Here is a 288,358-nt window from a genome sequence, read left to right as displayed (position 1 = left end):
CCCCAGCTAAAATAAGATGCCCCTCCCTAAACTCCTCTATTTCTTTAAATAATTCCATAAAAAACTCTCTATGTCTCTCATTGGGAGCATAAACATTAACTAATGTATATTGTTCACTTTCAAATTGAAAGAGCCAGGCTACCTAAAAGATTGCCTTCTCTTGTATATAAACCTTAAGATTTTTACTAGAGGCCTTTGCCAAGTGAGGTGGAATTCTTTTAGTAGAATTTAGAAACAATCCTAGCTGAATGTAGGTGTACTAACCTGATCTTTATGGTCAAGGCTCAGCAATCAGTTCCTCCCTAACATACTAAAGATACTGTGCAAATTAGTCCTTGAAATCTGGAAATGGGATAGACCGCAGCTGTGTATTTCTGGGAAATATACAGGCATATTCTAAGAGTTTCTGTAAACCGCCCAGAGAGCTTTGGCTATGGGGCAGTATATAAATGAAATAAATAAATAAATAAATAAATAAATAAATAAATAAAAATAAAAATAAAAATAAAAATAAATAAATAAAGAGTTCTTAGTATCAGCACTATGCAATTATTTCTGTGGAGGCAAGGTTCTGTCTGAATCCTCCACGAGTTGCACTTTAAGAGTATCTTAGATATGACAGTACCAAGTGGAAGGACTTCCACATCACATCCAAGTAACGGGCAAGTCAACACTCAAAGACCTCAAAGAAGTGTGCCACTGAATTTATGATCCTCTGTACATATAAACAAGCTCACACTTTAGGCTCAGCAATTAGCAAGAGTATTAACAACCGTCATAACAACTGTAAGCATGATAAGTTGAAACATAATAAGACTTGTATGCTTAATTAAGAAATACATGTGTTTAGATTTCACTGCTTCGTGTAGCCAAAAGAAATTTCTAAATATCAGCATAAAAAAAGATTTACTAATCAACTGTAATTAACCAGCCCAAACGGTCTTTATTAAAGATAGATTGTCATTTAAGAATGTCAGGAGAGTATTTGACCTTACGTCATGAACTTAAAGGAATAATAAAAGTAATTATCTTGCCATTATCCATTATTATTAGTACTATTTGGCTAAAAGATTTTCAGATTCAATAGATGTTTCTAAAAGTATCAATCTATTCTGTTTATAGTTGTTTCATTAAAAATATTAAAGTACATACAATGTCTTCTCAAATTACCATCACCTCTGGCTATTAAGAACTGAAAAAGATCTCAATATTTGAGTCTCTATGCAGACATAACAAAATTTCCAAATTATAGTGTTTATTTCCTGAACCTCTTATGGCACTTGCTCAATTTTATGATTAAACTCAAGAAATACACCTATGCCAATCACTTTCTAAAACAGGAGGATATGAAGATAAAACTTATTTTCACATTTTAAAGCTGCTTTATAATTCATACTCTAAAATATGCCTTTGTAATAGACAGAAAACAAAAAAAAAATCCTCCTAAAACAGAACTGAAGTAGTATTCTAATGGCAATGCCTCTCTCCTACCATCTCTTCTTTCTCTCCTTAATTTTTCTTTATAAAAGTGAATGATAATTTGGACATCTGGTTCTGTTTTGCAGAACATAGTTAGCTACAGTAATTAGTTCACAAGTTTGTTCTGTCTCCCCAAAAGCTATAATAATTTAACACTACCTTTTAGATACATAAGAGCCTCGTATAGCACAGAGTGGTAAGCGGCAGTTACTGCAGCCGAAACTCTCCCCACGGCCTGAGTTCGATCCCAGCGGAAACTGGTTCTCAGGCAGCCAGCTCAGGTCGACTCAGCCTTCCATCCTTCCGAGGTCGGTAAAATGAGTACCCAGCTAGCTGGGGGAAAGGGAACTGCGACTGGGGAAGGCAATGGCAAACCACCCCGCTACAAAGTCTGCCAAGAAAATGTCAGCGAAAGCACTAGGAGTCAGCAGTGACTCAAGTGCTTGCACGAGAGGTTCCTTTCCTTTCGATACATACTCTTCTTCAAAGCTATCTGCTTAGCCTTTTAGGAATTTTGAACTTGTAAGCCCAGAAGTATATTTTCAGGCTCTTCTTCTGTCACTTCATCTCTGTGCACCCTCCCTTGTCCTTGGTTACCTTGTCTTCTAGACAGGTGGAAATTTGGTTGCTGTGCTTGGATATTTGCTTCCACAAGGAAAAGGGTAAGATGACTTGTAGCCATCTGGATCCTCCACGACTTCAATGACATTTCCTCTCCATACCATACCTTCGCATACCCATGACGCCTGTTATAGGGGCACCCTCTGCCTCCATCCTGGTTTGTATCCACCCCTTCCCCAAAAATTAAGAAAGAAAAAGAGAAGAGAAGAAAAAGATTGAGGGGGAAGGAAGGGGGGAAGGTTAAGGAGCAGCACAATGGGGCAGTAGATAAATGTAATAAAATAAATAAGTAAATAAATAAATGGGCTAGAACAAGTAGGTAAGACCCATGCAAGATTGCATTCTACCCCCAGTTGGTTGGAGCTTTTGACATGTTTCTATCTTTCTCCTCCCCTGTCTCTCATTCAGGGGGGACCTCACATACTCCAGCTTCTCCCACCTAGGCTCTCACCCTAGGTCAATCTTGTAGCTTGCAACAACAGATATAGGCTGGGGTATGCTGAGATTTGTAGGACTTTTCCTAAACATGGATAGGATTGCACCCTAAAAGACACCCCAAAGGCTTGATCAAGATAGAGATTAACATTTTATCATCCCATTGATGTTAAAGTTAGGCACATACAGTACTCTCTCACTGAAATCAACAGGACATAAAATGATTTTAACTGTGGCTGGGACGATGTTCTAAGCATTCAAGTTTGCCTAGACATTCTGACAAACTATTATCAGTGAAAAATCTTAAATGCATTGAAGAGGCAGAGTCTTTGCAGAAGGTTGTCAAACATAGAAGAATGAACAAAGAGGCGTATGCAAAGACAGAAATGTAGGTGAACAGAAAATTTTAGAATAATGAGCACATTCTTTCTGCTTTCACTTTTGTCTGCATGGGGTTCTTATATTAGCTCTCTGTAGCCAACAGCCAGCTTCACTAAGAAAATGTCAGCAAACTAATTCCTACTACCAAATTTGTAATTAAAAACAACATTAAAATGAGATTTTAATTAAGAGGGGATTCTCTGGGTAGCATAAAATCCCTATGGCCTGTAGAGGATGGAGCTTTTCCTATTTGAAAGTATCACAATTGACAGCTCTGCATAATCAGCTCTTAACTGTAAAATCACAGGATTCTTTTAGTATGGATACTAAACAAAATTTGTAAACCAGGATCAATGAAAATACCGTATTATATATTGTCATGTCTGACATAGTCCTGACCCTGGAGACTTCCAATGATGACATGGATGCCAGAGCTCAAAAGCTCTCTGGGTGACCCTCCCTCAACTAACTGGCCAACCCCAACATTTCTGAAAAGGCCACCCTGGGCCCAGAGAAGAGGACCTGGTTAGTCATGTAAAAGGCCCCCCAACCATCCTCCAGATGTGATCTCCCTGGCGGAGTCAGAGAGGGAGGCTGAGTCACTGCCCAGGCCCAGAAAGAGTTACGAAGAATGAGATCATGGCCATCTCATAACGCCATGCAAATTCAGATGCAAAAATTACAATTCACATAAAATGGAAGCAGAAGCTTGTGACTTCCTCCTCATGGCTGTGCCAGAGATGGGGTGGGATGGGGGGAGTAAGGCGCAAACGTGTAAGCCCAAGGCTCACTGTGGCTTGTTCTCATAATGCTAAACCGGGGGTGAAGAACTTCTTTCAGCCCATGGGCTGAATCTAATTTTGGAGGAGCTCTCAGAAGGGGTCAAAGGCAGGAGAGACCAAAATAAATAAATACCAGTGCATTGTCACTTAAAGCTTTAACTGCCAGTAACTCAGCCTCAGGAGAGGCAAGTCAATGGGGGCGGGGACTGCACAAAAGCCAAGATTGGTGGTTGGGGTAAACGGTGTGGGGCCAGGGGAAGGGGGCATGGCCATCTGGAGAACCCCGGAGGGCAAGACTGGGATCCCAAGAGGGCCAAATTTGGCTCCCGGGTCTGGGGATCCCCACCCGTGTTGGACCATGGTTCAGAAGTACGCAAGAATCCAGCCATAGATCTGAATTGACCTTTGCAATGGAGAATAAGGCATCCATTCATGGAAGGATTATTTTATACTTTGCATTAGAGTGGTGCATAAAACATTTGAAACTAAATCCAAATAGGTTCGTCTATTTGCCCAACATCTTGCAGAAGCATAAGAATTGCTATCCAACTTACCTATCATAGCACTGAAAAAAAATATTCTGTTGTGCTTATTTTTCATGCTTTAATGGTTCTTTGGACCCAGTCGCCCAACACAAAGAATCCTATATTATCCGAAAGCTCATTTCCTTGCTTTTAACTTGCTTCAATGTAAAGCAGGTAAATGTTGCTTCAAAATTATCTCTTGGCAATATGAAAAATATGTCATGATAACCAATGCAATGGAAGCCTATATAGACATCATTGAATATAAGAAATGTCTGATTTAAACGTCCCACTTCTTAACCAAAACTGTAATGCAACATGATTTAATCAGGACTACAAACGTTTTATAAACATCTGAAATGTTGGGAAAAGTTGAAAGCCATTGCAGAAAAGAAGAGCACAGTAAAACCTTTATTATATACTACATCTTGCTTAGCTTGCTAATAAAACTCATAAAAATCACCCACAAAGGTTGTGGCTACATAAATCTCCCTTATTCAGCTTTATAACCCTGACAGATTTTTCTTTTCTTTTCTTTAATAAACATAAAGATAATATGCAATACATAGTAAAAGTTAGATTAATTAAAAAAGCCATTGTAAAACTGCTGTAACTTCATAGACAGGACGACTGTGTTCATCCAACTGTTCATACAAAGCTTGAGTAATAATGCCAATAGTAAATTGAAATCTGAAACTGCTCCTGACACAGTCTCAATTTTAAGGGTCTGTTAAAGCAAGTGAAACTTTCGTCAGCTGATGCTCATGCTGCAGAGAAGAAAAGCAAGGCATTTCTTCTTAGCTTGACAGTAATCTCCTAATCTGAAGCCATCTGAACATTGAGAGATAACATCTCTCAACGTGCTGTAAAACGTATGTTAATAATGACAGATACTATATTATTTTGTAAGAAATACATTTCTGACCAAATAAGTACATAATAAAATATACATCATGCTGTTTTATAGTATTCTTCAGACTGCTAGCATTGGTCTGCCATTTCACGCCTAGCTACTCATGCATAAGAAGCATTCAGGTCAATGGGATCGGGCTGAATAATGGCAGGATTGCATCCCTTACAACTCAATCCACAGGCTCCTTTCAGATGTAGGAGTGCTAATGTGCAGATGGACTTTCACCTTCACTGCTGTCTCTGAAACACTTCTGCATGCCAATCTTCATGAAATTGTAGTGAATGAGATAACCCATTCTTCAGAGGTTTGCGCTGGAACCTTAAAGTTTAGTGTAGCTAAGAAAAAGCATGAAAAAAGTTGCACAGCAAAAAAGTCAATAACTATACTGCTTTCATAGAATCATACAATAGCAGAGTTGAAAGGGGCCTACAAGGCCATCGAGTCCAACCCCCTGCTCAATGCAGGAATCCATCCTGAAGCATCCCTGACAGATGGTTGTCCAGCTGCCTCTTGAAGGCCTCTAGTGTGGGAGAGCCCACAACCTCCCTAGGTAACTGATTCCATTGTCGTACTGCTCTAACAGTCAGGAAGTTTTTCCTGATGTCCAGCTGGAATCTGGCTTCCTTTAACTTGAGCCCGTTATTCCGTGTCCTGCACTCTGGAAGGATCAAGAAGAGATCCTGGCCCTCCTCTGTGTGACAACCTTTTAAGTATTTGAAGAGTGCTATCATGTCTCCCTTCAATCTTCTCTTCTCCAGGCTAAACATGCCCAGTTCTTTCAGTCTCCCTTCATAGGGCTTTGTTTCCAGACCTGATCATCCTTGTTGCCCTCCTCTGAACACGCTCCAGCTTGTCTGCATCCTTCTTGAATTGTGGAGCCCAGAACTGGATGCAATACTCTAGATGAGGCCTAACCAGGGCCAAATAGAGAGGAACCAGTACCTCACGCAATTTGGAAGCTATACTTCTATTAATGCAGCCCAAAATAGCATTGGCCTTTCTTGCAGCCATATCGCACTGTTGGCTCGTATTCAGCTTGCAATCTACAACAATTCCAAGATCCTTCTCGTTTGTAGTATTGCTGAGCCAAGTATCCCCCATCTTGTAACTGTGCTTTTGGTTTCTATTTCCTAAATGTAGAACTTGGCATTTATCCCTATTAAATTTCATTCTGTTGTTTTCAGCCCAGCACTCCAGCCTATCAAGATCACTTTGAAGTTTGTTTCTGTCTTCCAGGGTATTAGCTATCCCACCCAATTTGGTGTCATCTGCAAATTTGATAAGTGTTCCCTGCACCTCCTCGTCCAAATCATTAATAAAAATGTTGACGAGCACTGGGCCCAGGACTGAGCCCTGCAGTACCCCACTCGTTGCCTCTCCCCAGTTTGCCTCTCCCCAGTTGATCTCATCATATGTTGGTATTGTTTAATTTTAATTCTTTTGTTGTTGTTTTTGAATGAAAAGATAGGGTTCAATCGACTTGACCATGGACACAGCATTCACACTTGGAGCAATTCTTGTAGAGTATGACAGAGCCTTTCCCCTCACCCATTCCCTATGTGCACAGTCATCACACAAGATTGCTGCAGACTGTCTAATATTCCCATTAGACAGCTCTCTCCATTCCAGCAGGGAACACTAGCTTGGACGTATAATGCATGCTGAGTAGTTGCATGCTTCAAAAAATGGACATCTTGCTCAAGTGAGGAAAAGAAAAGGGAGAACAAACTTGCACAAAGGCAATGCAAGCTGACCATAAGAGATGCAAAAAAGCATGTTGAAGATCATATGGCTAACAATTTCAAGGGCAAAAGTAAAAGAAAAATCAGAATCAGGAAACCAGCTAGGAAGGCAGTTGGACTGTTGGAAGGCAATGGAGTTAAAGCTGTACTGAAGGAAGATAAGGAGAGTGTAGGAATTCCACGTCTGTCTCCTGCACCCTATACATGCCATCAAGGCACTTTGACACAGGTGGCGCGGTAGAAGGAGCTTTGCATTACTGCTTTATAGTCTCAACAGGGCAGGAAGAAGAGGGATCAAAACAGGTTTAACTGGCTCCATGTCAACAGTATAAAAAACAGGGTCCTGGACTGTTGGCACTACCTGTTGTATTGCCAACCTCAGCAGATGTGCCAACCTGAGCAACTGCACCATCCTGAGTAACTGATCAGCAAACTGCCCCAGGTCCTCTGAAAGAGAAACGGCATCTTGCAAACCCACAACCACATCAGGAAAAGTGATTGAAGGTTGGCAGAAAGATGGAGAAGTAGAATCAGAATGGCATCCTTTGGGACGAGAGAGTGGTGACACCTCTGGCAGAGGTTGGACGGCAGCCAGGCTCTCATCTGAAACTTCAACTGGTGTGGAGCATGCAGCAGAAGGTGGCACACGAACCAGTACAGGTGCACCTGCAGAGAGAGGAGCCAACCATGGAGCTGACTGTGAAGGGACATACAGAGGTGGTAAGGGAACCATTAAAGGAACTTGGGGATCCAAATGTACTGGTGGAGGAACCTGAAATATAGCACCAATATCAGGTGGTCTTGGCAGCCAAGAAGGTCCCTTAAGAGACTGCTACAATGGCAGACCAAAGAGAACTTAGGGGATAGGCAGGAACCTACTAAGGACATGGGATGGTGCACTGGAATGGTGGGGGAAAGGTTCCTGCTAAAATGCCTCAGCTATAGAAGTTTTCCTAATCAAGGCTCTGCACAGGTGCAGAGCCCATATGCCTATTTTACAGAGACCACAAAGAATACAGGGTTGAGAGTGAGGGTGAAGATTCCAAGCCCTGAGCCTTCTAGTTCTTCTACTATGCTACAGTATTAATGAACTGTGCTTTTTTTTTTTAGTTGGGATTCATTTTGAATTTAATACTGGACTATCTTGAGCGGGCCAGCCCAGCCTTCAGAAAACTCCCATGATCCCTGTCGAAATGTGCCTCCAGGAACTTCATTTGTACTTCTTTTTCTTCTGGAGTTTCTGGATTCTTTCCCCAAAATTTTAGTTATAATTTCAGAGAGAGTTGGTGCACTCGATTGTGTTCTACAGTGGATGCGGCTCCATTTTTTGGTGCAGAAAAAGCTGAAGAATAAAACCAGTTTATTACCACCTGGCCTCTGCACAACAAAATGGAACACCATATGCTATTGTGGCTATCCTAAGTGCAAATTGTTATTCAAGAGCTGTGACTCACTCTAAAATCTCTACAGACAGGAGGATAAATTATTTATGGGGGCTACAGCAGATGGCATGGTGAGTTAAAAATGAATTGTACTTTAAAAAGTGCCACAAACTTACTCAAAGGATTTGTTCTTTTGGTGCACTCACAATAATTTCTTCCAAAGTTGCAATCTTCACAGAAGAAAGGTTCTTTCTGTTCCTGCAGTCCTTTAAAATCAACATGTCTGAAAGGTACCTGTATCCTGTTCCTGCTTCCTTAATGTCAGTTCCCCTGCACCCTGGCGGGGAATCTCCTGGTATACAGGGCACCCGCTGATCAATTTTATTTATTTATTTATTTATTTATTTATTACATTTCTATACTGCCCAATAGCCGAAGCTCTCTGGGGCAGTTCACAAAAATTAAAACCATAACTCCAATTGGAATTTGGGGACCAGCCTCCCCCAACCTTGTGCTTCCTAGATGTCAAGGACTACAACTCCCAGCATTCCTGACCACTAGCCATGCTAGCTGAGTCTGATGGGCTGAACATCAAGAGCCTGGAGGGTAATACTGGCCTAAGCAATCTGGCTGACTGAACAACCAATGAGGACTGCAGTGATTTACCTTATTGTATTGCGAGACTTCAACGTTCTTCCAGAAAATTATGGATCCACCTAAATCCCAATTGGAGCTATGATCCCCAGTGCATGCAGTTGGGCCACTTGCCCACTGATATCAAGAGCTAGTCAGTTGAAGACTTGATCACCCTTTGGAACTAAAAGCCATGCATGACCATTTATGCAATTGCTCCTAAGTGTCCTCCACTTCAAAGAATAACGGCAATTCCCAGCATGAATACACAAGGAAAAATGCCAATTCAATTAAAGAGCAATGACAGTGCATGGGAAAAGGCAACAAAGCAATTACTAATGAAATCACCATGACAGTAGAACTAAATGCAATTACTAAGGGAAAAAATGTTAATGCCCTCTTAATTTCACTTAACAGGTTTTAGGAATAGTAAGTGGGTCTCAATTCAACTAGGATTCCTTCCCAAAAGATATCACAAATTAGGATGAGTCCAAAGAAGAAGATAAACCACAAATCATAGATGCACAGGTGGTTGACAAAGTTTTCTCCGGCGAAAAAAAAGGTTATGCCACAATAAATCTGTTAGACTTTTAAGATGCCACAAAATTCTCTGATTTTTTTTTTCTACCACAGATTAGCACAGGTACCATTCTGGATTTTGCCAAAATAGAATCAGGGCTATAGTCAGCTTTCTGAAAAAAATCTTGACACTAAATAGGAACGCAGGAGGCAGTTTTAGGAGAAGAGCTCATTGTAAAAAGAGCTCTCACTCTGCCACTTACTCAGATATCACCAAATATATAGTCAACACTACGAAAAGCATTGAATTTAGACTACCATCTATTAATAATGTTCAACATGGAGATAGTTTTAAGATTCTACAGGGACCTCTTTGCGAATCATTTTTATTTACGTTCTGTTTCCAAATACCTCAACATGGTACCAGTGCCACATAGAAACACTTTAAAAATGAAATGTGAGGGTGTGAAGCTGGAAAATCTTGATGCATCCCATTACCTATTCTGCTAGTGAGAGAAGAACAAAGAAATGCTAAGCCATTCCCTTAGGCTGAAGGCATGCAAGAAGAGAGCTTAAAATAGCTGAAATACCCAGATGTGTGGCTGCTGTTTGGGTAATTGCTAAACTGATAAAATAATAAAGGACTGTACATTCATCCAATATTTAAGAATTGAAGACCTCCACTGAGAAAGTGTGAAAGGTTTAGTCCCGTTTGAAGGACGACACGTACACATGAAAAATTCTTATGTGAACAAGTAAGGACTGGTAGGACGTGACTGAGTTTTTAAAAATCTCAGGACACAGGGATTCCCCCCCCCCCATTTGTTTATTTGTTCTCTTTACCTGTTAACCTGGGGAAACCTGAGGAAATTGCTTGCAACAGATTTAAATCACAAGAGACAGTCTCAATTTGTCCTCTATTACTTCATGGCTACAATTTGTTTATAGGCGCTGCAGAAACGCTTTACAGATCTGTAAAGATGTTTCCTTTTGCAGACTTTGGAAAAAGCATTCCTACAAAAACAGAAGATCTCATATACAACAAATCAAATTTTGACAGGACGGTCTTCTTTACAAAGTGCAGGTGTCACCAAATTGTAGCTCTTAGGAAGTTTTAGACAATGAACCATAATAGATTTTTTAAAAAGAAAAGAAGGGAAAGGAAAAACCTTCAGCATACAAGTGTGCTTGGAGCACAATTTTATTTATTTATTACATTTTTATACTGCCCAACAGCCCAAATTCCCTGGGGGTTCACAAAACAACTAAGGTTTTACAGGTATAAAATGTTACAAGAACACAGAAAACCTCTGAACAGAAACATTGGTGGGATAGTGTGCGCACTGGAGGCATAACGCCTCTATAATGTCATCATCAAAGCTTAAATAAATAAATAAATAATAAATTTATTTCTTACCCGCCTCTCCACTTTGATCGAGGCGGGGAACAACAGTAAATATAAAATACATAAAACTGAAAAAACATAATATACATTGTTAAAATATCCTAAAAACAGTCTAAAAACATCCTAAAAAAATAAAAATATAATGTGGTATCATGAGACAGCCACCATATTAACGAAGAGGAACGCACCTCTTCTGCACAGAATACACAGCATGTTCATCCTCAAGCAAGCCAAAGTGAAAGGACAGATAATAAATAATTGATTGACTTGACGGCTGCCTCTTGAAGACCTCTAGTGTGGGAGAGCACACAACCTCCCTAGGGAACTGGTTCCATTGTCGTACTGCTCTAACAGTCAGGAAGTTTTTCCTGATGTCCAACTGGAATCTGGCTTCCTGCAACTTGAGCCCATGATTCCGTGTCCTGCACTCGGATGACTGAGAAGAGATCCTGGCCCTCCTCTGTGCGACAACCTTTCAAGTATTTGAAGAGTGTTGCCATGTCTCTCCTCAGCCCACCATTGTTCAGAGCCACCGTTGTGCACAACAGTGATGGCTCCAGAAATTGCATATTCTAGCATGAGACTTTTAGATATAGTGTGTGTGGGGGAACTGTTACATTCCTTATTTTTTAATGTAAAAACACTGTAAAGAAAGGAATGGTTGCAGAAGCACCAGTCAAAAAATTCCTGTGAATGAAACATGGAAAAATTTACTAGTCATTTGCCTACAGCAAGGGTGGAAAACTTCAGGGGGTGCCGGACACATAACCCAGGATGCCCCCTCTGAGGCCACACTCAGTGGGGAATTATTTATTTATTTTTAAATGCAGCAAATCACTGCAGAAGACTAAAATGGCCAAATCTCACTTGAAAGCAAGTGAAGTTTGGCCTCTTTGGGCCTCCTTAGTGTTTTGCTGCCAATGTTTTTGCTACCATGAATTTCAGTGGGCCACATGGTACCCACTCTGGTCTATTTATTTATTTATTTTATTTAGAATATTTATATACCGCTCCCCATTGAAAAATTTTGGAGTGGTGTACAAGGTAAAAATGAAAATAAAAACAGAATAAAACAGTTAAAACAAAATTTAAAAAGAAGCAAAACAACAACAACACAGAATTCCAGGGCTGCATGTTAAAGAAAGGCTTCTTGGAATAAAGATGTTTTCAGGAGGCGCCGAAAGGAGTACAAGGTTGGCGCCTGCCTGACCTCCAGAGGCAGGGAATTCCACAGGAGGGGGGCCACCACGCTGAAGGCTCTTTGCCTGGTGGACTCCAGTCGGAGGATGGATCTAGGTGGAACCACCAGGAGCAGGCCCTCGGATGACCTCAGTGACTGGGCAGGTTGGTAAGGGAGAAGGCGCTCTCTCAGGTATCCTGGTCCCAAGTTGTTTAGGGCTTTGTACACAAGTACAAGAACCTTAAACCTGGCCCGGTAGCGAATAGGCAGCCAGTGCAGTTCCCTCAGCCGAGGAGTTACATGCAGGAAAGGGGCAGCTCCAGACAACAGCCGAGCTGCAGCATTCTGCACTAGCTCCAGCTTCCGGAGCAGCTTCAAGGGCAGCCCCACATAGAGCGCGTTGCAGTAATCAAGTCTACAGTCCTTAAAACCATTTACTAATGAGCTCATTTAAATAATGCAGTTTAAATTGTACGTTGCCAATCCAAGTAGCAATTCAAGTTGAATACAGAATTATTTTTCAAAATCCTATCCCTAATAAAAGTAAAGGACCATTTGGCAAATGTATACAAGAAGCAGTGACATTTCAGAACAGACTGACGTTGCTAGAAAAAGATATCATTTTAAGGTGGGTTTTTTTTAAGCCCGAATGTTCTGCTTGAATAAAATTAAGCAGTTGAGTTGTTATGAATACCCTTACATTCATAGCCTTATTAATTTTTGTGGTAGGATGGTAAGGACTCAGTGCTCAAAGTTGCTAGTTAACAAACAAAATACACCCACAGCGAACTCTCTGAAATCCTTGGGATCATCTCTTACCGTTAAGTACAGTGACAAGTATTTGACTTATTTGTTTGTTTTAATAATTTATGAACAATACCTTCACCCAAAAATAGATCTCATAAAAAAAATAAAAAGTAGATTTTAATATTAAACATCAAACATTAAGCAATAATACAATAAAATTGGGAAAAAAACTCAGATGAAAATACAATAATTTAAAATGCTTGGGCAAATAAAAAGTTTTTAACCTGGCGCCAAAAGGAATATAGCACCGTACTCAGGAGTGCATTCCAAAGTCAGAGTGCTACCACAGGGAAGCCCCAGATCACTGGGTGAATCTCTCCAAGCACATTTATTTATTTATTTATTTATTTATTTATAGTATTTTTATCCCGAACCTCAGCCAAAATGGCTCCTGGAGCAGCTTACGATAAATCAGTAAAGAAGACTTAGCCTCAGACATCCTCAATTTGCAACAACTGAAACTGATCCACTTCATCTGGAACTGTATCCGTGATGGCGTCTAGATCAGAGCGAATATGAGAAACATTTAAATTAGCAAGCATGTTGCTAAACTGCAACTAGAACAGAGACCACTGGATAACTGGAATCTCTTGTAAATCAACAGAAAAGGAATGGAAATAAGTACATAACTGTCATGGGCTGAGTCCATGGTTCCTTTAAGAGAACATCTTTTGCTTCATCCTAGGGAGAGGGGTTTCTTTGTGTCTGAAAAGGGAGTAGCAAGTGAAATGCCAAGGCCGCGCTGGGCGAGAAGCGCCTGGCATCTGATAACGCCTCCCCAGGCTGGTACTGGGGGGAAAGTAACAAGTTGCAGCTGTGCAATGTCTGGGAGCAAACCACTCCCTTCGGGAGAGGTGTGGGTTGCGCTATGGGGTTTCTATTGGTCAGGGCGGGTCTGGTGACAACGGGGTCCCAGAAAAGAGATAAAAAGCTTGAGCACCTAAGGGTCCGGTCTCTTTCCTGTGGGTGTCAGGAGTCCAGTGTGTGTGTGGTGAGTCAGAGCATCCAGGCCGGGCCAGCTGGAGGAGGCTCCACGCAGCCGCTGAGGGAAGGAGTCTTAATTCGAGTGGCGTGAAGCCAAGTTGGAGTGAGCAACAAGAGGTTGAGTCGCAGAGTTATATGTTTGTTTTGTTTTAGTTCAGGTTTGGGTACAATTGGGCAAGGCACCTTGCCGGGGTTATGGCTGGTGGGTGGTAAAAGTGGGGAGTGAGTGCGAATTCTGTTAGGCTTGAGCGTGTAAAGGGGAGGATAAGGTATTCGTCCCTGCTGTCTTAAGTGTGTCATTCCTTTGTCCGTGTTTTCCCCCCAAACCTCTTAAGCGTTTACCTTAAGGTGTGGACCCTTATGAAAGTGTGTAGTTTGGAGAATAAATGTGTTTGGTCCCTATTTCTGGAGTGTGGCATTGTTTCCTTGAGAACCTAGACTACAAAGGGTTAACAAGCGGCAGCGAAGGGGCGTGTGCCTGGGCTGGCTGAGTCAGGGCTCCCTTCTCCGGCAGGGGAATCGCTGAGTCAAACACAGCAATTCTATCACAATAACATCATACCAAAAGTAGCAGATAAATATAAAGACCTTTATAAAAATATGAAGGTACATATATATTTTTAAAAGACACAGAGCAAGCATTGCAACTATTGACTGTGAAAGGACTAATCTAGTCAATTACTAATTCATAAACCAGTTGGTATGTAGGTTTGGTGTTTTCTTGCTTTTATAGCTTCAGTATGCTCCTAAACCAATTAAGATTTAATTTTATACTCCCAGAAGCCAAACAATGTTTAAAAATATAAAGTCAATAAGAGAAAATTCAGAATGTAAGTCCAATTTACTTGTGGTAGATTAGAATGATTCAACACCATGAAAAACTAAATGCTAATGCTGATTTTATTTCTTTGGGATATATTTACATATGCAGAGCTTTGTTTAAATATTGTGAAAAAGATTTAGGAGGCAAAATCCATAATTCAGGATAGAACCATTAATTTCTAAAATAAATATTGCTATAAATTAGCACCTGCGCATTTTTAATCTAGACTTATTTAGCATTTCAATCAGATTTCTATGGTGGGAAAACCATTCACAAATAACGTATAGCAAAAGGCAATCACTGGAAAATAGTGAATTATTATTATTAATGACACTCTCATATACAGGGTCCACAAATTGTATCCAAAGTTAGTAACCAAACATTATTGACTGGTAGCCAGCCATGAAGTCCAATTCTACAAAAATAAATAAATAGACCTTATCTCTAAATAAGGATCCTTAGGATGATCTATTCATTTAATTCATTTATAAAACTCAATTTACAAACATGGCACTTCAAAAACAGGTTTGGCAGGTCTCTATCCCAAGGGGCACAAAGAGAAAGGAAAAGAAATTATGGTAGGGGGATTAGGGGGAAGAATGAAACCAGAATATTGGGGCCACAGGGTTGTTCCAAAGACTTCACAGCAAGGGAGAAATGGAAGACTTCTTTCAAGAAGGCAAGAAAGTGACAATGGAGAGCCTGGATGAATAAAGGTGGTGGTGGTGGTGATTATGATGATGATGATGATCATGATGATGATAGGCTACCTTTCAGAGTAGGAGCCTTCTCAAACTCAAAATCGTTTAAGGTAAAAACCAAAAGAGCAATAAAATAGCAAAACTTAATTTAAAAAAACCATTAGCCATAAAACATCTGGGCTAGACAGTAGTAAAAACCTTAAATCAGGGGAAGGTCAGAGTGCTGTATGAAGTAGTGCTTACTGTTTAGAGGAAGCCCCAAAATGAGTGGACATACTCGTTCCTGGAGAGAGGTAGATCTTCCAGAAATGAACATTTCTGCTCATTTCAGGTTGCCCTGGAAGCGCTAAATCAACATTGTGCAAGCAGTGGGTGCTGCTTGCACAACAGAATTGGCGAGGCATAAGAGAATCAGTGGGGGACTAAGCACTCGGCTGGATTTTGCCCATTGTTTTTAAGGGCTCATGTGAACTGAACGCTGTATGAAGAAGTTGCTCTAAAAAGGATAGAGCCTCCAGGACTAACCCCAGATGGACTCTGACTGACTCAGTATAAAGCCGCTGCAAATTACGGCTCCTATGATAGCTAGTCATGAAAAATTTGAGGCTGTGCCCATAGGGGCTAATTACACTTGCTGATATAAAGGATGTATCATGATTTTGCATGGGCTCAGAAAACCAGAAGCCAGAAAAGTCTTGCAGTACCTTTCCTCTACTCCTATAGATAACATTGTGCTGTGCAAACAGTAAAGGGCTTGGCTGTTTCTGCTCCTCCCTCTTTGAGGGCGCTACTCAAGGGAAAGGAAGGGGAAGTCTTATGCATATGGAGAGATCTGTCTGCCTAACCACACTTAACCATTTCATGTAAAACTAGGATGGGGATGAATACCAAACTCTGAGTCTTCACATTCATTGCTAAGACTCTAGCTAGCTCTACAGAAGAAGAAAAGGCCACACGGCATTCTCACTCTAAGGGGCTCTCATGCTCACCTACAAATCTTCACCAATCTGAGACCTTAGCTAGACCGAAGGTTTATCCCAGGGTCATCCTTGCTTGCTACCGGGATCCCCTGTGTGTCATTTAGATGCACAGGGATGACCCCAGGACGATCCCAGGATAAACCTTAGGTCTAGCTAAGGCCTCCATCTATGCATCTAGAAACATTTAGGATGTGAATGTGCAAAATCTGTCACTGGCAATTAGTACAGAATCATAGAATAGTAGAGTTAGAAGAGGCCTATAAGGCCATCGAGTCCAACCCCCTGCTCAATGCAGGAATAACCCATACCTTCCACCCACCAGACCATGGCAAAAAGCTATTCCTACTGTTTGGATGCCAGAACACTGTCTCAATATGGATTGGCTGGTCAAACATCGCTCCCCCACAAACCCCATTTGCTGCACACAAAAGGTTTAAAAGAGTCCATTCTCTCTGGGAAATTATATGCAGTTTTACTTGGAACAGAAACACGATCCCTCATGTATGAGAGTATGGTTAGGACCCACCAAGGTTATTACATATGTAGGTGAGCTGGAGAAACATCTTTTGTTTTATTTGCATGTTGATACCAACCACTTCCTTTATTCTCTGTCATTCCTCTTTGTATTTTGCTTAGTAGAATAAATTAAATAATTTGGAAATTGGGCCGCGGTCTGTAATTATCAGCTATTTCAAATCTACAGAAAGAAGTCCATATAGTAATGCCCAGATAGTTGAAATGAAACACTTTCTGGATCTAGTTTTTTTTATTATTATTTTACATTATACATTGGCCAATACAAAGCTGACACTACTCTGCTAATAAAAAAATGTTTTAAATCCACAAAAGGCAATGGGTATAGTAATTATGATAATAGCAGAGAAATAAGACGTTTATGATATAAGTATGTTTAGTACATTAACAAATTCTATCTAAAATGCTGAAGTCCTGAAAGTGAATTTTAATGTCCTGAAAGTGAATTTTAATGTAAGTAAACATCTGATAAGGCATTACACAACTTCTCAACCAATGAGTCATTCTAGGTCATAAGCACACTTACACTGCAATCCTATACATTCCTATTCAAAAGTAAGTCCCATTGAACTCAAGGGTTCTTATTTCTGAGTAGTCATGTATACGATTGCACTGTAAGCCTAGCTCCTTCTATGAATTCTATGTAGCTTAGACAAGTGCAATAAATTTCCTCTAAAAGAATCCTTATTATCTTACTTTTCCTTATGATACACTTCAGATCAACAGATACCTTGAGTTCCCAGTTTAATGCCATCTATCATATGACTACAATAATAATTCCTCTTGGACATCAATTGTATGCATCTGACAGTGAGTACAACACTTTGTCAGATTACTGTTTAGCAGATGGCTATACAACAAAGACGTCATATTATTTAAAAACACTTTCATCATTGACACTCTTTCATCCTTACTGCACATTTTAAGAGTAACATTTTGAAGTTATAAATCCATTTTTAAACAAAACTCAATGCCCCAGGTTGAAAAGTAACTACAATTGCATATACTGGCACAACAGTTTTCTAATAGTGTATTTTGGCGCCATGGGTGTCCGCAGAAAACATGTTGCACCAGCGTACACTATTGGCATTGCACTAGGGGTCACCTATGCTACTGTAACACCAACTGCAAAAGTGAATTGCCACCAGTGGATATTCCCCCACCCCAAAACTACATAAAGCAGCCTAAATGAGAGTTTTCATACCTTTGGATATCTCTTGCCCATCTGCTTTGTTGGATCTTTGCCGGGATCATACGGATTGACCCCAGAATATACTTTTTGTTCCTTGGCTTCTCTCAGAGCTCTCTGAGAAGGTCCCTCTAATCCATCCTCTCTTTCACACTTATGGCCTGCTATAAAATAAAAACAGTTCATTATCTTCCATTATTTTCATAGAATTTCATCATCATTGATTCAGCTAATTTGTTTTATGATTAAAGTCCAATCAACTTCTTATTTAAAAGGTATGAGCTGCTCTGGGATCCCAACTGAAACCTATTAAGCATTCATGGCAGCTGATCTTCATGCCAATACCCAAGTTGGCAGTGTTGGTACAGATCTGGCCAGGACAAATTTGGATTCTTACTGCACAAAGAACTATATTAACCCCTGCCCGTCAACCAGCAGAATACACCTGTGGAACCATTTTCTCCCCCTCGCAACCCTCCCCTGATTCCCCCAAATCTGCTCCAGAGCATTGAGGGACCCTCTACGACAGATTTAGGGGCACACAGGGACCTAGAGGGGAAGGAGAACCAGAGGAAGCCTGCATGCACAACATCAGATTTAAGCTATAATCTGAAAAACCAAAGACAAGAAGAATCCATTTTGTATTTGTTTGCTTAGAAAACATTTAAGATCAATTAAATGATCTTAAAGGTGGCTTCAAAAAGACTGTAATAATACACACACACACACTCATTATCATATCATATCTACATACATACATACATACACATGCACACACACACACACACCCCAACAGGCTTTATTCCTTGGTCAGTGGATGGGATGAGTGTACTTCCTTTCAGGTCTGCAATGCCAGGGGACAACTGGCAGTTGGAGTTGAATGTACGTTCAATGAAGGAGCGTGGAAAATCAAACTCCCTACATTAAATCCACATCATATTTTAGGTATCAAAGATATTTGCAATGTAACTAAACCCATGCCCTCCCCCAAGCCCACCCCCCCCAATAGGCACTTTAAAAAAACAACCCGCCCTCCCCCCAGCCCCCCCAATGGGCAATTTAAATTAAAAGCCCGCACCCTCCCCCCAGCACACTCCCGATGGGCATGGAGCCTGACGTATAGAGCAGCCACAGCAATTTCGGCCACTCTATACTTTGGTCTCTTTTATTTGAGCCCGTTAACCACAGACACGTGTCAGATGACACTTTTAGCCATGGCTAGTGCCGCTAACCACGTTGCAGAACGTGGTTAGTGAGCCTAACCACAATGTGGTTAATGGACCAAAATTTTAGCCAAAACATGTGTCAGACAACACACTAAACCATGGCTAAGGATTCCCTTAACCACTTTGTGGTTGAGCAGCACGGTTTGGCGTGCCATCTGAACCGGGCCACTCTTGTTATAAAGCCTCCAGTTAAAAGGAAAGCAAGCCGAACTGAAATGAGCGGCTGTACATTCTGGCAAGCTCCCATTCATGGGGCTTGCCCCAAAAGAATTTCCTGCTGGGAACACATTTAAATGAAGTGCAAGTAATTGAAGCTTCCTGTATGACCAACATGACTAATTTATTTGAAGGGATACATGTGAAAAGAATGGTTTCTTCTACAAGATACTAGTCTTATAAATACATTAAAGCAAAGTGTTTGAACAACTATAACAAAATAACATGCCCCAGAATATTTCCCTAAACATTACATATTGCAAAATCTTTTATTTGTTTCGAAGCTCTTCTCTCACTGAGAAGCTGTTACAATTAGCAGCTACATTGCTCATGAGACATTGGTTGGTTTAGGCTTGCGAAGTTTAAGATACTTGCAAAACTGCTACAGTACTGTAACAGCCTAGAGGTTTAAAAGGGGAACTGCTGTTTGAATACATGGCTAAGTTCTACAGAATTATTGGTTACGTGGGGCAGTATCCAATGCTGCCCGTGTGCTAGTGGGACCCACTATCAGTGCAACAAGAAGCTAGAGCTTCCTAAGAAATCAGAAACAACCTGAAGCCCTTGTTTCCAAAGAGGAACATGCCACTGGAGATAGGAGACAGGAGCAACATCGACCTCTCCTATTCCGTCTTGTTTCCAGGTTGTTCTAGAAAGCACTAGCTTCCTGTTGTGCCAGTGGTGATGCAGCAAAGGTGCAGTGGCAGCAGTAGATACTGTCTACAGTATGAGAATGCAACAACATGTGTCCTGATTGCCCTTTATGGAGGAAAGGTCTACAAGATTTAAAACTGCTGCCTTTCTGAGTGCCCTTTTACATAAGAAGAGCCCTGATGCTGGATCAGACCAAGGGTCCATCTAGACCAGCACACTGTTCACACAGTGGACAGCCAGCTGTCGACCAGGAACCCAGGAACAGGACATGACTGCAACAGCACCCTCCCACCCATGTTCCCCAACAACTGGTATATATAGGCTTATTGCCTCTGATACTGGAGGTGGCACATAGCAGTCATGACTAATAACCATTGACAGCCTTCTCCCCCACGGATTTATCCAACCCCCTTTTAAAGCCATCCAAATGGGTGGCCATCACTACATCTTGTGGTAGTGAATTCCATAGTTTAATGAGACTTCCATAGTTCAATAAGTGTATGCCAACCAAGACATTTTATAACATAATAATAATAATAATAATAATAATAATAATAATAATAATAATTTATTTCTTACCCGCCTCTCCGATTGGATCGAGGCGCAGAACAACAAGCATAAAATACATAAAATACTGATTAAAAACATAGTATACACTGTTAAAAAATCATCCTAAAAGCATACTAAAAGTATCCTAAAATTCTACTGGGCAGGCCTGCCGAAAGAGATCAGTCTTCATAGCTTTCTTGAATGCTAAAAGACTGTCAAGCTGCCAAGTCTCCTCCAGCAGGCCATTCCACAGTCTGGGAGCAGCAGAAGAGAAGGTCCTCTGGGAAATGGTTGTCAGCCTAGTCTTTGCTGACTGAAGTAGATTCTTTCCAGAGGACCTGAGTGTGCGGGGAGGATTGTAGGCTTTTTGCCTTATTCACCATGGTTAAAGCCATGGTTTAAGGTGCCTTCTGAACACGGCCAATCTGTCAGAGTCTGGGAGCAGGAGATAGAAGCAATTTTGCAATTTGAATGGAGAGAAGAGGCCTGGTTCTCACTGATAACCCTGGGTATGAGCTGTACAACCTCAAACTGGATGTGGGGATTTACATGAGTGAATGCTCCTTTATACAAAAACTTCCCTCCACACAGTGAGCTGGACTACTAGATAGAATATTTGAGGGAAACATTTTAAATTAATTTAAATTGAATGTAGTATATTTAGAAGTGATTTATTGAAGAGGAATATAATTGGCTTGCCTCTTCAAGTAATTATTTTAAAATTTGCATATATATATAAATCAACATATGCACATCTTGTGACAGGCTCTTCTGCCAAGCTATTTTGTGTCTGGCTCCATCATCAGCAACCATTTTGTGACTGGCAGGTGGACTTCAAAGCTCCAACAAAAAAAAGTAGATCCCACAAGCCAAAAGTCTGCACACCCTTGCCCTAAACACTTGTGTCTTAGAACACTTGGTCATTGAACTGACCAGAGGGGAGGTGACCATGGACCTAATCCTAAGTGGTGTCATCCACGATCTAGTGAGAGGTGAGTGCTGTTGAACCAGTTGGGAAAAACAACATCCATAGTACTGTCAATTTAATTTATATTTAAGTGGAAAATCTCCAAGGAAATCAAACACCTTCACATTTGAGTTCAAAAGAGGAAACTTCTCTAACATGAGGGGTCTAGTAAAAAGTAAATTGAAATGGGGAATCAAGAGGGTCAAATCTCTCCAGAATGCTTTGGAAGTTACCCCAAAACCATAATAAAAGAAGCTCAACTAGAATGTATATGACAGGTCAGGAAAGGCAGCGCCAAGTTCAAGAGGTCACCAGCATGGTTCATGAGCCATGTCAAGGATGCTATTAGAGAAAAGAGGGCTTCCTTCAGAAAATGGAAGTCTTGCCCAAAGGTCAACAAGAAGAAACGTAACCTTGTACAAGGAAGGTTCAAGCACATGATGATATTCTAGAACCTACTGGCAAACTGAAAGCTAACAAGTCACCAGGTTCAGATGGCATTCATCCTAGAGTTCTTAAAATGTGAATTTCCTGATTCTCGAAGACCTTCACTAAAATTAGCCTTTGTATCAGTGCACTGGAGAGTGGCCAATATAACCCCAATTTTTAAGAATGAATCCAGGGGGAATACAAGTTGCTTAGCTTATTTATTTTATTTATTTATTTATTTCATTTCATTTCTATACCGCCCAATAGCCGAAGCTCTCTGAGCGGTTCAGAAAAATTAAAACCATGAAGAGCATAATAAAACAACCAACAATTTAAAAACACAAATACAAAATACAATATAAAAAGCACGACCAGGATAAAACCACACAGCAAAAATGGATATAGGTTAAAATATGAAATTAAAACAGCAGAGTTTAAATTTAAGTTAAATTAGGTGTTAAAATACTGAGAAAATAAAAAGGTCTTCAGCTGGCGATGAAAGGAAAACTATGTAGGCGCCAGGCGAACCTCTCTGGGGAGCTCGTTCCACAGCCAGGGTACCACAGCGGAGAAAGCCCTCCTCCTAGTAGCCACCTGCCTCACTTCCTTCGGCAGGGGCTCACGGAGAAGGACCCCTGTGGATGATCTTAAGGTCCGGGCAGGCACAAATGGGAGGAGGCGTTCCTTCAAATAACCTGGCCCCAAGCTGTTTAGGGCTTTGAATGTTAATACCAGCACTTTGAATCGGGCCCGGACCTGGACTGGCAGTCAATGAAGTTGTAGAAGGACTGGCGTGGTATGATCTCGTCGGCCAGTCCCTGTTAGCTTAATGTTCCGGGTAAATTGGTGGAAAGCATTATAAAAGATAAATGATCAAACATATCACTGCTGAAAATGTGACTTTCGCAAAGGTAAGTCCTGCTTTACAAACCTTTAAGAGTTTGTTGAGTGGGTCAATAAACACCTGGACACTGTTTACTTGGACTTCCAAAAGGCTTTTGACAAAGTCCCTCACCAGACACCACTTATCAAGTTTAGAAATCACGGAATAAAAGGAGAGGTCCTCTTATGGATTAGTAACTGGTTAAAGAACAGAAAGCAAAGAGTAGCAACAGATGGTCAATTCTTGTGTTGGTGGGATGTAAACAGCAGCACACACACACAACCCCGCAAGGATCTGCATTGATACCAGGAGCGAATGGCAAGCTCCCCGGGAGCTCATCCCCTGCCCTAACTGAGCTCTGCCCACTCAGCTCTCTTTCAGCTGAGCTGGCCTGGCAAGCAATCCGCATTGTGCACATCCGAGGCTTCCAGAAAGTGCATAACTCCCACAGCACATCATTAGCCTGCCAGGGGAGCTGCACAATTTCCCGAGGCCTCGCACATGCATTTTCCTCCCCCCCACCCCATCATCGGGGCCTGAAAGAGCCTCTTAAAGCAAGCGTTAAGAGACCTGTTTGGCCCCCATACGTGAGGGAGAGGCGCAGGAAAGTGCATTTTCCAGGCTCCCAGAACGAGCGCAGATTCCCCCAGCCATGCTAATGTGTGGTTTCCCATGCCTCTCCCTCCTCCCTCGTCCTTTCAGGCCCCAGTAGCTGTATGCAGGGGGCAGGAAAGCACACCAGAGCCTAAGACCCCCATCACCACGGCAGGAAGGCCATCACTGGGGAAGACTAGTGCAATCTCCCCAAGACTGGGGAAATTGCACATTATTCCCCACGTCTGACCAGAGAAGCGGACCCATTTCCCCTAAAGGACCATGGGGCAAAAATCCATCAGGTGAGCTTGTCGGAGCTCAAGGGGTTTAGCCCTGAGAAACTGTTGAGCTGGCACGCCCCACCGAATTTTCACCCCAACCCTAGATACCAGTGCTTTTTAACTTGCACATAAATGATCTGGATTTAGGAGTGAGCAGTAAGACGGCCACGTTTGCTGATGACACCAAATTATTTAGGGTGGTTAATACAAAAAGGGATGTGAAGAGCTCCAGAAGGAACTCTCTAAACTGGGAGAATGGGCTTAAAATGGCAAATGCAGTTCAGTGGAAGCAAGTGTAAAGCGAGGCATGTTGGGAGCTCATAATGACTGATCCAGAAAGAAATCGTGAGGTTGTGGTGGATAGCTTGATGAAAATGTCGACCTAGTGTGAGGCTGTTGTGAAAAAGGCAAATTCCTTGTTGGGAATAATTATAAATCTACCAATGCCATACTGCCTTTTTACAAATCTATGGTGCAACCACACTTGAAACACTGTGTACAGCTCTGGTCACCACACCTAAAAATGAATGTTGCTGAATTGTAAAAGGTGGGGCGACGCCTCTACGAGGAAAGGTTACAATATCTGGACTGTTTAGCTTAGAAAAAATGTAAGTATGGTGAAACATACGGGAGGTTTACAAGATTTTGGATGGTGTGGATAATGTGTACAGGAAGGAGTTTTTCTCCCTCTCTCATAATACCAGAACTTAACATCATCCCATGAAGTTGAATGATGAGTGATTCAGGACAGAAGGACTTCTTTGCACAGCACATAAACTACAGAACTCGCTGCCACAAGATGTACCGATGGCCTCCAACCTGACAGCTTTAAAAGAGGTTTAAGCAAATTCATGGACAAGGCTATCAGTGCCAATCAGGATGGCTATCTATTACCTCCCGTATCAGAGGCAGAATGCCTCTGTTTTATCAGCTGCAGGGGAAGGAGAATGTCCAGCTTGTGGGTTTCCCACAGGCAGTGGGTCAGCCACTGTGTAAACAGAACGTAAAACTAGATAAATCTTTAGACTGATTCAGCATGAACGTCTTTACGTGAACTCCTACCTGCACTCTGAAATGGCACAACCCAGACCTTGTTGAGGACATTGTTTCAAAACTACGCTGTGTACAAACTGATTTAAATATCTAGAAATTAAATCAATTTTGCTGTCTATTCATTAGGTATATATTTTTATTATACAAACCTATACTCAAAAGGATCCAGCTATACAACTATTAGCAAGTATTATGGCCTGATCCTAAACAGGTTTACTTGGAAGGAAGTCACAAGAGTTCAATGAGACTTCCCTGTAAATATGATTAGAACTGCAGCCTAATCACATTTCACTGCAGTTACTATTTATTTTTATAGCAAGCCATTTCTATTAGACTACTGAAGGTGAGGAAAATGAGAGTAATTCAGCAGTTAGGCTGGAGGACTCATAAAATAAAAATATCAATGTCCATTGCCAAACCTGTAAATATATTTCATAAAACTACTCAGGAAAAGAAATGTGCACGGTCTAAATCTGTAAAACTTGACAAATGATATTACTTGTCACCAACCTACTTTTTTTTTCAGTCAAACAATAGCAATAAACTTAGCCTAGTAATACAAGCAGCATTTGAATTTCCTGTTTTGATTTTCCATTCTCCATCCAGACACACACATGCACATAACCTTTTACTGAATGTTTCCCAGCTGCTGAATTCAATTTAAACATTTAATTTGCTAATATAAAAATGCCAGTCCCTCAAAAATATGTGTATTTCTGTTTCAACAGATACACATTTTGCTTAATATTAACCTCCTGTACCCTTTAAATTCCATAACAAAATGTGAAAAGCTTTAAAGCAGAGATGGCCACCCCTCAGAGAAAGGCAAAGGATGACAACAGGGCATGTGCAGAGCAGGGAGGCCATCCAGTCCTTCGAACCAATCCCATTCCCGACTTCTGCTTTGTGTGCACAGAGGGCAGGGTGGAGAACATGGGTCCTCCAGATGTTACTGCATTCCTCACCATTGGCCATGCTGATTAGGGCTGATGGGTGTTGCAGTCCAACAACTGGAAGGCCACAAATTACCAACCCCTTCCATAGGGCATAACAGAACCCTACTCCCATCCCTAAGCACATACACTTGGTATACTAGGCTATTAAAAGGAATGTGGGGCCTGTGAATGACTCCTATATCTACATCCAGCCTTTCCTTCTCTATTCTGTAAAGGACCATGAACTTTGGGGACCATTGAGTCCAACCTTCTGCACTGAGCAGGGGGTTGGACTCGACGGCCTTATAGGCCCTTTCCAACTCTACTGTTCTATGATTCTATGAATAGGAATATGGACAATGCCCTGTGTCATACCCTACTTGGAGGATTCCTCTGATGAAGAGGAGGAGGGGGAGAGCCAGCATAACAACCACCAGCCAGGTTTCGGTGACAGCTGACCCCTGGAACCATCAGAAGAGCAACCTGGCTCCTCCAGTAAGTTCCTGAACTCCCCCAAAGGCAAGAATTAGAGCCTGATATTATTCACCCCTCTGAATGGTGTGGGGTCAGACAGGAGCAGCAAAAGAACAAAAGAAAACCACCTTCTAGGGTCTCCCTTAAAAGCAACACTGACCTAATTAGCCAGCTGTGGTGATTAACAATCATTTATAAATCAGCACAGCTGAAGGGAGGTCTCTGCTGCAAACAATGGTGCTTTAACCCTCGTGTTTTGCCTTGATCTTCTGGACCTTCTCAGATTCCTAGATCCTCAACTACCCATATGGGTCCTTCTCTTGCCCAGCTCCGACTGACCTTGACAATAGGAATGACTCGTATGGACTAAACTCGAGACAGCTTTGACCTTGCTTCTGTCTTCTCCTGCTATGTGGAGTCTTGTGTATGACCCTGGACTGGTCTTGTTTCTCGCTATCTCTGTGACCCCTGGGACTATCTGGGGCAGACATGATGGGAAGAAAAGGGAATACACAGCTCTGCGAAATCCTATGGCAATCTCTCCATGTGTGGCCACTGTTAATATGGTGGACTGAATAGAGTCCATGGTGTTTGTCTAATAGTATGATGGAACCATTAACATCCCCAGAACAACCCCTACCCACTAGCAATTGCAGAAGAGAGTTGATGCAATGTTAACAGACCAGCCAATGCAGCTGGGCAAGCACTGTACAGATTAGATTACGTCTTCCCACCATGGCCCATCATGGTGACTGCTGCATATCTCAGTATGACCACGTGAACTTCTTTACACTGAAGTGTAACATTCATTAAACAGTCTCTAGACTGAACATGCGGAAGAATTTTAAATTTCTAACAAACTCCACAAATTCTGAGGTGAAAATGTTTAGTAAATGGTTTACCTCTAGTCACAGGAATGTGAATGTTGCTTCCAGACTCTAAACTTTGTAAGGTGGCTTGCAAGCCTGTAATCTAAAGGGGAGAGGGGGGAAGAGGGGGGACACAGATAATTTCATTTCATTTCTCCTACCAAGAAAATAAAAAATCATACATATATAAAATAATTTTAAGTCTAAAATAACTCTGCGTGGTAAGAATCTGAGAGTTTGTACTAAGCAACACAGATTAGTTACCCTTCAACATGCATTAACAACTCCTTCCATACACTAAATAAGGGTGATTAAAGAGGAGTAAACATTCTTTCCTCTCTCTCAGGAACACTTTGCATTGCAAGGCAGGAAACATTAAGTTTTTCTCTCTCTCCACCCCTTCTTTTCAGGTATTGTACTGTCAGCACTTTAAATCCACAGTGGACCTTGAACAGGTGACCAGAGGATGTCAGGCAGAGATTCAGCCTGTGCACTGCTACCCCACTGTGGCCAAACACGGGAAATGCACAGAGGCCAGCTGAATGCACCAATTAGCCCGTGAATGGTTCCAGGTCAAGCTTGCTCACTAGAAAACCTGCTGTTGATGAAACAAGTTACCTTGGCCCCACCCTGCCCTGCATCGGAACTGTGATAGAGAGAAAAATGCACATATCAGATCAGATTTTGTCCCACTTTGGGAGAATGCTCTTCACACTATGCAATAGTCTTTGCAAGATGCTTTGCAGATTTTTATGTATAATGATGACATTTGAGGCTGTTAATTCTTGCAAAATCTGCCAAATGCCACTGCTCTGCAACTTCCGTTCATTTCACTGAGGCTTGCACCTCAAGCAAGTCCTGAAACGGTGAAGTCTGCTCCTATATTTAAAACAATGCTCTGCATCTTTTTAATTTTGTCAAGATTAGAATTGGAAAAATTATAAAGTCTAGATATAATTATTATTATTATTATTATTATTATTATTATTATTTATATAGCACCATCAATGTACATGGTGCTGTACAGAGTAAAACAGTAAATAGCAAGACCCTGCCGCATAGGCTTACAATCTAATAAAATCATAGTAAAACAATAAGGAGGGGAAGAGAATGCAAACAGGTACAGGGTAGGGTAAGCAGGCACAGGGTAGAGAAAAACTAACAGTAGAAAGTAACAGTAGAAGTCTGCACAACATCAAGTTTTAAAAGCTTTAGGAAAAAGAAAAGTTTTTAGTTGAGCTTTAAAAGCTGTGGTTGAACTTGTAGTTCTCAAATGTTCTGGAAGAGCGTTCCAGGCGTAAGGGGCAGCAGACGAAAATGGACGAAGCCGAGCAAGGGAAGTAGAGAAGCAAATTCATTTTAGACAACCAGCCATAATGTGATGTTTCACTTTTTACTGCCGTTGGTGTGTTAAAAGCAAGCATCTATGCCAGATCAATCTTATATAGGGTGACAAAGAAAATGTGAGTGGATGCTAACCTCAGAAACGATCCTGAAATAAAGTCACGCATCAAAGACACCCAAAAACGTGGCTTCAGATTGCCATATCATTTGAACCAATTAAAGTAACATCACACCCCTTGGCAACTGGCACATTGAGAATGCTGGCTTGGATGGCCTGTGGACAGATTCGGGTGTGTAAGAGGGTTCAGGAACAAATGACACTAGCAGCAGCTGCTGTGGCTATTGCCAACTCCCAGCCCTGAGTTGAAGCATCTCACAGTGATGAATAGTTCCAGCTTCCCCCACAGTTGTTCCTCAGGTGGGCAGGTGAGGAAAACTACTGGGCAGCTGACAGTACTTGGAGTGAGGACTGGAAAAGGGAGAGGGGACAGACAGATGGATTGCCCAAAACTGGTGCATAAAAGCCTCTTCTTCCTCACCTTGTAGGTTCTGAAGCCATCTAGGGAATCCAGGCAGAGACAGGAGCAGCCAAGGATGCCTGGCTTAGATTTGGCATAGAGACTCACCAGACCAGGCAGCGCACTCCCTCATGAAAACCCTATTTTGCTGCCAGCATGGGATTCTTCTTCGACTGGCAGGACTGTTGTGTAATTCCTTAGGGCAGGAATGCACAGACAGAATGCTGAAGGCAAGCTGTTTTCTCTTTAAATGTTTTCTTTAAATGTTTCTTTAAATGTTTATTTAATTGAGAAACCGAGTAAGGGGGCAATCCTATTTATAGAGTCAGCAGCCTCTGAAGTCGAAAGCTGTCAAGAATCTATTGCAGGGTGGCCAGAGCACAGAGGCGATCCTCACCTCTGTGCTTGGCCGTCCTACATTTTCACTAGGCCATCTAGCATAGGCTTCAGGGAGGGGGAAGGAAGGAGGTCAGATGGAAGGACAGCAAAGAGAGAGCAAACCTAGCCTTCCTCAGCAAGGAATTACACAGCCTGGGAGTGGCCACTAGGAAGTCCATCTCTCGCATGTCATAAGCCTAGCTTCCTCACCTTAAGACAGACTGACAGAGACATAGATTCAGTGACTTTAATGGAGTGGATCATGTGACTGAAATCACACTTCGGTGATCATGGCACTTAACCTTGAAAGTTATAAATCACTTAATTCAAGAGCTAACGGCCCATGGCTTAGATTAAGAAACAGTACAGAAGCAGGTACATAATCATAGTCAGAGATTTACTCTTAGAATAACAATAGGGGTTCAAAGCTCTTAGAGGTCCAGAACTGGCTATTCTTCACAATTCAAGAAGAGTCACAGCTATAGCCCCAAACAGTATAAAGTTGTTTCCAAATACAGGATCATAAGAACATAAGAAGTACCATGCTGGATCAGACTGAGAATCCATCTAGTCCAGCACTCTGTTCACACAGTGGCCAACCAGCCATCAGCCAGGGACCAACAAGGCAGGACATGGTGCAACAACACCCTCCCACCCATGTTCCCAGCAACCAGTGCACACAGGCTTACTGCCTCGGATACTGGAGGTAACATAAAACCATCAGGGCTAGTAGCCATTGACCAGAGATATATCGGTATACCATCGGAAGATGGGACCCCCAGGTCGGAAGATGGTCAAAATGCTACTGGGGAGGAACAGAGGATAAGTTCAACTAGCCCCAGATGTGATGACGCGGCTAGCTCAAAGCCGAAAGGACGGCTAGCGGCCGACGGTGCTGGTGGTGAACGACGAATCCGATGTTCTAAAGATCAACACACCATAGGAACCTGGAATGTAAGATCTATGAGCCAGGGCAAATTGGATGTGGTTATTGGTGAGATGTCAAGATTAAATATAGATATATTGGGTGTCAGTGAACTGAAATGGACTGGAATGGGCCACTTCACATTAGATCACCACCAGATTTACTACTGTGGACAAGAGGATCACAGAAGAAATGGAGTAGCCTTCATAATTAATAATAAAGTGGCTAAAGCAATGCTTGGATACAATCCAAAAAATGATAGAATGATCTCAATTTGAATTCAGGGTAAGCCATTTAACATCACAGTGATCCAAATATATGCCCCAACCACAGATGCTGAAGAAGCAGAAGTAGATCAGTTCTATGAGGATCTGCAGCACCTACTGGATAATACACCAAAAAGAGATGTTATTTTCGTTACAGGAGACTGGAATGCCAAGGTGGGTAGTCAAATGACATCTGGAATTACAGGTAAGCAAGGTCTAGGAGAACAAAACGAAGCGGGACATAGGCTGATAGAATTCTGCCAGGACAACTCACTGTGCATAACAAACACTCTCTTCCAACAACCAAAAAGACAGCTTTATACATGGACTTCACCAGATGGCTGACACCGAAATCAGATTGACTACATCCTTTGCAGCCAAAGGTGGCGGACATCTATACAGACGGTAAAAACAAGACCTGGAGCTGACTGTAGTTCAGATCACGAACTTCTTATTGCACAATTTAGAATCAAACTAAAGAGAATAGGGAAGACCCACAGATCAGTTAGATATGAGCTCACTAATATTCCTAATGAATATGCAGTGGAAGTGAAGAATAGATTTAAGGGACTAGATTTAGTAGATAGGGTCCCGGAAGAACTATGGCCAGAAGTTTGCAACATTGTCCAAGAGGTGGCAACAAAAAACGTCCCAAAGAAAAAGAAAACCAAGAAGGCAAGATGGCTGTCTGATGAGACACTGGAAGTAGCCCAAGAAAGAAGGAAAGCAAAAGGCAACAGTGATAGGGGGAGATATGCCCAATTAAATGCAAAATTCCAGAGGTTAGCCAGAAGAGATAAGGAATTATTTTTAAACAAGCAATGCACGGAAGTGGAAGAAGACAATAGAATAGGAAGGACAAGAGACCTCTTCCAGAAAATTAGAAACATCGGAGGTAAATTCCAGGCAAAAATGGGTATGATCAAAAACAAAGATGGCAAGGACCTAACAGAAACAGAAGAGATCAAGAAAAGGTGGCAAGAATATACGGAAGATCTGTATAGGAAGGATAATAATATCGGGGATAGCTCAGACGGTGTGGTCAGTGAGTTAGAGCCAGACATCCCGAAGAGTGAGGTTGAATGGGCCTTAAGAAGCATTGCTAATAACAAGGCAGCAGGAGACGATGGTATCCCAGCTGAACTGTTTAAAATATTGCAAGATGTTGCTGTCAAGGTGATGCATGCCATATGCCAGCAAATTTGGAAAACACAAGAATGGCCATCAGACTGGAAAAAATCAATTTATATCCCCATACCAAAAAGGGAAACACTAAAGAATGTTCCAACTATCGTACAGTGGCACTTATTTCACATGCCAGCAAGGTAATGCTCAAGATCCTGCAAGGTAGACTCCAGCAATTCATGGAGCGAGAATTGCCAGATGTACAAGCTGGGTTTAGAAAAGGCAGAGGAACTAGAGTCCAAATTGCCAATATCTGCTGGATAATGGAGAAAGCCAGGGAGTTCCAGAAAAACATCTATTTCTGTTTTATTGACTATTCTAAAGCCTTTGACTGTGTGGATCATAACAAACTGTGGCAAGTTCTTGGTGGTATGGGGATACCAAGTCATCTTGTCTGCCTCCTGAGGATTCTGTATAACGAACAAGTAGCAACGGTAAGAACAGACCACGGAACAACGGACTGGTTTAAGATTGGGAAAGGAGTACGGCAGGGTTGTATACTCTCACCTTACCTATTCAACTTGTATGCAGAACACATCATGCGACGTGCTGGGCTTGAGTTAAAATCGCAGGAAGAAACATTAACAATCTCAAATATGCAGATGACACCACTTTGATGGCTGAAAGCGAGGTGGAGCTGAGGAGCCTTATGATGAAGGTGAAAGAAGAAAGTGCAAAAGCCGAGTTGCAGTTAAACCTCAAAAAAACCAAGATTATGGCAACCAGCTTGATTGATAACTGGCAAATAGAGGGAGAAAACGTGGAGGCAGTGACAGACTTTGTATTTCTGGGCACAAAGATTACTGCAGACGCTGACTGCAGCCAGGAAATCAGAAGACGTTTACTTCTCAGGAGGAGAGCAATGACAAATCTTGACAAAATAGTTAAGAGCAGAGACACCACACTGACAACAAAGGTCCACATAGTTAAAGCAATGGTATTCCCCGTAGTAACCTATGGCTGCGAGAGCTGGACCATAAGGAAGGCTGAGCGAAGGAAGATAGATGCTTTTGAACTGTGGTGTTGGAGGAAAATTCTGAGAGTGCCTTGGACTGCAAGAAGATCAAACCAGTCCATACTCCAGGAAATAAAGCCAGACTGCTCACTTGAGGGAATGGTATTAAAGGCAAAACTGAAGTACTTTGGCCACATAATGAGAAGACAGGATACCCTGGAGAAGAGGCTGATGCTAGGGAAAGTGGAAGGCAAAAGGAAGAGGGGCCGACCAAGGGCAAGATGGATGGATGATATTCTGGAGGTGACAGAATTGACCTTGGGGGAGCTAGGGGTGGCGACAGCTGACAGAAAGCTCTGGCATGGGCTGGTCCATGAAGTCACGAAGAGTCGGAAGCGACTGAACGAATAAACAACAAAAAGTAGCCATTGATAGCCTTCTCCTCTAGGAATTTATCCAACCCTTATCCAACCCCCTTTTAAAGCCATCCAAATGGGTGGCCATCACTACATCTTGTGGTATGAGTTCCATAGTTTACACAAGAGCCCTACACTCAAGAGCTGACATGAATTTAGGGTACAAGAATACTTGCAACCAGGCAGGGTTTTGCTCATTGGGCTAGTTATTTTTACAGGATTGCTACATAGCAAGATGAACGAAGTCCTGGTTTAATCATGAACAAACCAGGCCAGTGAACCCCCAGTCAAATAGGGACATTCCAGATGCAGGGTCCCTGCACACAGGGGATGCAAACTGACTTGGCTTTGTGATACAAACTAGGATTAGTCAGGTTAACGCTCCAAGTGTCACAGATGGCAAGACCTGAGGAAAGAGAGTCCTGAGCAGCAGAGAGATTTCATAGAATCATAGAATAGTAGAGTTGGAAGGGGCCTAAAAGGCCATCAAGTCCAACCCCCTGCTCAATGCAGGAATCCACCCTAAAGCATACCTGACAGATGGTTGTCCAGCTGCCTCTTGAAGGCCTCTAGTGTGGGAGAGCCCACAACCTCCCTAGGTAACTGGTTCCATTGTCGTACTGCTCTAACAGTCAGGAAGTTTTTCCTGATGTCCAGCTGGAATCTGGCTTCCTGTAACTTGAGCCCGTTATTCCGTGTCCTGCACTCTGGGATGATCGAGAAGAGATCCTGGCCCTCCTCTGTGTGACAACCTTTTAAGTATTTGAAGAGTGCTTAGAAGTTTCCCCTCAGGGTTTCTACTCAAAAGGGCCCCTGGCAGAACCTTGTCCAGGAGACAGGCTTAAATTCAGCCAGGGCTAGAAATACATGCATACAGGTAGAGATCAGGTCCAACAACAGTCTACACTGGAAATCTTTACTGTACATGTTTCAACATAAACAACAGTCCTAAAGTCACAAAGATATTCTTGGCAATGGAAGACTAAAATACTTTATTCATGGAAAACAAGGGTCTCTGAGAAGACCAGCATTATATTCCGTGGGAGGTTTTAATGATACAAGGTTCTAACACACATTCATCATAATTTAAATTATATAATGCAACAGTTTAAAAGTAAATAGAATGGGGTGTACTTGGTACTCAGAAAACCTCTAAATATGTAAGGTTTTGTTAGACACTGCATATCTTTGAATTTCATTCTTGGCAAACTCGGACTTTTGGGGAATAAGACAGGAAAGAAACTTAACTGAATAATTAGAATCAATCAAATACCTAAAAAAGATCAGTGATCTCCATGAATCTTTAGGTTGAAAGTGATAGACGTTTTACCTGCCCAACAGCTCTGTCCCTTTCCAAACTTGTAAGCATTTTCTCTCTTAGCAGAACCTCGTATTTTTCATGTAGCTGCCTTAACATTGGCTCATATGAAGCATAATGTGTCTTCAGTCTACAAACAATGAAGAAATAGGAAAAAATGCACTACACAAAAAATAGTCACAACACAAGAGAAAATAAATATTCATTAGCATGCAATTCTTCACTATAGGAGACTTTTCTCAATTGCAGAATGGGTACTCTTAATCACCAAGCCCTTTCAAAAATTTTCTGTAATTTCCCTAGTCAAAGTACACTTACGTTTAAAACCTCTGGCATGTACCATTAAACAGAATAGAAGTATTCACCGTTTTGTGTATAATTGTTTGGCATGTAAGAATATTCTTCATGCTGATGATCTTTTATTGTTTCTCAAAACTCTAGTCAGTTCCAGCTTTGATGCAGTTGATTAACACTTTTTGTAATTTGTCTGGTTATTCAATGAAATGGTCAAAATCCAAACTGATGCCAATTGGAGATACTGTATCTCGTAGTCTATTAGCTAACTGACAATTTCAATAGGACCCAGATGTTATTGATTATTTGCAAATTCTTATTCTCAGACACTATCTCAAATGATTAAGCTTAATTTGAAAAAGTTGATTAATGAGATCTCATGTGACTAGGGCCATAGCTAGACCTAAGGTTTATCTATGAATATTTATCTTTGAACAGGGGTCAAACCTGTTCATCTAGGTGACACACAGGGATCCAGTGCTCAGGCAGGGGCGAACCCTGGATGATCCCAGGATAAACCTTAGGTCTAGCTGTGGCCTTAGACAGATGCACATCTTTAAAACTGAGTTTGTGGAGTAAGCTAAATACACTCAAGATGAATAATTCACCTTGGATTGTTTATGTCACACGTGGGATTTATCTATACCTGGCAAATATTTTCAAAAATCCAGTGCTTTGTTTTGTAAATTTGGGGGAGGGATTCGTCTCCACCATGAATTTCCTTGAAAAAGATGCAATTTCCAATTAAAGAAGATGGGCTTTGATTTCCAGATCTTGCTTTATATCATCAGGTCGACTTGTTGACTGGTAACAAATTTGTGTCTTTTCACTTAGATCAGATTTAACACCTTGGACAGCCCACAGTTACAGCTGTTAGAAATGTGTGGCATATAACATCAGGTCAGTCACATTTTGATCTATTTTCTCAAGTTAAGTTGACTATATAGAGAAACCCAGATTTAAACATAGGTAAGAAAATATTTTTGTGGCAGACTTGTACAGAGAAATTCATTTTTGCCTTGGATCAACTAGGTGATGATTTATTTATTTATTTGTCACTCTCAGCTTTTCTTGCTAAATACAACTTACCTACTAGGCTGAATGGCAGTATTTGCAATTACAACATTTCTTAGAATCTAGGTTTGGCTCTGCCGCATTTACAATTTCAGTGACTTCTTCACTACTGGAAATACTTATTGAGGCCAATCAACTTTATTGAGCCATGAGCCATGTTTTCAAATACTTATTAGTAGTGAATAAGTATGATATACAGTGTCTTAAGCATATAATGGAATAGTGAATAGGATTATCCTATTTTACATAATCAAAGGATAACCACTTTAGTGTCTCTGGGCTTCTCTATATTAAGCAAAAAACCTGCAGTCTTACTGGGGCTTTGTCTTCTGGAGTCTTTGCAGGTTTATGATCAGCACAATATATGCAAACCCCCCACCCCATTTTGCCAGGCCCTTCCCATATGTTTCATTTATATGACCAGCAGATGGCGTTGATACGTTGCACAATTTAGATTTATTGCCACGTTTTTGGTGACTTATAAAATTGTAGATTCTTGCTTGGAAAATGACAAGAGAGGCACTGGAGGTTGACTATGTCGTGAACTTCCGTGAATGAACAATCACAAGTGCACTATAAATGCCTCATGTAGAAGCAGCCTGTATCCAAAGCTCTATGGATCTCAGGTTATGCCTTATTCAGCAAAAACTCTTGTTCTGTGTCCATGGGATGCTACAACAACTCTTTAATAAGGGTTTGTCTAAGTCAGCTAACTGCTGGAGGTGTAACACACTGAAGACTTATTTTAACCACGCGTTTTGGCAATGTCCAACTGTTGCCTCTTTTGGGAGGAGGTTATATACTAATGAACTTTGTATTGGAACATTCTTTAATATTTACAGATGTACACATCCTTTTGAATTATCTACTTGCTTTTGGGAAGTGAACGTATAGTCAGCACAAGTGGATTTTCTGTGCCTTTTTGACAGCTAAAAGATGGATATTGCAACATTGATAGCATAAACTCTTATCTCCTATAATGCAAAGGATTAAAGACACTACAGCACTTTCTACATTTGAATGGGTGGTGTAAACATGCCACCTGCGAATAGACACTTATTTGAATATTTTGTCTGCTTTTGTTGAAGTTTGATATGTTCAAATGTATAAAGTTACCTTTTTTCCCCTCTGCTTTTTTTTAATTTTAAAATAAAAATCAATTTTAAAAATATTTGCATTACATCAGCTGGTGAATACAGTGAGCTTTATGCTGAGGACATTGGGGTGGGGTGGAGAATCTGACCTTGTCCTCAAGAGTCTGGTGTCTCTGGCAGATCCCATCAGGCAAGCAGAAGGAGGGGCATGAACCACAGTTGTCTTGGTCACCATAGGAGAACGAGAATACAAGTCACCCATCCCATCTTGGTTAATATCCATATAATTAGCTGGATTGGCAGGAACATGTAGAGGAAATGTTTGCTTCATCTCAAGGAGAAAAGCATCCCCTAGGGACTTTTTGTTCACGCCCACTGACTGAAAAACTATAAGCAGTACTTAATTTTGAAGATGGCTAAAACATCTAGCAGGGTATTCCCTGGAGATGAAATAGGTGCTGGACCACCCAGTCAGCTAGGATCCATGCATCCACGTTTAGCTAAATTATTGCACTTGCTTGCCAGATGAAACAGTCCATATCCAAATTTGGACATCGACACCTGCAATTTGCATTGGGGGGAAATTCTGTCATTTGCTCCAATGGGAGAGGGTTTATGCAAATTGTAAGTACAGGGACGTAGTGTCCTCTGGATCAGGACCACAGCTAGGGACAAAGGAGCGAGAAGTGTACTATCTGGCGTATTTATGAAACACACAAAGTGATTTATTTAAATATTTTTGGGCTGCCTTTTAGGGTGAAATTCTCCCAACACAACTTCCATAAAAGAATCCCATACATGTTTATTCAGATGTAAGAACTACTGTGTTTAAATAAAGATTTCTCCCAGGTAATTGTGCACTAATGACATCCTACAAAGTATAAATGCCTTGGCTTAAAACAAGCAAAATTGTGAATAGACCTAAAACTAGAGAGAGAGAGCTACAAAAAATTTTATTTATTATTTTTATTTATTTACAACATTTATATACTGCTCAATTATCTAACACAGATTGCAGAGTGGTGAACATTGATATAAACAGTAAAGGAAGATTAACAAAGCAAATTAAAATTATTCAATTTAAAAACAAAGGAGCCAGAAAGAAACAGTGGCTAGTCAGTTGGGGAAGGCTTCTTGAAATAGAAATGTTTTCAGGGGGTGCCAGAAGCAGCCTAGTGTTGGTGCCTGCCTGACCTCCAGGGGCAAAGAGTTCCACAGGTCCACGTGGAACCACCAGGAGCATGTCCTCCAATGACCTCAGTGATCAGGCAGGTTGGTAAGGGAGAAGGCACTCTCTTAGGTATCCTGGTCCCAAGTTGTTTAGGGCTTTGTACAATATACTAAAACCTTAAACCTGGCCTGATAGCCAATAGGCAGCCAGTGCAATTTATTTATTTATTTATTTATTTATTTATTTATTTATTACACTTATATACCACTCCCATAGCCAGGGCTCTCTGGGCGGTTTACAGAAATTCTAAAATTGAGATAAAAACAAGTATACAAAATTTAAAACTCTAAAACACAGAACATACACACATAAAGCATTAAAAACCGATTAAAAACTAAACATGTGGGTGATTAAGATGTGCCGCCATATGCCTGGGCAATTCCCTCAGCAAAGGAGTTATATGATGAAAAGAGGCAGCTTCCATTGACCTTATTTCAGGTTCCCCAAATAACCTTTTTTTTTTTAATTTGAACTACTGAAAAAAGGCCCAAGGGGGGTGGGGAAGGTTTTCCCGGATTTTTCCAGTTTATTTCAGAGCCTTCACATCTATCAATACAGATGAAGTCAGGGTTAGAAGAGCAGCTGCTGTAACAATGAACAGTGCTGCTACAAAGAGATCTATTGGTGACAGGAAACAAAAATAGAGCAGATAGGAGACATGTAGTCCCTCTCGTAGTGAGGCAAGACATTTTAGCCAAAGTAACTGTCTGAGACTCTGTGGGGTGGGATATCACCACAATCAGCAGGTGGCATTAATGTAACTCAGAGTGCCAGAGAAGAGTGATCTACTGTCACTGAAGAAAACATGCCAAGTGCAGTGAGATAGACAACCAGGGGGGAGTGGAGTATCCTGAAAGAAGACATGGCTTTGTGATCGGAAAACTAAGCAGAGCACTGCTCTTTGTTATATGTGTCATTCTTAAGTAATGCCAACTATTCTTCTGAAAACTGAGGAGGTTTAGGACCCTAATTGTAATCACTTACCTTTTAATGTCATTAATGAGCCTGTTCTTTTCCTGGACCACTCGCTTATGATGCATTCTATGGAAGTCACGCTCTTTCTGCATTTTTAGCATTGTTTCCTTAGCTTTGCTACATGAAAGGAAAATGAAATTATGGATTTTTTGACAAATTTCTGTTCTGGTTGAGGTCATACGAAAACAAAGGAAACAAATGGATCTAGCCTAGGAATTAGGAACCCTGATGCAGGTCAGGTAGGCAAACTTCTCCCCTCAATCTTTGATTTCCTGACTTTGGTGAGGAGGAAGGCTGCGTTCACAGGCTCTGCAATTGTGAAAACCAGCAACAAAAAGTTAGGGTGAGAGAGTGTGCACACCAATGACATAGCTGGGACTCGGGAGTTTGAGCAGGCAACCCTCACCCACTCCTCTCTACACGTGACAGGACTCCCCATACCTCCTTGGACAACCTCTCCCTTAAACTCCCCTCCCCTTTAATGGGGAAGGCTGGAAAAACCTACGCCATCATCATGCAGTTGATTATCCCACGTTTTGAAGTCCATCTCCTTTCCCCTGGGTTGAGAAGGTCTGGAGCGCAAAATGAAAAGTGGGAGGGGTTTTCCTCAGGAGTCCTTTCTAAAATCTTTGGTCAAAGCCATAGAGAAAGTTAAACCGAACCCAAGGAACCACACCCAGCTTATTCAAGCCTTCGGGGATTCCCTCTGCTTCCTGCCTTTGAGGAGAGAACTCGGTTAACTGGGAGTTCAATGCTGAATGCAATCAAAGTAGAGAAGCATGGTGCCTTTAAAGCAGGGCGTTCAGATTTAAAGCTGGGCGTTCAGATTTTCAGAAAAGTCTAAACAATAGGTTTCCTATTGCATTTCCAGTTAATTGTCAGATTTTCTACAATTTAAAATATGACTGACAAATGCTATAAATTATGCATTCACGCTCCAATACATTGTCTTTGAGCAACCACTTTCATTTACAGAGCACTATACATATAGCAGCCTATGGTTTGGAGCATAAGATTTCTTAACTGAAAGGGAAGTTCATGAAAGGGAAGTTTTCTGTACCACCTTCCCACTACAGTCCCTCACAACACAACACATACTATTCAGGAGGCAGTATTTGGGAGAGCTGGGGGGGGCTGGGGGGGGGAAGGAGGGATGGGAAACTTTGCTTCCATGAATTTCCTTTAATTAACCATCTTATGATCTAAGTTACTGTTAATTGCTTTCAATAGAGATGAAAAGATTCCCCCCACCCTCCCCGGAAGGGTTGAAAGACAGTACAAGGATGTAGTCCAAAATGTGGTTACAACTAGAGTCATGATGGTGCAGTGTAAGATAAAACACATAAGCTACCCACGTATAGGCAAAGCTGGTGAGAAGGCTGCAGCCTCATGGCTCCAGTTGTAAACACAGTGGCACAAAGTGAAACATGCCTGAACCTCTTGACCTGTTCAGTCGACACGTTAAGCCACGGTGGTTAAGCATTTTGAGCTAAACGTAATGGCTTAGCATGTTAGTAAAAAAGGATGATAAGGGTAGATATCTCATGTTAAAAGGTAAAATTGAGGGAAAGGTTTATACTTTGATTAATGTTTATGCCCCAAATGAGAGGCATAGAGAGTTTTTTATAAAGTTATTTAAAGAAATAGAAGAATTTAAGGAGGGGTATGCTATATTAGCTGGGGATTTTAATATGGTTATGGATAATAAATGGGACAGGTCAAATCCCACTAATGCTGAAAAGAGGAATAATATGACTATATTGAATAAATTAGTAAAAGAAAATGATTACCTAGATTCGTGGCGTTTACTTAACGGGAATAGGCCTGGATTTTCATATTTTTCCCCAGTTCATCATACATACTCCAGGATAGATTATATATTTGTTTCAAAAGATTTTGCAACGAGGATTTGTAAAATGGAAATGGGGGTAATAAAAGTAACTGATCATGCCTTGTTAAGTTTAGAATTTACAGTTAAGAAAGATTATAAAGAGGCATATAGATGGAAACTGAACACAAGGATATTGAAATATAATAAAGTAGTAGAGAAAATTCGGAACGAATTGTCGGAGTCATGGGAAATTAATGAAAAAGGAGGAACAGCTGGGTCAGTCATTTGGGACACCATGAAGGCTGTAGAGGAATCTGTATTAGAGAAACATGTAGTTTAAAAAGACAACAACGTGTAGAGCAGGAAAAGTTAGAGATAGAAATTAAAAACTTGGAGGAAAGATATTGGCGAGTTAAAGATAAATATAAATTAGTGGAAATACAAGCTAAGAAGAAACAATTAGAAAATTTAAATATAGAGGAGGTTCAAAAGAATTTAATGTATATGAAAAGGGAATACTTTGAAAACAGTAATAAGAACTCGAGGTTGCTTGCCAAGCTCACACAAAAAGAAAAAGGGAGGAATGGGATAGAAATGTTGAAAGATAGCCGAGGGAATTATTGTTATGCAATGAAAGCTAAAATAAAAATTTTTCAGGAATTTTATCAGGAATTGTATAAGGGTAAAGAAATTCAACAAGAAAAGGTGGAGGAGTATATTGGAAGGTTTATAAAGAAGGGAATAAAATTAGAATATAAGGAGTTAATGGAGTCAGTAATAAGTCAAAGAGAAGTTGAAGAGGTTATTGATAAGTTAAAAGTTGGTAAATCACCGGGAGCAGATGGTTTGGGTCCGGAATATTATAAGGTCTTCAAAGATTATTTAGTTCCAAAATTAATGGAACTTTATAATAGGATATTATCAGGAGAGAAGATACCTGAATCATGGGAACATTCAGTGATAATTCTGATCCCAAAACCAGATAAAGATTTGACTAATCCCGACTCTTATAGACCTATTTCGTTAATAAATCAGGATGTAAAAATTTTCACATCTATTATGGCCAAACGGCTAAATAAATTTTTATCAGAATACATAGGAGCAGATCAATGTGGGTTTGTGGTAGGAAGGCATATGCATAATTTAGTGGGAAGAGTTTTAAATGTAATAAATGTAATAAAAAAAGAAAATATTAAGGCAGGTATTATGGCATTGGATATTTTTAAAGCTTTTGATTGTGTGAGCTGGCAGGCACTAAAGAGTATTATAGATAAATTGGGATTTGGAAATAAATTTAAAAATGTAATAGAACAGCTATATTCCCAAAATACGGCGGTAGTGGTGGTAAATGACGGACTTACTGAAAAGATACGACTAGCCAGAGGAACAAGACAAGGATGTCCGCTCTCGCCGGTCCTGTTTGTAATGGTTATGGAAGTTTTGGCGAAGGCACTAAGGGAGGATGAAGAGTTAGAAGGAATTGGAGAGGTAAGGGAAATAAAGTTAAACATGTTTGCGGATGATACTTTATTGACCATTAAGAATCCATTAAGAAAATTAGAAAGAATTAAATATCATTTGAGGGAATTTGAGGAAATTACAGGGTTAAAAATAAATTGGTCTAAATCAGAGATGATGTTGTTTAACTATACCAAGAAGGAAGAAAAGGATTGGGAATTTAAGGGAATGGAATTGAAAGTTAAGAACGAGATTAAATATTTGGGAATTAAAATTACAAAAAATTTAGAGAATTTAGAAAGGGAAAATTTAACGAGGTTAAAGGAGGAGGTACTAGAGAAATTGGAGAAATATAAAAGATTAAACATCTTGGTTTGGGAGAATAGCTTTGATAAAAATGAAGATATTAGCTAAAATTAATTTTGTATTTAGGATGTTACCTATAAAAATATCAGAAACCGAGATAAAAAGTTGGCAAAATATAATTAATAAATATTGTAATGGAGAAAAGAAAGCAAGAGTGAATAAAAATAACTGGTACCTAAGCCAAAAAAAGGGGGGAATGGGTCTCCCAAACATAAAATTATACTACGTAGCAAATAGATTAAGACATGTTGTAGAAGCAATTATGGGAGTAGGAGATTTACATTGGATGGAAGAAAAAACCATAAGTAAGGTAGAGATGAATTTGGAGAATGTTTTTTTTAAAGACGGAGGAAGAAAGTGGGTTGGAAGTATAGATAATCCACTTCTGAGGACGCAATGGGAAATTTGGAGTAAATTTAAAGGGAAGCTGCTTCCGAGCAACTCTCCCCTAGCACCGATAATAATGTTAAAGAATTTCCCAGAGGATCTAAAGGGTAGATTATGTAAAATATTAAAAGAGAAAAATAAAATAAAATTAAAGGATTGGGTAAGAGATATTAAAACAAGAGAGGATATGGAAAATTTGTTAAAGGAGAAGAAGCTATCGTGGCTAGAATATGGTCAATTAGATCAATGGAATAAAAAGTGGATTAAAGATAATAGAATGTGCAGAAAGATGACGAGGTTTGAAGAATTAGTAGTAAGTAAGGAGAAAGGAAAAGGAGGTAGTATAGTTTTAAAAGGATTAATGAGTGAAATATATAAAATATTGTTAGAGAAGGAGTTTAGAGAGAATACAGAGAAAATGGTTTGGGAATCAGATTTGAAGATACAAATAGGGCGACAGAGCTGGGAGGGACTATGGAAACAAAGAGTGTTGAGAAGTTTATCAGTAAGAATAAAGGAGAATTATTTTAAAATTTTATGGAGGTGGTACCTAACCCCGGTTAGATTGAATAAGATAAGTGATCAACATTCAGCAAATTGTTGGAGAGGTTGTGGGGAAAAAGGAACGTATTTACATATGTGGTGGCAATGCAAATATGTACAAAGATTATGGAAGATGGTGTTCTCAGAAATTGAAGAAATAGTGGGAATGAAAATAGAACAAACACCAAAAATAGCATTGCTGTCACTATTTGAAGATATAAAGTGTGGAAAAGGAACTATAGAGCTGATATCGAGTTTGTTGGTTGCAGCACGACTGATGGTAGCTAGGAACTGGAAGATTCAAGGGGAATATTCTATTGAGGAATGGTATAAAGAAGTATGGGACATAGCCATTAATGATAAACTGACATGTAATATTAAGTGGAGAAAAGGCGTAACTAAAATAAATGAGTTCGAAGGAATCTGGAAACAGTTCCTAGTGTTTGTGTTTACTAAGGGAAGTGGGAAACCACCAGCAGAAGAAACGATTAGATTTTGGACTCAAGAATGATCCCGAGGTGGGGGGTGCACTTTTATGTTAAAAACGAAGATGTTGTAGTATGATAAGGTATATGTAATAGTTTTTGATATTTGTACTCAACAATTATTCAATATGTATGTAGCAGATGTTTGAAGTTTTTTTTCCTATTGTGTTTGTTTCAGTTATATTTTGGAATGTTTTTTTTATGTTTATATAGTGTTGAAAATGAATTTAAAAAATAAATTAAAAAAAAGCATGTTATTTGAACCATTCCTAACCGTGGTGGCTACATAACCATGGTTTAAACACACTCACCAACCATGTGCTGCAAAAGGGTTAGCGGCCTAGCCATGGCTTAGCATGTTATCTGAACAGGTCCATTGTCAACCATTCCAAATAAGTGTTTTTCAAACATTTCCTTCAGAAATTTTATAATTTCATTACAAAACAATATATATAGCACTCTATGAATTTGAAATAAGAGTTGGCATCACAGAGGCATTCTGGCAAGTAGTTCCATACATAAGATACTAAAGCAACCCACTCTTTAAAGCAGATTCTGAACTTTTTTTTTCCTATGCACACTCCTAGTAAAGAATGCACTGCAAATTAAATACTATATGGATGAACTGACTTCCTTATTTATGGCTCTTCTGTTTCCTATTCCTGTTCATGATGAGTTCCTGGAATACATACTGGTGCTGTGATTCCAAGCCCTCCCAACAAGATGTGAAACAATAAAGAGGTATGCTGTGCAATCCACAAACCCTTTATTCCATTGCCTGGAATTCTGCAGAGTACCGTGGGACGGAACAGGTTCTGGTGTTGGAGAGGACCCCTGGGAACCATTGTGTCAATGGTCCTTCGCATTGCATCACTCCACAGAGAAACAAGGACAGACTCCCCCAGAGCACTCAGGAACCCATGAAATTCCATGCGTCTCTGAAGGGAGGCCGTCCTAATAGGTTTCTCACCTCTACAGGGGGGATTGCTGTTGGAAGTCCAAAGTTCATCAGGAAGTGGCCTGCCCATGACAATAGGGTCACATCTTAGAAGATATATAAACATAAAATATCCTGCTAAAATATTGGCATATGTATCTACAGTCACAACCACATTTTCAAATTGCAGTGGTTTATTTCCCCATTAACCTCAGCAGCACAATATTTCTCTTCAGTGCTTTTCACATGGCTACTTCAATTGGGATTAAACTACTGCTTATTTCTCTTGCCTTGGATATTTTATATGGAGCAAGGAAAACATGCTACCGGTCTTGGTACACCCCAGGACCTGCCCCAACACTAACCTGTCAGCTCCTAGCAAGGTTCTTATGCAAGTCCAGAATCCCACAAATCTGTTTAGCTGGCACTTGATTATAACATGTTATGTGGGTACAAGCACCCCTATATCCTACTGACCAACTGACCGCTTAGAGTACCTGCAAATGGAGCTATCATATATATATAATGGATACTGTTGTTTTTATACTGTTTTTATGTTTTTAAATTTTTGTACGCTTTTAATGTTTACTATTTTTAATTGTTGTAAACCGTCCAGAGAGCTTCGGCTGTGGGGCGGTATATAAATGTAATAAAATAAATAAATAATAAATATTCTGGAACTGAGTAAGTTTGAGAGAGTGAAACGTATGCTTAACACTCCCCTTGAAATTAATGGGATTTAATTGTACTGAATTTGGGAGGATCTAGCCCCAAGTGAAAAGCAGAAGACCCATTAACAACTGTAACAACATACTTGGCTGCTAATTTATAGCTCTCCATTTCCTTCCTTAAATGTTTGTTTTCCCTCTCCAATTGTTGATTGCAGGTGTATGCATCTGGAACAAATCCAATGTCTTTAGGTTCGAGCACTCCTCTCTGCATCAGTTCATACCTGCAATTAAATGAATAAAGTTAGTTTCTTCTTTCCTCCCCGCCCACTTCTTCCTGGCCACAAGGATTAGGAAGACCCATGAGTGGACCCCTTTACCCACAATGCATAATGAAGCCTCTCTCATGTTTGCGGTCCAATCTAAGAGCGTCATCAGATGTGGGGGGGAGCTCAAGTTTCCCTACCATTGCTTTGGCCTCCTGCTGTTGTACCACCACAGGGACAAAGAGCTTCCTCTTTCTTCACATGGGGAAGAAAGAAAAACAAGCAACAACCGCGTGGCCCATTCAGTGGTCATTTTTATCACGCTGCTTCTCCAGCACACAGCAGGAAATAGCAGCAAGTTTTCCTATAGCCCCAAAGATCGGATTTTCTCTGTCTTATTTTATGACGGGAAAAAGAACAGAAGGAGCAGGTGACACATGGGAGTCAGACGGCATTGTCAAAAGGACCCACAAAAAAACATGACCAGCCAGTAACAAGCATGCTATAAAACGCTTGTCTGATGATGCTCTAAATAGGGTCTACTAGTAAATGGGAATGCTAAACAGAGCAGGCTCCCCATGGGTCAAATGCAATATATTCCTTACTTAGAAAGTTATTGAAATGTTGTCTCACATTATTTGAGAGTTCAAAGGCAGGCAGGCAGGACAGAGAGAACACTGGGGAAAAGTTATCACATTTAAAACACCTTTTGGATGTTTTTGCTGTATCAGCTCTCAAGAGGGAGAGAAAATATAAGGTGAAATCCAACGTCGGGGATTTCCAACCACACTATGGGACCTTCCCTTGTTCTCCTCCCCAAGCACCCCCCCGAATCCTCTCCAGAGAGTCCTCCAACCTTCTAGAGCAGATTTGGTGTACACAAAAGATTTGGGGTGCACAAACTGCAGGGAGAGGGGAAATCCATTTTGCCAGTGGTATCAGTTCTGCTGGCAGATGATCAACATTAGATACAACCCATTGTTTTATAAGACCAAGTGTTGTTGGAAAGTAAGCTCAGGCAATATTCTTGAGCTTACTTTCCAACAACACTTGGTCTTATTCTTGCAAATATTGTTAAGACTACATCAGTGGTTCCCAAACTTTTTCAGGTAACCGCCCCCTTGGTTCCACAAGCTCAAGCCCAGTGCCCCCACCCTACACTATAAAAATCATTATTCAGAATAGTGGTTTTCAATGACCCACTAAGGAAGATAATAATAAAATTCAAAACAGTAACAATTAATTGAATATTTATTTAAAATCCGAAGCACCTGCCGCAGGCTTGCCAAGGGAGGGAGGGAAAAGAGAGCGAATGCCTCTGTTTTGCAGCCGGCATGGCAGGGCACACCAAGCAGGGTATGTGTCTTCATTAGCATTTTGGTGCGTTTGAAAAGAAATTTTTCACCGTTAAAAGGACTCTTCTTAAATGGTATTAATACATGTGTGGATTCTTCCCCTATATGGCTTGGGACCAAACTACCTTCTCCCATAAAAATGTCCCTGGGTTTTAATACCTTCTGGAGAGGCGCTTCTCGGAAAAGACCACCTCAAGCGCCTCCCTGCCACCCCTTTGCCTCTTAACACCCCCCTATGCAATCCCACCACCCCCAAGGGGGCGGTACTGCCCACTTTGGTAACCACTGGACTAGATCCTTGGTCTGATCCAGCAAAGCATTTTTATGTTCTTAAGAAAGAATGCACTCTCAAAATAGCTTAACATATATTAATTATCCCTTATCTGTTAAGAGATCTCAAGTATGAACTGTTACTTAGAAAATGTCACACACATCAAACTGTGGGTTTTTAAAAAACTAGTCTACATAAGAGAAGCAAGATACATTTCCCTTTTTAACACGACTGTGCAAAATTTCCTGAATCAGATCTAGAAATAGCTCACAAATCCAAATCTTGGCATCACAGTAATAGAAAGGGTAATAATTGTGATCAAGAGCTCTAGATTATCATGGCGTTTATTACACTTGTGATACAATTCACAAAGGACCTCTAAAAGGCGTCTCAGTGAATATTGGTTAGCACTACTTCAGGAGTTGGATAGCAATTTACTATTTACCTAACTCTGAAAATGTCAGCAGAAGGCAAAGCCATGAGAACTACCCCATTTTAAGCATTCCTAATGAGACTGGAACTTTAAACCGGGCTATGACTCATCCTTGCTGTTATACTTCCTGTATCTGACCTTCATTGACAGATCAACACTAAGTAGATGCCGAAAGCCCAGTAGTATCCAGCATCCTTACAAAATCACAGCAGAACAAGTGCATATTTACAAATGCAAATTTACAACCACATACTAAGCCTTGGGGGCAGTTTTACATCTTTCTATAAGCAGTTATGGGTAGATTACAAATTTGGAATGATTTGGCCTTCCCAGAAGCAGCCTGATGTGGGTGCATCAGGTGGCAAAATCGGGGAAGAGCGGTGGGAGTGGCACAATGGTGTACTCCCTGCTTCTAAGTACCTGCCGGCAACCTGCAAGAAGCAAATGGGACAAAGAAGCAGCCACTCCCACAGGCCTCCCAACCACCTGGACTGTTCATTTGGGCAGCTGGCAGGCACGCCCACCGTGCCTTGGTCCCAGCGGCCACCTGCCTGTGGCTCGCAGGATGAAGAAGTGGTGAGCGTGGCCAGTGCTGGCTGCCCAAGCAAGCAGCCTGGGCAGCTGGGAGGCACCCAAGTGAGCGGTCACTTTTTGGTCCTGCCACCCACCTGCACACCTCCCACCCACCCGGACTGCCTACCTGAGCAGCCAGCAGTGCACTTAGCTCTGTCCTGCTGCCTCCGGTTCCATCTGCTTGCCTGAACAGGAGGCAGCAGGATGGAACAGGAGGCAGTGGGCTGCTCCATGGCGTGGCATGCTCACCTCTCCCAGAGGTCTCGCGAGACTTCCAGGATGAGGTATATGAAGTCTTGTAGGATCTGCGGGAGAGGTGTGCAAGTCAGGGAGGTGGCCTCCTGGCTGCCTGGGCTGCTTACTTGGGCATCTGGTGCTTGCCACCCTCACTGCTTCTTCATCCTGATGAGCACGTGCCTCCTGTAAGGCGTCCTGACAGGGACGCCTTACAGGAGGCAGCCAGCACATGGGGTAGATGTGCAGGGTGTGTGGGTGCAGCGGCACACGGAGGGGCAGAGGGGACGCACAGCCCACCTTGGGCCGGGCCTGCCAACAATCCTCAGGTTCTATTGCAACGGTTAAAATAGGCTACAAGAAAAACCTGGAGTACATTTTTGGGGAAGAGTATGTTCTCTAGTTTTGAATGGTTTCTGAAAAAGTTTATTCTTTTCCCCCTCCCTTACATTCTGAAAATACTATAGATATAATTGGAAGGCTGGGCATAGGGCGCACCACTTTTAATCTCTCTGTATGCTGCTCACTATTATGTTTTAGTTTCTTTCCCTCTTCATGTGCAAAGATAGATGAGAGAAGGCAGAGGGCGATTTCAAACTTCCCTTTTATCTCCCTTGGTCACATCTCTGCAGTCCCTACATTCCCCAGCAACACTTGCAACTGGCTTTACTCTCTCTTCCACTTTCCACAACAGAAAAGAAGATGTTTTGGACCAAATCAGGCAACAGATTATGAAACAAAAGGGCTGTGAAGGGGGATTGCTGCAGGGAAGGAAGAAAAATCTGGAGCGGATTTCCTTGGGAGAGAGAGAGAGAGACTGTCTTTTAGCCTTTTAACCCTGGTTTTGAAAACAGACATTTGCTGTGCTGTGGTAAATGCTTAATTTTCAGGAAAAGACCTGCAGGGGACTCAGGCGGTAAAGGAAACAATACCATTTGCATTACGGGACCTTCCCGTTAATTCAGTGGAATGGCAGGCTGCCACATACTGGTTGAAAAAGCATGCTGCATGTGTCAGAGGGACTTCTATTGTATTCTGGGTCAGCAGAAACAGTTTTGTCTAAGCCCAGACATAATTTGTTGACTCTTGTACACTGGGAACCCAACTGAAGCAGTACAATAATTGTGATGCTTCCAATCTTTCCTGATCAGTCTCTACCTGTGGCAAGTAGTGAAAGACTGCAATGTTAACAGAGGAAAAACTTCTCAGATGGTAAGATTTTGTCCCAAACTGCATATAGGTTAAGCCTGGTGAAGACTGCAGGAATGCTGACTAGTATTCCTGGCAGCAAAAGAATACGACTCTATGAGCAGTGATGTTTAAAACTATGAGGCCTAGATCCATGGATGAAAGGACATATAGTCATGGACTTGGTAAATTTGAAAGGCTGCAGAGCATTTGACATCTAACATGGAATCTAAAATACTAATTTTCTGACAATCTCATTTTTCATTAAAAGAAGGGAGGAAGAAGGGAGGGCTCTCAAAATACATTGGAAAGTTTTGACAAAAGACCTGAAATCACAGGACTTTTTCATTTAATACATCCCTCAGTCTGTCTCTATGGAGACTGGAATGATCCCATCACACCATTCCTCATTATTTCTAACCCAAATTATTCTTCAGCCTTTCACATACACCAAAATACAACATTTCTACACAAAATGACTTGTGCAATGTTGCAAAAACTAAAATGTAATCCAGACAAGTGTTGCAGCCAGAAAACATGCTGAACTGGATAGTGGTGTACAGCCTGACATGGGGTGCACACATACTCCTAAAGAGTCAGGCACCTAGTTTCTGAATGCTCCTGGACTTGGCACGATTTACAGAGGCACAGGTATCACTGGTAGCCATGAGAGCTTTTTAACAGCCTTGGCTGGGTTCCCAACTGCAGTCTTATCTGGAGATGACTGATCTTGCCTCACTGTCACATGCTTTGGTTACATCCTGGTGTAATGTACTCAACATGGGCCTGCCCTTAAAAATGGTCTGAAAACTTAAATTGGTGCAGAATGCAACAGCAAGGACACTTATTGGAGCTTCAAAGCTAGGTGTTTGGATTGTATTACACCTATACTACACCAGTTACCTTAGTTGCCTATTAGTTTCCAGGCCCAATTTAAGGCGCTGGTATGAAATTGTAAAGTCCAAAACACTTGCACCTGCCCAAGCTTCAAGAACAGCATTTAAGCCATGCTATTTAATTTACTTGTAAGAGCTCTTACAAGGAGAGGGATTTTTCTGTAGTAAACCCTCATTTTGGTAATAGCTTCCCAAAGAAAATACTTGTGGCAGTTTCTATTTTGGCTTTCTTCTTCCAGTCAGCATTTGGGTAATTTTTAGGGTGCTGTGTTTCAATTATTGTTTTATCTATTGATGAAAATTTTAATGTTGCTCTATTGTTATTGTTGTTTTACTATTGTAATAATCTGGAATTTAATATGTTATTTGTCACTGATCATGTTGTGAACAGCCTTGTGAGGGTAGATACCTGAAAGGTGGGCTACAAATCTGTTAAATAAAATAAAATAAATCAAAATGTGTTAATTTGCTTAATTTATTTGGCTTTTTCGATTACAAAATTAGAATTTAAGTAGAAACTTCATTCTTATTTATAGTTAATAGACCCTAAGACTTCATTTTGCAGATCACTTAAGACATTAATTTGACAGCTAAAGAAAATTGTCAGAAGAGGAAACATAAAAAGATTACAATTCTTCCCCCACACCTAAACACTGCATATAAAACTGAACTTTCCATAATACAGCTGATGAAGTGGGCTGCAGTCCACGAAAGCTCATGCCAGAATAAATGTGTTTAAAGTGCCGAAAAACTCTTCATTATAAAAATGAATGTAAAGCTTAGCATTTTAATCTATGTGTTTGATCCAGGCTAAGTGAAATGAACTTAAGTGTCACTGATTTCAGTGGAATGCAAGTCATGATCAACTTCTCCCATTGATTACAATGAGACATAAATTCAACTTAATCTAGATTCAACCGTATAAATCTTCCAAGTACAGTTTTGAATGTCTAAAACTGAATTTACAAAGAAAATATTATAGTTATTTTATACCTCAATTTAAACATTAATCTGAAAGTTAAAAGATGAAAATGCTATATCTGCATACATAGCCAAAATATTCAAGCTGTGATATACACATCAATTACCTTGCCTAAATTAATTAAAGATTAGTTCTTAGACAGACTTTCATATCTAAGAGGGTCATTTAATAAATGAGCTGAGCTGTTATAGGTGTAAATGAATCAACTTTCTCAGCATTAATTATTTTCTCATTTCAAATCCCATTAGAGTTTGATCACAGCATGCATCAGCTCTGTATATTAGCAAGAGAAAGATATTTGTACAAAGGAACATTTGATAACTGTAATTTGCTTTCACTTATTAATGATGCCAATTAACAATTTAAATGCAATTTTAAAACGTTTATAAAATATATGTTTTGGACATCAGCTCACAAGCCATTAAACATGGTCTTTTAACACTGTAATCCAGAAGCCGTGTCCTCAGGAACCAGAAAACTGTGGATCTAGAATACTACATGGTTACAATCATAGCACAGAATATTCCCTTTATAAAAAGGATTCCTGCTGTCTTAGAATTGCAGAGATAAACATGAACATGTGCAGTTTCTATTATAATTCATGGCTGTGTGCCATAGACTAAAGAAGTTCTTCAATTGAAAAAGCTCCATCACCACAGCTATGCGAGGAAAGATAGAGCATGAGCTGGAGTTTACACATCAATACCAACCTTCCAGAATTCCTTCTCACATCTTCTCTCTTCCTCAAAAGAGTGAAATGTGGGGGGGAAGTCATGTGAATTGGGATTTCCAAGGAACATGCACTAGTATGGATACCCAGCACGCTTATTGCGATCAACACAGGGGTATGGTAACAGGATAGTTTGTAGGGAGGATTTTTAAAGATATGAAGTAGGGCTTAGACCAGGGACGAGGATTGAATCTGCAGGCATGATAAGGCCCACAGGAATTCCCCATCTGGCCTAACAGCTTCATACGCTTGCCCCACCCCCTTTGCCGCAGAGGGAAAAACTCTTATCTCCAATCTATAAATATGGTTCTGATATATTTACCTGTTTTGTATAAACTGTTCCAACTGAAAAACCTCAATTTCCTAGTTGCAGAATTTAGCATAGAATTATAGACATTCACTATCCACACTAGTCTTTTATCAAGCTAGAGCTCTTAAAAGCTATAGTAGCAAGAAAATATTTTGCCACTGTGCAGGTATCACCTTTCCAAAGTTTTATTTATTTATTTATTTACTAGCTGTACCCTGCCACACGTTGCTGTGGCTCAGTCTGGTTAAATTGAAAAGAAAGAAAAGACAAAGTGGATGTTTCTAATATGTTTAATTTCACAATGCTTGTGGATATACAATATTTTTAGTTGTTCCATTGTCTGTGTAGATATAGAGATTGTCTGGTTTGCTGACTCTAGAACACGCAACATATAATTGTCCATGTGAGAAGCAATCTGTGTCTAGATCTAAACCGCACAATTCTAAAGATTGGCCCTGAGCTTTGTTGATGGTGATTGCAAACGCCAATCGAATTGGGAATTGCAATCTCTTAAATTGAAATAGCATATCTGTTGGAATCATAGGAATGCGAGGAATGAGGACATCTTCACCTTTGAAAGGTCCTGTCAAGATTGTTCCTTCTATGACGTTGCTCAGTAATTTTTTTACTGCAAGTCATGTGCTGCTGCAAAGTTTTGGCTGGTTGATATTTCGCAACATGATAATTGGCAGGCCGATTTTCAATTGCAGTACGTGCGGTGGCATCCCTGGCAGATCGAGTGAATTCAAAAATTCTGTTGGATAATTAACCGCTTCATCTGCTTCCACAACAGTGTCGATGGACTTATATGTGACTGCCTCGCTTTGAATGTTAGATTGAATAATATTGTTAAGTTCGTAGACGTTTTTGTTCTTGGCCGCAAGAATAGCTCGTTCACTCAGCCAATCGTGATTCTTATAATTGGTTTGAATATTTGGAAATACTTTTTCAACCAATTCTTCTTTTGACGTCACTAAATTACAGAAGTTATGAGGTAATAAAATTCGTCCTGAGGTCAGATCAACCGGCACCTTTCCATTCCCAATTTCCAGCAATTGACGTGAGAATATCTCAGCTGATCAATCGTTTTGCAGCTGGACACGCATATTTGTAGTTAATTTTAACGTCTTTACGTGTCGCCACAAAGTAGAGTATTTCAGGCAAGCATTTATTTCGTCCACTGGTGTCGATCGAGGAATTACAGGTAATGTTTGCCTGAAATCTCCTGCAAGCAATATTAATGTGTTCCCAAATGGTCTGATGTTTCCACGCAAATCTTGCAATCATCTATCAAGAGCCTCGAGTGATTTTTTGTGTGCCATTGTGCATTCATCCCAAACAATAAGTTTGCATTTTTGTAATATTTTTCCCATGCCGGATGCTTTGAAATGTTGCACGTGGGAGTTTCAATGAATTGTATGTTTAATGGCAATTTCAAAGTGGAATGAGCAGTTCTTCCACCAGTTAACAATGTCGCAGCTATTCCGGACGACGCAAGAGCTAAGGTGTAGATACAAATGTTTCCCATGCTTGAAGTAGTGTTAATCTGTTTTAGCCATTAGACATCAAGTTGTAATAAAAACGGATACATGAAAGAAGAGGTCTGGGGTGGGTGCTGTGCTTATGGTCAAAACAAATGCATATCCACCTAGGATGCTATAATGGTGTTCAACCTGATGCGCTTCCACCTGTAGCCAAGACACAACTGTGGAAATTAAAATAAGTTCTACTTGCCTTTACCACTGCTATAACCCTTTTAGAAGGAATAGCTCTGGGTGGGACAGCCAGCTCTTGAAAAGACTGACATGAGAGCAGACTGTGGCCAGAATTTTCCTTCAGGACTGAAGTGAACAATTAACATTTATTGACATTTTCACACAGCTAATGAATTGTAGGATGCATATTAGCATATCCATCATTCTCAAGGACAGGTATTGGAATCCGTATGCCACAAACACAGGTTGTAAAGTGTGGGGAAATACATTGCGAAGTCTCCAGATCTCAAGAGGTTGAGCAGGATATATGTAGACTTGCTTACTTAGCAGAATTATTTTGGTCTCATCATTGAGCCTATCTTGGCACATTTGAGTCACCTAGGCACTTTTTCAGAACACAATATACAGTCCTGTGTATTAGCCACCCAGTTTGGGATATGGAAGAAATTAGGCTGAACCTGAAAAGTGGCTTGACTTTTTAAAAGGGTGTTTTATAGGAATACCATTTTAAAAGTGAGCAAGTTTTGGCCCTCCAGATGTTCTGGCCTACAACTCCAATCATCCCTCTTCATTAGCTAATGGCTATGCTGAGGGGAGCTATAAGCAAAAACATCTGGAAGGCCACAAGTTACCCACATTTGAAACTTGCTCTCAGAGAAAAATGGTACCTGTCATGGAAAATAAGGGGCAAATAAAGTCTTCACGTTTCCAAAAGTGATAATATTTTGCAGTCACATACACTGCAATTTTTCTGCAGCTTTGTAGTAAAATGCACATGGTATTTAAATGTTAATTCCCTTTAAACACCCTCTTACATCTTATCTGAGATAGCAGCAAATGAAGCTTGATGGAAAATCCTTGGGTGGGGGCCAGAGGTTCCCCCTCACTGTTGTAAAGCAGTGAATGACTTCACATACAAATTTGACAGTGAGAGAGATAAGGGAGAGGGCCTTTTCAGTGGCGGCCCACCATTATGGAATTATCTCCCCAATGAGGCTCGCCTGGCGCCAACACAACATAAGCTAAGTTTGATTTTTAATGGACCCCGGAACGTTTATTGTTAAATGGATAGTGTTGTTTTTATATTTTTGATGGTTTTAAATTTTGTATACTTTTAATGTTCACTGTTTTTAACTTTTGTAAACCGCCCAGAGAGCTTTGGCTATGGGACGGTATATAAATTTAATAAATAAATAAATAAAATAAATAAATAAATAAATATTTACCATTCAGTTTGGAAGCAGTCTAGTGTCCTGTTCATGCCCATTCTGATTAGAAAATTACAAAGGAAATCATCTACAACTTCAGGTGTTTCAGACAAGGACTGCTTAGTGATCTGGCCTGGTCGCTGGGCCTAGAAAGAAAATTTAGGAATATTAGAATATTAGAATATGGTCAGTCTGCCTCATTACTGCTTTCAAGAAAACATTTTTCATCACAGGTAAGTTAGTTTATTTACCATGTAAGTTACAATGTGGCATATAGAATTATGCAAGTTTATTTCTTTTGTCTGGCTTATTAGAGTAACTTCATGGGGGAGTATCATGATTTTCTCCATGTTGTAGCCAATGCCTCCTAAATAACATCTTGTGCATCTGGGAAGTGTATATCTATACATGAAAATCATCACTAAATTGTTCTTGAACATAATAAAGTTAACCAAAATTCCTCCTGTTCAACCTGTACATAGTAATGCCATTAAGCCTGAATTACTATAATAATGAGCAAGCTCAACTTTTCATTTTCATCCAACCCTGAGCCTGCACTCTTTATCCTTACTCAATGTCAATTACAATTACAATAGTTGGTCTTTTGGTGTCTAGAGATAGGGTGGCAACTGACTGACATACACACACACTTAAAATATATCCTTATCCAACCTAAGCTCTCGAAGAATGACAATCAACAAAGTAAATAAGTTAATAAATCAGAAATTTAAGTAACTCACAAAAACAGTTCTAATCCACTTTAGTTGGTTAATTGGTAAAAACAAGTTTAAACCAATGTGTTTGTGGGTTCTGTCAAACTTTTGATTTTAGAGGCTATTTAGGTTCTGGTGTATAACGGAATGAAAAAGGATTCTAAATATAAAATTGGGAGGGGCAGATGTAATTCTTACCCATTTGGACATTTCTCCACCAAGAATACAAAACACAGCTCAATTCAGGGCAAGTCTGCTCAGGAGTAAGCAGCAGTGCAACTGCTCTCATGCCTGCAAAATGCACACAATACTATGCAACAGCTCTCATGCCCATAAAATTGAAACATTTAGGGACTTTATCATATTTAGCAGTGTAAAAATACCACAAAATAAATAAATAATATTGACATCGCAATTCTTTGCAACAGCTGTCAAGCCTGCAAAATGCACATGGTATTTAAATGTTAATTCCCTTTAAATACTCTCTTACATCTTATCAGAGATAGCAGCAAATGAAGCTTGGTGGGAAATCTGTGGGTGGGGGCCAGAGGTTCCCCCTCACTGCTGTAAAGCAACCACAACATTGCCTCTCAATCCACCCATAACGTTTACTGGACAAATGGTACTGTTTAAGTGAGTACTCTCACTTGAGCTTAGTAATCTCAGTAGACCATAGAAAAAAGAGATATCATAAGACATGCAGGACAGAAACCACAGCTGCTTTTCCTTGGATACCTTTACAGAAACATGTTACATGGAGTAAAAAGTAATGTACCTGACACACAAGCCTCGCTACGTAGAAATACACCTCATAATAAACTGTGATTAACTCTTAATCATTAACTGTAACAATTAACTGTACAGCAAACTGTTAATTATTGCAATAGTCTGGAAATTCATGAAATACTTTTGACCTCACTATTTATGGCTACAACCCAAAGAACTGATTGTGTGCACACAGAAGGGCTCTTGGCATTTTCGTCTCAATGTTCTATATCAAGCCACTATTTTTGAACTCAGGCAAGATGAGAAGACTCTTAAAGCAGCTATGCTGGATCAGTGCCTATGTTACCACAGAATCACAGATGGGGAACGAAGCTTATGAATCACTCAACCCATTGGTTGAAATAAAAATTGAGTATTATTCCTATCCGTATTTTTTATCTATTCTTTTAAAACATAATCTCAGTCTCTCACACACCATATGATTTAAGGCCTTGTTCTAAAGGACTACTTCATAGAATTATAGAATAGCAGAGTTGGAAGGGGCCTAAAACGCCATTGAGTCCAACCCCCTGCTCAATGCAGGAATCCACCCTAAAGCATCCCTGACAGATAGTTGTCCAGCTGCCTCTTGAAGGCCTCTAGTGTGGGAGAGCCCACAACCTCACCAGGCAACTGATTCCATTGTCGTACTGCTCTAACACTCAGGAAGTTTTTCCTGATGTCCAGCTGGAATCTGGCTTCCTGTAACTTGAGCCCGTTATTCCGTGTCCTGCACTCTGGGAGGATCGAGAAGAGATCCTGTCCCTCCTCTGTGTGACAACCTTTTAAGTATTTGAAGAGTGCTCTCATGTCTCCCCTCAATCTTCTCTTCTCCAGGCTGAACAGGCCCAGTTCTTTCAGTCTCTCTTCATAGGGCTTTGTTTCCAGACCCCTGATCATCCTGGTTGCCCTCCTCTGAACACGCTCCACCTTGTCTGCGTCCTTTTTGAATTGTAGAGCCCAGAACTGGATGCAATACTCAAGATGAGGCCTAACCAGGGCCAAATAGAGAGGAACAACTACCTCATGTGATTTGGAAGCTATACTTCTATTAATGCAGCCCAAAATAGCATTTGCCTTTCTTGCAGCCATATCGCACTGTTGGCTCATATTCAGGTTGCGATCGACAACAATTCCAAGATCCTTCTCGTTTGTAGTATTGCTGAGCCAAGTATCCCCATCTTGTAACTGTGCCTTTGGTTTCTATTTCCTAAATATAGAACTTGGCATTTATCCCTATTAAATGTCATTCTGTTGTTTTCAGCCCAGCACTCCAGCCTATCAAGATCACTTTGAAGTTTGTTTCTGTCTTCCAGGGTATTAGCTATCCCACCCAATTTTGTGTCAGTTGCGTGTGCTCAAAGGAAGTTTGGACTCCTAGTAGCATTGAGAAATAGCACAGCCGCATCCAAAATAGGTGTTTGGTTCCCATATTCAACAGGTAAACTGGCTGACAATTCCCCTGGATTTATTAACAAGGCTAACTATTTATTTATTTATTACATTTCTATACCGCCCAATAGCCGAAGCTCTCTGGGCGGTTCACTAGCATTTTCATAAGAACTAACTGATAAATTGCCAAATATGAATAGGAAATATAAAATAAAATACCAAGTTTGCTTTGTTCTGGACACACTAAAAAATTCAAAGTGTTCCTTTTTTAGGACGGGATTAATCTGGTCAACTTGATTTAATCATGCACCTATATCTGGGTTGTATGCCTTATTTTGATGAATCGCAAGGCAATCTTTCAGACTAAAGGTTCAGCACGTAAAACATCTTTAATTCAACTTTAATTAATGTATATGGCATGAAAATAATTTATATTACATTATTAACTAAAAAGTCACACACAAAATGTAGTCACATATTTTGAAGGATGAAATGCTTACCATAATTTGAGCATCAACTGCCTGTTCCTGCATAGTGTGTAAAGCCTTTGCCAGGTCTTCATCACCTTCTTGCAAGCTAAATTCATCGTCTGCTGGTACCTAAGTCACAATTATAGATACATTACAAAAACACGTAAAATGAGTACACTCACCAAGCAGAGTTCCACCATAATTCAGCAATGGAATCCCAGGACTGAGTGGGGAGGTAAAGTTCTGTAGTAGAGCACTCTGCATATTACGTTCCAACTTCGGTCTCTAAATCCCCTGCCTGAGACCCTATTGAGCTATTATCAGCCAGAGAAGAAAATATTGGGCTAGGTAGACCAATGGCATAATTCAGCGTATGGCAATTCCTTAAATACTGGTCCCCAAATCTAAAAGTTTCCTCATTCATTTGGATGAGGGGAGTCAGCACACACACATATCTATTGGGAGAGGGGCCTATGGGACCAAACCCTGGCCCTAGGGCCTAATTTCATGTGGCTCTTGGTCTAATTTCAAAAGCCCTCAAGTGATCAGTTCAGATTTCCGGCAAGAGTGATCTGTGCCCCTCACACCAGCTAGCTGGGCAGGGAGAAAGAGGGAGAGACAAAGAGTAAGGGGTGGTCCCAGCCAATTGTCACCCTGCCCCTGCCCTAGATTCAGCCTACTGGCATCCAGGCCTCAAGAGATTACTTCTTAGGGAACACAGAACCCTTGACAGAAAAAAAAGGTCCTCCACCCATGCCCTATAAGGTCAATCCATTTACCGTAAATTAATTGGGAACTCTATGTGCAAAAGCAATCCACACAGAAATCCTTGGAGCAAGATGTGTGGCTGCAATCTAGTGGCTCTAATCCATACACAGATTTCCATGCATGCAGGGGTGACATTTTTCTTTTTAATTTACACAAGATTGGTAAATTCACAGAAATACCTGTATTGTTTTCCTTTGTAACAGAATCTTTCTCCATGTTCATGGTTTTGGATCAAAGCCTACATTAAGTAGGCTACACATTCTAGAAATGAGTACCAATTCATTAGATATCAAAAGTGTGAACAGCCAAAATTCAGAAGCCAAAGTGAGCATATTTACATGTGAGATCAATAAGATTTGGTTCTATTGCCTTTGTCTATCAATGTCTCATACATGTAAATTCTTACATGAATGTTTTGATCATTCTATAGGAATAACATGAAGAACTGTAGAATAAAAGAGCTATATACAGGATACTTCTCATTATGTTTCATTTTCATACACATATGTACATTGGGCCAATATATACTTCTAGAGCCACTAACTACCTTTGGTACTAGGGATAAAAAGAACCATCAGTACATTTTATTTATTTATTTATTACATTTTTATACCACCCAATAGCCGAAGCTCTCTGGGCGGTCCACAAAAATTAAAACCATAATAAAACAACCAACATGTTAAAAGAACAATTACAAAATACAGTATAAAAAGCACAACCAGGATAAAACCACGCAGCAAAATTGATATAAGATTAAAATACAGAGTTAGAACAGTAAAATTTAAATTTAAGTTAAAATTAAGTGTTAAAATACTGAGAGAATAAAAAGGTCTTCAGCTAGCGACGAAAGGAGTACAGTGTAGGCGCCAGGCGGACTAAAAAGGCGGACTGCATTAAAAAATGCATGGACTTTCATACTTAAGTGTACGCCTGCAATTATGAAAATGTAATTTGAGGTGCAGCTGTAATTACATGAACACTGTGGCTAATAGCATCCCAAAATGGACTGAGTGAATGCATTTTATTTATTTTACATAAATAGTACTAATTAACACATTTATGTTTAAAAACTACATGGCCTAAATAAAACATTGTACCTTTTCAGGCAGCAACACTACAGAAGCAGGTCTTAAAACAATAAGATATTGTTGACAGTCTGCTGGACATAAAGAGGCAGGGAGACACTCCACCCAAATATTTTGTGATATAGTGAAATGCTGCTTTAAGTAGCATAGCCTGGCACCAAGTGAAAAATTAAGCTTGGAGAATTTGCATCTTCAGTTAAAATGGGTGAGAAAACCCGACAAACAATTGTCTCATGAGTCATGCCTCACAATAGGGAGACTCCTTAAATTGTAATGGTATTCTTCCCTCTTAGTGGGGGCTGCTCGCATAAAAAACCATTAATATCCAGCAATTTGTGGTAAGAAGGTGCTACTTTACTCACGTTTACTTTAGGCCTATAGAAGTCTTTTAAGATAGGGACCCCTCCCCCCAAAAAATAAATTAGAAATCAATATGGCGGCCATCTTTCAAAATGGTGGACTATCTTAAAAATGGCATAGATAAGCAGTTGAGGTGTCTTTTATAATGTTTTTTGGTCAAAAAATTCAATGGTACTATTTTGAAGTAGGTATTTTAATAAATTTGCTTTAAAAATGAGAAAAATGAAAAAATAAATACTTTTTTATTGTAAAATTTCTTCACTAATCAAACATTTAACAGCCCCATCCAATGTTTAAAATATATCAAAAAAATTATTTATAGAGGGGAAAAACAACCAAAAATATGAACTATTAACTGTTATTACAGTATTCCTCATTTCTAAATTTAGTGTGTAACATTCGTATATATTGAAATATATGTAAATTAAACTACATTTAAGAAATAATTAAATGAAATCATTGTCTTTGATGTTTAGGCACTTAAATATTACAATACAACATCAGCGTCCTCAAATGGTTCTTCTACTATTGGGTCAGTAGACTTCAAGCACTTTGCCTTACAGCTCTTATACAGCAGTGTACATGGAACGCCAGCATTTCTGCAACTGCAGCGTGATTAGCACTTTGATTTACAGTTGCAGCGGACCAACTGTCTGCAACACTCCCATATTGCTGGAAGAGATGTCCACAATGGTGTCCATATACCATCAGTTTTTATCCAATCCCACTCTGAAGGTGGAGGTAAGACCAGATTTGCAATATGACACTGCCCCCACATATGTCCACCCTGATAAGCAGCCCTTAGAATGTGCTTTTGCAAGGCAGCTGCAGTAGGAGGCATATGTTCTAGCAGTCTACCTTTTGATGTAAACAGTATTTTCCTGGTTTCACTGATGGACATGCCAGCACATTCTGTCCTGTAAAGCAGAACAACACAAGTTTGAAGTTTCTCCTGAAGTTCTGGGCTTAGATATGGCATAGGATTTGAAAGTGCAAGAAATGAGCTTGTAGCATCTTCAAATTTTATCCAGCAATTCCAGGCACTTCATTTTCCATTAGCAGAAAATGACGATGTAGTGTCACATCCGGTGAAAGCATGGAAGCCTCTTAGGGCAACAGCCTTTGATTCCTGTAGAACCTCTGCGATGTTGTGTATAGATATATGGCGCTTCTGGTTGCCAACACCAAAGAAAATCCACAGTCTCTTAAGACCAAGGTTTTTAGGTAGTGATAGTAAGACATAAAGGGAACAAGCACATCAGTATCTACAGTTCTGATCATAACATTGACTGCGCCATGAGAAACAATATCTGCAGTGTGAAGTATTATGTGACCATCAGCTTCTAATATTGAAAATATCCCATGCAGAGAAGTGTTTCAGCACGATGATAAAAATGTTCCGCCATTCGTTACAACCTCAAAACTCATCTTGTCCCTTACTATTACTCTAGCTAACAAACCCCAAAGTTCTTCTTTGTTTTTATCATTTCTAAGGAAGCTAGCCCAGTTTTTCAGAACATGGCTTCCTTCAGTCACATGTCAGTGAACTCCAAGTCCTCTATTCTCCTGTGTAGTCTTCTTGATGCTATATCCAGAGTAAGTGTCCCAGACGAAATCAGCCCTTTTTACAGCCCGGTTGTCAATTTCTTTTGCAGTGTACTGTTGAAACTCACGTGTGCAGTATTCTCCAAATGTTTTTGATGTCCTTGGACAGAGTATGTTGATAAAAGTTGCACCATCAAACACAATAGCATCACATTGACCTGTGAAATCATCACTTCCATCTGCTACGTTTTCAAGAATGGAAGCTAGGTCTGATTTTACACATGACCAAACTCCTCCATCCAAAGAAAGAGAAGGGGGAAAGCTGATTCTCGTGTTGGAAAAATGTGTCTAGATCCAACTCATGGTATTGGGCAGCAATGAAAAGCTTTGAAAATAGTTGGACGTTATTTTTCTGAGCTTTTACGACTTTAATATGTCTAGGGATCAGTCAAGCCTCTAGATCTTCTTGTAGTTCATCTTAAGAGGGCTGAAAACACTTACACTTGGGTTCTTTGAAAGTCGTTGCTTGATGAATGTACAATAGAGGTTTCTTCCATCTTCTTCAAGGTTTTAAAGAGCCTCCACTCTATCAGAGCTTGCGACAAGATGTGTATGAAGAGAAAAAAGATCACTGCTCGGTTCTTCAAAGGTATTACATGCATCTAAGAAAGAATCCGTCAACAGTTTTGTCTTATTGAGAAATTTCTTTTGGTATGATTTGTATTGTTCATGGTGGAGAGATGGATGGATTTTAGCATCCAGAATAAAGAATTTATCAACTAACCTGGTTATCTCTGGACTAGTCAAAGCCCACCGTATGAGTGCTTTTGCGTCTTGAAACAGCCCAATAGCTCCTCCTTCACCTTTAATACAAGCATTTTGTTGCTCATGTGCTTGATCCACTGCAATGGCTGAAAAAGGCCTTTTTATCTTTCGGATTACAAAGTTCCCTTTCGAAAATTCTTCATGCACTGTCCCTGCTCTTTCAGGAAGTTCTTCTAAATCTTTAATATGAATACTCAACCAGCATACATAGTTGAAATGATCAAAAACCAAGAACCATGGTATCATTTTCTTCAGGGTTTCTTTGAAGCAACTGTAATCTCCCATGCGGATTGAATACACGAATGTCAACAAAAGAATCTCTAGGTTCAATACTGTCACCCAGTAAAGAAAAGTTGGTGATTCATTGGATTTTTTCTCAACCTACTTTTGAAGGTTGAGGCCTTTGTCACTACTGTCATAGGCCAGAATAAGTAGCTTATAGAAACTGCAGGAAGTTACCTGGTGAACTGTTCTAGCCTTTTTTACATGTGTTACTTTCATACACACAAGTGCAGATGTTTCACACATTATCCCCAAGTTGGCAGTGATATAGGACCAGCCTGATCCTTCTAAGCAATGTCCAATAAGTTTGAGGAAGGCCTGCTCAATGTGGAATTGCCTAAAAAGGATAACAAGGTTGCTTTCTCCATACAAATCTGGCCAGTTCCACTGTAACAATTCAATTTAGAAAGGAGGAATACTGTAATAACAGTTACTAGTTCATATTTTTGATTCCCCCCCTATATAATTAAAAAAATGAGATATTTTAAACATTGCATGGAGCTCTTAAATATTTGATTAGTGAAGAAATTTTACAATAAAAAAGTATTTATTTTTTCATTTTTTCATTTTTAAAGCAAATTTATTAAAATACCTACTTTAGAATAGTACCATATATATATATATATATATATATATATATATATATATATATATATGACACCTCAACTGCTTATCTATGCCATTTTTAAGATAGAAAATCTATGCCATTTTGAAAGATGACCACCATACTGATTTCTAATTGATTTTTTTAGGGGGGTCCCTACCTTAAATTACTTATATAGGGCTAAAGTAAATGTGAGCAAAGTAGCACCTTCTTACCACAAATTGTCAGATACTTACACAAACAGACCCAACTATATGTTTCTTTCAGAATTCTTAGAAGCCCAATTTGCTTATCTATATCTCCTATAGTACCCCAGGAACCAAAGACGAGCCAATCCAGGACAGAATCAGTGGCATCCTAGTTTTCCAAATGTAGCGATCCTCAATTTAGACATCAAGGTGCCTTTTAACCTAACTTCTCCATCTTTCAATTCTGTACATGGAGATGTAGTCTCTATTTGTTCTTCTGCCTCATATGTTTAGTGTGCATAGATTTGTCATTTATATAGGAGCTAATTAATTCCTTATTCATATTGCCTGCTGTAAAAAAAAAATTATCCTTGTGCAACCAATGAACCAACTTCCTTAGGAAAAGAATGTGTATGTGTATGTCACTGGAACAAATCTGCAAAAACATGCTACTGCCAAGGTTAAAAGATCCCTTTGCACATTTCTCAAAAACACACACACACACACACACACACACACACACACACATATATATATATATATATATATATATATCTGGAGAGGATACACATTAACATTATCCATCCTAGAGCAGGCACACCATAGACCCTTACAGAGCCCGTTTCTCCACTCTCCACCTTAGTATGCATATCAAAAATGTCAAGCTATTACAGGGATCAAATCAGTGTATAGTTCCATTATTCCCTTTTGCCCCAAACAGAGAGATTCAACCTTTCCAGTCTCCTACCTGTGGCTATGGAAAGGTCAGCAGCAAGTGCTACTAAAACATAAAAGAGGACAAAAAGGAGCAATGCCCCAGGACTTTTGGCAGAATCCAAAGCTTTCCCATTTCCCTGACACAAGAGGGAAACTATGTCAGCCCTTAATCTAGTATAGTTTATATCCCTCTCATGGGAGCAGTGAGAAGGGAAAGATTTTAAAAGAAAAACAAACAGTTGTAAAAGGCCAAATTAAAAAGAAAGAAAAGGATGTGCACTTGCACACCTTTTGTCTGCCAGCTTCTCCACCATTTTAGTTTCTCCTCCCCCATCACATTATTTATTTATTTATTACATTTAGATCCCACTTTTTTTTCTGCAAGGAACCCAAGACAGTGTACACAATCCTCCTCCTCCCCATGTTATCCTCACAACAACAACCCTGTGTGGTAGGCTGGGCTGAGAGTATGTTACTGGCCCAAAGTCACCCAATGGGTTTCCTTGGCTGAGTGGGGACTAGAACTCGGATCTCCCGACTCCCAGTCCAACACTTTAGCCACTACGCCACACTGGCTCATAATTGCTCCGCCAGTTTCTTACCTCTTCATACTGATAGTCATCTTCGGAGCTTTCTGTTACTGTAATCTCTACATGTTCAGTTAAGTCTAGAACAGCAAACAATGTTTGTTCCAAACATGGCTTCATATGCATTCCCTGCTAACGAAGTAGCATTCAACAAAGCACAGTCTGCAACTTGCTGTATAAGCAAACTTTATTTACAGCTGTAAATTTGCTGCTGCATACACAACAGTGAAACCACAGCAACAAAATTTACCTCTCAAACGTTTACAAACACCATTTAGTGAACCCTTTCTTGCCTCGATTCAAGAATTTAGCTTGCTATTTTCTCCAAAAATACTGGATTAAGTTGTATTTTCAGCTCCAGTATGCTACAAGCTCCCATGGGGATATGTATCCTGATGGATATCAATTACTATTCATAAAGCACCTGCTCACACAATTATTAATCCTAATTTAATTCTGGGGGGGGGAGGAAATTAGAGTTTTTGAGGTATGAAGAAACACTTTGATTATGCAAACTAAACGTCATTTACTAGAAGTACATTGCATAATGCAAGCTTTTCTTCACATCCTCAAATCTATAAATATTTCATACCTATGGAGGTGGAGCTAATTCACTGATGCAGCAATGTCAAGCATTCTCAAGCAAGAAGAACAGATTTCACAAGAGCGTCGTTTTCCAGCCTTTTTCTTTCAGGTATGAAAATGTCTAAGGACATCAAAATGTACGATTGTCACAGAAGTCTGGAAGCTGGTACCTGGCACTGAATTAGTCATCCTGGTATTTTCAAATTGGATGCTTTAAAGTATAATTGTAGCCTTTATAGCTGGGGAGAAAAAAGCTTTTAAAAGTGTTCGCGGTGTCTGGTAGTATCTCAGAAGCAAGATGGGAGATAATAAAAGCAAGACTTCATATGATTATTAGCATATAGCTCCTTATCCATACCCTATTGTCTACCATTCCTCTCTTTGCTCAATAGACCACATACACCCAATCTTGGAAACATTTCTCCCTACTTCCAATGTTCTTTCAAAGAGCTCCTTCAGATGGGGTGAAATTGTGTTCTCTTACCACGGCTCTGCTTCCTGCAACAAGCTGTAATTACATGAGGAAGACAGTAGCAACCACATGGCCCATGCAATTCAATGGGACAGCTCCCTCTAGTAGGCGCTTTTTAGCACAACGTTGCCTGTACACGGCAGGAAAACTCGACAAATACCAATATACCTCAGAAGAGTCAGGTTTTGTGAGGTTTATTTTTTACTGCTAAAACCGGGGAATGGAATGGAAGACGCGTAGGAGGCTGACATCATCATCAAAATGAACCACAAACATCCATGAGTGGCCAGTCACTCATGCTAAAAAACGTTTGTTTAAAGAAGCTCAAGATCTTGGGAGCAGAAACAAATGGAACTGGCCCAGCACATTTTCGCGGCCGAGGCAAAAAAAAACACACAAATGATACCCACGGTGCACATGTTTGTTAGTTCCTCTACACAGGTCCCAGTGAGACAAACAGGTGCTATTCAAGTTCATTACAATGGGGCTTACATGGGAAAACATTCTAGGTTATTGCACCACAGGTAAAGTCTGACTCCTACTCTTCCATCCTTATGGCATACCAAATCTGCCTTCTAGTGAATTCATGGCTTCAGTGTGAGATGAGGCACTGTTTGATTTGGAAGGGGGGGGGAATCACTAAACTAAATATATCTCAAACCTATTTAATCAGATTTCACTAAAAAGCGAGGGAGACTGGAGCAGGCAGAGACTATCGGAGCCTGCTTCAGTTGGACCCCCTCACCCCACAGGGCTAACTGCCATCTTCACCCTGTGGGGAGGAAGAAGCGAGGGAGACTGGAGCAGGCAGAGTCCATCAGAGCCTGCTTCAGTTGGACACACACCACCCACAGGGCTAACATCTTCACCCTGTGGGGAAGAAGAAGGAGCTGTTGGTTTGCCCCTCCACTGGGAGATGAGAGGACGGAGCAGGGCCTTCCCACCAGCCTAAACAGTCTCCTTAATTTCTCTTTATTTTCTCCCTCTTCCCTCCCCATCCCCTTTTCCTTGTGTGTCATGTCTTTTTTAGAATGTAAGCCTGAGGGCAGGGACTGTCTTCTTTACTGATAAATTGTAAGCCGCTCCGAGAGCCTTTTTGGCTGAGGTGTGGGATAAAAAATACACTAAGTAAATAAATAATAATAATTTTTTCTATTACTTTACTTTCCAATAGCTTTTCAGCTCAGTATTGGCTGTATATGGGTGATACTACATCTATGTTTGTGCATATCCAACTAACCCACTCACAGGTTTAATTTGTGGGTACGAGAGCAATTTCCAAGATCTGATCAAATGCAATGAATTAAAAAATTACTTATCTGTTTTCAACAGTATCTGGTGCCCCTAGAAAGGCCACAAAAATGTCATGTGGGCAGTACCCCCCCCCCCCGCGCCTCATTCTTCTACCCTAGCAATTACTATTCAAGGGTAAATCTGCCTCTGAACACAGAGACTCTATACAGACCATGACTCATATAGTCAATGAAAGACATCCTCACATGAATTTGATTCCCTTTTAAAAGTAAGCTAGTCAATTTCATTCTTGTCAATTTAGATTTCAAGAACTGCAGAGAGTATAGGAAGGTGCATCTACAAGGGGGAAATTTCATTGACCTCTATTTGCCATCAAAGGGCGAAACTACAAAACAGGTGGCAGTTGGAGAAGAATAATTAGATTACAGAGATGTTTAAATTACAGGACTGTTGTGGTACGCAAGAAGACAGCTGGCATGTGAAAGGGCACACAGGAAGGGGGCCAAGATGCAGGGGTAGAGCTTTGAGGTGGTGGTGGGGGGAATGAAAGCACTCTAAAGACAAGTAGCTTTCCCCCTCGCCCTGAAAAAAAATGCAATAAATACATAAATAAAATAAATAAATCATGTACAGACATACAAATGGAAAGTAAGCCAATTAGTATTAAAAAAAGTACCGTATTTCTTCGATTCTAAGACGCAATTTTTTCCCCATATAAACATCTCTAAAAACAGAGTGCGTCTTAGAATCGTGGGTGCGTTTATTATTTCTTAGAATCAAAGCTTTTTTCTGTTGGTGGTACTGAAATTAGTGTACGTCTTACAATCGATGGCGTCTTAGAATCGAAGAAATACAGTATATTACTATTACAAAAGTAATTTAAATAACCCATGTATGACTTGGAAATACCAGACACCAAAGATGTTAGTCTATTAACTTTAAAAATAATTTTAAAAAAACCTGTAAAATTAATGAGGAAAGTTTGCTCGTTTTTAAGTTTCCTTGTGCAGTTGGGCTGTTGTTGTTTTTAAATGAGTTAGATTCCTTCACTCTTGTGAAATTATCATTCTTATAAAGGGGGAAAGGAATTGTTGTTGTTGTTGTTTTAATATATACAAGCACAATGCTATCCATGTCTACTCTGAAGGAAGTCCCACTAAGTTCAATGGGGCTTTACTCCTAGGTAAGTGTGCGTAGGACTGCTGCCTCAGTGAAAGGTATCCACACAGATCTCTATGTCAACTGAAGTAGACGGATAATTTTGCAAAACCCTAAAACTGGCGGTCTTGCGTTGCAGGGAACAAGATTCACGGAGGGACCCGTCCCCTCCTCTCCCCTCGCCCCCTCGCTGTTCAATAGCTGCTGGGGGGGAAAACCCCGAAGGATACGCTGCAAGCAGAAGGTGCCCTCCGTGGTGGTCACCGTCGTGACCTCCTCCATGGTCGCCTCAGCGTCTGCTTTCAACGCGCTGCTGCTGCTGCTGCTGCTCCCCGACGCGGTCCTCGGTTGCTACGGGCAACGCCAGAGCCAGCTTCCGACCTGGCTCGCCGTCCAGCCAGAAAGGCTGGAACTCCGCCCATCAGAGCGGCGGCCTAAACTTCCGGGATAAATTAAAAGCCACGATTTGCGTGGGACGTCGGAGTTAGCGCCTCTCTGGCTGCCTCTGCTGGGCTTTGGGGGCTTATCCGCCACACCCAAAGATGCCCCTTCACCTTTTTTCCTCATGAATTAACGTGCCAGCTTTTTTTTTTAGGGCGTATCTGTACCCTTTCCGTTACTTTAAAACATGGGGCGATGTACAAGCATTCTGATCCTAATTCCATACGCCCTCTGGCTTGTGAAATCACTTAAACGGTTATTCAAAAAGGCTCAGAACAGAGTAAAAGTGCTTTTATACTGGACTCACAATACTGGGGTGGTAATATTCAAAAAGACCCACCTCAGAACAGAGTAAAAATGCTTTTATACTACACTCGCAATACTGGGATTTTATTATTTTATTACATTTATATACCGCCCCACAGCTGAAGCTCACTGGGTGGTTTACAACAATTAAAAATGGTAAACATTAAAAGTATACAAAATTTAAAAACCATCAAAAACATAAAAAACAGTATAAAAACAACAACAACACTGGGGTGGTAATATTCAAAAAGACTCACCTCAGAACAGAGTAAAAGTGCTTTTATACTGCACTCGCAATACTAGGATGGTAATATTCAAAAAGACTCACCTCAGAACAGAGTAAAAATGCTTTTATACTACACTCACAATACTGGGATTTTATTTTATTATTTCATTACATTTATATACCGCCCCACAGCAGAAGCTCTCTGGGTGGTTTACAACAATTAAAAATGGTAAACATTAAAAGTATACAAAATTTAAAAACCATCAAAAACATAAAAAACAGTATAAAAACAACAACACTGGGGTGGTAATATTCAAAAAGACTCACCTCAGAACAGAGTAAAAGAGCTTTTATACTGCACTCACAATACTAGGATGGTAATATTCAAAAAGACTCACCTCGGAACAGAGTAAAAGTGCTTTTATACTGCACTCACGATACTGGGGTGGTAACCTGGCTGCTTTGGAGCAATTAATGAGGGAAATAAATAAATAAATGAGGGTGACCATATGAAAAAGAGGACAGGGCTCCTGTATCTTTAAGGGGAATTTCAGCAGGTGTCATTTGTATGCATACAGCACCTGTAGCATTTCCCTCTTCATTACAACAGTTAAAGCTGCGAGAGCCCTGCCCTCTTTTGTATCTCATCAATCTAGTATAACTCCTGCAGCTTTAACTGCTGAAATTCCCTTTTCTAAGCGACTGTTAAAGATGCAGAAGACCTGTCCTCCTTTTCGTATGGTCACCCTAAATAAATTCATACAGAGTTTACTGCGCCAAGCAAGTCCGAATGGTTCTGTGAAAAGTTTTTGCGGAACCTGTCAAAGCACAGTCCGAACAAGAACCCAGCTTTCTAGGAATTTCTCGTTCCCACTTTGCCTTGAGAATTCAGCTGGGGAAAAGGAAGCAATTTTAGTCCAGACATGCTAGTAAAGACTGGGTTGAGATTATGACCCCTTCTCTCCTCCTCTGATACCACCATAAAATAGGGAATTCTTGGCCCTATATAGGCTGCACCATTTTAAATAGCTCACTTTGCTGAACTCCTTTCTAACAAAAAATAACTTTGCAGGTTTGGGAGAAGGCTCAGAATTTTTTCCCCTGACCTACATTTTCCATCATGGAGGAAACTTCAGTGATGTAAATTCCTACCTGCAGTCTGAAGTCCTACAGTCCAGTCATGGGTTTACCATTGTAAATGAGAAGAATGGGGGAATAGTTTGCAGAGGGATGAGAAAAGCCAGACCAGCTTCTTTGTTACCCTTATGGTGGTCCAGCTAAGGTTGGACATCGGGGCTGAAGTCCAATGCCCCTGCAGCCCAAGTGGCCCCCAAATAACCACCCAAAGGGCAGCAAGTGTTGGGGTGGCAAACAAGGAATGTATCAGCAACTAGGCCAGTAAGGACATGCCTGGGGTGGGGTGAAGCAAGACTAATGCTACTCACCACAGCATCCTTCCTTCATAAATTTAAACATTTTAGTGTTAGGGAACAACCAGAGTCATGTACCTGGTTACAGATGCTTATTTTATTTTTACTTTAAAAATATCTCTTTAATAAACAAAGTGGTGCTTATTGCCAAGTAAATGTGTTTAGGATCAGGGCAGCAGAAGCAGATTTTATTCCTGTAGTTATGATAGCGCTAAGATTAAAATGCAAAACCCTCAAAAGACTCACAGTTGTAATTGCTCCCAAAGGTGCTTCTACCAAGTATTGACTGGAGGTAGGGTGGGTGAATGCTTATGCAACCAGTTCGTTTTTGTTTACCTAACTGTTGTACCACAATAAAAATATTTTGCACCTTCAAAATGTTAAGCATGCTGATTAACTCCATTTTAATTCAAGGTTGTAACACAACAAAATGCGGACCCATTTAGATATTTTTTCTGTCTAAACATAGGATTGTCCCTTAGTTGTATGCTTCAGAAATAAAATAATATACATGGCCCTCTAAAGGGTCCCATCACACGATAATTAAGTCCAAGTTCTAAAATTACCTAGCTGCACCAATGACCATAACAACAGTACAACCAACTGAAAAGTGATAATTTCTAAAGCTCATTAAAAGTTTGTTTATAAGGTTCATAAAACCAATCTTCACCTAGACAATTTTTAAACCACTGTATTTGTTCTTGAAGCACTTAGTTGTAATTTTTAGTGGCCATGTAAGCCATTCTATTGTACCTGACCCTTCTGCAGACTCTCTTGATTTAAACAGGGTGGCAGAAGAGCAGGCATAATCTTGATGCAGGTTTAACACTTTCCCCCTCTTTTTTGGGCTAAATTTGTAAGTCACATGTTGAGTACCACTGAGGAATATCTGGAACTTAATGCACCCACAACCCTTCTAAAGTATTATGAAATACTCCAAATGCTGTAATTATAGAAGAAACTATCAGTAAAGAAAGCAGAATAATTGAGAGATTTGGACCTTAGGTTTCAATATATATATTTTACCACTGTTCTTTGAAGACTGGAAACTTCAGCTAGCATAAAATGCTGATGCAAGAGTTTTAATCAGTGCCAGATTGGGGGAGATGTCACCCACTTCTTGTATCTGTTGCAGTGGCTACCCAACCGTATATGTGTGCAATACAAAGTTCTGGTTATCACCTTTAAAGTCAAACTCATTACCTGGGTGCAAATCCCATTGAACTCAATGGGACTTACTTCTGAGTAGACATGTATAGGAATGCACTGTCAGAGCCACAATATTTAAAGGAGTGCTGCTCATCACCTATGACTGCCTAGACGTACCTTTTGAATGTCCCATCACCTGCTGTAGTTGGTGGGGACATTCTTTGGTGGAGTCCCAAATGTGGAACTTCCTCCCTTGGGAAGTTTGCTTAGCCTCCTCATATTTCACTGATTGGTAAAACTGACTTGAACGTTTTGATACAGCTATGCAATTTACAAAATACAACTGTGGTCCCTAAGTCCTCAGGGCAATCAATTTAGCCAGGAATTTCCAAGTTAGAAAAGCTTAGTGGTGCAGTGGCAAATTTTGAAGTGCACCACTCATCATGACAAGGTGAGTCCAAACATCCAGGCAGCTGAATGTTTGAACTCAACAAACTAGCTCTAGCAGTTTTCATCTCCGCCCGAAGCAGGTAAAGCTAAAGGGTCTTAGATGCAGGGGGACAATCCCAGAAGCAGGTAAGTACGGGATCCCCACCCCACCCCGGAAGGCCTCAAGGTGTAGATGAGGCCAAAGTTGCCTTATACTGAGCTACATCATTGGATCTTCAAGACCAATACTATGAATTGAAGGAGTTCTCCAGGAGAATTTTCCGCAGCCTTGGCATCCTTAAATGTGAGATTCTGGAGATCAAAACTATCTAATGTATGCTAAGCTACCACTGTTACAGTTTCCCATGTACCATCCATCATATGCTTAATATATGTAAATGCATCATTAGCAGGACTATGACAAAGTTGAATTTCACAGTAGTTCTGAAGATAAGAATAAGTTTTAATATTTCTGATTTCTCATCCTGCTATTTAAACAGGCAGGTGCGTTTTTTCAAAAACATAAAATAAAAATCTCATGGCTTAGGCTGACATTTAAGTCTACAATACCAATATACTGTGCTGCAGCTTTTGTCAGAGATGCAAACCCTTGTATAGTTTTATCTACCCACATGAATAATAATCAATTGTATGTAACAAGCAAATTGCTTCTTAGATTTCAAACACATTTTAGCAGCTATAGATTCTTTGTCTGTATTCTATTTCTATACCCATGTAATAGGGATACATTGGTACTAGATTCATATTGTATTTGTTCAGTTGCCTTCTTTTAATACGCCGTGTGTTCAGTCCAATGCACAAATTCTTCCAGCTCAAGTACTTAGATTTATATTGATTGTTAGCATTCTCCTTCTCCAACTTGTGCACGTTTCCAGGGGCAGTTCCAGACTCCAATGTGCCCTTTGCATTGTGGTGCTAATGGTCCCCTGCTTCCTACCCACTGCTGCCAAAGCCCCCCACTCTCAAAGGCCCATTGCAGCATTGTGAACCACCCAGAGAGTTTCAGCTATTGGGTAGCATAGAAGTGCAATAAACAAACAAACAAACAAACCTGACTACCACCACTCCTGTGACACTGCTGAAGGCCCCACCCATCCACCAAAAGTCAAGAACCCCTGTTCCTCAAAGCCCATCACACCCTGCCCAAGCCTCCTGCATGCCAGCCAACACCGCCTCCACTCTTCAAGCACCCACCATCCACTGCCCAAAGCCATCAGCCAGCAAAGCCACCCAAAACAACCATCCCAGGTTGAGCCCCAATGCCAGCTCTGCAAGGCCCCCTCCATTATCACAGAATCATAGAATAGCAGAGTTGGAAGGGGCCTACAAGGCCATCGAGTCCAACCCCCTGCTCAATGCAGGAATCCACCCTAAAGCATCCCTGACAGATGGTTGTCCAGCTGCCTCTTGAAGGCCTCGAGTGTGGGAGAGCCCACAACCTCCCTAGGGAACTGATTCCATTGTCGTACTGCTCTAACAGTCAGGAAGTTTTTCCTGATGTCCAGCTGGAATCTGGCTTCCTTTAACTTGAGCCCATTATTCCGTGTCCTGCACTCTGGGAAGATCGAGAAGAGATCCTGGCCCTCCTCTGTGTGACAGCCTTTCAAGTATTTGAAGTGTGCTATCATGTCTCCCCTCAATCTTCTCTTCTCCAGGCTAAACAGGCCCAGTTCTTTCAGTCTCTCTTCATAGGGCTTTGTTTCCAGACCCCTGATCATCCTGGTTGCCCTCCTCTGAACACGCTCCAGCTTGTCTGCGTCCTTCTTGAATTGTGGACCCAGAACTGGACGCAATACTCTAGATAAGGCCTAACCAGGGCTGAATAGAGATTAGTTGTAGTTGGGATGGAGTAAACAATATCAATAGCTCAGAGAGGGTGCAGTGAGAGACTGTGACTAAGGAAAAGGTGGCAGGGCCCCTGGGCAAAATCCAAAAGTTCCGGCTGAGTGGTCTGGTGGTCCAACTTTGGCCTGTGGACAGAAGTTCCTCACCTCTGGTCTCTATCATAGGCAGCTAGCCACTTCACCCCCCAACTTTTCAATCTGGGGTAATGTTTGCATTGGTTGGTTTTTTGTTCAGTATTTTGGGGTGGCCTGGTCTTGAATGGGCAATTAAGATAGGATGACCATATGAAAAGGATGACAGGGCTCCCGTATCTTTAACAGTTGCATAAAAAAGGGAATTTCAGCAGGTGTCATTTGTATATATGGAGAACCTGGTGAAATTTCCTCTTCAACACAACAGTTTAAGCTGTAGGAGCTATACTGGAGTGACCAGATTTAAAAGAGGGCAGGGCACCTGCAGCTTTAACTGTTGTGATGAAGAGGGAATTTCACCAGGTTCCCCATATATACAAATGACACCTGCTGAAATTCCCTTTTCAATACAACTGTTAACGATACAGGACCCCGGTCCTCCTTTTCATATGGTCACCCTATGCTTGGGGATTCATATGAATGCTCCTCTGATAGCCTGAATTGGTGCTGTTGGCAACTTATTTTTACATAGAGTCTGTACCCTGCACTTTATATTAGGGTGACCCTATGAAAAGGAGGACAGGGCTCCTGGATCTTTAACAGTTGTGTTAAAAGGGGAATTTCAGCAGGTGTCATTTGTATATATGGGGAACCTGGTGAAATTCCCTCTTCATCACAACAGTTAAAGCTGCAAGAGCCCTGCCCTCTTTTGTATCTCATCACTCTAGTATAGTTCCTGCAGCTTCAGCTGCAGACATTCCCTTTGGCCCCGGAAAAACCAGGGCCAAATGGGAGGGCTATATCCCAGGGCAAGGGAGGGATTATCCCTCCCTGATCCTGGGATCCCCTGTGCGTCATGTGGATGCACAGGGACGATCCCGGGTATCACCCCAGGATAAAGCCCCATCTAGCTATGGCGAGAGAGAGAGAATGAGCATCCTCAGTGAAGACATGCTCACAGGTCAGGAAGTGAAAATCATCAACAGGGTGGGGACCAGAGGACACAACTTACTTAGGCAAAGGAGCAAGCTCTTAGACCGAGCCCTTATAGAGCCAGGTGAGCACATCGGTTAAGTAAGTCACCTGATCTGATGCTGAAAAAGCTGACCAGGCTTGTAAAGTTGCCAAAATAGTGCCTCTGAGCAACACTCCTGCAGGCAATTCTGTCAGTAGATAGGCTTTCTCTGTGGTGCAAAAGGGAGGGTGCTTGAGTTTGGGCCCTGCAAGTCCCAGTTTGAGTAGGGTGACCATATGGAAAGGAGCACAGGGCTCCTGTATCTTTAACATCTGTATTGAAAAGGGAATTTCAGCAGGTGTCGTTTGTATATATGGGGAACCTGGTGAAATTCCCTCTTCATCACACCAGTTAAAGCTGCAGGTGCCCTGCCCCCTTTTAAATCTGGTCACTCTATTATCGCTCCTGCAGCTTTAACTGCTGTGATGAAGGAATTTCACCAGGTTCTCCATATATACAAATGACACCTGCTGAAATTCCCTTTTCTATGCAACTGTTAAAGATACAGGAGCCCTGTCCTCCTTTTCATAGGGTCACCCTAAGTTTGAGACCCCAGTACCATAAAGCAACACTTTTAAAAAAAGAAAAGAAAAACAAATCCCTTTTCAAAACATAAATAGTCAGCAAAATGGCTGTATTTCTAGAAGATGCTTTACACTTGCAATCCAGGCATTTGTACCCCCTCTCTTTTAATTTGCTTGGGTTTTTTTTTAATGATAACCCTAATGAAAATTGACAATGTTATCACTAAAGAATCAGTAGCATCTTATTGGTCATGCTCAACAAAATGTAAACCTTATGATTTCTTTTCAGTGCACACTTCTGAGAGTAGCAAGCAAGAATCTAAATGACTTAAAGGAAGAGCAATTATTTGTCTGCTAACAGCAGACTTGGGGACTGATTAAAAAGAAATGCATGCTAGTACATTAGATGTGACCATGAATCATCCTTAGGCAGTTCCCAAACCCTTCTACTTTATACAGTTGCATCAGCAAGCAACCAAGTTTACTTAAGCAGTTGCATCTTTTGCAAACGATTCCAAGATGGGCTGGAGGTGGGTAATTGATTCATGCAGTGCTGTCCATTTGTACAAGGGAGAAAATATTCTATATTTTGAATAAAGTAATTGGCAAAACCAGGAATTTCTATCAATTTTTTCAGCTTCCACCTTCATCAGTGACAGTTTGTATAAGAGCTGAAATGCTGCCCCCAAGTGTAACAGTTATAGTGCTGTGGATGGAATTCCCAGGCTACAAGAGAAGTCCAGGAGGTGGTATAATCCTCTTCCAAGTTTGGAACATTTAGAGCCAATGTGTCCTGTCTATAAATCAAAAAGCTTCCCCTTGTTTCAAGGATTTCCAGATTTGATGGTTGTTTTATACAAAATATTGACATATCTGAAAGGCCATGGCAATAGGAATCAGTGTCTCGCCCCACAGATTCTTCTGTCTTCTTTGTCTTTATAACTGACTTGTGGCTTCTGAATCTTGTACAAAGAACAGTGGTGGTTTTCCTGAAAATACAAGGCACTTTTACTCAGTGACACATACTACATCATTAGATCTGCAAGTGATGTTCTGTTAAATATGATAGATCTCAGCAGTAGTTGTGGTTTTGAATGTTGTTGTTTCAGATAAGAACAGGCAATGGGAATGTTGGTGGATGTTTTAATTCCAGCTCTCACAGGAAGCTTGTGCAGATTTGGTAGCTGCCCCAAAGCAACAAAATGTGGCTTGTTCATGTCTTTTCCAAGATGTGGAGAGTTAGCAATAAAGAGGTAGTTTTAATTTCATTCATTCCTTTTCTGTACCGTCCAATAGCCAAAGATCTCTGGGCTGTTTACTAAGGGCTCATCTACACCAAGCAAGGATATTCCACTATGAAAGTGGTATATAAAAGGCAGGAGCCATATTACTGCTTTATAGCGGTATTGAAGTGCACTGACAACTGTTGGGGCCCATTGACACAGACCATATACTACTTTCATAGAGCAATTCATAAAGCAATAGTGTGGCTCCTGCTTTTTATATACCACTTTCATAGTGGAATATCCTGCTTGGTGTAGATGAGCCCTAAGATTAAAAACTTTAAAAATACATTATAAAAAACATTTACAGACAAACATATAAGCAAACAGCACACACACACGGCAAATATAATAAATAAAGCAGTCTTGATTCTATGTAGGCCCCTGCCTTTATTACTGAAGCTAATCCCCACATGTGTACATGAATGCTAAGCTGAAATGGGATGGAAGGGTGCATTTAGCAACCCACCCACCCCCATGAAACAAGCCCTCTATTCAGATGTTTTCCACAACCTTTTGTGAAAGGATGCAAAATTATTTGCAAGGCAGCAGATGTTGGGAGGAGAGGAAGCTCATTCCTATTACTAAGGCAATGAATACAGCAAGACAGCATTGGCCCATCTGTCAGCATCAGGATTATGTTGCTGCTAGCCAACATTCAAGATGACAGCAACAGGGGGAATGGTTTGGTTCATTTCTTTTATTTGAATGGACCCCTTCGTTGCATTACTTAAACCTATTAGGTGTCTCATAGTGGAGACAATGACATTAAGATACCATATTACCCATCAGATTTGGCTATGTGAGTGAATCCTGATTGGTTGGTATTGTGTCTTTTCTGGTTAAAAAAAAAAAATGGTACCCAAGCAGTGGTAGATGAGGAGCAATAGCAGTGAACAACTTGAAAAATGTATGAAGGGTGTTGCCCCACATCCTCATTCACACGGGCATGCAAGTGATGTGTGTTCACAAGTAATAGCCAATGTGGGGTTAAGGAGACCTTTAACCAGAGATGTGGTGCACACACAGCAAATTTATACACAATGCTCTTTATAAAGTGGGAATAGCTGCTTCTGAAAACATGAAATTAGCTGAAACACACATTAAAAATCCAAAAGCATGGATGTTATTTTTTTTATAGATATTTGTTCTTAAAACACATGCTTACAAAGCACATATCTTCTAATAAAAGCCAGTGGCTCGGTTATTAATCAGCTTTCACAGAAGAGCTATAAATTAGTCAAGCATTCCATTGTTTCTTCCTTATTTAGCATGGGTTATGAATTCAGTTTGCAGACTCATAGTCACATAGAGCCTTGCTTAAACAGGTGACAGATTGTCTATATAATTGTTGTTCCATCTGCCCACTCGCCCCCACTGCTCTTATTAAAATCAATTTTATACCTAACATACTTATTCTTCTTAGACTGTAAAAACAGATCTATACTATTAAAATAGTAACCAGTAGTAAATATATCTATATCCCCCTTTTCACAGTCATGACTTCCCCCTACACACTTTTTTTTAAAAAGGAATGTGAACAGGTTATTTCAGCTACAAATTGATATTAAGGAATTTTGAACAGATATTTTCACAGATGTTATTTTCCCAAATAGCATGTTCCCATTTTTTAAAAAAGTTGTTGCTTTGTATTATTATTAAAAGCGCTATTCTAAACAGTATACTGCATTTTAAAATGCCTTCTATGTTATCATTATCATTAGATTTTATGGTGACTTTCTAAATTAAAAAGAACTGAGAATATTGCACAAGTTGTTTTTAAATTTCCTATCTCCAGTTGGAATGACAATGGTGACATCTGCTGTTTAAAAAAGTGAACTACTCCACGAGGTGCAAATCTCTTCCTGTGCTATGCAGCAGTGTAGGAAAGACAGCCTAAATAATATTTATGTATTTTGACATTTTGCTGAGACCATCCAGAAAGCTTGGAGCAAATTAAAGCACTGCAGCACAAAAAGAATAAATTACAAGAGAAAATAACTCAAAATGCATCACGCATACAAACACTAATTTAACCTCCAGCCACTGAACATTAGTCAAACAACAGTGTCAGACAATTGGCTTGAAACTGAATACTGTTTTTAGCATGTTACTATGGAAAGAGAATTATCTTAATAAACTAGTATGCGCAATACTGATAGTGCAAAAATTAATAGCAGAAGCTAAAACTCACAGACAACATTTTTAGATGCTATATTCTAATTATCTAAAAGAAATTATATTTTCTGATAAAAACCTATTTACCTTGAGGTTTGAGTACACTGTCTGTCTTTACTGCCACCCTACACTTAGGCCCTGAGTACTGAAGACTTGTAGCTTCATCACACCAGCGTTATATTGTGCAATCACTGCGAATTACATGCAAAGGACTCCGAAGTTTTCCAGTTTATAATCTGCTTTGGCTGTGAAGTGCTCCCAGGCATCCTGCTTTAATTGTGCTTCTTAGTCAAAAGAACGGACGTATTTTACTACCCCTTTAAGAGCGAATCTTTTGTTGTTCTCCGAGCAGCCACTGGGGGCACAGGAGGAGGATTTGATATGTTTAATGTAGAAATTAAACAAATGCTTACATCTGGGTAAGTTTTAAAGATAAAGGTATCAAAATTGGCACAGTAATAGAAATTAAGGAGGGCTTTCAGCATACCAAATTTGAATCGGATTGGGTCATCCGTTGATTTTTAAATGATTTTTTACATTTCTCCCCCTTAAACCCTTTTCCTGGTATGCAAAGGATCTTAGGAGCGCCGCCACCTGGGGTGTGATACAACAACAACAGTTTTATGCTATGGGGATAATTCGAGGGAAACGGGTCCATGAGATGAAGCTTTTAGTATCTTGCAGGGGAGGGCCCATAACTCAGTAGTAGTGGAGCATCTGTCTGCAAAGCATGGAGGCAGCACCAGAAACAGGGCAACTAATAACCATTCATTCTACTGACAGTTTACAGAAGCGTCAGTCTGACATCCTTCTTGGTGGATGGAGGAGATGACACTCCAGCACAGCCTTCTTCTACAGGTGTGCTAGACTACAACCCAGCTGGCTAGGGGATGCTGGGAATTGTAGTCAAACACCTCTCAAAAATACCAGGCTGCTCTAGGAGCATGCTGATGCTTAATTTAAAAATAATAATAATCTCGGTCTACTCCTAGAGTTGGCCACTAGGTGGCAACAAACTTAAAAATATTCAGAATGTGCAATAATAATAATAATAATAATAATAATAATAATAATAATAATAATTTCCCGCCTCTCCCTTTGGATCGAGGTGGGGAACAACATTAGAACAGGAATCAATACATCTTAAAAATTCTTGATTTTACATTGATCTGGATAGTCATCTGACTATGTGTGGAGATCCAGTAAGCGGAGGTCCAACCAAGCATTGCATGGATCTTCTGGAATTTATAGAAGGAGCTGAGTCTCATGTTAGTCCTGGTACCAACTTCAGCCACATCAGGTACGGGAGATGTGCTCCCGAGGACCCACACCTGAAGCAAGTATCATTTTATGCCACATTTCTGGTTTTACCCAAATTTGGAAGGGTGGGATCTTTCAAATCAGCAGTTATGAGAAGGTGGGGTTTAGGGCAGCTCTGCAAGGATTCCAGCTCAGTTAATTAACCATCCACAGATGGTTCAGCATTTGGGTTCAGCTCCGAAGGTGGGCAAGTCAGACTTGGAGAATGCATGTCTAAGACCAGTAGTCCCTCTCGGGGTTTAAAGGACTGGATGTCATCTAAGAGACTCTCCTCTTGCCAGGCATCAGGGGGAGGGGGCTGTTCAGTGAGAGCAGGGGTCAAACTAGATATTGGAGCTCCTGACATCAAACACTTTGCACCAGGCCAGGCCCTCAATAGAAATCCCCCCATCCCCCCCCCCCCCACAGTACTATAGGCTATAGAGGAGAAATGTATAGGTTTAGGAACTTAAGCCATAGGTTTTATCCTCCATGGTTACCCTCCAAATTGCCAATCGGGGTGGGTGGGTGATGTGGATTGGGGCTGTGATATGGGAGGCAAAGGGTCAGATCTCCCTCCCTCAATGCTGCATCTCTAATCCGAGTTGTGCTCCGTGGCTTCTTTTATTCAGAAGGAAAAAAACGTTTGGGAACTTCAAACATAGGAGCCCCTTTCTATACCTAAGGGTGTAGGGGGAGGGAGGGAGGTGATCCCGGACTTACCTGCTTCCGGGATCGTCCCAGTGTGTCTAAATGGAAGCAAGACATCCAGGATGGGAGAAGGGACGTCGCTCCTGTTGCACCCACCATTTATACAAAAAAACATGGGCGCCGGAGCACACTTGCGCTCCAGCGCAAATGTTAGTACAAAAAAAAAGCCCCGATCTTGCTCCCCACCCCACCCCTGATGGCTCTAGACTCCCCCCGCCCTGGCTCCTTCTCTCTGCTGACCCCCGCTACTCACAGGGAGGAGGGAAGAAGCTGGGACAGGTGCCCACACCTCCCGCGGTCCTCAGGATTGTCCCGGGACCGCTGGACAACTGGGACAACTAAGGTCTCGGTTATCCCAGGGAAGTGGAGGGATCATCTCTCCCTGCTCCCAGGGTCCCCTGTGCGTCATTTGGATGCACAGAGATGAACCAGGGATGATCTGTGTATAAAGATCCATAGAGGCACATTGGATGGGGATGTGAGAGAAGGCCTACTTATTTGCTGCTCCCAGGCCCTGAAACTCCTGCCTGGGGAGACTAGTTGGTTCTCTCCTTCTCAGCTCCCTCCCTGTTGTTTTTATTCAGGTGGGTTTTTAACAGGTTGGTCACTGTCTGATTCTTTTTATTGCTGTTTTTTTTTTTTAAAAAAAAAGTTTTGTTTCTATGTTTTAATTGAGAATTTATTTATTTATTTATTTACATTATTTGTATACCGCTCCCCATTCAAAATTTCGGAGCTGTGTACACGATAAAATAGAATAAAAACAGAATAAAAACACATTAAAATGGTTTTTTTAAAAAAAGCAGCAAAATGGAGAGTGAACTGTGGTTGGTCATCAACGGAAGGCTTCCTGGAACAACAATGTTTTCAGGAGGTGCCAAAAGGAATACGAAGCTAGTGCCTGCTTGACCTCCAGAGGCAGGGAGTTCCATACGAGGATGGCTACCTGGTGGACTCCAATTGGAGGGTAGGTCTATGTGGACTCACTAGGAGCAGGCCCTCGGATGACCTCAGTGACCGGGCAGGTTGGTAAGGGAGAAGGCGCTCTCTCGGGTATCCTGGTCCAAAGTTGTTTAGGGCTTTGTATGCTAGTACAAGAACCTTAAACCTGGCCTGGTAGCGAATAGGCAGCCAGTGCAGTTCCGTCAGCAGAGGAGTTACATGCTGGAAAGGGGCAGCTCCAGACAACAGCCGAGCTGCAGCATTCTGTACTAGCTGCAGCTTCTGGAGCAACTTTAAGGGCAGCCCCACATAGAGCACGTTGCAGTAATCCAGTCTTGAGGTTACCAATGCCTGTACCACCGTGGCCAAGCTAGGAGAGACCGTAGCTGGCAAACCAACCAACGCTGGTAAAAGGCACTCTGAGCTGCCGTGGCCACGTGAGCCTCCAGTGAAAGAGATCGATCTAGGAGTACCCCCAAACTACTAACCTGATCTTTTCAGAGGGAGTGCACCCTCATCCAGAACAGAAAAGGGGCCTATCTCCCAGACTTGGGAACCACTCACCCACAGGGCTTCCATCTTGCCAGGATTTAGTTTCAGTTTATTGGCCCTCATCCAGCCCATTACTGAGTCTAGGCACTGGCGCAGGACCTCACCTCATTCAGTTGTCACAGGGAAATAGACCTGCATATCATCAGCATATTGATGGCATTTAACTCCAAATCCCCTAATGACCGCTCCCAGCAGCTTCATATAGATATTCACTAACACTGGGGACAAGATGGTGCCCTGGCACCTTATAGCTCACTTGTCAAGGAGCTGAGGAATGGTCACCCAATGCTACTGTCTGAAAACGACCCCGTAGGTAGGACTGGGACCACTGTAGCACAGTGCCTCTGATGCCCATCCCACGGAGTCGATCCAGGATGATACCATGGTCGATGGTATCGAAAGCCAATGAGAGATTGAGCAGAATTAACACGGTTGCACTCCCCCTTCCCTCTCTCGATAAAGGTCATCCATCAGGGCGACCAAGGCTGATTCAGTCCCATAACCAGATCAAAACCCAGACTGGAATGGGTCTAGATAATCAGTATCCTCCAAGAGTGCCTGCAGTTGCTCCGCCACCACCCTCTCAAGTACCTTCCCTAAAAAGAGGGTGTTTGCAACTGGGCTATAGTTGCCTAGTACCATCAGGTCCAGAGTGGGCTTCTTCAGGAGTGGTCGCACTACTGCCTCCTTAAGGACAGCAGGGACCACCCCTTTCCGAAGTGAGGCATTTTTCACCCCCTGGACCCCACCCCCTAGTCAACCCCCCTCGGCTTGCTTTTATAAGCCAGGAGGGACAGGGATCGAGAGGGCAAGTGGTTGGTCGCATTGCTGCAAGCACCTTCCCCACATCATCAGGCCGCAATAACTGGAACTGATCCCACAAAATCGAGCATCAGACACCTCAACTGGAACTGCGCTAACAACAGTGTCAAGCTCGCTGCGGAGAGAAGCGATTTTGTCCTCAAAGTGTGATGCAAAAAGGTCGCAGCTGGTCCTCGACAGGGCCAGGGCCCCATTTGGTGTTAACATCCCCCGGACCACCTGGAAGGTGTTAACATCCCCCGGACCACCTGGAAGAGCTCCATTGGGTAGGACACAATAGAGACAGCAAAATAAGCCTTCTTTGCTTTCCGCACTGCGACGCAATAGGCACGGTTATGCACTCTAGAGTGTGCTCGGTCATCTTCGCTTTGAGTCTTACGCCATTTGCACTCTAGTCGACACCCAGCCTTCTTCATTGATGACAGCTCCCTAGTATACCAAGTCGATGGCCCTCCGCATCTCACTGTCCCACAGTGAGGCTAGGGCTTCAGCTGGATCACCAGCTCTCTCCACTGGGAAATCCTCAAGAGCTTTCAGGAATCCATTTTGCTGTTATTACTCACCTTGAGTTCCATTTTTGGTAGAATGGAATTCATAAATAAATGCTGCATTCATTACATTTTAAGCACAGAAGCTGGAAATATGCACAGTTTCAATTGTGCCGCAAAGCACAGTCCGTAGACGTGAAAGAAAAATACTTCCTGACAACCTAAGGGACATATCATCCGTTATATTGTCCAACACAGGGGTTACTCTCACTGGGTGGTAACCAGTTAGCCCCTTCTGTCAATGGTACTGCTTCTGTCAACACATTCATTCCCCCCAGCCGGTGCCGGTGCCAGACTATTTTGCGCCCTAGGCAAGGCGAGCTACTTACACCCCACCCAAAATTGCCAACTTCAATTTTTAAGAACAGATATTTTGTAGAAAAAATGAAAAGCACGAAACTTGAACTTATTGTTTTTTCTTAAAACAGCTAGTTTGTATAAAACTGTGACCCTTAAAGGGGCAGTACTGCACCCCTCTGAGGTCTACACCCTAGGCAACTGCCTAGTTGGCCTAATGGTAGCGCCGGCCCTGCCCCCAGCAGCCCCTGCACAGCTTCCAATCTGCTCTAGAGGGTGGGGGGCTGCAGAGCAGATTTGGAAGGTGTTGCTAGGAATGGGCAAAAGAGGCAGGGGGCAGCAGTGTGGCTCCTATTGGTTCTCATGGACTTCTCCGTGGATTTGGGTTATCAGTCATGGTATCCTTCTGGGTCATCTTGCCAGAGGGGAGAAGGGCTTTGGTGGCATTGTTTTGTGCTGGCTTCAGCCCTTTTTTTAACATTCTATTCCTGGGACATTTTGATATTTTTTTAATTTAATGCAGCAAAGCATTTTAGTGCATTTTAAACACTCAAAGCAAGAATGCTGATCAACAGGAAAGATAATAGTGAAGGCATGACTAAGTGTAGAGGACTATCCCTAGGCTCAAGTGCACAACAAGTCCCTGCACATGCCAAAACCACACCTATGATTTGAAAAGACAGAAGAGTAGCGCTAAGGCAATGCACACATGTGGATATTGTGCTACTGTTATTTCTTTCTACCGCCTGCCCCCCCTACACACACACACACTCCATTCCCAAGACAGCCAGATTTTCTGAGGTCTCAAGAGAGAGAAATTTCACATGGAGAACACTGGACAGTAATTTGGTGATGGTGTTGTGTAGTTGCTCCATAAAAAGTGAGTGTACAAAGAGCGGCAATTCCAGAGTAAATACCTAGAGTGGAAATACAATCAAATCAAATTGTATTTGCACCAAGCCATTGGCCATTACAATTTAGACGTCAAAATGAAGGAGGGGAAAAAGTTTATAACAGTTGAGCGGGTGTGTTAAACGTAAGAATGTCTACAGCAGAGAAAGAACAAAAAAACTGTTGCATCTAGCTGTTTCAGCTGACTGTATTTGGACTTGTGGTTCACGGATGTTATTTTGTTTCAGAAGCTCCTGAAGAAGGATCGGGAGATCCGAAACGTCGAGCTTTTTATACATTAAGTCCTTTTACAACAATACATTTTTTAGAGATTGAAGACATATGTAGCAAAAAATAAAAACCTTTTTTTATTTTCCAACACTAGAGACTATCTCTTCTTTTTCATTGGCAATTGCAATTTAGAACAATTAACTGAACATAAGGCATAAAACAGACAATAAATGTCCTGAGTTCAAGAAAAAACAAAGACCTTAACATATAAAACTCAGTATCTCCAAGCAAATAAAACATTAAATACAGTTAAGGCTAAAATTATATAATTTAAATCAGAGCAGATCTTAGCAGCCACAAGACACAAAAACTTGATTTCCAAAAGCTAAAAAATAATGTAAGCTGAGATTCTCAGGAACCTGAGTTCTCTACACAGACCTAGACATGGGGAAGTCCATATTGTAGGTATAGTACTATGATAATTATTCTTATTTCTCCCCTGCTCCACTGCTTATCCAAAGCACTAATGGAAATATCAACTTTCTTTTCTGTAATCATCATGACAGTCCTGAGAGATTGATAAAGTTGAGGAATACCAACTTGCCTAAGGCTGCTGAGTGAATTCAATGGCTAAATGTTTCCCCACCTCTAAATCTGGGGCAAGTGTTGATTGAGAGATTCATTTGGGATTCCTCAGTATGGACTTGTTAGCTGCCATTACTCTGTGACACTCAGAGAGGATGGATATTCCAAGGCAATGCTATAACCTCCATTGCATTTCCCCCCCTCCAGTGTATGAGGCAATGAAGCTCTTTAGCACTTACAGGTGATGAGCAAACCTGCAGGGTATGAATGAATGCCAAGGTTTTCTGTAAAGGCTGGTTTTACTGCCAACAGACTTCTAATTTTTAAAAAGAAATACCTGCCATTTATATTAATAAGACTGGATGTTATTGCATGTCAAGAGTTATTGTGATTTATAAACTACTCCTCACCTAGTGCATAATAATAATAAAAAAAATACTTGGCTCTCAAGTCCAATAACTAACAGATGATAGTAGCTTTATCTTCAATATTTAACGTGACCTGGAACTTACTATCATATTTGATGACATTTTGCTACAGCGTTTTCCTTTCACCTGTATTGTAGATTGCTTGAATTACCACGGGGCAATTTTTTTGAAAGGGCACAAGAGGGGACATCCAAGATAAAAATAGGTATAGATTCTGTATTTCGCCCCATTTTAATCCTATCCTTTAAAACCTTGGCAACAGCTAAAGACAATGAATTTAAAAACATTTTTTTAAAAAAACACAATGAATTAAAAAAGAAAAAGAAAGGCATATTTAACAAAATTGAGTTGTATCCAGATTTAGTCTTGCTTAAAGTAGTCCCACTGAAATCAATTGGACAAGTTAGCCATGATTAACTTCAATCTCATTGATTTCATTGGGTCTACTACAAGCATGACTAAATCCAGATCCATCCCACTGTCAAAGTAAAAGAAACACATTTAATGAAAAGAAACACATTAATTTAATTGCTTTCATCTCTCTTGCTTTCCTTCTTGACTTCCTAAACCCTTCCAAGACTTTCATTCTTTAGACCCTGTGATGTTACCTTTACATATTGGAGATCACTGATCTATCTAAATAGGCATGTCTACACCAGGGGAAGGGAGAATCTCACAATACGGTGATCGTGAGATCCTCCCCCCTCAGTCCACACGTGGCGCGCAACATCCTGGGAGGAAGGAGGACATCACGCCTGCCACATTTTTATTGAAGATGAGCGTACGAGCACTCCATTGAAAAGGTAATTTTAAAAAATCCTGCTCCCCCCTCCCACCCCCGATGGGCACGGAGCTCCTGAAGAGCTCCGTGCCCTGTTCCAGGCTCCTCACATTTACTCATGAGGAGCCAGGACCAAATGGGATGGCCACCCACACGTCCCGTGGTCTCGGGATGATTCCGAAACCATGGGAAAAACTTGGGTAAAAGCCGTCCCGGTTATCCCTTGGAAAAGGAAGGATCATCCCTCCCTGTCCCCAGGATCACCTGTGCATCATATGGATGATCCCAGGGCGATCCCCGGGATAAGGCATGGTGTAGACACGCCCAGAGTTAGGGGTATTCAGTTGCCAGTTGGGATGAGACAGAGAGCCTGACTTGATGAGGGGTTTGCCCAGTGGTGGATCCACAGTGCGGCCTATCATTTATATGGCACTGTCACCATTGCGGAGCTGTCCCAGGACTTTTCCCTGAAGCTCTGATTTTTAAAAGTTGGGGAGTTACCCCAACTTTTTCCACTTGGAGCAAGGTGATGATGGCATCTGCGATCTGTCGCCTGGCTCTGGACCTGTTTCAGAGGTGTGTCTGGGCAAATTGCAAACCCTGATTGGCTACCATCTGCCCAGCAGGGGTGGAGGGGGTGGGTCAGCAAGCCGAATGGCCACTGGGCCGCCTCTGTGCTTCTGCGGCATGGGGAGAAGCCCCCAAAAGTTTTTTTTTAAAAAATGGGAATGTGAGGAGACGAAGGCGCCCCGGTGTCTGGGTGCAGCGCCTCCTCCAAAGGAAAAAAAAAGGGAAGGAAGTGGAATGCGAGGAGGCATAGGCACGCCTCCTCCGAAGAACAGGTAAAGAAACAAAGTGGGGGATGAGGAGGCGCGGGCGCTTCTCCTCACATGCAACCCCCCGCACTCGCTCCTTTGCGTGGTGATAACGCAGAGCAGCACAAATGCGGGGGTTTGGGGCTCACGGCGCCAATGCGTTGTGGACACGTTGAGCCCCACGTGACTAGGGAGACATAAATAAAGAGCACTTGGATTTAGTTTATTATTTAATCGGTGAATAAAATCACCAGATTCATAAAATAATGCCCAAATGGTAACACAACAGATTTTAATTGGTTCTTTCTTGGCTTCCAATGCTCTTCCCCTCCCCCACCCAAAGCTTTTTTCTTTTTTCTTTTTTGCTCTGCATCTTCTCATACTTTAGACTCCTTTGCTCCCAATGTCTTCTTCCCACTGATTCTCAGCTTTGGCTGTTCCCTTCTTACACTATATTTGTTTCTACATCAGAGTCCCTGAACACTTTTGATGCAAATCTCAAATTCATGCTTTCCTTATGTTCATTTGCCCTAAGCTAGTTTATTCCTCATCCCCAATATCTGTTTGTTACTTTTGATTATTTCCTTTGACCTCCTGCTCATTTCTTTGTTTAGTTTCTGCCAATATTTTGTCTGATGTTTTGCTGATAATTTTTTTTGTTTTTTATTCCTTATTACCTTCCTCTTTTTCTGGTTGCAATATTTCCCTTACTTCTCACTCCATGTCACCACATTTTTTCTTCCTTCTTTTTTTTCTTTTTCTCTGAGAAGGTGATGCCGCAGGTAGGTCCAGTCCACCTGCGGGATGGGCTTCTCCCGTACAATCCGCCCCGCACACTCAGGTCCTCTGGGAAGAATTTACTCCAGCCAACAAAAACAAGGCTGACAACTATTACCCAAAGGACCTTTTCTTCTGCTGCTCCCAGACTGTGGAAAGGCCTGCTGGGAGAGATTCGTCAACTTAACAGTCTTCCAGAATTTAAGAAAGTCATAAAGACTGATCTCTTCCGGCAGGCCTACCCAGTTATCCACCCTAAAGCATCCCTGACAGATGGTTGTCCAGATGCCTCTTGAAGGCCTCTAGTGTGGGAGAGCCCACAACCTCCCTAGGTAACTGGTTCCATTGTCGTACTGCTCTAACAGTCAATAAGGTTTTCCTGAGGTCCAGACAGAATCTGGCTTCCTACAACTTGAGCCCATTATTCCGTGTCCTGCACTCTGGGAGGATCAAGAAGAGATCCTGGCCCTCCTCTGTGTGACAACTTTTGAAGTATTTGAAGAGTGCTCTCCTGTCTCCCCTCAATCTTCTCCTCTTAGGTTTCTTCTCTTTTCAGATAAAAACAACACATCCTCTTGCAGCTCCCTCTTGCTTTTGAATGATTGCTCCTTTTGTTCACCTCTCTCTTAACCACATTTTAATTTTTTTTATTTCTTCTTGCTTTAAACCTTCTATTGTTTCCCCAGTTCTTATCTGGATACCTGCCTCTTTTCCAGATGTTGCCCAATCTTTCTTTTTTTCTTTCTTTCATCTCCAAATTACTTAAGCAATTTGTCTGTTTGCAGTGACTCAATTTTCTTTCTTTTAATTCCTTCTTTGATTACCTCCCAGTCTGCGTTGCAATCTCTCAACATTCTATTAAGACTGTTAATAGACTGTTAATGTGCATATAAAATTTCTCATGATCTTCTACACATTAAGTTACAAGGGCAAACATCATCAGTTGTAGAAGAACTTCCCTGATTTGACAACTCGCACTAAATTGTTTAAGGTGTGTGAAAAATCTCCCATGAATTTCATCAAGAAGGATTCATAGCATGTCTACCAAAAACACAGCTCAAACTTGCAGGCCTATGTAAAAAAACAAATACAAAAAACAACTCCTCATGCATTATCTGGAACCCCTCCTTGGCACAAAAGTCAATATCCAAAGAGAACCAAGCTTCATTGTTAAACAAGTTCACATCCCTTCATATCTGTGACATTTGAAAGGAACAAGGAGAGTCAGAGAATGAACACACAGGACATAGAAAAATAGTTGTTCTTCATTCAGAACTCCAAAGGCACTAAAAAGTCACCATATATCATACACTGCTATAAGAACTGGAGATAAAACACTACAAAATGAAACAAAACAAAAAAAACCTTCCAAAACAGGAACATGCTAAACTTTTTAACAAGTATTTGGACAAGGAGTGTCAGCGGACAGTAAAACAGTGAGTTGCCATCTGTTCCCATAACAACATGACTTCCAATATGAATTAATTTTGTGCATAGCTTGGTTTGAAGCACAGAAATATTATTTCTTTGATAAAGGTTATGTCCCTAAATTTCAAAGTTTAAAGGCACTTAATTTTGGGAGTGGGCACAGAATGTTTGAAGTGTATGTGTGTGTGTGTGTATATATATATATATATATATATATATATATATATATATATATATATAGGGTTGGGCATGGAATGGAATTCATGAGAGCGAAAGTATCCTGACAAGTGGAACAGGTTGGATGAAACAAGAGACTGGAATTTATTTATTTATTTATTAAAAAATTGGCTATAGTATTCGTTTTTATAAATGGCACAATGCTGAAAAAGGCAAGAGTTACTTAGCACTCATGAGACAGAATAGTATATGCACAGGCATGAGTTTATTATGCCTGATGTATGCAGTTTGAATTTATTTATTTATTTATTTATTTATTACATTTTTATACCGCCCAATAGCTGAAGCTCTCTGGGCGGTTCACAAAAATTAAAACCATAATAAAACTACCAACAGGTTAAAAACACAAATGCAAAATATGAACGTTTGAAAATGGGTATCAAATGCCCCAGGTGGTTGTACATCGAATTATATATGATAACTAAAATGAAATGCCAGCTAGGTTTTAATTCCCAGTATGTCACTGAACACAAGCCGTCTGGATGAGGATTGAATACGTAGAATACTACAGACATACCTTTTCTTCATGGAGTTACACCAAATTTGACAGGATGCATCAAAAATACACATCCCTTTCTTTCTTTCTTTCTTTCTTTCTTTCTTTCTTTCTTTCTTTCTTTCTTTCAATATTTTCAGACATTAAGGGCACAATCTGCACTCAGAGGCTGCCATCTAACCAATGCATGGTGGGTGGGGTGGAAAACAGTCTTCTACAGCTGCCCTGCATTTCTGTTAGATAGGTGATTTCGCCCATCTAACAACAGCACTTCGAAGAGGGAGGGAAGGAGGCTGGGGAAGCCATAGGAAATGTCCCCCTTTCCCCATCTCCACGCTCCATTTCCAAGATGTAGCCAGAACTGTGCTGGCTTTGAGGGCGGGGGGAAGGGGGCACGTGATTTCTGGGCTCCTAGGTCAGATCCCTATTTCCAACCTCACAACCCAGAAACTGAACAATCCTATGTCCCCCGAGATACTGTCTGAGTATCTGTAAATAGAGGGGAAATGCTTCCCTCCTATCTGAAGTGGGTGCTTGTGCATCTCCTACAGAGAAACAGGCATAAGTTGGCAAATATATCCAAAATGTGCAAGCTTTCTCTTTGAATGTTAATGATATACAAAAACATAGGAAATGTGACACTATAATTCCTCCTTTAGCCACTCATATGGTTATCTTCCAAACTGTTCTTAATTTCAGGTAAATGGATGAAGCACCGAGGGCCTTGGTGCTGCCAAAAATGTCGGGAGAATCGTCTACTCTGGAGTGAATGAACACTCCTCTTTCCAGGAGCTTTTTCACAAAGCAAAGAGGAGAGAGGGACAATGAAATATAAATAGATGGGGTGGGGGTGGGCTCTTATACCTAGACTTGCTAGCAGGACCCTTGGAGATTTGTGGAGGAGTGAAGTTGATATTATTTTATTTAACCCTTTAGCCCCTTTCAAGACCATAGTCTTTCCAAGGTGGCTTAAGGCACAATCCTTTGCAGGTTTCGACAGAAAACACACACACACCTACAACTCTTTTTTCTGTCTAAACTTGCATGCGATTGCACAGTTACGACATAAAAATAATGCAACAAATACTTTGGCTCTTTTCCTCTCAACCAGAGTGGATACTTTATTTATTTATTTATTTATTTTTGCATTTATATCCCACCATTTCTCCTCCAAGGAACCCAAGGCGGCGTACATAATCCTCCTCTCCATTTTATCCTCACAACAGCAACCCTGTGAGGTGGGTTGGGCTTAGAGTGTGTGACTAGCCCAAAGTCACCCAGGGATGTCTATACAGCTTCTTTACCCTGACCTAAATGCGCAGATTCGCGTTTCAGGACTCATGACGCAGCTGCCCATTTGCCGCAGCGCCGGGTTTTTAACCAGATAATGCACAGATTCATAGTTGTGATTTACTGCAGCTTTTGAATCAACCTTCGAGTTTGCACTGTATTATAGTTATGTGTCCTTGGGGGAGTTAAATCGCATTTTGAAATGTGGGTGTAACTTTGAGGGCAGGACAAAGTGATTGGTCGATTTCCCACCTTCCCACCTATCGCGTCCTCTGGCTGCCTCGTTCCTTCCCGCTGTTTTCATATTGAATTATATAAATCTGCGGAGGTCCGCAGATGGAGCTTTTCACATTAAAACAAAGAGGGAGGGACGGGCAGCGAGAGGGAGGAGACGTATTCAGTCCCCCGCTCACATCCTCGTCTGCTGCCTCGTTCCAGTCCCCCCTCAGTTTTCCTCTTATATGGGGAATGGGCAGATAGAGCTTTTCACATTAAAACAAAGAGGGGGGAAAGGGCAGCAAGAGAGAGGAGACGTGAACACTGCCCTGAACACAGTAGGAGTTCTGAGAAAATATTCACAGGATTCCACTGTTGTTTTGTTATTCTTGATTTTGCCTATTTATTATGTTTCAGTTAGACGTTTGGATTATTAGTTATTGGATATGCATTAATGGATATCTTCCAAGCTTAACTGAGACAAGAGCAAATCAGGGGATGGGAATACAGTAGTGACCAGTGTGCCAGCTGTGCCCTTTCCTGGAGGTGTCTCCTTTCTTGGACATGGTGATACATGAAGATATAAAAAAATCCAGAAATTATGAAGCCAACGAGGGGACGGAATAGGCTTTTTTTTCATTGTGTGTGTGGGGGGGGGTATTGGGGGAAAATGGAAATTTTGGGGGAAATCAAAAAATAAGGCATACTTTTTTTTTCCTTTATAGATCTAAAGTCACTTTGTTGCAGCTTTCCTCAACTTGGGCAACAGCCTCAGGCAGCATGACCAATGGTCAGAAAGGCTGGACATTCTAGTCCAAAGCATTTGGAGGGCGCCCGGTTGGGGAAGGGTGCATGAGGAACATAAAGCAGCTGTTCTGTTCCTAAAGTTATGTTATGGATAACTTGGTTTGCTCATAAAATTATCATTATATTTAAATACTTTAAAAAGTAAAGTCAGTTAGTAAATTTGTATTCGCTGTCTGAATAAACTATACTTTTAAACGTAATATACCAAACATGATAATTGTATGAGAAAAGCAACTTACATATAACATATTTTGGGTTCCTATTTTATGTCTGATGAGATGAAACTTCAGCAAATAGTACCTGAAGCATCTGAATCATTCTGGAAGCCAAAAGCAGGAGGAAGAACTGGAGGAAGACTTGTATATAGCACCTATTCTGATTCATAAGAAAGTTTAGGGAAACTCCTGAACCTGTTCCAGTTTGTGGGGTGGAGTTTAGGGAAATCTGATCTCAAGGAAAAGCTATTGAGATTTAATTTTAGCTGGGGAAGCTCAGCTTAGGAATGATAAGTGTGAAGAATGGCCAAAATGGCTGTGGTCTTGTTCAGTTAGTTCTGCTCAGTTTGACTCCGGCCTCTGAGCCAGGAGGAGGGAGCTTCAGGGAACATTTCTCAAGGTCTATCTCATGGTTTGGGTAATTGGCTGTGCCAAGCACTTCCTGGCCTTGGCTAGACCTAAGATTTATCCTGGGATCATCCCAGAGTCGTCCCTGCCTGCTCCCAGGATATCCTTTGTGTCATTTACATGAACAGGGATGACCCCGGGACAATCCCGGGATAAACCTTAGGTCTAGCTAAGGCCCCTATCTCCTGCAACAGCACCTGCAGAGTTATCAGTTTAGCCCAAGTAGCCAAGGTCGTGCTAATTGGGGTGTTGATCTGTTTCAGCTGTGGAAATGGCCTGGTGAAAGGGGCCCCGCCCGCGAGAGAGGGGGCACCAATGACCTGAATGGGGCCTAGGATTGGCTAAGGTAGGTCACAATACCTGCCAGCCCAAAAAAGGAGAAAGTGTTGGGCAGCCATCTTCCCTGGACTTACACATGTGTGGAATGGGAGATCCCTGGAAAGCTGTGTTACAGCTCGGTTTTAGATAAGTTTGTTGTGTTTTAAGTGTCTGGACTCTCCAGGGATTGCGTGGAGCGGGGTCAAGTCACAGAAATGGGCCAGACGTTTCGCGGTCTCGGGCTCAGCCCAGGACCGCAGAAAAAGCGGTCCCAAAGGGGAGGGCTATATCCCAGGGCAAGGGAGGGATGATCCCTCCCTGATCTCGGGATCCCCTGTGCGTCATGTGGACACAGAGGGACGATCTTGGGGTTCGCCCTGGGATACAGCCTGGTCTAGCTAAGGCCTAAGACTCTGAAAGCATTTCAGAAGGTATGTTAGAAGACTATAAAACATCAAAACATGTCTAAGAAATGAAATACAGTATTAAAGGCATAAAATCAAAACAAATTCACATCCCCCCTTTATCTTCCTTATGGAATTACTGGAGTATCAGGACATACATTCTGCTGGATAAGATTAAGGGCCAACAAATTAACCATCCCCCCCCTCCACAACAATGGCTACCCAGATGTCGTTCATCAAAGCTCAGTAGATGAACTGGAGAAATTCATAAAGGGTAGGGATATTTATGGCTTTCACCTAAGGCATATATCCCACTTGACATGCTCAGAAACTTCTGCTAGGTAGAAAGAGAAAAACAAGTTCAGGTCTGTTCCATTATTGCATTCCTTTTTAATATTTGGATTCTCTGAGACATACTTAGCATGTTTGATTTGTTACTTTGTGGAGTTTATATAGAATGAAATTTGATTCTAATTGCTGTTTTTGAAAAAGCCACATTGAAGTAAGCATTGGAAGAAAGCCTATAGAACGATCTGCTTTGAAAGCTTGACCTCAAAGCAAATGCAGGTTGCCCTCCTCCATGAATTTTGGATCCAACCAGTATCGTTATTGACTTCTTCCCTGCTGCCCAGGCATCTGTTCTGACCTCCTTGGTTCAGTATTCACATTTGTGGCAACTTCTGGAATCCACCCACAGTGTGTGTCTGTGCATCTCCTTCCCCACTTCACTTCTTGTGGCTCTTCTTTTCAGTCTCCCTTAGGCACCATAACTGGTACATTTCCAGACCAGTCCTCATCCCAGAATGTCTAACCCTTGTTCCCTGCAGCCATACAGGCTATTGGTTTGGGTTCAGTTTCGAGTTCTGTAATGTTTTGATCTCCCCAGTGTTCTGGCTGGTCTCCATGCCAGCATGGTAGTGTTTCCTGAAGGAAGGAAGGAAGGAAGGAAGGAAGGAAGGAAGGAAGGAAGGAGATCCATGATCTATGAAGGACTTGCTAATGTACTTCAACTAAAGGCTTAGTGCCTTTTTCATACACCATGTAACACAAAACTATTGTGCAGCTTGTTTTAAAAACCATTGTATTCCTTTAAGCTTCATCCCACCAGCCTGATATTGTGCTGCTGCAGTGAATTCTATGCAATGGACTCAAATGACACGGGCGTTATAGTCTGCTTTCTCTGCGAAGGACTCCAATGTTTCTGGAAGAAGTAAGTAGTGCCATGAATGAAGGAAATTTATGATACATGATAGCACTCTTCAAATACTTAAAAGGTTGTCACACAGAGGAGGGCCAGCATCTCATCCCGATCCTCCCAGAGTGCAGGACACGGAATAATGGATTCAAGTTAAAGGAAGCCAGATTCCAGCTGGACATCAGGAAAAACTTCCTGACTGTTAGAGCAGTACGACAATGGAACCAGTTACCTAGGGAGGTTGTGGGCTCTCCCACACTAGAGTCATTCAAGAGGCAGCTGGACAGCCATCAGTCAGGGATGTTTTAGGGTGGATTCCTGCATTGAGCAGGGGGTTGGACTCGATTGCCTTATGGGCCCCTTCCAACTGTACTATTCTATGATTCTATTATTCTAATGTGTGTGTATATATATATATATATATATGTGTGTGTGTGTGTGTGTGTGTGTGTATGTGTGTGTGTGTCAATTTAATCATAGACTCATAGTGTGCAGATCCTTCCTTCATTTCTACAAATAAAAGTAATTAATTGAAGTCGAACTCATGTATGTGAACAGAGTAATTAACTAAAGAGAGGCATGTGCTTTACTAATCTCACCACCGCAAGTAAGGCTGAAATGAAGATGACTATCAAATTGAATTATTTCTTCGTTAGCAAAGCTCAGGGACAATCCCTGCCTTTGTATAATGAATTTTAATTGTCTGTGAGTATTTCTATATCATAGATTCAATTATTCCATAAGGGGAAGATTTTATTAATAGGGGTGGGAGTGGGGGATAGACAACCAAACGCTACAGATTTAAATAACTTCTACATAGTATTCCAGTTACCAAGGCCTTCATAAAGCTATCTTGCTTTGGTACTTATCTAAATTACAGGCCTCACTGAAAAGCATATGCATCAGGGAAATAATAATTTGTCAAACCCAGAAGCTATTTTTTCACCTGGTAATAATTCTAGATTGAATTCCGTAGATAAGCTGAGGTTTGTTCATATGTGATAATCTTGATGGAAGTCCTCATTATCATCTCCATGAGTGTATACACATATTATACTGTTGTGAAAATGGGGGGCTCAAGCTATTTATATCCCCAATGTGTTGAGTGGCTGTAGTTTTTTCTGTGGAGAAAAATAATTTCCCCCAATCCAGAGAAAGACAGCCATGCTTAAGTCCCACTGAAATCTATGGAACAAGATCCTCACAACCAACGTTTATTTATTTATTTAATTTATTTTATTACATTTATATACCGCCCCACAGCCAAAGCTCTCTGGGCGGTTTACAACAATTAAAAATGGTAAACATTAAAAGTATACAAAATTTAAAAACCATCAAAAACATAAAACGTTAAGAGCTGACCCTGAAGATGAAGTGTTATAAAGCCAGGAGGAACTGCATTGGCTCCCTGGGTTACCTCCGTAGATGCCAAGTCAGTTAGCAGAACTGTTTTAACTCTGTATTTTAATCTTATATCAACTTTGCTGTGTGGTTTTATCCTGGTTGCGCTTTTTATACTGTATTTCGTAATTGTGTTTTAACCTGTTGGGTGTTTTACTGTGGTTTTAATTTTTGTGAACCGCCCAGAGAGCTTCGGCTATTGGGCGGTATAAAAATGTAATAAATAAATAAATAAAATAAATAAATAAATACCTTGGTACTGGTAACTTCCCGATTAGACTACTGCAATGCACTCTATGTGGGGCTGCCCTTGAAGACGACTCAGAAGTTGCAGCTAGTGCAAAATGCAGCAGCTAGACTGCTGGCAGGTACATCTTACAGAGACCGCATAACACTGGTCTTAAAGGAACTGCACTGGCTGCCTATACGCTTCCGGTCAGAATTCAAGGTGTTAGCAATGACGTTTAAAGCCCTAAACAGCCTGGGACCTCGATACTTGAGAGAGCGCCTCTCCTTATATATGCCTGCCCGAGACTTGAGATCTGTTGGAGGAGCCCTTCTCCGCATCCCACCAGCACAACACATTCGCTATGTTGGGACAAGGGAGAGGGCTTTCTCTGTGGTGGCCCCCCGACTGTGGAATGCCCTCCCCTTGGAGGCCCAACTGGCACCAACACTGATTTTATTCCGGCGCCAAGTGAAAACATGGCTTTTTAACAAAGCTTTTAATGGTTGAATTCACTAGGCACATTGTTTTAACTGTTTAAATATTTTACTGCTTTTAAATTTTATGTCATTTTAACTTGGTTTATGGTTTAACTTGTTTTTAGCTGTGTATATTTACTGTTTTTATACTGTATGCTTTTATCTGTACACCGCCTTGAGATCTTATTGATATAGGGTGGGATATAAATGTTTTACATAAATAAATTAAAAATAAATAAATAATGCACCCTTCAATTCCTTTAGCAGACATGTTGGCCCTCAAAAGCCCATGTTCAACACCTCATGATCCCTAAAGTGGTGGCCTTATATGTTAAATTATCAGTTGTGGCAGTGTCATCAAACCATTTCAGGTTTGATAACATGCTGTATCTGCTGCAAAGATCTATGAAGCTACTTGGGGTATACAAAAAGGCTTGAAACTAACTTAGGGTGACCATATGAAAAGGAGGACAGGGCTCCTGTATCTTTAACAGTTGTAATGAAAAGGGAATTTCAGCAGGTGTCATTTGTATATATGGAGAACCTGGTGAAATTCCCTCTTCATCACAACAGTTAAAGCTGCCCTCTTTTAAATCTAGCCACTCTAGTATAGCTCCTGCAGCTTTAACTGTGGTGATGAAGAGGGAATTTCACCAGGTTCTCCATATATACAAAAGACACCTGCTGAAATTCCCTTTTCTATGCAACTGTTAAAGATACAGGAGCCCTGTCCTCCTTTTCATGTGGTCACCCTAACTAACTGGACAGTCACTATGATCAACATCTAAGGCCTTCCTCCAAGACCCACCACCAAGGGAGGCTCAGAAGGTGGCCAGAAGGGAGAGGGAACAAGCTCTCCATTGAGGCTCACCTGGCACCATCTTTTCGGTGCCAGGTTAAGATTGCCCTCTACTCCCAGGCATTCAATGGCCTATGATGGGGTACTTAGGTCAGGTGTCTTGAGCAGGTCTATTATTAATATTGTTTTTAGCATTTAAATTGTTTTCAATGTGTCCGTTAAATTTTGTTAGACTATGTTTTATCATAATGTTGATTATGTAATGTTGTTGCTTGTATTTTTGAGGGAATTGCAATAAACCACCCAGAGAACTTTGGCTATTGGGCGGTATAGGAATGAAATTATTATTATTATTATTATTATTATTATTATTATTATTATTATTATTATTTATGTCCTGTGTGGTTTTATGCCTTTTCTTCTTAAAACAGAAAGCCCCACTGGTATATCACACATTCTTTCTGTTTCAATAGTGATTTAGCATGTGACATTGGAGAAACTGGCCCACAGACCGCTTGGGTGGGGTACGGAATTTAGTTACATGAATCTGTGGATCCTGGCATCCCCTTTTCACAACTATTAAACATATAGGAGGCCTCATGTTCAAAGGCTGGACATTCCTGATATGAATATGTAAGAATTAACCTTGCTGTATTATTGCAAGAAATTATAACCACATCATTCTTAATTTGGGCATTTTATATAGCTGAAATGACAATCGGGAAAAGGGGACATGTGGCATGTATTTGAAAAGCAGCATAAATGATCTTTGCAGCAGGGCCCTAGATACAAGTTCCAAATAGACTGCTCGCTTGCTTTATTTTTTAAAGGGGGAAAGGATATATTACATGCGTGTTACATTGAATTGATGTTATTGTAAAATACATATTTGTTTGCATTTCTAATTGGAGAAGCACAGATGGCAGAGACTGCTGTTAAAATCACACACTCTTTAAAATTTCTGATAATATTACAGCAAACTGTAGTCGTTAAATTACTTTGCAGCACATATAAAGCCAAATTTTAATTCAGTGAAGCAAAATGTTTGCTTACTGGGAGGAAATGGAATCTTTATGTAATCTGGTTCATAATGGCAATTAAGATAACAGGTCAAATTCCAATGAGTAATAGGAATATTTCCACTACACTACTGTCTGAATGTGGTTGATAGATGGACTTAGAAATATCCATAATGTTGTGTGTATTAGTAATTGTTTCTATAGCATTTTTCAGTGTACAAAACGCTTACAACATTTATCTATTCATCAAGGCAAAACATTGTGAAGCTGCAAAAGTGAGATGTAAGAAACATACTGAGGCCTAATCTATACCAAGCAGGATATTGCACTATGAAAATGGTATGAAAGCGGTTTATGGTCTGTGTCAATGGGCCCCAACAGTTGTCAGTGCACTTCAATACCACTATACTGCAGTAGTGTGGCTCCTGCCTTATATACCACATCCACAGTGCAATATCCTGCTTGGTGTAGATTAGGCCTTAGTGAGGTTTAAATCAGAAGTATCATGTCTAAACCTATCCATTGCACCACATTTAGATATGTGAAGTCTCACTGTTTATTGTAAGGTTGCAATTCTGAAATCAATTGCAAACATCTAAAGCTGGAATCCTATGTTACATGGGAATAAGTCCCATTGAATTCAGTAAAATTTACTCCTAAGTGGACATGCGTAAGATTGTGCTGTAAGTCCTATTTATAAGCTTGCGGGCTGTTAGAAGTAAGGCATCCTAGATTTGGGCTGTCTACAGACTGTAACTTCTCAAAGACTTGTAGAATTGGTGCTATCCTTTGCATTCCACTGAAACAGCCCTTACCAAGATCACCAATGATCTTCTTACTGCCAAGTCTAAAGGCCATTATTCTGTTCTTATTCTCCTTGATCTAACCGCAGCCTTTGACACGGTTGATCACGATCTTCTCTTAGATTCCCTCCACGACCTTGGACTCTGTGGCTCTGTCTATAACTGGTTCGCCTCCTATCTAGAGGGTCGCTCTTTCAGCGTGTCGGCTAACGGCAGCTCGTCCTCCTCTTTTCCCCTTTCAGTTGGGGTTCCGCAAGGCTCGGTGCTTGGCCCGTTGTTGTTCTCTCTATACATGCTGCCCTTGGGCAAGCTCATTCAATCTCACGGCCTCCAATATCACCTGTATGCCGATGATACACAATTATATCTTTCATCTCCGGAACTTTCTCCAGATGTTCACGATCGTATCTCGGCATGTCTTTCAGATATCTCAGCCTGGCTGCTTCATCGTCGTTTGAAACTTAACATGGCAAAGACTGAACTGCTAGTTTTTCCTCCTAAACCTTCTCCTCACCTCTCATTCTCCCTTACTGTCAACGATGTCACGCTTACTCCGGTCAAGGAAGCTCGTAGTCTTGGCTTCATATTTGACTCCTCGCTCTCCTTTACTCCTCATATCGAGGCAGTAGCTAAATCCTGTCGTTTCTTCCTGTATAATATTGCCAGGATTCGACCATTTTTGTCTGTCTCTTCTGCCAAGACTCTCGTTCACGCACTGGTTATCTCTCGGTTGGACTACTGCAACCTTCTTCTCTCTGGCCTTCCTTCATCTCACATCAGTCCGCTGGTCTCTGTCCACCACTCTGCCGCTAAGATCATCTTCTTGGCCCGCCGCTCTGACCATGTCACTCCACTTCTGAAATCTCTTCATTGGCTTCCAATTCACTTCAGAATCCAATATAAACTTCTCCTACTGACCTTCAAAGCTCTTCACTGCCTAGCTCCTGCCTATCTCTCCTCTCTCATCTCACACTATCGCCCCACTCAGGCTCTCCGCTCCTCCGATGCCATGCTTCTCGCCTGCCCAAGGACCTCCACTTCCCTTACTCGGCTTCGTCCTTTTTCTTCTGCTGCCCCTTACGCCTGGAACGCTCTTCCAGAACACTTGAGAACTACAAACTCAATCACTGCTTTTAAGACTCAGCTCAAAACTTTTCTTTTCCCTATAGCCTTCAAATATTGAGTTTGTTCTGACTTTACACTGTTGGTTTTGCCCTACCCTGTGCCTGTTTACACTTCCCTGTGCCTGTTTGCATTCTCCTTCCCTCTTTATTGTTTACTACAACTTATTAGATTGTAAGCCTATGCGGCAGGGTCTTGCTATTTACTGTGTTATCTGTACAGCACCATGTACATTGATGGTGCTATATAAATAAATAATAATAATAATAATAATAATGTTGCTTTGTTTCTGTCTCACTGTGGCCTCTGGTCAAATCAGTTCAGCATTTTTGTAATACTTCAAGAGGTAACAACAAAGCTGAAACTAAGGACATGGCTAGACCAGGCCTCTATCCCGGGATTATCCTGGGATCATCCCTGTGCATCCAAATGCCACACAGGGGATCCCAAGAGCAGGCAGGGACGACCCTTCCATTTGCCTGGGATAATCCTAAGGCCTCTGACCTAGTTCTTAGTGAGTTGGTGAATGTGTGTCTTGACTGGACTACTTAAGTGCAAGTGGGTGGTCCCACGATGTAATGCAAAACAGAAGCAAAACCATAATTCTACACATGGAAAATGAGCATATAAAGGGAGAAAGCTTGGCTAGTAGAACCTTTCTGCTTGGAACTTACACCTTTTGTTAAATCATTACGAATGTGAAATAAAAAGCAGGAAATAACACTCTGAATGCAGTGTCTGGAATGTGTCCTGTGCCCCAGCAGTTATCAGTGCACTTCAACACCATTATAAAGCAGTAGTGTAGATCTACGTAGTTTCCTATGTGGACAGAAACTTTTGCATGGAGGAGCATTCAGTCATGCAAACTAGGGGTGTGAACGGACCCCCCGCTCCGCTTCTCTTCCAGATCCGCGATTTGCGGATCGGCCCGCTCCGCCCCGCCCCCGCTCTGCCTATGTCTGCTCCGCTCCGCTGCGGAGCTCCGGATCCGGATCGGAGCTCCGTTTTTCCCCCCCCCATAGGCTTGCATTAAGCTAAAAAAGTATACAACTTTTTTTCTGTGAAAGTTAGAAACCTCAAGTTTGGCACCATGACACCTCATGGGGGTATACACACACACGCCAAAAATCAAGGCAGTCCCATCATCCCCTGATTTTTGGGGAATTTATGAAAATCCAACACCCCATTCACCCCCCTTTCCATAGCTCCGTCAATTTGCAAGTTAAAAATCTCAAACTCACCACCATGAAAGCTTATCCAGGGGTGCACACACACGCCCAGACTCAAGGCAGTCCCATCATCCCCTGATTTTTGGGGAATTTATGAAAATCCAACACCCCATTCACACCCCTTTCCATAGCTCCGTCAATTTGCAAGTTAAAAATCTCAAACTCGCCACCATGAAAGTTTATCCAGGGGTGCACACGCATGCCAAGACTCAAGGCAGTCCCATCATCCCCTGATTTTGGGGGGAATTTATGAAAATCCAACACCCCATTCACACCCCTTTCCATAGCTCCGTCAATTTGCACGTTAAAAATCTCAAACTCACCACCATGAAAGCTTATCCAGGGATACATAAGCATGCCAAGACTCAAGGCAGTCCCATCATCTCCTGATTTTTGGGGAATTTATGAAAATCCAACACCCCATTCACACCCCTTTCCATAGCTCCGTCAATTTGCACGTTAGAAACCTCAAACTCACCACCATGATAGCTTGTCCAGGGATACACACGCACGCCCAGACTCAAGGCAGTCCCATCATCCCCTGATCTTTGGGGAATTTATGAAAATCCAACACCCCATTTGCAGACGTGGACTGTTCTCTGACATTTGGACAGATTAAAAAAAGGGAAGTGAGCACACTTACAGATGCCATCTAGACCCACAATCATGCCAAGGTACAAGGCAATCCCATCATCCCCTGTTTTTTGGCGGGGCTTAAACCTGCAGACATCTCAATGGGGCCATTTCAAAGGAAATCCCAACATGCCATGAATTGGGGAGTAGAGATAAACCTATGAATCTTCTTCCACACTTGAAAAATGGATTTGGAACTTCCAAAAGTCTAATTGAGCGCAGGAAGGATTTCTCCCCTGAGTCAAAGCCAGACACAAACCATCCCTGCGAGGCAGGCAGGGGAGGAGGGAGGGAAGGCAGGCAGGCAGCAGACATTTCTGGGGGCATAAGGAAGTGAGCCGAGGATAAGCCAGTAATGCATATAAAATGGAATAAATAAATAAATAAATAAATAAACAAACAAAGGAGGGGTGGAATTAAAAGCAGCAGTGTTGCTGAATAAACAACAAGAAGAACTTTTAAAAAAAGGCTATATCTGTCTTTTACCAGTAATAGGGGGACGTGCCCAGGGGAGGGGGAAGCAGCTGCCAATTTGACTGGTCCTGGTGACCAGTCTTTTAAGAAGCAACACTGTCAGTTCAACTCATGAAAGACATTGCTCCACCATTAAGAAGTAAAACGCTCACTTCAACTCATGATAGGCATTGCTCCACCGGGTTACTCTCTTTGGAGGGCTGTGATAGCCCCCCAAGTACAGGAGAGAGTGGGGGCACGTCCACATGGCATGCCCTAGGGGAGCTCATCCCCTTGCACCACATCTTTTCAGTTGTTCCCCAAAGTTAGGGTGGGTAGCAGTGCTCTCTTATTATTATTATTATTATTATTATTATTATTATTATTATTTATTTATATAGCACCATCGATGTACATGGTGCTGCACAGACCACACAGTAAATAGCAAGACCCTGCCGCATAGGCTTACAATCTAGTATATGATTTCAGGTTGTGTTTGTGCATTTGGTGGGGCTACTGTTTTAAAAAACACTGGGAAAAGTCCGTTCAGACTAAGAAAGAGAAGTTTCCCAGAATCCCAAGTTACCCGTTTTGCCTATCCCCTCCTCCAACTTTGGGATCATGTGATCATGACTGGGAGTTGACTCTGCCCCTCAGCCCTTCGAAAAAGGTATTTCCCGCTGGTTTTTTAAAAAATTCTAGCGCGCGACCCGCACCACGCAGAGAGGTGAGAGTAGTCTCAAAATGACCCCCATCCACGACTCTCTGAGCACAAGAATTTTCAGAAAGATAGCTTCAAAAATAACACAGTTATCCCCCTTTCTTTTCCACAATGCAATCCTATGGGCGAAATGTTTCAAGATGGCGATCGGACCGGACCGCGGAAACCGGAGCACTCCGAAAATGGGCGCTTCTCTTTGCCTTGCTTCTAGGGGTCCGCGGTCCGCTTCTACTCCGCCTCTGGGCAAGGCGGAGCAGGCCAATTCGCTCCTGCTTCTGCGCTTCTAATCGGAGCGGAGCACATGCCTAATGCAAACACAGACTTGTAGTCTGAAGTGGTGAGAGCTAGGCTAAGCTAGGGTGACCCTATGAAAAAGAGGACAGGGCTCCTGTATCTTTAACAGTTGCATAGACAAGGGAATTTCAGCAGGTGTCATTTGTATATATGGGGAACCTGGTGAAATTTCCTCTTCATCACAACATTTAAAGCTGCAGGTGCCCTGCCCTTTTTAAAATCTGGTCACTCTAGTATAGCTCCCTCAGCTTTAACTGTTGTGATGAAGAGGGAATTTCCCCAGGTTCCCCATATATACAAATGACACCTGCTGAAATTCCCTTTTTAATACAACTGTTAAAGATACAGGAGCCCTGTCCTCCTTTTCATAGTGTCACACTAATTTATTTGGGTATAGTGATGGATATGTTCCTCACCCACATGACCATTCATGTAGTCCCTTAAAAAGAAGTAATCTCTCCCGACGTGAATATACCCGGTCACTACATTCAACATCTAAGGTCCTCCTCCGGGTTTCCTACTCCGAGAGAGGCTCGGAGTGTGGCAATGAGGGACAGGGCCTTTTCGGTGGTGGCCCCCAGACTGTGGAATGATCTCCCTGATGAGGCTCGCCTGGCACCAACACTACTATCTTTCCAGCACCAGGTTAAGACTTTCCTCTTTGCCCAGGCATATAGCGGCACATCCTAATTACCCACATGTTTAGTTTTTAATTGGTTTTTAATGCTCTATGTGTGTATGTACTGTGTTTTAGAGTTTTAAATTTTGTATTCTTGTTTTTATCTCAATTTTAGAATTTCTGTAAACCGCCCAGAGAGCCCTGGCTATGGGAGCGGTATATAAGTATAATAAATAAATAAATAAATAAATAAATAAATAAATAAAGTACCCCAAACATACCAGAAGTCTGCCTTGGTACAGTAGTGGCCTATCATTTCAGGACCATATTCTTATTTCTTTTACAATTTATATTTCTTTGAACAATCTGTGACTTCCCCTTCACAGAGTTTTCAATAACGTTTTCTTTCTCTTTATAAACCAAACAATTAAGATTTTAATCAGCAATTAGCAAATAACCAATGACCCTTGAGTTAAAGCAGGAGGTATTCATGGGCACATCATACCATCAATGTTTAAAGCACAAATGAAAAAAACGGGGGGGGGGGACAAATCAGGGAGCCTAAAAAAATAAATGACGGTGGGGTGTTGAGTTGGTGGGGAGAGCTTTATCACATTCACGTATGCTACTAGATTAAGGCTTTCAGTCACTAAAGATAGGCTGTATTTCACAGGCCTCTTAGAGAATGATTTTGAAGAGTAAGCACAAGCTATAAAAGGGTAAGAGTGCTCTGTAATCTTGATTGGGAAAGTGTTACCCATTTTTACAATGTCCCATATTTTATTGAGTTGCCCCCATATTTGGTGATGGTGTCTCTGGTGGTGCTGCTGGCCATCATGTATGTATTTGTGCAGGTGTGTGTTATTGTTGCATTTTCAATAAGCAGCTGTTTGGAATTTGCCCGCAGTTAGAAATTAGTTACTTTTTTAACTGTCCAATTAAGCCAATTTAAATAATAACATGAATTTCTTCTGGTGGAGATGGTAATCCGTGGTGTTTCTGATAAGCTGGATCACTCTTTTCCACATACTTGGACTTTGGGGCATGTCCAGCACATTTGCATACATGCTTCCTTGGCTCCTGAAGCAGACACTAGCACAAGTCTCACGCTCCCTGGCAGCAAAAAATAAGGGTGCAATTCTATGCATGTCAAGACAGAAAAATGGGCTGCAACTGGGATTGCTGGGACTTGGGGGGGGGGCTGTTTTCTGCCTAAACACGGAGAAGGGTTACATCTTAAATAACTAGCAATTTGCTGCCCTTTTGTGTCATCCAAAATCAGCCATCTGAGGTGACCACATCACTCTGCCTAATGGTAGGAATGGTCTTTCCCCCACCCCCAAAATAAAACAGGTTAGGCCAAATCTCTGGTCCCTTACTTTTGTTTTTTAACTGTCTCTTAGAACAGAAATCACCTCAACCCCATTAACTACCATCTATGTAAGCATCCAAGTTTCCTGCAATCAAAGGTCCTTAGAAAGTAAAGAAAGGCAGAATCAAAAGTCTTATTCTGGCCAGACAGCAATGCTTCCTGATATCAAGGGACCCTGATTTTCTTACGCTTAGGCCTTAGCTAGACCTAAGGTTTATCCCCGGATCGTCCCTGCCTGCTCCCGGGATCCCCTGTGTGCCATTTACATGAACAGGGATGACTCCGGGACGATCCAGGGATAAACCTTAGGTCTAGCTAAGGCTTTATTCTTGCAACCCACTATATTCCAAGATATATTTTTAATGAATCATTAATTAATCATTCTCACAAAGCTGCTCTAGTCACTACACCTGTATTATATCATCACTGTTATCCAGAACAATACAACCATTTTGTGGATTTTGTTTAAAGCAGAGATCATTCTCTACTTCATGTAATTCAAAGAAAGCACCTGCAAATCTGTTCTCCTTGGGAGATTCATTGAGAGGGAGCTTTGGAAGGGAACCTGAAGATTTAACATAGTCCACAGATAAAGAGTGGGCCCCTAGAACTCTTTCCCTTGACAAAGAATCATTGCGCCTTGCAGGATTACTAGCAGAAATCAGAACAACAGAAATTTGGGCTTCAGTTGGAATTGAATGAGAATTAGACTCAACCAGAAACTACTTGTTTTTTGGGGTATATTTTACCTCTGTTAGCCTGGATTATGCAAGTAAACTCATCTTGAATTACTTGGGTTAGGGAGATGCAAACATTATGGGCCGATGAGCACATTTGGCCATTTGAGGACCTATCCTGGTCACCACCAGGAAATGGGTGCATTGCAGAAGGAAGCATCAGCCTGCATCCTCCTGCCTTCTTCCTTTCCTAAGACTATCTCTGAGCCCTAGATGCGGCCCTGAGTCATCCATGGGAAAAGGAGATAGGAGCATAGAATCATAGAATAGTAGAGTTGGAAGGACCTCTGAGGCCATCGAGTCCAACCCCCAGCTCAACGCAGCAATCCACCTTAAACCATACCTGACATATGGTTGTCCAGCTGCCTCTTGAATGCCTCTAGTGGGAGAGCCCACAACCTCCCTAGAGGCAGCTAGAGGCCCTCATTTTATTATCAAGTGATCCCAGCCGCCAGTAAGACACTTTGTTGTTGTTGTTAATAATAATAATCAATGAGAGGGGTAGGACACCTTGGAAGGCTCCAAGAGAGGTGTCCAAGGGCACAGTGGTGCCCACAGGTGACATGTTGCCTACTTCTAGAATAGGTTTCTAGTTTACTATCTATTTTGAAATTATCTATATTTCCCTTTTCTCACTTGAAACATCTAAATTTATTCATTAAAAAACCCACCAAGTATTCCTAAAATCACTAAATTATCTGCTAAAGATTCATAGTGAAATGCTGGACATTGAACGCTTAACAGAATATGCTTTAGTATGAAAACTAGATAATTTAAAGTTGTGAACCCATCGACACTTCTCAGAAGGCGTCCACAAGAGATGGTGCTGCCAATGAGAAGACCCTGCTCTGCGCCATCATCTTTTCTAAGAACCTAAGACAGCCTTCTCCAACCTGGTGCCCTCCAGATGTATTGGACTGAAATCCAATACATCTGAAGGGAACACGTTTAGGGAAGGCTGCCCTAAAAATCCTCTGCTGGATCAGACCAAAGGTCTCTCTAGTCCAGCATCCTGTTTCTGACAGTGACCTGCCATAAACCTATGTGGTGCCCACAAGCAGCCTTCTGTCATGGGCACAAAGCTCATCCTTTTCATTGATAGACAAGCTGAGCATCTCAGAGCACTGAGGGCCTCCACTGAAAGCCTTTGACCAATGGTGTGAAGAAATATAACCCCTTGCCCAACCTGGACTTCTTGAAATTCTTGGACCCCTCTAGCTTCTTGGACCCCTCTCTTACTTTTTCTTCCTCCAGCTTTGCCCAAAAATCAAATTCTGTCCTGTGTTGGTACTTTTATACTCCCCCAGTCCAACCTTGCCAAGGACCCACTGTTACCATTCTCTGTGCTTCCACCTCTGAGGTTGGAATCATGAGGTTTCTCCTTGCTCTCCTTTTTTCTGTCCTCTCTCTCTCTGGCCTTAGCTAGACCTAAGGATTATCCCAGGCAAATGTAGGGGTCGTCCCTGCCTGCTCCCGGGATCCCCTGTGTGTCATTTGGATGCACAGGGATGATCCCAGGACAATCCTGAGATATAGGCCTGGTCTAGCCATGCCCCCCCCTCTCGTGTTCCAGCCTCTACTTCTATATCCTTTCTTTCTCGGTTTAACGGAGAAACTGAGATCTGTTCCTTTTTCCCCTCGAGCCAAGGAAGTGGATTGCTTCCACTGATTTCTGTGTCTATGACCACCCCGTGCTCATTGGAAACATCAAATGTGGGTATTGCTGATCCCTGGGTCAAAGTCCCCCTTAAAATAACAGGCAGGAAGAAAGAAAGAAAGAAGGTATCTGAGAAGGAGCCGCACCCTTGATCATAAAAAAAGTGGGGAGGTTGATGTGGGAGACAATTTAAACCTTTTTTGGGGGAAAAAGACATTAATAAAATATAAATACTCTAACCTGTTTCTTTCTGTCAATTTCACTGCGCTGAATTGCAATTTTAACTAAAAATTTCCTTTAATTTCAACCTATTTATTCACTACCTTTCTTCAGTATGGCAATCAATTGTTTCTTGTTCTGTTTCAGAGCAGCCCTTTGAATATTGGAAACCATTAGCGTGACTCCAATTAATCTTCTAAAACATGCTTAGCCCCCTCTGCTTTTCCCAATATGAGCTGTCTCCTATCATCTTTGTAGCTCCCCCTTGACGCCTTGTCAACAGTTGTCAACATTCCTCCTGGTCCATAGCTAGACCTAAGGTTTATCCCAGGATCATCCCAGGTTCGTCCCTGCCTGAGCATTGGATGCCCTGTGTGGCACTTAGATGAACAGGTTTGACCCCAGGACAATCCTGGGATAAACCTTAGGTCTAGCTACGGCTTATTAATGTCTCATTTGGTAGCTTGTGATAGATGTGTTGTACGGTTACCTGTGGTTTTATGTAATTGTTTTATGTAATCTATTGACAGACTTTATTTATTGGTTGGGTTTAATTTTTTTTAAAAAAAAGTTCTTGGAGGTGAGCCTATGTAGAGGGGAAAGTATTTGTAAAGCTTCTTGTTTTCTTTTTAGGTAGGACTAGAGAAGGACTGGTTACACAGATTTTAAGGGTTACTATAGGCTTTGTAAAGAAATTTCTGCAATGTGTCTGTGTGCACATGTGTGTGTGTGTATGTATGTATGTCTTGGCCAGATCTACACCAAGCAGGATATGACACTTTGAAAACATTTTGAAAACTGTTTATGGCTTGTGTCCTGGGCTCCAACAGTTGTCACTATTGTTATAAACTGTTTTAATGCAGTAGTGTAGATGCAGCCTATGTGTGTAGGTGTGCCAAAGCCTAGAGGGCTCTAGGAAAATGCTCATTACAATCAGCCTTTCAGTGGCAGTTGGGGGAACGTTAGACATACATGTTCTGTGCTGTGTTGAGAATCTGATGATTGTAAACTAGGTAGGGTGACCATATGAAAAGGAGGACAGGGCTCTTGTATCTTTAACAGTCATATTGAAAAGGAAATTTCAGCAGGTGTCATTTGTATATATGGGGAACCTGGGGAAATTTCCTCTTCATCATAACACTTAAAGCTGCAGGTGCCCTGCCCTCTTTTAAATCTGGTCACTCTAGTATAGCTCCTGAAGCTTAAACTGGTGTGATGAAGAGCAGGTTCTCCATATATACAAATGACACCTGCTCCAATACCCTTTTCTGTGCAACTGTTAAAGATACAGGAGCCCTGTCCTCCTTTTCATATGGTCACCCTAAAACTAGGATATGAATCTAATAAATAAATAAATAAATGGGGCTTGTTCCAAAAGGCAATTCATCACCCAGTAAATGTTCCTCATGTAGTGTTTGGATCTCAATTCTGCATCAAAACCGAAAGTAAAAACACCAAATTAACACCTGATTAACAGCCACATTTAGAAAAGCTCTAAAAGCCTATCTAGTTCAGTATGCCCTTAACCAACTGTAAATGCCTTTGGGAAGCTCAGATGGGTAGGGTGACCGTATGAGAAGGAGGACAGGGCTCCTGTATCTTTAACAGTTGTAGAGAAAAGGGATTTTCAGCAGGTGTCATTTGTATGCGTACAGCATCTGGTGAAATTCCCTCTTCATAGAATAGCAGAGTTGGAAGGGGCCTACAAGGCCATCGGGTCCAACCCCCTGCTCAATGCAGGAATCCACCCTAAAGCATCCCTGACAGATGGTTGTCCAGCTAACTATTCATCATAATAGTTAAAGCTGCAGGTGCCCTCCTCTCTTTTGTATCTGGTCAAGAGGGCAGGACTCCTGCAGCTTTAACTGTTATGATGAAGACAAAAATTCACCAGGTGCTACATGCATTCAAATGACACTTGCTGAAATTCCCTTTTCTATACAACTTTCAAAATACAGGAGCCCTGTCCTCCTTTTCATATAGTCACCCTAAGATAGGGGCAATATGCTTTCCCATTGTTGCCCCCCAGCTACTGGTACTCAGACCCATATTGCCTCTGATCCCAAAGGTAGTATAGAGTTATCATGAGGAGTAGCCATAGATAACCTTATACACCACACAAATTCCTCTCTCCCATGCTGTAATTTGCTGTCAAATCCGGACAAGGATGGTTTAATTATTTGGATGTTCTTGACCCGTCTTGTGTATTATACTCCCTTAGTCCCATTTGACCGTTGCATGGCTCCATCCAATTTGAAATCTGGCTGACATGCCTCCTTTCGCTCCCCCCCCCCCCCATTTCCCCCATCCTAGTGATGTCCATGTCACCTCCCAATATGCCCCCATTCCCTGTTATAGTTTAAATAGAAACGTATTTGTGATGCTTGAAATGTATTGTTCCTGCCAAGTTTGGATGTTGACTGAGCACAAACTTGTCTAAAATATTGTGAACAGTAACACTGTATAAGTCTATGATGGATATGATTTTTGAAGGGAGGATTAAGACAAAAAAGGGTTGAAAGAAATGATCTGACTATATTCCTATCTTCCATGACAGTACACCATTCAGCTTATTAGATCGGAGCCAGGGAAATATTTTACTGAGTGACTGAAGTTTCTGTTTTTAATGATAGTGTGAAGTTCAGCCTTGAGCAGTATCTCAGTATTATAAATCAGTCACGTTGGAGGTGTGCCCCCCACTGAAAGCATTGAATAAAGACTAGTTCCTTTCTCAGACAGTCTTGTATCATTTCTCTTTCTTCTCTGCACACTTCTCCCTGCCCTCTACATGCATCCACCAGAAACAAAATTGTCTGCTCTCATTTAACTTTATCTTCAACAATGTTGTAATAATGTATGTATTTAATTTGTTTAAAATCGTTCAAGGCGACTTACAACAACGACAAAGAATAAAGTTCAAAAGGATAGTATTTCACTGAAAAATAAAATAAATTTCAAAATAAGCAACAACACTTGGTGATATAATTCCACCAGGATAAAATAGTCCTCAGGAACCACGGCAATAAGTCACAGTATATCCAATAACACCAGTAAAACACAGTATCATTTAAAAAGCTATTTGAAACAAATGGGTCTTCAAAGCCCTTTTGAATGTCAAGACCAACAAGGCCTCCTTTTTGTAGGTATGTGGAATAAAGTACCACCTGTACAGGGATTTAAAGTGAGTTTCCTTTAATGATATAGGCCTTAGCTAGACCTAAGGATTCTCCCAGGCAAAGGGAGGGGTCGTCCCTGTCTGCTCCCGGGATCCCGTGTGTCATTTGGATGCACAGGGATGATCCCAGGATGATCCCAGGATATAGGCCTGGTCTTCTAGCCATGGCCATTGAAACATTATAATTAGGGCGACCATATGAAAAGAAGGACAGGGCTCCTGTATCTTTAACAGTTGTAGAGAAAAGGGATTTTCAGTAGGTGTCATTTGTATGCATACAGCATCTGGTGAAATTCCCTCTTCATCACAATAGTTAAAGCTGCAGGTGCCCTCCTCTCTTTTGTATCTGGTCAAAAGGGCAGGACTTCCGCAGCTTCCGTTGTTATGATGAAGACAAAATTTCACCAGGTGCTACATGCATTCAAATGACACTTGCTGAAATTCCCTTTTCTATACAACTTTAAAGATACAGGAGCCCTGTCCTCCTTTTCATATGGTCACCCTAATTATAATCCAACATATTTATGCCAAAATACAGTGCATTTAAATCTTATATTCACTCAGTGGTGACCAGTAGTTCTTAGTAAAGTTTAATTTGAATTACACTTTTGAAGATAGATGAATTAACTGGGTTGGATCCAGATTTAGGTGTGTGCAACTGGGCTGGTGAAAGCCTCCTCCTCCCCATATAAGTCCCTTCAGCCCCCTGAAAACATTACACAGAGGGTGAGGGGACCCTGCTGAATGGGGTGAGCTGTGGTCCGGGGGGAGGTGGATTCACAAAGAGTGGGCAGACCAGAGGCACCTTTTGTGAGCAGAGCCCTCGTGTCCTTGGAAGGCAGATCCTGGATCCAATCCATTGCTGGATAGTTATTTATTTATTTATTTATTTATTTAAAGTATTTATATCCTGCCCTATATCACTAAGATCTCAAGGCGGCGTACAGATTAAAACATGCAGTCTAAAACAATAAATATACACAGTTAAAAATAAACTAAACCATAATCCAAGTTAAAACAATATATAATTTAAAAGCAACAGATGCACTTAAAACAGTTAAAACAATGTGCCAGTGAGTTTAACCATCAAAGGCTCTGTTAAAAAGCCATGATTTGACTTGGCGGCGAAACGAAATCAATGTTGGCGCCCACCGGACTTCCAAGGGGAGGGCATTCCACAGCCGGGGGGCCACCACAGAGAAAGCCCTCTCCCTTGTCCCATCATAGCGAATGTGTTGCATTGGTGGGATGCAGAGAAGGGCTCCTCCAACAGATCTAAGGTCTCAGGCAGGCATATATAAGGAGAGGCTCTCTCTCAAGTATCGAGGTCCCAAGCCGTTTAGGGCTTTAAACGTCATTACCAGCACCTTGAATTCCGACCGGAAGCATATAGGCAGCCAGTGCAGTTCCTTTAAGACCGGTGTAATGTGGTCTCTGTAAGATGTACCCGTCAGCAGTCTAGCCGCTGCATTTTGCACTAGCTGCAACTTCTGAGTCGTCTTCAAGGGCAACCCCCTGTAGAGTGCATTGCAATAGTCTAATCGGGGAGTTACCAGTGCATGCACTATGTGGCTAGGTTGTCCCTGTCCAGGAAAGGCTGTAGCTGGCAGATCAGCCGAAGCTAGGGTGACCATATGAAAAGGAGGACAGGGCTCCTGTATTTTTAACAGTTGTATTGAAAAGGGAATTTCAGCAGGTGTCATTTGTATATATGGGGAACCTGGTGAAATTTCTTCTTCTTCACAACAGTTAAAGTTGCAGGTGCCCTGCCCTCTTTTAAATCTGGTCACTCTAGCATAGCTCCTGCACCTTTAATTGCTGTGATGAAAAGGAAATTTCACCAGGTTCTCCATATACACAAATGATACCTGCTGAAATTCCCTTTTCTATGCAACTGTTAAAGATACAGGAGCCCTGTCCTCCTTTTCATATGGTCACCCTAGCCGAAGCTGACCCCAAGTACTCCGTGCCACAGAGTCCACCTGGGCCTCCAGTGACAATGATGGATCAAGGAGTACTCCCGAGCTACGTACCTGCTTCTTCAGAGGGAGCGCCGCCTCATCCAGAACAGGCCGCTTACCCTAGGGTGACCATATGAAAAGGAGGACAGGGCTCCTGTATCTTTAACAGTTGCATAGAAAAGGGTATTGGAGCATTTGTATATAGCATTTGTGTCATTTGTATATATGGAGAACCTGGTGAAATTCCCTCTTCATCACAACGGTTAAAGCTGCAGGAGCTATACTAGAGTGACCAGATTTAAAAGAGGGCAGGACACCTGCAGCTTTAACTGTTGTGATGAAGAGGAAATTTCCCCAGTTTCCCCATATATACAAATGACACCTGCTGAAATTCCCTTTTCATTACAACTGTTAAAGATACAGGAGCCCTGTCCTCCTTTTCATATGGTCACCCTAGCTTACCCACTTCCCGGACTCAGGAACCACCAATCCACAGAGCTTCCATCTTATCAGGATTCAGCTTCAGTTTATTGGCCCTCATCCAGCCCATTACAGCCTACAGGCACTGGTCCAGCAATTTCACAGCCCCAGCTGACTCCAACGACAAGGAGAAGTAGAGCTGAGTATCATCAGGATATGCTCCCTTTGGCCCTCTAGCTACAATGGATGACTTAATCAAGGCATGGACATAATCATAGACAGTTCCGTGTATGGGCAGAGCCACAGTATAAATGCAACTGAAGGAGTTTTGAAAGCTTTTAGTAAAGCCACCTGCTCTGCTGAGCAGGCAAGCTGTTTTTCTTTTTAAAACTTTCTTGTCCAACGCCCAAACAGCTGGTATGGGAAAACATTCAAAGATGTGTGTGTCCATCCCCCCACCCCCCATTTGCAGTCTGCAGTAGTATAGATACAAAACAGCAGCAGCTTCTAACATTTGTGGAATTCAGAACTATTTTATTTTTTGTGCGTGTTGCATTATACTCTGTAGAATGATGCAATGTCTCCTGTTTCTCTGCTATCCTGCGTTCGTTGTTTTATCCTTCAAGTTTATGTTCCCTGATAATGCCGTGAAGGTCTGCAGCACTGTAAGGGATCAAGTCCCGGAAGCCCTGCTTGAGCTCCGAGGATCCGAATGGAAATCTGATCCTCGGAAATGGAAGAAACTTCCCCAGTTCTGTTGACTGTGTGGGACGTCTGCGGAGGTTTGGGCAGGTCAACAACCAAGGCCACAGCTAGACCGAAGGTTTATCCTGGGATCCTCCAGGGTTCGCCCCTGCCTGAGCACTGGATCCCCTGTGTGTCACCTAGATGAACAGGTTTGGCCCCTGGACGATCCAGGGATAAACCTTAGGTCTAGCTATGGCCCTAGTCTTTTTGGCAATAGTGAAAGAGCACAGATGCTCAAAGACGTTAACAGAAATAAACATCGCTTCACTGCCAGCAATTCAAGGTAACGAATACAGCAAAATTTAGGAAATAATGATTAGAAATGGCAGTTAACCTTGTTTCACTCCGTGAAAATCAATGAATCGGATGGAGATTAGAAGTTGACTACTTCTAATTAGAAGTTGCACTACTTCAACAGTAAAATATTCGTTAAACATTTGGCAAGCTGTTGTTGTTGTTTTGCCAGTGGAGGCTGGTGGCTCCAGTGTCAGTAGCACCTTGCATCGTTCCTTTAGGGTTCTGACTGAAACCTGGAGTGGATTCACTGCTCCACTGACATTGGTGCCACCAGCATCCACTATGTTCTGCCTTTCCTACTCAGTGGTGCTGTCAGGGCAGGCCTTTGGAGCAGAAGTCCAGGGTCCCACTCAGCAGAATGTGCAGGCCAGCAGCAGCATGATGGGATGGCCACACTTTGAAGTAAGCGAAGTACTACGTTGCGATCTTAAAAGGCTGTAAGAAAATTGGATCTGAGTCTAAAATTACCAAATTTATTTATTTCATTTCTATACTGCCCAATAGCTGAAGCTCCCCTTCATTTCTTAATGTGACAGAATCCCAAAGGGTAGCACTGTTCATCCATTGGATAAAAACCAATAATTAAGTGCTAAGTCTGCTTGTTCTATGACAATTTACCAGTGCAGCTAACAGCTACGGTCTTAAACGCCATGCACCTCCATTCAACTAATGCAACAATACTGTTTAGTAAAGTTTCCTCAGATTCTTTTTCCTGTTAACTTTAAAGAGCTAGGATGTATCTTCTTGTGACATTAAATGCAGTTAGAGGAAGTTCCCCCACCCATGAAGCACTATTGCAACAAATATACTATGGATCAACTTTGTAGATATTAGATTTTATTCTTCCTCTGACACCATAGATAATGAAGTTTTATCAACTACCCTTTATTACAGCTATCTAAAAATGTATCATGTAATAGGATCATAAACATTTAATGAAACTCAGTGCTGTACTGGATTTTAAAAATGAATTTTTTAGGACAGACAAGTAGATCACTGGGTATTTTTAAAAGTGAATTTCAACTAACTCTTTCAATACTAGTCAAAGCCCTCTGTGCATATGAGCATTTAGTTAATTGGTAGGGATGTGTTGTGATCCGTACCCCCCCCCCACATAGCATCATTATTTTATTAATTACTTATTTACAAACAGCATACTTACTGCAGATTTCCAGGCTTGGAGGTAAACTGCCCAGAGAGCTTCAGCTATGGGGTGGTATAGAAATGTAAATAATAATAATTATTATTCAAGGAGTTAAGACCTCGAAGAAGGCATCCTATTGAGAACATAAGTCACTCTACCAAGTTTAACAAATGTTTGCAAATTCATTCCCAGTGTGCTTTTGGAAACATAATATTTAGGGAGACTAATAAGCTAGATGCTAGAAGAACTGATGAAGCAGAGGACACTCAGAATTCTCTGCTTCAGCTTTGAGCTAAGTCCCATAGAACGAACATAGGTCAGGCATAGCCATGATATTTTGCAGTTCTGTGGGAATTAATGCCATGGAGTTTCACATCAGCTTGACTTGTAGAGTGACCAGACCTACAGGTCAACAAGGCTCCTGTACCCTCACAATGGGTAAAAGAAGTGATTCCAGCAGATGTGCTTTCCCCTATTTGCATGAGATACTTCATAAGTAGTAAATGTCCAGGAAGCTTATTCTTCATTCCATCTTGTCAGCTCCCTAGGTGGCATTGACAGTGGCTTGGCATTGCAAGCAGCTGAATGAGGTGGAAGAACCCTAAGCTGGTAAAATGGAACGAGCATGGGGCAAATCTGTCAGTTCTGCTTTCTCCTGCATTCATATTTTTCAAATCTCTCTCTCTCTCTCTCTGTTATGAAGAACTTTTGCAAATTTTTGTCTATCAAAAATGAACTGCAACAGAATTCTCACCCATGTGCAGTGGCCAAATTCAATATTCATACTATTCCTAGCATGGAGAGGAACATGATGTACCTGCCTGCCATATAGCTGTTAGAAGATGAGGAGCCTGTCAGAAAAAAGAGGTGGCAATCTTAATTCAGCACTAACGTGGTTGAATGTATAAATATTCAAAGCCAGACTTTTAACAGCAACGCCCTGGGACTGGAAGAAAGAATGTGTCATTATTGATTTCTCCCACATTTGATTTTTTTTTAAATCAGTTCTTTTTGTCTGGACTGTGGAGAGCTTTGAGAATCCTGGTAAATCCTTAACAAAACTGAACTGCAATTCTCACCTCTATCACAGTCCACCATGTACAATCAATCAATCAATCAAAAATCCTTGCGAGCAAAAAAGCTAGAACATCAAACAGAAGGGTTCTTCTTTTACGCAGAAGGGTTCTTTTTTATGCTAGTCTTCTGCTTTTGGAGAGCTTCCCCCTGCTTGCAGTCTGAAGTGATACAGCACAGTCCAGTCCCCTGGAGTAGATCACTTCACTCCTACCTCATTCAGTTGCATGCAACTACCAAGCCCAAATTGAATGTGAAACCACCTGAAACTAGTTTGCATTCTATATGTCTGTTAAAATAATAGATTGCTTCATCTTCAATGCCAAATGTCACATGACTTGATTGTACTAATTATTAATTCTTCATTCACCCTGCCAATTGGGAACACAGTTAAGTATTTGCTTAGGATTGGCCGGAGAGAATGGAGTGTTACTTGTTGTCTTCAAATCCATTCAGTCTTGAATGTTTGTTTCTGGTGATGAACAGAAATAGTAGACTGGGGATTAGTCTTGTTGTACTGACCATCACAACATTATACAGAGCTATGGCCCTTCCACGTTAATTAATTTAAAGCCCCTTAACCCACCTTGCAGAATGCAGGGCTTTCACAAGGTAGCTTACAAGACTGCAAAAGATGGAAATACAATTACGACTTTTAAAAAAACCCACAATCTATGTGCTCACACACAGTAGCAGCAGCTAAAGCTTTTTCAAGTTCCAAATGCAGATGGGGATAAATTAGGGTGACCATATAAAAAGGAGGACAGGGCGCCTTCATCTTTAACAGTTGTATTGAAAAGGAAATTTCAGCAAGTGTCATTTATATATATGGGGAACCTGGTGGAATTCCCTCTTCATCACACCAGTTAAAGCTGCCCTCTTTTAAATCTGGTCACTCTAGTATAGCTCCTGCAGCTTTAACTGTGGTGATGAAGAGGGAATTTCACCAGGTTCTCCATATATACAAATGACACCTGCTGAAATTCCCTTGTCTATGCAACTGTTAAAGATACAGGAGCCCTGTCCTCCTTTTCATAGGGTCAGCCTAGCATTTTTTAAAGCTAGCAGTGATCAAACCATGCTTCAATACTGTCTTCAAGGGCAAGCCCACATAGAGCATATTATAGTAATCTAATAGACATAACCAAGGCCTAATCTACACCTGGAAGCCTTCCAGGAATGGAGGGGGGGGGATGATCACAGGGATTTGTCCCTAAGGGGCCACATGCCAGTGAGTTTTCCCGGAAATAAAGGAGGGCTGTTCCGGGATGCCATATTATTATTATTATTATTATTATTATTATTATTATTATTATTATTATTATATTTATTTATATAGCACCATCAATGTACATGGTGCTGTACAGAGTAAAACAGTAAATAGCAAGGCCCTGCCGCATAGGCTTACAATCTAATAAAATCATAGTAAAACAATAAGGAGGGGAAGAGAATGCACAGGCTGAAACATTTGCGCAACAGCAACCAACTGGGTGCTGGAAAGCAACGAGAGCCATCGCAAACATGGCGGAAATGCTCACCCCCGATGCCCGCAGACTCTCTGCACGGCTCCTTGCCCATTTCCTGAGCCCCACCACTTGCGGGGAAGAGGGAGAACCCCAGGATGGAGAGTAACACTGCCCGTAGGCCGCGGGATTGTCCCAAGATCGGAGAAAAAAACGGGACAAAAGCAGTCCCAGATATCCTGGGAGAACTAAGTGGTCATCCCCAATTCACCCTGGGATCAGCTGTGCGTCATTTGGACTCACGAGGGAGACCTCGAATCCACCCTGGGATAAAATGGCAGGTGTAGATTAGGCCCAAGACATGTGACACTGTGGCTTAGGTCAGCTTTCTTTCGATAAGGCTGCAACTGGTAAAAAGTGCTTCTGACAGCCAACATGTACTTCTGTAGATGTTTAAAGAGCACTCCCAGGGAAGCGTGGGGTAAGTATTACTCCATCCAGTCAGAAAGAAAACTCCCATTCAAACTAATGGATTTCTCAACCCATAATATTTCCATCTTATCCCGATGAAGCATCATCCATTCCAATACTGCCCGTAGACAGATGTCCAGAGTTTGAACTGCCTCCCTGGATTTAGATGATGAAAAAGAGAGGAGTCTTGAAGGTCAAAGAACCAGTGATGCCAACAGGCCCAAGAACCCCTGCAGAACCCGAGGCCTCTGAGTGGCCGGAGACCTCTGAGCCTGAACAGCCGGAGACCTCTGAGCTGAAAACCCCTGAGCCTATTGCTCCAACACTGGACCAATATCCCCTTCTACCAAAGTCCTACACTCCACGGAGCTTATGCGCCCATGCTGGCAGCATGCCAGACATGACTCCTTAGAGACACTGAAGAGTGCTCAGCTGCAGGCCAGAGGCTTTTATGTTTGATCTCAGCCCTTGCTGCAGCACGTTGCTCATCTCCAGAGTGCACAATGTCTGGCCAGCCTTTACTAATGTGGTTGCTGCTTTGTACTGAGTCCCGTGGATGATCCGGCTCAGTCCAGGACAGTAAAGGCCTGAGGTAGAGCTGCATGTCATAAGATACCTCAACCCAAACCTCCAGATGTTTTCTCTAAGGGGTTTTATGTAGATCAGAAGTGCAGAACCCCAAGCCTGGGGACCAAATCAGGCCTTCGAAGGGTTCTAATTTGGCCCTCTGGGGATCCCCAGCTGATGCCCCTTTCTTCCAACCACCAATCATGTGGTAGTTTCCTGCTTTATGTGTATTCTCCATTCTGAAAGGTTGAAACATCTCTTTTAAGGCTTAGCTACTGGCAGTAAGGTCTTGGGGTATAGCTAAAATATACTAGTATTGGGGTTTTTTTTGGCCCTGCCCTTTTGCCTTAAGCCCCTCCCAATACAGGAAAGTTTTTCTGAAATGGAATTTGGTTTTTGAGCTAAAAGAAGTTCTTCACCCCTGATGTAGATGTTGAAAAGCATAGGGAACAAGACCGTTCCTTGAGGCAAACCAAATGTCAATGCTCATGGGATGGAACAATTGTCCCCCAGCATCCCCTTCCAAGTCCATCCCCCAGAAAGGACTGGAGCACCACAACACCATGCCCCCATGCCCCATCCCAGAGAGATGGTCATGAAGGATACCATGTTCAATGGCATCTACAACTGCTGAGAGCTCCAGGAGAACCAATGGGGTCACACTCTCGCCACCCCCATCCAGAGCAGAGCAGGAAAATATCCCCAAGTATCTGATTGCCCTGGTGCCTAAGATCCTGCTACTGCCCCCCCCCCCCAAATTGTTTCCCACCACCAATCTCTGCACAAAATTCTAGGTTCAGTCCTTCGCATCTTCAGGTAGAGCTAGGAAAGACCCCTGGCTATCTGAAACCCTGCAGAGCCACTGCCAGTCATTGTAGACCAGGGGTGGGCAAATTTATTTATTTATTTATTTATTTATTTATTACATTTCTATACCGCCCAATAGCCGGAGCTCTCTGGGTGGTTCACAAAAATTAAAAACATTCAACGTATAAAACAACAGTATAAAACCATAATATAAAATACAATATAAAAGCTCAACCAGATAAAAACAGCAGCAATGCAAAATTACAAATTTAAAACACCAAGTTAAAATTTATTTATAGACTGTTAAAATGCTGGGAGAATAAAAAGGTCTTCACCTGGCGTCTAAAAGCATATAATGTCGGTGCCAAGCGAACCTCCTTAGGGAGCTCATTCCACAGCCGGGGTGCCACAGCAGAGAAGGCCCTCCTCCTGGTAGCCACCTGCCTCACTTCCTACAATTGTGGCCCTTCAAATGTTTTGGCCTCCAAGTCCCCGCATCCCTCACCATTGACTCTGCTACACACCTGCCAGCATGCCTAGGGTGGGATATTGGTTGGTTCTATAATCATATATTTATATGTTAAAAATTGTGATTGCTTTTCAGATTAGGCCTCTTTCTTAAGATTTTGAGGTCTAGTATATGCCCAACAATGTTCCTGGTTGAACCATGATATTTGTGAAATCAAGGGTATTAATAGTGCTGCCTCCACACTCATACTCACATATTAGGCAGCTAGAAAAAGGATGTGCTTTTTCCACACAAGGCCAATAAACAATTATGGTTCCAAAGCTGATATATATATATATATATATATATATATATATATATATATATATATATATAGTTTTGAGAGTGATATGAGGTTGCCAGGTAGCTACTCCAAGGCCCATATTGTACATTTCACACTCCCCGATGCTGTGGGATGCCATGTCCAGCTCCAAATACAATATCTTTGCAACGCTGCAGGGGTGTATGTGACTAATAAACGGAGGAAGGCAGGGCTGAAGAAGCTGAGGCTGCCTCATCTCTCTAAAAATACAGTGCATGTATTTGGGTTGCAATGATATGAACAAAATATATCAATGAAACAACTAAGGGTAGACAGCTCATTTGGAAACACTCTTCTGCATCAAACTAAGAGAAAAACAATGGTTGGTTGGTTATAATGCCTGGAACTTATTTGTATTCTAGCAAGAACTTCAAGATTGTGTAAGATAAGTCTTAGAAATCCCTGGACATTGTTATAGAGTCAATTTTATTTTTTAACATAAAAGCAATTTATAGTAGAAACACTCTAGGATAACAGATTTTTTATATGTTGAGAATCATAGCTAAGCTTTAAAATGCCAAAATCAATACATAGTGTATAGCCATCGGCGGTGTGTACCATGTGGTCTAGTGTTATCTCGGTAATATTATTATTGTGAAACAGGAGAAGATTGTCTGTCTGGATCAAATATGGTATGATGGGCACTCACATCCAGAAAGTGCAGGTACGCCTCAAATACGTCTGTATTAAAAATATTTTGGCAAATTGAGAATTTTGAATTTCATTATGAAATCACAGTGGTAATTATAATACAGCTGCAATATCTGATGTTTATTTCAACGTGATCATAGTGGAATGAATAATGGAATCAATTACCCTGTTGCAAAGGCTCTTCCAAAATAGTAAAAATCCCAGGTTCTTTTTGACCCAAGCATTAATGTAATTGTTTAACGGCAAATATGTGTGATTTCATAGGTGGAACCAATGTTTTAAATCAGCTAAATCCACAAGGGCCAGTGATGGATATAAAGGTATAGCACATAAAAATCAAAACGAATTGCCTTTATCTGGAAAAGGTAAATCTGAAAAGGAAGTGAGGCAGGTGGCTACTAGGAGGAGGGCTTTCTCCGCTGTGGCACCCCGGTTGTGGAATGAGCTCCCCAGAGAGGTCCGCCTGGTGCCTACACTGTACTCCTTTCGTCGCCAGCTGAAGACATTTTTATTCTCTCAGTATTTTAACACTTAATTTTAACTTAAATTTAAATTTTACTGTTCTAACTCTGTATTTTAATCTTATATCAATTTTGTGGCACGGTTTTATCCTGGTTGTGCTTTTTATACTGTATTTTGTATTTGTGCTTTTAACTTGTTGGTTGTTTTATTATGGTTTAAATTTTTGTGAACCGCCCAGAGACCTTCGGCTATTGGGCAGTATAGAAATGTAATAAATAAATAAATAAAAATATTGGCACTCAAAATGAAGACGAATTAATTCATTATTATGAATTAACCATGAATACCAATTAACAGTACAGACATTTTAGTCCAACACACATGGGTTAACTTCTGATTTACTTGAAAAAAAAATGGATAGATGATAAATTTGTCACATAAGTACCAAAAGAGCTGACCTGACCATGATTTGGGTGAAAATGGCAGTATGTATTGATTTTGAATCCTTAGTACAAAGCTCTTTATAAAATAATAAAGGCAAAAATATGCCTTCAGTCCCAGTCTCACAAAAGTTGCTAAGTAGGCAAGCAGCTATTGCCTACTATCTCATTGTCCTTAATTCCCTTTCCTCTGGCACGACCATTTTGGCAGGCCAGGGAGAAAAAAGACCTTGTGTGGCGTTAGCGCATAGGCTTCATCTCCAACTAGCAGATGCCTTGGTTTATGTAAGGAGAATATTTCAGCATGTTAGCCAAAATACATCGCGCTTATTTATTTGATTTGTATCCCACCTTTCCGCCAAAAATTGGCTCTCAAGACAGCTTACAGAAACAATTACAGCAATAAAGCAATACATTAAAATACAATAAAGACATAAAAAAAAGAAAAAAGAGATTATTAAAAACAGTATCCAAACCATTTATAGGTTAAAGGCCTTCTAAAATAACGTAGTCTTTGCCTGCCAGCAGAAGGGGAGCAAAGAGGGAAATGAATAGGGCTGTGCACAGTCCCCCTGACACATCTCAGAGGCCATTTTGGAGCCTTCGAAATGGCCCCAATTCAACTCGGGGTGCTTTAGGGGATGTGCACCTCAGCACTGAAGCTGAGGCGAGATTTGGCCCTCTCGATGCAGTTTGGCCTTGGGGTTTCTGGGTGCTGGCTGTGCGGCTGGCACCCAGGAAAGCCTGGAGCAAGGCTGACCAGGAGTCCATTGTACTCCAGACTCCCCCCTCACCACCCCCGCTGCCCCCATACCACACCCTCACTACCCCTACATCCCCACAATGAAATTTAATAGGGATAAATGCCAAGTTCTACATCTAGGAAATAGAAACCAAATGCAGAGTTACAAGATGGGGAATACTTGGCTCAGCAATGCTACAAACGAGAAGGATCTTGGAATTGTTGTAGATCACAAGCTGAATATGAGCCAACAGAGGAGGGCCAGGATCTCTTCTCAATCATCCCAGAGTGCAGGACACAGAATAACAGGCTCAAGTTACGGGAAGCCAGATTCCAGCTGGACATCAGGAAAAACTTCCTGACTGTTAGAGCAGTACGACAATGGAATCAGTTACCTAGGGAGGTTGTGGGCTCTCCCACACTAGAGGCCTTCAAGAGGCAGCTGGACAACCATCTGTCAGGGATGCTTTAGGGTGGATTCCTGCATTGAGCAGGAGGTTGGACTCGATGGCCTTATAGGCCCCTTGTAGGCCCCTCTGCTATTCTATGATTCTATGAACCCAAAGCCGCCACCTCCATCGCCGGGACTTACCTGCAAATGCGCCCTCCTCCTGAGAGCCTGGCCGCGATTTAAACTAATCGTGGGGGCTCTTTACTTTTAGAATATTTCTATGGCCTCAAACTATGGCGGCATGTATGCCACCCTACGGTCACCAAATGAAGAGCAGTACAAAAAGTTTGGGTTGGATCCAAAGATGCCTTCCTCCATGCAGAGGATGTTCTGTTCATGGAAAAGCTGCTTGACACGTTACACAAGACTGTTGCATTAGAAAAGTGAAACTCAGGGCCGGCTCTCCCATGAGGCAGGGTGAATCCACTTCCCACTCAGGTTGCGGTTCTGGAAGGGTGGCAGATCCTGCATGCCCTGCTGCTGAGGGAGGGGTCCCGATGATGCCATGACTCTATGCTTCTCAGGGTGAGGCATAGGGCAGGTGGCTGCTTGGGGGAGCCCTGCTGGTCACTCTTTGGCTACAACAAATGCTGCAAGAGGAAAGCTCTCTGGAATAGCTGCTGCCAGCCATCCTGTGCCTCACTCTGAGTCTGGCAAGAACGTGCCCGGAGGCTCCCTGAAGTGCTGTCCATGGGATCCCTTGCTCAGAATGAAGCATAGCGAGGCAGGGGCAGCGGCTCCACTCCTCACTCTGAGGAGTCCTTTGTGTGAGCAAGGCATTAGTGTACCTGCCTGGTACACTAATGTACCTGCCCAGACCCTAAGGTCATCCTCAGGGGTCCTTCTCTGCGAGTCCCTGCCAAAGGAAGTGAGGCAGGTGGCTACCAGGAGGGGGGCCTTCTCTGCTGTGGCACCCTGGCTGTGGAATGAGCACCCTAAGGAGGTTCGCTTCACCTACATTATATGCTTTTAGACGCCAGGTTTTAGACGCCTTTTTATTCTCCCAGCATTTTAACAGTCTATAAATAAATTTTAACTTGGTGTTTTAAATTTGCAATTTTGTATTGCTGCTGTTTTTATCTGGTTGAGCTTTTATATTGTATTTTATATTATGGTTTTATACTGTTGTTTTATACTTTGGATGTTTTTAAATTTTGTGAACCACCCAGAGAGCTCCGGCTATTGGGCGGTATAGAAATGTAATAAATAAATAAATAAATAAATAAATAGTGGGCAGGTGGCCCTGGAGAACATCTCTTCTGCTGCGTAACCTGTACCTTATCCCAAAATGGCCAGTTTCTTTCATCCCTCCCTCTTGCTGCCTATACATTCATGTCCTCCCATGACAGTTTCCCTTGCTTATTCCTTTCCTCTTTATTCCCAGTTGTTTTGTTTTATTTTTTAAAAAAACATTATTAAATATTAACCTTACTCTCTCACCAACTCCAGCTGCCACACCTGCCTTGCCGTGTGCATGATGTGCCCATGGTACAGGGCAGTCAAGCAAAGAGGCCCTGAGCAGCCTGAAGCAGTTGAGACCCACCTGAAGGATGGTAGAGACCCACTGGGAGGTCCCAACTCATAGTCTGAGAAAGCTCAAAAAATAAATAAATACAGTACTTCTCTTTCAGTACCTTCTATCATCCTTGTTAAAACCATGTTTTTTGTTTCTGTTTTTGTGTGTGAACAAGGACTGCACACGGTTTATTTTAATTAATTAATGACTTTGGATTTTTCTTATCTTCTTCCCCACTAGGGTGGTCTACTCTATACTAACTAGTGTAAAGCCCATATCGCCATGGGTAATAGAAGTCCTGCTCCTTTCCTGCTTTTTTGCCCATCAGTCCCCCACCACAGATGGGCTCCTGAATAATGCATATCTGGATCATGCATAGTGAATCTCCCCTCCAAAATTTGCTTGCAGCATGGCCCCTCCCCCTCCCTCATGCGTCCAATATGGCCACTTCCATCCCCTTTCCTCTCCCCACTGGCAACAGCAGACTAACCACGCAGCTACACTTGGGTCCACCTTTGTGCCACACTGATTGGCTGAGCGAGGCTTCCATCATCTCGCTAGCAAAGAGGCTGCTCTGCCTGTTTGGCATGGAAGAAATTGCTATTAAAGCTTGAGCTTTCAACTTTTTCAAACTTTCAAAAGTTTCTGCCCATCTACACTGCTCTAACTTCAGTTTAAAACAAACATGGCGAAATCGGTCTGGTGGATCTCAAGTAATAAGCCTTACCCTACTGTATTCTCTCATATAGATAATGAACTCGTTATTCGAGGGTGGATCTTTACGTAGCTGAACGGGCACCATTCATACACAAGAGAGAGGTATCACCATGCTTGGGAAATAAATCGCCTTTAGAAAAGCAACACTACCCTAGCCCACCCATAATCCCTAAACAGCTCAATGGGGACTAAACATACTCAGTGACCACAGAATGCTGGCTGGCTGTTGAGAGTGGGGAAATGGAAAACCAGAAGGGCATGAATCACAGAATCATAGAATAGCAGAGTTGGAAGGGGCCTACAAGGCCATCGAGTCCAACCCCCTGCTCAATGCAGGAATCCACCCTAAAGCATCCCTGACAGATGGTTGTCCAGCTGCCTCTTGAAGGCCTCTAGTGTGGGAGAGCCCACAACCTCCCTAGGTAACTGATTCCATTGTCCTACTGCTCTTAACAGTCAGGAAGTTTTTCCTGATGTCCAGCCGGAATCTGGCTTCCTCTAACTTCAGCCCGTTATTCCATGTCCTGCACTCTGGAAACATGGCAGCTGAATCAGAAGCACTTCCTGTTTATATCTGGATTTTCTTGAAATCACTTTGGTTCGTCAGTGGTACATGAAGCAGGAAAAGCAGAGTATGCAGGACTTGAACCCTTAGGGTTGGGTGGGCAAAGTCAGGGAGGAGAGCTGAACATCACCAAGCCCAAAGATGTGACTCAGCACATGGGAGGGGCTTGTTTCCCACCTCTGTCCAGGCTCTCTCTCTCCCCCCCCCCCACTGCTCTCTTCTTATGAATAGGAACTGCAGACTCGATATTCACTGTGAAAGTGACTACTTCACAATTCTGAAAGCTTTTTGAATGACAAAGGCAGGCTAGATACTCTGACTGGCAAAAGCTACAATTGTGCAGTTGTGAGGGCCAGAGATAGGATGGTAGCACTTTTATGAATGGGAAATGGGCACTAGAGACTCTGCCTGTCAAAAGCTACAACTGCACAGTTGAAATAGTGCTGTAGCACTTTTATGAATGGGGACATGGGCTAGATAATGTCTCCGGGGAAGCGAGAGCTGTGGAATGGCAGTGTGGTGCTTTTATGAATAGGAGATGGGGGTTAGTTACTCGGACTGGCAACAGCAGTGCCAGTGTGGAAAAAGAGTGAACGAGGGAGGGGGCAGCCCCATGCCTTGACCATATCACTGACATGTCACTGAGCCACACCCAGGATTTAATGTGGAGGGATGGAGGGATGGTGAAACCATCCAAGAGCTGCTTCAATTGAAAAATACAGCCTAAAAGGACTTCCAAAAATGTGGCTTTTCAAGAGGGAAGCTGCTTGTTGGCTGTGGACTGAAAACTCATAGAGATTAACAATAATATTACATTAAAAACACAGTAACATATTATACAGGAACAGATATCCGACAGAAATACCATCAAAAGAACAGCCCAAATGCGTTTCAATACGAAGTCTTCATCAGTGGCCAATGCTAAAACACAATATGCAAAGAGAGCAAATTACATAATATACATGCAGGGGCAAAAGGAGCTAACATAGGTTGCTATAAATGTTGTTTTAGATTTAGACAAAAAAGAAGTATATATCATACAGAGCATTTGACATACCAGGCTGCTGTATGCTCCCTGGAGATTTAATTGGGCTGACTTTACAGTTCCCACAGTTGTATGGTAAAGGTGTCACTCCCTTTAAAAAGTAATACAGGGCCTCCTAAGGAAAATAATAGAGTATTTGCAGAGCAATACATATGGTAGTCATGTTTTGTTAATAGAAAGTCCTTTATGGATCTAACTCTCTAGAACTAGTCAGAAAAATGTAGATTATCCCCTGGAAGAAAGGATGTTTAACTGGCTGGCAAGAACTCAGAACGGAAACACTCTACATTTCAACGTTTAGTTGTAGGTCCCAGTTTTAACTGACAAAGTTGTCATCCAAAGAAACTTGCATGACTACAGTGTTTAAGAATATGTTTTTATTCAAGCAGGCTTTTGTAACATAAGCTTGTCTGTTGTTGGAACAGTTTCTGTTGGATTGGGCACTGTTTTTTGTTTTTTATTATTGTGTTTTTAATTGTGTTTTAATCTATCTGTTTTTATTACTGTTTACTGTTAACCACCTTGAACACCATTTTTTGGGTGGAAAGGTGTGCTATAAATCAAATGAATAAATAAATAAATAAAATTAAACCAATCACTAAAACAATGGCATGCTCACTTCTAGCCATTCACACACACACACACACACAGACACACACACACACACACACACACTGTAGAGGGTTTTACTTGGTTTATTTTTTTCAACCCCTCTTTGATTCAGACAAAGACTATACCAAAGTTGGGGTATATCCATTGATCTGGTTTCTGTGTGTGCCTTTGCTGTTCAGATGTAGTGAGATACCTCAAGAAGGCAGCCCTTGGCTAACTGTAATTAATGAGTGGCAATGAAAGACAGGGCAAGTGGTGATGTCACAGATTCTTTAAAGAAGGTCTGTGTTTGAGCTATGCAATACTGCTCAATTATGGCAGAAACTATTAGTTAAACACTAATTCAGCAAAGTTGACCACAGGGTGTCATAACTTTTCTAGATTGTGGTGTCAGTATGACAGCCCCACTGAATGAGGACCAAACGAAATGTGATGTTGGCTTTCCTCCGATTGCAAGTCATTGTTTTTAACTTTTGTAAACTGCCCAGAGAGCTTCGGTTATGGGGCGGTATATAAATGTAATAAATAAATAAATAAATACAGGGGATCTAGTCCGTACTGTGATCATAGTGGGGACAGAGGGGGTTAAAACTCCCCTCACATGACACAGACCCCATCCAGGTCTCCACCCTGCCTCCATGCCTATTTATTTGGGGGGACACACACACACACACACACCAGAATCACCAGTTCACATAATAACCTGAATAATGACTTGCCCACTTTGGCCTTTAGATATACTAGCAATTAAGATGCCTTTTATTAAAATAATTTTTGCTTAACAATTGTTGCAAACTTTGGAACCAGACAAGTTCATCAAGTAAAAATTTAAATAAATTCAATTTTGTGCTCTTGCATATCCATTCCTGGTTGGAATGAAGCTGATTTTTGGGAAGTTAATATGAGTACGCTTCCACTGGCTATGCTTAGTGACAAGACGGTGCATTGGCTGAATTTTATGTTTTTTTAGGAACAGCATTGCAAACTTTCTTCTTCTTGAAGGGAGTGTTGATCAATCCTCTTTACCAGAAGGCATCACTGCCCACCCTCCACCCTCCAGTGTTCACAAGGCTTGGTGATGAAAGAACAATTATAAAGTAGGCTACAAACTATTAAAAACAAGTTTAATTATGTGATGCAAAGTCATGTCAAAGAAATATCTACATCTGCATTGCCACATTAAATGAAAGCAATGGTTCACAATAAAAAATAACATGCAGATTTAAAAGGTTGTGGTCCAATATCTTTAATAGCTATATGACTTGAATAATCTCTTCCTCCTAATAAATGTTTAGTTTTGATGAACTTTCTTTTACTTATGACTAATCAGAGGTAATATCCTATCACATGCTGCATACATTTGGATGCCCTGTATTTTAAGGTGAACATATTTTCCAAAGTTGCATCAATGATTTTGCTGGTATTGTTACCAGCATTTGTATTTGTGGTTTCCAGTAACTTTATAAACCATTTACTTTAATTTGGGGGGATAGAGCGGGGATCATAATCTTTTAAAAACTTTCACTTTGGTAGCATGCTATTCCACAAAAATAGTGCTTAAGAGCATCATCTATTGGTTAAAGGATTGGGTTCAAGTACTGCTAGGGATTCCCACATGATCATTCAAAGTTACGTTCACTCAACATCAGTTTCTCATTTTTCAAAGGTTCTGGGTGAACTTAAAGATTCACTTAAAGATTTAACTACAAAAAACAAGTTTTGTTTCCAAACATAAACATTCTATGTTGGACTGTTCTAGTGGCCAATGTTAAGCTCTTAAGGGTTAAGGGTATAGATTATTATGCCCCATGAGTTGAGCAGAGGGAAGAGGTTCTCCTTCCAGTCTGCTTCTATGCCCAGGGTCGGTGCTGCCATAGAGGCCAGTCAAGCGGCCGCCTAGAGCACCAAGGTAACGGGGGCGCCAAACGCTGTGCCCAGAAGCCGCCCTCCCACTCCCAGAGCCGCTCTAGCCGAGCGAGGGCAGCTTCCGGGCGCCCAACCAAAGCCAAGCTGGGACACTGGGGTGGGGTGGGGTGGGCGGATGGACGGCTCCACGTTCTGGCATCCGGGCACACCGGATGTCAGAACGTGGAGCCGTCCACCAGCCCCACCCCACCCCAGCGTCCCGCCCAGCCGAAGCCAAGCCGGGACGCATGTTCTGACTTTGGGCTAGGAGAAAGTAACGAGGCCTCCATCCCCGCCTGTCTCTGCCTACCTGGGGTGGGGGTACTCACTTTGCCTAGGGTGCAAAATAGCCTGGCACCAGCCCTGTCTATGCCCCACCCTTAGGAGGCCTCATGGAACAAGTGATTTACTCCCAGGGCAGGGCCTGAGCTGCAGTGTGACTGGATGTTGGCCCAAGACAGACTGCCACCCAGCCAGGGCCAGGAAGTGACTCCTGCTGTACTACCCTACCCTCATGTGACCAAGTGCAACTGGGGGCCAGTAAGTAGAGAACTCCGCTGTAATTATTCATCAAGAAAATTTATATGTCTTGGTATTATAAATCATAAATAATAACTACAACATAGTTGATTGAAATGCAGTGCTTGCTTGCAGTTCAGCCATGAATATCTCAAAAAGCACCTTTTATCAGCTCAGGCTGATATACCAACTACGCCCTTATCTGGACAGAGATAGCATAGCTACAGTTATCCATGCTCTAATAACCTTTCATTTGGATTACTGCAATGCGTTATACGTGGGGCTGCCTTTGAAAACAGTCCGGAAACTTCAGCTGGTACAAAACAGGGCAGCCCGCCTACTAACAGGAACTGGCCGACGAGATCATACCACGCCAGTCCTTCTACAACTTCATTGGCTGTCAGTCCAGGTCCGGGCCCAATTCAAGTGCTGGTATTATCATTCAAAGCCCTAAACAGCTTGGGGCCAGGTTAATTGAAGGAACGCCTCCTCCCATATGTGCCTGCCCAGACCTTAAGATCATCCTCAGGGGTCCTTCTCCGTGAGCTCCTGCCGAAGGCAGTGAGGCAGGTGGCTACTAGGAGGAGGGCTTTCTCTGCTGTGGCACCCCGGCTGTGGAACGAGCTCCCCAGGGAGGTTCGCTTGGCACCTACATTGTTTTCCTTTTGTCACCAGAAGACATTTTTATTTTCTCAGTATTTTAACACCTAATTTAACTTAAATTTAAACTCTGCTGCTTTAATCTCACATTTTAACCTATATCAATTTTTGCTGTGTGGTTTTATCCTGGTCGTGCTGTTATATTGTATTTTGTATTTGTGTTTTTAAATTGTTGGTTGTTTTATTATGCTCTTCATGGTTTTAATTTTTGTGAACCGTCCAGAGAGCTTCGGCTATTGGGTGGTATAGAAATGAAATAAATAAATAAATAAAAATAAAGAAAGAGCCTTTGAAAGGGTCCCTCCACTGACATCCAAAACGGAGCTTCTGCTGTAGCCAGACTGAAGTGTACAGCACGGCACTGGAATAAATAATTTCTAAACTGTGCCTTAGAGATATACTGTCAGTGGGATTCACTATAATAAGTAGATTCTCAGTCATCAACAGCACAAACAATTCTGCTCATATTGGCTTGATGTAGTTGCTCTGATGGTGAGCGCAGAACTCCATATATGCAGGGGCTTCCCTGTTTTCTTTTATAAGAAGGAAGCTTATTGTGTGTAGTGGGAAGGGAAATTCCTAGAGAAGCCCAGAGAACTTTTTCCTCTCACAGAGGAAAATGAGAAGTCCATGTTGTGACTGAAAAGGTAAAATAATAAACACCTCCTGACACTGTTACTAATTCGCCCCTGCTAAATAAAGTGCAAATATTTTCAAACTATCCATGGTTTTAATGAAAATAGGGGCTTCTAATAATGGAATACAATTACTGCCATGTATTGCATCATCTTAAAATTAATAGGACAGGTCCCACAAATATTCAAGAGACTCATTATTTTCTTTATAGGCCTTTTTATTGTTACTACTGCATATAAACATAAAAAGGAATACTTTATAAGAATTGTGTAATGTAGGGGAAAGGGGGGAATAATGCATCGATTAAGTGTTATATAGCTTTGCAGTGTCCGGTGTGGAGAATAAACTGCAGCTACTCTGATAATGAAGGCCAAGGACAAAGTTTAACTTTTTAAAATGTCTTAAGTTCTTCATACATTGCAAAGAATAAGGAAATTCAATACCAAAGGCGAGGACAAAAGAGGACTCCAATTTGCATAGCAATGCATATGCTAATTTATGCACATATGTAAATTTTAATAATAATAATAATAATAATAATAATAATAATAATAATAATAATAATAGACACTACATCTCACCATAGTGTGGACTACTCTGACCATGTGACCCAGTCTGCTGTCCTGTGATCGGCAACACCTGATCATTCGTTCAAATAAAGAAAACAGATCTCCAGATGTGTTGAACTTCAACTCCAAGCATTCCTGACCATTGGCCATGCTGGTAGTGGATTCTGGGAGATGAAGTCACAAACACTTGGAGATCTGTCTTTTGTTCAACCCTTAAATAGAAGAAGCCTCGTGTGGCGCAGAGTAGTAAGCAGCAGTTACTGCAGCCGAAACTCTCCCCACGGCCTGAGTTTGATCCCAGCGGAAGCTGGTTCTCAGGCAGCCGGCTCAGGTCCACTCAGCCTTCCATCCTTCCGAGGTCGGTAAAATGAGTACCCAGCTAGCTGGGGGAAAGGGAACTGCGACTGGGGAAGGCAATGGCAAACCACCCCGCTACAAAGTCTGCCAAGAAAACGTCAGCGAAAGCAGGCGTCCCTCTAGGAGTCAGCAATGATTCAAGTGCTTGCAAGAGAGGTTCCTTTCCTTTCCTTTTCCTTCCTTCAGAATACAGTCCCCTAGGTCCTGTTACAGAGGACTGTGCTCTGTAAAAGAGGACATATGACCACCCTAGTTCATGAATTGCACCCGCCAAGGATGTCTTAAGCACTCCCTACTTTGGAAAAAATAAGTATTTGGCGACTGGCTGATAGCAGCCACAGTCATCCGGTTGTTCAGGAATGGGATGTAAGGGGAGCCAGATGACTGCCTTCTTCAAGGAGGTTGGGATCACCAGGCTCAAGGATTTACAATTCCTTGGATCAACTAGTCATGCATGCCTCTCTGTCACGATCCCATTAGCGAAGAAGAGCGAGGGTAAGCTTCACTTGTCCAAGCATCTTGTTAGTACACTAAGACTGTAATAACTGAAACTCATCCCAACACTGCTGACTATATGGTATATCAGGTATCAACAGTGGCCCTTTCTACACCTACAGGTTATCCCAGGAAAATGGAGGGATAATTCCTGCCTGCTCCCGGGATCTGTGTGGTATTTGAATGCACAGGGACGATCCTGGGATATAGGGCTAGTGTAGACATTCCCAGTGTCTCCAAAGCCCCATACACGTTGTGGGTATATGAAGTGATTTCAACCACAGGCCACAGTGGGCTATTGAACATTTCACATGATCTCCCCGAGAGTCTGTTCTAAGTATTTCCCACTACTAAAAGCAGCTGTGCAGGATGGCTCTGTGCAGGTATAATCGTGCCCAAAAAGTATTTTATTTTTGCCACCATCACAGCCACAGAGAAGGCTCTTAGATTCCTGTGCATTTGGTCATCTCCATACTGAGTTTTTCGCTGACTGTGTTCAAAGCTGTATCCCCAGCTGCTTCGTTGCTCAGGCTCCCTCAGAGAACCAGGAAACTGCACGGGCTTTACGCATGCATAGATAGCATCACCCACTACCTAGTCTAAGGCCAGGTCTACTCTTGCAATACAGTAAGATGATAGCGTTCTGAGGTGGTAGAGTGGGTAGTGCCATTCCTTGCTCTCTCTCTCTCTCTGTGTACTATTGTGAATGCTCCCTTATGTTAAAAACAGAAAAGCAAATTAGGAGGAAAGGTTATTCCTCTCCTTTACTACTTATTGATTATTGGTTTTAATGGGGAAGCATTTAAAAATGTAAAGAGTCCGAACCCTAACCCTCAGAATTCTCTACCATGTCATCCTGCTGCATTTATTAATTTTATTTATTTATTTAAAACATTTATATCCCGCTGTATATCATTAAGATCTCAGGGCGGCGTACAGATAAAAGCACACAGTATACAGCATGTGTCGAGCAAGCCTTGGTCTAACACTCACCACACCAGTTTTCAAATGAACAGCTATGGGGGTTATTCCTCAATCCAGACTTGGCCCTGAACCTGGATGTCCAGGTTATAGCGAAGGGCAGGAATGCGTGTGCACAGCTGAGGCTAGTGTTCATGTTGCTGAAGATGCCTGAGCTGGTCATGGGCACGCATGCCTTAGTGACATCCCATTTGGACTACTGTAACATGCTCTATGAGGGGCTGCCTTCAGAACTGTTCGGAACCTTCAGCTGGTCCAGAATGCTGCAGCCAGACTGTTGATGGGACTTCCTTGTTACTGCAGCTTCACTGTGTTTCAGGGCAGAAGTCAAAGTGCTGGTTATGACCTAGAAAGCCCTATACAGCTTAGCATGCTACCTGAAAGACTACCTTCTCTCATATGAGACTATCTGGGTCTAAAGATCTTCGGAAGAGGTCCTTTTCAGGGCAAGAGAAGGTCTTCTTAGCGGCTGCTCCCAGGCTGTGGAACTCCATGCTGAAGGAGGCTACGTTGGCCTCCTCTCTGTTGTCCTTCTGTTGGTGGGCAAATACATTTTTATTCAGGCACATAAACTGGTCTGTTGCTGAAGGGTTTTTTTTAATTGGTTGGTAGTCTTTATTTCTTTTTCTGTTATGTTATTCTGTTTTGTTATTCTGGATTTTATGGTTGCCTTCAGCCCAATCTCAGGGTCATGCCTGTATTCCTGGAACAGAAGCAGAGGATGTTTTGGAGAGGAGTGTTAGAAGAGCGGACTTCATAGTTACACACGTAGAGAGAGGGTTGCTCAACTCCGCTCGGCTTTCGGTGAAGAATGAGTGCGGATGGGAAGGCCTGAAAGGCTTATTTTTAGAACCTTTTTATACTGTATTTTGTATTTGTGTTTTTAATCTGTTGGTTGTTTTATTATGGTTTTAATTTTTGTGAACCGCCCAGAGAGCTTCGGCTATTGGGCGGTATAAAAATGTAATAAAGAAATAAATAAAATAAATAAAATAAAGAATAAATAAATAATCCTTACCAGACATTTAGAACTATGTGGGTCTCAGAAGGAACAGGTCATGCTTGTGGACTTCAATAAAATAGCATTCCAGAGCCAGATTTACCTCCATAGCCTGAAAAACACTAATATACCACTTACATATTGCGGCTTAGATTTTCCACAAAAGCCCCCCGTCCCTTGAATTAATGCAAAGCTTTCCTTCCCAGGATATCAGAAGCCTGTTTCTGAATATTGTCATATATTTGCCAGATTTTCCATTTTTCTATTAAAAGTTTGAATGCAAAATATTCATTTATTATAAATTTATAATGAAAACATCTATTTTGACTGTTACAATTTTTTTACACAACTTGAATTCAAATGCTTTAGATATTTTTGCTCCTCTTAAGTGTTTTGAGTATGGTAGATTTCAAATTTTGAAATATGTAACGTGGAAAGTGTTCCATGGTGACAGAAAACCACAGTGATGAATCAGCCATCAATACTATCAAATACTTAGGGCACAAACCTACTATGTGTTAGACAAACGTGAAAGTCCTGCAATTCCCAACTTTCCTCAATCAGCCATGTTCTGTCTAAACATGCATAGAATTGTGCCCTAAATGTCTTTGCTGGTCAATTATCAAATACTGCCAAGTATCAATAGCCAGAAATCAAATACTGAAGTCAAGTATTAATGCAGGTATCAAGTATTTAGTAAATATCTGGGTAGTCAAAAATAGCTGAAGTCTATTGAGTTCAGAAATAGCAAATGATTATTTTGAAATGAGTTCTTGAGAGCAAATTCATTTCAGTTTATCTATTTCCAAGATTCAAAGTAGCTAAATTAATTTCCACAACTTATTTTTCCATCTCCTATGCCTAACACCTTGTTTAACCTGAAGTCCCATTAACCTACTTCCAAAAAAAGTATGCTTAGAATTTCAGCTTTTGCATCAAAACTATGAGTTAAGTCATTTTTTCTTTTCTTTTTGCAGACCTCTCTGGAAGAAAGAACAAAGCTGCCCAAGGCTACTTACTGGGATGGGATGAATCTAACAATTAATTAAAACATTGAAGACATAAAGAGAATTCATAGAATCATAGAACAGTAGAGTTGGAAGGGGCCTATAAGGCCATCGAGTCCAACCCCCTGCTCAATGAATGCAGGAATCCACCTTAAAGCATCCCTGACAGATGGTTGTCCAGCTGCCTCTTGAAGGCCTCTAGTGTGGGAGAGCCCACAACCTCCCTAGGTAACTGGTTCCAATGTCGTACTGCTCTAACAGTCAGGAAGTTTTTCCTGATGTCCAGCTGTAATCTGGCTTCCTTTAACTGAAGCCCATTATTCCATGTCCTGCACTCTGGGAAGATCGAGAAGAGATCCTGGCCCTCCTCTGTGTGACAATCTTTTAAGTATTTGAAGAGTGCTATCATGTCTCCCCTCAATCTTCTCTTCTCCAGGCTAAACATGCCCAGTTCTTTCAGTCTCTCTTCATAGGGCTTTGTTTCCAGACCCCTGATCATCCTGGTTGCCCTCCTCTGAACACACTCCAGCTAGTCTGCATCCTTCTTGAAGTGTGGTGCCCAGAACTGGACGCAATACTCAAGATGAAGCCTAAACAGGGCCGAATAGAGAGGAACCAGTACCTCACATGATTTGGAAGCTAATACTTCTATTAATGCAGCCCAAAATAGCATTTGGTTTTTTTGAAGCCACATCACACTCATATTCAGCTTGTGATCTACAACAATTCCAAGATCCTTCTCATTTGTAGTATTGCTGAGCCAAGTATCCCCCATCTTGTAACTGTGCATTTGGTTTCTGTTTCCTAGATGTAGAACTTGGCATTTATCCCTGTTAAATTTCATTCTGTTTTCAGCCCAGCCCTCCAGCCTATCACGATCACTTTGAAGTTTGTTTCTGTCTTCCAGGGTATTAGCTATCCCACCCAATTTTGTGTCATCTGCAAATTTGATAAGCGTTCCCTGCACCTGCTCATCCAAATCATTAATAAAAATGTTGAAGAGCACTGGGCCCAGGATTGAGCCCTGCGGTACCCCACTCTTACCTCCTCCCAGTTTAAGAAGGTACCATTGATAAGCTCTCTTTGAGTCTTTTTTCCTAACAGAGAACAGATACTGAGGTTGCAATCCTGTGCTTACTTTCCTGGAAATAAGTCCCATTAAACACAATGGAACTTACTTCTGAGTAGATATGCAAAGTATTGTACTATGAGGACAGTTATGACTCCACCCCCGAACTTTTTTGAGCACCACGTCTCAGCAGTGGAATGGAGGGTGCCCCTGAGGATTTGCAGAACGCCTTTTCTTTCCTTTCATCAGCAGGCACACACAAACCTGGAATAAGAGAGAGGGTCAGAAAAGGCTGCTTTCAGGTATGCCTTTCATCCAAAATCTCGGTTTTGTAAACCTTATACACACTGAGAGGAGAGATTTCCCACACCATTCCTTGGCAGGACATTTGAAGTTGAAAGGAGACCAAAGCAGGATGAGATATTTTGCACACAACCCCCATTCTGGATCTGTTTCACCGCCTGAAGCAGGGCCAGTGCTACCATTTGGCCAACTAGGCAGCTGCCTAGGGACACAGTACTAACCTTTGAGGGTCAGTTTTATACAAATTAGCTGTTTTAAGAAAAAAACCCACATACGTTCAAGCTTTTTATTTTTTCTACAAAACATGTTTTTAAAAATTTGTTGGCATTTTTTTTGGGGTGTGCAAGTTGCTCGCCTTGCCTAGGGAGCAAAATACTCTGGCACCATCCCTGAATATAAGAAGGTAAGAACATTAGGAGAGCCCTGATGCTCAGGGCTGGGCAAAGCTGGTAGTAGGCCCGGGCCAGATGGGAACTGTAGGCCCCATTTCAAAGTGCTCATTAAGTATTTTTTAATCAGTTCTAAATGCATATGAACTAGAACGATTTATAAAAAAGGTCAGGGCAAGCGCTTTTATATGAACCGCCCAGAGAGCATTGGCTATTGGGCGGTATAAAAATGTAATAAATAAATAAATAAATTTTATTCAAGATGTATATAAGACATCATTTCTTCACATTCAGGAATGTTTTACGTGCTTTTCTTTGGGCAAATTCATCATCAACAACAGAAGAATCAAGCAACTTTGCCCAGGGGGACATGGAGTACCCCCCTCAAAATCATCGGCCCATGCCAACTGGCAGCTGCCTAGGGCGCAGACCTCAGAGGGGCACATTACTGACCTTTAACAGTTACAGTTTTATAAAAATTTAGGGAAAAAACACATAAGTTCAAGTTTTGAGCTTTTTACTTTTTTCTACAAAACATGTTCTTAAAAATTGAAGTTGGCATTATTTTTTGGTGTGTGTGCGTGTGTGCGCAAGTAGCTCGCCTTGCCTAGGGTGCAAAGGAGTCTGCCAACTATTTTGGGCTGCTTTAATAGAAGTATAGCTTCCAAATCACGTGAGGTACTGGTTCCTCTCTATTCGGCCCTGGTTAGGCCTCATCTAGAGTATTGCGTCCAGTTCTGGGCTCCACAATTCAAGAAGGACGCAGACAAGCTGGAGCGTGTTCAGAGGAGGGCAACCAGGATGATCAGGGGTCTGGAAACAAAGCCCGATGAAGAGAGACTGAAAGAACTGGGCATGTTTAGCCTGGAGAAGAGAAGATTGAGGGGAGACATGATAGCACTCTTCAAATACTTAAAAGGTTGTCACACAGAGGAGGGCCAGGATCTCTTCTCGATCCTCCCAGAGTGCAGGACATGGGTGACCATATGAAAAGGAGGACAGGGCTCCTGTATCTTTAACAGTTGCATAGAAAAGGGAATTGCAGCAGGTGTCATTTGTATATATATATGGAGAACCTGGTGAAATTCCATCTTCATCACAACAGTTAAAGCTGCAGGAGCTATACTATGTCTTTTTTGCTAAGTGTAAGCCGCTCCGAGAGCCTTTTTTGGCTGAGGAACGGGGTATAAGTATGATAAATAAATAAATAAATAAATACTAGAGTGACCAGATTTAAAAGAGGGCAGGGCACCAGCAGCTTTAACTGTTGTGATGAAGAGGAAATTTCCCCAGGTTCCCCATATATACAAATGACATCTGCTGAAATTTCCTTTTCAATATGACTGTTAAAGATACAAGAGCCCTGTCCTCCTTTTCATATGGTCACCCGAAGTTACAGGAAGCCAGATTACAGCTGGACATCAGGAAAAACTTCCTGACTATTAGAGCAGTACGACAATGGAATCAGTGACCTAGGGAGGTTGTGGGCTCTCCCACACTAGAGGCCTTCAAGAGGCAGCTGGACAACCATCTGGCAGGGATCCTTTAGGGTGGATTCCTGCATTGAGAGGGGGTTGGACTCGATGGCCTTATAGTAGGGTGACCCTATGAAAAGGAGGACAGGGCTCCTGTATCTTTAATAGTTGTATTGAAAAGGTAATTTCAGCAGCTGTCATTTGTATATATGGAGAACCTGGTGAAATTCCCTCCATCACACCAGTTAAAGCTGCAGGTGCCCTGCCCGCTTTTAAATCTGGTCAGGATCTACACTACTGCTTATAACAGTTTATAACGGTTATGACAACTGTTCAGGCCCAGGACACATTACAAATACAGTTTTCATACCGTTTTAAAAGTGTTATAACCTGTTTGGTGTAGATCGGCCCCTGGTCACTCTAGTATAGCTCCTGCACTTTAACTGTTGTGATGAAGCAGGAATTTCACCAGGTTCTCCATATATAAACAAATAACACCTGCTGGAATCCCCTTTTCTATGCAACTGTTAAAGATACAGGAGCCCTGTCCTCCTTTTCATAGGGTCACCCTACCTTGTAGGCCCCTTCCAACTCTGCTGTTCTATGATCCTAACTGGCCCCTTTGACCAGCCCTGCTGCTGCTGGATCAGGCCGAGGGTCCATCTAGCCCAGCCCTTTGTTCACACAGTGGCACCCTCCCACCCAGACCCCAAAGTCCTGCGGAAAGCAAAACAACAACATTTTATTCTCCTAGCATTTTAACAGTCTATAAATACATTTTAACTCGGCGTTTTAAATTTGTAATTTTGCATTGCTGCTGTTTTTATCTGGTTGAGCTTTTACATTGTATTTTATATTATGGTTTTATACTGTTGTTTTATACGTTGAATGTTTTTAATTTTTGTGAACCGCCCAGAGAGCTCCGGCTATTGGGCGGTATAGAAATGTAATTAATAAATAAAATAAATAAATAAACACACACACCCGGGAAAACTTTCTCGCAGCTGCCGGCCAGTCGTGCGGTGCTTGCTTTCATGCCGGAGAGGGGAGGGAAGGAGGCAGGGGCAGGCCGGCCTTGAGCAGGCCCAGTGGCCCGGGGTGCGCGAAGGGCACCCCTGGGGTGGCCACGAGGGCCCCGGCGAGCGGCTGCGCGCATGTGGCGCGGCCGTGGGAGCCTCCGTCCTGTAATCGATTGCCGAGTCTGCGGAGCGGCTGTGCCCAGCGCAGGCGGCGGCGGCCGCGCTCCCCGGCTCTCCCCGGCTCAGGGTGTCTCCTGGGCGAGAGACGTGTGTCTGATGCCTCCCCGCCGCCGCCGCCGCCGCCGCCGCCTCCTCCTCCCTCCGCCTCCGAGCCAGTGTTTTGCCGGATCGGTTTCTCGGGGTTTGACCAGTTGTCCCAGGCTCACCCTCCTGCGCTCCGAAGATGGAGGAAGTAAAAAACAGGATTACCCTTAGCTACAGATCCGCGGTAGCCTTAGTTTCCACAGCCAACTGCAGTGCACAAACACACGATCGTTAGGCACGAGAGAAAGAGAGGGAAGAAAGAAAGGGAGAGAGAGAGAGAGAGAGAAGGGGGGGGGGAAGGAAAGAGGCTCATTAACAAAACAAACAAGCGAGGGGATGGAATTGATTCACTACATGCGCTGCTAAGGTAAATCTTTGTTGGGGATGTTTCTTTGGCTGGGTGGTGGGTGGTGGTGGGTGGTGGAAGAGGACAAGAACAGCCCTGCTTATCTGTGTACATGCTGCCCAGAGATCTCTATCTTGTGTGTGTTTTGTGTGTTTGTGTGGTGTGTGTTTGTGTGTGTTGGGAAGGGAAAAGGAAGAGGAGGGTCTGCCACAGCAAAGCGTAATTTTGGAGCATCTCCTGCGCCCCGATCAAAATGACTTGTTGCTGTTTTGAATCCATAATAAATCTGAATAATCGTGGGGGAAGACGAAATGCATGGATTTGTCTTATTCTTTTTTTTAAAAAAACCAAAAAAACCCCAATCTTTAATACTAATACAGGACGGCCGACTCACAGATAAGCAATATCTATGAAAGGATGCTTTCCAAAAAAAGAAGAAGAGAAATCTGTTTTCTCGGGTTTTAATCGATTAATCAGTTCTCGCTTTTCTTTTCTTTCTTTTTCTGGCTTGTCAGTTGCAGTTTGCAACCGCCTTGCATGCAAGATGCATGCAGATACCCATGATGATAAGATCTCTTTGAACGCTAAGATTTGTTGGCATGGCACACATTATTATATTTTTTAAAAATGCTGGGCTTCAATTACTTTGACAGGTTCAGCTATGGGCGCGGAAAGAAACACACGCAGACACAGACACACAGGTGAAATTAAGATCTCTTTATTTTGCCCAGGGCCAAAAACAATTCTTGTGAAGTTGGTCTTGGTTTCTTGCTTTTCCCCCCTTTTTCTTTTTCAGCTCTCTGACCCACCCCTTCCAAGTCCCCCCCCCTTTTTTTCTTTCCTCCAAGACTCCCCCCCCCCTTCTCTCTCGATTCTTAAGGAACCGGTGGATCAAGTTTTCTCTCGTCTGGTTAATCGCATTGCTGTAGCTTTGGCTGACCTCTCTCTCCCTTTTTGTTCTTCATCTTCCCTGAAAGTACGTGCCATTCCCAACAAGACCATCCTGAAAGAGAAACGGGGAGGGGGGGCAGAGAGAGAGAGAAGCAGCAGCTTCCTTTTTCATGACTGCTTTTGTTCCCCACCGATCCATTTGCTCTGAATGATCTACCTGTAAGTTTTCTTCCTCTTCCCTTGAACTCTGGAGACGGGGAGGGGGGGAAAAGGAGAGGGGGCCTGGCTTATTTCAAAACGCGTCCCCATCTTGCTAGAGTTCTGTGCACCATAATTCCCTCTGTCTCTTCGTTCTTGGCTGGGAGGAGGGGTTAGAAGCTGCCATCAGAAGCTGGAAATGGTGAACAAACTTTATTTTAATCATAGAACTTTCCTTTCATCCTCCCCTATCCTCCCCCCCCCCCCATCCTTCCTTTCTTCTCTCTCCATCTCATTGGCTGGGATACTATCAGTCTTTAGGAACTTTCTCTCCCCCCGCCCCCCTTACTGTGAATATTACCTGCAGAAAGGGGAAGATAAGGTAATTCTGAAAAAGCAAGAGCGGATTGCGCCTCTGCTAAGACGTTTAGATTTCATGTATTGTTATTTTTAAAGCCATGTAAACATCAGTTGGATGGCAGCTTTGCCTGTTGAAATCTAAGCGTTATATACTGAGCGTCTTGGGAATTTGATCTGCAGTATGCCAGAGAGAGGAACACGGAGAAAAGTATTTAATTTTTTTTTAAAAGGAGGGGGATGAGGTGAAGGGAAGTGGTTTAGGAGACAAGAAATGAAGCTGCCTGTTTTCCAGTAAGTAATGGAGAAATTCCAGGAGCTGGGGCTAAATATACTTGGCAATCAATACAGAAATGGCTCATTGTGAATAATTTAACTGCTTGGTGTAGTGAGAGTTTTGAAACTAAAGGCAAAAGGGAACTGGGGATTAGGAGGAAAAAATTTTAATTCTTGTTTTGCCATGGTTCCCCCCCTCCCTTTTAAAGTTTCCACTTAAAAATAATATGGTGATGCTTATGGACTTTTTCATTTCATTTTATTTTTAATCAAGTGGTAGTGGCGTCATCTAATACAGTTACTTGGGTTTCTGGAACGTAATAGCTTGTTCCTTGTTAGCAAAGTGCTTCAAGAAACTTTTGAGATTGCTATAAAGCATGCAATCTAGAAATATTTAGAAGTGGCTCCAGGGATAACAACTTAGATAAGTTAGAACGAACTGCTTCCTGTGTTAAATAGTTCTAGCCACTCAGTTGGAGAAAAATGAATTCACTTCTACTTCTTTTTGAAGTCAAGAAGTTACTACGGGACAACTGATGGCAGAAAATCTTGTAGAATCGATATTCCACAATACTTACAGTGCAGTCCCAAAATTTCCTACTTAGCAGTCAAGCCCAACTATTGCTCTGACTAGCAAGCCTGCTTAGGATCACAACCTTAGCATGGTTAGGAGAATTGTTCCTTGATAAGGCACTAACATCTCAGTTAAAATACACCTGACCTGAATGGGACTTCTCTAAAAAAAAGAAAAGGAAAAAAAGTAAGCTAAGGGAAACTGATTCAAATGTAGTTCTCTCTCTCTCTCCCCCCCCCTCTTTCCAGTAGAGGTTTGTTTCTGGAATGTAAACTTACCTTTTCTACTTGCCTAAACACTTGGACGCCTGCAGAAAGATTGTAGGCAGTGGCTCCTGTGCTATTCAAACACTAGTTAAAACAGCAGCAGCAGTGAAAAAAAAGGACAACTGGCTTAGGAGCCCAGATGTTTAATGGCTGACAGAGTGAGGGCATCTTTGACAGTGTATTCCTTGCCTTGCAGCACTGCACTTTGACTATGGAAGCGGAGGCTACTGATGGATACCTGCCATGTAAGTATTGTTTTTATTTCTCTTTGTCCTTTTCTGGCTTTTTGCTTTTTGGGAGCTGAAATCTAACAAACCTTCTGTTTATCTGCCTTCTTATTGAACTGATTATTTTACGTTAGTCTGGGGTTTGGTCACTCCTAATACTAGATATTGGACAGTCTTGTGAAACTACATATGTGCCCTGGAGGAATAGAACAGGGCAGCCTATGTGAAATAGGCTGCAGGATGGGATGTAACTTTTTCACTCTCCTGCTCTTTATGTTTTTACGTCCCCCCCACGGGATGACATGTTCTTCTTTTTATAGATTATATAACGTATGCAAAGTAAAGTGACTGAGCATGAAATGGAAGGGGTGGGTGCATGGACTGATATTTCTCTTGCATTGTCCCTGAGTAGCAATATGAAATCAGTTTTGTTCATGCTGAGCAAGATTTTGCCATTTCTTGTGTGATCACTGTCAATGCATTTTACATCTTTAGATGGTTACTATTTATTTTGTCACAACCAGGACTCCTTCCTAGGTTGTGGAAGAATCTAATAAAGTTGGAAATTGAGCTACCAAATATATTTCCCCCTTTTGCAATCACATGTTTTTGCCTGAGCACAAACAATTTTTTCTGTGTAAAACTGATAAAAGATTCTCTTTTATGGAACAGGTGACCATGAACTTTCGCCCGACAGGGAGCACTCCAATATGGCAATTGACCTCACCTCAAGCACACCCAATGGGCAGCATACCTCACCAAGTCACATGACAAGCAGTAAGTAACCTTTTAAAGCCTTTTGCCTCACAGGTTAATTGATCTTGTCCGATGTACGTGGTTTGCTAATGCAAGGAAAGAAAAAGAGGAACAGTACAGGTGTGCTCTTGTTCATGCCAATGTCTTATCTAAACCTGAGCTTGATTGCTAGTCTGAGTTACCCCAAAGTGGCTCATGGGTGCTGGTACTTATCTGAACCGGGTAGGAAAAACCTAGGCTTTACTAGTAACTGTTGTGGTTTCTTTTGCGATAGAAACAGTTTTTAGGCATTATTCCAAATCAAAGGCAGAATAGAGAGAGAGAGAATTTAGTCCAGGATATTCTAAAGCTATATTTGGTGGGCTGAATGGCAGATAATATGTATATGAGGCTCTGTTCCATTACCTCTGAAACATTATTCTTTGTGACGTTTTTGTTGTTGTTAGATGTAACACCAGTTTTAACTTTTGACTTGCACTCAGAGAATATACATTTCCACTGGCTGTAGTTGCATTAGATTAATTAATTAATTTATTAACAGATTATAGATAGTTTTGCTCTTGATTGGAATGTCTAATGTTCATCTTTCCTGACCTATGAAACAGAGAATCTTGAATTTACAACTTTCTTTAGTATCGTTTTACTTTTCCTATGCATTTGCATGTGGATTCTTGTAAGTTCTAGGATTTCTTTCAAATGTATATAAATATTGTTAGTAAATAAATAATAATAATATAGTGGATTTTTATTTTTGCAAATAATACTCTGCTAGAAAGATAAAGCTTTAAGAATGAATTTGTTGTAATAATGAAGTATGATCTTCACCCTTGACTGAGAGAAAGGTGTTTCATTCAGCCATTTCTCCTGTCCTCTACCAAATTATGAGTAAAATGTAGATTTTATGAGACTTTAAAATTGAGGGTTATTATGAAATATCCAATTAATATATACACCTTGCTAAAGAATATGATAGCTAGTATTCCAGCCTGAACTTTAAATGGCAGTCGCTCATAATTCAACACATTTAGACAATTCCAAACCTGTGGAATTGGGATTCAGATATACATTTATTGAGTTATAAAATTTTACTGTTATCTTCCTTCATTTCCTTTAAACCTTCTGTTGACTTAAATCCACTTTATCATCTAGACAAGAACTCCTGCCCCATTTAATTATTGAGTTAAAATTAGCTTATTGAAATTAGGCAATCCCCCCTCCAATTTTTTAAACATCTAAATTCACCATGCTACCGTATTAACTTTAATTAGTAAGTGTAATATATTTGTTATTAGTCTGGATTTAAAATAGATGGCTAAACTAATGCATATTTTTTTTAATTTGTGTGTTTTATAAATGCTTGAAAGTTCTGGGTAGATCTTTGTGTCTCTGACTTGTCCAGTGAATGCTGAGCAGCAGGAATTCTGCTTGTATACTGAGGACTCAGGATTGAGGTCCCAATGCAGTTTATAGTTAGACTATCACTGTAGTCTTCCACAAACCCCAAGCACCAGCATCAGGGGATTTTATTTGCTAGTGTTGCACACTCACAGGGTGTAGCATGCATAACAGTAGTATGGATCATTTGAAGTCCCACTTTACAGTTTTATTAACATTGGTGCAAGGTCTTGGTGCATTGAAACACATATTGAGTCGAGTGCAGTTACTGTATGGTGTTGTTCAGTTACTTCTTTTTTTGTTAAACCCATGCACACCTGAAGCTGCTTTAGTCAAATGATTCATCGATCCAGCCCATTGTCGTCCACTCAGGCAGTTGCTTTGCCGGACCTTTAACAGGCCTTTAGCCCTGCTTGCTGAGATCCTTTGAACTGGCCGTGTCTGGGACTGAACCGGGGACCTCATGCATGCAAACCATGTGCTCTGCAAGTGAGCTATGGTCCTTTCCCAGAAATGCTCAGACCAATGGAAATGCGTGTGCTGAGGTTGTGACTGGGATTTCTCATAGGGCCTAGTATGGATGCTTCCCTGGCTCGTGTTGCTTCAGTAGCCCTTCTGTATTTTTCTGGTGCCTGTTAAACCAATTAGGTGGCAGGGCATGTGTGTGCCTGTTTAGCTTCCTGAAGATCTGTTCTGTTTGAAGCAAGGACTTTGCAGAAAACTTCAGCAGCAATTCTGTCCACTTTGATAGGCTTAGCATGCTGTTGCCATTCTTGTTTTCTGAACCTATATTCAGGAATTATCTAGGAATGTAGGATGCTGTCTTGAACCAAATCAGACCATTGCTCCACCTAGCTAAGTATTATGTGGCAGCAGTTCTTCAGGGTTTCAGATAAGAATATTTCCCAGCAAAACCGGAGATGCCAGGGATTGAACCTTGGATCTTCTGCATGCCAAGTATATCCTCTGCCATTGGCTGTGGCCCCTCTTCATATATTCAGGAATTATTTGTTTCATGTCATTATTTATTGGGAATTGTTTCCTACCTTTTCCGAAGGGATGTAGGATGGTTAAATATGTTTAAAAGGAAAGATAATCAAGTCACGTCTTAGGAGATAGGGTGCTTGGTGAGCCCATTTATTTATTTATTTATTTATTTTTGCATTTTTATCCTGCCCTTTAGCCAAAAAGGCTCTCAAGGCGGCTTACAAAAATATTTCTTAAGGCAGTCCCTGCCCACAGGCTTACAATCTAAAAAACATGACACAAAAGGGAAGGGGTTTGGGAGGGAGGGAGGGGCGGGGAAGAAAAGCAAATCCAGGCCCTAGATTCTTAGTTGCAAAGTTCAGCAGTGACAGTTGGTAGCAGGAGGGAGGGGGCTCTCAGCTGGACCTGGATCCAGGCATGATGGAGAGGTACCTGGCTGCTGCTTCCTCCCCCACTGGTGGCCTCTGCAGAGACAGTTGGTAGCCACGTATTTATGTTGCTGGAATTTGGATCTGGACAGGAGGCAATGGAGTGCTGTTAAAACCACCTCCAGCATTTGGATCAGAATTTTAGGCCAATCCAGCATGGCTGGGCTTACGGATCTGGGCATGCTTACACTTCCTGCGTTGAGCAGGGGGTTGGACTCGATGGCCTTATAGGCCCCTTCCAACTCTACTATTCTATGATTTTATAATTCTATGATTCCTTTGCAGGCAGGAGGAACAACTCTGTTCATGTTTCATTTCCACACAGTCACTTACTTTTGTGCTAAGAGGCCGTATAGGATACTAATCTTTGTTTATGCTGGTATGCTGCACTAATGTATGTGGGAATCATAGCTTTTCTTTGGTTTTAATGGGAGATGAAATAGGACAAAGGATTGTTTTTCTTTATATAGCCTTCTTCCTGTTGCTCTTCCAGAATTTCATTCCTCCAAAGAGTAATGGAAGAATTTGCACAGAGGTTCTTTTAAACGGATCGCTTCAGAACTAGATCTGTTGCCTTAGTCTGGCTGTAGTTGTATCCAGTTGAAACAAGGAAGAAGCCCATAACAGGCAATTTTCTTGGCTTTCCTATGTACTGTAAACAGTGTGTGTACCAGACAGGAGGGGGAAACAACCACTTTCAAAACAAACCATTCTCACCCAATTGTAGTAAAATTACATCTTGGGAGAGAGGTTTTCTCTCTCTCCATATTTATTAGCCTGTGGCAATTCCAAGTGAGTAAGACTTGGCTAAACTACTACTGTTTTCACGTGTGCTTCCAAAAGGTTGCAGGTCAGATATTTTTGGCACATGTTTCATAGATGTCAGTTTCATCTTTTTCATTACCACATCCATAATTACATATAACATACATAGATTATAGATGAAGCCAAGATCTCCTCTTATATAATGAGAGGAGTGCTGCCTACTATGTGAGATTGTCTGAGTTGATGAACGATATTATGTATACTGTGCAGTATGTCTCTCCTTTGAGAAGAAAAGGATTGTATGTGCTCTGGATGATTAATTTGAATATCACCTTCAAAATATTATAGGTGAACACCGAAAAACAAATATCGATAGTGACTAGGCACGTCTATCCAACTTCATTTAAATACTGCTTCACATCCCAACCTCCCATTGGTTTTAATGGAACAAAACGTGCATCTGTGGTACATATTGAAATGGCTATGATGAGTTCTATGACTCTCGGTAGCCTTGACTAACAAACAGGAGATCTTTGGAGCAGGTTGGCAGCAATATCGTGGTGATATTGCAAAGGGCTATATGGCACATTCTCGGTTTCTGAAAGGACTTCGCCAAGCACTGGAACCAAGATCTGCATTTGCAGGGCTGATGCTATTTGAATACTGCTATCTTAAGCAGCTGTGTAGTTGAACTGGTCTTGCATTTAGTCATTACTGCTACCCCAGTGGTGGAATGGCTACGGTGTGTTTTTCCTCTGCATCCATGCAAAGGAGAGGTGAGACTTTTGCATCAGTGTTATAACATCAGGAAGTGGCTGTCTACCTGCACTGCCCTACAAGAGGCTAGAGGAAATGTTCGTAGAACGCCGAGCTGTAGTAGCCCTTTAGTCCTCTGCTGTTCATGCGTCCATAAAGACTGTATGGAAGATTTGCCATATTTACTGAGCTGATTGGAGAATTTCTGTGCAGAGCTGGTGTAATGGAGACGGCTGCTTCTGTGATGCTGGTGTCCCACCCCTCCCATTCCTGCCCATTTGCACCTGCATGCTGAATTTATTTAGGATGAATTTGGGTACTTAGAATAGAACCAGTGTAGTTAGTGTAGGGAACAAGCTTTTGCTAGTTGCGGGTCCAAAGAGAAACATCTCTTTGCACACCAGATTTGATTCTGCTGTAAAGTTGGCATGGACTGACACTTAAAGGCAGGTGAATTCACAAAATGACACCAAGCTGTATAAATACAGATACAGATAAAGTGTTTCATTTTGCCATCTAGTTATTATTGAAATGCCGGACAGTAACCATTGTCTCTATAGCGTACAGTAGCTGGTTCTAGTTTCCTTAAGAAGGAATGGCAATTTGTTGTCAGAATGCTATTTTTACTAAGGATATTTTTAATGGAAATATCTAAAAAGCTTTGACAGCATCTCTTTTCATTTGTAATGGAAATACAGCATTAGCAGCATCTATTTTAGTTCACCCTCACCAGGTAGCGGTAATATCTCTGTGGTATTCAATGTGGAACGTTATATGAAAATGTGTAGCTGTAGATTATAGATGTACAGTTCTGGAATTGAACTTTTGGAACAGATTTAGGAGCAACAAATCTTGCTGGATGAAAAATAGAGTGAATATTTACCAAGTGAGGTCTTCCCATGCTGTGCAATGACACGCTTGGTAATCCAGTGATCTCTATGGGTTTGGCATAGAGTTTGACACTCCCTGGCTTTCCATTAGCAAAGAGGTATGGATTAAGCTTCTCTTCATCACTTGACAGGCAATAGTGTATACCAAGTGGTGGAACGTTCCTATATACCAAGTGGTGGGATGTTACTACTTGGCTATCTAGATTCACTCAGAGTTAAATGAAGCCATGTGGGTTATTTTAATGCCATTGTTGTAGCCCATTAAGGCTAGGAAGATTCTTCTCCCTCTCCTTACACTGTTCTACGATTGATTACTGGTGGCGGCTCTTTTTAATGGAGGAAATAATCTTTCCTCAGGTCAGATTGGTTTCTGGTAGTTGTTTGTGTCAGTTTGGTGCTCTTTGCGTTGCTGCAGTTACTGACTGCCCCTTTCTAGATACCCTGGCCTAGTTCCCTTTGATATAGTAGCCTGTGTCTGGGCTATACCACTTCAGACTACAGGTGAGGGCTCACATAACAGAATGCTGGTATTAACATTTAAAGCCCTAAAGGGCTTGGGGCCAGGCTATCTGAAGGAACGCCTCCTCCCGTATGTACCTGCCTGGACCCTAAGGTCATCTTCAGGAGTCCTTCTCCGAGAGCCCCTGCCAAAGGAAGTGAGGCAGGTGGCTACCAGGAGGAGGGCCTTCTCTGCTGTGGCACCCCGGCTGTGGAATGAGCTCCCTAAGGAGGTTCGCTTGGCATCGACATTATATGCTTTTAGACGCCAGGTGAAGACCTTTTTATTCTCCCAGCATTTTAACAGTCTATAAATAAATGTTAACTTGGTGTTTTAAATTTGTAATTTTGCATTGCTGCTGTTTTTATCTGGTTGAGCTTTTATATTGTATTTTATATTATGGTTTTATACTTTGAACGTTTTTAATTTTTGTGAACTGCCCAGAGAGCTCCGGCTATTGGGCGGTATAGCAATGTAATAAATAAATAAATAAATGCTCTTTCATTATCCCTGTACACAGAAAACCCGGGGCTCCCTAATATGCTTGTTTTCCATGGGGGGAAAAGTTATTAGGACAGAGGATCCAGTCATATGAGTTTCCATGTGTTGTCTGGAGTTAAGATGCTAGGTTGATTTTTGGTCTATTCCAACTCTCAAAAATAAGAACCAAGCAGGTTCAATTCTTACTGGTTAACAGTGTAAGCTGTTTTTAATTCTATGGGATGGATCCAGATATAATCATACTTGGAGTATACCCATTTAAATAGATAGGACTCAAGTTCATCACAACTAAATGATTCCGTTAAGTCTTGCTTTAAATATGCCATTTTATATTTATTAATTAAAATATGACTAAATCTGAATCGAAACCTATGTCTGGCATGGATTTTATCAGCTTTGATCCATTTCTCCAGTCTACTACTACCCATCTTCCCAGTTGCTATGTATCCATTTTAGCCTTGAAAACGTTTATTAATTACAAGTTTCTATTTGCAAACTGTAAGTAGCTGGAAGCTTCTGTTTGCATGTATACTATGAATTCTGAGATTAATTTTGCAGTAAAATATTGAATAATGTTGATTAAAATGTCAGGGCACTGGTTTTTTGTGTGATATATATATATAATACGTGTTTTTAAAATGTTTGTGTGCCTTGGTTGATTTGGACCAAATCAGTGAAATCTAGCATAATATTGAAATGTTTTGATGTAAGAACTTTTTTTTTATGTTAATATATTAAAAACCCTATTGTATCCCTCCACAATGGAGAAGACTTTTAAATAAATATTTTACATGTCGTCACTTACATCTGTCATAAGTTTATCTTGAAATTGTTTCCTTATTGTTCTGCTCAGACTACAGGGCTGACAGAGGGAGCCATAATCTGTGCACCCTAAGGGGGCAACCCCACTTAAAGGAGATCAATGAAGGCGGAGCATACTCAGTAGCCATGGGATGTTGACTGTCAGTTGGGGAAGCAAAATGAAGAATTGCAGGAATGTAATGGAGTATCTTGGAGGAAGTAATGGCTGGCTGGTTGGCTGGCTAGGTGGGATCCTGAACAGAAGTACTTCATTGGTCCCACTTGTATTTGTTCTATTTGCAAACAGAAAAGCAGAGTGAAATGGGAACAAATTGGGCAGGCAGCAAAACTGCAGATTTCTGCATCTGATTCTCAGACAGCAGCTGTTGCAGCCCACTTCCCACCAAAGTTGCCCTCCATATTAGCTAATTCCAGCTGAACGCTCAGCTTTGTCAGGTCGTCTCCATTTGCTGGTTGCCTCTTTCTCACACATCTACACCTGCAGAGCACAGGTGCCTGACTCCATTTCTGCAGGTAGACTGCCCATTCAAGAGCCCCCCTCGTCTAGAATAATTGAGAACCATTATATTCTTGGATCCCATCAAGCAATGCCTTTGGCAAAACCATAGTGCTACATTAATTGAAAGCAATCAGGACACTCATAACTATACAGTTAATGGTGGGTGGGATTCATTCAGACAACCACAATTCTGAAGCTTTGAGTGCAGGATTTCTAAAAACAGAGAAGAGGAATAGGTAAGGGAAGGATAGTGAAATATCAGTTAAAGCTTCATTCTTGTCCATTGGAAGCCCTGTCCATCCAGTTTCAAGTTTCAGAGAGGCAGTGCAGGCATTATGGAGGCCATACAGAAGCCATTTTACACTGCCCTGTGTCATGGCTTTCTCAACATGGCAAAACATTTGCAGCGGCTGCCCATGGTGATTTCCTTCTTGTTACTTACTGTGTGCTTTGTCGTGATGTAGAGTAAATGGCCTTATTTGCACTGTGAGCAGGACTAGCTTATCCACTGGAGACAGTTGACACATAGAGCAGTCTGATGTGGTGGTTGTAATCTGGCTCTCAGCCTTCATGAGACAGTTCCCACATGCTTTTCAGCCCTTTCCTTGCAGACAAGAAGAATAAAGGTTTTGTTTCTCCCGCTTAATCAAGAAAACTAAAATAGCAGAGATGCTCAAAATGTCAAACTGAACCTAAGAAGTTCCTTTAAAGTAACTGAGCCAGACTATGGCCCATGTATCTGATGTCCTCCAAAGTCTCCATTAGAAAGACCTGCTTTCCCGAGAGTGGTTGAACTGGAGATTCTGGAGTTTGGATGTTTCGTATGTGAAAAACATGTGCTCCGCCACTGAGCTATGGGATTAGGTTCCATTCTTGGCTAGTGATCCTGTGACTATGCAAAGTATACAGAACCCTCAGAACATTTCTGAAGTGCCAGTTACTTAGCTGTGAAACCACTCCCCTCTCTTGTTGAAGGTTAGAGTGAGGGTGGAGTTGAATCATTGGTTAATCTTCCGCAGTACTATTATATTCACATTAATGGCTTTTGGGGGGTGATTGCCTGTCACGCCCTCCCCTCCTTCACCTGTGTGTAACAGTCATCCTGTCAGTTTCATACACACCCTGTTAAATCATTCAGAGCAATGCCAGGTAGCTGTTAATTCAGCTTTTTAAAACAGCTTGCTTTGGCATCTTTGGGCCAACCTCCTCTTAAGGGGCAGCTACCTTTGTACTTCACATGCCTGCCCTGATACTGGAAGTGAGATGGCTTTGGAGGAAAGTGCAAGGAACTGTAGGGAAATAAAACAGGGAAAGAGAAAGAACTCGCCTCTATGTGCAAATGAGCATAAAATTTACAGACTACAACACACACACACACCCTTGCCCAAACATGAATGGGGCAGACTCATAGCTAAAAACACTTGTGTCTAACTTGGCTCTTTGCTTGTTCTATTACTTGCAAGTATCAGTGGCAGGGTGAGGCTAGAATCCGTGAATGCTCTGGGAAATAGCAGTATTGGAACCAGATCAGTAGAAATCACAGCAGATCAGGGAAGGTGCCACGTTAGTCACTTTCAGGAAGTTAGTTAAAAAGTTTTCATTTTGAAAAGTATTCTGGAGGTGAGGTGGGTCTTCCTTGGTGGGCTGATGTTATTGTTTTGCTCCTATGTTGTATTCAGTTGTTTTATTGGAAAGCAGTTTGGGTTAATTAATGAGATCATGGTATTTATACTGCTTTAACGAACTTTAGGTTTTTAATTTTGTTAGGTGACTGAGGGTTCGTTTGACTGGTGGGGTACATATTGAAAAAATGAAATAGATGAATCCTATCTTCATTTCAGTTGCTTCTATGTAAAGGAAAATTTGGGCTCCTATTGAATCCCACAGGAGCTATTCTGCAGTGTATTAATAAATGGCACTGGTAACTGATGAAACTTAAATGCATTTGATATCACCAAAACTTCAACATAGAGATCTTTGGGGAATACTGTGGGAACGATAACATAATTTAATGAACAAAAAGCTAGGTGATAGTTACTTATTGGTAGAAAGAACTTAAAAAAAATGTTTTTGTTTTTATTCTTTAATGCACTAAGTAACTCCAGAACCACAATTTGCCCTAAACCTGCAGGCATATGATTGAAATATGATTTCTGCCAATTCATAAACTAAAGCATTTCTTGATTAATCTGTCAATCAAACCAATCAACACTTGCAGCCTGTTAATAAATGGAGGCAGCTATGATAGTTTTAGGTTTTCTCAGAGGGCTTATTCAGACATTTTAAACTCTTCCACATGGAGCATCCCCACAGCTGCAGCTGCATAGGGAAAGGAATATCTAACTCTGCCAATTCCCAAAAGCAATTTTATAAAAGAGACGACTTCTTTCTTTCTTTCTTTCTTTCTTCTGTTTGGAGTTACCCCACAGGAGAATTTTAGTGCATGTCATCAGACAAGCGTTTTATCGCACACTTGTTACTGGCCACTCACAGTTTTTCCTGGGTCCTTTTGATGACGATGTCCACCTCTCCTGTGTCTCCTGCTCCTTCTGGTCTTTTTTCTGCAACAAAATAAGACCTGGTAAATCCATTTTTGGCGGGGGTGGGGGGAGGTGAAACTTGATGCCATTTCCTGCTGGAAAAGCAGCGTGATAAAAACGCCGCCTGAACGGGCCATGTGGTCGTTGCTGCTTCCTCTTTCTCCCCATGTAAAGAAACAGGAAGTTGCTCAGCCCTGTTGTGGGGGACCAAAGTGACAGCAGGGAAATGCGATTTCCCCCTCGTCTGATGACGCTCAGTGCCTGAACTGGCCCAAACATTTTTCACATAACGTATCTGTACGTATTTCGAGGTATCCCGTATCATTATTCCTAGTGGCACTGTTGTGTGTATGTGTACTGGACACAGGAAGTTTGACATGTTATAGCTGTCCTTTTGGCAATCAAGTATTATATGGTGTGTGTGTGTGTGTGAGAGAGAGAGAGAGAGAGAGAGAGAGAGAGACACACACACACACACACACAGAAATTTCACACAGTTCCTCATCGTTTGCCAATATGTCAGACAATAGTGCTTACAAGATACCTGCATACTGATGGTTTTTACAAAATGAATTTACTAAATGTATTTCCTCACCCCCACCCCACCCCCCTTTAAATTGGTCTCTAAAGGGCAAGTTTTCTCATTTGGTTAACACACAGTTATCTGCCTCTGCCTTCCTCGGAGGATCATTACACCAGACATGACTCATCCATTGGCATATGACATGATTCCACTTAATTTGCATACTGTAATTGTATAGCAATGCTGTAAAACTTGTTTGAGACTATTTCTTCCCTCACACCATAAGTTTGTCAAATTTCATTACTGGGTGTAATGCTTGTTAAATACAGCTTACTAGTAATAGATGTGAAATTATACAGTGCGTGTATATAAAGACAGATATTAGCTTGCTCCTTTCTCAGCAGGACATGCTTTTAGGTGTTTTTGGAAGTGTCCCATCAAATACTAGCCAGCCCTGACTAGTGTGAGGAATCTTAGGGCCTTTCTAGATACTTAGTTAATTAATTGTAATAATATTTCCCCTTTTAGCACTATATTTGTACTATTATTTTTTTTTAAAAAAGTCTACCTTTTTGCCCACTAGGGCCCTCAAAGCGATGTACAATTTAAAACAGCAGTGCAACAATCCAATACAACCAACAAATCACAGCAGTAAAATAAAATAAGAAATGGGACCTTCTTTAATACACCATAGAGCAACATCAACATCCACCAAAGGCCTGACAAAGTTGTGCAGTTTTTATTGTCCGCCTAAAACTCAGTCGGGATGGAGCCAATCCCGTCTTCCTTGGGAGGGAGTTCGATAGTCGTGGTCCCTTGTACAGAAAACACCCCTGTCTTGTGTACCCAACAACCCTGCTTCTTTTGGTGATGGGTCATGTTCTATCTCTGGTCTCCCATAAACAGATTGACACCATCTTGTCTTCATAACAACAACCCTATTTGTTCAGCCTTCCAGTACTCTACCACAATGGTAGAGCTCTTTATTGCCCTCTCTGATAGCCTGAGAGAATGCATCCTTGACTATTTCTAGATATTACAGGTAGGGTTGCCATATTCTGAATCCACAAAACCGGGACAATTTTTTTGGGGGAAGGACTTTTCTTTCTCCCCTCTCTCCTTTCCTCTCCTTCATCCCCTCACCCCCACACTCCCTCCCTGCCACTCACCCCCACAAAACTCTCTTCCCCCACAAATAGCCCAGCAGCTCTGTCCGGCGCTTACCCTAAAGCTGTGACCGCAACCAGCCAAGCTCACCAAACTCCTTTGCATTGCATGGGACTCAGGCAGCCTGAGGAGAGCACGTGCGCCTTTCCTTGCTGTTGCTCCTCTTCTATGCAGCCGCAGGTGCAGAAAGTTGCCGTGAGTAACTCAGCTGAACATGTGGAGGAGCAGTGGCGCTCTGGAAAAGGTGCCAGATTGATGTGACTTTTTCTGTGCTGCTGCCACTCCACTGAGCAGGCTCAAGGCACCATTTCGGAGGTTGGAATTTCTCCGGCCGCCTGGACCAGGAATCCGGGATTCTTGACTGACCGGCCGGGACATTTTGGAAATGCTTGGAAACCAAGACATTCCCAGTTTTCTGGGACGTATGGCAACCCTAATTACAGGACATCAACTCTGTTGATGATCGCAAATTTTAGCTCCAGACGGCACTGTTATATCCTGCCCCTGTGTTAAAAACAAACAAACGTCTATGTGTGTGTGTGGGGGGGAGAGGCTTAAAGTCATGATGCAAATATAGATTGTTCACATTGGGGAATAGCTGTACTCTTGTTGTTTAAACAGAAATTTAAAACTGCTAAACTAAGGCTGAATCCTGAGCACATTTACTTGGAAGTAACTCCCTTTGAGCTCAGTAGGATTTATTTTTCTGTCCTGGAAGTCTGAGTTACGAGGCACTTGAGAGTCTGTCCTGGTGCAATAGAACTCTATAGCATGACCTTTTATTATTCCAGTTTCTATAAGGATATGAGAGCTCATTTTATTTTTCCCTGTGCTTTATATCCAGGAAGTTCTGATTATTTTTATATTAATATAGTCATGGCAGATGCTAACAAGTTCTTTGCCACAGCTATTAGAAAAAGATTACAGATACTAAGTGAAGTTAGGTCATTCTGAATTTGATTTTGTCATATAATGTTGCATTAACAGAATGTATATATTTTAATTTTGGTGCCTGAATTATTTGTGTAGATGTCCATTCAAGTATTGGAAAGGGGGAGCACATCATTTTCAAATAAGTAACAATAAAATGGTAAAAAGGTTTATGAATTGGAAAGGCTTTGCTGTAGTGGGAGGTGATAGACTTCTTGATGTCTACAGAACTTGACTGATACATTGGGGTAGCTCTCAGCTTGGAATAAAATTAACCTGTTTTTTTACTGCTAGCTTCTGCAGTAATGAAGTATCATACTTTACTTTCTAGTAAAGAAAGTGGATTTTTCAATATTTTTCATCTACACCTTACATTGCTATTGTGATAGGGATGGTACTTTAATGTGGTCAGATCCTATACCTCTCCAGTAAAGTCTGAATCTGGCAAACACATGGCAGAAGAGGTATATGCCATGGGAACCTCCAACCAATTTAACAAAGCCCTTTTACTTTGTTATTTTCTGTGCTGGGTGGCTGCATTAATGTCTTCCATGTTCTTCCCTGACTACAACATTGTATGATGAAGAGTAGGGCCCAACTGCATTACAGAACCCATTCCACAAGGGAAACAAAGGAATTTATTGCTGGACTTAAAATTACACTGTTTTGATCACAGGCTTCAGTCATAGAAGAGTTAAGTCAACTCATCGTTTTCAGTCGTAGAGGTTGGATAAAAGTGTGCAGTGCCATGGTAGTTTTTCTTCTTTTGTGGAGACTGACATAACACGAGTTTAGAGACAAGTCTTGCAACTGCTAGCGTGCTCCAGCCAGCTATACTGGCTGCGGGATGCTGGAAATTGCAGGATTTTTGTGTGTGTCTAAACATGCACAGGATTGTGCCTGTAACACAGATTAGTTAAAATTTTGTACTGGCTGTAGGATATTGGGAATTGTAGGACTTTTTTATGTCTAAATGTGCAGAGGTTTGCACCCTTAATACAGGTTACTTAACCTTTCATACCCTTTAGGTGCATATATAGCAAGGTCAGATTTTTGAGTAATGCAGATCCTTTAGCAGTGCTTTGCACAGTGGTGAATTTTGAACTGTTTGCACTTCAGGATTCCACTTGAACTGCTTTCTTCAGGAGTTCAGTGGTTATATATAATCTATTTATCGTGATTTTTAGGTTTTACTCCTACACATTTACTGGGAATAAGTCTCACTGAACTTTATAACATTTTCTTTTGGCTAGACATGTGTAGAATTGTGCAGTTACTCTTTTTCCTCCTTTTGCACTTGCAAATTATATGCAGCATGGCTGTTTTCCGCATATATTTTTATTTTATTGTTTTGTATTTTTTCTTTTATTGATACTGTAACTTTTGACAAAAAAACAAACCTTCAATGCTATTCATAGTGTTCTTTTATAAAAAAAAGAAGATGCCATCTGCCCAGGCATGTTGTCAGTCATTTAAAAACAACAACCACATAGTAATTTTATTCTTTCACAAAGTAAAATTAATACGTAGAACAGCCATGCTGCTGTTAAAAGACTACACGCAATAAAAAAATTACAAAAAAACCATTCATAAGTTACTTGTAATCTTGAAACATAGAACTTTTTAACGATACGCCTTTTGCCAATATTATGGTTTTAATTTGTGTATCTAACTCCGGTGGCTAGAAAGAACAGCTTTTTAATATCGATAAGTACAACTCATTATTATTTAAGATTTTACCCCACTTTTCCCCTTCAAAAAGAAGTTTCTCAAAGCAGCTCACAGCATTTAAAAATATATAAACAATAACTGATAATTAAAACACCTTAACAATTTAAAAGCAGCAGCAAACACACACGCACACTCACTCACTCACACACACACACAATAATTGAAATTAAGCAACAGCAGAATCAAATGTTTAAAGAGAAATGTCTTCAACTAGCAGGCAAAGAAGAAAATGACTTAACCACCTACAGTACAGGATACTGCCTCCGAGAAAACCCCCTTATGTATTTTCTCCAACCGTACCTCTGAAGGCAATGGCACAAGCAAGAGAGGTACAGGGGCTGATCTTAAAGGATGGGCAGGGTCCTATGGAAAGAGACCTTCAAGTAGCTGTGCTGCAAACTGGTTGAAAGGGATAAATATCACCTTGAATCGCACTTGGAAATTGATAAAATAAAATGATATAAAAATAAAAATAAATAAAACAAAAGGGGTCACTTGGTCAAAGCAATTTGCTCCAGAATTTTAGCACGAAGAAGTAGTCCAATCGAGATGTAAATAACATGTGTAGGCCAACTTTAACTGTACCAGGATTGGATGCAGTGTGAATAGAAGGGAAAGGCAGTAAAGCTATTCAGAAATAAAGTGAAGTATTGTTTGCATTCAAACCTTCATTAAATACAAAAACATTCCTTGCCATTTTCTTCATGTAACAGGTGTATTCTGGGTGAAAGCAGACATTAGTTTGAAAATGTAGCTAGCAGCTATGTTTTTCTTTCATTTTCACTGTAGAGTGAGCTCTGGGGCCCTAATCTGGATCAGGACTCTAGTGTAGAAGGAGAGGTTTGTGGGGTGTGAGTCTTTAACTCATTATGCTCTTACTCTAGTTCTAGGGCGCCATGCCTGTAATTTCTATTGCAAAGTAGTGATCCATTTCGCCCCCTGCGCCTAGTCTAAAGTAAAATTGAAAGAAAGTCATAGCTGCTAGCTACATCTGTAAACTAATGTCTGTCAGGGCCCTCTGTGACAGTTTCTATATAGATACATTTTATTTTATATGATGATGATGTCTCAGTGTCAATGTGAAACCAATTCATGTGTTCTTTAGTACTTGCTAGAGAAAAATATATTGCATAGGCTGTCCGATTTCTCTGAACCAAGATGGGTGGTATTTTCTGCTTCCAACAGCCATGTGAAGTGTTCCAAAGGAGTAACAGAGAGCTTGTTACATGAGTGTAGATTTTTATGTAGTTAAATGTTCACTTTTACTTTTTTAGAGGTACAAAAAATAGGGGGGAAATGCAAAAGGGGAAACCCCAAAACAGTGTGGTGTAGTGGCTAAGGGTTGGACTGGGAGTCAGGAGATCCAGGTTCTAGTCCCCATTCGGCCATGGAAACGCACTGGGTGACTTTGGGCCAGTCACAGACTCTCAGCCCAGCCTACTTCACAGGGTTGTTGTTGTGAAGATAAAAATGGAGAGGAGGATTATTATGTACGCCGCCTTGGGTTCCTTGGAAGAAAAAAAAGTGGGATATAAATGTAATAAATAAATAAATAAACCCCCAAACAGCCCGATGGGTGGGCAGGGAAGGCTGACTGACTGAATGCGAGAATGCTGAGCAGGAGCCGTTCACCCTACATCGTTTTGTTGCAAATTCCACTTGCATTGTTATTATTTTGGAGTTATTGGTAGAGAATTGAAGCTGTTGGTCAGTATCAGTAGAGATCTGGACCCAAGTTTTGATAAGGTAAATATGGACTGGAGATGTTGTAAAGCAGAACTCTGAAAGAGCAATGTATTTTCATATGGGAAATTAGAGATGGTTGATCAGTTGGCAAGACTGAAAAATGATTCGTGGATTGAAGACATCGAACCATGCGTGCCTGTTGTTTTATTCTCATTTCAGAGTGTGGGTGGGAGTTGATGCCTAAAGTGGAGGAGGGCTCTGCCGAAGCTTTGCTTTGGTGAAAAGGGGGTGAGAAAAACTTCTGTTTGGAGTGGAGGTGGGGGCGTGTTTAATAACTTGGAGTAGAAGGATTGAATGTCAAAATAATGGCTGATGGGATTTTTTTGAAGTCACTGTTAGATTGCAAAGTATCTAACTAGATTAAGAATAATCTGCATAACTCTTGATATTATTAACAGCCAATCCAATGTGTTTGTTTAAACTTTGATACATAAGAAATATGCTCTTGTAATTTTGAACCTAAACTGTCTTGAGTTACGGCTGTAAAACTCCCCCCAACCCCCGCACACACGCAATGTTTAGGTGACCTTAAAAATGGATAGAGTTTGTAGCTACAGTAATGAGTACCCCTAGAGTTTTGTGTTTGCAGGGGTCTAGCATGGTACCTTACTTCAGAGCAAGTGAAAGATCAGTGCTTATGAATAAGCATCTCTGCATTCAGAGTATTTCCTTTCATAGAAGAGAATAGGAAGCCTCCATACTTGACGGGTTGACTTTCAGTCACTTGATCAAATTGATTTCTGCCTTCAAAGATTAATTTCTGCAGAATGCTACTGAATAAACCTAGTGCTATCTCAGATAATTTGTGAATTGCCCATGAACAGATTGTATGTGTCTCAGTCCGATTAAATGTTTGAAATAGGGTGTCTGGAATGGTGTTTTTTTGTGTGTTTTGTTTTGCCATTTTGAGTCCAGGAAATTCAGAATGTGCAAGGTGTCCCTTTATTTGACCAAAATGTTGGAATCATTTTCCCCTTCTCTCCCCAACCCTGTTATTTTCTTAGCCTTCAGCTAGTGGGCAAGATGTTCATTTCATCATCTGCAGTTCCTTCCTTCTTCAACATAGGTCACCCCAAAGCTTCATCTAATACTCTGCTTCTAGCACTACCTGCCAAATGGTCTGAGAAGTACTGTTTGCATCATATATGTATACTGCCTCTGGATAATCTGGATGCACCATTTAATTAGTCTGGCTAATAGACCTATTGTCCATTAATTTATCTACTAAGGTAGTGGCCTTCACCACATCAATCATTACGCTGCGGCCTTCTGCATAGCATGGGCAACTGTTATTTGAAATACCGTATTTCTTAGATTCTAAGACGCCATCGATTGTAAGATGCACACTAATTTCAGTACCACCAATAGAAAAAAAGCTTTGATTCTAAGAAATAATAAACGCACCCGTGATTCTAAGACGCAAGCCGTTTTTAGAGATATTTATATGGGGGAAAAAGGTGCGTCTTAGAATCAAAGAAATACGGTAATTATGTTCTGTGTACTGGGGGCGTTGTGTTCCTTTATTGTCACTCAGGAATAGGTAAACATTAATAAATTGCCATTTTGAAAAACACAGTTAAAGCTATGAATGGCGTGAAGAGTGTTGGTATTCTTTATCTTCTGCTTTCTCCCCCTTTTCTAGATGACCAGTGAAACACATGTGATTGAATGTACTCACAAATAAAATAAATTATTCCTAATCTTGTAGACAGGCTACATGAGAGAAATGTTTGACTTTCGATGTATTTATTTCCTCTAACACATATAGAAAGCTGAATAAAAATTACTATGAATATACATCATCCTAAATTAGTAACCCAGGCTGCAATCCTATACTCACTTGCCTGGTAATAACTTCCATTGAATTCAATGGGACTTACATTAGAGTAGGCATGGTACAGGATTGCACTGCAGCTGTTGGGATACATGATAGCAATATGGAATGTGGAATTCCTGCTCGTCCCCCTACACCGCAGCCTGCCCTATTAATCAGAGTCCCCTGATGTTCTGTGTAGTCCATTTGATGTGCCTAAATCTGGGTAGGACCCAATGAATTTGGAGTGACAGATAAGGTAGGGGAGATTGAGGAAACCGTAATGGAAGGCGTTCAACTTATTTGTTTGTTTTGAAAATACTGTGCTCTTAGTTGTGGCAATATGTTTGGAAATATGCAGGGACTCCTTGAAAAATAGTCAGGTGTTCACAAATGGGTAAATTTCCTCTTTTTCATGACCTCTCACCATATTGTTTTCTCCTTATGTGCTTCTGATCTACCAGGTGTCTTCTCCTATATTTGCATCACCATTCTTGTCAGTTTCTGCAAACTCTTGTCAGTTTCTGTAATATTGACCTGAAAAACCAGTCATTCCTTGAGGAATTGTTAAAACATAATTAAGCACATTTTGATATTTTTCTTTTGATTTGTATAATTTATGATTTATGTGGAATTTGGGTTTCTGGATATGTATAGCCTGATTCTGATTAGTCTGGCATCAGGGTGTTTACATCACATCTCCTCAGTATACCTTTGATAAAGAAGATTGCCTGCTGTGGAAATTGCCTAACTGGTATACAAATGTCAACACTGATAAATATCTACTGTACAGAATTTGTGTGGGAGTAATAATTCAGTAATAAAATAGGTCAAATTAATTTTACTGCTTAAGGGGATCTCTTACAATAACTATTTTGTAACGCTATATTTGACAGCTTGCTCGGTGTTACAGAGTAGATAGAGCTGGGATAATGTGATATATTTCCAGTTGTAAATGAGCTGTTGTAGCAAAATGCCTATTGGCTGGTGGTTCAAGTCATGTATTTCTGTTTTGTACAGTGTCCCGTGGGTTCTTGATACTTTTTTGTCTTCCATTTTGCTATGAACCACAGAATGTATAAAGTCAAATTAAAGTTACTACATGATGCTAAGAATCTGACAAAATGTGAAGCTTTTAGACCATACATATAAATAAATAAATAAATAAATAAATACATAAATTAAATAATCGCTAGTCAGCAAAACAGTAAGGATGGAACAGTCATTTGCCAACATGTCTGTATTCAGCAAAGGTGTGAGCTATTTTCCATGGTATTGTTGGTTCTGTGCCTATGTTCCCCGCTTGTCTCTGTGTTCTAGCTTGCTCTCCACAGCCTGTGACAGACCAATTGAAACAGCTTTGGGTATTGTGCAGTATAGAAAGGTAAATAAATAAATAAATAGTTTAAAGGGGAAAAGAAAAAAAGCATCAATTTTGCAATGCAAATAAACTATTCAAATTATGCTTTCATATATTTAACTCTGTTCCAAACACAATTCTTTTCTGCGGGGGTGAAGAGGGTAGCACACAGTTTGAGCTTGAGTACCCTGACAATAGTTTTGAAAATCTGTATTATTAATTGAGCCATTCTGTGACCTCAGATTTACAGTAGATATGTAGATGGCCCTCTTTGCACCAACTGTCCTGGAAGTAATACGTTCATTAATTTCATGGAATAGGTGATGATAGTTTATACTATCCCCAAAGTGAACATATTCTATTTAGGTTTTGAATTCAGCCTCATCCTCCTTTGAAGGAGTTGGGAGAACATGCTTTGAGGGTGGGCAGGGGAATACAAAGCCTCAGATGTTGCCATCTAAATCCATGAAATACTGGCATATCTCTGGCCAGTAGAAAGATTTAGCAGGACTTCCAGAATATGTTGTGTCCAGTGTCCAGTATAAGGAAGCTCCAGAATGATGGAGTAATCATCAAGAATGTCTTGACCTGTATGCCCTTGTTCCAGAGCATACTTTGCACGAAGGCTCATCCCTGTCATTGTGTTCAGCGCTAGGGAAGTGAGCAGGAGTAGAATATATTTCTCTTGTCACTGAAAAACGATAGAGAAGGCTTGTTCAGGGCCGGTCCAAGACATTTTGCTGACTGAAATGAAGGATAAGGTGGCACTCCTTCCCATTACACACACAAAAACCAACTGGACAGGCAGTTGCATATTTCTTTGACGCTGGCAATGGACACCAACCTCCACTGCACACGAAGGCACCAGCAAGCTCCAACACCTGACTCAGCAACTGCCACCTGAGGCGATTGCCTCACTCTGCCTCATGGTTGGGCCAGCCCTGGCCTCACAAGTCAGGAATGAGCAGGTAGAGCTTCTAGAGAAACATTTGCCTTGGCGCTACTTTTCCTGGAAGTTAAATACTGCCTGCTCTATACGAAATGCACTTGACAAATTCCTCAGCCCCATTGCCTTCACGTGTAAAAGTGAGTCATCCAGCAACTCACTCATATCCTCTCCTCAACGAGCACTGCAACGGTCTGGAAGTCATCAGTTACCTACTTCTGAGTATCCATTTTGTAGTCCTCTTTAGTAAGCGGATTAGTAATTAATGACACATATTTTGCAGTGAAGATAGATGGAAAGCAATTCTTCTGGTTTCCTTGTGATTTCCCCTTTTCACTGTTGACATCTGATAATTTCTTACTAAATTTCTATAATGTCCAGTAGCTGAAGCTCTCTAGGCAGTTCACAAAACAGAGCTGTAAAACTAAATTATCAGAAGTAAATAAAACACAGTTTAAAAAACGTATTGGTTTTTTTAAAACAACAACAACAAACAGCTACAGAATAAAACCAAAGTAAAACCAACCACAGTGCTAAGATCTAAAAAGCATGAGCATTAAAGCTTGGGGAAATGAAGTATTCATCTGGTGCCAAAAAGGACACAATGTAGGTCAAGGTTGCCTTCCTAGTAGCCACCTGCTTTGCCTTTGAAGATGATCTTAGAGTCTGGGAAGGTATATATGGAAGGAGATGGTCCTTCTCTCTCCCTCCCTCCCTCTCCCTCTCCCTCTCCCTCTCTCTCTCTCTCTCTCTCTCTCTCGTTGGTTTCTGTTTTGGGTGTTTTGTTTGTTGTTTATTCGTTCAGTCGCTTCCGACTCTTCGTGACTTCATGGACCAGCCCACGCCAGAGCTTTCTGTTGGACGTCGCCACCCCTAGCTCCCCCAAGGTTGAGTCCGTCACCTCCAGAATATCATCCATCCATCTTGCCCTTGGTCGGCCCCTCTTCCTTTTGCCTTCCACTTTCCCTAGCATCAGCCTCTTCTCCAGGGTGTCCTGTCTTCTCATTATGTGGCCAAAGTACTTTATTATTCATTTTGCTCTTCCAATTTCCTGGTTTATTTAGAATTTCATTTTCCAGAGTTTGTTCCCTCTTCTATTTTTTCCCCTTCATTGGTCAAGATTTCCCTCATTTGAAAAGGTGCCCAGAATCCCGTTCTGCTGTAGTGCAAGGTTTGAGATGTTTTGCTTAATTCCTATGAGATTCACAGGCGAACACACCGAAATGCTTTCAACCATTCAAAGGTCTTATTTGAATGGCTTCTTTTTGACCATGAGGTGACTTTTAAAACTGGGTAGACTCAATAATGTGTGAATGTGTGATTGGATGCTATTAAGGGAATTCCTTGATCATGAAAAATAGCAAGTAAAAGTAACAGATGATTATCTATGAGCTTCTGTGAGATGGAAAAGGTGCTTTGCAACCAAAAAAATCCTGAATTCAGAAACTGACTTTCAGAATTCGTGTGGCAGTACTCAGGAGAGAAGACCATTTACACAAGCAGTCAAATGTGCAAGAGAGAAGGCAAAGCTAACATACAAACTCAATGCACAGTTGAAATCTATGTCAATTTTACTGCTCAAAGGAATATTGTCCATTCTTGTTTAAGGGAAAACAAAATCGCCCCTGAAAGCCCTTAATTTACATTTTTGTCATGGCTTTTGGCAACCATTTATTTCTTGCTTCTTTCTCCCTCGTCTGCTGCTTCCACGGTTATTTTATGCCTGAGTTTTTCTCCTCAAGTAATTCCAGCTAGTCATGTACTGAAGATGATATCACAATATAGCCAATCACATTTAGCTATGTACTGATGTCAAAAAGGAGAAATGAAGTGCATAAGAATGAGGTCAGTGTTTCTTTTGGTGGGATCAGGGATTCTCAGACTAGCCATTTATTTTTAATGATCCCTGAAAAAAAATCTCCAAAAGGGTTTCCCATTATTATTATTTCTTTTTCTTTTCTCCCCCCTCTTTTTTTTTTTTGCAAATTTCCCCTCTTCATTAATTTGGCATGGTGTTAGTTCATATATCTTTTACCCCTAGATTTCCCACAATACTTTAAAGCTTCGCACTTGTTCATTTGGAACCATAATTCCTGTGGCTTTCTGCAATAGGGAGCATTAATTGTAATTTACTTTATTCTGAAGAGTAACTGTCTCCTTCCTGCAGCTTTCATAAGAAATTATCTTTGTTGCGGTTTTGCAGTATGCAAATGCAATAAAATGTTCAGTTAAAAATTAGGTAGTCAATAGATTTAAGATATATAACCCTACTAGATCACGTGAAGGTGGGACCATGGAATACATCATTATGTTTCTGACGTCATGTTTCTGCCAGATGCTTCTTGGAAACCCACAAGCAAGGTGCAGAGGGAACAACGTTCTAACTGTTGTGCTTATCAGAAGCTGGAATTCAGTGATAGGTTGCCTCTGGACTGGGAAACTTCATTTAGGGTGCATCCTATTTGGATGCCCATCAGCCTCCAAACTCAGAAGCTGATGGGCATCCTATGCAGAGTGTTCGGAGCGTGAAAGCAGTCTTTGCCTCTGCACTTCCCCTGTTCTGCATTTTTGCCAGATGGGCGTTTTTGCCCATCTAGCTAGGTCAGTGCGGAGGGAGAGGGAAGGTATCCCCACTTCCTCAGTATCGTCCACTCGCTACCCACAGAACTGCCCCCTTTCCCTCCTCCAGGGTTGCTTATGAGAACTCAGAGAGGCATCTGACTCAGTTCTCCCCATGCTGGCGGGGGTGGGGAACTCAAACTCCTGGGTCTGAGGTTGGAGCACTCTCTCCAACCTCAGATCCAGGAATCTGAACTATCCTATGCCCCACCCGCTAGGATGCTGTTTAGGAGTGATAGGATTGTTCTCCGCGTTATCATGGCTAAGACCCATTGATAGCCCTAACGTCCATGCATTTGTCTACTCCCATTTTAAAGTTACCTAAGCCAGTGGCCAGCCCCGCAGCTTGTGATGATGAATTTTGTAAGTTAATTATACATTCTGTGAACAAGTACTTTCTTTTTCTGTCCTGAATCTCTTTCCAGTTAGTTTCGTCGAGTAACCACTACTAAGTGCTAGGGTTCTAAGAAAGAAAGAAAGAAAAATCTCCTTCTCCACCTCCTTCACACCCTGCATAATTGGTTGACACCCCTAATTTGAATGGTTAAATACCTTCAAAATCCCCCCCATTGTGTAGACAGTAATTAAAATGTGTTAACTATTATCTAACGTGTGTTACATTTTGTGGGTTTGACGCCTTATATGGGAACAGTAGAGGTGAGTGAAGATACTAGAAAGTGGAGTTAAAGCCTTGGGGTGGGTTTAGTTCTTCAGGTTTTTAAAAAGCCAGAAACAGATCTTGGGGTGGAAGAGTGGGTGGGGGCTGTCCTAGTTAATGTGCAATTATTATTAGTTCAGTTTATTGTCTTTCTAAAACGTTCAGTCAGTAAAATTTTCTTAATGTAACTTTCTTGCAGAGATATATGATATTATAGGTAAAAGCTGAAACATGTATTTTAAAATATTACTATAATGCGGTTGGGACAGGAGAAGTAGAAAACTGAGCCATTTCCCGGCAGATAGTAATAAGGTTTCTCCCCCCACCCCCCACTTCACTCAGGATGCTCAGCATGCTGAGAGAGGTTTGTAATTATTATCCTAAGATTGATGCTTTTGGCGGGAGTGTAAATTTTGTCCAGTAGTAATCCATTAGGAAATCAATAAACATCCTATCCTGAAATGCAGTTTGTGTTCCTCATTGTGCGTGAGCACCAAGTGTTGCATCTTTTTCTTTTTCCGAACTGCTAGTTTGGTGCTTGGGGTTTTGTTGGAGAAATGATGAATACATTTTTAAATATTTTAATTAATAAATAAATCATCTTATTTTTAGAAATGAGATGATTTATTTATTAATTAAAATATTTATTTCAGGGTATCATGTTTCTCACAAGGTAGTATACAGTTCTAAGATAAAACATAACAATGTACCAAATCATTTTTTCAAGTGCTTTCCCCCTGCTTAAAATGAACAGAATTAATAATGTGAATAAAATGGAGGTTGAAATAAAAATGGCTAAAGAGTTCTAAAAAATAACGATGATGATGGAGCCACATGGATTTCTAGGAAGAGTGAATTCCATAAGTGAGAGGCCATCACCCAAAAAGCCCTGGTACTTGACAATCTAGCATCTTCCAATGATGGTCCTGAGAGCAGGGCCTCAGACACTGACCCTAATGCACGGGGTTCAGAGAAGTAGAACATATTGCGCTCATTCTGGACCATTTATGTTGCCTCTACACTTCGTGCATTTCAAAACAAAGGAATTGGTGGAAGGAAAGGGTGTAGCCACGACAGTACTCTGGCCGCTCTTTCAAATTCCATACAATCCAGGTATACGGGGTGTTTCACACTGATCACCACCAGTCTGCAGAGCTGATTGTAGGTGGCCCGGTTGGGCCATCCATAGTTACGGTTGAAACACCCACAGGGGCAAAAATTCAGTTTTGGGGGCATAGCTAAGCTCTCCCTTGTCGGATCCGCTCCATATTTTGCACGTAGATAGCTACGTAAGTTGCTTGGGAATTAGTTGGGCTTGGTGTATAACAAACTTATTATGGGATGTTATTGTGGAAAAGATTCACCTGATATAGGTCCGCATGGAGGTCTTCTAGTGCAGCGGTCCCCAGCCTTTTTGGCACCAGGGACCGGTTTCGTGGAAGACAATTTTTCCACAGACCCGGGGGGGGGGCAGTTTGAGGGGATGGCTTTGCGGAAAAAAAATACCCCTCCAGCGTCCTGGCTTCACTTCGGCTGGGTGGGCGCCCAGCTGAAGTGAAGCCAGGACGCTGGGGCTGGCGGGCTGCTTCGGAACGGCGCGCCCGGAAATCGTTCTCCCAGAGCAGCTTCCAGCCAGGCGCACCGTTCCAAAGCCACCCACCCCCACTCCAGCGTCCTGCCTTCGCTTTGGCTGGGCAGGCGAGATGGCACCCCATGCCCAGGTACGCTAGAGTGGGGGTGGGGTGGGTGGGTGAAAGCAGCTCATCTGTGCAGCCCAGTTCCTAACAGGCCACGGACTGGTACTGATCCATGGCCCGAGGGTTGGAACCCCTGTTCTTGTGCATAGGTTGTGGTACTTCTTTTTTGAGTGTGAAAATTCAAGAAAAGAGTGAAAAGGCATGACCATGCGGATGGAAAATGCGGATGGAAAACTGCCAACTAGAGAATAGGCCAACTAGTCAAAATTCAGCAAGATTGGCCAAGGTTTGTGGGAGATATGAGTCCCCCCCCACCCCCGTTTGTTTGTATTGAGGGAAGTTGGTTGGAGCCTTCCAAATGTTCGCACTGAGCTATGGCATGCGGCCAGGGGAGGGGGTGGACTTGAAGGAGCCCCATGGGCAGAGCAGCTTGGCCCAAGTCAACCAATCAAGGTTTAAGCAGGGAGAGGGAATTAAAGGGCTGCGCCCTACCCCTGCAGAAGGGTGGTTGATTCACATTTTTTGTTTACCACTCAATGTGTTTTTAAAAAGGCTATAATAGGATCCATAGGAGGTGCGGACGTCAGGGGGCTCATTCCGGGGGTTGGGGGTGTGGGCACCAGGCTGGGAGGGGTTATGGGTTTTCATGCCTGGGTCTGTAGGGTGGGGTCTCAGGAGGTTATACCTGTGGAAGGGTCTCAGGGGTAGTGGGTCATGCAGGGGGTGGAGTCTTGAGTGTGATAGTGGAGGTTTGTATTGGGTGTGGGTGTCTGGAAGTCAGTGTCTGGGGATCAGAAGTAGAAGCTCATATGGAAGGTGGGTAGGGGCTCAGGGTGTGGGTGCAGGTTTCTCCCCCAGAGCCCACACCACTGGCATGAGCCCTAATTCCAGACACCCTTCCCAACCTTAACCCTCACCCAGCAGACCCAGGCAAAAGCTCCTCCACAAACCACTGTCCCCAGCCTGGACCCCCCCCCCCCCCACTCAGAACCCTCCACACACACACACACCCCGTAGGCACATTGTTTACCACACTTGCACTTGGATTTCATCTTGGGCCAACAACCTTGTGGTCCTTCCAATTCCACAATTCTACGGTTCTACGAAATAGCCACATCTGGACACTATGTCACCTGGTGCAAACAAGCAGATGGCTGTAACGACACCCCACCTATGTGCATGGAAGCAGCTACCGGCCCAGTTGTAAGATGCACACATTCTGTTTATGATTAAGAAATAAGAGACTGCAGTTCCATGGTGCTGTGCATGAAGAGGTGATGGGACGAGTGACCAGGCAGGTTTTATTCAGTACGATTATTTGAAGATACTGGAAAACATACTAGCCTCAGACAAGGCTCCTGAAAGGTCTTCGGTTGCCAGTGACAGGCATTCTTCTTTGATCACCGCTCGGGCTCAACTTCCCTGCTCCCAGACTTTGTAGCTCCTCCAGTCCTCTGAATTGTGGCTGGTGCCTGGTATTCCAGGGTGAACCAGAGCACATGTGTCCTCCTGCCACTTCTGGTGTCCTGGTAGTCAGACTCTGGAAAAGTCTGGGAAACTGTGAACTCTTTGAACCCAGCTCTGAGGGTCCACTCCAGCCAACTAAGACTTCTTCTGACCACCACTTCTACCTAACTTCCCTGCCACCCCCAGACTTATAGTCTGCCAATTTTTGTAGCCACTGTACGTTCCAGATGACATGTAAAATGTAGCAGTGCTCTAAATGTGGGGAAACCTTGTCTTACAGTTCCAGTGTTGATATGCACCAGAGTCTCTACACCCCATTGTGCTCTTATATCTGTACTGCAATACTTTCCTAACACAACCTGTGATATCAATGGCAAAACCTACCGTGGTTCATGAACTAAACATATAAAAGCTGGGAAATCATTTTTCCAAACATGATGCCAGCCTCCTTTCAAACCACAACACACTTTGGGCAAAGGGACCAGCACATATGTGGCAAGTAACAAAGGGCAGGAACCCAAATGCTATTTTGGGCTGCAGTAATAGAAGTATAGCTTCCAAATCACGTGCGGTACTGGTTCCTCTCTATTCGGCCCTGGTTAGGCCTCATCTAGAGTATTGCGTCCATTTCTGGGCTCCACAATTCAAGAAGGACGCAGACAAGCTGGAGCGTGTTCAGAGGAGGACAACCAGGATGATCAGGAGGTCTGGAAACAAAGCCCTACGCAGAGAGACTGAAACAACTGGGCATGTTTAGCCTGGAGAAGAGAAGATTGAGGGGAGATATGATAGCACTCTTCAAATACTTAAAAGGTTGTCACACAGAGGAGGGCCAGGATCTCTTCTTGGTCATCCCAGAGTCCAGGACATGGAATAACGGGCTTCAGTTAAAGGAAGCCAGATTCCAGCTGGACATCAGGAAAAACTTCCTGACTGTTAGAGCAGTACGACAGTGGAACCAGTTACTTAGGGAGGTTGTGGGCTCTCCCACACTACAGGCATTTAAGAGGCAGCTGGACAACCATCTGTCAGGGATGCTTTCGGGTGGATTCCTGCATTGAGCAGGGGGTTGGACTTGATGGCCTTGTAGGTCCCTTCCAACTCTGCTATTCTATGATTCTAGGTTTGGGATGCACGCGCGACTGTTGAACTGCAGGGTTCTGGACCTCTCAGTCAACAGCCTAAGTGCTCAGACCTGTGAGTTATTATGCACGTCAAGTCAGAGTCGCCCCCTCTGGCTTAAGTGAAAACAGCTCAGGGAAAGCGGTAGAGGGTTGAACAATTTGGCACAGTGTGTCAATTTCTACACGAAATGAAAATCTGCACAGGACTCGTGTGGTCAATTTATAAATAGAATAAAGAAATAAAATCAGAAATATGACGGCTCGATTTCTCCCGCCCCCTTGCCACATTTCATTGGCTTGTCTACTTCACCCTAGTTTCTGCGTCTGTTAAAGACTTCTGAAATCATCAGTTTAGATTTCAGCTGCTGATTAGTGTGTGCCTCTAACCAAACCGAGAAGGAGCTCTAAGAATGGAAACAACTAATTAAACTACCACATAAGAGTAGGGAGAGTTTCAGATGAAAGCTACTGATTTTAAAGGCCTTCTTATTCTAGTCCACTAGCTTTAAAGACTGTTGTATCAGCATGTATTTGTGTGTGTGTAGTGTGCTTAATTATTCATTCCCCTCCCCCATCTCCAAATGCCTTGCAGCAATTAATTGCATACCTACAGAATAAAGCATGAAGTGAACAGTGATATTCCTCAAACAGTCATGAACATTTCATTAGTGCCAGTTAATTTATGGATGTCTGATTATGACGCTTGGTGGCATGACTCCAGGATTATGCTGCAAAACCCGCTCCAGAAAATGTAGGTTGAAAGGCTATTCTGTAACATCCTTAACACATATTTTCTTTATTTCTCTCTTGTCTTTTTCTATGAATGCAGGCTTGTGCAGAACGCTGATTCTATTTTTTTTTTTTAAAGCACGTTTCAAGCCCTCATGATTTTGAGTATATCTGAAAAAGTGTAGGTAGTATCAATTGTTGGCTCTGAGATCGTGTCTTCGGTTTCATTTTCTTTCTTGTTCCTCTCAACCCTCCTTGTATGCCATTATTAATATCACATCCTTGTTTAGTGGCAAACCATAGTTTGCTGATTTACGCCAGATGGCCACTGTATGTCTTTGGCTTGCCTTCAAATCAGGCAAGTGGAGTTTATAATTCCAAGAGCCAGTGTGATATAGTGGTTAGACATTTGGTCTGGGGAGACTTTAATTCAAATGACCTCTCAGCCACAAAGCTCACTGGTGACTTTGGACCAGTCACTGGCCAGATCTACACCAAGCAGAATATGACACCTTGAAAACAGTTTGAAAACTGTATAGGCAGTGTGTCCTGGGCCTCAACAGTTGTCACTACTGTTATAAACCATTTTAAACCAGTAGTGTAGATCCTGCTAAAGTAGGATGACCATATTTTGGAAACCAAAAAGGAGGACAACATGGTTGGCCCCAAGGGGGCGTGTCCACCCGAACATAGCCTTGGTCACATGTCTGATTTACAGCACACATTTAAGACAAAACTGTTCTACATAACATCTTAATGTTAAAATCACTGAAATAAAGAACAAGCGAGACATTCAATGTATCTGAAATTAACTTCACTCACTCCTACTTTTGTAGGTTTTGCTGTGCTTTGAAGCTTTTGCTATACTCTGTGTGTTACATTCTCCCCTTCCCTCAAATATCTTTTCTGACTGTATCTTCACTCATTGCAAGCTGCTGTTGTTGTTAACAGGGTTTGCTACTGGATGGCTGGATGGCTGGCTTTTTTGAATTTCAATTTTTTTAAAAAAGCTTGTGTATAATTGTCACAAGTTTCTCTACTCTAACATTAGGTTTAAAACCTCAATTTTTTAAAAAAAATCCTTAAAAATCAATGGATGAACAGATCTGTTTCAAATTTGGTATGACTAAAGCCCTACCTAAGAGCTACCATCGTGCCAAGTTTCATGTCTTTATCTTTAAAAATGATGGAGTTATAAGCATTTTTGTTAATTCCCATTAGAGCTTTTCTTTGGCTGGGTAAGTTTGGAAAAATCCCCCTCCCGGATTTGTCACCAAAAAACCGGACAAATCCGGTCATATCTGGTCATATGGTCACCTTAGCTAAAGACTCTCACAAGTTTGTTGTGATGATAAAAGCAGAGGCCTCTGTATGTTCCCCTGAGCTCTTTGAAGGAAAAGTGGACTATACATTCAGCAGCAGCAACAACAAATAGTTTGGCCATTTGGGTGAACTGGTAAACTGTGGTTTGTTGCTAAACCAGGACAAGAAGTAACGAATTGCACTGTAGGAAGGGAGGACAGAATTTGCGAGCCAGAGGTTCATTCTTGTAATGCCAAATAATGTTTTGGTATTACGTGTGAATATTGCCCCCCATCCACCCACCCTTCCCCATGTTTCAAGAAGTTCCAATGGGCAGGGTTTGTAGCTTTTACGTTTGCATGATTTCTTGTCCTCTTTCCACATCACATTATTATATATTCTTGTCAGCGCGCAGCACATCACCCCAGGCAAACTAAAGGAAACAATGGATAAATCCGAATGCTCAAAAGACTCAACAATTAGGTTTATGCTAAAACACCCAGACTTATTAATTAAGGGTCTGTATCCACACATTTCTTTATTTATTTCCTTTTGTTTTGAGCATAGAATTTGAGCTTTTGTGTCACATCTTTTGCCAGCCAGGCATCCTTCGCAGTATTGCTGTTAAATGAGGCAAACAGTTACATGAAAATATCCAGCTGGACATTGTGGTGTGTGCGACTGTGAGTATGTCTGTGTTACAAGTTCAGTCTCTATGTGTTTGGCTCAAATGGGATTTAGAACAATAGTAAGTGAGCGCATTCACTTAAAAACTCTGAGGATGTTTTCAGAGCACCAGTCACTAATCCTGTTACAAGTAATGGGATTTGTGCATGTAACTCCCCTGCAGGGCTGTTTTTGAAAATATATCCTTAAGTGTCAAAAAGTTACAAAACCCATGTTTAAATCTGCACATGATTCTGTTATGTTTCTGACTTGTTTACTTTCTGAATGCTTTAATTTGTACTGGCGTTTAGAATCAGCCGTAGCATGAAATAATGCTAACACGGGGAAAAATGGTGGGAAACTCAAATAAAAATTCTCACAAGATTTTAATTGATAGACTATGTACTTTTTAGGCTACAGCACATTTGAATACTATGGGACCCATTGAATACTATGGGATTTACTTCTACATAAATATGTATAGGAATGCTTAGTTAATTGGATATATTCTAGTGGTTCAACTTGTGTGTGTGTGCAAGCTGTTAACTGCATAAGTTTGTTTGTCAGACATAGGTTTTCAGTATAAATATCAAATAAATGAAAGATTAGAAAAAACCCCAGGTGTCTTAAAATGTGTTGGTGGCACCTAGAAATGTAAAAATATTTTTCCAGCCCTGAATAGATAGATTTCAGTTTCCTAGATATCTGGGCTTAGTGCGTGTAACTTCATTGTTTTATACCATTGTCGCCCATCAACACTAAATGTTGCTTTTTTTCTTGTTGTTGAGAGAATTACATTTCAAGGAAAGTATATATAGGTTGCTAGGAAGTAGTAGTGGATATAGAATCATTTTGGATACCAGGAATGTCTAGTATAAATTTGGTACTATGAAAGTGTAGACTAATGTAAGATCATGAATAGATTTTATCATTCAGGCCCCGAGAACATTAGGCACTTGAAAAGCACAATACACCTGGTGAAAATGCTACAGAGAAGAATGGAATAACTGTGGTGTTTTGTAGTATTAGGTTATTTACCAGGGAGGAAAAGAATATGAAAACAAGGAAAATGGGCATGAAGCTAGCAACAACTTAACAACAACAAAGTTGGAGCAAAAACATCCCTAATTCTGTCCGTCATGCATAGAATCTTTTGGCAAGAGAATGAGATGATTTTTTTTCTGAGAAAATATCTGAGAATTCCAGTTCCAACCCCACCCCCCAATATCCTGGAAGATACAAAATGGTGGCCAGGCTGTAAACATAGATGCCAGTACCAGTAGTGACTGGATCTTTTGGTGTTGGTGGGCTGGAGCGGAAGGCAGCTAGCTGTAGGTGGAATCATGCATAGGGGGAACCAGGGTTCACAAAAGATGGAACCCACAGTAGGCAGAATAACTTCAAGAGGCAACTAACTTCAAGATTATGAGTGCAAAGTAGTGGTTTCAGGGGGCTTGTCTGATCCATACAAAAACCCAAAAGCAAACCTTGAACCCAGATTTGTCTGCTTCAGAAGCAGCCCATTGCATAGAAAAGGCAAACTGAGGCAAAGGAAAGCCAGATATCAGGGCAATAGAGTTCAATGGCTCAAATGGCCCATGAAGATTGTGGTAGTGATCTTCCAAACCCCTCTGTAGCTAAGCAGTTCCTTCCCTTTTCAACCTTGAGGTTGGAATAATGTTCTGAATGATCGCTTGAATGGAAAGTAAACTTACCACTTAATGTCAGGGCTGCCACCTTTTTATTCTGGCAGAGCACTTGTTCCTTTTACAGCAGCCTACCAGGCAGGTTTGTGACAGGGAAATGTTTACTGGCATGGAGATAAGAAGCTTCATCCCACGTAGCTGTTTCCCTCGAATTATCCCCTACAGCGCTAAGCTATCGCGTTGTTGTTGTTGCTACCGGGTGGCTAGATCCTTTGCATACCAGGAAATGGGTTTAAGGGGGGGAAATGTAAAAAAAATCTTAAAAAATCAACGGATGACCCAATCCGACTCAAATTTGGAATGCTTAAAGCTCTCCTTAATATCTATTCCTGTGCCAATTTTGATTTATTTATCCTTAAAGCTTATGCAGATGTAAGCATTTGTTTAATTTTTCTTCAAATCCTGCTCCTGCGCCCCTGTGGCCGCTCGGAAAACAACAAATGATATGCTCGAAAACTAGTAGCAAAATATTGCACTTCTTTTGGTTAAGAAGCGCAGTTAAAGCAGGATGCGTGGGAGTACTTCACAATAAAAGCAGATTATAAGCTGGAAAACTTCGGAGTCCTTTGCACGCAATTCGCAGTGATTGCACAGTATAATGCTGGTGTGATAAAGCTAAAGGTAATAGGAAAAGTTTCACTTGCTCACATTTTGTGTCAGGCTGCTGTAAAAGACATAGGAATAGGGACAGTAACAAAAGATACCCCACTGTGTGAAGTTGTTGGTATTTCTGTTAGGCATTTATGTTACATGTGATGGCTAACTTTGGTGTTGCATGCTATACTCAGCGTTGTAGGCATTACTCCGCTGCATTTACTGATCCTGAGTACACTACATATTCCCATTTAGGGATATAAAGAATGTTTTGCCAGTTCAGGCCAAGATCTAACTAGTCTAGCATTCCGTGCAAGCATCCAACCAATCAGCATGCTCTCGGAGATCCACTAGAAACTGGCTCACAGTCTGTCTTCTGCCACTTCCTAATTCAAAGGGAATAATAGAATCATAGAATAGCAGAGTTGGAAGGGGCCTACAAGGCCATCGAGTCCAACCCCCTGCTCAATGCAGGAATCCACCTTAAAGCATCCCTGACAGATGGCCTCTTGAAGGCCTCTAGTGTGGGAGAGCCCACCACCTCCCTAGGTAACTGGTTCCATTGTCGTACTGCTCTAACAGTCAGGAAGTTTTTCCTGATGTCCAGCTGGAATCTGGCTTCCTTTAACTTGAGCCCGTTATTCCTTGTCCTGCATTCTGGGAGGATGGAGAAGAGATCCTGGCCCTCCTCTGTGTGACAACCTTTTAAGTATTTGAAGAGTGCTATCATATCTCCCTTCAATCTTCTCTTCTCCAGGCTAAACATGCCCAGTTCTTTCAGTCTCTCTTCATAGGGCTTTGTTTCCAGACCCCTGATCATCCTGGTTGCCCTCCTCTGAACACGCTCCAGCTTGTCTGTGTCCTTCTTGAATTGTGGAGCGCAGTACTGGACGCAGTACTCTAGATGAGGCCTAACCAGGGCCGAATAGAGAGGAACTTTAAAATGTGGCAATTATTAGTCCTCACAACAAGTGCTCTTTATCTAGTTTAACCTGACACTGGCCATACGAGTTCGGCAAAGTTATTCCCATATTGCTATTGAGGAGCTCAAGCTGAAAGTGTTTTATCTAAGTGATATAGAAATTGGCCAGATCCAATATCCATACTATCAATTGGAGAATGCTGCCTGGGGCATTGTAGTGTAGATCTAGCCCTAGCCATGATTTGTGAGCAAATGAACTTCTTTGACCACCTTCAAAAAAGTTCATTTGCTCAGAAATCAAGGCTAGGGCTAGATCTACTCTAGCACATTTTATCAGCATTGAAGTGCGCTGCTATCTGCTGGGGCCTGTTACATATACCGCTTTTCTAGCATTATTTCCCAATTTTGTATTCCATATTATTCAAACTACTGCAACAGACGTCATTAAGTGCACACTGAGGTATAAAAATGTGCAAGAGTGATATAGCATCACCCTGATGAGATCATATTGATATGACGTGAGATCTGGCCATGAATTTTGGTTCCAGCTTTTCCTATTCACGAAACTTTTGAGTTTACAAAACTTTTTTACAAACTTTTGAGTTTACAAACATTTACAAAACTGTACATTATCTTTGCTTGGAAAGATGAACCTGACTTTATGTACCTTCCACTACTGTTGATAACCTTCTCTGTGTGCCTTCCCTGTCAGAAGTGAAATGAGTGGCAATTAGAGAGAGGGCATTTCTGATTGATGTGCGTGACTATGAGAAGCCTTTCTCTGGGGGTTCTGCCAGGCATCAACATTCCCTTACTTCATGCATCAGACAAAAATCTTTTCATTCATTCAGGCTTTTAAGGGACTTTTTGTGTCCTTTCAAGTATTCTCAACTGCTCTTTTATCTGTTGATCTCATCTTTCATGAGTGGTTTTATATATTTGTATTATTCTTTTACCTTGTAAACTGCTATAGAATCAATTTTGATGAGCGGTATAAAAGTGTTTTACATATTTATACATATATGTTTATATATCTTGGGAAAGTCGTCTTGGTTCTTGTTATTCCATCACACAGCGTTTCGCAAAAAAATGAGAGGAATCTCAAAATAGCATTTGACTTTGAAAAGTCAGTGCAGGAAGGGGTAAGAAACACTGTGGGCTGCTTCACGCATTACTCTTTTCCCCTCTGCGGAGAGAATGGCTATGTAGGAAAATATGAGCAGAGCATAAATGTGGAGATTGTGAAATGGGTGGTGTGTTTTTCCCACCTCACAAATATACAAAACAGACAGTTGGTAACAACAACGGCTGTCTGATTTCTGTATTTATGCAGTACAAACAACACTCAAGCTGTACTTCACACATTATGGTCAGTAAATATTCAGTGGCGAGTCGTACATGGTTGGACACCTGTGCCTCCTCCGTGGCTGAATTTGGCACAGGCCGCATCTGAAACTCCTCAAAATGAATGAAGCTGTTCCAGCAGTTGAAACTTAGCAGGGGTTCCTCTGTCCCTGTCTTGTCAGAATAAGCAAAGAGTGATTGACAGAGCTGTTGGGTTCAAGAGTGTTTGTTAAAAGAATCATTCCATTTGATATAACTTTTGTTTAATATTGCATTAGTAATATTAGCGAGGTTGGGATGTTGTAAGCCTGAAGGCCGGAAATAAAACTAGCAAAAGCCAATGAATTTGTGCACATTAATCCCAGGAATGAAGGAAACAGAACTATCTTCCATTTGTCCTCACAATAGATCTGCTGTATAAAATAACTTGGCAAATTGAAGTGGCACAATGCAGAAGCTTATATTGCTACTCTTTTCCATAACAACGTTTATTTCAAAGGCAAAGAACTGTATGTGTGTAGTATGGGTGAAAGAAGGAAAGGAAGCCGAGAAGGAATCTGCCCTTTTTGCTGCACCTTGAGGTAATTTAGGTCAGCACGAACTGGATGCAATGGAAAAAGAGCGAAAGTTGCCATGTTCATTTGTGAGCTATTTGCATGCCAGAGGGGCATCGGTATAGTGCAGTGGGCAATTCAAAATAAAATACGATGGGGGTAATGAAAAACAAATGCAACTGCCTTTATTTTTGAGAATTTCTAAAAAAGGTAATACGTATTAATTTTAATTTTAACCAGTTTTAGTTGCTAATATTTTTTGTTCAGTACAGGTTTTTGTAGCAAATTATAATTACAATGGATTCTATCCTTTTGTAAGAGCCTGGTGTGGTGCAGAGTGGTAAAGCAGCAGTTTCTGCAGCTGAAACTCTCCCCACGGCCTGAGTTCGATCCCACCGGAAGCTGGTTTCAGGCAGCCGGCTCGGGTCGACTCAGGTTTCCATCCTCCTGAGGTCGGTAAAATGAGTACCCAGTTAGCTGGGGGAAAGGTAATCACGGCCGGGGAAGGCAACGGCAAACCACCCCGCTATAAGGCCTGCCAAGAAAACGTCAGCGAAAGCTGGCGTCCCTCCAAGAGTCAGTAATGACTCAGTGCTTGCACGAGAGGTTCCTTTCTTTTTCCTATCCTTTTGTGCCCAGCCTTGGTTGACACATGACACACTATCTCAGTAGCCATTTGATAGGGTGAGCAAGTGGGAAAATCTAGCATAGTCAGAGTCTCAGTGTGGAACATCTGAGCATAACAAAAAAATTGATATTTCTTGCAGCCCCTTCAAGTCACAACAGTGGAGACTGCTATCCACTGCTGTGATCACTTGTTGAAGAAGTCTAACCCTATTTTGTAACACTGAAAAGCTGGTGTCCCTTTTCAGCCAGATCATCTCCAGCGCTCTTTGACATGGGTCCAGAACCAGTGGATGACCCAACCCATTGTCAGAACCATGCTGGGCAATGTTTAACATAAGCAAGCGTAGGCTTGCCAGATTTCACACTTGAGTTGTACTGTCACTTTCGTTATTTATATCCCATCTGGGGGTGGGCTGGGGTGAAAATGTCAGCAAGGTAAACACCACATTTGATATTTAATTAAGTCGGTTACATACTGGCTGCATTTTCCTCCTCTGTAATATTAAATATAGAGACGAGTTAGAAAGCAGAAGAGCATGGATCTCATCAGAAGCTGAGCAGGTGAATGACCCCTTGGTGTTATGGCTAATATTAAGTCCTGTAATAGTGCGGCCCAAGTGCACATGGGGGGATTGGGTTGGCATCTGGGTCTGTTGCAGGGTCTGGTCTTTATGTGTGTGTGTGTATGTGTGCAAGTGTCTATCATTTGGCCTGTTGGTGCAGGTGAGTAGCTATTTTAGATTAGAAAATTGTCTCTAAGCAAGGGCAAGCATACCTCCCAACATCTGTGAGAGGGAAATAGTCTGTAGGCAAAAGAATAAATAAACCGAAATCTGACATCAAAATGGGCACTGTGCTTATTTTGCATACATACACAAAGGCTTTCTTTTTGCTACTACAGACTAACGTGATTAAAATGCTGTAGTTTTCAAATCAAGTTGTGGTATTTGTGCGAGCCCTTGTGGGTTGAAGGCATTGGCAAGGGTTTGGTATCTTGTAGTGCGGCTTACGTTCTGGCGGTGGTGGTAAGTGTCTGTGTGTAAGCTGGAAACATGCAGCTACAAAGATGGAATAAACTTTTATGGGTCAGGAGGAGAATAAATTTCACATGCTCATTTTGAGAAGCTATCCTGCATGTTCCAAATTTCACTGGCACTGGGGAGAGAACATAACCTGCTCCAAAACCATGCATAAGAAGTGGATGAACTTTTCCTTGTCTGTGTACCCTGTTCTGCTGCCTGTAGCAGGTTTAAGAAGGAAACGAAAAACACAACCGTCATAGGCCTTGGGAATTCTAAGGCCTATGAATTCTATATACAAGGACAGTAAGGTGCAACAAGCGCTTTATATTTGTAGATTGGGCAGATGTGTGTGTATCTAATCTTATTGGCAAATTCTGTGAAATCACAGTTAAAAAACAGAAGAACAGAGTGAGTATCTGCTAACCTACTCAACTGTTGGACCAACTTCTAGAATCTTCTAGAATGCCAGTCCAGGTCCAGGCCCGATTCAAAGTGCTGGTATTAACATTTAAAGCCCTAAACAGCTTGGGGCCAGGCTATCTGAAGGAACGCCTCCTCCCGTATGTACCTGCCCAGACCCTAAGGTCATCTTCAGGGGTCCTTCTCCGTGAGCCCCTGCCAAAGGAAGTGAGGCAGGTGGCTACCAGGAGGAGGGCCTTCTCTGCTGTGGCACCCCAGCTGTGGAACGAGCTCCCTAAGGAGTTTCTCTTGGCACTGACATTATATACTTTTAGACGCCAGGTGAAGACCTTTTTATTCTCCCAGCATTTTAACAGTCTATAAATAAATTTTAACTTGGTGTTTAAAATTTGTAATTTTGCATTGTTGCTGTTTTTATCTGGTTGAGCTTTTATTGTATTTTATATTATGGTTTTATACTGTTGATTTATACTTTGAATGTTTTTAATTTTTGTGAACCGCCCAGAGAGCTCCAGCTTATTGGGCGGTATAGAAATGTAATAAATAAATAAATAAATCTACCCTTCTGACATTGCTAACAATTGTATTTTCTATTCTCGCTTCCCTAGATATAAGCTAAAGGCATGTGTAGGGGAAAATAACATCTCAAACATTCCTGAATGGCTTGAAATGTTCGGGGTAAATGTCTGTTGCTGTGTTTTCCCCAGCGAACCAGAGGCGCAAAATAGCTAAGGGAATTTTATATTAAGTACCTTATTTATTTATTTTTTGCTGTGGGTAGGAATGTATAACCCTTCAAGTTATACAGGATAATTCATCTGTCAGAAAGAAAAGGTAGTTAAAGTCTGTACAATACCTTTTGAAAGTTATTCCAGGGAATAGAAATGTATTAAATAATACAAAGGACAAAGATTAGACCAGAAATCTTGGCTTCTTCACTTTGTACCAGTGTAAATTCAACAATGGTTCAATTTGTCATTTCATATGTCTCTTCAGTACTAAAGGACTACTGATGCTGACCAAATTACTTGCATTCATTATTATTATTATTTATGTATTTATGTATTTATTTATTTATATAGCACCATCAATGTACATGGTGCTGTACAGAGTAAAACAGTAAATAGCAAGACCCTGCCGCATAGGCTTACATTCTAATAAAATCATAATAAAACAATAAGGAGGGGAAGAGAATGCAAACAGGCACAGGGTAGGGTAAACAGGCACTTGGTAGGGTAAAACTAACAGTATAAAGTCAGAACAAAATCAAGTTTTAAAAGCTTTAGGAAAAAGAAAAGTTTTTAGCTGAGCTTTAAAAGCTGCGGTTGAACTTGTAGTTCTCAAATGTTCTGGAAGAGCGTTCCAGGCATAAGGGGCAGCAGAAGAAAATGGACGAAGCCGAGCAAGGGAAGTAGAGACCCTTGGGCAGGCGAGAAACATGGCATTTTTTTCTCCATCTATAAGTGAGAAATACTTTTCACGTCATATCTGGTGAAGATTCTTGATTAACTTAAGAGGGCGTATAAACTTCCACTAATGGAATTTAGGCCAAATGAAAGACCTTTGACATTTTCGAACTCTTCTTAGCCATGTGATTTTGATTTTATTGGATTCATACTTGAGTCTCTTTGTTTCAATATAAATTCAACTGCCTGTCTTGAAATCCCTGCTATTTTTTGACACATTTCAGAGATTTAAGCGTGTGGGGTGGGGGTGGGGAGAGTGATTTTTAAAGGCACCTCTTTGAACAAAATGCTATGTGTATAATTTAAGTGAGACTTTAATGAGATAAATACATCATTATACAGATGAACTGTAAACTGAGAAACCATCAGTCTTGTAAGATCCTTGCAGATATGCCCTTGGGATGGCTTTAGACTGCTAGAAAATGTGGAAAAACAGGAAGATTGCGCTTCGGAGATGGATGTAAAATAAGGAGGAGGGTGGGAAAAATGCTTCCCCCAGTTCATAATGAGAGTAAGATTACACTTTTGGCTCAGGGCCCATGAAACACCTGAGGTCTGGAATGGTGTAGGCCATATCTTCGCTGTTGCTCACAAGGAAAGGCAGTGAGCTTGGGGCAACTAAATCACAAAACTCAGAAACATTAGAATATTACACAGCATAAAAGCTTCTCCATGGACTGAAAAAACATCTTTAGTCAGCAGCCCTTCCTCGCTTTGCTTCCAACATTAGTCCTTCATTCCTATTTTGAAAGTGGTTGGACTTAAGGAACTAGTCAGAAAATGGCCAGAGATGTGGTGGTGGTGGTGGTTGTAATATTTATCTGCCAGAACTAGGTAGGAGACAGCCTTCTTCCAAAGCTTCCAGGGGTTTATTATAGTACCTTTATCCCGCCCTTTAACCAAAAAGTCTCTCAAAGCGGCTTACAAAAATATTTCTTAAGACAGTCCCTGCCCACAGGCTTACAATCTAAAAAAAAAAAAATGACACAAAAGGAAAGGAGATTGGGAGGGAAGAGGAAAAGGCAAAAAGCAAATTCAGGCACTTGATTCTTAGTTGCAAAGTTCAGCAGCTGCTTCCTTTCCCTCCGATGGCCTCAGCAGCGACAGTTGGTAGCAGGAGGGAGGGGGCTCTCAGCTGGACCTGGACCCAGGCACGATGGAGAGGGGGCCTGGCTGCTGCTTCCTTTAGCACTTCACATTCCCCCCCCACCAGCCCACACCTTTGGTGAAGGTGGAATGCTGTCATGGAAATGACCAACATGATCAGAAGTGCCATTTGTTACGGATGTGATTTAGGAGCCAGCCGCAGTGCAATAGCTTGGGGTGGAGGGTGGAATCATGACACAAAGGTCATGCATGTATTGGGCCATCATATACTGATGATGAAAGAGTTGAGTGTTTAAAATGTGAACACAGCAGCGAGTCTATTGTGTTGTCATATTTCCATAGTACTATTTGCATTAGGTTGTGTGGCTTACACTGCAAATATAAAATACTGTTTGGTTCTGTGTTCTTTTTCAGTTTCTTCTTTCACTATATGGTATGAAATATATAACAACATACATTGTTGTATGGAATTTAATAATGAATTATGTTTTCTAGCCATTCAGTTAAAATGTATAGGTGTTGTTTCTTGTCCCCTGGAATTCTAGCGTGATATACAGAAGACCATTTTTGTAGATTAGGGGTGCTCTACAGCAGGGGTGGGCAACTTGTGGCCCTCCAGATGTTTAGACCTAGATCTCACATCAGCCCTAGACAGCATAGCCAATGGTGAGGGATGATCAGAATTGTAGGTCAAAACAACTGGAGGGCCACAAATTGCCCACTCCTGCTGTAGATCAGAGTAACTTCTCTCTTAGGATTACAGCAGCACAAACTGTGACCCAGCCTGGAAACGATTAAAAATAAATAACTTTTTTAAAAAATGAAGTTGGAGAGCTTCTTCCTAGAATCTCTGTGGCCATCAGTGTTTCTTAAATTTACAAACCATGTGTAAACGGGCTTTGTTGGAAAATATTGATGAAAAATGATATGAGGACATACTAAAGCTTTGTCACCTTTTGATTTTATAGGAGTGATGAACATGACTTGTGTGAATTGAGTTGAAGGGCTTGGTATTGCAGGATAGCTCAGTGTGCAAAAAGACGCATAGTATTTTTTTCTAACAACTTATTACAGTTGGTAATTATCATATTTTTTTTAGGTAAAGGCCAAATCTCTATAACCACGTTTGCATGATCAAAATCTTGGCTTAATAAACCAAGATATGAAAAAGGATTTTACCTGCACACACAGCCTTTTTGCTCATGTGAGTGAGCAAACAAACCAGGAAGTTTTCAATTAACTATAGTTTCCTGTTTTGTCTGAACTTGGAAACTATGGTTAACAGCTTTGGAACAAGACAAGATACTAAACCATAGTTTGGTCTAATGTTCTGCCTTATTCCAAAGCTGTTAACCATAGTTTCCTGGTTGTGTCCAAGTTGGAGACTATAGTTAACTAAAACTACACAGACAAAAGCGTATTCGTATCTCAGTTCATTACGCTAAAATATAATCAAAGCTTTCCCTAAGCATTTGTCCATTCACTACTCTAGATCTTTCTTCTTGTCATTCTAGTGAACAGCCAGGTGCAATATTGTACACTAATATTTCAAACTCGTGCAATATAAATCTTAGTGAAACTTGATTTATCACCACAGTCCTTGCCATAAGAAAGCCAAGAAGGTCCATGGGGAGATCTGGGCGATACATTAATTTATCATCTGCTGTGAAATAGAAATGACTGGCAGTTACCTTCAGCCAAGGAGCTGCTTAAAGAACATTAGTGAGGCATATAAAATGTAATATCTTCATGACAGAATCGATTGGACTTGCTGTATGAAAGTGACCAGCTCTTGTGTTATGTATACTGTCAGATTAATCTGTGCTCAATTCACCTGTCTCTGTTTGGGGGCACAGAACAGTGAATTAAGAAAATACCCTGGTTTTCTATAAGTGTGTGTGTGTGTGTGTGTGTGCATGAACATCTTCTGTTACTTACCACTTTCTCTTTTTTATTGTGAAACTTAATCACATGTCTTGCTAGTAAATCATAGAATCGCAGAGTTGGAAGGGGCCTTCAAGGCCATCGAGTCCAACCCCCTGCTCAATGCAGGAATCCACCCTAAAGCATCCCTGACAGATGGGTACCAGCTCCCCCACCCCGGTGAGTTCCTTCACCCATTCCTTCACATTTGATGACTTTTGGTGTGGGATTTATAATTTGAGTCCTCTTATATGTGTAGAAATAATGAAGTAGAGAGTGCAGGGTCCCCATACTAGTCAACAATCCCTAAATATCTTGGAGGTGTTAAAACTTGAAAACCTTCCAAACATCACATGGCCGCTAAGTGATCTAGAAGTAACTACAGGGTCACACTCCTTGTAAGGATGACCACACATTTATTTTCTTCCACTCGCTGCCTTTTAAAGGACCCATGAGCTCCAATTGGTGCTGGAGAGCGTTTTCCTTCCCCCCCCGTTTTTTTTTTAAAAAAGCTCACTTTATATATACAAAGGGATAGCAGTCATTGTTGCTTTGCATTTCTACCTGCTACTGGGATTTGTTTTGCAGCAGGCACAGTGAGGCTGCAATTATGTACACACTTACTTGGCCGTAAGCTACATTGAACACAATGCAGCTTACTTGTGCGTAAACATGCATAAGATTTCATGGTAAACATGTGAAACAACTCCATTCTGTCTTACATCCTAGAGGTTAGGAGTTCCATCATGCCCCCCCCCCCAAAAGTCAAGGGCAATGGGGTAGAAGAACTCTGATGTGTTTCAGACCCTTGGGTCCTTCCTCAGGGTTATTTATTAAAATCTAAAGGATATGGGGGTTATGATAGATGATATCCCTCACAGTATAACAAATTGCCCTGAGGAAGGGCCTAAGGGTCCGAAATGTGTTGGAGTTCTTTTCCTGTATTAAACATTCTTTCTTCTACCCCTTTGCCTTTGGCTTTTTTGGGGGCGGGGCATTTCTTGTGGGGTTTTTGGTGATCTTGAAAGCTTTGTGAATTTTCGTTGAAATTAATAAAGACACTGTGTTTTCTTGTTTGTCGCCCTGTGTAGAGTATTCACAATAGGTGAATAGCTTGAGGCTCTTTTACCCACAGTTTTCCTCTCCCCGGCCCATACCAGCACATTTCCCCATTATTCACAACCTTTTATGATGATGATGATGTCATACATGACAGTCTTTTGCAAATCATTGCAGTAGTGTTTGTAAGGAAGAACATGAAATCTTATTAAGAATTTCCTAGAAAGGCTTTTAAACCGTGTTTCTCTCTCTCTCTCTCTCTCCTCTCTGTTGTTTCCCTCTAGACAGTTCTCCCTACGGAAATAGGGAAAGCAAAAGGCCTTGTTTTCACCACAGTGGAGTAGAGAAGCAGCTGGCATTCTTAGAGTAACTTTTCTAGTCTTAGTACTATGGAATATGAGCTCTTAAAACCCACCCTCTTGACCTTTCCTGCCTGCCAGTGGGCACATTCTTATTACTATTCCACAGATCAGTATAAGAGTGCCAAAGAATTTATGTGTACCCATCTTTTCCCCCTCGGAATTATTATATTGTATTCTACTCCAATGGCAACTGCTTTGGCCAGCTTTTGCAACTTGTGACCCAGCAAGCCAAAGGCAAGCCAACAGTCACATATTGTGCCCGCCGGGTGCTTGACAAAGTTCCCCCTGCCTCTGCAGTCCCAGGGAAGTAATAGAAACAGCTTTATTGAGCCCCTCTTAGTTTGTTGAATGATTAATGCACGATTAACTAATCTTACAAGGCTGAAGTAACTATTTTGAATTGTGGAATAGCCACTACTTTTGTCTTAGTTTTAATTTTGTGCACAATCTACAAATCTGAACATGCTCCCACCCACCCCTCCGTGTGTGGCAATCTAACATGGACTCAGCTGCCTGGTTTTGTGGCTTGTCTGGGACTCCCCAAACGGGAAGCGGCCAACGACCTGGCAGGCCGTAGTACGTTGCTAGTGGTGGTCTGCGTTTGGCTTGATCTGTCACAAATCCTGCTGTAGTTCATATAGGCAAATCTGGAACTATGGTGGGTCTTTACACTTGTAATTTAGTGGAATTGGTGTGGATCTCTTCAGTTCCTTAGATGGGAGACTACTGGGAACCCCATGTAAGGTCAGGATGACGATGATGATGATGATGACGATGATGATGATGATGATTTAAAAACCCAAAATGCTCAGTTGGATTTCATGCTGAGATATCACTTTGGAATGGATTGCTCTAAAATGAAGGGATCATTCCTAACAGTAGCTCTATGAGGACCATTTGAGGGGTTGCCTTTTCCTCCAAGAGTTAAGATCTAGTTCAGAGGCCCTTCTGAAAGTGCCCCTGCCACTGAAGGTAAAAGTAGTAATAGGATCTTCTTGATTTTGTAGAACTCCCTCCTGGGGCAAGCTCACCAGACTTATTCTTTTAGAAGGGCAGTTAAGACCTTTTTGCTTCTCCAAATCTTTTTGAGTTATGTTTTGTGGGGGTCGTGGGGAGGGTTCTACTGCTTTTCTGTTTCTGTTTCTGTTTCAGTATTGTTTATTTAATTTATATTCAATTATTACTTGCTTTTGAGGACCACCTAGGCAAAAAGTGGCCTATACGTGGAACGACAACAACAATGTAATAATAATAATAATAATAATAATAATAATAATACAGCAGTAAAATGCCAATATGAAACACACGGTACATATCTGTGACTAGTGACTGTAGATTTGTCCCTTTTGGTGCATTTTTTAAAATGCAGGATCTGTAAACGCTACGATAATTTTATATGTCAGTTTGTACAAAATAAAATAGTGTACTGCTGTCAAAATTCTCCTAAGTGGAAAAGTTGTTTATTGATACCACGGTGCTGAAACCATCAGTGTTTCTGATCACTTAACTATCTCACTTGTACACAATGCAGGGCTCTTTCTTTCCCACTATCTATTTTTACTCAGCAATTGTCATTTTTTTTACTTTATTTATTACATTTATATACCGCCCCACAGCCGAAGCTCTCTGGGCGGTTTACAACAGTTCTGGGCGGTTTACTGGTTCTGATCCAGATCAGCCTGTAATGCATTCACTAGTGAGAGAAAGCACACATGCACACTCTGGTTTTTACCTCTGCTTTTGAAAGCTGACTAAATGCCCTTGAGTATAAGAAGTAGTTTGATCTGAGAGCTGTTGCAGCTAGTACAATAATCTCAAGGGCTTGTACCCATCTGGTGCATGTGGTTTGGGCAATCGTGATCATTACGTATTTTTTTTTCTTGTTGCCTATCACAGTAATCATAATCCCTGACTCTTGGTGTCATTGCAGCATCAATTTAGAACAGGAACTTATCTGTTGCTGAAAAAACAACATGGTTGCCAACTGCCTTTCAAGAACTACAGTTACAATTAAAACTAAAATGCAGTCTGAGACCATGAACCTTGTTTCCATAATGTTTAGAACTTGCACAACTTGTGCAATATAATGTTTCCATAATGTTTAGAACTGCACAACTTGTGACTATCATCTACACACTCACACACAGACACACAGAGAGAGAGCGCCAACGAGTCATGTGTTGTGTTGACAATCCCTTTGTTTTCATAGTCTCAAGCAAATAAGGACTTATATGAAGCTCCTCATAAACTGCCATATATAGATGGGGAGCAGTGTTCATTTTAATGGGGCACATGTTCATAGAATCATAGAATAGCAGAGTTGGAAGGGGCCTACAAGGCCGTCGAGTCCAACCCCCTGCTCAATGCAGGGGGTTGTGCAGGCTTGGTTTATTTGAACCTTTTAGTAACTGTGCACATCTTAAAATGTTATCATAGTTGACAGCAGAAAATGTGGGAATTGTGGTTTGTGTGTGGGAATTCAGGGCCCATTCTAATGATGACATGATATTTATGTGTGGCGTCATCCCGCCCCAAGTGGACAGAGCCAGCGGCAACAATGGTGGCGGGATAGAGAATAGCCACATCTTTTGTTTCTCCTGAATGATTTCATATAAACCTTTACAGGAATGTTATTGATTGCGCTTCCTCATGGCTTCAATCATGCTACTCCAATAATGTAAGGATGGGCCATTTGGCAGGGCAGAAAACTCTGAACGTTCTATATTGTGCTCTTACTTTGAGCAGGGACTTTGGAAGGTTAGAATAAGAAGTGTGCCATTTCTAATCAGTCCACAGATGCCATGCTGGATGAAATTGTACCAGAGTGTTGCATCACCAGGGATACTGGAGGTGATGCTTTTTCATGCAAGGCATTTGGGCTATTCAGAAGCAGTGGAGCACAAGTTAGAGGCATGTTGCTTCTGTGTGGGTACCTCAGGCAAATTGAGACTGTCTAACAGGGCGATTTGCACATGAGAGAGAACCTGTGTGATGGGGTGGGGTGGATGGATGGATGGTCTCACTTTTCAGCAGGATCCCTAACCCGGTGGAAGCAGTGGGTGTAGACAGCAGACCAAATGCACATTGCCACTGGAAAGAAAGGTTTCAAATGTATAGGTGTCTGATGGCAAACTATATAGGCCCAGACCAGCAAGGCATTTACTTTACCTAAGCCGCTGATGGCTGTGGTCTGGACGCAAAAGGGATGTGTTATGTTTGTTTAAACTACTTGAGTCTGAATAGGGAATTGACAGGGGCCATGGGAAGCCCCTATTATTTATTTATTTATTTATATAGCACCAACAATGTACTTGGTGCTGTACAAAATATACAAATAAAACAGCGATACCCTGCCTAGAGGCTTACAACCTAAAATCACATTAAAACATATGAAGGGGGAAAGGGGTTCACAAAGCAGAAATAAGAGAATAATCATAGTAATAAGAACAGTAAATCAAGCTAAAATACCAAAAGCTATTGAAAACAAGTGAGTTTTCAAATGCGTTTTAAAATCTACAATGGACCTATGCAAAAAAACATGACCACTGGTGCACTACAAGGAAACATGAAATCAGACTTTCATCTTGTGGAATTCCCCATCTACTCCCACCCCCCAAATTCCAGAACTTTTTAGCACTTTTTAGGAACGTCTCTCCCTCCCGCAGAGTATTTTACTGATTATCTTAAAAAGAAATCATGATCATTCAAAAGCCTGTGTAAAGAAGTAGTATGCTGAGGTTTCTCAATGGACTAGTCTAGCTTTCCCCAGCTTGTTGCCCCCACCCTTTGATGGTTTGACTACAACTCCCATAATTCCCAGTTAGCCTGGCAGATGCTTGAGGATGTTGGAAACACACATGGAGGCTGCCATGCAGAGAACCCTCGACTAGACTTTTTAGTCCTTATTCTTTGTTGTTGCTGTTGTTGTTTAAGAATACAGATTTCCCCCCAGAATATCTATAAACCATTGTCTGCTTTTATACAATCTGGGTCTGCTAGAATTTGCATTTTTAGGGCAGAAAGTATATAAAATAGTTTCTTGAAAAGGCCATTTGCTACTTCTTTATTATATTTGGTAGCACCGTTTGTCTTAGATACAGACTGGGAAGTATCATGGAAGCATTTTAAAACAACTGATCTGTTGTTCCTCTTGCCATGATGCTTCTAGGGGATGTGAGGGTAGAATTTCTGTGTTGGCTGGATTTTGCTAGTTGATCCCAGTTGTCGCCTAGAGTTAAAGAAAAACCAGAGCAGAATCTGGAAAGCGGGGAAAGCAGCAGAGTAAGCAGCAGTTCAGCAGGGCCCATCCCCAGGCAAACTGGTTTGAACCAGGAAAATGTTGAAGAAATTCTCAGAAACTCTTTGCACACCACCTCGGGCAATTGTGTATTCTGTTTCCTAGTGACATTTTTTCCCTAGTACCAGCTCCTAAACGGCTACATTCCTGAAAAATAACTCTTTCATCTCTTAGACCAAACTCTGGCCAAAGAGATTAGAGGAGAATGTAATAGAAATTGGGCATTGTTCCATCTCTGTGTCATTTTCACTAGACTGAAACAGATGCTTCATATTTGGGAGGGTCCATAACACGGCGGTATGGCACACACAGAAGTTCTTAGGCTCCATCCCTCAGCAGCTCCAGTTCAAAAGCACATCTCAGACAGCAGGGGTGGGAAAAGGCCTGACAGCTTGAAATGTGGCCACCAGAATGGGCCACAGAGGGACCAGTGGTCTGACTCGGTAGAGCAGTGGTTCCCAAAGTGGGCGGTACTGCCCCCTTGGGGGCGTTGGGATTGCATAGGGGGCGTTAAGAGGCAAGGGGGCGGCAGGGGGTCGCTAAGAAGCAAAGGGGCAGCAGGGGGGCACTCGAGGTGGTCTTTTCTAAGAAGCGCCTCTCCAGAAGGTCTTAAAACCCAGGGACATTTTTATGGGAGAAGGTAGTTTGGTTCCAAGCCATATAGGGGAAGAATCCACACATGTATTAATACTGTTTAAGAAGAGTCCTTTTAACGGTGAATTGAAATGTTTCAAAAGCACCAAAACCCTAATGAAGAGACATACTCTGCTTGGTGTGCCCTGCCACGCCGGCTGCAAAACAGAGGTGTTCGCTCTCTTTTCCCTCGCTCCCTCGGCAAGCCTGCGGCGGGTGCTTCAGATTTTGAATAAATATTCAATTAATTGTTACTGTTTTGAATTTTATTGTTATTATCTTCCTTAGTGGGTCGTTGAAAACCGCTATTCTGAATAATTATTTTTATAGTGTAGGGTAGGGGGCGCTGGGCGTGAGTTTGTGGAACCAAGGGGGCGGTTACCTGAAAAAGTTTGGGAACCACTGCTGTAGAGGATATTATCATATTACAGATTGAGAAGAAAGTAGTCTCTAAAGGTGTTGAACTCTATCCCTAAACAGTTCCAGCATGTCGGAGAGCCCTTTTAGAGTTCTGTCTGGTTCTCACTGAAACCCAGAAAGGATTCACAGCCCCATTGAAATAGGAACCGTCAGCTTCTGCTGTAAAACTCCTAAAAGAGGGGAAGTAAAAAGGAAAGAATGGCAGCTCCAAAAATAGCCAGACATGAGAAGGAGAGGAGCAGTGCAAAGCGCTCCCTGAAGGAGGTTTCGGTGGTTGCCATTCCTTGTCAGGGACCAAGCTCTGTACTCTGCTATCAAGGCCTGGCCAAATCTTACGATGCCTTGCATTAAAGTATAGCCTTTCGCCAGTAATCAAGTATTTTTGACATAGAATTCAGGTATTTTGGAAATGGTTGGTTTTGTTTATAATGACATGTTTTCATTGCTCAAGGTGATGGAGTGGTATTCTGCAATAAATAAATAAATGATGACGGTTGGAAAAAAACTCCAGCATTCAAGTGCAGAGATTCTGTGGTGACCTGTTCCATCCTCATGGTCTTCAGCCACATTCCTCCGCACAGCTTCGCTGTTGATTATTTTGCCACTTTACTTCTGGGTCAGGCTGTAAGTTTTTTTTAAAAAAAATAGGAAGATGCAAATATCGTGGAAAATGTGTAAACATAGATATCTATACCTGGTTTTGAATGTGGAGTATTCTGCATTTCATTTCTCCTATATTCCAGCAATGATTTTCATTATTCTGTTTCCCACGAACTCAACAACTCCAGGAGGGGTCATCCATTCAAGCGTTGCTTCGCCTTTCCCATTCTCTTCCACCCTCAAAAGTTAGCCAAACTCCCCAAACATTACAAATTAAATTATAAGCAGTTGAATGTTGACTCTTGGGTTTCTAACATGGGTTTTATAAGAGAAAAATCCTTTTGCCTTCCAAGTTTTCTAGCAGTATTTGAAATAGTTGTTTAGATTTCAAATTTCAGAAATTTTAATTTTGAAATATGTACCTAGGCATTCCAGTATATCCTCACAGCTGCATATCAGAATTAACTTAAGGAAGTCGAATGATTTCCAAGTATTTCAGTTCTATCCAACCTCATGCAAAGAAGGGCAAGATAATGCTTGAATCCCAGACAAGTGCTCTAACCCTTGTGGCATCCTATCCTCATTTTAGCTCAATCAATTGATGCCAAGAAACAGGACTCCCCTCTGTTCTCTCACTGTACATGCTGCTTCTGCAATGCTTTTATAGTCTTATTCCCTGGTCTGGTAGAATAATTTATAAATATTTCTGGTAAAACAGTAAGTAATGCCATATAGCTCTCCCACATACTCTCTTCCTTAAGCTATCTCTTCAAGGCATTACTGTCTCTTTTGTTAGCACAAATATATCTAAAACACTTAAAATAGATTGAAAGAAGTGAAAAAGTATATTCAAAACCATATTTTATTCATGTCAAAATAAGATAATGGTATCCACAAGTTTAGGACCTGGACACTTCATGTCCTCTTCAGTATTTAGGTACAGCGTAGTGTATCATCACTGTCCTTTATTTGAGCTTCTGATGGTTTTCTTACCACCAGGTCTGGCGTCAAGGGTAGTCATAGTCGAGCACCTGCTAATGGCCCACACCCCAGCAGAGGTCTACTGATGCAATCCCTGTAGACTTCCTCCTCCTCTTCACCATTGCAACTTGCTTGTTCCCCTGTCTCTCGCTCTGGCCCAGACAGCAATGGTGGTGAGAAGGAGAAGCGACAGATGCCACTGCCTACTTGTCCACTGGCTCCCTGTCTGTCAAGTAAGCAAATGGTAGCAGTGATGAGAAAGAGGAGGAGGAGCATTAGCACCTAGAGACAATGGTAGTGAAAAGGTAGGCTTACTGAGGGAGTGGGGCTTTTGAGGGTGTCTTGTCAAAGGGCCCTCAGAAAACTGGAACCGGCACTGCTTAGCACCAGACTGATTGGCCAGAGATCCCTACATTAACTCCTTGGGTCTGATCAACCTTCCATGAGTCACAGACATTTTGTCTGGGACTGGTTGCAACTTGCAGATGTTATCTAGATTGACTCATCTCTTGCGCTTTTAACAAACCACGCATCTCTTGCACACTGTCCTGCTGTCTGGATTGGGTCCATACAATTGCCAAAGGCACAGTTTTACCAGGCAAGAGGTGAGTTCCAAGCAAGAAGTCTGAGGAGCGGTAAGGTCCAAACACAGATAAGCAGTCAGGTACAATCTGCAGTCCAAGAAGCAGAGTCAAGCTGGAGTCCAAGAGTCAGTAGCAGGAACAAGGCAAGGTCAAGGAAACAAGACACAAGACACTGGAGCTGGTAGGACAATATTCCAGCATGGCTAGCCTGAAACTGAAGCGTATATACAGTAGCTCCATCTAGGACTCAGCTGCAGTTCATTACAGGCCCTCTGGCAAAAGTCCTACTCAGAAGTATGCCCTTGTTCTGTATGAATCCTCCTCTGGAATCATGCACTCCTTCTCAAGGAGCCCCACTGGCCTGCCTCTTGAGGCAATGATGTTCTTGGGGACTAGGGGGTCACTTCACCTCAGCCTCTAGAGGCAGAATGCCCCAGCGTCTTGCAGGGATAGGCCTGCGGCCATCCTCCACAAGGTCCTTGTCTTCTAACATGAGCTGTTTCATGTCGTTCTTTGTCTCTGGGAGTTCTAACTCCTTCTCTGAGGATAATTCCGCTAGTGGGTATATGACATATGCTGTAATTCCATAGTGTGTGGTTTTTATTTTTAATTCTGAGTTTTGGCAGATTATTCTTTTGGTTTCTAAACTGTTCTGGGTGTCAAGTCCTGAGCATTATAGGACAAAAATCCACAAAATATAAATCTCCCCCAAGCCTGAACTGAACAAAAAGGGAGACAAAATGCATAAGTATCAAGTCTTCTTTGATAAACTGTTCTCTGGGATTTTGCCTGTGTATTTCTGTTTGGGATTTTCTGTTGCAAATGAGAGCAAAGCTATAACTGAGATGACACACGTTTATTGAGAGGTCCCAATTCAGTAAAACAGATGGTAGAGGGGGAAAGGCTTTATGCAGTGGGAAGGAAGACAAGCAGTATCTCTACATGATCCCATATTTGGAATTTCTTGTACTAATTATTGTCCCTGGAGCGCCTATCCTGTACTTTTGGATGATAACAAGATGTCTCAAGGGGGTTTACTAGGTCATATTGCTGAGTCACTATGTGTTGATTTTCATGTTGTGTAAGAGCCATGAAATTGCTTTTCATGGCCAACATCCGAAGAACCACACAAGGTGTTCCATGTGCTCAGGGAGGGGGTGGGATTTGGGTTCTATTTCTTTTTGTGTTAACCCATTCAGACTGCATAGTGAGCTGCTTTTGAAACTAGGGGGACTTTCAAAAGCGGTTTGTGATATGACACGGGGGTGTGATTTTGAGAGTATGGGATCCTGGCCTGTATCAGTCACAGCTCAAGCTGACTGCTAGGAAATCATAGAATAGCAGAGTTGGAAGGGGCCTACAAGGCCATCGAGTCCAACCCCCTGCTCAGTGCAGGAATCCACCCTAAAGCATCCCTGACAGATGGTTGTCCAGCTGCCTCTTGAAGGCCTCTAGTGTGGGAGAGGAAGAGTGTGGAAGAGGAGAAAATTATGCTAGCCAGATTCATGACCTATCCATCAAAGGGGGCAAGGGAAGGGTTCATCCGGTGGAATTTGGTGTCTCTGATGTCAGTGGAGTGGTGAATCCCCTCCAGGTTTCAGTCAAAGCCAGTCAGATCTCTAAAGGACCTATCCAAGGTGCTTCTGTACCAGGGGTAGGTCCTTTAGAGTTCTTACTGGTTCTGATTGAAATCTGGTACGGATTCACTGCCTCACTGACCTCAGAGCCACCAGCCTCTGTTCAGAGTAAAAAGTGCCATCATACATACAGCATAAACAACAAGGGGATGTTTCTAAGTCCAGCTCTACACCAAGCAGGACACGGCATTTTGAAAACGGGCTGAAAACTGTACATGCTGTGTCCTGGGCCCCAACAGTTGTCACTATTGTTATAATCCGTTTTTAAAGCAGTAGTGTAGATCCTGCCTCAGTATTAGTATTTCAGGGCCCATTTTTAAAAGAATCAGGACCACAATCCAGCTAAAGAAAGGCACAGTTAAGTTTCAATTATTTCAGCAGGACCTGGGAACCCTTTGTCCTATTACCCTAGAGCAGAGTTTTCCAAACTGTGTGTCACGTTAGTGTGTTGGCTGCAGTGTGTAGGTGTGTCACGCGAACGTAACGAGAAACCTCTGAGCCTATGGGAAATAAGCAACACCAAATTGCATGCATTTTTACGCAGCAAAGGTGCCGATTAGTATGGTGCACTAGTATATTCCCCTTCCGTCGTATCCGTGTATGCACACCACGGTCGAGGGATCATACAGGTACTGCGCATGTGCAGTATGCATAATCGGGTCGAAACAGCTGATTCCGCGTCACTTCCGGTGACGCGGCTGCACCTGAAGTGACGCATTCAAGAAATTCCATGGGTCCAGTTTTTTGACAGAACACCGTCTCAACCGCCGCCCGATCGCAGCTCGACAAAATTGGTTCAATGTGAAAAGTCTTGGAAATGTATGCTATTATCTTGCAAATCATGTATTTTTAAAAATATAAATGAAAGGTTTTCATGAGATATGTTCTGTCCCCATACATTTCGTTATTACAATTGATGTATGTGTCCGTATCTCTTATAAGGGGTTAGTTTAACCTTCGGTTTGCTAGTAAAACTGAATTACTGTGTCGCGAAATGATGCATGTCTAAAAAGTGTGTCACCAACATGAAAAGTTTGGAAAGCTCTGCCCTAGAGAGCGAGCTGTGATGACCAGCAGGTTGGGAGGAACCCTAGGCTGGGATGCACCTTTAAGCTGCAGGGTGAATCTGTGGTTCCCTGACATTGCTTTAAAGCGCTTTATAACAGTTTTATAGCGCTTTAAAGCAGTTAAAGCGCTTTATAACTGTTATAAAGCGCTTTAAAGCAGTAGTGTAGATTTTATAGCGCTTTAAAGCAGTTAAAGTGCTTTATAACTGTTATAAAGCGCTTTAAAGCAGTATTTATTTATTTATTTATTTTATTTATTTATTACATTTTTATACCGCCCAATAGCCGAAGCTCTCTGGGCGGTTCACAAAAATTAAAACCACAAAAAACATCCAACAGGTTAAAAACACAATTACGAAATACAGTATAAAAAGCGCTTAGTGTAGATCCGGCCCAGGAAAGGTGCTAAGACAGGCTGGATGGGACTTAGGCAGTCTTCACTACACCTGGCCCTCCTGTTGAATTCAAATCAGCTTGGAAGAGTTGGTTCAATTGTACTCCAAGTTACTTACTTTCTTAATTGTGCAGATATCATTTGAAAATATATCCAGCCAGGCTGGTTTATCTGAAACATGCATATTCTGAGTTATTTTAATTGCTCCTATGTTGGTCCGGTAAGTTAGTACAGTATTAGAATTGTGTTCTGTAGGCTAGGGATATATATGAATGATTTGTGTGGTATTTTTTAAAGTCAAGATTTCTTCAGCTAAACATTCAGATTAACAGGGACATAATTGCTGCTTGGCATATTATCTTTAAAGAAAAGCAGAGGAGATCAATGCCAAATACTCCGTATGAACAATTCAGAAATATTTACTGTATGGCGTTGCTTTCGTTTGCCTTTTGTGTGTCTTAAAGATGCCATTGTGAGAAAAGAAACATGTGAGCTAAAGCTGTCGGTTTGAACACTGTGTCAGAAAATATCCAGAAACTGCAAGTTGCTACACAGATGTATAGATTTAATGAGACACCACAAATGCCATTTATTTGTGCTAAGGAATATGACACACAGGGAACTGAAGAAAAGTTTGTATTCTGAACTATTTTATATTTTTGCATTGCCATCTGTCACTGCAGACAGAGTAATCTGAGCGTAAGCCTGAAATTTATTGGCAAAAAAACAATTCTTGATAATTGTTATTTATTTACATATTTTCAAAGTTTAATAGTTTAATGGGATATAGGGCCTAGTCCAGTCATCTAAAGTAGTCCAGGCTTAAAGTAGAAGTATGACATCATCATCATCATCATCATCACAACAACAACTAATATTTTCTGCTGCACATTTTGTGAGATGATGCTGTGTGAGAATGAAATGTGAAATAGAGTGATGTAACATTGCACAACTCTTATTACAATATAACAACTGCTCTCAAAATGGCTGCTATCCAAGTTTTCAGTTTTCTGCTGATGTTCCACAGAATTGCTTCCCGTGATGGAACACTTTGGTTCCTAATACTCCTAGACTAACTGAAGTTCAAGTTTGCTTAAGCCAAGGTTTACTGTGATAAAACAAAGACAGATGACTTGACTTTTGGCCTAGTCATATCCCAAGCCTGGAGACAAGAGAATCAAAGACACAATGAACTTTATGTTTCCCCAAAGAGAGATAGAGAAAGGCAAAAAGGACACTGAAAATGGAGGGTATTTTTTTTTCTGGATCTTGGTGCTGCCTGACCACACAATCAGCCCAATCCAACTTTTCTTGTATTTTTAAAAAGTATTTTCATGTGACTAGTTGCACTGGAATCAGGATGTATAGTTGAATGTCCATCAAATGATAAGCATATGCAAGCCTGCTTATGCTTGTGAATCTTATTGGTTGGAAGCGAATATGTATATATTGCATTATGAAGAGTATCAGGATGAGGCTGGGGTCCCTTCTCACAACTGCCTGGATGATCTTAAAGGAGGCCTGATGAAATAGTGATAGTAGGGGATGATTATTATTATTTTTTAAAGTGCAAGTTAAGAGTTAAGTTGTTCTTGGAGTTTTAAAAGCTGTTAAGTGCAATAGGAAGGATCATTCAGGTTTTAGTGCTAATTAACAGCTCTGGAGGGAAATGAGAGGGGAATGGTGCCTAGTAATCAGGGGAAGCCAGATAAGTTTCCTTTTAGCATATGTTTCTTGGGTATAAAAACACTAGCATGTTCAATATCTTTGGGAGTAGTAGTGGTTTCAATCTGTTAGAAGCTGGACCCAATTTGCTCTGCTATATGATGTTTCCTGCTGCTTACACAGGGGCCTGTTTATGACTCAGTAAAGTTCTTCAAGCCCTCCACTGTCTGGATTCAGTCTGTTTTATTAAGCCACTTCTACTAACAAGGCCTGCCTCAGATTGGAAAACTAAGAATATCCTTCTTGGTTTATTCTGCAGCGTTAGCAGTGATATAAATTTCCATGTAACTGTTTTGCAGGATTAGGTTGTTTCTGCGATGAAATCCACTTTACAATATTGCACAGTTTTAGGCTTAGAAGCTATCAAATGATGTGAACATTTATTTATTAAGGTGCTTTATCCGCGAGAGTTTGCCTGCAATACGGTATATCAGTGCCACAAAATGACAAGATTCCCACGGAGTTTGGGAGGGGGATAGGACACAATCTTTTATTGCAGATACATTGACTCTTTAGGTTATAGGATTTGGGTTGGGCGTGGGGGAGAACTGCTACTGCCGGATGTGATGTGATGACAGACACACAAGAAGAACACCCAGACACACTGTCAGAATGGCTGAAAGGGGGCAGAGTCTTAGTTGAGAGAGTGGCCCAAGGGAGGCACACACGTATTTAGTTTTCTATACCCCTTCAATCCATGGCCACAGCAGCTCCAGACGTGGCACAAAGAATCTCCTTCCCATTTAGTTTAAAGGGAGGGAGGAAACCCTTTGAAAGGCATGTTAAAAAAACATTTAAATAAAATATTTTGAAACCGAAGAAGGCCTACTTCCAGTCAGAAGCTGACAGTTTCTGCCTGCCTGCTTGCTGTATTTCCTGCCTGCCTACCCTTGACTTGCGCAAACTCCACCCAGTGACGCCAGCCAGGTGCCAGGATTTTTTCAATGAAAAGTTGGCAACCCAGCTAGCACCGAGGTGGGCACCTTCTTCTCTTGCAAGCTAAATCCCAAGCACGTTTCAGATGGTTTTGTTTTATTATTGCTGTACTTCATATTTATAAAAAGGCTGTCAGCTGATTTAAGAAACTTTTAGTTTTGTCTTTTAGGGCACAATCCTATGGGTCCTCATAAGCCCCCAAACTTTTGAAGGCTTACATGTATCCTATGCAGAGAAGCAGGCACCTTTCGCTTCAGGGATTCTTTGATGAAACTTAATTGATATACCCGTACCAATCTGGGTTCCAGCCAGGATTCTGGACAGAGGCAGAATCTTGGTTTTGTTGTTAACAAACCATAGTTTCTTAGTGCAGCCGAGTTCAGACAACACAATAATCCATGCTGCAACATTGACCCATGGTTCAACAACAACCCACATTCAACCCATACTCAACCCGTGAGTGTAAATTATCATGCTATCTCAACCCAGTCACTGAGACCTGGTGTAAAATATATGTTTGCCATGTGGTTGTCTCATTCAAGCCTTTTTGGTTTGTTTTGTTGAAGAAACAGCGGTACTGTTTTCCCACTAAAAATCACCTTATCCAACTTCTGTTTGCCGCTGAAGGAGCCACTTGCAGCACCCACTTTGTTGAACTCCCTTGCTTGAGAAATTAGCCTGGCTATAAAATAGCCTTCCCAACATGGTACCTACACTACAACCTCCATCAACCCCAGCAAGCATAGCCTATGGTTCAGGATGGTGGGAACTATAGACCAAAACACCTGGAGGTCACCTAGTTGAGGAAGACTGATGTATAGCACCCACTGGAAAAACCTTCATTTAAAAAGGCATATTTATTATTTATTATTATTATTTATTTATTACATTTCTATACCACCCAATAGCCGGAGCTCTCTGGGCGGTTCACAATATGCCAGTTTATGGCGACTGGGCTAGAGCGCTTTATCCATTGTGCCTTTAGTTGTGCTTGTAATGTATTTCATGATGGACTTTGAGAAAATTGTGTATCTGTCTGAGTGCCCAATAGTTGCAAAAGCATCTAGCATGATATTGTGTTCAGGGACGTTCAGTCTTGTCTACTCTTTTTCAGTGATGTACTCCAAAATCCGAAGACAAATCTTTCCTTCACCATCAGTACAGTTGATATTGCATTATAGTTTCTTTTTACAATAGTCACAGTTTTAAACTACGAGTTATTTTTGATGGTGCAGGCACTTCATAAATGAAAGTATTCTTATTCTAATTGTTATATACTAGCTGTAGTTCACTTATTGTAAAGTGTTTCCATTGAAGTAAACAGGCCAACTCAGGAGTTAAAAGGGATGTAGCATGTAGCCTCTGGCTGTTTTATATTTATGAAGATGTGGTCATTCAGCGTGATGCCATGCCTAGAGATGAGCAATGAGAAAGCTATAATTAAAATTGTAACAACATTGTCAATTAAATAAAGTTGGCAGGATGCTATATTTCTGCAATGGGCAGGAATGGGGGAAGGAATCTCAAGTGAAGTGTTCTAAAAGTACACCAGGAGAATTTGTCAACATTGTTTTATTATGGTTTTAATTTTTGTGAACTGCCCAGAGAACTTCGGCTATTGGGCGGTATAAAAATGTAATAACTAAATAAATATATCTTTCAATGCCAAATTTCTATATTGTATGTATGTATATATACTTGTATCTAGATAAAAATACAATGTGTGTCTGAACAAAGTTTATTATTTACATTAAATCGAGGGCTAGAAAAATCCACGCACGCACCCAGGAGATAAAGAGCTAGGTTCAAGTTCTACCTCTGATGTAGACCCATTGTATGGCATTGGGCTTGTGACTATCTCAGCCTCAACTTCCTTTTTTCTTTTAAAGTCAACCAAACAGGAGTGTAATTAAGTATTTGGCTAAATTTACAGAAAATGAATATTGGGATAAACCCACCAAACTTAACATACTAAAATCTCCCTTATTACCATCAATTGATCCCCAAAGTGTTTAATATTGTCTGGATTCTATCCCAAATAAATTATATACACAATTATGTGTGTTACGAGAATATGAATATATATATATATATATATATATATATATATATATATATATATATATGAAGTAATGTCAAGGCAGAGGGAATTACCTTAGTTGCAGACTACTTGTAAAGAGCGGAGGAGATCCCTGCTGTAGCAGCATTCCCCTCCTTGGAGACCTGCAATTCTTTCTCTTAGTCCCAGATGGAGAGGAAATCTCCACACAGGCAGCAACAAGCTCTAATGGCAGGTTCCTGACAATGGCAAGGGCTGAGAAAGGAGAGGATGGAAATTTTTTGCAGCTTTGCTTGGTATCGAAGTGATTTGCTGAGGAGTTCCTAGAAGAAGCACTTCTTCTACAAATGTGGGAGAGTTGAACCATCTGTATGTGTGAAGAAGGCTTGTATTTCAGAACTGATTTGCTCTCTTTTGTTTTGCTGATCCCCCCCCCCCCAACCTGGATTCTAGCCAGGGCTCAGAAAGGAACATTTAGCATCACAGATGAAGCTGCTAGTATACCTTTCAGATGTGTTGGAACCACCCCCTTTCACTATGCAGCACTGCCGTGGATGGGGTCTAAGGTTGTTTGACCCATCTAAAAATAAGGACCCCTCTCCTTATTTAAGAAACAAGAGAAAAAAAAAGAAAAGAAAAGAATGTTGCAAAGAGAAATACAACTTTGCTTGTTTTTTCCACTGGGTACACATTTCTTTGTTCAGTTAAGGGCGCAATCCTATGTGTGTTTAGACAGAAAAAAATGTCCTACAACTCCCAGCATGCCTCAGCTACCCATGCTGGTAGGGGCCATGCTGGAAGTTGTAGGATTTCTTTCTGCCTAGACTTGCATAGTTCAATCATTTTTGGAAAATTTTAGGGAAAAAACATTGTCAGCAGAAAAGTCTTTTAAGGTTCCAGTGCCCCCTCTGCTCCATGTGCATCTTATTTTGTTTATAGGTTTTTCCCTGGCACTGGAAGAAAAGTCAAATTTTGGTTCCTCCATAGATTGCCTGTGGGAGGGTCCACTGCATGTGTGTTGCATGCAGAGGGTCCCAAAGTCCCAAAGACTTGGAGAGCTCTTGCCAGTCAGAATAGAGAGTATGGAGCTAGTTCAACCTTCCCCAACCTGGTGACCTCCAGATGTGTTTGGCTGTGCTGGCTGGGGGAATGGGAGCTGATGTCTAGCATATCTGGAGGGAACCAAGTTGGGGAATGTTGAGCTAGATGGAGCAATGATCTATGGGGGAGCGTGTTGTAGTTCACTGGCAGAAAAACTGGTTTGTGTGCAGACGGTCCCAGGTTTGATCCTTGATAGCATCTCCAGGTAGGGTTGTACAAACGTCCTGCCTGAAGCCCTGGAGAATCACTGTTTCCAGTCAGTGTCCACAATACTGGGCTAGATGGACCAGTGGTGTGACTCCACATAAGGCAGCTTTTATATTTCTGTGGGGCAAAGAGGACCATTCACAAAATAGCTTCATCTGAACTCACGTGGACCTTTTTAACTTGGTACCAATTTACATGCTATTGGCTTGCTAGCGGTTCTATGAGTGAGTGAGTGAGTGAGTGAGTGGCTACTGATCCCATTTTAAAGATGGAGGAACTGCATCCAGGGCCAGCATCAAGCGTGGATACGGCCAGGCACCCACCAGAGGCTCACACCCCAGCAGAAGCCTACTGACGAGAGTTGCTCCTCCTCTTCACCATTGGAACCTGATTGTTGCTCTGCCTTTTGCTCAAGCCCAGACAACAGTGGTGGTGAGAAGACAGAGGGGTGGATACCACTGCCTACTGGTTCTCTGCTTGTCAAACAAGCAAGGAGGTAGCAATGATGATGAGAAGGAGGAGGAGGAGCAATGGCAGTTAATGACAAAGGTGATGAGTAGATAGACGCATTGGGGAGGGGGCCTGGTACCTAAGGGCCCTCAAAAGCCTGGAGCCAGCACGGTCTTCTTCTATGAGTTTGTGACCATTGCATAGCTGAGCTACAATTTGTATCCCGTTTCAAGTTTAATATTTCTGCCGGTAGCCGCAAAGGCTTGTTAAATGTCTGCTAGTAATGGACCCCGTATTTGGTTAGGTTCAGTAAGCCACACTGTACTTAAAATTTTATTTATTTATTTATTTATTTATTGCATTTCTATACCGCCCAATAGCCGAAGCTCTCTGGGCGGTTTATAAATTTAAGACAATTCAAAACAAAACAACAGTATAAAACCATAATATAAAATACAATATAAAAGCACAACAGCAGCAATGCAAAAATACAAATTTAAAACAGCAAAATTTTAAAATACTGTTAAAATACTGGGAGAATAAAAAGGTCTAAAAGACCTGGCGTCTAAAAGCATATAACGTAGGTGCCAAGCGAACCTCCTTAGGGAGGTCATTCCACAGCCGGGGTGCCACAGCAGAGAAGGCCCTCCTCCTGGTAGCCAAATAAGCTTGCCTGTTTATTATTTTACTGTAAGCCAACGTGATTTTCATATAGGATGATGATGATTTCAAGGGCTACTTAACCTTTACAGCTTCCCCACCCATATTTTGAAATAACACATTCTTATCCACCACGATCACACACCGTGATCGTCTGTCAATGGATGATATATCGGCCCGATGAAATCATTTTGAACCGAAGGTATTGGTAAGGCAAATGGTCGGCAAGAAGAAAGAGTTGATGGTGCAATTCTTGTCCCCCATCCTAGACAGGAGTAGGTATTGATCTGAGCCCCGAGAGTGGAGCTTGGCTTTAATAAATGTGTGTCCCCGGAGGGCTTACAAGGGCCCTTAAGGGGATAAAGGAGTGCTGCTTCTGGAGATCAATAGGCTCAGAGTCTCTAAGGCCTTAACCCAAGTTCTTTCAGTCTCTATGAAGAGAGACTGAAAGAACTGGGCATGTTTAGCCTGGAGAAGAGAAGATGGAGGGGAGACATGAGAGCACTCTTCAAATACTTAAAAGGTTGTCACACAGAGGAGGGCCGGGATCTCTTCTCGATCCTCCCAGAGTGCAGGACACGGAATAACGGGGAAGCCAGATTCCAGCTGGACATCAGGAAAAACTTCCTGACTGTTAGAGCAGTATGACAATGGAATCAGTTACCTAGGGAAGTTGTGGGCTCTCCCACACTAGAGGCCTTCAAGAGGCAGCTGGACAACCATCTGTCAGGGATGCTTTAGGGTGGATTCCTGCATTGAGCAGGGGGTTGGACTCGATGGCCTTGTAGGCCCCTTCCAACTCTGCTATTCTATGATTCTATGAAGGGTAGTATGGAGGGCCTGGGGAAGCTCGATTAAATTCCAGCCCTTTACAAGGCCTAGGCAGTGCAGCACTGTAGCAGGAGACGCCTTTTGCAGGATGAAAGCCATCTGGGTGTATGGATAGGCTTGCTGAGGCCTGCTGGTGATGGCTTGCCCCCGTCTTTGGACTGCAGACCCAAACATGAGACCCTGAATGGCCTTATAACACTGAGTTGCTCAGACTTGGTGCCTTGGGGATGTCAGCACTGGCTTTAAATTGTAAGGCTCTTGGGGTAGGGACCAGTTAAACCAGTTCTTTGTAAGGTGGCATGTACATAAATGATGCTGTAGAATTAATAATAATAATAATAATAATAATAATAATAATAATAATAATAATAAACAACGCAACTGCTGCTGCTTCTGGTTCCTGGTTTTAGGCCATAGCTAGACCTAAGGTTTATCCCAGGATTGTCCTGGGGTCAAACCTGTTCATCTAAGTGCCACACAGGGCATCCAGCGCTCAGGCAGGGACTGACCCGGGATGATCCTGGGATAAACCTTAGGTCTAGCTACAGCCTTAGTGTCGGATCATATCACTTTGTGGCAGGCTCACGTGACTAAGCATGCAGGGTGCTCCTTGCTGCAGACTTGCGTTCCTTTTTCATGATAGGTTGGCCAACACAGCAGGCCAGCAACCTTTCAAATTACTTAAACTTGCAGGAATCAGATGTCTTGTGAACCGTTTTTGGAATCTTTCTTTAAGACTAACACAACAGCACTCTTGTTTTTAGGATGTTTTAATAATGTGTACTATGTTTTTAATGAGTTTTCTGTATTTATACTTATTGTTTTTCCCTGCCTCGATCCAAAAGGAGAGGCGGGTAAGAAATATATTATTGTTGTTGTTGTTGTTGTTCTGTAAGGGATTGGTTGTGTTTTTTTTAAAAAAATATTAATATACTTTTATTTTATTTTTTTTAATTTGCAGCAAATTCCATAAAGCTAGAGATGCAAAGCGATGATGAGGATTCCGACAGGAAGCCCCTGAAGCGGGAAGATGGGATCAGAGGTCATGATGAAGGGAGCAGCTTAGAAGAGCCTCTCACTGGGAATCACGAGATGATGGAGAGCATAAAAATGCAGGAGCTGTCAGGCGAGGGAGGAATCCGGCTTCCGAATGGTAAACTGAAATGTGACGTCTGTGGCATGGTTTGCATTGGGCCCAATGTGCTTATGGTACATAAAAGGAGTCACACTGGTAAGCAGCTGAAAGAAAGCGTGATGACTGCCTTTGGCATCTGATGTTGATATGACCTGACATCTGTTCTCTTGCCTTTCTTCATTCATCAATGATAATCAATTGCTGTCAGGAATATCTCCCCCCCCCCAAAAAAAAACACGTATGTCTGTTGGCCAATTAGAAACTAGCATTCATTTCCAGACACACCTATTTCATCGTAAGAAAGGCGTTGGAGAAATCGTTTTCCTGTTAAGTCTTCTCCATTGTGAAGGGCCATTCCAGATTGACTCTCTAACTTGACCCCCTTTTTCCATTGGTTTTACGAAGTCCCCACCTCACCCCCACCCCCAGAGATAAGTAGGAAACATCTCTCAAAATACAGGACACATAGGCCCTGTTCAGAAGACACCTTAAACCACGGCTTTAACTGTGGTGAAGAGCAGTGGTTCAAGGTGTCTTCTGAACAGGGCCATTGAGAAGTGATAACTTTTCATGGAAACTAAGGCCATAGCTAGACCTAAGGTTTATCCCTGGATCGTCCAGGGGTCAAACCTGTTCATCTAGGTGACACACAGGGGATCCAGTGCTCAGGCAGGGGCGAACCCTGGATGATCCCAGGATAAACCTTAGGTCTAGCTGTGGCCCAAGTCTATCGACAGCTATTAGCCTCCATGTTCAGAGAACTCTGCATATGCTATATTCATATTTGCAAAAGAAACTTGACAATGTGTTTAGCTGCCAAGTAAAAGAATTAAGTCAGAGCACCTGCAGCACCTGGCCCCCTGTTCTTTCCCCCATTCTACCTGACTTTGCAAGAAGTCTCTGGCTGGTCACTGCTTGACTAGATAGACTCTTGAACTGATCTCACAGGATTCTTCTTAAGTTCCTACAGTCTACGGGCTTTAGTTTTGCATGCCTTTTAATGAGCGCATGCTGCTACATTTTCCAGGTTAATTGACCGAAGGCATGGTTTCTGGGTTTCAGTTGTGTTTAGGTGTGTCTGTGCAGTAAGAGCTCTATATCTGGGCTTGACCTGAGACACACGCAAATGTAAGTGTGTCCTATTATTTACGGACAATTCCACTTTCTTAGAATTGCAGCCTTCATTTAGAACTCCGTAGGGACTGGCGTGTAAAAAATACATGAAATAAACAGAGCAGAGGTATAAAATCTGCCCCCAAAAGGTCAACATTCCTAGTGGAAGTTTCATAATAAGATTTGTCCTACAGTAGATCCAAACCTGAAGGCACTGATTTCTAAGGCAGCCACTGGGACTCCTGCAGATATTCAGAAAAGAAAAGAAACTCTTACTTCCCTCAGATTTTCTTCATTCCTCAGCCCCACTTGCACCTCAGTTCTCTCTCATTCCCTCTTCCACATCAGAAAGGGGGCGGGGACCAACTCCCTTTGTTTTGTCCTCAGGAGATTTATTAAGATAAGAAACTAACAGGAAAAAAAAGGATTGTGAAGGGAAGCTATTGCAGGAAAGGAAGAAAAATCTAGAGGAGATTAGTTTGAGAGAGAAAAGGAAAGACTGTTTCCTAATTTTGAGAATATTTGCTATGTTTTGTTGGGGCTTGCCTGGGATGTGGGACAACGTTTAATTTTCAGAAACGGGACTCGACCTTATGGGTGACAACGTTCTTTTGTGGTATTAGCCTTTCTCTTTAATTTTATGGGAGGGGCCAGCTGCCACTTGCTCGGTGGAACGGCACTCTGTATATGTTCACAGGCACTTTTACTGGAAAATAGAAATATTTTTTGGCTACTAAACCCAGACATATGTAAGTTGTGATCCCTTGACTTGGAAGAAGGACTTAAGAAGCTGGTTCTGGAATAGAGTTAGGTCTCAGCTTGTGCCTGGCTTTTCCTAATTCAGTAGATTAAAGCCAAAGCTACTCTGAAATTTTTGAATGTTGGTATGGGTTGCACATGTGCTGTGGTGTGGTGTGCACCAGAATGGCTCCTGGGCCTTGTTTTCTTGCACACTAGCCCTCAAAAGTTAGGGTTGGACACCAGTGTACTTCAGTGGTTTGTACGTGACTTGGACATCTGAAAACTATTAATGAAACTACATATTGCAGGATCGGCCACATTCACACAAAATATTAATTCAGAATTGCTGAGAATTCTGGGCTAGATCTACACCAAGCAGAATATGACACTTTGAAAATGTTTGGAAAACTGTATATGGAGTGTATCCTGTACCCTGGGCCCCAACAGTTGTCACTACTGTTATAAACCGTTTTGAAGCAGTCACGTAGATCCTGCCCTAGTTTATCAAGAAAGAGGAAGTGTTCTAGTGCACACTGCCCAGTTGCTCCTGCTGGGCTCCTCCTGCAAGCAGAAGCAGCTAAAGTAACCAGGAATCTACCAGGTCAAGAAAGCTTAGTATTACACTCAAGACTAGATCCTAGCTTGTTCTTCTATCAAGCCAGCTTCAGGGTCAACTATAAACTCTACCTTCAAACTCCGGTTTGTAAGTAAACAAGCTAGGAATTTGGGTTTGGACATGATGCTCAGCTTTTTTCTTGGCTTTTTTTTTAGCAAATGTGGCCATTATGTAGGATTCAGAATTAAAAAGTAGACTAAAGAAAGGAACAGGAAACAGGGAAGAAGAAAAGAATTGGAAAAAGAAAAGGGACCTTAAAAACATAAGAAGAGCTGTGCAGAGTTTAAGATGGGAGACTACTGCTAAATAATGTCATAAAAATGTGAAGGAAATATGTGCCCTCCACAAAGTAGAACTATAGAGCATGGCACAAATGAGGAATGCTTGTGTGTGTGTGTGTGTGTGTGTGTGTGCAAGCAAGAGAGAAGAGTAAATGGATAGCAGTGATGCAAAGTAATTGCCACTGAACATACCATGGGTATAAATCATATGTATTTGCTTTAGAGCACTTTCAAATAGTATTGGCTGGTAAATATAGATATAATTTGGAGATTTTACACTTTAGGCACTTCAGCATTTCTCCCCCCCCCCTTCAGAGTAGCATTGTGACCATCAAATAGAGATTACATAAGACACTGCCCTTGTTAGAGCCATTAGAGTTCCTATATTGAGGAATAGCCCTGGTTCCTTCTGTGAAAAAGGCAGTGATGCATTGGCTATTCAGATGTTCTCAACCATATAGAAATGGTTTCTCTTTTGATGTGTAGCTTTGTTCTCTACTTTTGCTGACCCCAGACATTGCTTAGCTACTTTATTATATAGAACTTTCATTTTGATGGGGGTGGGGGTGGGGAAGAAAGGTTTTCCTGTGCATCTTTAAGTTCCTTGCTTTAATTTCAAAGGCAAATGAGCGGCCATTTCTATCCCTCCCCCCAACAAAAGATTGAGCTTGATTTCTAAAATGAGGTTGTCAAACATATTTGTGAGACAGAGGTCAGTAAATAAAGAGATGACACACAGAACACTGGGTTTAAACAGGGCCACATTTTATTAAAGGGGGAACCAAAAGGGGCATCCAGTCTGGCCTGGTTTTCAGACCTTTCTGAGTAGGGCGAGCTATTCATGTCCTGTGGGTTGGCGCTGTACAATTCACCTCCCACAGGGGTAGGGAGACCTTCCGGTGTCACCCCCAACCCAGGCCACAAGGCTCAAGGTGGGTGAGAAAGGTTGGCCTCAGAGGTAATCCTTATCTCAGCCTGGCCGCGGGGCTCAACGCTGGGAGCCCTCAGGAATTACCAGTCACCGCAACAGTGCCTATGAATGCCCGTTCCTTTCTGCCTATCATCAAATGTGACCAAATTAATAAGCAACACCAAATCAACCGATTTATACTCCCAGGCTGTCTTACAGTGGGGAGTCGGTGAAAAAACATGAGCAAAAAATTCCTACTCAGCCCTGAATGGCAACCAGAGAACTCACACTACATGTAGGGAGGGAGCCGTGCAAACAAGAAGGAAAGTAGGATGGGTAAGTGCCTCTTTATAGGCCAGCATTATACCCCTCCCCACTTAGTGGCACCACCTGCTCAGAGCCAATAGCGGGAGGGCTCATCTCCATTCTTCCCCCACTCATAAATGCTTCCCCATGCCCAGGCTGTGCCGGGCGTGGCAGAATGGCCCTTCTTACAGGACTGTTATGAGGTTTACTGAGGCGCAGTCAGTACGTGCAACAGAATGAGGTGGTAGAGTTCTGAGGTGGTAGAATGGACTGTTCCACATCAAACTGCAGGTGGGAGATCACATTTTTAAAAATGTTCCCCTGTACTAGGGATGGTTAAAGTTTGGCCTTACAGATATGGTTGAACGGCAACTCTTAGCGTCCCTCACCAATGGCTATACTGACCAGGGCTGGTGGCCGCTGCAGTCCCAGGAACACCCGAAGGGCCACGAGTCCCCCATTCTTGCCCTACATGTAGAAAACGAGCATAATATGGAATGCGCTGGTCTATATAACATTTGTCCCCAATATGATGCCTTTTTTTACTTGCAGGAAGTTTTGTTGTTTTTATGTAGCGTTGTGGGACATTCAGAAATGGTACCTTCAACCTTCGGTCTGCAGTGGTACAGTCCATTCTGCCACCTCAGAACTCTTGCATGCATTCTGGTTGTACTTTTGTGTTGTGGTTTTATATTGTGGTTTTAAGCTTTTATATTATATTTTATGCAGTACTTGTGGTTTTAACTTTTGTGAACCGCCCAGAGAGCTTCAGCTATTGGGTGGTATAGAAATGAAATGAAATAAAACAAATAAAATACCACCCCATTCAGCTGCATGTACAGACCAGGGTCAGATCTACAGCAAACAGGATATAACACCATGAAAGTGGTTTGAAAACGGTATACGGCATGTGTCCTGGGCCCTAACAGTTGTCAGTGCACTTCAGTACCTGCCCAAGCCTGAGATAATATATGTAAAGTGCTTTGAATACGCTAAGTACAATATCAACCATTTGCTGAGTTGGGTCAAAATTATTTTGCTGCATTAAAAACCCCTTACAAATAAGTTCACAAAAAGTGTTTCGTTACCTCCCCTGCCCGCATGTACACACGTAACTCTTTAGTCACCTGTGGCACATAAAGCAGCCTGAGAGAGAAAAAATGAGGAAAGAAGAAGGAGAAAGATCCGCTTTATTAAAACTTCCCTGCGTGGTCTCCTGGAGGCAGTTCCTCCTTGTGGTGATGTAACAGGCGCAGAGTAAGCAGATAAGCAGGCAGTAATTGTGACTGGGAAGTATAATTAGCTAGCTGGCCTTCTCTGGAATGATATTAGTGTACATCTTGAATTACTTCTCGGCCCTTTGTGAAACTGCTTTATGCCGCATATCTTCCCTCTCAAACCCTACAAAATAGGGTTTTTTTCTTCAAATAGATATCAGTTGGTGCATATCCAAGCGTGTTCAGAGGAGGGCAACCAGGATGATCAGGGGTCTGGAAACAAAGCCCTATGAAGAGAGACTGAAAGAACTGGGCATGTTTAGCCTGGAGAAGAGAAGATTGAGGGGAGGCATGATAGCACTCTTCAAATACTTAAAAGGTTGTCACACAGAAGAGGGCCAGGATCTCTTCTCGATCCTCCCAGAATGGCAGGACACGGAATAACGGGCTTAAGTTGAAGGAAGTCAGATTCCAGCTGGACATCAGGAAAAACTTCCTGATTGTTAGAACGGTACGACAATGGAATCAGTTACCTATGGAGGTTGTGGGCTCTCTCACACTAGAGGCCTTCAAGAGGCTCTTGCACATTAATGGGACAAGCAATCCTTCAGTATTAAGAACAATGCTGTGAAACTGGACATAGTTGTAAATATGGTGAAGAAAGGGGTTCTTGTACAAACAGCTGGACTACCATCTGTCAGGGACACTTTAGGGTGGATCTCTGGCCTTGTAGGCCCCTTCCAACTCTGCTATTCTATGATTCTATGATTCTATGTTATTTCATTAAAACAGTTGACGCAGTAAAGGCATTGCCCAGCAGACTGTGCCCCTTAGGTCAGCAGTGGGCAGACTTCAGGCTTGCACAATCTACACCATATTTTTACTAGGACCCAAAGACACACTGTCCAGAGCCAGGTGCACAAGAATGAAAGAACAGGGTGCTTCAGATTCTTCAGATTTGTTTTGAATACCAGAAGGACTGCTAAAAACTTGGGGATCAGAAACCCTTGCTGATACCCTGCAAATCATTCCACCATCTACTAGCAGATCCTGATCTACTTTCTGCCAACCCCTGACTTAGGTCACCTTCCTGAACTGTGTAGACTTGTGCGGCTCCAGGTCAGCTGAGACTCAGATCTAGAGAGACTGGGTTTGAGGCATGGAGCTACACCATGGTGCCTTGAAGGCCTTGAGAATCAAGCTAAGTGGGGGATTGTTATTATACCACCCCATAGCCGAGGCTCTCTGGGCAGTTTACATAGGATAAAAACACTTAAAAACAAAATACAAAAAATTAAAATCACAAAAACATACAATTTAAAACCACAAAACCAAACCCAGGCTAATTACATATTGCTAAATGCCTGGAAGAAGAGAAAAGTCTTGACCTGGCTCCAAAAATATAACAATGTTGGTGCCAGGTGAGCCTCGTTGGGGAGATCATTCCATAATTGGGGGGCTACCACTGAACAGGCCCTCTCCCTTGTTGCTTTCCTCTGACCTTCCCTCGGAGTAGGCACCCGGAGGAGGACCTTAGATGTTGAGCGCAGTGTATGGGTAGTTTCATGTCGGGAGAGGCGTTCCATCAGGTATTGTGGTCCCAAGCCATATAAGGCTTTATAGGTTAAAACCAGCACCTTGAATCGGGCTCGGAAACATACAGGCAGCCAATGCAAAGCGGGCCAGAGTGGATCAGGGCAGAAGGATGGCACCTACTAGGTCAGGGGAAGAGCCTGGCTGTGCTTGGGGCCCCAGTGGGAAGGCCGAACGCCATGTGTGTGGAGCAAATAGCTGGTGCTTTCTAGCTGTGCACCTGCCACTCCTCCCTGCCAGCCCTAGGAGAAACCGTATAAGTTCCTTTAAAATTACTTCCTGTTCTTACAGCATTTCGAGTATTTGTAATGCTTCTGCAGCTTGTTGCCTCAAAGTAAAACACTGCTCCACTGATATTTTTTAGAATGAATGACATCAAATTGGGGGGGAAACAGGAAACACAATTTAAAGCTAATTGATGTATGTTCATTTTTATACTTAATAAAACCAAACAACCTGTAGAATATGATTAAAAACACAATCCCCACCCCCTGCCAGCATAGCTTGCTGAAGACAGTACACTTCACCAAAACCGAATTACCCTTTAATTTGGCACCCAGGGTGAGCACCACATCCACATATCCTGAAGGCTAAGCCTGTTACAGTTTCCAAATGCCAACTATTGTGACCAGCTAGAATCAAATGATAATGCTTTTCCTGAACTGTATCAATCAAATTTATTATGGCTAACAGCCAGCATGTCGGAACAAATGAACAATAAAATACAGTTAAAAGATACAGTTAAAATGCAGTTAAAATAAGATAAAATTAAGAGATTAAAAATCAAAATATACAGGTGCCACAGGAGAAACATAACAAACCCATCTGTAAAGCATTTAACAGTGTTAATTTATCACCTCTCTACGACGGTTTATAGCTGCTGCACAAAATCTAGCCACTTTAGCTGTGACCTGAGGGTTCAGGTCTGACAAAAGATACTCTAGATAAAATTCATCCAGCCTGCCTGGAAATTTTTGTATGAGTGGGATTTTAAGAGAAGATCTAAGGTCTTGATAGAAGTTATAATAAAGTAGGACGTGACCCACTGTCTCTACTTCTCCCATCTCACACGGACAAATCGGCTTGCTATAAGGGATCTTTTTGAATCTACCTTCCAACAGTGCAGACAGTAAAACATTGAATTTGGCTAGCATAAATGCCTTTCTAATAGGGTGACCATATGACCGGATTTGCCCGGATTTGTCCGGGTTTTTGATGGCAAATCCGGGAGGGGGAGGGAAAATCCGGATTTTTTTTCAAAGAGCAGCTCTAATGGGAATTAACAAAAATGCTTATAACTCCGTCATTTTTTAAGATAAAGACATGAAACTTGGCACAATGGTAGCTCTTAGGAAGGGCTTTAGTCATACCAAATTTGAAACAGATCCATTCATCCATTGATTTTTTAGATTTTTTTAAAAAATTGAGGTTTTAAAATTATTATTTTTAAAATCGTCATTTTTAAAGACAAAGAGATGAAACTTTGCACCATGAAAGAATTTAGGTAGAACTTTAGCCACACCAAATTTGAAACAGATCCGTTCATCCATTGATTTTTTAGGGATTTTTTAAAAATTGAGGTTTTAAAATTATTATTTTTAAATCGTCATTTTTAGAGTTAAAGAGATGAAACTTTGTACCATGATAGGATTTAGGTAGAGCTTTAGCCACACCAAGTTTGAAACAGATCTGTTTATCCATTGATTTTTTAGGAATTTTTTAAAAAATGAGGTTTTAAAATTATTATTTTTAAAATTCTCATTTTTAAAGATAAAGAGCTGAAAGTTGGCACCATGATAGCTTTTAGGTAGAGCTTTAGCTGTACCAAATTTGAAACAGATCTGGGAGCAGTAGCAAACCCTGTTAACAACAACAGCAGCTTGCAATGAGTGCAGATACAGTCAGAAAAGATATTTGAGGGAAGGGGAGAATGTAACACACAGAGTATAGCAAAAGCTTCAAAGTACAGCAAAACCTACAAAAGTAGGAGTGAGTGAAGTTAATTTCAGATACATTGAATCTCTCACTTGTTCTTTATTTCAGTGATTTTAACATTAAGATGTTATGTAGAACAGATTTGTCTTAAATGTGTGCTGTAAAATCAGACATGTGACCAAGGCTGTGTTCGGGTGGGCACGCCCCCTTGGTACTGGACACGCCCCCTTGGGGGCGACCATGTTGTCCTCCTTTTTGGTTTCCAAAATATGGTCACCCTATTTCTAAGTTTGGGGATGGTCAGATTTATCAAATAGTTAGAAGGTGCAAATGACACTCTATTATCCCTAAAAGAAGGGTATAGTGTTGCTTGGCTTAAATGATTTTGGAATTCAATATCTTGAATTCGCTGTGAAATACCTATTTTTGCTTTGGCATACCCTTGGGTTAGGATGGCAGTTGTAGAGAAGCCTAAAGTTAATAATTTCATATTTAGTAGCTTTTTCCTCTTTGATTGAAAGGAGTTGTTTCGTGTAAGTGGAGCCAATCCAACAGGCGCAAACATCATTTTTAACCAAAAATGGAATTTGCGCAACCATATGCGGGCCTCTATTGAAATTTGCCCTGCTTCTAACCGTATAATTGCATTTGGAACGCAGCTTGGAATACGAAATATTGCTCTCAAAAATTTAGTTTGCACAGCCTCCAATGAAACAAGGTTTTCAAATACACATACTTCTGAGCCATACAACATCTGGGCTAAAACCTTGGCAACAAATACCATGATAACAGAAGGGGCGTGCTGCCCTCCATTGTTGTCAAAGAAGGAGAGGAGGGCCTTTGTACTTCTCTGCACATTTGCAATGGCATTTTTTGATTGTACCCTCCATGTTCCTAATGAGTGGAATATTATTCCTAAATACCTATAGTATTTAGCTGGCACCCAGAAAAGGCTCCCTTTTCCTGCTGCCGCCATCCACCTTCTGCCATCTCCGCCCTTGCGTCTGGCGGCTTCCGCTGACGCATATCACCAGAAGTAGGCTGCATGATTTTATGATATCGTGGGGGCTCTGCTGATTCCGCTGCACAGCCCAAGTATGAAGAATATATAGAGTTGTATGTAAAAGAGGGGGGGGGGTATACAGGAACATGTCTTCCTGTATACCCGCTCTCCATTGCCTACATTTTTATATATACTAGTGCAAAGCCCATGTCACCTGCTTTTTTGTCCCTCTGTCCCCTCACCACAAAGTGGAATAAAGGAGCTGTGGCTCATGAAATCCCTTGAGGCCCACTTTTTTGCATCACACTAATTGTCTGAGCTGCCCTTCCTGCTCGGCATGGAGGAAATTAATTGTGATCAAAGCTCAAGCTTTTGAACTTTTTCAAACTTTCAAAAATGCCTGCATGTCTACACTGCTCAAGCTTCAATTTAAAACAAAAAGGAGCAAAATTGGCCTGGTAGATCTCCAGTAATAAGCCTTACACTACTGTGCTTTTATACATAAGATTTACTTGGGAGTAATTAACATTTGTATTTGTTTGAAGTGATTTGAGCAGGTAAAGAATGCCTTTCCCTTTTGGCCCATCGACTTAAACATCAAAAGCATGGAAATGTCAAGTCTGCTATTAAAGATGAGAATAGCATGATATATACTTCTCCCATAGATATAAATTTACAATTTTTAAGATTTTATATGGAGTAGCATAGTAAGGGCAGTGAAATACCGGAGCAGGATATGAATGCCTTTTTTTTTTGCTCAAGTTAAGCTCCCAGGCTTTGATTTTTTACAAAGGAAAAAAGAAAACCCGCTCATTCCCTGCCACAGAACTCCATTCCAGTTGCCACCTTCCAGCTCCTAAAAAGATCCTTTTTGGTAAAATAATTTTGATAAAATGATTTTCTTTACAAGGAGCCCATAGTCTCCCCCTCCCGTTTCAACACTCCTCAAGCTTAATTCGTGACCTGTCCAAGCCTTCGACGTGATGGACTAAGAAAAGAAGCTGTCTCTTCTAGCAGTCACATTCATTCACAACTACATCACCCTGGACCCGCACCCTTACAATTAAGAGGAGAAGGGAGGGTTCCAGGGCAAGTTTCATAGCTAAAACACAGCAAATTTCCTATTTATTTATTTATTTATTTATTGCATTTCTATACCGCCCAATAGCCGGAGCTCTCTGGGCGGTTCACAAAAATTGAAACCATTCAAAGTATAAAACAACAGTATAAAACCATAATATAAAATAAAATATAAAAGCTCAACCAGATAAAAACAGCAGCAATGCAAAATTACAAATTTAAAACACCAAGTTAAAATGTATTTATAGACTGCTAAAATGCTGGGAGAATAAAAAGGTCTTCACCTGGCGTCTAAAAGCATATAATGTAGGTGCCAAGTGAACCTCCTTAGGGAGCTCATTCCACAGCCGGGGTGCCACAGCAGAGAAGGCCCTCCTCCTGGTAGCCACCTGCCTCACTTCCTTTGGCAGGGGCTCACGGAGAAGGACCCCTGAGGATGACCTTAGTGTCCGGGCAGGTACATACGGGTACATAATTTCCTACCTACCACCACACAAAAGAACACCCTGCGTTTTTCACCTTGCTTCTCCAGTCTAATTAATAACTAATCCTACAGGGAAGGAGAGGTATTTTCCTGATCAATCTAGGATCACAGCTGAAGAAGCACAGCCCATTTGCTGTGATCCATGTTCCTTCCTCCTGTGAGAGGTTCAGTTTCTGTCTCCTACCCAGATTCATCAGGTTTTTTGCTATGGGAGTAGCTATGAGCCCCACAATTATACCCCAACCAGGCGTGTGTCCTGGTTGGCTAGGAGTGCTGTGCACCCCGTCCGCAAGCCTTCATAGAAGATCTGCCAGTGTATTAATAAGATTTGGTTTCTAAAAAGTGTGCATGTAATAATCTAAAGGTTCTTCTTCGTGGTCTCTGTGCATCACACTATGGGCTCTGCGCTTGCGCCGAGCCTGTACCTCGGAAAGGTTTGTAGCTGAGAAAAAACGTTATTTAGGCGGGAACCCCTCCCCCACCATCCATTGCGCATGTCCCGCGCGTTCCCGCCTTACCCTCAGTTCCTTTGCGACCGCCTTACCTAGCGCCTCGTCGAAAGGTTCCTCCTCGCTTCTTCTTGCAGTAGCTGAGTTTTTTTCTTCCATTCTCTTTTCTTTCTTACTTAATTCTTCTCCAATCTCCTCGCACCCTTTTTTCCTCCTAAAAAAAAAAAAAAAAGTTATTCTCTTTTCTATCCTACTACTAACTTCTACTTTGTATGGCCCTTAAGGCCCCTTTTCGAAAATGCGTCCGTTGTAGCAGTAAGCTACCAGCAGCAGACGGGCACTCTCTTTGTCTCCTTTGTCTTGGAGAAACGCACATAGTAGAAACTTGCCACCACTGCCAGGCTTTTTCTAAGCAAACTAGACGCCACCGCTCAGACCGCTTAAAAGCACAACTTTGGAAACAAACTCTCCAACCCGTAAACATGGCGTCCCCTACGACCTCGATACCGAAAGCTTCGACATCGACCGTCACATCGATACCGACAACAATTCCACCGCCACCTTCGACTTCGCGAACTCTTACGGTATCGACAGCAAAGAAACTCTCCAAGAAAGCAAAGAAAGCCAAATCCCCGCCAGAGCCTCACCCAAAGAAACAAAAGAAATCATCACAATCACGCAGACTGGTAGCCGTGTCTCAATTACCACCAACGGCAGAGAGTTCAAACCTGGCCAAACGCCCGACCATTGAACTTCTCTCTACCACGTCTGAAGGCGAGATAAGGGAACCTCTGTCCCCGGCAGAACCCTCTCCGCCATCTCCTGTCTCTCAACAGGACACTCGAGCAGAGGCAATACCGCCTTCTCGACACCATGGGCACCAACGTTCACCAACTCGACATCCCTCTAACAGAGAACCACCTCGCTCAGATGACCTCGTACCCGTACAGCGGAACCATGACTGGTACTATCATGATCGATACTCTCCTAGATCGACATCTCACCAACACTCCCCGCCACATTACAGGGAGCATTACAACCGGTACTACCGTGCATCGCACCGCAGCCGATCCAGATCCCCTCACGATTGGGATAGATACTCCGATTACTACTACACACACCGGGACTACTCTCCCCACTATAGGAGAGAAAGATACCGTGATCCATACCCGGATACACACCATCAACAACGCTACGTTCAAGAAGTAGAACAGGAGGCACAACTTCCCCCTGTTCCGCCACGCTCAACCTCGCTATTGGTTTCCTCCCAACGGCTTCCTCTGCTTCCGGCGACTACAACACCAAGACCCATACTTCAACCTCCTATTGAGGACTATGACTCCGATGCCTCCTCAGCATCCACTTCCCCCCCGTCGATGCCATCACCAGACGACGCAGTGGGAACCAAAGACCACCCATCTCCATCAGAAGAAATGGGGTCTTTCGCTGAACAAATCCTCCACATGGCTACAGCATTAGGAGTCGACGCTCAACAGCAGCAAGAACAAATTCAGGACCCATTTTTCGATGCAATATACCCGGAATCAGCAACCCCAGTGGAGATTCCTTTCTCACCCATCTTACTTCAAACAATAAAGCAAACCTGGACCTCGCCTTCAACAATGACTCCTACATCACGTAAGTTAGAGTCTATGTATAAAGTCCAAACCAAAGATGTGGAATTTTTATTCTCCCATCCAAAACCAAACTCTATCATTGTGGAATCCTCCCACTCTAGATCCCAAAAGACACATACTGCCCCAGTAGACAAGGAGGGACGACGCTTAGACTTCATGGGACGTCGCGCTTACTCAGCAGCAGCTCTTGGTCTCAGAGTTACCAACTACCAAGCATTGATGTCCCGCTATCAACTATTCTTGTGGGATAAAATCGGATCGCTTTGCGATTACTTACCTGAAGACCAACGAGAACTCGCCCGCGCATTCCATGCCCAAGCGTCCCGATTATCTAAACTCCAGACCAACTCCACTCGACACCAGGCAGACTGTTACTCTAAACTAATGACTGGCTCTATTGCTTTACGCCGCCACGCATGGCTTCGTTCAGCCACTCTTACTCCAGAGACTCGCTCCCGCATCGAAGATCTCCCCTTCGATGCCGAGGGACTCTTCAACTCCAAAACCGATGAACAACTCGATACTGTTCAAAAAGCACGTAACACCGCAAAAAGAATGGGCTTAACCCCTTCTCAACAGCAACACCAGCCTCAAAGACCAAGACGCTGGCTTCGACCTCAACAACAATACACCCAAAGACCTACCTTTGACAGACTACCAAGGTCTCAACCTTCTCAACAGTTTCAAAAGAAACCAGCCAACTCATCATCCAAATTCCGTACCCAAAAGAAAACGGATACCTTCACCAAACGTCGCCTTTGACGCCATGCCTCCCCAATCTCACAACTTCCAAGATCGCCTTGCCTCTTACTTCCACACATGGGAAAACATTACTTCAGATTCATGGGTCTTAAACATCATCCTTACAGGATACCGCATAGAATTCGACTCCATCCCACCAATCGGCATCGTAAAACGCACCACTCCATCACAACCACTGTTAGAAGAGACCCGCACTCTACTACACAAAGGTGCAATCGAAAAAGTCCCTCACCACCTTCGCGCAAACGGATTCTTCTCTCGGTACTTCACAGTACCCAAAAGGGATGGGGGTCTTCGACCCATTTTGGATTTAAGAGGCATCAACAAATTCATTCGTCCCAAGAAATTCAAAATGATCACCCTGCAATCCATCCTCCCACTTCTAAGAAAAACCGCTTGGTTTGCAGTAATAGACCTCAAAGATGCATACTTTCATATTGCCATCAACAAATCCTTCCGCCACTTTCTACGTTTCAGCATAGGAGACAACGTCTACCAATTTCGGGTGCTCCCGTTCGGCCTATCGACAGCCCCGAGAGTTTTTACCAAATGCATGGCCGTAGTATGTGCACACCTCCGTCTACAAGGCATCGAGGTATACCCTTACCTCGACGATTGGTTGATCGTATCGGACTCCAAAACCGACCTCCACAACAGCATATCATACACTCTCACCCTCCTCAACAACCTGGGTCTCTGTATCAACCAAGAAAAGTCGGTTCTACAACCAACCCAATCGGTACAGTTCATAGGAGCCTATCTCCACGCACCTACGGCCAGAGCATATCTCCCTCGAGACCGAGCGCGCCTCCTCACGCACAAAGCACTTCACGTGATGTCCGCTCCACGCTCCTCTGCCCATGCCATTCAACAACTTTTAGGCCACATGGCTTCCACTGTAGCCGTAGTCGAATGGGCCAGATTCCATATGAGACCACTACAACTATGGTTCATTCTTCACTACAACAAAGACTGCGATGCAAGACGTGTATTTCTCACTGTCCCTCACGACATCGTTCGCTCCCTACGCTGGTGGACCATCATAAACCACCTCCTAAAGGGCATTCCTTTCCAGCAGCCACCGCCTTCGAGAGTCCTCACAACCGATGCCTCCACCATAGGTTGGGGAGCCCACTGCGGCAATCTTCAAATCCAAGGCCGCTGGTCCTCACAAGACTCAAAACAACACATCAATTTCCTCGAACTTCAAGCCGTCAAAAAGGCCTTACTGGCCTTCGAGAACCATCTATCTCACCAACATGTTCAGATTGTTACAGACAACACTACAGTTCTCTGGCATATCAACAAGGAAGGAGGCACTCGCTCTCCCAACCTCGTCAACCTCACTCTCCGCCTCCTCGAATGGACGATCCCTCGAGGTATTCGCCTTACCGCTCTTCATATCGCAGGATCAAACAACGACCTGGCAGACACATTAAGCCGTCAGTTCCATCTCCAACACGAATGGAATCTCGCACAACCTGTATTAAACACCCTCTTTCGCACCTGGGGCCAACCTTCCATCGACCTCTTTGCCTCAGAGGAAAACAGCGTATGCCCTGCATACTGCTCCAGAGCAGGAATAGGTACCAATTCTATGGGAGACGCCTTTCTCCACACCTGGCAAGGCACCCTCTTCTATATATTTCCGCCATTTCCACTACTCCACAAAGTAGTCACCAAGATCATCCTAGACAACACAGACTGCATCCTCATCGCCCCTCGTTGGCCCAGACAAGCCTGGTTCTCTCCTCTCCTCAAAGCAGCGAGGGGAATATTCTACCCTCTACCACCAACAACAGACCTGCTGTCATGCAACAGAGGCCTCATCCATCACCCGGATATACAGACCCTCCATCTAACAGCATGGAGAATCCACCCTTAGAGACTACTATATCCTCAACAAATTTTTCACCACAAATAAGGACCATCCTATCTGCAGCCATAAAGCCATCAACCACAAAGTCATACCAAAGAAAATGGGACTACTTTACCCAATTCGCACAACGCAACTCTTTTCAACCAAACACCTGCTCTATTCAACACATCCTAGGCTTCTTACATCACCTATATAACAAAGGTCTAAAATATACTTCTATCAGAGTATACCTAGCGGCTCTCTCCACATTCAGAGGAGAAATTAACAACAGGACTCTTTTCTCTACACCCATAATAAAACGGTTCATGAAGGGGCTAAAGAACCTCATTCCGCCCATCAAACCAATAACTCCAAGTTGGAGCCTCTCTGTAGTCCTCAACATACTCACTGCAAAACCTTTCGAACCTCTTGCAACAGCTCCTTTACATCTCTTAACATGGAAAACAGCCTTTCTAACAGCAATATCATCTGGAAGAAGGGCTAGCGAACTCTGTGCTTTGCGCATCGACCCTCCCTTCACTATCTTTCACAAAGATAAAGTGGTTCTCCGACCAGATCTAACCTTCCTTCCCAAGGTGGTTACTGATTTCCACATTAATCAGCCTATAGTGTTACCCACCTTTTTTCCTTCTCCATCTTCGGATTTAGAAAGGAGACTTCACTGTCTAGACGTACGTCGCGCCCTAGCATTTTACAAAGAAAGGACACAACAATTTAGAAAATCACAGAGACTCTTTATTTGTTATGGTGGAAAAGAGAAAGGTCAAAATGTCTCCATACAACGCTTCTCAGCTTGGATAACACATACCATCAAACTTGCATACCAATTATCTAAGCTCGAGCTCCCACATGGGGTCAAAGCTCATTCCACTCGAAGCCTAGCCACATCCACAGCATTCGCCAAGGGAATCCCTCTAATCGACATCTGCAAGGCTGCTACGTGGTCACGACCACTGACTTTTGCCAGACACTACAACGTTGATACCAGGTCTCGCAATGACTCTTCTTTCGGCAGAGCAGTCCTCTCAGCAGTTCTACAATGACACCGACCCTCCACCGGTAAGTCATAGCTTGGTACTCGCCCATAGTGTGATGCACAGAGACCACGAAGAAGAAGAACAGGTTGCTTACCTGTAACCATGGTTCTTCGAGTGGTCATCTGTGCAGTCACACAACCCACCCACCATCCCCTCTTCGGTGTCTCTGATGCAGAAGAGGCCTGCCTTTCTCTCGGTTCATAACATGTCGCAAAGGAACTGAGGGTAAGGCGGGAACGCGCGGGACATGCGCAATGGATGGTGGGGGAGGGGTTCCCGCCTAAATAACGTTTTTTCTCAGCTACAAACCTTTCCGAGGTACAGGCTCGGCGCAAGCGCAGAGCCCATAGTGTGACTGCACAGATGACCACTCGAAGAACCATGGTTACAGGTAAGCAACCTGTTCTTATTTAGTTAAGTCAAATTACTGAATTGCAAAATGAGCGATACCTCAGGAATAACAAATGTTCTAGGCTAAAGGCAGCACAAATTTATTTCTATTTCTAAAAAATAAATCTAAGATTTGGCTTTAGGTTTTAAGAACTACAGCCTCATGTAGCGCTGTAGTAAGCGGCAGTTACTGCAGCTGAAACTCTCCCCACGGCCTGAGTGTGATCCCAGCGGAAGCTGGTTCTCAGGCAGCCAGCTCAGGTCGACTCAGCCTTCCATCCTTCCGAGGTCAGTAAAATGAGTACCCAGCTAGCTGGGGGAAAAGGAACCGCGACTGGGGAAGGCAAGGGCAAACCACCCCGCTACAAAGTCTGCCAAGAAAACGTCAGCGAAAGCAGGCGTCCCTCGAGGAGTCAGCAATGACTCAAGTGCTTGCACGAGAGGTTCCTTTCCTTCCCTTCCCTTTAAGAACTAAGGGCGCACTCTTATGAATATTTAGACCCAAAAAAATCCCATATCTCCCAGCATTGCTCACTGGAGGGTGCTGGGAGTTCCAGGACTTTTTTTCTAATTGGGGAATGCTGGGATTTGTTGGGTTTTTTCTGCCTAAACATGCATAGGGTTGCACCCTACTACTACAATTTATATGATTTGGGTTAATAAATAATCAAAGCTAACCTGCTATAAACTACAGCATGGAAATTCGAAGTTGCTTCAGTGTTACCTTCACCCACTTACTTAGCTGCTTAAATGAAGTAGCATATAAACAGGGCAATTGCTTTCTTCTCTCACTACAATTTTAATTCGTTTGTTGGCTTGTTAAATACACTGTGGCACAGTTTGTGCATGGGGGTGGGGAAAGCCATCTCTCATGCTTTGGCAATTATGATTTGTGGATTCTCTGTGCAAAAAACCATGTGAGGACCCATGTCTTAGGTGGTTATTTATCTGCATGTAGGAAAACCGCAGTATGTGATGTGGTCATGAAAATGGCCATGCGAGACTTTCTCTCTATTGCTTGATGGATGCATCTAGACGTGTGAAAATTTGCCAAACAACCACAAATAGGTCCCTGTGCTGGGTGCTTGTCATCCATGGAGTTTCAGGTATTTGCATAGAATGGCCTACATTTGCATTGCACAGAATGGCCTACATTTGCATTGTGGAATGCTTTCTTGAAATATGCTTCTTTAGCTTTTTCTTGGAATCTGAAAGGTCATCCAAACATTGGAAACTGCTGTATACTTGTTCAGATCATTGGTCCATCTAGCCTTTTCTGACTGGTCTTCTCTCTCCACGGTCTCAGCCAGATGTCCTACTACCTGATGACTTTTCAACTGTACATGCCAGAGGGTGACCCTGAAGCCTTGAGCATGCAAAGCATGTATTCTACAGCTGAGAACTGGCCCTTCCGTAAAGCTGCTGTTGTCAGCTTTAAGAACTGCTTATTACATTTACTTTTAGATGCCTCTGCTTGTTGAGCAATCGAACCAAAACCTATGGTTCCAAATGATGAGTGATGAAAACCAAGACCTCTAAAGGGAGCACAAGTTACGTTCCCACTGCCTCAAATAAGAAATAATTATTATTAAATGCGAGGTAGCATGTTTTAGGATAAAAAGATTTGCAACCTTTCTGGATTTTAATTGTCTTAGATATATTTATGAGCGCACCTTACTCCAGATATGGGGAGAATAGATGTGCACATTTGTTGGCCATGATTACTGAGTAATTGCCTCTCTTGTATTCTCCCCTGTAGGTGAGCGTCCCTTTCACTGTAACCAATGTGGAGCTTCCTTCACACAAAAGGGGAATCTACTGAGGCACATCAAACTACACTCTGGGGAGAAACCGTTCAAATGTCCCTTCTGTAGCTATGCTTGCCGGAGGAGGGACGCCCTCACAGGACACCTCAGGACGCACTCTGGTGAGTCTACAACATCTTTGCTATCCGCATTTCTGTTGAACTAAAATGTACCCTGAAGTCTTTTAAACGGCTGAACATATACAGTTGCCTTATACTGAGGTCAGATCACTGGTCCATCCAGCTCAGTATTATTTACACAGATCGGCAGCGTCTCTACAGAGATTCAGACTGGATTCTTTCCACTGCTCCACTGTCTACTGATCTGGAGGGAAGTGGGTACCTGTGATCTCTTTGTCACAAAGCTCTGGTGCTGCTTCTGAAATTTGGTCAGAGCTGAATCTGGGATGCAATATTGTTCAGAATTCAGAATATTGCCTGGGAATTCCTGGTGGTCTCTTGTTGAGATTGACCCTGTTCAGACGATACGCTAAGCGGTGGTGGCTAAGCATTTTGAGCTTAACATTATGGCTTAGCGTGTCATATGAACCATGAACCAGGTAGTTGTAAGAAAAATTCCAAAATCCAGATCAGGGCAGAATCTTTGTTAGGCCAACTGAAACGTCACAAAACAGTGTGCATGTTTCTGAGTTCTCCAGAACTCTTTATCAGTCTAGATGCTAAACAAAGCAGCAAGCGTAGCAGGGAGCTATCTGATGTTGAAGCCATGGAAGCCGTACTTAGTAACAATCTTGAGATGGACTGTGGGAGGAGGGACGTAGTAGGTGCTACAATGGTTTCAGGTTGCACCCAGGCCTACCCTTAGGACTGCTGGGATGAAGAAGCAAACAATTCCTGATCACGGATATTGTACATCTTAGTTTCTGTTGGCTCATTCCTTTAAGTCAAAAATAGACTTTGTTCAACCTTGGAGGAAAATTCCCCCCTCTGGTTCCAGGGCACACCAAGTATCAAAAGAAGATAAGAGTTAGAAAATGTTTTAAAACTGGTTCTTCTCATCAGCGAGAAATTACTGGCATTCTGGCGATTGGGAAACTACAACTATTGAGTTGGATCCAGCAGTCATGTGTTCAAGCATCTACTCATGCAATGGAACTTCTCTGTTCTTTCCTTTCCCCTGAACCCCCCTATCGGCCCCCTAAATTTGTTCTGGAAGGTCCCCAAGCCCTCTGGAGCAGATTTGGGGGGTGCACAGGGGGAACGGGAAATCCGTTCTCCCTGCAGTTCCCTTCTACTGGTAGAACTACACCATTGGATACAACCCACAATCTACTAACTTTAGAAACTTGGCTAGATATTCCAAAATAATGTTAATCAATTCAAAATAGAATAGTATGAGTTTTAATTATGTTTCAAGAAGTGGGAAGGTTTTAAATACGCCCATCTAGATGTGGTAAGTCACAAATCAGTCTCCAACTGTTAAACCCCAAAGATCTGTTTCCTACTGATAAGGTAGACAATACATTGAAGAAGGACCTATACCAAGTTTAGGTTGGGCATTCTGCTTTTGTCTTACAGATCACTGATGAGTCAAACGTCAGTTTTAAGATAGAAATCATGGTGTTTCCATTGTAGGAAAAAATATATCAAACTATGTAGGAAGAAAAAAGTCTTCTCCGCAAAAGTCTGCTCAGGTGCAGGTGTATATCCCAGTTCACAGGGGATAACAACATCGTAACGAAACAGTTGGCTTCTGTTGGCTTTTGATCTTGAACTTTCAACGTAACCTAGCACAGAAAATGCATTTTTCTTGTATCAGAAGTTGAACTACAAATTGAACATTGTCCCCTTTCTAACTTGGGTACAGTTTTTGTGCTAAATTTTGCATCTAATACTTTGAGTTGTTGTTAGAATAGGTTCTTTCTCTCACTCCCCTACCCAGATTATATTACTGTGGCTTAGATTTTTCTTTGTACATTCACATTTTCAGCTTCATGTTACTCCCATGGTCCTTCCTTCAAGTGAAGCCAATCCTCTGAATGTTAAAACAGTCTTGTACCAAATTCAGTGTCTTGAGGTAGGATGGGCAGTCAGTGAACCACTGACCAATTTCGGGTGAACCTCTTACTGTCTGGTGATTTCTGTTAGTCTTACTAAGAATCCCGAATTAGGTGAATTTTGGTTTGATCCAGAAAATAATTTCTTGCATTCTTAAGGTGTAGTGTGCATTCTCAGGAGAAGAAAACAGAGATTAGTTATACTTTCACTGTTAAGAGATTGTTGGTATGCACTCTTACTTTGGAAATTGAGAACATTTTGGTGGACCACAGGAATTCTTCTTGGGAAAAAAAAGCTGACCATGCAAAATTGACATCAGTCCAAATCTGACTTAGGCTGAGTTGATACATCCTGTCATTCACATTGTAACAACAATTATTTCTCAATAAGTTAAACTCACTAAAATAGTAATATTAATAGCCATACCGTGAGTCACTACTTATTATTATTATTATTATTATTATTATTATTTATTTATATAGCACCATCAATGTACATGGTGCTGTACTTAGTTTGTTTTTATTGCATCGGCAAAACTGCACAAGGGAAGTTATGCTGGGAAATTTGAAATATATGGTAACTGATGTCAGCTTTAATATGTAAAGGAGGAGCTAGGTCAAAAGAGTTGGTATTTGCCAATACAACGGGTCACAATGAAGTCACTCACAAAAAGGAGGAATAAAGTAGAATTGGTGGCGATCCAGTATTTTCCTTCTCAGTTGCCTAGAAGAGTTTGAATAGCTAGGGGTAGGAATATATGAGAATTCTGTTTGTGGGGTGAAAACTCAACGGATTTTTCCAGTTCAGCCCTGAGGATTCCATTCCGTTTCCCCCCTACTGGCATCAACTTGATCTGTAGTGAGTCAAGCCAATATCCGGATTCTGGTTTGTTTTGTTTTTATTGGCAGCAATTTGACCACCCCACCCCACCCAAATTTGGGGATCTTGCAATGTTTTTAAAGTATTTTTTTATTGTCAATCTTGTGCGAAGTGCACATGATCACAAGTCCACCTGTCCGCTATGCAGCACCGCAGAGGCATACTTTGTCAGTTTCGTCCTCTCCACCCTACTTTGTTTAGCCCAGCAAAGCCAAATTCCATACTTGTCAAAGAACTTGTCAATTCCCCCACCCCTTCCATGGGAAAGTGCCAAGGATGAAATTGATAAGTTCTTTGGCAGGTACAGAATATGGCTCTGCTGGGCTAAATGAAGTAGTGTCTGGATAAGACGAAACTGAAAAGGATATTGACAAGAGGGGACTATACCTTTGTAGGGCTACATGGCAGAGTGGTGGACTTGCAATTGTGTGCACTTGTGCAAGATCACCAATACAAAAATACTTTTCTAAAAAGTGACCAAATTTCAAGACTCCCAGATAAAAAAAAATGGACAAATGCCAGAACCCGGGAAAAATTTGTGTGAAATATTTGCGGAAATGGGAATTCCTTTTTGCTATAGTTGCCACCATTTACCAGAATGGAAATGCTTCCGAATCATGTTGGGCTTAAACAGAATGGAATTTCCAGCGTCACACAGGGGTAGCTAGGGATGACTAGTGAAAATGTACATTGTAAAGCAATTTGGTCCTGTATAATACAAAATGCAAAGCTGTTAATGGGGAGTAACGAAAGGACGGAACTTCCCAGCCAAGCCACAACCCAGAAAAATATTTAGATTGAAACTGCATTCTCTGCTCCCCCTCTCGGTGATCCTAAACACATACATTGGAAGCAAGTCCCATTGGTTTCAATGGATCGTACTTATCAGTCATGTTTTTGGGATGCATTTTCTCATCTCAGCTAGAACTTACTTGTGCCTAAAATAATCTAATTGATGTATCATGCTATAGATAATTTTTTGTGGAGAGCTTGGCTTTATGCAATAATCTAAGCTGTGATATTGATAAACTGAACGGCTTAATGGAAGCCAAATGAAAACCAGGTCTTGATTCTGAACCTGTTACGAACCTTGATTGACACTCCCTGCATACCTACTCTTTATTGTGCATACAAGGCAGTGACGTTTAACCTGCGGGTTTCCCAGCTTGGGGAAGTGCTTTTATCTCGATTGCAGCTATCTGGCATTTTCCCATTTCTCTGTTTGATCAAAGTGTGGCCTTTCCCTGCCTTGTGCCCCTCCTTCCTTCTTGTTGGTGGCTAATACACACTGACTGCATAACGGGTTAAACAGGACGTGACATTTGCACACATGTTTTGTGTAATTATGCTGTGCTGACTTCAGACACAGGCACACCAGGCTCTCTGCTCTGTGGACTGGAGGCAGAGATATATTTTTTTATATCTTCATAACTTAAAACAAAGTTGTGTTTCTTACAGTGCTAGATGGGCACAGGAAGCAAAAACTGCTGTTTGGGGTGACATAAAGTAACTGCTGCTGCTTGCAGGAGCATTATGTTGCTTTAAAGAAACACAAATACATGGAGGAGAAAAATGAAAGAGCCAACAACAACAGCCTTCCTTGAGAGACACAAACATTTACTTAAAGATGCCATAGAAGCTGTTTTTGATTGAAGACAAACAAATGTCAAGTGAAAGCTTCTGTTGGGGGGCATTTGAGATCCCTTATCTAAATCCACAGTATTTTTGTTGCCTACATACATTCCTTATAAGAAAATCATATTCAATGAAATCATTGTTTTGTGTTCTAGAGCAGTGGTTCCCAAAGTGGGCAGTACCGCCCCCTTGGGGGCAGTGGGATTGCATAGGGGGGGTGTTAAGAGGCAAGGGGGTGGCAGGGGGGCGCTCAAGGTGGTCTTTTCCGAGAAGCGCCTCTCCAGAAGGTCTTAAAACCCAGGGACATTTTTATGGGAGAAGGTACTTTGGTCCCAAGCCATACAGAGGAAGAATCCACTCATGTATTAATACCGTTTAAGAAGAGTCCTTTTAACGGTGAATTGAAATGTTTCAAAAGCACCAAAATGCTAATGAAGAGACATACCCTGCTTGGTGTGCCCCACCACGCCAGCTGCAAAACAGAGGCATTCGTTTTCTTTTTCCTCCCTCCCTCAGCAAGCCTGTGGCAGGTGCTTCCCATTTAAAGGGCCCGTGCACAGGGGGCACTGGGCATGAGTTTGTGGAACCAAGGGGGCGGTTACCTGAAAAAGTTTGGAAACCACTGTTCTAGAGGAAAGGGAACTATTCCTTGAGATCAGACATGAGTTCTTTGTAAAGAGCCCTGCCCTGGCTTCTATCTTCTCAGGACTATTTTTGATGTGGAAAAAATAGTATAAAAATATCTTAACTAACAATTCATATTTCCATTAATCACAAATATCACTGGGGGTTTCTATTACGAATGGAGGAATCATATGTATTTATGCATTATTGTTGTTGTTGTTGTTGTCGTCAAATCTTCCATTTTTGAGCAAGGTGATTGAGAGGGCAGTTGCCTTCTAACTCCAAGCAGTTTTGGATGATACAGATTTTCTTGACCCATTTCAAACCGGCTTTAGGGCAGGATACGGAGTTGAGACAGCTAAGATCGCCTTAGTGGATGATCTATGCTTGAGTATTGACAGGGGGAGTATGTCCCTGCTGGTACTTTTGGACCACTCAGTGGCTTTTGATATTATTGACCATGGTATCCTTCTCAAACGCCTGGGAGGTTTAGGAATCGGGGGCACGGTGCTCCAGCTGTTCCAGTCCTACCCCTCAGGTAGGTTCCAGATGGTGATGCTTGGGGATAGCTGCTCCTCAAAGACGGAACTGTTGTATGGCGTACCACAAGGAGCCGTCCTATCCCCAGTTCTATTCAACATCTACATGAAACTGCTGGGAGAGATCATCTAGAGGCATGGGGCGGGGTGCTATCAGTATGCTGATGACACCCAAATATACTTCTCTATGCCTTTGACAACAGTGTCAGCTAAGGATAGTGTGTCTCCTCTGAATGAATGCTTAGAGGCGGTAATGGGCTGGATGAGGAAAAACAAACTGAAGCTGAATCCAGACAAGGCAGAGGTGCTTACTGTCAAGGGCCCTAACTTGGGTTTGGAGGTGTGTTCTGGATAGGGTTACACTCCCCCTGAAAAACTGCATTCACAGCTTGGGGGTGCTTCTGGATCTGTTGCTCCAAATGACAACCCCGATAGATGCGATGGCCAGGAGCACCTACTAACAGCTTCGGTTGATACACCAGCTGCGCCCCTTCCTAGAGTCGGAAGACCTAAAGACGGTAGTGCACACGCTGGTAACTTGCAGGCTCGACTTCTGCAATACGCTCTACATAGGGCTATCTTTGTGCCTAGTCTGGAAATTTCAACTAGTTCAAAAATAAGGCAGCCAAGCTGGTCACTGGTACACCTAGAGGGGACCATATTACACCAATTTTAAAATCACTTCACTGGCTGCCAATTAGTTTCCGGGCGAAGTATAAAGTGTTGGTTATTACCTTTAAAGCCCTACATTGTTTCGGTCTAGGTTACCTGCGGGATCGCCTTCTCCCGTACAATCCGCCCTGCACACCCAGGTCCTCTGGGAAGAATTTACTTCAGCCAGCCAGAACTAGATTGACAACTGTTACCCAGAGGACTTTTTCTTCTGCCGTTCCCAGACTATGGAATGGCCTGCCGGGAGAGATTCACCAACTCAACAGTCTTTCTGAATATAAAAAAAGCTATAAAGACTGATCTCTTCCAGCAAGCCTACCCAGTCGAATTTTAAGAAGTCTGGCTGCTATTTTAACAATGTATTAGTTTTATATGTTTTAATCAGTTTTATGCATTTTATAACATTTTTGTATTTTATGTTGTTCCCTGCCTCGATCCAGCGGGAGAGGTGGGTAAGAAATAAATAAAATTATTATTATTATTATTATTATTATTATTATTATTATTATTATTTACATTTATATACTGCCCCACAGCTGAAGCTCTCTGGGCAGATTACAAAGATTAAAACACAGAACATTAATAACAAATATACAAAATTTAAACCCATAAAAAGCATAAAAACAGATTACATACAATATCCATCTATTCTGGGTCCATTAAAAAAACAAAACCCCTGAACATATGCTGTTAAATGCTTGGGAGAAAAGAAAAGCCTTCTCTTGGCGCTGAAAAGATAACAATGTTGGTGCCAGGCGAGCCTCGTCGGGGAGATCATTCCATAATTGGGGGGCCACCACTGAAACCTGCATATTTAACATGCATATTTTCAAACAAAACACACATTTATAAACATATTTGACCACAAAGGCATTTATAAATGCATTTTCTCCTAAAATATGCATTTTTAAATATATTTTTATTTGGACCCGAGAATTGAAGGGTAATTATATTCCTACCCTCATGAGTCCATGAATTGCAGATCATTTCAGTTCTCATCAATATTTGCAAAACGTGAATTCTCCAAGCACCCTTAAACTCCACATTCATCATATACCTCCCCCTGCCCTATTACCAACAGTTTTGCCTTATCTTGAAAATGTCCTGTTCTCTTAGAACACAACAAAGATTGACTAGCCCAGATGAGCAGGACCAATTCTAGAGATCAACAAAACTGGGCATTTTCAGGACCTCAAGACCACTCCTGCAGCAATGCCTTTATTTATTTATTTATTTATTTATTTATTTATTTATTTAAAAACCCAAAAGAACTCTTTATCCCACCTATACCTTAAAAAAAAGCTCAAGGCAGTCAACAACAATAAATCAAAATAAGAATAATTCAACAGAATTATTAAAAGCAGCAGAACAGAAAAAAAATACAACACAGCTATTAAAATAATTGGGTATCTTTCATGTGGAAAAATATCGGAGTCAACATTGTTCACCATATGCTCTTTGAGGTGAAAAGTTAACTCATTGTGATTTCTTATGGCAGGGTTAGGCAAACTGGTGCCCTACAGATCTTTTGGACAACAACGCACATAATTCTTGCTGGTTGATCTTGCTGGTTGTGGCCAATGGGAATTGTAGTCGAAAACATCTGGAAGGCACCAGTTTGCCTACCCTTGATTTAGGGGATCATCGGTGCCCAGTGAGAACTGAATGGGAATTAAGGCACATTAAGGTTAGCAACTAGTTCTTGCATCTATAGAAGAAGGGGTTTGGATAGGCTTTAGGGGACTTCCTTTCTTCACTGTAAGTTTGAAGACGGCTCTTTAGTGGTTGAGAGAGACGAACTTCAGGAACTCTGAGGGTAATTAATGGCAGCAGTGTTGCCCTGCAGCACGATAAGAAAATGCTTACATACCAGCCTGTCGGCATGGTGCCTCGTCTTTATTAAGAGAACAGCTTTTTCAGTGTGGCCTAGAGGTTGATGTATTCTGGGTATTTTAGTCAAACGTGTGGGGAAAATAGATGATAGAGAACATATCTTCAGCTGCCCCTTTTATCTTCCAGGGCAGGTATGAAGCCTACCTATGAAGGTTGTTGGTGTGTTTTGTTTTGTTCTGCATCCGATCTTGTAGTTTTTGAGAAAAGATTTTCAATCACATTCAAACATCATACATTCTTACAGCACTGTTACACATTCCCACCTTTGCTAACTGGTGAGAAGATCCGGAGTTAGTTTCTTTTGTGTGAGAGAGCGCTGGAGAGTTAGGTGGCTTTTCTATATTTGCTTTATTTACAAAAATGCAAGCAGATTATAGAAAGTCCTAGAATAGCACCGCTGCTGATTCTGCATCAGTTTCCCCGAAGAGAGCAACTGTTCCAGTCAGCCCTAAAGCCACACTCCACTGCCAGCTAACTCCAACTAAACTCGCTATTTACTGCCTGTTCTTGGTGAAATTTGAACAGTATATCTGGCTCCAACCTTTTCCTTTAGCCCTTCTTCTGGCTCTGAAGGATTTCACCCCCTGAAGGCTATATCTTTGTTTACATCCATTCATCCACTTACGTCCATTCTTCTACTGTGATCAGGATGGCCATTCTTCTGTCAGTACCAAAAGTCATTGAGGGGCTTTGCCTACCTGCCATCACTAAAGAACCCCCTTCCAAACAAATATATTCTCCCGTAGCAGTGCTGCCTTTATCCATACTGCACATCTATGGCAAAATCCAACATGGCAGTGTTCTGGGAGGAGTAGTTTTCTCCAGGAAATGCAGGGAACCCAGCCAAGGCACATAGGATTTTAGGAGCTTTCACTGTGTTGATCCCTCTTGTGCAATTTACTGGCAGGAATAAAGATTGAAGATAAATATCCATATTGCTTTGTACTAGCTTTCCTACACTTCCTTATATGTCAGGACAAAGGGTATATTTTTATGTTCATGCTAATTACATAACAGTAGTTCAGTGAGTCACATTTCAGTTGCTAGAACTGATTTCTAAAGCTGTCACTAAATAAATAGTATGAAATATTTCTGGAGGAGATTGTACTGGGAATTAGATACCTATCTACTTTTTGTACCTTTGAGTCTGTTGCTGGTTGTTCACCTGCTTGTCCTTTTATAACAATGTGCTCTTCAGCTGTTAGAGAGCCATAAAGATCTAATTTCAGCTACTAAATGTGGTCTGTGATGAGGGTTGAAGAAAGCAACATCTCTAAAATGTAGATACAGTGAAGTCCACCTGTAGCCTAATTGAGTCTGCAAGTGAATTGACATGTTGAAAATGGATTTTCAACATAACATAGAACAGAATTTCTCTTTCACCAGATGTCGTAAAGTCCAATAGTGCAGCTGAGTTCAACAGCAAACAAAACCAAGAATCTAGGAGGGAAGACGTCCGTCTGAATGTTTAAAGTGTCTCATTGATCTTTTACTCAGATGCTGGAGTAAACAGTAAGAAAAAATAAATAAAGGATTCCACTAGTTGAGCCTTCTCCAACCTGTTGTCCTCCAAACATGCTGGGGGATGATGGGAAATGAAGTCTAACACATCTGGAGGGCACCAGATTGAAGAAAGGTGCATTGTAATTTGGTGTTGTAAATTCTCTATAGCAGCGGTCCCCAACCTTTTTGGCACCAGGGACCGGTTTCATGGAAGACAATTTTTCCACGGACTGGGGTGGGGGGGTTGAGAGGATGGTTTTGGGAAGCCATGAGTCCAGCTGAAGCAAAGCCAGGATGCTGGGGCGAGCGGGCGGCTTTGGAATGGCGCGCCCGGAAGTCGCTCTCCCAGAGCAGCTTCCGGCTGGGCGTTCCATTCCGAAGCCGCGCCCACCCACCCCAGCGTCCTGGCTTTGCTTCGGCTGGGCAGGCGAGATGGCACCCCGCACCCAGGTACACTGGGGTGGGTGAGTAGCTGAAAGCAGCTCACCTGCGCGGCCTGGTTCCTAACAGGCCACGGTTGTGGCCCAGGGGTTGGGGACCCCTGCTCTGTAGCATCCAGGTCTGAGCACTAGATGAACTTCTAGCTTAACCATTCATACAGACTAACTGTGGTTCCATGAATCCCACTTTTTTTAAAAAAAGAGTTAACCAAGTAAGCTGCTTACAAGTCATTTTAGGCTGTAATCCCCTATGTGCTTACCAGGAAGTAAGCCCCATTGTAATCAATAGGCCTAACTTCTGAGTAGACATGTATGGGATTGCACTGTGTCTCTTGCACTTCCTTTTGTTCCTTTTGTCCTGCTGGAGAGTTGAACCTGTGGAACTGGCGTGCTTGGAACTCAGTGGTGCTGTAGCAGGGCTCTGAGCCAGCTCTATTACTCACTCTTTATCCAGTGATTTCTCCCTTGTCTGTAATCGCCACCCTCTACCTTTTTTTATTATTATTATTTCCAATTGATCCATGTAGGTGAGTCAGAAAAACCTGCTTGTCCAGAAACCTGTTCCTTCTTGCCAAACATTGGTCCTGGTTCTTGTAGATGTTAGGAATAGATTAGGAAAATAAGATGTCGAAGATTGCTTGTGGGCATATACAGTGCGCACTGTGAAGCTATGTATGTAATTAAAAGCACGATAAAGGTGCTATGGAACTTAATAATAAATAGGACTACCATTTACATGCTCTTTCGTAGGTGATGTTTTACTTTCTTTTATATTTCTTTTATTTATGAAAAAACATGCATTCTCCCTCTCATAAGGTTCATAAGGGGCCCAGAGAGTCATACAACTTAAAAACACAAATGGTTCAGAAATAATTTTTAAACACAGCAGCAGCATGATTTCGAGATAAAACGTGCAAGACTCCAACTGCAAAAAGATTAAAAAGTCAATCAATGACTTTGGCAAATAAAAAAGGGTTCTGCTACCTCCATATCAGAGACAGTACACCAGTTGCTGGGGAACATGGATGGGGTGGTGGTGCTATTGCATATGTGTCCTGCTTGTGGGTTCCTGGTGGACAGCTGGGTGGCCACTGTGTGAACAGAGTGCTGGACTAGATGGACCCTTGGTCTGATCCAGCAGGGCTCTTACGTTCTTGTGTCGGTATCAGGTGAGTCTGCATGGGGTGAGCATTACGCAACCAGGGTGTTTCAACGAGGGCTCTGTGGGGAACACAGAGGCCTAATCTGCACCTGGCATTTATCCTGGGGTGGACTCGAGGTCTTTCCTGTGGGTCCAAATGATGCATAGCTGATCCCGAGGTGAACCCGGGACAACCACTAAGCTCTCCCAGGATATCTAGGACTGCTTTTGTCCTGTTCTTTTCTCTAGTCTTGGGACAGTCCTGAGGTCCACAGGTGGTATGGCTCTCCCTCCTGGTGCCCTCCCTCTTCCCCGTGAGTAGCAGGGCTCAGGAAACGGGAAATGAGCTGTGCGGGGAGAGTCTGTCCCCACTTGTAAAAAATAAATAAATGATGCCCCGGAACGACCTTCCTTTACTTCCGGGAAAAAGTTGCTGGCTTATGGCCCCTGACAGATGTTCCCAGGAGTGCAAATCCCTGTGATCATACCTCCCCAATCCCAGAAGGCCTCCAGGTGTAGATTAGGCGAGAGGACGGCCTCTGAGGGAGCTCTTTAAAACTCAGGTAGGCTCCCTAAGTGGTATGACAGTGTAAAATGAGAGAGTTGTTCTAAAAAAAAAAGACACACAGATGGAAACCCATTAATAAATACAGGAGAAAAGTAATCTTAACGAAGGTGCAATACTATGCAAGGTTTCTTGACAGTGACGTTAACATGCTTAGGACTGGGCTGTAAATCTTAAAGAAATATATATATATATATATATATATATATATATATATATATAATATAATATAATATAATATAAATTTCAATTCAGTTCGGGCGTAAGAGCATAAGAAGAGCTGTACAGGTTCACATTAAAAGCCTATCTAGTCCAGCATTCTGTTTCTACAGTAGCCAACCAGATGCCTTGTGGGAACCCTATAAGCAGGATATGAGTACAATAGGACCCCTGTGCTTGTGTTCCTAGTAATTGGTATTTAGAGGCACACTGCCTCTGATACTAGAGATACTCCAGAGCTATTAGGACTAGCAGCTATTGACAGCTTTACCCTCCATGAATTTGTCTGATCCTCTTTTAAAGCCATTCCACTTCGTGGGAATCGTTACATCTTGTGGTACCAAATTCCATATTTTAACTATTTGCTTTGTGAAGAACTACTTCCTTTTATCTGCCCTGAATCTCCCACTGATCGGCTTTGTTGAGTGGCCCTTGGTTCTAGTATTGTGAGAGAGGGAGAAAAACGTCTCACTATCCATTTTCTTCACACCATGCATAATTTTATCACACACCTTTATCATGGCCCCCTTGCCTTCCCCCCCCCTTAAGCTAAAAAGCCCCAATCACTGTAACCATTCCTCATAGGGGAGATGCTCTCTCCCCTTATCCTTTGGGTTGCCCTTTTCTGCACCTTTTCCAGGTGTACAATGTCTTTTTTGAGGTTTGGTGACCAGTATTCCAAGTGTGGTTGCACCATAGGTATTATGGTATTGGTAGGGTGCCCCCCCACCCCCGATTCCTTTCCTAACATTCCCCAACTTGGAAGTTGCCTTTCTAAAAGCAGCCCCACACTGGGTCGACATTTTCATTGAGCTCTCTACCACAATCCCAAGAGCCCTTTCCTAGTTAATAGTTGCCAGCTCACACCCTACCTGCATATATGTGAAGTTAAGATATTTCTTTTTGTTCCAAAGTACATGACTTTACCCTTGCTTAGACTGCTGACGCTGAACCACATTGGCCATTTTAATTCCCATTCACTGTTCCTTCTTGTTTAACCACCCTAAATAATTTGGTGCTACCGGTGCCCCAGTTCAGCCCAAGGCAGGTCGCCACCTGAAGCGGAACCTTCTGCTCCTCCTCCCCCTGCCCCTGTGGTCTCCTCCTCTTCCACCCCAAGCAGCAGCCATGTCATGCCTAGCCCTGCTCCCCCTGTTTTGGAAGAAGGTGTTTCAGGTGATCAATCAGAATCAGACTCTGAAGTAGAGGAGTTGGCGCCAGAAACAGGTCAGCCTGTGCCAGTGGGGGAGAAAGCTCTCACGGTTTCTTCTCCAGCTGGTGGTGAACTCTCTCCAGAGCTTATCTCGTCAAGGGCAAATCATACACACTCAGTGGGAAGCCAACATTCTTCCGAAGGAGAGAACACCGACAGGCTAGCTGATGCTAGGGTGTGCCGCAGGCTAAAATGGGCGGAGCGAAAGGAAGGCGAGAGAAAGTCCGCCCGGCTCGCATCGCGTTAGAAGCCACCTCAGAACTAACCGCTCTGAAGTTAACGAGTTTTGGGGAAAGGCTTTCCGTTCCCCTTGATAGGACAATTGCCTTGCTTAGTTTGCATAGTTTTGCCTAGGGGGAAAGTTCCTAGAGATTAGACTCTCTTCAGGTGGGAAGAGATGTTTATTGCTTAATTAAAGTTTTGTGGATGACTTAGCAAAGCCTTGACATTGTCTCCCACGAAGGCAGGAGGTTTCTGAGAAACACGACAAGCCGCCCGCTGTGCTTCCCCACTGCATCTCCCTGCGAGCTTAATTTCCCTAGCACAGCCGCGTGTGCTGCCTGTACTGTCTTTCAGCTTTTAGGAGCCACGGGGTCTCTTGCAAGGCATCGCAAGAGATCCAGGAACTTCCGGGACTTCTCACAATTGCCCATGCCAAAGACCTTACAGGCAGCATGTGATGCCGTACTAGAGAAAGTAAGCGGCTGGCTGGTGGGGCAGGGTGCAGCGCATGACACCCGGGTGAGCAAGCAGCTGTTGCTGCTGCTTGAGCCTGCCGGCTGCCTGCATGGCCGGTCATTCAGGTGGCCAGCAGGACCAAGCAGTGGCAGGTCCTTTGGAAGGAGAGAATACTGCTCTTCTCATCCTCCGCCTCCTGCTGTGCCTGCTTCCTACCACTTCATGGTAGGGCCAGCCCTGCCAGCGCCACCTCACTGCTCCCTCCAGATGGCTTGTGAAGAAGTTAAAATTCACTGCTGCCAACACAGTTTCTTGGGAGGCCTCACTGTTTATAATCCTCCATTGTGAAACTGACCATTTATTCCTACTTTCCGCTTTCTGTTACCAGTTCAGAAGAGGACCTCTCCTCTTATCCCATGAATGCTAAGTTTTCTCAGGAGTTTTCGGTGAGGAACTTTGTTAAAAGACTTTTGGAAGCCCAAGTAAACAGTGTCTGGTAGATCTCCCCCATCCTCATGTTTGTTGATACTCTCAAAGAACCTTAAAAGGTTAGTAAGCTAGGACTTAATTTTGTGAAGCCATTTATTTATTTATTTATTTATTACATTTCTATACCGCCCAATAGCTGGAGCTCTCTGGGCGGTTCACAAAAATTAAAACCATTCAAAGTATAAAACAACAGTATAAAACCATAATATAAAATACCATATAAAAGCTCAACCAGATAAAAACAGCAGCAATGCAAAATTATAAATTTAAAACACCAAGTTAAAATTTATTTATAGACTGTTAAAATGCCGGGAGAATGTTGATTCTTCTTCAGAAGACTTTTCCCCCCCCTATATATTTGATAATTTTATCTTTAATAATGCTTCCCCCCAATTTACCAGGAACAGTTATTAAGCTAATTGGCCAGTAATTTGCTGGATCATCCCGCCACTTCACCCCATATCCCTTTAAAATATTGGCATTACATTTGCCACTTTCCAGTCCTCTGATACAGATGCTAATCTTAGGCATGTGTTACAGAGTTTTGTTAGAAGATCAGCAATTTCACATTTGAGTTCTTTAAGTATTCCCAGATGGATAATAGTTGGACCCTGTGAGTTTGTTTTAGATTTTTGTAGAACTTCATCTCGTCACCATTATTTGCCTCAGACTCCCTTCCTGAAAATGTCAGTTTAGACATGAGTACCTGCCCTAAATCTTCTGCAGTGAAGGAAGATGCAAAGCATTCATTCAGTTTCTCTTCAATTTCCTTATCCTCGTTCAGTACTCTTAACTCCATTGTCATCCAACGGTCCAAGTGTTTTTCTAGATGGTTTCCTCGTTCTGATGTATTTAACTTTTTTTTAAAAATTGATGGGCTTAATGTTATTAACAATGTGCTTCTCAAAATCCTATTTTACATCCCTTATTTATTTTATTTTTATTTTATTTATTTATTTAAAATATTTATATCCCACCCTATATCACTAAGATCAGATAAAAACATATTTGCTGCATTTCTTTTGTGCACGTTAGTGTTCCTTTTTGTTCTCTTGGTTTGGGCAACACTTCCATTTTCAGGGTGAAAGTCTTTTTCCCCTCTTCAATATCTTCCTTGACACTGTTTGTTAAACATGCTGATGATCTCTTGAGCGTGGTGGCACCTTTTCTGACCTGTGGTGTATGTTCTATCTGAGATGCTATTATTGTGGTTTTGATTAACTCCCAAGCATTCTAGAGAGATTTGAACCTCTTGACTTCCAAATCATTTTGATGATATTGTCACCTGTTTTATCTATTTTCCTCCTAAGAATATGATTTCAATTGTTATGGTTTTTTCAGATGCCATGCAGTTTATTTCTGATAGAAAATCCAAATAATTTAGACTGAAAACACAAATGGTTAATTATTTATTCTTCCCAAGTGCTGTCAGTTGTCATAGAGTGCCCCTTGAATCTATGCTGCAGATTGATTGTTCCTCACTGCAGTTTTCAAGATGGCTACAATCATAGAATCTATTTCATGAACTCCATGAATGTATTCCGGGAGAGGAGGGCGGGGGGGACTCCATGAATCTGTTTCGTGAATTATATTAGCTATTCTGGCTAGGGCTGATGGGAATTGCAATTGAATCAGATCTGGGGTGGGGGTGGGGCACACAGTCTCCACCCCTGCCATAAAGGCTACTTTCATCTTTATTTCTGTCCAGCATATATCCCTATGCTAAATTCCTTTTAATTGTTGTGGGGGTTAGTGATGCATTTCCTCTTTTTTTGGGGGGGGGGGCAATGCGTACAAGGCTGCCCAACCTGAATGTCATCATTTGGGCCCCACTCGACTTGAATGGTATTGCAGTATTGCAAACCCATTGCTCTGGAGATATCAGAAAGGAAATACAGTTCTGGAATACCTACAATCTTGGGAAATCATACCACATACGCATATCACATTTTTTATAATTTAATTGTTTTATTTTCCCTTTCTCCTAATGCTAGAACTCGGGGTCACCCATTGGGCAATATGTTCAGGATAAGCAAAAGCCAGTATTTATTTGCTAGCTCAAGGGATTCACTGCAGTGGCTAGTAGTCATGGACTTTGGCTTAACTGGTTTTAAAAGGGGATTAGAAATACATGGAGTAGAGATGGATTTACCCATGATATCTAATAGGGATGTGCTCCGCTTTTAATCAGACCGGCGAATTAGAAGCGGAGCGGGGTGCTTCGCCTTCCCTTAAGGCGGAGGCGAAGAGGATTGGGGGGCCGGCGGAGCGTGGCGAAGGTGGATCCTTCGCCTCGATCCGGAGCTCTGCCGGAAAGGTAAGTGGGGTTTACCGGGCCCTGCTGCTGTCACCCATGCGGCGACAGCAGCAGCGCCCGGTAAACCCCCCCTCCTCTCCCTTACCTGCCTCCGTCCGCGGTCCCCCTGAACCGCGGGCTCAATTGAAGGAGCCGACGGACCGCAGACGGAGGCAGGTAAGGCCCCCCTCCCCCTTGGTCCCTTACCGGGCTCTGCCGCCGTCGCTGCACGGGCGGCGACGGCGGCAGGGCCCGGAAACCCCCCCCCGCCCTCCTCTCCCTTACCTGCCTCCGTCCGCGGTCCATCGGCTTCTTCAATTGAGCCCGTGGTTCAACCAGGAAGTCTGGGCTGCACTTGTGGCCCAGACTTCCTGGTTGAACCGCGGGCTCAATTGAAGAAGCTGACGGACCGCGGACGGAGGCAGGTAAGGCCCCCCTCCCCCTTGGTCCCTTACCGGGCTCTGCCACCGTCGCCGCACAGGCGGCGATGGCGGCAGGGCCCGGTAACCCCCCACCCCACCCTCCTCTCCCGGCCTTACCTGGCACCACTCTCCTCCACTGTGGAGCTCCGATTCGGAGCCGGAGCTCCGCGGCGAAGAGGAGTGGAGTATGGCGGAGCAGCGCGGAGCGGAGCGGGCCGATCTGAAATTTTCAGATCAGCCTGCGGGGCGGAGCAGGGGGTCCGTGCACACCCCTAATATCTAAGTGGAACCTGCAGGTTTGGAAGCATTTTTGAATACCAGTGGCAGGGGCCTAACAGCAAAGGAAGGCTGTGGCTTTCATGCTCTTCATGTGGACTTCTTGGAAGCAGGTGGCTGGCCTCTATTTGAAAGGGGAAGCTGGACTAGATGCTCTGCTCCAGCCGGGCTCTTGCGTTGTGAACTTCATTCAAGGATGGAGCCACCCTAAGGGCACACTTTGACCTCGTGCTCCCATTGCCTTTTACACAGCCATAAAAAGTAATGGTCCTTTGCTCTGAATCCTTTGATCATAATAGCTTTCTCAGGCTTGTTTAGTAACATCCTACTTCACAACTTTACTTTCCATATTTAATGCTTTCTCACTCCGTAGAGAGAGAACCAAGGAGGCAGTGTTATACTCTCAAGGAAAATACAAGTTCAAGCAAACCTCTTGGCAGGATGCCTCAGATAGATGAAGATTTATATTGGGGTTGTGGCCCTCAAGCCCTTGGCAAATTGCCCATATATTCCTTGATGTTAAGAGAAAAACTTATACAGACGTAAGGAAAAGAAATGATGTAATCAAAAGCACCTGCATATATAGGCAGGCCTGTTCACCTTCTGCAGTTCAGCGCTCACAGATATATGGAATTATGATTTCTAGGGAATCTCAGATTCCAGGCCAGCTCCAGGTTTGGGGAGGCCCCATTTCCCCTGGTGGGTCCCCTGCTGTGCAGCAGAGTTAGATTCTTCCTCCTGCCCATCTTTGATGCTGCCTCCCGAATTGCTGGTGGATGGCAAATAAGAAACCAAGCAGTCCCTCAGTGGCACTGAGGAGGGACAAAGAAGAGATGGCAGAAGAGAAATAGCTCTTTCCAATCCAATGCCTATTCCAGGAGCAAGGGGCAGTGGCTGCTGCTCTTCTCACCTGAACTGGTGGGAGAATGAGTGAGTGAGTGGGAAGGTAGCAAAGGGCAGTGAGGAGAAGAAACACAGGGCTCCAGGTGGTGGTGAGCCGTTCCAGAGCACTGGGGCGTTGGCATCTGTCAAAGAATTCCAACCCAGACACCGGCCCTGCTCAGACTTCATGTTGTTGTTGTTAAGCATGTCGGGAGCTAGAGCACACAGCTTTGATCTGTGCGACAATGTTTTTAAAGGTAGAATGGGATCATTTTCCTTGTTTGTTCGTGTTTCCTCTATCCATGCACACTTAAATGGCCTTATTCAGACCCAGTTGATTATATGCAGCCAACTCGTGTTATATTTGCGGGGGAGGAGGGCAAGGATGGTGGTGTTGACAATAGGTTCACCCATGCAGAGACCACTTTCACATGGCCATGCAATTGCTTGCCTCGATCAGGGGTGGGCAAAAGATAGATCAGGATCTACTGGTAGACCTCTTTAGTGATTTCCAGTAGATCAGCAAGGCTTTCTAGGTTCCAGTTATTTAACTATAGCAACAACAAAATGATTCTCCTCACACACACCCTAACAAAAACATTTCAGACTTCTGAAACGATATAAAGGGGAAACAGGAATGGGTTTTTGCGTGGAACCTTATCTCAGTTCTGGTACTCAAAACAAATTCCTGTGTTCAGCAGCTGCCCAGAGGTACCCCCTTCTTTAATCCTAAATGCCCATTTTTTCTACATGGCTCCAGTAGGTGGGTCTTGGATTTCCAATAGAAAACCTAGTAGATTCCGAAAGACTGTCCTCCTGTAGCCTAGATGTCCAGACTGCAGTTCAACCCACATGTACTGCACCAATGCAAAGCAGGACGAGTTGAATTGACCCTGGGGATATTGTGAAACCACCGGATAGCTAATTTACTGTAATAGCAACATATGAAAAGTGGATGCTCAGTTTTTGTGTTGTCATCTTAAACTCCCCTCTCTGATCTTTTTGTTTGGGATGTGTTGTGCTATTTGGCCTGGTTTTCATCACACCTGCTTGTCATTTCCATTTTCTTTGTATGGTTTTACTGTCTGAATTCCTTCATTCTTTGGATTTCACAACCGAATGTAATTACAGAAGCAACACAGACAAACCTATGATCTTTTCAGGAATGGCAGGAAATTCTCCAGAAGAATTGGGAAGGGTAATATGCCCAACAGGAATTGCTGCATTTCGTACTGATAAACATGCACTTATTGTCAATCAAGCAGTGGTTGTTCATTATACCAATAAGTGCTTCCCTTTGTTGTGACATTTTAAAGATTCTGTCGACTCTTCATGCAGGAGTTTTCTAGTTTGGGACCATGGTATGGGGAAAGGGGGGGGGTTAATACTTTGTCCCTACCACGGTCCCCACTGGAATTCCGGCAGGCTTATCCAGTGAAATTTTAGAATGTTTTAAGGATGTTTTAAAGATGCTTTAATCATGTGTGGTATGTTTTTAATCACTTTTTAATGTGTATTTTATATCATGTATTTATACTGTTTGTTTTATACTTTGAATGATTTTAGTTTTTGTGAACCACCCAGGGAGCTTCAGCTGTTGAGCAGTATAAAAATGCAATAAATAAATAAATAAATATTATAATAATAATAATAATAATAATAATAATAGGCCTCCCTTCCATACCTTTTATTACCACTGGAACAGGTAAACGTCACTTTCTCTCTCTTTCTTTTTCTGTCTCCCCCCCCCACTTATTTTCTAATTTTCTTATTACTGTCTAAAATGACTCTATATTGGCATAATACTTATTCTGACTATATAAAGGTAGTATCAGGTTAGTAAAGCCTGAAATTATCTAATAATCTCCAAGAGAGTATGTAACCACTAGGAAAGGGGCAGGAAAAGAGTTCTGTCAGTAAGAGGGGTTAACTCAGCCTTCCTCAACCTGGGGCGCTCCAGATGGGTTGGACTACAACTCCCAGAATGCCCCAGCCAGCTCGGCTGGCTGGGGCATTCTGGGAGATGCAGTCCAACACATCTGGAGCACCCCAGGTTGAGGAAGGCTGCGTTAACTGGATACTATCCATAAATAGTGCATGGGATTTTAAGCCGCTAGATGTGGTACTGGCTACTGGCTTATCTAATTTTTAAATATGGAGAAATTCGTGGAGGATAGTTCTATCAAATGGTGTGTATGTGCATCCTTTCTATAGTAACATGACTGGTTTTCTTTTCTTTCTTTTTAATTGCACTTTGGGCACCTGCTTTCCTTTTCATCCATTGCTAACTAATGCAGGGTGTCCAAAAATAGGAGGGAAAGATAATTTTAAAGAGGACTTCGATGAAAGAAATTGCAAAATATTTATTTAATTATTACGTTTATATCCTGTCCTTCCTCGGCGTGCACAGTTCTATTGCCCTTATTTTATCCTCACCTTAACTTTTAGCTAGGTGAGGCTGAGAGTCAGTGGTTGGCCCAAGCCCCCTCCCTGTGAGTTTCATGACTGAATGGGGAGCTTTTGAACATGGGTCTCCCCAGGCCCAGTCCAACATTTTAAATACTAAATATGTGGATGTATGTACCTGTATCAATGCCATTTCTGCAATGCTGACACTTGTGTCATAAGCACGGGTCATATGTAACACTGAAACAAGAAATGAGACCAGCTTTCCCCCATCATCCATGACAATGTCTTAAGCCACAAAAGGAGAGCAATGAAAAACATTCTTTGATGTTAGGCAGTTGCAGTGCATGCATTTGGGTTTCCTCCGAGCATCCCTTTAAATATTACTACACTCTGAATATTACTACACTTCTCGATCCTCCCAGAGTGCAGGACACGGAATAAGGGGCTCAAGTTAAAGGAAGCCAGATTCCAGCTGGACATCAGGAAAAACTTCCTGACTGTTACGACAATGGAACCAGTTACCTAGGGAGGTTGTGGGCTCTCCCACACTAGAAGCCTTCAAGAGGCAGCTGGACCACCATCTGTCAGGGATGCTTTAGGGTGGATTCCTGCATTGAGCAGGGGGTTGGACTCGATGGCCTTGTAGGCCCCTTCCAACACTGCTATTCTATGATTTTATGATTCTATGTAGTGTGTGTTTTAGGGCCAAATCAAATGGAGATTTTCCTGGCATGTGGACCTTTTCAGGTTTGTCTCTGAATGTATCCTCCATCACATGAGAACTTTCACAGGCTCCAATAAATTATCTTCATCACTTCAATGTGACCTTCAAAAATCCTCTTGATATTAGTCAAATGACTTGCCTAAGAACATGTAGTTTGTCACCAGGAATGGTTCAGATCTCCCAGGACATTTATTATTATTATTATTATTATTATTATTATTATTATTATTATTTATTTATATAGCACCATCGATGTACATGGTGCTGTACAGATAACACAGTAAATAGCAAGACCCTGCCGCATAGGCTTACAATCTAATAAAGTTGTAGTAAACAATAAGGAGGGAAAGAGAATGCAAACAGGCACAGGGAAGTGTAAACAGGCACCGGGTAGGGTGAAGCTAAACAGTATAGAGTCAGAACAAACTCAATATTTAAAAGCTATAGGGAAAAGAAAGGGGTTATTTATTAATTTATTATTGCATTTATATCCCACCTTTTTTCCTCCAAGGAACCCAAGGTGGTGTACATAATCCTCCTCCTCTCTGTTTTACCCTCACAACAACAAACCTGTGAGGTAGCTTGGCCTGAGTCATGAAAGTTCAAGTCACCCATTGAACTTTCATGACTAGAACCCAGATCTCCTGATTCCCAGTCCACACTCTAGCCACTACACCACACTGTCTCTCCCATTGCACTACACTGGCTCTCACTGGGTTGGCCTAAATGAGTATTCTAATTTTGATCTTCTGACAACCGCTGTTGTTTTCACCTATTCTAAATCAACCTTTTCAACCTCATAGTTGTTTGGCTTGTTTTGTTGCCAGGTCCCTAGTAGGGATCAGAGTATCAACAATGTTTGAGCTCAGCAAGATTCTTAAATCGCCATCTTGAAGTTTGGGTCACCTTGCTCCCATTTTTGATAGTAATCTATCAAAAATTTACATTTGAACAGGAAAACATTTGCAGTTCGGTATGCATTTTTTGAAAGTGTACACCTAAATGTGCACTTTACTCCCATAGATTAAAGCATGAAAATTCTCATTTTTATATAAAAAAAATGTGCATTTTTCTACAGTATGCATTTTGCGAATGCAGGTTGAGCTTTCTTAGAAAACTGCTTTCTTTCACGTTCTCATTCAGGATTGTGAATGAGGCAAATTTGAATTAAAAAGGAATCAAAATGAAATTCTCATGAAACTCTACTCCCTACTTGTCAGTATCTTCTCAAAGTAAGAGGTACAGAATCCAGTGCTATTGTGTCAATGAAATGTATGTGTAATAGTGAAGAAAATATTGGAGTCAGAAATCCCAGAACTTGACATGATCTAGTGACTTTTTCACACATTTTTGCTATCAGAAATTCAACTGGAGTTCCATAGAGGCTGTTCCTGGCATTCTGTTAGGTGTGCATGTAAGATGATTCAAGGGCACAGCTAAAAATGTAAAGCGTGAATGTGAGAAACATGTTCACTAACATGTTTATTATACATATATACTTGTCATGGAGCTAGAACTGACTGCAGTTCTGATTTTACTCTTAGTTGCAAACCTGGTGTTGCTTCTGTGTGATATGAAAAACGTTCCTCATTGTGTCTTTTATCTTTAGCAGTGCAAGCCTATTCAAGTCTACTCAGAAGTAAGGCCCATTGGGTTTAATAGGGCTTACTTCTGGGTAAATATGTATAGGATTCCAGCCTAAATGGCTTGGAAGTAGTTTAGATAAAATCTTTGGTTAAATCTGAGGTGAAATCATTCATTTTAAAAAATGGATCTGCTGCTCCAAGAAAACCGCATTTTAACCTAACGTTAAGTATTCTAACATTGATTATGTATATATATACCCAAATTTGCATGATTGTTATAAATTTGCATGTTATACTTTCATCCCAATATTTCTGTGGCCTTTTAGCAAAATGGGCAGTATGGGGGGTGGGGGGATAAGAAATAAATAAGAATTCAGTTTGTTTAGAAACTTCCAAATTTACCTCCAAACAATGAAAGCAAAAAAAAAAGTCTTCTTCGAAAATAAAATAAAATAAAATAAAATAGGGATCACAGGAATTCCTATTCTGTGTTAGATTTTGGATTGCAAATGGAAATCAGGGATGACTTAATTGAAAAGAGCACCTTTGATTTGCGGTGATATATTGTCGTTACTGAGTTGAAATAAATATAAATAAATAAAAATTAAAAGTTGAAATAAATAAAAATAACCTTTTGTTGGGTTATCCTGGGATTTTCCTATTTATTTATTTATTTATTTATTGCGTTTCTATGCGGCACAATAGCTGAAGTTCTCTGTTAACCAGCAAATTCACCTTAAACATGGCCACTAGTGTGGAGAGGGAGGTGAAGTAAATATAATACATTTCTCTATCCTTGTTGACAGGCAGATATGGGCCATACTGCTTGCTAAGTTTTGCTTCTAACGCATATGTATGCAAATGTGCAATTAGCTCATAGATGGTGGTGATAGCACAGCACCTGCAAACCTAAGGCAGAGTTTCATGCCTAAATTAAAGTTCATCCTGACCGAGCAGATCAGGATGTGGTATTAGAGCTGCTTGCCATCTGAAAGGAGATCAGATCTACGCACTGCATGCACAGTCTTAATTTTATTTTTTTACATATACAAAGCTAATCGGGTTTGTGAACTCAAAGCCATCTCAAAGGATTGCTGTTTTAATTAAGATACTTTAATTGTAATAGTTAGGCTCACAATATTTGAATACTGACTTATAGAATATTGATTTCAGGATCAATATTTGACCTTTTCAATTAGCATTTGTTATACTCCAGAACTAAATCGTTAATTAAATTGAAGAATTAAATGGCTATGTACGCAGCCAATGCGAAAATGATGATTTCCTTTAAAGGCACCCGTGTTTTAGCTCCTTGTGCTTAAAAAACAAACAAACCAGACTTCAGACAGACCCGATGAAATCAATGGGACTTACATTAGCCATGACTAACTTAACTTAATTTGAGACTGTCTGACTAAGTCTAGATCCTGCCCTATACTTTAATATTTTCCCTTTATAATACCATTTAAAAGAACTATGTAAAGAGAGCTTCGGCTATTGGGCGGTATAAAAATGTAATAAATAAATAAATAAATAAATAATACCGAAATTAGCAGAACAAAATTAAGCTTACCCATTGCAATATTATAAATTGATCCAAAAACATGTTAATCACAATTCTTTTAGCATCACTTCTCTGTGCTATCAATTTATTTATCACATATATCCCTTCAGTGATTCTGTTTTCAGGATGACTTAGAGAGTGTAATTTTTTAGGATCAGTCCAGATGTGATAAACATCTTTATTGTAAATTTAAAATGAAGATTTGCAATAAATAAACACAGAGTAAACATTTTGGGGTTTACTAGTTATTCTAACGCTTAGACATACTGATCGGACATAATGGGTTAGATCCAGACTCCGTTAGTTGACCTTATGCCCCATTAAAATCAGTGGGTTAAGTTAGCCACGACTTGTTCCATTGAAATCAATAGGACTTACGTGTTCAACTAACTGAATCTGGATTCAGCCCAACGTTTACAGCCAATAAACAAAGGGACAAAATGCACCAGGGTTTCATTCAGAGCTACATTCAGAGTTGCATGGAACTGAGGGACTGTCATGTCTGAGATGAAGTGCAAAGCTGAACCTATAGCTACTTCAGGGATGCTGTGTGGTGACAAAGCAGCGTCTCCATCTTGCCAATATAGGAAGTCAATAGAAATTATACCCTTTCAATCGGGGCTTTCTGATGTTTGGAGAATCTTACTCTAAATAATTCACAAGTCAATGAGAATTTTCTTTTGAGTTGATGGCATTTACTAGTCCTACCCTGTTGATTGGAGCAGACAAAGGAGAGAGAGATGAGTGGAAGAAGGCTCGTTTTTGAAGTACAGTTGAAAGCCCAAATGTACTACAGAATCTTTTAACATTTTCTCCACACTGGCAGAATATCTTTGGATTTCTAGGCTTTTCAAACATAAAAACAGACAGTATTATTGATGCTCTGGCATTGGGCAGCCCTGAGCTGTGCCTCCTCACCTTTTACTCTCAAAGGACTTTTGGACGTCTTAATTCTGTGTTGCTCTGAGATGTACCAATAAAATTAACCCAAATGGTAAAGGGAAGTTCGTTTGTTTTAAAGAAAGTGAAAAAAATAAATAAATAAAAAGACGCTTCCATACAGCGCAGTCAGTAAGCTTCATCTGTGTAAAAGTCTGGCAGTGTTTCACTTCCAGTGTTAAAACACAGGCAAACTCATATAGACAAATGGTTGTTTTGTTTGCAATCAGACATTACCAAATGTTTTCAGTCTGGGTTTTGTTCAGTTTTGGCAGCAAAATCAGATGCTTCTACACCCTAACCATTCCTCTTTGCCAAGAAGGGTCTGTATTTTTTGGTACCTGTTCCTGGTAAATCTCTATCTTTATATTATCCCTAGTCTGCCTTTTCGGGAGATTTGGGGGTGGGGGAAGTGCTTTTAAAAAATAGGTTGCATGTGCACTAGCTTCTTTGATAACGAATGTTCCTTGACAATGAATATTGTTTAAGTTGCAGGCATTTTATATGCAGCTGGATCCATTGTGATATTGAACTGTCTATTAATCATTCCTAAATTTTAAGAGGAAACTATCATGTTTAGGTTACTTACAAACTCACGTCAGAATCCATACAGGTCAATCTAGTGGTAGCAGGCAGAGAAGGATCTGCACTCCTTCCTAGAGTTGGAAGACGTAAAGATGGTAGTGCACGTGCCGGTAACTTCAAGGCTCGACTTCTGCAATGTGCTCTACATAGGGCTACCTTTCCGGAAACTTCAACTAGTGCAAAATATGGCAGCCAGGCTGGTCACTGGTACACCTAGGGGTGACCACATCACACCAGTCTTAAAATCTCTTCACTGGCTGCCAATTAGTTTCCGGGCAAAGTATAAAGTGTTGGTTATCACCTTTAAAGCCCTACACGGTTTGGGTCCAGGTTACCTGTGGGATCACCTTCTCCCATACAATCTGCCACGCACACTCAGGTCCTCTGGGAGGGGTTTACTCCAGTCAGCCAAAAATAGGCTGGCAACTGTTACCCAGAGGACCTTTTCTTCTGCCACCCCCAGACTGTGGAATGGCCTGCCGAAGGAGATTCTTAATACTCTCTCTGAATTTAAGACAGCTGTGAAGACTAGTCTCTTCCGGCAGGCCTACCCAGATGAATTTTAAACCTAAGAATTTTAAGATGTTGTGACTGTTGTGCTCTTTTAACTAATTTTATGTATTATATTTTAATTGGTGTTGTTTCCTGCCTCGATCCAGAGGGAGAGGCGGGTAATAAATAAATAAATAAATAAATGTTATTTTTATCATCATCATCATCATCATCATCATCTATGTAATAGTGTGGAGTAGCTGGGTTTTGCTTGGGCAGTTACTCTTGGCTTTAGAATAAGGGTGTTACACGTACATAATAATGTTTTTGGCTGTGAAATGTTTGAAAGGATGGCATGGCCCCATTTCATTGATCTTAGGATGTGCAGGACATTTCAGTCTAGCACCTTCCCATTGGTGCTGAATAAAATCCACAATCAGCAGTGGCCTGTTCCCCAATCAGTAGAAACAAATCACACATTTTCATGTAGACATCTGCTTTTGTACTTTCGCGTGTCCATAAATCAGATTTAAAAGCTACTTTGATTAGAGTGTACATCAGCTTACAAAGATTGCTCCGTTCTAATTTTTATACTGCTTCGTCAGAAGTAATACATTCCAGACAAAAAGGCATTCTTAGGGCTGCTTTGCACATCCCATGAGATTGGGAGCATTCCCTGCATTTGAGGATTTTGTATGAAGGGAGAAACGTGCATATTCCATGTGGGAGACGTGTGCATGTCCCCCTCCCATGAGACTTGAAAGTGAGCAAGAGAGGAAACATGATTTACATTTTACTAAAAAAATATCAAAAGAAGCATGACAGGCTCCATCAGTGCTCCCTCCTTCACCGTTCTCTCTTGAGCAGCAACCTTGGACTCATATGTACTTTCTAAGATCCTTTATCTTTCAGAGTTTACCCACTACACTCAGGCTATCCAAGGCTCAAAAGGCTTTTAGTTGTTTTATGGGCCAGTTTGTTCTTGGCGGATTTGATTTTTGTGTTTTCCTGTTTCAATGAGAATATCTAGCATGAACGGAAACATTCTTCAAATTAAGAATGAACAGTGAAAAATAATTTTGCGACATGTTTATTAAAGGAATCAGTACAAACAACCCTTGTGTTCCAAACCGCTTCCACACACTGTGGGTATATGGATCACAGCTGCTCACCCAAATTTGCAATCCCATTTGCAGGAGGTGAATTGGGGAAGAGGAAAAATTGCAAAGGGAGAAGAGAAGGCCGCATTTTTTAACTCTTAAAACATAGTGTGGCAAAGTGGCTCCTTCCTCGTCCTTCCCTTTCTAGTCTAGTCAAACATGTGGCACCTGCTGGCTGGCTTGGTCTAAAAGGACCCTACATCTGTGTACCTGAAGTTGAGACATCCTATGCAGAGGGATTGTAGTGCAAGCTGGCAGGTGGTCTGTGTGGCTGGCTAGCTACAGTGCTGTGCTACACATTTGACCATGTAGCATGTTGACAGAACACAGTACTGCTACAAGCCTTTTCCCTGCTGACATTCAGATGTCCGCAGAAAAGGACGGTGAGTGGGAAACATGCAGAACAAAGAACACATAGCGAATGGCAACCCACCGCTGAGCACATAAAGATTGTAAATCACTGTACTTCCAGACCACATCGAACATAGGCACCGTCCAAAGTTAGTTCACCAAGGTAATTTCTGAAGTGATGGTACAGGTGCAACACCACAACTTGTGATATCGTGCTTCATCAACGCCCCTTACAACTATTCCTGTCTTTGTCTTGTTCTGTAAAACCACTAGAAACACATTTTCCGACTATCAACAGTCCTGCTTAGGTTGTTCCTGTCTATAGCCATATAAAGCGACAACTGCAATGTCCACAGGCATAAGCATTTCCAGGAGACCTCCTTGTCTGTATCTTGTCTTGGAATCCCTGCCTCATCACTCTTTTGATGCAAAGGGAAACTTCCCTGAGTTGTATGTAGACTTGTTCAGTGTCCACTTGCGTAGGTACGATATGATTTTGCAGCATTTGGTAGCTGTATTTTCATGGTGTGGGTGAATGTCTGCTAGAGTAGTGGTGCACTGAGGTAGAGGCAAAGGTTAGAGGATGGAATAACTTCTGTAGGTGGTGTTCTATTCTATTTTTGTAATATCAAGATGTCATAGGTAAAAGTGCCGGCAACTCTGGTTTAACATGAAGCCTCTGTTTTTTCCGCAGTGGGTAAACCTCACAAATGTAACTACTGTGGACGGAGTTACAAGCAGCGCAGTTCTTTGGAAGAACACAAGGAACGCTGTCACAACTATCTCCAGAACGTCAGTATAGAGGCTGCTGGGCAAGTCATGAGTCACCATGGTGAGTGGAAGCTACATTCTGCGTGTTTTCAGCAGGGCCAATCTTCTTTTCTTGTTGTTTTTCATTTGTCTTCCTTCTGCTTCTTGCAAACCACCAAAGAGAAAGAAATGAGGCTATGCACAATAGTAGGCTTATTACGCCTGCAGAGGTCCAGACGTTAAATGTAAACTCAGTCCTAAAAGACGAGCCTGACAAACCCATGTTACAAGTTATGGCATTAAATAGCTATGTAAAGTGTTAGAAAAATATCCCAGCAAGGACGAAGAAGAGAATGATATAACTATCTTTGCCCTGACCAGCTGTCTGCCATAGGCATGGGGTCTCTGAGGAAGTGCATGGAGCTTTCCCCAGCTACCAGGACTCCTCTGTTCATTAAACTGAAACAAATCGGCAACCCATATAAACAGGAACTCTTGATGCATTGCAGGGCACACTTGGCTTTGGCTTGGGGTGAATGGAAATTGGTAGCAGTGGGTTGCATCCAATGGGTTGTATCCAACATTAGTCTAATGTAAGTCCCATTCATTTCAAAGAGTCTACTCTAACATTGGATACAATCCTGATTTTTTACATTCATGGTGAGTTACACTCTTGACTCATGTAACCAATATTTTATGTGCCATGGGATGTTAAACATGACAACAATTAATCTTACTTTTCAGGTACTAGAACAAATTTCCATAAATCGTATCAGTGTTGCCTTATGGTATGTTCTCTGCGGCCTGGTTCAGACAACACGCGAAACCATGCTGCTTAACCACAAAATGGTTAAGGGAATGCATTGCATTCCCTTAACCATTTTGTGGTTAAGCAGCATGGTTTTGCGTGTTGTCTGAACCAGGCCGTATATGTTATCCCAGCCTGCTGTTCCAATGCAGTATCATAACGCATTACATGAAGCTGATAATGTATACTGTATAAGCTCTTGTGAAATATTTGACATGAAACATTCAAATAATGATGAACTTGCCTGCAGGAGTTGCAGGTGAAATTTTATAAACTAATAGAAAGAAGCACAAACTCTTGTTGAATATAATTCCTCAAAGAGATTGATGCAAAGGTTTCCCTCAGCTGCACGTTTTCACTGCTGGGCATAATGCTTTTCGGACATCTGTGGAACAGGTTCAGAATTATTTCCCCCCACAGGAGCCATTAAAAGAACAGGAACCTTATTAGGCAGCTTCTCCCTTCCATGAAACCCAGAGCCCTTATACAGGGTCCAGCACAACTTTTTCTAATTGTGTCTTTTTATTCATGGAAAGTTCTTTGGTCTGGTTGATGCTCCTGTGAATGGAGGTGTAGCCTTGTAGGCCACTTCTAGGCTACTTCTGCGGGTCCTCTGACCTTCCAAATCACATTTTGGGGTGCTGCAGAGGAAAGGGGGAGGATTAGAGAAGATAACCTTCCCTGCTTCCATTCACAGAAACCTCAGATCAAAGAGCTTCCATGAATGGAAGGACACTCTCGGAAACCACCCACTGACTCCATTCAGAAATAATGCCAAACGATGGCTCTGCAAAGTGCATGCAAATAGTCATGTGCTCCCTCCTCTGCTCTGTGTGCAGGTTCCTTCCCCCACCCACCTCCTGTCTTTTGCTGGCTGTAGTCTGTCATGATGTGCCTTTCTTCCGAAGTGTGGTTTGGAAATACATGTCGAAGTATGGTTTCAAACCGTAGCTTGGAGGCGAAGTGCTAATCTTCGTTTGCCAAGTCGGACATCACCGCAAACTATAGATAGCAATAAAACCAGGGAGCAGAGTGGGGAGTGCACGGGCCCTCAGAGGTGCTCCCAAATTGCCAAACCATTGTTTGACGTTGTTTGACTTGAGCCACCGCAGCAAGTGCTAGCAGCCCATCCTCTCTGCTCCCTGATCCACTTTGGTGAACAGGATTTCAGCTGTGCTGTACAGTGATGACTTCAGAGCAAGCAGCTGGACTGCTGCGGCACCAGGTGAGAAAAGTCACCCCTTCAGAACATCCTTTTCATGGGAGCATTTAAAAGAACAGGAACCAAATGTTGGCCAGGAGAGGCTGGCAACGATGAGTGAGTCAAGTCAGCTAGGCTTGTAGTGCTATTTTGATGACGAAGTTTGTACTGCCAATAGAGTCTTCTGGAGTCGGAATTCAGAACCCACCCACCCTGCATTGCTGTTGCCACTTTTCCCATTCCTTCACTGGACTTTGGGGGCCCTCTGTGTGTTTGTAGAGTGTCTGCTTCTATGCTTCACTTATGAAAAAAGAGAGCTGCTATAACTTTTAACACTCTTGGAAATCACACCTCTGCTTTGAAAGTCCTTCTCTGTCAGTTTTGATGTGTGAGAGCTGGTTGTACCTGGATTATGGCTATTCAGAGACTTGGAGGTGGTATAATAGCTGTCATTTCCTGCTGTCCACACACTCATGTTTCCTGTCCTGCCATGGTTTCTGGCCAACCTGGTTCTATGGGGGTTTATGATGCTTCAGGCTACTATGAAAAGTCTCAAAGTAGGAAAATCAAAAAAATTATCTATGTATTGGCAACAAAGAACTTTTTGGCACCTTAAAGACAAACAGATTTATTATGGTGTAAGCTTTCATGGGCTATTTTGTTAGTCTTTAAGGAGCTACAGAACTCTTGGTTCTTTTTGCTGCAGCAGACTAATATGGCTGGAAATTGTATCTCTGTCTATAACTATAATACATTCATATGAGTGAATATTATTATTATTAATAATATAATCATAATAATAATAGTGACTGGATTAGCATTTATTTGGATAAGCACTCATGTAGCCCTGTCATGTAGTAACAATACAAAGCAATGCACTCCCTGACAGCAATTCCCCACAGTTTCAAGGCTGTGAGCTGCCCTGATCCGAAGCATCTTTATGACACAACGTGCCCACAGATATAGACTTGTGCTTTGGACCGTTGTGTTGATGCATCAGTCAATATACTCCACCCTCAGAAATTATTGGCTGGCATGCCTAATTTAAACGCCGAACTTAAACAAATGGATGTAAACAATCTGGGAGAAATCTTATTTCAATGTTCTATGGGGCAAAAGAAGAATGGCAGGGATTACATTTGGGTAGTAAGACAAGAAGTATAGTAGCCGTGAACCTCTAGCCCCACATTACGAATGGGTCTGTTCAGAGAACTGCTTTGTTCATAAATAGTATTGTGATTTAGATTGTATTGTGCATTGATTTTTATCTGCATTTCTACAATAAATAATTGTAAATTCAGTTGAACATTATCTAAACAACTGGTTCAAATTCAAAGTCTATGCAATCCTATACACATTGACTTCATTGGGACTAAACAGCATTGAGCATAGTGGGATTTACTTCCAACTAAATGTGTGTCAGACTAGGCTGTAAAGCACTTCCTTATAACAAAATTGCTCTGAAATGTTGATCTTAAATCTTAAACCATCAGAGGGAAACAAAACTTCCGATTTAATTATTCATCATTCTATCACCTGTATATCAAAGTCAGTTTGAAAGTAAACATGACTTTTATGTTTCTGCAAGAGCATTCTGTACATATAATAAGTTTAGAGAGATAACGGAGTTCTAAGATTTAAAACATTTGGCTTTCCATGGGAGGCTTGCCACAAACAGCTGAACAGAATGAATTGCCAGTTCCCTTGAACCAAAGCATTTCTCCCCAGAAATCTTTTACCAGGAAAAAAAGCAAAAGAAAAAAAAGCTGGAAATTTCTGTAAATTTATCTTAAAATTCTAAAGTTTCCAAGCACACACCATGCAGGTCATTTATAAAAAACCTAATCGGTGCAATCAGGTTGAGTTCATTATAAGCAAGTTCTGATATAGCACTAACCTTCCTCCAATGTAGCTTGTAGTTGGCAAGTATGTACTATGTAAGGAACAAAGGCATAAGCAGAAGAGAGATGTTTCTAAATTGGGTGATGTGGGAGCTCAAACTTCTCCTCCTTCTAATTTCAAACATGAAGTGGTCTTGTTGCAGCTGCTCAGTACTTCAAAGGATGCAAATGCATGACCTGGGCTTCAGGGGTGGGAGGGGGATTTTTCCTGAGAGGAGGGGGGGCAACTTATGGGTGGATTTCTTCACTACTCCCTTTGCCCCCACGACCAGTCCTTAGCCCAGGTGAGGCCCAGCTCAGAGAGAAGACTGGCATAGCATGTAGAGAGGGCTTTGTGTGCCTTCATAACAGCACAGGACAGAAGAGGACCTCTGCCCACTCCCACCTTCCTACCCTCCTTCACTTTGCTGCTGTTTCCTTCTGAACATTTTGTAGGAAATGTAATCTCAGCTGCATGGGTCATTGTTAAGTTTCTCCCAATGGAGAAGGAGGAGGTGGCAGCAAAAGAGGGTGCGTGGGTGGGTGGAAGAGGAAAGACTTGATAGCTCAAGCGCAAACCTGAGTAAACACACTTGAGATTAGGGGGCTTCTAGACAACATTTTTGATGTGCAATTGCCATGTCTCCTTCATGTAACTTTATGGGGGGTCCAGACAATGTCATAAGCTAATTGAAAGCTGCCCGTGTTTCCCTGCTGCTTGATCTGTCTTTTTTTTTTTACTCCAGAAGAAAAGGAGGGAAACAGCAGAAAAGCAATGTGTAGTATCTTTGTAGGTGTGGATAGAAAATGTCTGTCTTTTCTCTATTGTGTGCCAGGAGTATTTCCACTATCAGAACTAGTTCCTGTCCTGCACTGCAATTCATATTTAGTGCAACTAACAAGCAGCTAAAATCAGGTAGTTTCTAGCCAGTTTGTGAAACTAACTAGATCAGGTTGTCTGATTGTATCCAATTGTGAAATTGACTAGACTAGAATGGGCCATTCACAAATGAAATTGATGGGATTTACAGCCCAGAAGAGGATTCACTCAGAAGCAGGTTAATCTGCAGTCATTTAACCCTGTGCAACAGACACTTTTTTTTTTAAAGTAATTTTTCACAATTGTGTTATGGTGAAATTGTGCAACTGACAAGCAGGGAAAAGGAAGCCAGCTTGTTTTCTAGCTGGGTTGTGAAACTGACTAGATTACATTGTGAAATTGAGTAGATCGGTTTGTTGGATTAGATCCAATGATGAAATTGACTAGAGATCAGGCATTTCTGGGAAATCCAGGTGAAAAATGCTCACATACATTTTAGTCAGTGGGAGAAGAATGTGTACATTTCAAAAATGCACACAATTGATATGTAGATTTGGAAAAATAAAATATGCATGGATTTTCATTGTGAAATCAACGAAGCTCAAAATCTGATACAGACTTGAATTGGAATGAGCTTTGATATGGAATTTGAACTTTGCTGAGCTCAAGCTTTGCTTATTCGCCCACCCCAACGAAAAAGTGGAGTAGTTTGACGGAGCAGGAGATCTCTGGATGACTGAAGACCTGCTTGTATTTGTACAAGATTGGCCTGGTTCATCATAATGTTAAACAATGGGTTGTTGCTCTACGCAGGGTTTTTCTGGCAGACAATTTAAACAAACTGTAGTCTGTTTTGCAATCCCTGGATTGTTTGTTTTCCTCCTCCTTTGCCTGCTCCCTCCCTATCCCAGATGCCTTTGCAGCGCTGTAGTGCGGGAATGAATAGTGGCTGTTGTTGTTTTAACCATTCTTGCCCACTGCCACCTGGTGAAACAACAGATGAAAAATCCGAGTTCATAAGTAATAACAACTCATGGTTTGAATGACCCAGAGTTCACACACGACAACAAACCATGGGTTCTTTTTCTGGGTGGTTCATAGTTTATTAATGCAGATGCATTGCCACATCTTGACAACCCAGAATTCCAGAGCCCATGTGTTAAATAGACCTGGTTTGAACATGCTAACTTAGGTTTATTTCATGGTTAAATAAACCATGGACTAGAGTTATGTGTGAACTAGGCCTGTCTCTGTTCTGTCAAGTAGTAAAAAAAGAAAAAAGTGCTCTAAAGAGAGGTGGGGGCTTAGAATTCTCTCAGACACAATTCTGGATAGAACCAAAAGAAGTTTTCATTAAGTAAACTCCTGGAGGGTATTGAGTTAGAGTGATTTATCATAGCACCTTTCTAGAAACCCGTTTTTATGTGCCAAGTTTCTTTCTTTAATAATCATAGTCACAGTACTGCTGCCACCTCATTAGCTCAAACATGTTTAATAAAAGCTACTTTCTATGAATAGGGCAGAGACAAGTGGATGGTATAGAATAGTCGGAACGGAACTATTATCATAAATGCAAAGACAAGAAAAGCTTTGGAAGTTATATAATAGTATATCTTTATTTTATTTTTATTTATTCATATTATTACGTGTGTGTGTGTGTGTTTATATGTTGTATGTAAATGGTTTTTATTAGTGCTGTGCTGAAAATTTCGACTGTTCCATTTTTGGCATTTCGTGGGGGCGGTGGGGAATGAAAACTGGGGCGAAACAGGCTGGGAGAGCTGAGAAATTTGGAGATAGGGTTTCCACATACCTTTTTAAATGTTGAGGGGGGTGTCTTTCTTTTTCTTTTTAAACACCCAGGGCATTTTCAGGAGCCTCGGGAGTGCTTACTGGCTGCTTATTGGAGAGGGGGAGGTCTCATGGTCTCCAACAGGCATTCACTTAGAGCTGCTTGGCTCATGCAAATACTGGAGGAAAGGGGTGTTTAAAAAAACCCTAAAAATTAGGAAGAAGGACCCTCAGCAATCAGCTTCACTTTAAAAAAAGGTAAATGGAAATCCTGTCCCCCTCCCCATGGAGATGATTCTCTGAATTTCCCCCTCTCCCTGTGAAAGAGGCCGAAAAAGCAATGCCTCGTTCGCAGGGAGAGGCAAGGTTCCCGAATATAGGGGGCAGGTTTCGTCCCAGCACTACTTTTTATATTATGTTACTATATTGTATTTTTATGATGTTTAATCTTTGCAAACCACCCAGAGAGCTTTGGCTGTTGGGCAGTATAGAAATGTAATAAATGAAATTAAATTCGTATCCTGCCTTTTTTCCTCTTGCAAGAAACCCAAGGCAGCTGATATGATCCTTCTAGTCTCCATTTTGTCCTTACAATAACCTTGTGAGGCAGGTTAGGTTGTGTCACTAGCCCAAAGTCACTAAGTGAGCTTCATGGTTGAGTGGGGACCAGAACCCACATCTTAGTCCAACACTCCAACCACTACGCTACACTCTCATATCAATTTCATACCACCCATAAATATAAAAACATGGGAGGAGTTGGTTTTGGATGCTAGGGAGTCCAGTTCTCCAGCCCAAATGCTCATATTTAGTGTTTTTAGCTTGTTAAATTCTGAGACTACAGTGGGTTAAATTTCTGGTTTATAACTATGGTTTGGTGTGAGAAACAAAATATAGATGCTACACAGTAGGGTGACCATATGAAAAGGAGGACAGGGCTCCTGTATCTTTAACAGTTGCATAGATAAGGGAATTTCAGCAGGTGTCATTTGTATGCATGTCGCACCTAGTGAAATTTCCTCTTCATCACCACAGTTAAAGCTGCAGGAGTTATACTGCAGCTATACTGTGACTAGATTTAAAAGAGGGCAGGGCACCTGCAGCTTAAACAGTTGTGATGAAAAGGAAATTTCACCAGGTTCCCCATATATGCAAATGACACCTGCTGAAATCTCCTTTTCAATACAACTGTTAAAGATACAGGAGCCCTGTCCTCCTTTTCATAGGGTCACCCTACTATACAGGAACAGACTCCTGTCAGTTTTTTAAAAAAATGAAAACTAGTTGCAGGGTCTGCCACAACAAGCAGAGGAATAGAGTGGTATTGCCAGGGGCACAGAGTGGTGAATTAACCTCTTCTCCAGCCATTTTCCCAGTCAAAATTGCCCCCTTCAAGCCAGTTTCGGCTTGTGGGAGAAAAAGATACAGGGCCAGCGTTTGAAGTAGAGTGGGAAGCCATTCCATGTCTTTCCAGGTTGACCTATCAGCATTCCATTTCTTTTCAAGTGGGCATAATAGAGTTTGACCTAACCATTGCTCTCTGAAACTATTCTACTTCCTTTTTCTTTCTCACTTGTGACATTGCGTGGCACCCATCTTTTCATCCTTGGGTGGAAAAGCAGCCGGGGAAGGCAATTTTGAACAGAAAGTGGACAGGGGGGCGAAGGATTAAAGCCTTTCCCCCTTCCTGTTGCTCTTCTACTCCTGTTTGAAAGAAAAGCAGCTCCTCTAAACAGGAGTAGAAGAGCAACAGCAAGGAGTAAAATGTTTAATCCTTCACCCCCTGGTCACTTTCTATTCAAAATTGCCTTCCCCGGCTGCTTTTCCACCTGAGGATGAAAAGATGGGTGCCTGTTTGAAGGAGTTGCTTTTCCTTCAAACTGCTTTTCATTGAAAAACCAAAGCCTGCTTCATCTCGTGGAATTGCTAGTTTGGCCTTTAGACTTAAACCTGGGCCCTTTCTACAACTAAGGATTATCCCAGGAAAATGGAGGGGTCATCCCTGTCTGCTCCTGGGATCCCCTGTGTGTCATTTGGATGCACAGGGATGATCCTGGGACAATCCTGGGATAAATGGCTGTTGTAGACATGCCCCTGGATTCTTGTTGCCACCTCAGCCTTTCAGCTGGTAGGGATGTATGAGAATTTCGTTTCAGTTCACAAATAATCAGAACTTACTTCATTCATAGCCCCAAATGTGAACACGAATGGGAACACAGTTTTTTTTAAAAAAAATGCTCACATATTCCTGAATGTTCAATCACATTTGCAAAAGCATATTTTTAAAAATACTCACACTTTAAAATGTGCGTTTTTCCAAAAAATGCTCTTTTTCATGCTTTAGTCAATGGAAGAAACATGTGCACTGTTTAAAAAAAGAAGTGCGCAGGAGCACAAACTTTTCCCCATACAAACGAAAAGTAAAACAGGTGACAAACAAAAACAGGAGTGAGGTGAACCAAGCTTTGGAGCAGAGTTTGGAGAATTTTGGCTAGCTCAAGTATCCATGGTTTTCGCCTCTCTATGCAGTGGTTGGTTCTGGGCAAATTGCATATATTCTCAACCATATTTTCCCCAATGGTAAAGTGTCCTATCTCACAGGATTGTTGTGATGAAAATTATCTTAACTATTGTGAAGAATCATGCTGTAAACTCATGGCAAAGCATTTGCCTTACTATGAGGCTGTAACTCAGGGGTCTAAAGAACACTAAGTTGTTTTCAGAGAGCTGGGGGTTGCATTGCTAAATTCCTTATATCAGTCTTTCCAAACTTAGCTGGCAGGCCACAATACGCGGCCAGTGGGCTGTGTTCGACTTAATTACATGTTGTGCAGGCCTATCTTGCATTTTCTGGAAGTAACAGAACAACAAGAAGTTGGAAATAGAGCAGGTGATTTCAGATTTCTAGTTCAAATTCTCTTAGCAATTTTATGTTAGCCCTCTCCCAGATTGTTGGCTAATAAATGCCGGGTTTCTGGATAGAAAAATAAATATAACTAGATTGGCGGGGGGGGGGGGAATCTCTTAAGATAGTATTGTTATGATAAAGGGGACTGTGGTATTAGAACTGTGTTGTCACTTTTAACTCGTAATGGTTACAGAGAGCATACAACTCCCCTGTTAAAACAGCTCCACTGGCTTCCAGTCTGTTTCCGGGCACAATTCAAAGTGCTGGTTCTGACCTATAAAACCCCAAATAGCTCGGGTCCAGGTTATCTGAAAGACTGTATTCTCCTTTATGAGCCTGCCCATGCTTTGAGATCTTCTGGGGAAGCCATTCTTTCAGTCCCACAATCTTCACAGGCGCGCTTGGTGGGAACATGGGACAGGGCCTTCTCAGTGGCTGCTCCGGTGCTTTGGAACTCTCTTCCTGGGGAAGCTAGACTGGCTTCCTCCTTGATGGGCTTTCAGAAGTAGGCTAAATCTTGTTTGTTCCAGCAGGCCTTTGGAGAATAATCTGGCCCTCCATCTATGTTAATGACTTATAATTGATCATGTATTTAAAACATTTATGTTTAATTATTATTATTTTGCCCATTTCTTTTCCTAAGTTTTACAATGTATGTTTTAAACTTTGTAAGGCCGCTTTGAGGCCCAGTATTGGGCAAAAGCCTATGCGGCAGAGTCTTGCTATTTACTGTTTTACTCTGTACAGCACCATGTACATTGATGGTGCTATATAAATAAATAATAATAATAATAATAATAAAAGGCGGGATACAAATAATAATAATAATAATAATAATAATAATAATAATGAGAACAGACAGACAAATGGATGAGAAAAGACAAATGAATGAAGTCTGCCTTTTCACTGATAGTTTGGTTTCCATAGCCATTCTGCTCCTTGTTTTGTGCTTTGAACTTATCGTATTTGCACTGCATAGAATTGCCCTGAGTTGTATTTAGACCTTCTGTCTATGTAGAGACAGAGTGCGCTTGGGCAGGCAACACAATTGTGGTGGCAGTGCCGCCCCTCCGCTGCCACCTACACACCTTCAAGCAGTGGTCTGAGCAGGCTCTAGGCAGGGACTACGGGTGTATGGCCGGGGTGAGGAGCCTCTTTTAGCCAGAGAGCGGAATTCAGTTTCAGAGATGCTCTCAGGATATATGCCGCCCTTCTTTGAGAAGACTCTGTGGGATCGGGAAATACCTTATGCAGTAGGCCAAGGAGAGTCTGAATGGGCTGAGTGGCATTGCCCAACAGTTGTCCTGGTATGACAACTGTTAGAAATATACAAGTGCCCTGATTTTCATCTGTGTAATGTCGGAGGACGTGTTGTTTTCCTTTTCACGGAAATCTTGAGGCCAATAAGCAGAAATGGATATGTAATTCCAAGGCCCAATATATCCGGTGTGAGTGAACACGTGTAGAAAGGGGATTTGTGCGTGTTTGCTTGTAAAACAGCACACATTGAGAGCTCTCTCCATGACGTTGGGGGAACCCAGCTTTTCCAAGTCCCCCAACATGCAGAGGGACCCCCCCCAACATGTTTACAGTTGTACATGGATGAACTCCATGCTGGCATTTGACACCATGTACATAGCGGGCACTGTGATCCTGTTCACATTCACTGGCCCATGCATTCACTTTCCCTGGATATGTCATGAGAACAGGGTGAAGACATGGAAGTTCATCATTTTAATGTGGGAAGCCTTCTTCTTCATGATGCCCTCCAGATGTCTTGGACTACAACTCCCAGCATTCCTGACAATTGTCGACACTGGCTGGGACTGGCAGGAGTTAAAGGGTTACATATTTACAATCTTGTTCTCTTTGCTCTCTCTCTTCTTCCCCTCTGTCCCTCCCCCACCCTGACCATGCCTTGGTTGGGATTGCTTTAACTTGACTTCAGGTTTTCCACCTTTTCAAAACATTTACTTCTCAGGCAGTCTAGAGTTGTCAGCCCTCTCTCCCCCTTCCTTCACAAGAGAGAGGAATCATACAACTACTTTGAAACCATGTCATGCCTTGGAAGAAGTTAGAAACAAGATACCAAAAGCAGCTATAGTCTAATAAGGAAAGCCTTTTGTTTTTATATTAAGCAAAAACATATTTTATTGGTTTTGTCTCTGATGATAAGGCTAGCATTATTTTAAGAACAGCGAGGTGCACGATTAGAATGTGCACTACTTCACCTTTGTTTGACTCATGAGCAGAATTAATAAATTGGAAATAATTTTCCAAAACTCGTACAGGTAATTTTCTAGAAGTCATGCAGATACTTTGTTTATGTAGTGACTCGCAGAGACTTTTTCACATATCCATAGCTTTCGTCCTGTTTAACATTCCTCAATCTTCTTTCCCCAACTCCTGCTATGAGGGATAGTGTTTTCTCATTCCCCAATGCCACTTTGGGCTTTCTTTCAGATGCAAGGAGTGAATGCCCCGGCTGAATAGGGTTACCAGCCAAAGGTGGAGAGCCTCACTGAATTTCTCTCAAAACTTCCTAGTGTTTTTTAGGCACTTATTTAGCTTCATCACACCAGGGTTATACTGTGCAATCACTGCGAATTGCGTGCAAAGGACTCCGAAGTTTTCCAGTTTATAATCTGCTTTGACTGTGAAGTACTCCCATGCATCCTGCTTTAATTGTGCTATAAAGCCAAAAGACCCAACCTATTTTACTACCCCTTTAGGAGCGAATCATTTGTTGATCTCCAAGCGGCCACTGGGGTTGCAGGAGGAGGATTTGATATGTTTAAAGTACTAATTAAACAAATGCTTACATCTGCGTAAGTTTTAAAGATAAAGACATCAAAACTGGCACAGTAATAGATATTAAGGAGAGCTTTAAGCTTACCAAATTTGAATCGGATTGGGTCATTGGTTGATTTTTTATGATTTTTTTACATTTCTCCCACTTAAAACCTTTCCTCGTTTGCAAAGGATCTTAGGATTTAGCTAACAACAACAACACCAGCTTTACGCTATGGGGATAATTCGAGGGCAACGAGTACGTGGGATGAAGCCCGTTGACTAAATATAGTTTGCAAACTTCACAATGTTGACAATTTTATTTATTACATTTCTCTTGGAAGTGTAGGTAGATCTATCTGATTTGGCTTTTTGGTTTTATGTAGTACCTACTATGGAAGATGGTAAGGAGCAAGAACCTGGGATGGACAACAATGTTACTCTGGTGCCTTTTGAAAGACCTGCTGTTATAGAGAAGCTGACGATCAACATGGGAAAGCGTAAAAGCTCCACCCCACAGAAGTTTGTGGGTAAGCTTAAGACGAGCACTTTTGTTGTTTGTAGAAAAAAGGGGGTAGCTTATTGTTAAACCCTAGACTCTTAAATGTTCTCATGTAGGATTGGCACTTCCAGAATGGAACAAATTGTGTGTGCGGGGGGGGAGACATTGAGGTGAAAGAAGGAGGTGTAGAAAAGTGCATGGCCGTGACACAAGTACTGTTCACTGTGATCTGCAGTGCAGTATCCAGTACCTGAGGAAAGCTGAAGGTGTGTTTTTTTAATAAAAAGATAAGATTTTTTTAGTCCTTACGATTACAGATGAGTGAAGAAAATTCTTCATTATTATTATTAACCCATAGTCCATATTTAACAGCGTTTCTCTAGCCTTTGTTATGTGGTAAAACACTGTTTAAAATAGATATACTGTTAAAAGAACATCATTTCTTTAGTTCTACCTGAACTATAATTGGAATTTTCTAAGTGTAGAATGATGTTTTCTCATGTTTTCCCAGAGCTGTCAGTGGTATCAAATGGGCTGGTCAATACCATGTGGGGTGTGTGTGTGTGTGTGTGTGTGTGTGTGTGTGTGTGTGTGTGTTGTTGGTTTCTTTTACTAAAAGATCAGTGGGGTGGAGTGAAAAGGGGTGGGGGAGTGCAAGGGCTAGGGAAAGAATGTGACTGGCCCTTCTACCGTATTTCTTTGATTGTAAGATGCCATCGATTGTAAGACACACACTAATTTCAGTACCACCAACAGAAAAAAAACCCTAAGACACACCCACGATTCTAAGACGCACCCAGTTTTTAGAGATGTTTATATGGGGGGGAAGTGTGTCTTAGAATCGAAGAAATAGGGTATATTGCCGTATGGTAGGATATAAGATTTTGGGGAGCCAGGAAAATACTCAACCAGATGGACTGAATGCACTATATCGGGGTAGGCAACTCAGTGCCCTCCAGAAGTTTTGGACTACAACTCTCACAATCTCTGATTGTTGGTCCTGCTGGCTGGGGCTGATGGGAGCTATAGTCCAAAACATCTGGGAGGCACTGGGTTATGGAGAGTTTGCAGAAGGCTGCTACCCACGGGGTGCTAAATCTGTAATTTTTTGTTTGGGCAGAAATAGGGGGCAAGTAACTGTTGCGTCAATCATTCACTTAAGCTAATTGCATGAAGCCAAATTGCATACCCTGAGCAGTTCAGCGATACAAAATAATTTTTCCCACTTAAGAAGTTCACAGCAACAATTCTCTGAAGAGATGGTTCCCAGGAAGAAAAAGGAAGTTGCGTGAAACCCAATGAAATCAGGGAGAATATGGGGGGTGGGGAGTTGGAGGAGCACATCTAGTTTTAGACTATTCCTGTTTCCAAAACATTTGCAAAAGTCTGCTCAGTCTTCCTATTACCTTGGGGAACATCTGTAAAATGGCTTCTCAGCCTCTGGATCTACCCTACCCATCCCTCCAAAGGCAACTCATCCCCCACAGGAACCTGGGCAGGCCTCCAACGATTTAGAGGTCCTGGCAGATCACATCCGATTGTTTTTATCCTCACAGTACCTGAAATGATAACTCATACTTTTTTTTTACTGGTGGGGCAACAATGTGGAGAGAGAGAGAGAAAGAGGGAGGGAGGTTATTTCCAGATGGAGGGCTCCTACTGCTATTTATCAAAAGACATCATGCAGTTATTTCATCTTCTTCTCCTCAGTGGATTTGTGGAAATAAAAAGGACAGAAGAAATGGTGGGGGAAAACACAGGAGGGTTGCAAGTGGAAGATGACATTGTCTGGATTCCCCCATAAAATGCCATGTATGAGGCAGGGCAACGACATGATAAATGCCTTGTCTGAAAGCACCCCATGGCTATAATCACTGGTCTCACCTCTGGGGTACATATGGCTTAGGTGGAAATTGAATTCAGATTGGTTGGGCAGCCAATCCCAACACAAGGAACAAAGACTAAACAGGAGTTCTGAAATTTTAGAGAAAGGTGTCATGCCCTGGCATGGAAACAGCCAGGAGCCTGGGTCTTCCTAGTCTGTAGGTTGACCTTTTGCTCTCAGGTGAAACTGCAGGTGGCATTGTGAGCTGAGCAATCCCAATGTTAAAGTCTGAAATTTCAGCAGAAAGGAATGAAAGTGTCATGAGCTCAATCCAGGCAAAAGCTGAAACAGACTAAGCTGGTTGTACTTTTACATCGTGTTTTTACATTGTGGTTTAAGTTTTATACTTTATATTATACTTTATGGCTTTGCTTTTTGTGAACCACCCAGAGAGCTTTGGCTATTGGGCAGTAGAGAAATGCAATAAATAAATAAATAAATAAATAAATAAACTGGTGTTCAGTATACAGTTCTCAGAAATCCGAGTGAAGGAAACATCTGTTCACTTATTGTCATTATACAAGTTAACCCTAAAATCTATTCAGCGTGTGTATGAATTTCTTCTGATGCTGTATTTAAAATTAGCCACAGTTTTACCAATGTGCATATTTTAACTAATACAGTATTTCCACCTTTGCCCATTGTAGGGGGACAGTCATTTATATAATAATGGAGTTAAAAATATACATATACATATAATATATATAATTTTCAAAATTCTTCTATGATAGCATTTCAGCAGCTCCTCTATGCCACTATGTTTGTGACCCAAGGCATAATTTTAGAGTCTGGACACCCTCTTTAGATGGCAACGTATTGCTTCAATTCCTTAAATGTGGCAAACTAGACCTGCTTTGTTTTGGGTCCCTCCTCTCCATTCTGCTGAGTTGAGTTCTGCAAAGAACACTTGTGAATATTTCTCTTACTGAAAGGCATCACTGTGAATGTTATGGGTAACATCACTTCAGAGGAAAGGGCATGAGGGAAATGACAGTATTTTCCACATCACATGATGTGGAAAATTGGATTACAATGCAGCTAACGAATAAGTTCAATAATCCAGTACTAATGGTGGTACAGAATATGAAAGAATAAAGTTCCTTAGCTAGGTAACATCTCTGGCCTTTGAAGACCTGCAAAAATTGCTCTTCACATTCATGAACTATATAGATACCCACATCTTTTCAAGGAGGTTGTGATTTGCATGATTTGTGTGGTTTATTAATTTATTAATGTATCATCTTCCACATTATGAATAAATCAGGTATCCAGCCATTTCGGGAAATGCAGACACTAAATTCGTAGCCGTGTTGTGAACTGAGATGGCTGGGCTTGATAACTGAGAGTTATTATTCTGAATGAACTATCTTAATTGACATGGGCAGGGAACGGGGTGATGTGTTAGACACACATTTCCCACCCTTATCCGTGATGTTTCTGAAAGAACGAAGTGATTTCAGTAAACTCTGCCACCTTTGCATATTGTTCCAATGTAATAGTCGATCCTGAGATGAGGCAGCTATATTTCAGGGGTCCATAACTAAGCATACTCTCTTTTTCTTGATTCCAAGTTGCTTCAATTGCCTGAGTGCTGATTTTTGCTTTCCTTCTTGAACTTCATGTGCACCAGATTGGAAAAATACATGTGCGCCTTGTCACATCTGAAAAGTGTGTATATGTAAAAGTTGGCAGATGTCACCTACAGTATTTGAAAGTAATACTTTCATCCTTAGGAGTATTGTAAAGAGATACATTTGTGTGCTCTTCAGCTTTGTCAAGAGTCATGCATATTTTTTATTCTGGTATCTATATTTGTAAATGTGAAGTGAGAATTAGCTCTGATTGATCCCTTCAACATTTGAACTAAGAAAATTTAAGTGCATTTACTGACTCCATTAACCACTCTATTGGTTTATAGACTGTGAAGTTAAAAAAACTAACATTATATATTACAGAGAATTAATTCCAATTTTAATATCCATGTTTTGAAAGTATTTTGTTACTCTTGCACATTCAGATTCCACCATTGCTAATTTAGCCAAAGGCTGCAATCCGGTGCACACATATCTGGATGTAAGCCCCACTGAACTCAGTGGAACTAACTTCTGAGTAAACAGGAATAGAAGTATGCTGTAAGTGACAAAAATTAGTGTGATGTGTGCTAGTTTTTTAAAAAATCAATATGCAAAGCACATCTTTATTTTCTCATCCTGTAAGTAATTTTGTTTTGTTATTACTATTGTCCTCATGTAGGTGAGAAGCTCATGAGATTTGGTTACCCAGATATTCATTTTGACACGAACTTACCCTATGAGAGAGATGCTGAGCTGATGCAGACTCATATGATGGACCAAGCTATCAACAATGCAATCTCCTACCTTGGAGCAGAGGGACTTCACCCACTGATGCAGCACGCGTCAAGCACCATTGCTGATGTGGCTCCCGTCATAAGTTCAGCTTATGCTCAGGTCTACAACCCTAACAGGATAGAAAGGCCAATGAGCAGAGAAACTACTGACAGCAATGAGAATAATATGGACGGCCCAATCTCCCTCATCAGACCAAAAAGTCAACCCCAGGAAAGAGAGGCTTCTCCCAGCAATAGCTGCCTGGATTCCTCTGACTCGGAGAGTAGCCACGAAGACCACCACTCCTTCCAAGGAAACTCTGCCTTAAATCCCAAAAGGAAGCAAAGCCCAGCTTACATGAAGGACGATTCCAAGGCTTTGGATGTCACTAAAGCATCTAAGGGCTCTTTAAAGGACATCTACAAGGTCTTCAATGGAGAAGGAGAGCAGATAAGGGCCTATAAGTGTGAGCACTGTCGTGTTCTTTTCTTAGACCATGTCATGTACACCATTCATATGGGGTGTCATGGCTACAGGGACCCATTAGAATGCAACATATGTGGCTATCGGAGTCAGGACCGCTATGAATTCTCCTCACACATTGTTCGAGGAGAACACACGTTCCATTAGGCCTTCTCTTCCAAAGGGGACTCTGAAGTAGAAAAACCAACAAACACTGCACATGAAGAAATACTGCACTTACAATCCCACTTTTCCTCAGATGCTGACACACCTTTTGTCATTGTTGATGCTGTTGTTCTTGTCGCTATTTTTTTTAATTATTGTTGTTTTCGTCGTTAACCTTATTTTGTGGAGCCAATCTCACTTGGCACCAGTAGTGCGGTGAGAAGGAAGGAAAGGAAGAGAAGGGTCCAGAGAGTAGTTCTGTTTGTTGTAGTTTTTGCTCTGAAAAGTGGTGTAAACTTTTTAGTGGGATTTGAAAGGCAGTCCATTTCTGTCACAGGTTATTTCCATACAGATTGTAATACTTTTGGGTTACTGCTGAACCCCACTAGGTGCTCTTAACGTTTTATCAAATTGTCAGCTTTTAGTCGATTAATAATTTCAGGTAGATACATTTCAGAGGAAAGCCCTTTCAAATATGTAGATATGTTTTGGGGTCCAGGATGGGGCAGGGCTTCTTATTTTGGAAAATTGTCCCGCATAGGTGGGGAGAGATGAGGGAGGTTTCATATAAAGCTAACCCATATTCTAGAGATTTAGGAGCACAAGAGCAAATCAATATTCACTCAGAGGTATCTTCCTGAGGTAAGCTACTTTCCTTGGGGTTCTGTGTTGTTTTTCTGGAATATAAATGAAATGTTTATGTGTAATATTGTATCATATACTAGAAGCTTGATTTTACATATGGTATGACATCCTGCAGGACATTTGAAGTCCTATAATCTTATTTTACCTATCCAAACATGCACTTTTTAAAAAGAAAAGAAAAAAGAATAGCTGGTATGCTCTTATGTCGTAATATTAATTTCCCAGCTTCATTCAGGCACTTGGTTATCCTTAATTAATTAGGCCCTATGGACAAAGAAAAACCTTTTCAAATCTGATTGGTTAGGTGACTAACAATTGGGTTCTATGCATTTTTACTCAGAAGTATGCTCCACTTAGTTCAATGGGAGTTTACTTCCTAGTAAGTATGCTTATTTTCGAAGTACAAATCTCAAAGTTTATGTAACAAATTGTGCTACTAGAATTTGCATTAGAATCTCAGATATGTTTAGCACAAATGCATTTTAATTACAAAATACATGCTTATTTTTCATTTGATTGGATTTTCTGCAGTGTTAACTGCTCAATAGCCATCCAAAATTAGGCTTGCAATTAAGAAAGCACTAGGGGGTAGGTCTTCTAATAGTACACTCTTAGATTTGCTTACGTCACCTGATCTTTATTAAAGTGGTTGATGATTCAAGATTGTTATCTAGAACCAACAATTCCAGTTTGTATCTGCCGGAATTTCCAGGGAATGTTAGATAGGGTGACCATATGAAAAGGAGGACAGGGCTCCTGTATCTTTAACAGTTGCATAGAAACTGGTTCTGGGCATCACACTTCAAGAAGAGCGCAGACAAGCTGGAGCATGTTCAGAGGCGGGCAACCAAGATGATCAGGGGACTGGAAACAAAGCTCTATGACGAGAGACTGAAACAACTGGGCATGTTTAGCCTGGAGAAGAGAAGATTGAGGGGAGGCATGATAGCACTCTTCAAATACTTAAAAGGTTGTCACACAGAGGAGGGCCAGGATCTCTTCTCGATGCTCCCAGAGTGCAGGACACGGAATAACAGGCTCAAGTTACGGAAAGTCAGATTCCAGCTGGACATCAGGAAAAACTTCCTGACTGTTAGAGCAGTACAACAATGGAACCAGTTACCTAGCTCTCCCACACTAGAGGCCTTCAAGAGGCAGCTGGACAAGCATCTGTCAGGGATGCTTTAGGGTGGATTCCTGCATTGAGCAGGGGGTTGCACTCGATGGTTGCACTTATAGGCCCCTTCCAACTCTATGATCCTATGAAAAGGGAATTTCAGCAGGTGTCATTTGTATATATGGAGAACCTGGTGAAATTCCCTCTTCATTTCAACAGTTAAAGTGCAGGAGCTATACTAGAGTGACCAGATTTAAAAGAGGGCAGGGCACCTGCAGCTTTAACTGTTGTGATGAAGAGGAAATTTTTCACCAGCTTCTCCATATATACAAATGACACCTGCTGAAATTCCCTTTTCAATACAACCGTTAAAGATATAGGAGCCCAGTCCTCCTTTTCATAGGGTCACCCTGTGTTAGAGCCACTTCACATATGCCACTTTTTCTACAAAAGTTTAAGATATAGGAAACGTCTACACATTGTGCAAACGTTTCAGAAGTATTTTGCCAGAAGTACACATTTGAAACCACAGCATGTAGTAGCTTCAAAATATATGTACATATAGCAAAATAGATACAGTCTACAAACAACATATGTAGGGATAAATATTTTCCCTACACCATGTAAAAAAATGGTTATGTGTGAAGCAGCCTTTAATCTCAATCAATCTCTCTCTCTCTCTCTCTCTCTCTCTCTCACTCACCATGTTTGCAATCTTGGGTCATTCTTAGATTACTGTGTAATTAGAGTTGTGAATTCTGTTCACGTTTTCCTACCAGAGATAAGCACTTCTTACTATTTACATGATCATGAACTCCAAAATAAAACAGAACTAAGTCAAGAGCCCTGAATACCCAGTTCAGCTTCTAGTTAATCCCTTGATTGTATTAGCAAATGGAAAAATAAAGTGAATTGAGAGGTTACAGTTTTTGGGTTTGTGGATGTGTAAATTGTGGTGAGCTAAGGATCTGGATTCTGAACTTTTAATTGTGCTACTTTTTGTGGTGGGGGTTTAGTGATATTGGTTTGTTGTTTTTAATCAGTGACTACCTCACTTTTTTCTTTTTCTTTTTTTGGGCATACTTACTTTTCCTAGCTTTTGGGTTGAGGTCTTTGCACATCTTGCTATAAAACTACGAAAAGGGTAGATAAAAACTGTGTGTGCTATTGAATCAGACCCAAGTTCTAGGTTGCTTCTCAAGCCTTGAGCAAACTATTTAGAGTTTGGTTTAACATATTTTTGCCATTCCTCCCAAAGTGAACACAATGCAGTCAATTCATTGGGCTCCAAAATTTATCTGAAGAAAAATAATATTTTTATACCTTCTCAATACAAGATGAGGAGGGCAGGCAACTATCCTTTAAGTTTGTGTGATGGTTCCAGCATTGTCCAACCCCAACACCATCCCTCAATATTTGTTTCTCGGTGATTTCAGGTGGTAGGAGGTCTAAACCTTCAAAAATCTTTTTGAGCAATCTCTCTAAAAGCAAAAGGGCTGACTTCTGTGAGTATATTTACGAATGATTTAAGTTACTGCAGCAGGAGGATGTAGCCATACCATCCACTTGGTAATATTGTTTTTCTCTTACCTGTCCAGATAGGTGAAGATGGGAACTGAGTCACATTGATTTAAAATGTCCAGCAGGAAACGTGTTTATCTGGGTACATTCTATGTTCCAATGATAGAGTAAATTAACCCAGATTATTGTACTGTTTCCCAGCATGAAGATGCTCTTCTGCAGAAGCGTCTAAAGGCTTAATTAATAAATTCATCTACAATACAGTTAAAGTAGAAATACTGTTGTAATGTAAGAACTTTCTTAGCTGGAAACCTTGGGGAAAGATGGTTAGTTTTGTTTGCATTTTCTTGCCACAAATAATGGGTTGCATCTGACTCCGTCTGTCTGCCACCAGTACAGGCATTGGTGGTGTAACGATTTGCCATTCCACCCCCTCGTCTCTCGTGCAAGTCCCAAATCTCCTCCAGATTTGAGAGTAGAGAGCTGGAGGAGCATGGGGGCAGAGAGGAAGGCGAGAACGTTTTGTTGATCTCACACCTAATTCCCAATCCACTTTCCCCCCCCCCCCCCCAGTGAGCAGGGTTCTAAAAATGGTTTGGAGGGGACCCTACCTGTAAAAGTAGCTCAGAAAAAGGGGTGCATGAAAGATGCAGACAAAGTTCCCTTTGGATTCCATCTAACTGCCTTTGCAGTTTGCAATCATGGTACAGGCATACCTCAGGAACAGTCATTTTTCTTCCTTTTACTTCTTGCTTTCAGTTGAACTGGTCACATTCTAAATGGCTCATCCCTTTCACAACAGCCGAGATGCTTCCATGACTGAAGAGAGCTGTTAGAAAACTGTTCCGATTCAATGCTATTAAAAGTAAAAAGTGTGCCCAAAAGTAAAAGTGTGCCTAGATTGAGCCAGCCACACTTTGCATGGCGTGGTATGATATACACCTGGACAGTTGTGGGAAGAACTCTTGTATGGCCATTCACAAAACAATACTTTGAGTGGCCCAACTCCAAAATAACAATAGCCATGCTTTTCATTTCGTATGGAAATGTGAACGTGCAAATCATCATCTTAAGGGGTTTCAGAAGGGCAGAATCTGGGATCCTGAATAATAATATTCACAGGAACCCCTCTTGGTGCGATTATGTGGATGAGGCAGGTGGGAAAGTGGCATTCCTGCCGATTAACTTAAGAGAGGAAGGCAAAATTATGCTGGGAAAGATAATTTCTCTAGAGAGGCATAGCTTTCTGTAGTAATTAGTTCTTAATGAGCAAAACTATTTGCTGAAGAAAAAGCAGTATTTCTGATATTGGTCTTCCTGAGGTAGTAATCTGTGAAAACCTTCATTGTATGTAAGTTCTGTCAGAATATTGTTCTGGAGAGATCTGGGGGCAGGAATCCTTCCTGTGCCTTACAGATATCCAACCTCCCAACTTGCTCTCTTTGGCTCTATGTAGATGCTGATTTAGCAAAAAAAAAATTACTAGCCCATCTTAGCTCCAATTCTTTTTTCTCCTTTGGGTATGGGAAGGGTTCAAAATCACCTTTTCCACTAAGCAAAATGTCAGTGTATTATCAATCTGCATTCTGAACAGTGGTAGACTGCTAGCAGTGCGATCCTATGCATGTCTACTCAAAAGTAAGACTCATTGAGTTCAGCAGGGGTTACTCCCAATAGATGGCTATAGCACTGCAGCCTAAAACTCAGAAAACTTTAGGATCTCCTCAAATATTTTAACCCTCTTGGAATTCATTACAAAGCCTACAAGCTTCATGGGAGACATTTGTAAGTATCATGTTTGTGGAGTCTCATAGGATGCCTAGATAATTATGCCCTTGTTCTGAAATTGATCATACATTTTCTACAGCCTGATTAAGAAGTAATATATATTTCCATTTCTGTAACTTTTTCAGGATTTTCTTGCTATTCATGTTAATCCTGAGGGTGGGCGGGGGAATTGCCTCTCTCAACAAGTATTTAATAATACGTTTTCTCCAGTGAGGGCTTGGGTTATATTGATGTTCTATATTTCTTAGAAAAATACTATAGTGTATTGATTAGAAGAGTGTGAAGTATTATATCGAAGAACAATGATCAAAGTACTTGAGCTGGTAAATTTGAATTCTGCTTTGTTTAATAAGGCTGCAGTCCTTAAAAACATCTTGGAATAGTTTGAGGGAAGGGTCAGTAAACCCAGTGGCATGGTGAATGGTGGAAACTTGTCAGCATAAGGAATTATATCTTTCAGCATGATCAAAATACAAGTGAAATTTGTGGGGGGGAAATAATTTGAATTTATAAATGAGAGCTTGTCAATGTGAGATAGTGAGATTGTTTCAAAATTTGCTATTATAGGTACATTTTGCTATGGATTCTTTTAGTTTGAAATTTGGGGATGTCTGGCATTTTTGAAGAGTCAAAATCTTAATTTTACCATCCACAATGTGAGTTTCATGAATTACCTGGCATTCACATCAGGGTGGGTGGGTGGGGGATACATTATGGATTTGGAAAATCTTAATTAAAAAACAAATGATACTTTTGATTTGAAACTGGACAATCAATCAGTTTTCTAACTGGGGCATATTTTTGCTATGGCAGTTGAAATAAATGATTTTGATTGGTTGGGTCAGTTTTAGTTTTACCATCTAAACCTCATTTCATAAAAACTCTTGAGCAAGTAGGTAAATTCCATCTGAATCAAAACTTCTGTTTAACACAAACCTGATTGAGGTCTGTTTAAAGTGATTTAAGAGATGGCTTAGAGTTGCTTTGCTGATTGGCTCTTGGCAGTATGAATAGGCAATATTCCCTAACATAGTGGCTTTTGCCCTTTAGGGAACCCTTTCTGCACTGACCCCCCTGCCAAGGACCTAGTCTTGTATGCCTGCACAGAATCCATGGTTCTGGCCTGAGGCATGTTCTAGAGCTGCCTTTTCCAATCTTGGGGCTTTCTAAATGTGTTGGACTACAACTCACATTATCATCCATCCAGCATCTGGAGGACACCAGGTTGAAGAATGCTCTCCTAGAGACATGTACAGTTTATATTGTGCATTGACCAAGCCTGTTGAACTTCACAGCTGCTGTTCTTGAATTGAAATTGTGGTGGTGAAGGCATTAAGCAACTACACATTGCGGGGAGAAATAGGCAGAGGTGGCTACCCTGATTTTCAGGGAAGCTTGTACACTATTAGTGGTCTTGAGCTGAGCAACTCCAGTAAACTTCCAAGGAACTGTTCATTTCCCTGACGACAACATGGCTTGAAAACTGCTTCATGAAAGTTTCATGTTGACCTTAAATGCATTTGTAGAGTATTTCGAAGGGAGGTCCTTGTTTTGACTAAACGTTAGAAGCAACATTGCAAGAAGAAAAATGGACGTTTCAAAGTACGTAGAGTGGAAAGGCTTTTTAAAAAGCCTTTTAGTGTTATTTCAAATGATGTAGAAGACAAATATTAGAAGCTCAAAACGATCAAATTATTTACTGTCTGCTTCTTAGTTTAGTATATTACTTTAGACAATAAATAATTTTTGCACCAATTCAAAATGGATAAACTCAAATTTAGGCGTTGTGTTTAGAAACTAGTTTTGTTGCCAATCCCCTTTTCCTCCACAAAACATATTTACCCTCACTTCAGCACAAAAGTGCTTCGGCCCCTGCAGAGGGCTTCTGACCCCACCCCCCCACTCTAGTTCCTCCAGAATAGCCAACAGTTTGGGGAGCTGAACTTTGAGAAGGGAATTGGGGGAGTCTGTGCGGGAAAGCGGAAACTGCCCAGGGAGCTCTGCCTATTGGGTGGTATAAAAATGCAATAAATAAATAAATTTGGAGAAGCTCTTGGCTCCCAAAGCCTGAAAATGAACCCTCAAAACTGAAGTTTGAAGGTTGAGTTCTTGTAAACAAATTTCAAATATTTATGTTAAAAAAAAGTTGGAGATGTCAATTAAAACTGGGGGCATGATCCAGCTAAACATAAGCTCTTTGAAGCCCTATTAGTTTCTGTGAGAGATGTTGGGGCACATGTTTTAACTCTCGCATGAGATCCAAGGGGAGGATCATGCATTTCATGTTTCTCAGAGAGAAACTGTAACAAGATTAATATTTTGGTTATTTTTGTAGTAATTCAAAACTGTGTTCAGAGATTTGATCTACTATGAAGAACTCTCAAATCTTGACCATATTCACTTTTTTTGTGTCACGTGTAGGTGTTTTCTCTTGTTCTGTTTTAGTCCCTTCATGTCCAGTTCTTCCTATCCTTTTTAGTTTAAAACTAGCTTAGGTTTTGTTTCCTTTAGCTTTGAGCTGTCTTTTTTAATTATTATTATTATTATTATTTTAATTTGTTGTCTGTTCATTGGCTGTACAGTCTGTTTACATATTTTTGTACTTGAGTGTAGTTTTGTATTAAAAAAAGGAAAAAAGCAGTTGATCTGATAAATATATATGCGTATACATAAAGGTAAATAATCTTTGTAACACTTTCAAACCTAGGGTACTTAGAGATGACAGAGCTATGGAATTGTAATACTGTATACTTGCCTTCCTTTATGTTGATTTTATTTTCTGTTTGTACATTTTTTTCTGAAAGTGTATATATTTTATGACAGACTGAAAACTTGTAATGCCTAGAAAGATTTAGAATTTTAAAATGTGTAAACCCCTCCCCTTTGATGAAAGAATATGCTTTAAAAGAAATGTTTTGCTACTGTTCTATTCCTGGGTAGAGTTTCTACCCCCACCTCACCCCCGGAGATGTGCTCGTGATGCTTCATTCTTGGACCTTAATTTTAGAACATGCTTCTAGCAGGCTTGGAGCCATTATTCATATCGTTTAGTTGAAGAGTAGGGGGGAAACCTGTCAGGCTGATTGTTCCATTCATGTGCAGAACTTCCCCAGAAAGTCTTATCCTGAGTTAAATCTTCTTTGAATAATTACATTACATTCTGAAGCAAACAGATCAGCAGTGAAAGTAAATGATAAAGCCAATGTTTTACCACTGAGGTTTTACAAGTGTCTACCTTTACAGAACTTGTTCTGCTTCATTTCTTCTGCTAAGGTGCCCTGGCACATCTGCTGTACAGCTCCTGGCACGTTACAGCAAATTCTGGGCTGTGTCCTAAGGTGCACATCAGGTCTTATGAAGCGCCAGCCAGACCTGTTGGGCCCTACCGTTGCCTCATTTGAACTGTGTGGCCAAGAACACGCCCAACTCTGTCCTGGGGCTGCGCGTTGCCGGGTGAAGCTCGGTGGTGGGGCATAAGCGGCCTTTTCAGGGAGACGGATCTGCCATTCTTCGCAAGATTCCTTGGAACAGAGAAAAGCCTCTATTTTAGCCTAGGCTTTTGTTCAGAACAAAATGTGATGCGATTGTTCAAAGAGAGAAGGCACGAATGGTCCATGGCTGCACTTGCTCTCATCTTCATGCTCTGCTGTGTGATAGAGACAACAGTAGATGCTGCCCAAAAGCTGAAGGGAATCAGCATTAATTTAGTGGTGGGGTTGCAGCTAATGGGTGTAGCCGCCCCATGTCTTGTTAGTACTGTTCTGCAGAAGTGTGCCTTTGATCAGCGCAGCCTCAACGGGTTTCTTGCAAGGGCCAGGCGTTTTTATTTCCTCCTTTGCACGATTGCAATTTGCTCCTTGGATATAGCACTTAACATTATTAACGTCTTTCTTCCTTGAATGGGTCTGATCCAAAGCTTGCAGACACCCATTGAAAATGTCCTTTGGATTGAAAAACTTTGGATTGGACTCCGCCCCCCTCAGCGTAGGCATTTATGTCAGCGGGAAATTTGACTGCAGGGAGAAGTGCAGGGCTTCTTTCATATATCATGCTTTATTTATATTACTAGTGTACTTTAATACCTATTTCCCAATAGGTGGAATCTGCCGTGCTGTAAATATGTATTTAGGTACAGAATAAAAATCCTTATGATTTTTTTTTTGGGGGGAAAGCTGTTACTGGGCATAGAAGCCACGTCTTGATGGTTGCTGGGTTTGGGGGAGGGGGTGTATATTTGTGCAAGATTAACAAAGTTAACCTTATATCTTAAGCACTTGCCAAAAGAAAGATTTTTGTTTAAAGAAGCAAAGCACATTCAGAATAAGAGTCTCCTACCAGATTTTAAGGTTCTTTGGAGCAAGCTGAACATCTTTGCTCAAGCTCTAATCCAATGTACTCCATGAAGATATCTATTTGATTTGGTAAGATGGTTTCTGGAGAAATCCCCACAAACAGCGGCTAGCTAGTCAGCCAAGCCAACATTTGGGGTCACCACTAATTCCTTTGCCCCCCTCCCCTGCCAAGGTTTCTGGCACGTGCAGAGAGCTTGGAGAGAAGTTACAGCTGAAATCCCAAATACATGTACTCGGGAATTACTTCTTAATATACAAGTTTTAGGATTGCACTGGTGTCTTCTGTCATCTGTGCTAAGTATAGAGAAGGTAAGAAAAATCAAGAATGAGTCCTGCCAACTGGAAGAGATACCTGCTGTTTCTTACCTTCTCCAAACTGCAGTGCAAATGAGAGCTCGGGCGAAGCGATCTCTGTTCTGACAGGTATCCTGCTTGCCCAAGGCAATTGCCCTTGGCAACCTGGTGAGTGGATTTGTGAATGCCAATATTGGGGAATAGATGCTGCTGCCTTGCATTAGTAAATGCGAGAGAACAAACCTCATTCCCCCTGACATTTGAAGCACACACCCTCTGGAACGAGTTGCAGAGCTGGGATTCCTAAGAGCAGTAAGTGAATGCTAGCGCAACGGGGAGCAGGCCCTTCTGGAATTTGCACAAGGGAGCTCCACTTCGTTCCATTCTGGAATTTGAGCGAGTTTCCGGGTTGCGTTCGTGTTTGTAACCGCTGTTGCAACATGTTTAGCCCTGACAGACTGCCATCATTGGATCCTGCCCTGGGAATCCAAGGAGTTATATGCGAACGTCAAGCTGGCAGCAATTCCTAGGGTTGCAACAGGAGGAAAACAACGGGCCCAGTTTGCATATTATCCACATAAATATGCAAACTCTCCACTTTCAAAGCAAATTTCTATGTACCGCACTGGTAGAAAATTTCAGGATGCAGATATGCTACGTTCTGCAATCTGTGTACTCCATGCATCGTTGTTTGCAATTATGTACTTCTCCTGACCAGGTTGTACCTTACCTCCTATCGCACAATCTTTTGCTAAACAGTTCCAAACTTCGCAATGGCTCTAATTTAGATTTTGTGTGACACCCCACCCCCTCCCGGCCTCCCCCAAAAGCTGGATTTTTGACATCAATTTTATTTATTTATGTAATTTATTTTTCACCTGAAATTTCATTTTCCCCAGCAGAATATATAGAGGAATTTGATGGGGATGGGGGAGCCAGAATGTTAACAAGCCAGTGTGTGGTGTTTACAAGTTGAAGAGAATGGTATTTCATGGATTTACTGTCTGACTATATTATTTATGGTTGAATTCCAAAATTGGATAAAATAGTTTGAAGTTTATTCTGCAGGATTTGAAAGGGCTTTGGATTAGGTCTATATGAGAGGCACTTTGGGGCCATCTTTACAGCAGTGGTAAACACTGGATCACTCAGAACTGGCCTTGTTATTGGACAGAGGGACAATTGTCCCAGTGTTGGGACATGTTTGGGAAGAAAGTGCTTTGTGGTCACTACCCACCTTTTCTGTTCAGACTTGCTGGGAGAGGGTTGTCCGTTGTTGGTTGGCCAGAAAAGGATTCACTATTCTCCTGAAGCTGCGAAAATGACTAAGTAGCTGCTTTCCGCACATCTGCCAGGAATGGAAGAGATACATTTAGATATGGCAGACATAGATACAGTGTGTCTTTATACTGGGAACCCAATGATCTAGAACTAGGCTGTGGCAGAGCGAAAGCTAAATGGAACTGCTCTAGAGTAAGGGATGCCAGGGTTACTATCAAAGTCTATATACAATTGCTATATATCTTAGTTACTGAAATTGGGCATATTTTTCTCTTTCCTTACATACATACAAATGGCTCAGTACATGTATGTGTGCACTGTATATGGATATGAGTGCTGAAAATGCATGAGAGAGTGTGTCT

General features: G+C 41.8%; 2 protein-coding genes across 4 annotated transcripts in view; one reads left to right on the top strand and one right to left on the bottom strand.

Annotated features, from left to right (window-relative positions):
* The window catches only part of SPAG16 (sperm associated antigen 16), a 569,616-nt gene extending 499,611 nt beyond the window's left edge, over nt 1-70,005 (bottom strand). The window contains exons 1-9 of the mRNA XM_063115872.1: nt 69,954-70,005; nt 66,270-66,316; nt 59,324-59,422; nt 55,972-56,099; nt 45,939-46,076; nt 39,127-39,234; nt 34,462-34,579; nt 27,178-27,247; nt 18,030-18,178 (exon numbers count right to left, since the gene is read on the bottom strand). Coding sequence (XP_062971942.1) covers nt 18,030-18,178; nt 27,178-27,247; nt 34,462-34,579; nt 39,127-39,234; nt 45,939-46,076; nt 55,972-56,099; nt 59,324-59,422; nt 66,270-66,316; nt 69,954-70,005 — 909 coding nt within the window. The remainder of the gene's footprint in view (nt 1-18,029; nt 18,179-27,177; nt 27,248-34,461; nt 34,580-39,126; nt 39,235-45,938; nt 46,077-55,971; nt 56,100-59,323; nt 59,423-66,269; nt 66,317-69,953) is intronic.
* A 77,084-nt stretch (nt 70,006-147,089) lies between these two features.
* On the top strand, nt 147,090-277,001 carry IKZF2 (IKAROS family zinc finger 2). Of its 3 annotated transcripts, none has more exons than XM_063116104.1 (7): nt 147,090-147,135; nt 147,790-147,894; nt 211,083-211,352; nt 230,449-230,616; nt 259,383-259,520; nt 272,023-272,166; nt 276,277-277,001. In XM_063116104.1, the coding sequence occupies exons 1-7, from the start codon at nt 147,102-147,104 to the stop codon at nt 276,999-277,001; spliced, it is 1,584 nt and encodes a 527-aa protein (XP_062972174.1). In that variant the 5' UTR covers nt 147,090-147,101. The 3 variants fall into 3 exon arrangements, with proteins under 3 accessions (XP_062972174.1, XP_062972172.1, XP_062972173.1); XM_063116102.1 differs by having other exon boundaries at nt 147,102-147,135; nt 211,083-211,274; XM_063116103.1 differs by lacking the exon at nt 272,023-272,166 and having other exon boundaries at nt 147,102-147,135; nt 147,790-147,891; nt 211,083-211,274.
* The last annotated feature ends 11,357 nt before the right edge of the window (nt 277,002-288,358 follow it).

This window comes from Elgaria multicarinata, chromosome 2 (assembly GCF_023053635.1).
Source record: "Elgaria multicarinata webbii isolate HBS135686 ecotype San Diego chromosome 2, rElgMul1.1.pri, whole genome shotgun sequence".
Taxonomy (NCBI): domain Eukaryota; kingdom Metazoa; phylum Chordata; class Lepidosauria; order Squamata; family Anguidae; genus Elgaria; species Elgaria multicarinata.
The sequence above is the reverse complement of the archived record's forward strand: the minus strand, read 5'-3'. Positions and strand labels throughout refer to the sequence as shown.

Excerpts from the sequence above, each read along its gene's own strand:
- IKZF2 (XM_063116104.1), top strand. The coding sequence starts at position 147,102 with ATGGAAGCGGAGGCTACTGATGGATACCTGCCAT. Across the intron at positions 230,617-259,382 it reads ACACCTCAGGACGCACTCTG|TGGGTAAACCTCACAAATGT; the intron begins GTGAGTCTACAA and ends TTTTTTCCGCAG. Across the intron at positions 259,521-272,022 it reads GCAAGTCATGAGTCACCATG|TACCTACTATGGAAGATGGT; the intron begins GTGAGTGGAAGC and ends GGTTTTATGTAG.